Source organism: Argiope bruennichi, chromosome X2 (assembly GCF_947563725.1).
Source record: "Argiope bruennichi chromosome X2, qqArgBrue1.1, whole genome shotgun sequence".
Classification (NCBI taxonomy): domain Eukaryota; kingdom Metazoa; phylum Arthropoda; class Arachnida; order Araneae; family Araneidae; genus Argiope; species Argiope bruennichi.
The window spans coordinates 138755346-139043703 of NC_079163.1; the positions used below are offsets into that span (position 1 = coordinate 138755346).

General features: G+C 31.0%; 1 protein-coding gene and 1 long non-coding RNA gene across 3 annotated transcripts; one reads left to right on the top strand and one right to left on the bottom strand.

Annotated features, from left to right (window-relative positions):
• Positions 1-76239: 76239 nt before the first annotated feature.
• Positions 76240-196682, bottom strand: LOC129959937 (sterol O-acyltransferase 1-like). 2 transcript variants are annotated; one of them, XM_056072853.1, is made up of 14 exons: positions 196579-196682; positions 191904-191995; positions 102728-102858; positions 100067-100129; positions 98239-98346; positions 96005-96156; positions 92597-92724; positions 89385-89460; positions 86944-87043; positions 84743-85016; positions 82280-82378; positions 81589-81718; positions 78442-78584; positions 76240-76614 (listed from the first exon to the last, which is right to left on the bottom strand). In XM_056072853.1, exons 1-14 carry the CDS (start codon positions 196661-196663, stop codon positions 76498-76500), a joined length of 1698 nt encoding a protein of 565 aa, XP_055928828.1. In that variant the 5' UTR covers positions 196664-196682; the 3' UTR covers positions 76240-76497. The 2 variants fall into 2 exon arrangements, with proteins under 2 accessions (XP_055928828.1, XP_055928829.1); XM_056072854.1 differs by lacking the exons at positions 76240-76614; positions 78442-78584 and having other exon boundaries at positions 81594-81718; positions 84841-85016; positions 196579-196679.
• An 18938-nt stretch (positions 196683-215620) lies between these two features.
• LOC129959620 (uncharacterized) lies at positions 215621-223678 on the top strand. Its single transcript, XR_008783471.1, has 4 exons — positions 215621-217902; positions 218027-218185; positions 219259-219928; positions 221013-223678. It is a non-coding gene; the product is annotated as an uncharacterized LOC129959620 (long non-coding RNA).
• The last annotated feature ends 64680 nt before the right edge of the window (positions 223679-288358 follow it).

The window sequence follows — 288358 nt, forward strand, 5'->3', positions numbered from 1 at the left end:
TAGTTTTGCTGGTCTTCAGTTCGAGTCTCGAAACTGAGAACTTTTTAAATATATTTTTCTTTTCTTTTTTTTATTTTTTTTAGATATTTTTATCCTTTATTCCCACACTTACTACGAACTTTTCCAAATCTAATACTACTAAAATAAAATTTTATGCCAAAATATTTCTATATTCAAGAGAAATTTTAGGAGTCTAGTTCACGCACATGCGCAGAATTCATTCCTATTCAAAACATTGTGCTTTTAGACCAGAATGACACCACGTTAAAACTTTTAGTGGATAATCATAATGAGAGTCTTAGACCATTCAGACGCGTTGCGGGTACGATGCTTCGAGGACAGACCGGCAGCACGAGCCATCTAGTTTTGCTGGTCTTCAGTTCGAGTCTCGAAACTGAGAACTTTTTAAATAGATTTTTCTTTTCTTATTTTTACATTTTTTTTAGATATTTTTATCCTTTATTCCCACACTTACTACGAACTTTTCCAAATCTTATAATACTAAAATAAAATTTTATGTCAAAATATTTCTATATTCAAGAGAAATTTTAGGAGTCGAGTTCACGCACATGCGCAGAATTCATTCCTATTCAAAACATTGTGCTTTTAGACCAGAATGACACCAAGGTTAAAACTTTTAGTGGATAATCATAATGAGAGTCTTAGACCATTCAGACGCGCTGCGGGTACGAAGCTTCGTGGCCAGATCGGCACCACGAGCCATCTAGTTTTGCTGGTCATCAGTTCGAGTCTCGAAACTGAGAACTTTTTAAATTAATTTTTCTTTTCTTTTTTTTACATTTTTTTTAGATATTTTTATCCTTTATTCCCACACTTACTACGAACTTTTCCAAATCTTATACTACTAAAATAAAATTTTATGTCAAAATATTTCTATATTCAAGAGAAATTTTAGGAGTCGTGTTCACGCATATGCGCAGAATTCATTCCTATTCAAAACATTGTGCTTTTAGACAAGAATGACACCACGTTAAAACTTTTAGTGGATAATCATAATAAGAGTCTTAGAATATTCAGACGCGCTCCGGGTACGAAGCTTCGTGGCCAGATCGGCAGCACGAGCCATCTAGTTTTGCTGGTCTTCAGTTCGAGTCTCGAAACTGAGAACTTTTTAAATATATTTTTCTTTTCTTTTTTTTATTTTTTTTAGATATTTTTATCCTTTATTCCCACACTTACTACGAACTTTTCCAAATCTAATACTACTAAAATAAAATTTTATGTCAAAATATTTCTATATTCAAGAGAAATTTTAGGAGTCTAGTTCACGCACATGCGCAGAATTCATTCCTATTCAAAACATTGTGCTTTTAGACCAGAATGACACCACGTTAAAACTTTTAGTGGATAATCATAATGAGAGTCTTAGACCATTCAGACGCGTTGCGGGTACGATGCTTCGAGGACAGACCGGCAGCACGAGCCATCTAGTTTTGCTGGTCTTCAGTTCGAGTCTCGAAACTGAGAACTTTTTAAATAGATTTTTCTTTTCTTTTTTTTACATTTTTTTTAGATATTTTTATCCTTTATTCCCACACTTACTACGAACTTTTCCAAATCTTATACTACTAAAATAAAATTTTATGTCAAAATATTTCTATATTCAAGAGAAATTTTAGGAGTCGAGTTCACGCACATGCGCAGAATTCATTCCTATTCAAAACATTGTGCTTTTAGACCAGAATGACACCACGTTAAAACTTTTAGTGGATAATCATGAGAGTCTTAGACCATTCAGACGCGCTGCGGGTACGAAGCTTCGAGGCCAGATCGGCAGCACGAGCCATCTAGTTTTGCTGGTCTTCAGTTCGAGTCTCGAAACTGAGAACTTTTTAAATATATTTTTCTTTTCTTTTTTTATTTTTTTTAGATATTTTTATCCTTTATTCCCACACTTACTACGAACTTTTCCAAATCTAATACTACTAAAATAAAATTTTATGTCAAAATATTTCTATATTCAAGAGAAATTTTAGGAGTCTAGTTCACGCACATGCGCAGAATTCATTCCTATTCAAAACATTGTGCTTTTAGACCAGAATGACACCACGTTAAAACTTTTAGTGGATAATCATAATGAGAGTCTTAGACCATTCAGACGCGTTGCGGGTACGATGCTTCGAGGACAGACCGGCAGCACGAGCCATCTAGTTTTGCTGGTCTTCAGTTCGAGTCTCGAAACTGAGAACTTTTTAAATAGATTTTTCTTTTCTTTTTTTTACATTTTTTTAGATATTTTTATCCTTTATTCCCACACTTACTACGAACTTTTCCAAATCTTATAATACTAAAACAAAATTTTATGTCAAAATATTTCTATATTCAAGAGAAATTTTAGGAGTCTAGTTCACGCACATGCGCAGAATTCATTCCTATTCAAAACATTGTGCTTTTAGACCAGAATGACACCACGTTAAAACTTTTAGTGGATAATCATAATGAGAGTCTTAGACCATTCAGACGCGTTGCGGGTACGATGCTTCGAGGAAAGACCGGCAGCACGAGCCATCTAGTTTTGCTGGTCTTCAGTTCGAGTCTCGAAACTGAGAACTTTTTAAATAGATTTTTCTTTTCTTTTTTTTACATTTTTTTTAGATATTTTTATCCTTTATTCCCACACTTACTACGAACTTTTCCAAATCTTATAATACTAAAATAAAATTTTATGTCAAAATATTTCTATATTCAAGAGAAATTTTAGGAGTCGAGTTCACGCACATGCGCAGAATTCATTCCTATCATAATGAGAGTCTTAGACCATTCAGACGCGCTGCGGGTACGAAGCTTCCTGGCCAGATCAGCAGCACGAGCCATCTAGTTTTGCTTTTCTTCAGTTCGAGTCTCGAAACTGAGAACTTTTTAAATATATTTTTCTTTTCTTTTTTTTATTTTTTTTAGATATTATATCCTGTATTCCCACACTTACTACGAACTTTTCCAAAACTAATACTACTAAAATAAAATTTTATGTCAAAATATTTCTATATTCAAGAGAAATTTTAGGAGTCGAGTTCACGCACATGCGCAGAATTCATTCCTATTCAAAACATTGTGCTTTTAGACCAGAATGACACCACGTTAAAACTTTTAGTGGATAATCATAATGAGAGTGTTAGACCATTCAGACGCGTTGCGGGTACGAAGCTTCGTGGCCAGATCGGTAGCACGAGCCATCTAGTTTTGCTGGTCTTCAGTTCGAGTCTCGAAACTGAGAACTTTTTAAATATATTTTTCTTTTCTATTTTTTACATTTTTTTTAGAAATTTTTATCCTTTATTCCCACATTTACTAAGAACTTTTCCAAATCTTATACTACTAAAATAAAATTTTATGTCAAAATATTTCTATATTCAAGAGAAATTTTAGGAGTCGAGTTCACGCACATGCGCAGAATTCATTCCTATTCAAAACATTGTGCTTTTAGACCAGAATGACACCACGTTAAAACTTTTAGTGGATAATCATAATGAGAGTGTTAGACCATTCAGACGCGTTGCGGGTACGAAGCTTCGTGGCCAGATCGGTAGCACGAGCCATCTAGTTTTGCTGGTCTTCAGTTCGAGTCTCGAAACTGAGAACTTTTTAAATATATTTTTCTTTTCTATTTTTTACATTTTTTTTAGAAATTTTTATCCTTTATTCCCACATTTACTAAGAACTTTTCCAAATCTTATACTACTAAAATAAAATTTTATGTCAAAATATTTCTATATTAAAGAGAAATTTTAGGAGTCGAGTTCACGCACATGCGCAGAATTCATTCCTATTCAAAACATTGTGCTTTTAGACCAGAATGACACCACGTTAAAACTTTTAGTGGATAATCATAATGAGAGTCTTAGACCATTCAGACGCTCTGCGAGTACGAAGCTTCGTGGCAAGATCGGCAGCACGAGCCATCTAGTATTGCTGGTCTTCAGTTCGAGTCTCGAAACTGAGAACTTTTTAAATATATTTTTCTTTTCTTTTTTTTATTTTTTTTAGATATTTTTATCCTTTATTCCCACACTTACTACGAACTTTTCCAAATCTTATAATACTAAAATAAAATTTTATGTCAAAATATTTCTATATTCAAGAGAAATTTTAGGAGTCGAGTTCACGCACATGCGCAGAATTCATTCCTATTCAAAACATTGTGCTTGTAGACCAGAATGACACCACGTTAAAACTTTTAGTGGATAATCATAATGAGAGTCTTAGACCATTCAGACGCTCTGCGGGTACGAAGCTTCGTGGCAAGATCGGCAGCACGAGCCATCTAGTATTGCTGGTCTTCAGTTCGAGTCTCGAAACTGAGAACTTTTTAAATATATTTTTCTTTTCTTTTTTTAATTTTTTTTAGATATTTTTATCCTTTATTCCCACACTTACTACGAACTTTTCCAAATCTTATAATACTAAAATAAAATTTTATGTCAAAATATTTCTATATTCAAGAGAAATTTTAGGAGTCGAGTTCACGCACATGCGCAGAATTCATTCCTATTCAAAACATTGTGCTTTTAGACCAGAATGACAGCACGTTAAAATTTTTAGTGGATAATCATAATGAGAGTCTTAGACCATTCAGACGCTCTGGGGGTACGAAGCTTCGTGGCCAGATCGGCAGCACGAGCCATCTAGTTCTGCTGGTCTTCAGTTCGAGTCTCGAAACTGAGAACTTTTTAAATATATTTTTCTTTTCTTTTTTTTACATTTTTTTTAGATATTTTTATCCTTTATTCCCACACTTACTACGAACTTTTCCAAATCTTATAATACTAAAATAACATTTTATGTCAAAATATTTCTATATTCAAGAGAAATTTTAGGAGTCGAGTTCACGCACATGCGCAGAATTCATTCCTATTGAAAACATTGTGCTTTTAGACCAGAATGACACCACGTTAAAACTTTTAGTGGATAATCATAATGAGAGTGTTAGACCATTCAGACGCGCTGCGGGTACGAAGCTTCGTGGCCAGATCGGCAGCGCGAGCCATCTAGTTTTGCTGGTCTCCAGTTCGAGTCTCGAAACTGAGAACTTTTTCAATATATTTTTCTTTTCTTTTTTTTACATTTTTTTTAGATATTTTTATCCTTTATTCCCATACTTACTACGAACTTTTCCAAATCTTATACTACAAAAATAAAATGTTATGTCAAAATATTTCTATATTCAAGAGAAATTTTAGGAGTCGAGTTCACGCACATGCGCAGAATTCAGTCCTATTCAAAACATTGTGCTTTTAGACCAGAATGACACCACGTTAAAACTTTTAGTGGATAATCATAATGAGAGTGTTAGACCATTCAGACGCGCTGCGGGTACGAAGCTTCGTGGCCAGATCGGCAGCACGAGCCATCTAGTTTTGCTGGTCTTCAGTTCGAGTCTCGAAACTGAGAACTTTTTAAATATAATTTTCTTTTCTTTTTTTTACGTTTTTTTTAGATATTTTTATCCTTTATTCCCACACTTACTACGAACTTTTCCGAATCTTATACTAATAAAATAAAATTTTATGTCAAAATATTTCTATATTCAAGAGAAATTTTAGGAGTCGAGTTCACGCACATGCGCAGTATTCATTCCTATTTAAAACATTGTGCTTTTAGACCAGAATGACACCACGTTAAAACTTTTAGTGGATAATCATAATGAGAGTCTTAGACCATTCAGACGCGCTGCGGGTACGAAGCTTCGTGGCCAGATCGGCAGCACGAGCCATCTAGTATTGCTGGTCTTCAGTTCGAGTCTCGAAACTGAGAACTTTTTAAATATATTTTTCTTTTCTTTTTTTTATTTTTTTTAGATATTTTTATCCTTTATTCCCACACTTACTACGAACTTTTCCAAATCTTATAATACTAAAATAAAATTTTATGTCAAAATATTTCTATATTCAAGAGAAATTTTAGGAGTCGAGTTCACGCACATGCGCAGAATTCATTCCTATTCAAAACATTGTGCTTGTAGACCAGAATGACACCACGTTAAAACTTTTAGTGGATAATCATAATGAGAGTCTTAGACCATTCAGACGCTCTGCGGGTACGAAGCTTCGTGGCAAGATCGGCAGCACGAGCCATCTAGTATTGCTGGTCTTCAGTTCGAGTCTCGAAACTGAGAACTTTTTAAATATATTTTTCTTTTCTTTTTTTAATTTTTTTTAGATATTTTTATCCTTTATTCCCACACTTACTACGAACTTTTCCAAATCTTATAATACTAAAATAAAATTTATGTCAAAATATTTCTATATTCAAGAGAAATTTTAGGAGTCGAGTTCACGCACATGCGCAGAATTCATTCCTATTCAAAACATTGTGCTTTTAGACCAGAATGACACCACGTTAAAACTTTTAGTGGATAATCATAATGAGAGTCTTAGACCATTCAGACGGTCTTCGGGTACGAAGCTTCGTGGCAAGATCGGCAGCACGAGCCATCTAGTATTGCTGGTCTTCAGTTCGAGTCTCGAAACTGAGAACTTTTTAAATATATTTTTCTTTTCTTTTTTTAATTTTTTTTAGATATTTTTATCCTTTATTCCCACACTTACTACGAACTTTTCCAAATCTTATAATACTAAAATAAAATTTTATGTCAAAATATTTCTATATTCAAGAGAAATTTTAGGAGTCGAGTTCACGCACATGCGCAGAATTCATTCCTATTCAAAACATTGTGCTTTTAGACCAGTATGACAGCACGTTAAAATTTTTAGTGGATAATCATAATGAGAGTCTTAGACCATTCAGACGCTCTGGGGGTACGAAGCTTCGTGGCCAGATCGGCAGCACGAGCCATCTAGTTCTGCTGGTCTTCAGTTCGAGTCTCGAAACTGAGAACTTTTTAAATATATTTTTCTTTTCTTTTTTTTACATTTTTTTTAGATATTTTTATCCTTTATTCCCACACTTACTACGAACTTTTCCAAATCTTATAATACTAAAATAACATTTTATGTCAAAATATTTCTATATTCAAGAGAAATTTTAGGAGTCGAGTTCACGCACATGCGCAGAATTCATTCCTATTGAAAACATTGTGCTTTTAGACCAGAATGACACCACGTTAAAACTTTTAGTGGATAATCATAATGAGAGTGTTAGACCATTCAGACGCGCTGCGGGTACGAAGCTTCGTGGCCAGATCGGCAGCGCGAGCCATCTAGTTTTGCTGGTCTCCAGTTCGAGTCTCGAAACTGAGAACTTTTTCAATATATTTTTCTTTTCTTTTTTTTACATTTTTTTTAGATATTTTTATCCTTTATTCCCATACTTACTACGAACTTTTCCAAATCTTATACTACAAAAATAAAATGTTATGTCAAAATATTTCTATATTCAAGAGAAATTTTAGGAGTCGAGTTCACGCACATGCGCAGTATTCATTCCTATTCAAAACATTGTGCTTTTAGACCAGAATGACACCACGTTAAAACTTTTAGTGGATAATCATAATGAGAGTCTTAGACCATTCAGACGCGCTGCGGGTACGAAGCTTCGTGGCCAGATCGGCAGCACGAGCCATCTAGTTTTGCTGGTCTTCAGTTCGAGTCTCGAAACTGAGAACTTTTTAAATATATTTTTCTTTTCTTTTTTTTACATTTTTTTAAGATATTTTTATCCTTTATTCCCACACTTACTACGAACTTTTCCAAATCTTATACTACTAAAATAAAATTTTATGTCAAAATATTTCTATATTCAAGAGAAATTTTAGGAGTCGAGTTCACGCACATGCGCAGAATTCATTCCTATTCAAAACATTGTGCTTTTAGACCAGAATGACACCACGTTAAAACTTTTAGTGGATAATCATAATGAGAGTGTTAGACCATTCAGACGCGCTGCGGGTACGAAGCTTCGTGGCCAGATCGGCAGCGCGAGCCATCTAGTTTTGCTGGTCTCCAGTTCGAGTCTCGAAACTGAGAACTTTTTCAATATATTTTTCTTTTCTTTTTTTTACATTTTTTTTAGATATTTTTATCCTTTATTCCCATACTTACTACGAACGTTTCAAAATCTAATACTACTAAAATAAAATTTTATGTCAAAATATTTCTATATTCAAGAGAAATTTTAGGAGTCGAGTTCACGCACATGCGCAGAATTCAGTCCTATTCAAAACATTGTGCTTTTAGACCAGAATGACACCACGTTAAAACTTTTAGTGGATAATCATAATGAGAGTGTTAGACCATTCAGACGCGCTGCGGGTACGAAGCTTCGTGGCCAGATCGGCAGCACGAGCCATCTAGTTTTGCTGGTCTTCAGTTCGAGTCTCGAAACTGAGAACTTTTTAAATATAATTTTCTTTTCTTTTTTTTACGTTTTTTTTAGATATTTTTATCCTTTATTCCCACACTTACTACGAACTTTTCCGAATCTTATACTAATAAAATAAAATTTTATGTCAAAATATTTCTATATTCAAGAGAAATTTTAGGAGTCGAGTTCACGCACATGCGCAGTATTCATTCCTATTCAAAACATTGTGCTTTTAGACCAGAATGACACCACGTTAAAACTTTTAGTGGATAATCATAATGAGAGTCTTAGACCATTCAGACGCGCTGCGGGTACGAAGCTTCGTGGCCAGATCGGCAGCACGAGCCATCTAGTTTTGCTGGTCTTCAGTTCGAGTCTCGAAACTGAGAACTTTTTAAATATATTTTTCTTTTCTTTTTTTTACATTTTTTTAAGATATTTTTATCCTTTATTCCCACACTTACTACGAACTTTTCCAAATCTTATACTACTAAAATAAAATTTTATGTCAAAATATTTCTATATTCAAGAGAAATTTTAGGAGTCGAGTTCACGCACATGCGCAGAATTCATTCCTATTCAAAACATTGTGCTTTTAGACCAGAATGACACCACGTTAAAACTTTTAGTGGATAATCATAATGAGAGTGTTAGACCATTCAGACGCGCTGCGGGTACGAAGCTTCGTGGCCAGATCGGCAGCGCGAGCCATCTAGTTTTGCTGGTCTCCAGTTCGAGTCTCGAAACTGAGAACTTTTTCAATATATTTTTCTTTTCTTTTTTTTACATTTTTTTTAGATATTTTTATCCTTTATTCCCATACTTACTACGAACTTTTCAAAATCTTATACTACTAAAATAAAATTTTGTGTCAAAATATTTCTACATTCAAGAGAAATTTTAGGAGTCGAGTTCACGCACATGCGCAGAATTCATTCCTATTCAAAACATTGTGCTTTTAGACCAGAATGACACCACGTTAAAACTTTTAGTGGATAATCATAATGAGAGTGTTAGACCATTCAGACGCGCTGCGGGTACGAAGCTTCGTGGCCAGATCGGCAGCGCGAGCCATCTAGTTTTGCTGGTCTCCAGTTCGAGTCTCGAAACTGAGAACTTTTTCAATATATTTTTCTTTTCTTTTTTTTTACATTTTTTTTAGATATTTTTATCCTTTATTCCCATACTTACTACGAACTTTTCCAAATCTTATACTACAAAAATAAAATGTTATGTCAAAATATTTCTATATTCAAGAGAAATTTTAGGAGTCGAGTTCACGCACATGCGCAGAATTCAGTCCTATTCAAAACATTGTGCTTTTAGACCAGAATGACACCACGTTAAAACTTTTAGTGGATAATCATAATGAGAGTGTTAGACCATTCAGACGCGCTGCGGGTACGAAGCTTCGTGGCCAGATCGGCAGCACGAGCCATCTAGTTTTGCTGGTCTTCAGTTCGAGTCTCGAAACTGAGAACTTTTTAAATATAATTTTCTTTTCTTTTTTTTACGTTTTTTTTAGATATTTTTATCCTTTATTCCCACACTTACTACGAACTTTTCCGAATCTTATACTACTAAAATAAAATTTTATGTCAAAATATTTCTATATTCAAGAGAAATTTTAGGAGTCGAGTTCACGCACATGCGCAGTATTCATTCCTATTCAAAACATTGTGCTTTTAGACCAGAATGACACCACGTTAAAACTTTTAGTGGATAATCATAATGAGAGTCTTAGACCATTCAGACGCGCTGCGGGTACGAAGCTTCGTGGCCAGATCGGCAGCACGAGCCATCTAGTTTTGCTGGTCTTCAGTTCGAGTCTCGAAACTGAGAACTTTTTAAATATATTTTTCTTTTCTTTTTTTTACATTTTTTTAAGATATTTTTATCCTTTATTCCCACACTTACTACGAACTTTTCCAAATCTTATACTACTAAAATAAAATTTTATGTCAAAATATTTCTATATTCAAGAGAAATTTTAGGAGTCGAGTTCACGCACATGCGCAGAATTCATTCCTATTCAAAACATTGTGCTTTTAGACCAGAATGACACCACGTTAAAACTTTTAGTGGATAATCATAATGAGAGTGTTAGACCATTCAGACGCGCTGCGGGTACGAAGCTTCGTGGCCAGATCGGCAGCGCGAGCCATCTAGTTTTGCTGGTCTCCAGTTCGAGTCTCGAAACTGAGAACTTTTTCAATATATTTTTCTTTTCTTTTTTTTACATTTTTTTTAGATATTTTTATCCTTTATTCCCATACTTACTACGAACTTTTCAAAATCTTATACTACTAAAATAAAATTTTGTGTCAAAATATTTCGACATTCAAGAGAAATTTTAGGAGTCGAGTTCACGCACATGCGCAGAATTCATTCCTATTCAAAACATTGTGCTTTTAGACCAGAATGACACCACGTTAAAACTTTTAGTGGATAATCGTAATGAGAGTCTTAGACCATTCAGACGCACTGCGGGTACGAAGCTTCGTGGCCAGATCGGCAGCACGAGCCATCTAGTTTTGCTGGTCTCCAGTTCGAGTCTCGAAACTGAGAACTTTTCCAATATATTTTTCTTTTATTTTTTTAAAATTTTTTATATATTTTTATCCTTTATTCCCACACTTACTACGAACTTTTCCAAATCTTATACTACTAAAATAAAAATTTTATGTCAAAATATTTCTATATTCAAGAGAAATTTTAGGAGTCGAGTTCACGCACATGCGCAGAATCCATTCCTATTCAAAACATTGTGCTTTTAGACCAGAATGACACCACGTTAAAACTTTTAGTGGATAATCATAATGAGAGTCTTAGACCATTCAGACGCGGTGCGGGTACGAAGCTTCGTGTCCAGATCGGCAGCACGAGCCATCTAGTTTTGCTGGTCTCCAGTTCGAGTCTCGAAACTGAGAACTTTTTTAATATATTTTTCTTTTTTTTTACATTTTTTTATATATTTTTATCCTTTATTCCCACACTTACTACGAACTTTTCCAAATATTATACTAGTAAAATAAAATTTTATGTCAAAATATTTCTATATTCAAGATAAATGTTAGGAGTCGAGTTCACGCACATGCGCAGAATTCTTTCCTATTCAAAACATTGTGCTTTTAGACTAGAATGACACCACGTTAAAACTTTTAGTGGATAATCATAATGAGAGTCTTAGACCATTCAGACGCGCTGCGGGTACGAAGCTTCGTTGCCAGATCGGCAGCACGAGCAATTTAGTTTTGCTGGTCTTCAGTTCGAGTCTCGAAACTGAGAACTTTTTAAATATATTTTTCTTTTCTTTTTTTTACATTTTGTTTAGATATTTTTATCCTTTATTCCCACACTTACTACGAACTTTTTCAAATCTTATACTACTAAAATAAAATTTTGTGTCAAAATATTTCGACATTCAAGAGAAATTTTAGGAGTCGAGTTCACGCACATGCGCAGAATTCATTCCTATTCAAAACATTGTGCTTTTAGACCAGAATGACACCACGTTAAAACTTTTAGTGGATAATCGTAATGAGAGTCTTAGACCATTCAGACGCACTGCGGGTACGAAGCTTCGTGGCCAGATCGGCAGCACGAGCCATCTAGTTTTGCTGGTCTCCAGTTCGAGTCTCGAAACTGAGAACTTTTCCAATATATTTTTCTTTTATTTTTTTAAAATTTTTTATATATTTTTATCCTTTATTCCCACACTTACTACGAACTTTTCCAAATCTTATACTACTAAAATAAAATTTTATGTCAAAATATTTCTATATTCAAGAGAAATTTTAGGAGTCGAGTTCACGCACATGCGCAGAATCCATTCCTATTCAAAACATTGTGCTTTTAGACCAGAATGACACCACGTTAAAACTTTTAGTGGATAATCATAATGAGAGTCTTAGACCATTCAGACGCGGTGCGGGTACGAAGCTTCGTGTCCAGATCGGCAGCACGAGCCATCTAGTTTTGCTGGTCTCCAGTTCGAGTCTCGAAACTGAGAACTTTTTTAATATATTTTTCTTTTTTTTTACATTTTTTTATATATTTTTATCCTTTATTCCCACACTTACTACGAACTTTTCCAAATATTATACTAGTAAAATAAAATTTTATGTCAAAATATTTCTATATTCAAGATAAATGTTAGGAGTCGAGTTCACGCACATGCGCAGAATTCATTCCTATTCAAAACATTGTGCTTTTAGACCAGAAAAACACCACGTTAAAACTTTTAGTGGATAATCATAATGAGAGTCTTTGACCATTCAGACGTGTTGCGGGTACGAAGCTCCGTGGCCAGATCGGCAGCACGAGCCATCTAATTTGCTGGTCGACAGTTCGAGTCTCCATTTTGAGAACTTTTTAAATATATTTTTCTTTTATTTTTTTTACATTTTTTTTAGATATTTTTATCCTTTATTCCCACACTTACTACGAACTTTTCCAAATCTTATACTACTAAAATAAAATTTTATGTCAAAATATTTCTATATTCAAGAGAAATTTTAGGAGTCGAGTTCACGCACATGCGCAGAATTCATTCCTATTGAAAACATTGTGCTTTTAGACCAGAATGACACCACGTTAAAACTTTTAGTGGATAATCATAATGAGAGTGTTAGACCATTCAGACGCGCTGCGGGTACGAAGCTTCGTGGCCAGATCGGCAGCGCGAGCCATCTAGTTTTGCTGGTCTCCAGTTCGAGTCTCGAAACTGAGAACTTTTTCAATATATTTTTCTTTTCTTTTTTTTAGATTTTTTTTAGATATTTTTATCCTTTATTCCCATACTTACTACGAACTTTTCCAAATCTTATACTACAAAAATAAAATGTTATGTCAAAATATTTCTATATTCAAGAGAAATTTTAGGAGTCGAGTTCACGCACATGCGCAGAATTCAGTCCTATTCAAAACATTGTGCTTTTAGACCAGAATGACACCACGTTAAAACTTTTAGTGGATAATCATAATGAGAGTGTTAGACCATTCAGACGCGCTGCGGGTACGAAGCTTCGTGGCCAGATCGGCAGCACGAGCCATCTAGTTTTGCTGGTCTTCAGTTCGAGTCTCGAAACTGAGAACTTTTTAAATATAATTTTCTTTTCTTTTTTTTACGTTTTTTTTAGATATTTTTATCCTTTATTCCCACACTTACTACGAACTTTTCCGAATCTTATACTAATAAAATAAAATTTTATGTCAAAATATTTCTATATTCAAGAGAAATTTTAGGAGTCGAGTTCACGCACATGCGCAGTATTCATTCCTATTCAAAACATTGTGCTTTTAGACCAGAATGACACCACGTTAAAACTTTTAGTGGATAATCATAATGAGAGTCTTAGACCATTCAGACGCGCTGCGGGTACGAAGCTTCGTGGCCAGATCGGCAGCACGAGCCATCTAGTTTTGCTGGTCTTCAGTTCGAGTCTCGAAACTGAGAACTTTTTAAATATATTTTTCTTTTCTTTTTTTTACATTTTTTTAAGATATTTTTATCCTTTATTCCCACACTTACTACGAACTTTTCCAAATCTTATACTACTAAAATAAAATTTTATGTCAAAATATTTCTATATTCAAGAGAAATTTTAGGAGTCGAGTTCACGCACATGCGCAGAATTCATTCCTATTCAAAACATTGTGCTTTTAGACCAGAATGACACCACGTTAAAACTTTTAGTGGATAATCATAATGAGAGTGTTAGACCATTCAGACGCGCTGCGGGTACGAAGCTTCGTGGCCAGATCGGCAGCGCGAGCCATCTAGTTTTGCTGGTCTCCAGTTCGAGTCTCGAAACTGAGAACTTTTTCAATATATTTTTCTTTTCTTTTTTTTACATTTTTTTTAGATATTTTTATCCTTTATTCCCATACTTACTACGAACTTTTCAAAATCTTATACTACTAAAATAAAATTTTGTGTCAAAATATTTCTACATTCAAGAGGAATTTTAGGAGTCGAGTTCACGCACATGCGCAGAATTCATTCCTATTCAAAACATTGTGCTTTTAGACCAGAATGACACCACGTTAAAACTTTTAGTGGATAATCATAATGAGAGTGTTAGACCATTCAGACGCGCTGCGGGTACGAAGCTTCGTGGCCAGATCGGCAGCGCGAGCCATCTAGTTTTGCTGGTCTCCAGTTCGAGTCTCGAAACTGAGAACTTTTTCAATATATTTTTCTTTTCTTTTTTTTACATTTTTTTTAGATATTTTTATCCTTTATTCCCATACTTACTACGAACTTTTCCAAATCTTATACTACAAAAATAAAATGTTATGTCAAAATATTTCTATATTCAAGAGAAATTTTAGGAGTCGAGTTCACGCACATGCGCAGAATTCAGTCCTATTCAAAACATTGTGCTTTTAGACCAGAATGACACCACGTTAAAACTTTTAGTGGATAATCATAATGAGAGTGTTAGACCATTCAGACGCGCTGCGGGTACGAAGCTTCGTGGCCAGATCGGCAGCACGAGCCATCTAGTTTTGCTGGTCTTCAGTTCGAGTCTCGAAACTGAGAACTTTTTAAATATAATTTTCTTTTCTTTTTTTTACGTTTTTTTTAGATATTTTTATCCTTTATTCCCACACTTACTACGAACTTTTCCGAATCTTATACTACTAAAATAAAATTTTATGTCAAAATATTTCTATATTCAAGAGAAATTTTAGGAGTCGAGTTCACGCACATGCGCAGTATTCATTCCTATTCAAAACATTGTGCTTTTAGACCAGAATGACACCACGTTAAAACTTTTAGTGGATAATCATAATGAGAGTCTTAGACCATTCAGACGCGCTGCGGGTACGAAGCTTCGTGGCCAGATCGGCAGCACGAGCCATCTAGTTTTGCTGGTCTTCAGTTCGAGTCTCGAAACTGAGAACTTTTTAAATATATTTTTCTTTTCTTTTTTTTACATTTTTTTAAGATATTTTTATCCTTTATTCCCACACTTACTACGAACTTTTCCAAATCTTATACTACTAAAATAAAATTTTATGTCAAAATATTTCTATATTCAAGAGAAATTTTAGGAGTCGAGTTCACGCACATGCGCAGAATCCATTCCTATTCAAAACATTGTGCTTTTAGACCAGAATGACACCACGTTAAAACTTTTAGTGGATAATCATAATGAGAGTCTTAGACCATTCAGACGCGGTGCGGGTACGAAGCTTCGTGTCCAGATCGGCAGCACGAGCCATCTAGTTTTGCTGGTCTCCAGTTCGAGTCTCGAAACTGAGAACTTTTTTAATATATTTTTCTTTTTTTTTACATTTTTTTATATATTTTTATCCTTTATTCCCACACTTACTACGAACTTTTCCAAATATTATACTAGTAAAATAAAATTTTATGTCAAAATATTTCTATATTCAAGATAAATGTTAGGAGTCGAGTTCACGCACATGCGCAGAATTCATTCCTATTCAAAACATTGTGCTTTTAGACCAGAAAAACACCACGTTAAAACTTTTAGTGGATAATCATAATGAGAGTCTTAGACCATTCAGACGTGTTGCGGGTACGAAGCTCCGTGGCCAGATCGGCAGCACGAGCCATCTAATTTGCTGGTCGACAGTTCGAGTCTCCATTTTGAGAACTTTTTAAATATATTTTTCTTTTATTTTTTTTACATTTTTTTTAGATATTTTTATCCTTTATTCCCACACTTACTACGAACTTTTCCAAATCTTATACTACTAAAATAAAATTTTATGTCAAAATATTTCTATATTCAAGAGAAATTTTAGGAGTCGAGTTCACGCACATGCGCAGAATTCATTCCTATTGAAAACATTGTGCTTTTAGACCAGAATGACACCACGTTAAAACTTTTAGTGGATAATCATAATGAGAGTGTTAGACCATTCAGACGCGCTGCGGGTACGAAGCTTCGTGGCCAGATCGGCAGCGCGAGCCATCTAGTTTTGCTGGTCTCCAGTTCGAGTCTCGAAACTGAGAACTTTTTCAATATATTTTTCTTTTCTTTTTTTTACATTTTTTTTAGATATTTTTATCCTTTATTCCCATACTTACTACGAACTTTTCCAAATCTTATACTACAAAAATAAAATGTTATGTCAAAATATTTCTATATTCAAGAGAAATTTTAGGAGTCGAGTTCACGCACATGCGCAGAATTCAGTCCTATTCAAAACATTGTGCTTTTAGACCAGAATGACACCACGTTAAAACTTTTAGTGGATAATCATAATGAGAGTGTTAGACCATTCAGACGCGCTGCGGGTACGAAGCTTCGTGGCCAGATCGGCAGCACGAGCCATCTAGTTTTGCTGGTCTTCAGTTCGAGTCTCGAAACTGAGAACTTTTTAAATATAATTTTCTTTTCTTTTTTTTACGTTTTTTTTAGATATTTTTATCCTTTATTCCCACACTTACTACGAACTTTTCCGAATCTTATACTAATAAAATAAAATTTTATGTCAAAATATTTCTATATTCAAGAGAAATTTTAGGAGTCGAGTTCACGCACATGCGCAGTATTCATTCCTATTCAAAACATTGTGCTTTTAGACCAGAATGACACCACGTTAAAACTTTTAGTGGATAATCATAATGAGAGTCTTAGACCATTCAGACGCGCTGCGGGTACGAAGCTTCGTGGCCAGATCGGCAGCACGAGCCATCTAGTTTTGCTGGTCTTCAGTTCGAGTCTCGAAACTGAGAACTTTTCCAATATATTTTTCTTTTCTTTTTTTTACATTTTTTTAAGATATTTTTATCCTTTATTCCCACACTTACTACGAACTTTTCCAAATCTTATACTACTAAAATAAAATTTTATGTCAAAATATTTCTATATTCAAGAGAAATTTTAGGAGTCGAGTTCACGCACATGCGCAGAATCCATTCCTATTCAAAACATTGTGCTTTTAGACCAGAATGACACCACGTTAAAACTTTTAGTGGATAATCATAATGAGAGTCTTAGACCATTCAGACGCGGTGCGTTTACGAAGCTTCGTGTCCAGATCGGCAGCACGAGCCATCTAGTTTTGCTGGTCTCCAGTTCGAGTCTCGAAACTGAGAACTTTTTTAATATATTTTTCTTTTTTTTTACATTTTTTTATATATTTTTATCCTTTATTCCCACACTTACTACGAACTTTTCCAAATATTATACTAGTAAAATAAAATTTTATGTCAAAATATTTCTATATTCAAGATAAATGTTAGGAGTCGAGTTCACGCACATGCGCAGAATTCATTCCTATTCAAAACATTGTGCTTTTAGACCAGAAAAACACCACGTTAAAACTTTTAGTGGATAATCATAATGAGAGTCTTAGACCATTCAGACGTGTTGCGGGTACGAAGCTCCGTGGCCAGATCGGCAGCACGAGCCATCTAATTTGCTGGTCGACAGTTCGAGTCTCCATTTTGAGAACTTTTTAAATATATTTTTCTTTTATTTTTTTTACATTTTTTTTAGATATTTTTATCCTTTATTCCCACACTTAATACGAACTTTTCCAAATCTTATACTACTAAAATAAAATTTTATGTCAAAATATTTCTATATTCAAGAGAAATTTTAGGAGTCGAGTTCACGCACATGCGCAGAATTCATTCCTATTGAAAACATTGTGCTTTTAGACCAGAATGACACCACGTTAAAACTTTTAGTGGATAATCATAATGAGAGTGTTAGACCATTCAGACGCGCTGCGGGTACGAAGCTTCGTGGCCAGATCGGCAGCGCGAGCCATCTAGTTTTGCTGGTCTCCAGTTCGAGTCTCGAAACTGAGAACTTTTTCAATATATTTTTCTTTTCTTTTTTTTACATTTTTTTTAGATATTTTTATCCTTTATTCCCATACTTACTACGAACTTTTCCAAATCTTATACTACAAAAATAAAATGTTATGTCAAAATATTTCTATATTCAAGAGAAATTTTAGGAGTCGAGTTCACGCACATGCGCAGAATTCAGTCCTATTCAAAACATTGTGCTTTTAGACCAGAATGACACCACGTTAAAACTTTTAGTGGATAATCATAATGAGAGTGTTAGACCATTCAGACGCGCTGCGGGTACGAAGCTTCGTGGCCAGATCGGCAGCACGAGCCATCTAGTTTTGCTGGTCTTCAGTTCGAGTCTCGAAACTGAGAACTTTTTAAATATAATTTTCTTTTCTTTTTTTTACGTTTTTTTTAGATATTTTTATCCTTTATTCCCACACTTACTACGAACTTTTCCGAATCTTATACTAATAAAATAAAATTTTATGTCAAAATATTTCTATATTCAAGAGAAATTTTAGGAGTCGAGTTCACGCACATGCGCAGTATTCATTCCTATTCAAAACATTGTGCTTTTAGACCAGAATGACACCACGTTAAAACTTTTAGTGGATAATCATAATGAGAGTCTTAGACCATTCAGACGCGCTGCGGGTACGAAGCTTCGTGGCCAGATCGGCAGCACGAGCCATCTAGTTTTGCTGGTCTTCAGTTCGAGTCTCGAAACTGAGAACTTTTCCAATATATTTTTCTTTTCTTTTTTTTACATTTTTTTAAGATATTTTTATCCTTTATTCCCACACTTACTACGAACTTTTCCAAATCTTATACTACTAAAATAAAATTTTATGTCAAAATATTTCTATATTCAAGAGAAATTTTAGGAGTCGAGTTCACGCACATGCGCAGAATCCATTCCTATTCAAAACATTGTGCTTTTAGACCAGAATGACACCACGTTAAAACTTTTAGTGGATAATCATAATGAGAGTCTTAGACCATTCAGACGCGGTGCGGGTACGAAGCTTCGTGTCCAGATCGGCAGCACGAGCCATCTAGTTTTGCTGGTCTCCAGTTCGAGTCTCGAAACTGAGAACTTTTTTAATATATTTTTCTTTTTTTTTACATTTTTTTATATATTTTTATCCTTTATTCCCACACTTACTACGAACTTTTCCAAATATTATACTAGTAAAATAAAATTTTATGTCAAAATATTTCTATATTCAAGATAAATGTTAGGAGTCGAGTTCACGCACATGCGCAGAATTCATTCCTATTCAAAACATTGTGCTTTTAGACCAGAAAAACACCACGTTAAAACTTTTAGTGGATAATCATAATGAGAGTCTTAGACCATTCAGACGTGTTGCGGGTACGAAGCTCCGTGGCCAGATCGGCAGCACGAGCCATCTAATTTGCTGGTCGACAGTTCGAGTCTCCATTTTGAGAACTTTTTAAATATATTTTTCTTTTATTTTTTTTACATTTTTTTTAGATATTTTTATCCTTTATTCCCACACTTACTACGAACTTTTCCAAATCTTATACTACTAAAATAAAATTTTATGTCAAAATATTTCTATATTCAAGAGAAATTTTAGGAGTCGAGTTCACGCACATGCGCAGAATTCATTCCTATTGAAAACATTGTGCTTTTAGACCAGAATGACACCACGTTAAAACTTTTAGTGGATAATCATAATGAGAGTGTTAGACCATTCAGACGCGCTGCGGGTACGAAGCTTCGTGGCCAGATCGGCAGCGCGAGCCATCTAGTTTTGCTGGTCTCCAGTTCGAGTCTCGAAACTGAGAACTTTTTCAATATATTTTTCTTTTCTTTTTTTTACATTTTTTTTAGATATTTTTATCCTTTATTCCCATACTTACTACGAACTTTTCCAAATCTTATACTACAAAAATAAAATGTTATGTCAAAATATTTCTATATTCAAGAGAAATTTTAGGAGTCGAGTTCACGCACATGCGCAGAATTCAGTCCTATTCAAAACATTGTGCTTTTAGACCAGAATGACACCACGTTAAAACTTTTAGTGGATAATCATAATGAGAGTGTTAGACCATTCAGACGCGCTGCGGGTACGAAGCTTCGTGGCCAGATCGGCAGCACGAGCCATCTAGTTTTGCTGGTCTTCAGTTCGAGTCTCGAAACTGAGAACTTTTTAAATATAATTTTCTTTTCTTTTTTTTACGTTTTTTTTAGATATTTTTATCCTTTATTCCCACACTTACTACGAACTTTTCCGAATCTTATACTAATAAAATAAAATTTTATGTCAAAATATTTCTATATTCAAGAGAAATTTTAGGAGTCGAGTTCACGCACATGCGCAGTATTCATTCCTATTCAAAACATTGTGCTTTTAGACCAGAATGACACCACGTTAAAACTTTTAGTGGATAATCATAATGAGAGTCTTAGACCATTCAGACGCGCTGCGGGTACGAAGCTTCGTGGCCAGATCGGCAGCACGAGCCATCTAGTTTTGCTGGTCTTCAGTTCGAGTCTCGAAACTGAGAACTTTTTAAATATATTTTTCTTTTCTTTTTTTTACATTTTTTTAAGATATTTTTATCCTTTATTCCCACACTTACTACGAACTTTTCCAAATCTTATACTACTAAAATAAAATTTTATGTCAAAATATTTCTATATTCAAGAGAAATTTTAGGAGTCGAGTTCACGCACATGCGCAGAATTCATTCCTATTCAAAACATTGTGCTTTTAGACCAGAATGACACCACGTTAAAACTTTTAGTGGATAATCATAATGAGAGTGTTAGACCATTCAGACGCGCTGCGGGTACGAAGCTTCGTGGCCAGATCGGCAGCGCGAGCCATCTAGTTTTGCTGGTCTCCAGTTCGAGTCTCGAAACTGAGAACTTTTTCAATATATTTTTCTTTTCTTTTTTTTACATTTTTTTTTAATATTTTTATCCTTTATTCCCATACTTACTACGAACTTTTCAAAATCTTATACTACTAAAATAAAATTTTGTGTCAAAATATTTCTACATTCAAGAGAAATTTTAGGAGTCGAGTTCACGCACATGCGCAGAATTCATTCCTATTCAAAACATTGTGCTTTTAGACCAGAATGACACCACGTTAAAACTTTTAGTGGATAATCATAATGAGAGTGTTAGACCATTCAGACGCGCTGCGGGTACGAAGCTTCGTGGCCAGATCGGCAGCGCGAGCCATCTAGTTTTGCTGGTCTCCAGTTCGAGTCTCGAAACTGAGAACTTTTTCAATATATTTTTCTTTTCTTTTTTTTACATTTTTTTTAGATATTTTTATCCTTTATTCCCATACTTACTACGAACTTTTCCAAATCTTATACTACAAAAATAAAATGTTATGCCAAAATATTTCTATATTCAAGAGAAATTTTAGGAGTCGAGTTCACGCACATGCGCAGAATTCAGTCCTATTCAAAACATTGTGCTTTTAGACCAGAATGACACCACGTTAAAACTTTTAGTGGATAATCATAATGAGAGTGTTAGACCATTCAGACGCGCTGCGGGTACGAAGCTTCGTGGCCAGATCGGCAGCACGAGCCATCTAGTTTTGCTGGTCTTCAGTTCGAGTCTCGAAACTGAGAACTTTTTAAATATAATTTTCTTTTCTTTTTTTTACGTTTTTTTTAGATATTTTTATCCTTTATTCCCACACTTACTACGAACTTTTCCGAATCTTATACTACTAAAATAAAATTTTATGTCAAAATATTTCTATATTCAAGAGAAATTTTAGGAGTCGAGTTCACGCACATGCGCAGTATTCATTCCTATTCAAAACATTGTGCTTTTAGACCAGAATGACACCACGTTAAAACTTTCAGTGGATAATCATAATGAGAGTCTTAGACCATTCAGACGCGCTGCGGGTACGAAGCTTCGTGGCCAGATCGGCAGCACGAGCCATCTAGTTTTGCTGGTCTTCAGTTCGAGTCTCGAAACTGAGAACTTTTTAAATATATTTTTCTTTTCTTTTTTTTACATTTTTTTAAGATATTTTTATCCTTTATTCCCACACTTACTACGAACTTTTCCAAATCTTATACTACTAAAATAAAATTTTATGTCAAAATATTTCTATATTCAAGAGAAATTTTAGGAGTCGAGTTCACGCACATGCGCAGAATTCATTCCTATTCAAAACATTGTGCTTTTAGACCAGAATGACACCACGTTAAAACTTTTAGTGGATAATCGTAATGAGAGTCTTAGACCATTCAGACGCACTGCGGGTACGAAGCTTCGTGGCCAGATCGGCAGCACGAGCCATCTAGTTTTGCTGGTCTCCAGTTCGAGTCTCGAAACTGAGAACTTTTCCAATATATTTTTCTTTTATTTTTTTAAAATTTTTTATATATTTTTATCCTTTATTCGCACACTTACTACGAACTTTTCCAAATCTTATACTACTAAAATAAAATTTTATGTCAAAATATTTCTATATTCAAGAGAAATTTTAGGAGTCGAGTTCACGCACATGCGCAGAATCCATTCCTATTCAAAACATTGTGCTTTTAGACCAGAATGACACCACGTTAAAACTTTTAGTGGATAATCATAATGAGAGTCTTAGACCATTCAGACGCGGTGCGGGTACGAAGCTTCGTGTCCAGATCGGCAGCACGAGCCATCTAGTTTTGCTGGTCTCCAGTTCGAGTCTCGAAACTGAGAACTTTTTTAATATATTTTTCTTTTTTTTTTACATTTTTTTATATATTTTTATCCTTTATTCCCACACTTACTACGAACTTTTCCAAATATTATACTAGTAAAATAAAATTTTATGTCAAAATATTTCTATATTCAAGATAAATGTTAGGAGTCGAGTTCACGCACATGCGCAGAATTCATTCCTATTCAAAACATTGTGCTTTTAGACCAGAAAAACACCACGTTAAAACTTTTAGTGGATAATCATAATGAGAGTCTTAGACCATTCAGACGTGTTGCGGGTACGAAGCTCCGTGGCCAGATCGGCAGCACGAGCCATCTAATTTGCTGGTCGACAGTTCGAGTCTCCATTTTGAGAACTTTTTAAATATATTTTTCTTTTATTTTTTTTACATTTTTTTTAGATATTTTTATCCTTTATTCCCACACTTACTACGAACTTTTCCAAATCTTATACTACTAAAATAAAATTTTATGTCAAAATATTTCTATATTCAAGAGAAATTTTAGGAGTCGAGTTCACGCACATGCGCAGAATTCATTCCTATTGAAAACATTGTGCTTTTAGACCAGAATGACACCACGTTAAAACTTTTAGTGGATAATCATAATGAGAGTGTTAGACCATTCAGACGCGCTGCGGGTACGAAGCTTCGTGGCCAGATCGGCAGCGCGAGCCATCTAGTTTTGCTGGTCTCCAGTTCGAGTCTCGAAACTGAGAACTTTTTCAATATATTTTTCTTTTCTTTTTTTTACATTTTTTTTAGATATTTTTATCCTTTATTCCCATACTTACTACGAACTTTTCCAAATCTTATACTACAAAAATAAAATGTTATGTCAAAATATTTCTATATTCAAGAGAAATTTTAGGAGTCGAGTTCACGCACATGCGCAGAATTCAGTCCTATTCAAAACATTGTGCTTTTAGACCAGAATGACACCACGTTAAAACTTTTAGTGGATAATCATAATGAGAGTGTTAGACCATTCAGACGCGCTGCGGGTACGAAGCTTCGTGGCCAGATCGGCAGCACGAGCCATCTAGTTTTGCTGGTCTTCAGTTCGAGTCTCGAAACTGAGAACTTTTTAAATATAATTTTCTTTTCTTTTTTTTACGTTTTTTTTAGATATTTTTATCCTTTATTCCCACACTTACTACGAACTTTTCCGAATCTTATACTAATAAAATAAAATTTTATGTCAAAATATTTCTATATTCAAGAGAAATTTTAGGAGTCGAGTTCACGCACATGCGCAGTATTCATTCCTATTCAAAACATTGTGCTTTTAGACCAGAATGACACCACGTTAAAACTTTTAGTGGATAATCATAATGAGAGTCTTAGACCATTCAGACGCGCTGCGGGTACGAAGCTTCGTGGCCAGATCGGCAGCACGAGCCATCTAGTTTTGCTGGTCTTCAGTTCGAGTCTCGAAACTGAGAACTTTTTAAATATATTTTTCTTTTCTTTTTTTTACATTTTTTTAAGATATTTTTATCCTTTATTCCCACACTTACTACGAACTTTTCCAAATCTTATACTACTAAAATAAAATTTTATGTCAAAATATTTCTATATTCAAGAGAAATTTTAGGAGTCGAGTTCACGCACATGCGCAGAATTCATTCCTATTCAAAACATTGTGCTTTTAGACCAGAATGACACCACGTTAAAACTTTTAGTGGATAATCATAATGAGAGTGTTAGACCATTCAGACGCGCTGCGGGTACGAAGCTTCGTGGCCAGATCGGCAGCGCGAGCCATCTAGTTTTGCTGGTCTCCAGTTCGAGTCTCGAAACTGAGAACTTTTTCAATATATTTTTCTTTTCTTTTTTTTACATTTTTTTTAGATATTTTTATCCTTTATTCCCATACTTACTACGAACTTTTCAAAATCTTATACTACTAAAATAAAATTTTGTGTCAAAATATTTCTACATTCAAGAGAAATTTTAGGAGTCGAGTTCACGCACATGCGCAGAATTCATTCCTATTCAAAACATTGTGCTTTTAGACCAGAATGACACCACGTTAAAACTTTTAGTGGATAATCATAATGAGAGTGTTAGACCATTCAGACGCGCTGCGGGTACGAAGCTTCGTGGCCAGATCGGCAGCGCGAGCCATCTAGTTTTGCTGGTCTCCAGTTCGAGTCTCGAAACTGAGAACTTTTTCAATATATTTTTCTTTTCTTTTTTTTACATTTTTTTTAGATATTTTTATCCTTTATTCCCATACTTACTACGAACTTTTCCAAATCTTATACTACAAAAATAAAATGTTATGTCAAAATATTTCTATATTCAAGAGAAATTTTAGGAGTCGAGTTCACGCACATGCGCAGAATTCAGTCCTATTCAAAACATTGTGCTTTTAGACCAGAATGACACCACGTTAAAACTTTTAGTGGATAATCATAATGAGAGTGTTAGACCATTCAGACGCGCTGCGGGTACGAAGCTTCGTGGCCAGATCGGCAGCACGAGCCATCTAGTTTTGCTGGTCTTCAGTTCGAGTCTCGAAACTGAGAACTTTTTAAATATAATTTTCTTTTCTTTTTTTTACGTTTTTTTTAGATATTTTTATCCTTTATTCCCACACTTACTACGAACTTTTCCGAATCTTATACTACTAAAATAAAATTTTATGTCAAAATATTTCTATATTCAAGAGAAATTTTAGGAGTCGAGTTCACGCACATGCGCAGTATTCATTCCTATTCAAAACATTGTGCTTTTAGACCAGAATGACACCACGTTAAAACTTTTAGTGGATAATCATAATGAGAGTCTTAGACCATTCAGACGCGCTGCGGGTACGAAGCTTCGTGGCCAGATCGGCAGCACGAGCCATCTAGTTTTGCTGGTCTTCAGTTCGAGTCTCGAAACTGAGAACTTTTTAAATATATTTTTCTTTTCTTTTTTTTACATTTTTTTAAGATATTTTTATCCTTTATTCCCACACTTACTACGAACTTTTCCAAATCTCATACTACTAAAATAAAATTTTATGTCAAAATATTTCTATATTCAAGAGAAATTTTAGGAGTCGAGTTCACGCACATGCGCAGAATTCATTCCTATTCAAAACATTGTGCTTTTAGACCAGAATGACACCACGTTAAAACTTTTAGTGGATAATCATAATGAGAGTGTTAGACCATTCAGACGCGCTGCGGGTACGAAGCTTCGTGGCCAGATCGGCAGCGCGAGCCATCTAGTTTTGCTGGTCTCCAGTTCGAGTCTCGAAACTGAGAACTTTTTCAATATATTTTTCTTTTCTTTTTTTTACATTTTTTTTAGATATTTTTATCCTTTATTCCCATACTTACTACGAACTTTTCAAAATCTTATACTACTAAAATAAAATTTTGTGTCAAAATATTTCGACATTCAAGAGAAATTTTAGGAGTCGAGTTCACGCACATGCGCAGAATTCATTCCTATTCAAAACATTGTGGTTTTAGACCAGAATGACACCACGTTAAAACTTTTAGTGGATAATCGTAATGAGAGTCTTAGACCATTCAGACGCACTGCGGGTACGAAGCTTCGTGGCCAGATCGGCAGCACGAGCCATCTAGTTTTGCTGGTCTCCAGTTCGAGTCTCGAAACTGAGAACTTTTCCAATATATTTTTCTTTTATTTTTTTAAAATTTTTTATATATTTTTATCCTTTATTCCCACACTTACTACGAACTTTTCCAAATCTTATACTACTAAAATAAAATTTTATGTTAAAATATTTCTATATTCAAGAGAAATTTTAGGAGTCGAGTTCACGCACATGCGCAGAATCCATTCCTATTCAAAACATTGTGCTTTTAGACCAGAATGACACCACGTTAAAACTTTTAGTGGATAATCATAATGAGAGTCTTAGACCATTCAGACGCGGTGCGGGTACGAAGCTTCGTGTCCAGATCGGCAGCACGAGCCATCTAGTTTTGCTGGTCTCCAGTTCGAGTCTCGAAACTGAGAACTTTTTCAATATATTTTTCTTTTTTTTTACATTTTTTTATATATTTTTATCCTTTATTCCCACACTTACTACGAACTTTTCCAAATATTATACTAGTAAAATAAAATTTTATGTCAAAATATTTCTATATTCAAGATAAATGTTAGGAGTCGAGTTCACGCACATGCGCAGAATTCATTCCTATTCAAAACATTGTGCTTTTAGACCAGAAAAACACCACGTTAAAACTTTTAGTGGATAATCATAATGAGAGTCTTAGACCATTCAGACGTGTTGCGGGTACGAAGCTCCGTGGCCAGATCGGCAGCACGAGCCATCTAATTCGCTGGTCGACAGTTCGAGTCTCCATTTTGAGAACTTTTTAAATATATTTTTCTTTTATTTTTTTTACATTTTTTTTAGATATTTTTATCCTTTATTCCCACACTTACTACGAACTTTTCCAAATCTTATACTACTAAAATAAAATTTTATGTCAAAATATTTCTATATTCAAGAGAAATTTTAGGAGTCGAGTTCACGCACATGCGCAGAATTCATTCCTATTCAAAACATTGTGCTTTTAGACCAGAATGACACCACGTTAAAACTTTTAGTGGATAATCATAATGAGAGTCTTAGACCATTCAGACGCGCTGCGGGTACGAAGCTTCGTGGTCAGATCGGCTGCACGAGCCATCTAGTTTTGCTGGTCTTCAGTTCGAGTCTCGAAACTGAGAAATTTTTCAATATATTTTTCTTTTCTTTTTTTTACGTATTTTTTAGATATTTTTATCCTTTATTCCCACACTTACTACGAACTTTTCCAAATCTTATACTACTAAAATAAAATTTTATGTCAAAATATTTCTATATTCATGAGAAATTTTAGGAGTCGAGTTCACGCACATGCGCAGAATTCATTCCTATTCAAAACATTGTGCTTTTAGACCAGAATGACACCACGTTAAAACTTTTAGTGGATAATCATAATGAGAGTGTTAGACCATTCAGACGCGCTGCGGGTACGAAGCTTCGTGGCCAGATCGGCAGCGCGAGCCATCTAGTTTTGCTGGTCTCCAGTTCGAGTCTCGAAACTGAGAACTTTTTCAATATATTTTTCTTTTCTTTTTTTTACATTTTTTTTAGATATTTTTATCCTTTATTCCCATACTTACTACGAACTTTTCAAAATCTTATACTACTAAAATAAAATTTTGTGTCAAAATATTTCGACATTCAAGAGAAATTTTAGGAGTCGAGTTCACGCACATGCGCAGAATTCATTCCTATTCAAAACATTGTGGTTTTAGACCAGAATGACACCACGTTAAAACTTTTAGTGGATAATCGTAATGAGAGTCTTAGACCATTCAGACGCACTGCGGGTACGAAGCTTCGTGGCCAGATCGGCAGCACGAGCCATCTAGTTTTGCTGGTCTCCAGTTCGAGTCTCGAAACTGAGAACTTTTCCAATATATTTTTCTTTTATTTTTTTAAAATTTTTTATATATTTTTATCCTTTATTCCCACACTTACTACGAACTTTTCCAAATCTTATACTACTAAAATAAAATTTTATGTTAAAATATTTCTATATTCAAGAGAAATTTTAGGAGTCGAGTTCACGCACATGCGCAGAATCCATTCCTATTCAAAACATTGTGCTTTTAGACCAGAATGACACCACGTTAAAACTTTTAGTGGATAATCATAATGAGAGTCTTAGACCATTCAGACGCGGTGCGGGTACGAAGCTTCGTGTCCAGATCGGCAGCACGAGCCATCTAGTTTTGCTGGTCTCCAGTTCGAGTCTCGAAACTGAGAACTTTTTCAATATATTTTTCTTTTTTTTTACATTTTTTTATATATTTTTATCCTTTATTCCCACACTTACTACGAACTTTTCCAAATATTATACTAGTAAAATAAAATTTTATGTCAAAATATTTCTATATTCAAGATAAATGTTAGGAGTCGAGTTCACGCACATGCGCAGAATTCATTCCTATTCAAAACATTGTGCTTTTAGACCAGAAAAACACCACGTTAAAACTTTTAGTGGATAATCATAATGAGAGTCTTAGACCATTCAGACGTGTTGCGGGTACGAAGCTCCGTGGCCAGATCGGCAGCACGAGCCATCTAATTTGCTGGTCGACAGTTCGAGTCTCCATTTTGAGAACTTTTTAAATATATTTTTCTTTTATTTTTTTTACATTTTTTTTAGATATTTTTATCCTTTATTCCCACACTTACTACGAACTTTTCCAAATCTTATACTACTAAAATAAAATTTTATGTCAAAATATTTCTATATTCAAGAGAAATTTTAGGAGTCGAGTTCACGCACATGCGCAGAATTCATTCCTATTCAAAACATTGTGCTTTTAGACCAGAATGACACCACGTTAAAACTTTTAGTGGATAATCATAATGAGAGTCTTAGACCATTCAGACGCGCTGCGGGTACGAAGCTTCGTGGTCAGATCGGCTGCACGAGCCATCTAGTTTTGCTGGTCTTCAGTTCGAGTCTCGAAACTGAGAAATTTTTCAATATATTTTTCTTTTCTTTTTTTTACGTATTTTTTAGATATTTTTATCCTTTATTCCCACACTTACTACGAACTTTTCCAAATCTTATACTACTAAAATAAAATTTTATGTCAAAATATTTCTATATTCATGAGAAATTTTAGGAGTCGAGTTCACGCACATGCGCAGAATTCATTCCTATTCAAAACATTGTGCTTTTAGACCAGAATGACACCAAGTTAAACCTTTTAGTGGATAATCATAATGAGAGTCTTAGACCATTCACACGCGCTGTGGGTACGAAGCTTCGTGGCCAGATCGGCAGCACGAGCCATCTAGTTTTGCTGGTCTTCAGTTCGAGTCTCGAAACTGAGAACTTTTTAAATATATTTTTCTTTTCTTTTTTTTACATTTGTTTAAGATATTTTTATCCTTTATTCCCACACTTACTACGAACTTTTCCAAATCTTATACTACTAAAATAAAATTTTATGTCAAAATATTTCTATATTCAAGAGAAATTTTAGGAGTCGAGTTCACGCACATGCGCAGAATTCATTCCTATTCAAAACATTGTGCTTTTAGACCAGAATGACACCACGTTAAAACTTTTAGTGGATAATCATAATGAGAGTTTAGACCATTCAGACGCGCTGTGGGTACGAAGCTTCGTGGCCAGATCGGCAGCACGAGCCATCTAGTTTTGCTGGTCTTCAGTTCGAGTCTCGAAACTGAGAACTTTTTCAATATATTTTTCTTTTTTTTTTACATTTTTTTATATATTTTTATCCTTTATTCCCACACTTACTACGAACTTTTCCAAATATTATACTAGTAAAATAAAATTTTATGTCAAAATATTTCTATATTCAAGATAAATGTTAGGAGTCGAGTTCACGCACATGCGCAGAATTCATTCCTATTCAAACATTGTGCTTTTAGACCAGAATGACACCACGTTAAAACTTTTAGTGGATAATCATAATGAGAGTCTTAGACAATTCAGACGCTCTGCGAGTAGGAAGCTTCGTGGCCAGATCGGCAGCACGAGCCATCTAATTTGCTGGTCGACAGTTCGAGTCTCCATTTTGAGAACTTTTTAAATATATTTTTATTTTATTTTTTTACATTTTTTTTAGATATTTTTATCCTTTATTCCCACACTTACTACGAACTTTTCAAAATCTTATACTACTAAAATAAAATTTTGTGTCAAAATATTTCTACATTCAAGAGAAATTTTAGGAGTCGAGTTCACGCACATGCGCAGAATTCATTCCTATTCAAAACATTGTGCTTTTAGACCAGAATGACACCACGTTAAAACTTTTAGTGGATAATCGTAATGAGAGTCTTAGACCATTCAGACTCGCTGCGGGTACGAAGCTTCGTGGCCAGATCGGCAGCACGAGCCATCTAGTTTTGCTGGTATTCAGTTCAAGTCTCGAAACTGAGAACTTTTTAAATATAATTTTCTTTTCTTTTTTTTTTACATTTTTTTTTAGATATTTTTATCCTTTATTCCCACACTTACTACGAACTTTTCCAAATATTATACTAGTAAAATAAAATTTTATGTCAAAATATTTCTATATTCAAGATAAATGTTAGGAGTCGAGTTCACGCACATGCGCAGAATTCATTCCTATTCAAAACATTGTGCTTTTAGACCAGAAAAACACCACGTTAAAACTTTTAGTGGATAATCATAATGAGAGTCTTAGACCATTCAGACGTGTTGCGGGTACGAAGCTCCGTGGCCAGATCGGCAGCACGAGCCATCTAGTTTTGCTGGTCTTCAGTTCGAGTCTCGAAACTGAGAACTTTTTAAATATATTTTTCTTTCCTTTTTTTAACATTTTTTTTAGATATTTTTATCCTTTATTCCCACACTTACTACGAACTTTTAAAAATCTTATACTAGTAAAATAAAATTTTATGTCAAAATATTTCTATATTCAAGAGAAATTTTAGGAGTCGAGTTCATGCACATGCGCAGAATTCATTCCTATTCAAAACATTGTGCTTTTAGACCAGAATGACACCACGTTAAAACTTTTAGTGGATAATCATAATGAGAGTCTTAGACCATTCAGACGCGCTGTGGGTACGAAGCTTCGTTGCCAGATCGGCAGCACGAGCCATCTAGTTTTGCTGGTCTTCAGTTCGAGTCTCGAAACTGAGAACTTTTTAAATATATTTTTCTTTTCTTTTTTTTTTTTCATTTTTTTAAAATATTTTTATCCTTTATTTCCACACTTACTACGAACTTTTCCAAATCTTATACTACTAAAATAAAATTTTATGTCAAAATATTTCTATATTCAAGAGAAATTTTAGGAGTCGAGTTCACGCACATGCGCAGAATTCATTCCTATTGAAAACATTGTGCTTTTAGACCAGAATGACACCACGTTAACACTTTTTGTGGATAATCATAATGAGAGTCTTAGACCATTCAGAAGCACTGCGGGGACGAAGCTTCGTGGGCAGATCGGCAGCACGAGCCATCTAGTTTTGCTGGTCTTCAGTTCGAGTCTCGAAACTGAGAACTTTTTAAATATATTTTTCTTTTCTTTTTTTTACATTTTTTTAGATATTTTTATCCTTGATTCCCACACTTACTACGAACTTTTCCAAATCTTATACTACTAAAATAAAATTTTATGTCAAAATATTTCTATATTCAAGAGAAATTTTAGGAGTCGAGTTCACGCACATGCGCAGAATTCATTCTTATTCAAAACATTGTGCTTTTAGACCAGAATGACACCACGTTAAAACTTTTAGTGGCAAATCATAATGAGAGTATTAGACCATTCAGAATCGCTGCGGGTACGAAGCTTCGTGGCCAGATCGGCAGCACGAGCCATCTAGTTTTGCTGGTCTTCAGTTCGAGTCTCGAAACTGAGAACTTTTTAAATATATTTTTCTTTTCTTTTTTTTACATTTTTTTAGATATTTTTATCCTTGATTCCCACACTTACTACGAACTTTTCCAAATCTTATACTACTAAAATAAAATTTTATGTCAAAATATTTCTATATTCAAGAGAAATTTTAGGAGTCGAGTTCACGCACATGCGCAGAATTCATTCTTATTCAAAACATTGTGCTTTTAGACCAGAATGACACCACGTTAAAACTTTTAGTGGCAAATCATAATGAGAGTATTAGACCATTCAGAATCGCTGCGGGTACGAAGCTTCGTGGCCAGATCGGCAGCACGAGCCATCTAGTTTTGCTGGTCTTCAGTTCGAGTCTCGAAACTGAGAACTTTTTAAATATATTTTTCTTTTCTTTTTTTTACATTTTTTTTAGATATTTTTATCCTTTATTCCCACACTTACTACGAACATTTCCAAATCTTATACTACTAAAATAAAATTTTATGTCAAAATATTTCTATATTCAAGATAAATGTTAGGAGTCGAGTTCACGCACATGCGCAGAATTCATTCCTATTCAAACATTGTGCTTTTAGACCAGAATGACACCACGTTAAAACTTTTAGTGGATAATCATAATGAGAGTCTTAGACAATTCAGACGCTCTGCGAGTAGGAAGCTTCGTGGCCAGATCGGCAGCACGAGCCATCTAATTTGCTGGTCGACAGTTCGAGTCTCCATTTTGAGAACTTTTTAAATATATTTTTATTTTATTTTTTTACATTTTTTTTAGATATTTTTATCCTTTATTCCCACACTTACTACGAACTTTTCAAAATCTTATACTACTAAAATAAAATTTTGTGTCAAAATATTTCTACATTCAAGAGAAATTTTAGGAGTCGAGTTCACGCACATGCGCAGAATTCATTCCTATTCAAAACATTGTGCTTTTAGACCAGAATGACACCACGTTAAAACTTTTAGTGGATAATCGTAATGAGAGTCTTAGACCATTCAGACTCGCTGCGGGTACGAAGCTTCGTGGCCAGATCGGCAGCACGAGCCATCTAGTTTTGCTGGTCTTCAGTTCGAGTCTCGAAACTGAGAACTTTTTCAATATATTTTTCTTTTCTTTTTTTTAAATTTTTTATATATTTTTATCCTTTATTCCCACACTTACTACGAACTTTTCCAAATCTTATACTACTAAAATAAAATTTTATGTCAAAATATTTCTATATTCAAGAGAAATTTTAGGAGTCGAGTTCACGCACATGCGCAGAATTCATTCCTATTCAAAACATTGTGCTTTTAGACCAGAATGACACCACGTTAAAACTTTTAGTGGATAATCATAATGAGAGTGTTAGACCATTCAGACGCGCTGCGGGTACGAAGCTTCGTGGCCAGATCGGCAGCACGAGCCATCTAGTTTTGCTGGTATTCAGTTCAAGTCTCGAAACTGAGAACTTTTTAAATAGAATTTTCTTTTCTTTTTTTTTACATTTTTTTTTAGATATTTTTATCCTTTATTCCCACACTTACTACGAACTTTTAAAAATCTTATACTAGTAAAATAAAATTTTATGTCAAAATATTTCTATATTCAAGAGAAATTTTAGGAGTTGAGTTCACGCACATGCGCAGAATTCATTCCTATTCAAACATTGTGCTTTTAGACCAGAATGACACCACGTTAAAACTTTTAGTGGATAATCATAATGAGAGTCTTAGACCATTCAGACGTGTTGCGGGTACGAAGCTCCGTGGCCAGATCGGCAGCACGAGCCATCTAGTTTTGCTGGTCTTCAGTTCGAGTCTCGAAACTGAGAACTTTTTCAATATATTTTTCTTTTCTTTTTTTTAAATTTTTTATATATTTTTATCCTTTATTCCCACACTTACTACGAACTTTTCCAAATCTTATACTACTAAAATAAAATTTTATGTCAAAATATTTCTATATTCAAGAGAAATTTTAGGAGTCGAGTTCATGCACATGCGCAGAATTCATTCCTATTCAAAACATTGTGCTTTTAGACCAGAATGACACCACGTTAAAACTTTTAGTGGATAATCATAATGAGAGTCTTAGACCATTCAGACGCGCTGTGGGTACGAAGCTCCGTGGCCAGATCGGCAGCACGAGCCATCTAGTTTTGCTGGTCTTCAGTTCGAGTCTCGAAACTGAGAACTTTTTCAATATATTTTTCTTTTCTTTTTTTTAAATTTTTTATATATTTTTATCCTTTATTCCCACACTTACTACGAACTTTTCCAAATCTTATACTACTAAAATAAAATTTTATGTCAAAATATTTCTATATTCAAGAGAAATTTTAGGAGTCGAGTTCATGCACATGCGCAGAATTCATTCCTATTCAAAACATTGTGCTTTTAGACCAGAATGACACCACGTTAAAACTTTTAGTGGATAATCATAATGAGAGTCTTAGACCATTCAGACGCGCTGTGGGTACGAAGCTTCGTTGCCAGATCGGCAGCACGAGCCATCTAGTTTTGCTGGTCTTCAGTTCGAGTCTCGAAACTGAGAACTTTTTAAATATATTTTTCTTTTCTTTTTTTTTTTTTTTACATTTTTTTAAAATATTTTTATCCTTTATTTCCACACTTACTACGAACTTTTCCAAATCTTATACTACTAAAATAAAATTTTATGTCAAAATATTTCTATATTCAAGAGAAATTTTAGGAGTCGAGTTCACGCACATGCGCAGAATTCATTCCTATTGAAAACATTGTGCTTTTAGACCAGAATGACACCACGTTAACACTTTTTGTGGATAATAATAATGAGAGTCTTAGACCATTCAGAAGCACTGCGGGGACGAAGCTTCGTGGGCAGATCGGCAGCACGAGCCATCTAGTTTTGCTGGTCTTCAGTTCGAGTCTCGAAACTGAGAACTTTTTAAATATATTTTTCTTTTCTTTTTTTTACATTTTTTTAGATATTTTTATCCTTGATTCCCACACTTACTACGAACTTTTCCAAATCTTATACTACTAAAATAAAATTTTATGTCAAAATATTTCTATATTCAAGAGAAATTTTAGGAGTCGAGTTCACGCACATGCGCAGAATTCATTCTTATTCAAAACATTGTGCTTTTAGACCAGAATGACACCACGTTAAAACTTTTAGTGGCAAATCATAATGAGAGTATTAGACCATTCAGAATCGCTGCGGGTACGAAGCTTCGTGGCCAGATTGGCAGCACGAGCCATCTAGTTTTGCTGGTCTTCAGTTCGAGTCTCGAAACTGAGAACTTTTTAAATATATTTTTCTTTTCTTTTTTTTACATTTTTTTAGATATTTTTATCCTTGATTCCCACACTTACTACGAACTTTTCCAAATCTTATACTACTAAAATAAAATTTTATGTCAAAATATTTCTATATTCAAGAGAAATTTTAGGAGTCGAGTTCACGCACATGCGCAGAATTCATTCTTATTCAAAACATTGTGCTTTTAGACCAGAATGACACCACGTTAAAACTTTTAGTGGCAAATCATAATGAGAGTATTAGACCATTCAGAATCGCTGCGGGTACGAAGCTTCGTGGCCAGATCGGCAGCACGAGCCATCTAGTTTTGCTGGTCTTCAGTTCGAGTCTCGAAACTGAGAACTTTTTCAATATATTTTTCTTTTCTTTTTTTTACATTTTTTTTAGATATTTTTATCCTTTATTCCCACACTTACTACGAACATTTCCAAATCTTATACTACTAAAATAAAATTTTATGTCAAAATATTTCTATATTCAAGAGAAATTTTAGGAGTCGAGTTCACGCACATCCGCAGAATTCATTCCTATTGAAAACATTGTGCTTTTAGACCAGAATGACACCACGTTAACACTTTTAGTGGATAATAATAATGAGAGTCTTAGACCATTCAGACGCACTGCGGGTACGAAGCTTCGTGGCCAGATCGGCAGCACGAGCCATCTAGTTTTTCTGGTCTTCAGTTCGAGTCTCGAAACTGAGAACTTTTTCAATATATTTTTCTTTTCTTTTTTTTAAGTTTTATTTTAGATATTTTTATCCTTTATTCCCACACTTACTACGAACTTTTCCAAATCTTATACTACTAAAATAAAATTTTATGTCAAAATATTTCTATATTCAAGAGAAATTTTAGAAGTCGAGTTCATGCACATGCGCAGAATTCATTCATATTCAAAACATTGTGCTTTTAGACCAGAATGACACCACGTTAAAACTTTTAGTGGATAATCATAATGAGAGTCTTAGACCATTCAGACGCGCTGCGGGTACGAAGCTTCGTGGCCAGATCGGCAGCACGAGCCATCTAGTTTTGCTGGTCTTCAGTTCGAGTCTCGAAACTGAGAACTTTTTAAATATATTTTTCTTTTCTTTTTTAACATTTTTTTTAGATATTTTTATCCTTTATTCCCACACTTAATACGAACTTTTCCAAATCTTATACTACTAAAATAAAATTTTATGTCAAAATATTTCTATATTCAAGAGAAATTTTAGGAGTCGAGTTCACGCACATGCGCAGAATTCTTTCCTATTCAAAACATTGTGCTTTTAGACCAGAATGACACCACGTTAAAACTTTTAGTGGCAAATCATAATGAGAGTATTAGACCATTCAGAATCGCTGCGGGTACGAAGCTTCGTGGCCAGATCGGCAGCACGAGCCATCTAGTTTTGCTGGTCTTCAGTTCGAGTCTCGAAACTGAGAACTTTTTAAATATATTTTTCTTTTCTTTTTTTTAGATATTTTTATCCTTTATTCCCACACTTACTACGAACTTTTCCAAATCTTATACTACTAAAATAAAATTTTATGTCAAAATATTTCTATATTCAAGAGAAATTTTAGGAGTCGAGTTCATGCACATGCGCAGAATTCATTCCTATTCAAAACATTGTGCTTTTAGACCAGAATGACACCACGTTAAAACTTTTAGTGGATAATCATAATGAGAGTCTTAGACCATTCAGACGCGCTGTGGGTACGAAGCTTCGTTGCCAGATCGGCAGCACGAGCCATCTAGTTTTGCTGGTCTTCAGTTCGAGTCTCGAAACTGAGAACTTTTTAAATATATTTTTCTTTTCTTTTTTTTTTTTACATTTTTTTAAAATATTTTTATCCTTTATTTCCACACTTACTACGAACTTTTCCAAATCTTATACTACTAAAATAAAATTTTATGTCAAAATATTTCTATATTCAAGAGAAATTTTAGGAGTCGAGTTCACGCACATGCGCAGAATTCATTCCTATTGAAAACAGTGTGCTTTTAGACCAGAATGACACCACGTTAACACTTTTTGTGGATAATAATAATGAGAGTCTTAGACCATTCAGAAGCACTGCGGGGACGAAGCTTCGTGGGCAGATCGGCAGCACGAGCCATCTAGTTTTGCTGGTCTTCAGTTCGAGTCTCGAAACTGAGAACTTTTTAAATATATTTTTCTTTTCTTTTTTTTACATTTTTTTAGATATTTTTATCCTTGATTCCCACACTTACTACGAACTTTTCCAAATCTTATACTACTAAAATAAAATTTTATGTCAAAATATTTCTATATTCAAGAGAAATTTTAGGAGTCGAGTTCACGCACATGCGCAGAATTCATTCTTATTCAAAACATTGTGCTTTTAGACCAGAATGACACCACGTTAAAACTTTTAGTGGCAAATCATAATGAGAGTATTAGACCATTCAGAATCGCTGCGGGTACGAAGCTTCGTGGCCAGATCGGCAGCACGAGCCATCTAGTTTTGCTGGTCTTCAGTTCGAGTCTCGAAACTGAGAACTTTTTAAATATATTTTTCTTTTCTTTTTTTTACATTTTTTTAGATATTTTTATCCTTGATTCCCACACTTACTACGAACTTTTCCAAATCTTATACTACTAAAATAAAATTTTATGTCAAAATATTTCTATATTCAAGAGAAATTTTAGGAGTCGAGTTCACGCACATGCGCAGAATTCATTCTTATTCAAAACATTGTGCTTTTAGACCAGAATGACACCACGTTAAAACTTTTAGTGGCAAATCATAATGAGAGTATTAGACCATTCAGAATCGCTGCGGGTACGAAGCTTCGTGGCCAGATCGGCAGCACGAGCCATCTAGTTTTGCTGGTCTTCAGTTCGAGTCTCGAAACTGAGAACTTTTTAAATATATTTTTCTTTTCTTTTTTTTACATTTTTTTTAGATATTTTTATCCTTTATTCCCACACTTACTACGAACATTTCCAAATCTTATACTACTAAAATAAAATTTTATGTCAAAATATTTCTATATTCAAGAGAAATTTTAGGAGTCGAGTTCACGCACATCCGCAGAATTCATTCCTATTGAAAACATTGTGCTTTTAGACCAGAATGACACCACGTTAACACTTTTAGTGGATAATAATAATGAGAGTCTTAGACCATTCAGACGCACTGCGGGTACGAAGCTTCGTGGCCAGATCGGCAGCACGAGCCATCTAGTTTTTCTGGTCTTCAGTTCGAGTCTCGAAACTGAGAACTTTTTCAATATATTTTTCTTTTCTTTTTTTTAAGTTTTATTTTAGATATTTTTATCCTTTATTCCCACACTTACTACGAACTTTTCCAAATCTTATACTACTAAAATAAAATTTTATGTCAAAATATTTCTATATTCAAGAGAAATTTTAGAAGTCGAGTTCATGCACATGCGCAGAATTCATTCATATTCAAAACATTGTGCTTTTAGACCAGAATGACACCACGTTAAAACTTTTAGTGGATAATCATAATGAGAGTCTTAGACCATTCAGACGCGCTGCGGGTACGAAGCTTCGTGGCCAGATCGGCAGCACGAGCCATCTAGTTTTGCTGGTCTTCAGTTCGAGTCTCGAAACTGAGAACTTTTTAAATATATTTTTCTTTTCTTTTTTAACATTTTTTTTAGATATTTTTATCCTTTATTCCCACACTTAATACGAACTTTTCCAAATCTTATACTACTAAAATAAAATTTTATGTCAAAATATTTCTATATTCAAGAGAAATTTTAGGAGTCGAGTTCACGCACATGCGCAGAATTCTTTCCTATTCAAAACATTGTGCTTTTAGACCAGAATGACACCACGTTAAAACTTTTAGTGGCAAATCATAATGAGAGTATTAGACCATTCAGAATCGCTGCGGGTACGAAGCTTCGTGGCCAGATCGGCAGCACGAGCCATCTAGTTTTGCTGGTCTTCAGTTCGAGTCTCGAAACTGAGAACTTTTTAAATATATTTTTCTTTTCTTTTTTTTAGATATTTTTATCCTTTATTCCCACACTTACTACGAACTTTTCCAAATCTTATACTACTAAAATAAAATTTTATGTCAAAATATTTCTATATTCAAGAGAAATTTTAGGAGCCGAGTTCGCGCACATGCGCAGAATTCATTCCTATTCAAAACATTGTTCTTTTAGACCAGAATGACGCCACGTTAAAACTTTTAGTTGATAATCATTATGAGAGTCTTAGACCATTCAGACGCGCTGCGGGCACGAAGTTTCGTGGGCAGATCGGCAGCACGAGCCATCTAGTTTTTCTGGTCTTCAGTTCGAGTCTCGAAACTGAGAACTTTTTCAATATATTTTTCTTTTCTTTTTTTTAAGTTTTATTTTAGATATTTTTATCCTTTATTCCCACACTTACTACGAACTTTTCCAAATCTTATACTACTAAAATAAAATTTTATGTCAAAATATTTCTATATTCAAGAGAAATTTTAGGAGCCGAGTTCACGCACATGCGCAGAATTCATTCCTATTCAAAACATTGTGCTTTTAGACCAGAATGACACCACGTTAAAACTTTTAGTGGCAAATCATAATGAGAGTATTAGACCATTCAGAATCGCTGCGGGTACGAAGCATCGTGGCCAGATCGGCAGCACAAGCCATTTAGTTTTGCTGGTCTTCAGTTCGAGTCTCGAAACTGAGAACTTTTTCAATATATTTTTCTTTTCTTTTTTTAAAGTTTTATTTTAGATATTTTTATCCTTTATTCCCACACTTACTACGAACTTTTCCAAATCTTATACTACTAAAATAAAATTTTATGTCAAAATATTTCTATATTAAAGAGAAATTTTAGGAGTATAGTTCACGCACATCCGCAGAATTCATTCCTATTGAAAACATTGTGCTTTTAGACCAGAATGACACCACGTTAACACTTTTAGTGGATAATAATAAAGAGAGTCTTAGACCATTCAGACGCCCTGCAGGTACGAAGCTTCGTGGCCAGATCGGCAGCACGAGCCATCTAGTTTTTCTGGTCTTCAGTTCGAGTCTCGAAACTGAGAACTTTTTCAATATATTTTTCTTTTCTTTTTTTAAAGTTTTATTTTAGATATTTTTATCCTTTATTCCCACACTTACTACGAACTTTTCCAAATCTTATACTACTAAAATAAAATTTTATGTCAAAATATTTCTATATTCAAGAGAAATTTTAGGGGTCGAGTTCAAGCACATGCGCAGAATTCATTCCTATTCAAAACATTGTGCTTTTAGACCAGATTGACACCACGTTAAAACTTTTAGTGGATAATCATAACGAGAGTCTTAGACCATTCAGACGCGCTGCGGGTTCGAAGCTTCGTGGCCAGATCGGCAGTACGAGCCATCTAGTTTTGCTAGTCTTCAGTACGAGTCTCGAAACTGAGAAATTTTTAAATATATTTTTCTTTTCTTTTTTTGACATTTTTTAAAAATATTTTTATCCTTTATTCCCACACTTACTACGAACTTTTCCAAATCTTATACTACTAAAAAAAATTTTTATGTCAAAATATTTCTATATTCAAGAGAAATTTTAGGAGCCAGAGTTCGCACACATGCGCAGAATTCATTCCTATTCAAAACATTGTGCTTTTAGACCAGAATGACACCACCTTAAACTTTTAGTTGATAATCATAATGAGAGTCTTAGACCATTCAGACGCGCTGCGAGTACGAAGCTTCGTGGCCAGATCGGCAGCACGAGCCATCTAGTTTTGCTGGTCTTCAGTTCGAGTCTCGAAACTGAGAACTTTTTCAATATATTTTTCTTTTCTTTTTTTTAATATTTATTTTAGATATTTTTATCCATTATTCGCACACTTACTATGAACTTTTCCAAATGTTGAACTACTAAAATAAAATGTATTGTCAAAATATTTCTATATTCAAGAGAAATTTTAGGAGTCGAGTTCACGCACATGAGCAGAATTCATTCCTATTCAAAACATTGTGCTTTTAGACCAGAATGACACCACGTTAAAACTTTTAGTTGATAATCATAATGAGAGTCTTAGACCATTCAGACGCGCTGCGGGTACGAAGCTTCGTGGCCAGATCGGCAGCACGAGCCATCTAGTTTTGCTGGTCTTCAGTTCGAGTCTCGAAACTGAGAACTTTTTAAATATATTTTTCTTTTCTTTTTTAACATTTTTTTAGATATTTTTATCCTTTATTCCCACACTTAATACGAACTTTTCCAAATCTTATACTACTAAAATAAAATTTTATGTCAAAATATTTCTATATTCAAGAGAAATTTTAGGAGTCGAGTTCACGCACATGCGCAGAATTCTTTCCTATTCAAAACATTGTGCTTTTAGACCAGAATGACACCACGTTAAAACTTTTAGTGGCAAATCATAATGAGAGTATTAGACCATTCAGAATCGCTGCGGGTACGATGCTTCGTGGCCAGATCGGCAGCACGAGCCATCTAGTTTTGCTGGTCTTCAGTTCGAGTCTCGAAACTGAGAACTTTTTAAATATATTTTTCTTTTCTTTTTTTTAGATATTTTTATCCTTTATTCCCACACTTACTACGAACTTTTCCAAATCTTATACTACTAAAATAAAATTTTATGTCAAAATATTTCTATATTCAAGAGAAATTTTAGGGGTCGAGTTCAAGCACATGCGCAGAATTCATTCCTATTCAAAACATTGTGCTTTTAGACCAGATTGACACCACGTTAAAACTTTTAGTGGATAATCATAACGAGAGTCTTAGACCATTCAGACGCGCTGCGGGTTCGAAGCTTCGTGGCCAGATCGGCAGTACGAGCCATCTAGTTTTGCTAGTCTTCAGTACGAGTCTCGAAACTGAGAAATTTTTAAATATATTTTTCTTTTCTTTTTTTGACATTTTTTAAAAATATTTTTATCCTTTATTCCCACACTTACTACGAACTTTTCCAAATCTTATACTACTAAAAAAAATTTTTATGTCAAAATATTTCTATATTCAAGAGAAATTTTAGGAGCCAGAGTTCGCACACATGCGCAGAATTCATTCCTATTCAAAACATTGTGCTTTTAGACCAGAATGACACCACCTTAAACTTTTAGTTGATAATCATAATGAGAGTCTTAGACCATTCAGACGCGCTGCGAGTACGAAGCTTCGTGGCCAGATCGGCAGCACGAGCCATCTAGTTTTGCTGGTCTTCAGTTCGAGTCTCGAAACTGAGAACTTTTTCAATATATTTTTCTTTTCTTTTTTTTAATATTTATTTTAGATATTTTTATCCATTATTCGCACACTTACTATGAACTTTTCCAAATGTTGAACTACTAAAATAAAATGTATTGTCAAAATATTTCTATATTCAAGAGAAATTTTAGGAGTCGAGTTCACGCACATGCGCAGAATTCTTTCCTATTCAAAACATTGTGCTTTTAGACCAGAATGACACCACGTTAAAACTTTTAGTGGCAAATCATAATGAGAGTATTAGACCATTCAGAATCGCTGCGGGTACGATGCTTCGTGGCCAGATCGGCAGCACGAGCCATCTAGTTTTGCTGGTCTTCAGTTCGAGTCTCGAAACTGAGAACTTTTTAAATATATTTTTCTTTTCTTTTTTTTAGATATTTTTATCCTTTATTCCCACACTTACTACGAACTTTTCCAAATCTTATACTACTAAAATAAAATTTTATGTCAAAATATTTCTATATTCAAGAGAAATTTTAGGGGTCGAGTTCAAGCACATGCGCAGAATTCATTCCTATTCAAAACATTGTGCTTTTAGACCAGATTGACACCACGTTAAAACTTTTAGTGGATAATCATAACGAGAGTCTTAGACCATTCAGACGCGCTGCGGGTTCGAAGCTTCGTGGCCAGATCGGCAGTACGAGCCATCTAGTTTTGCTAGTCTTCAGTACGAGTCTCGAAACTGAGAAATTTTTAAATATATTTTTCTTTTCTTTTTTTGACATTTTTTAAAAATATTTTTATCCTTTATTCCCACACTTACTACGAACTTTTCCAAATCTTATACTACTAAAAAAAATTTTTATGTCAAAATATTTCTATATTCAAGAGAAATTTTAGGAGCCAGAGTTCGCACACATGCGCAGAATTCATTCCTATTCAAAACATTGTGCTTTTAGACCAGAATGACACCACCTTAAACTTTTAGTTGATAATCATAATGAGAGTCTTAGACCATTCAGACGCGCTGCGAGTACGAAGCTTCGTGGCCAGATCGGCAGCACGAGCCATCTAGTTTTGCTGGTCTTCAGTTCGAGTCTCGAAACTGAGAACTTTTTCAATATATTTTTCTTTTCTTTTTTTTAATATTTATTTTAGATATTTTTATCCATTATTCGCACACTTACTATGAACTTTTCCAAATGTTGAACTACTAAAATAAAATGTATTGTCAAAATATTTCTATATTCAAGAGAAATTTTAGGAGTCGAGTTCACGCACATGAGCAGAATTCATTCCTATTCAAAACATTGTGCTTTTAGACCAGAATGACACCACGTTAAAACTTTTAGTTGATAATCATAATGAGAGTCTTAGACCATTCAGACGCGCTGCGGGTACGAAGCTTCGTGGCCAGATCGGCAGCACGAGCCATCTAGTTTTGCTGGTCTTCAGTTCGAGTCTCGAAACTGAGAACTTTTTAAATATATTTTTCTTTTCTTTTTTAACATTTTTTTAGATATTTTTATCCTTTATTCCCACACTTAATACGAACTTTTCCAAATCTTATACTACTAAAATAAAATTTTATGTCAAAATATTTCTATATTCAAGAGAAATTTTAGGAGTCGAGTTCACGCACATGCGCAGAATTCTTTCCTATTCAAAACATTGTGCTTTTAGACCAGAATGACACCACGTTAAAACTTTTAGTGGCAAATCATAATGAGAGTATTAGACCATTCAGAATCGCTGCGGGTACGATGCTTCGTGGCCAGATCGGCAGCACGAGCCATCTAGTTTTGCTGGTCTTCAGTTCGAGTCTCGAAACTGAGAACTTTTTAAATATATTTTTCTTTTCTTTTTTTTAGATATTTTTATCCTTTATTCCCACACTTACTACGAACTTTTCCAAATCTTATACTACTAAAATAAAATTTTATGTCAAAATATTTCTATATTCAAGAGAAATTTTAGGAGCCGAGTTCGCTCACATGCGCAGAATTCATTCCTATTCAAAACATTGTTCTTTTAGACCAGAATGACGCCACGTTAAAACTTTTAGTTGATAATCATTATGAGAGTCTTAGACCATTCAGACGCGCTGCGGGTACGAAGTTTCGTGGGCAGATCGGCAGCACGAGCCATCTAGTTTTTCTGGTCTTCAGTTCGAGTCTCGAAACTGAGAACTTTTTCAATATATTTTTCTTTTCTTTTTTTTAAGTTTTATTTTAGATATTTTTATCCTTTATTCCCACACTTACTACGAACTTTTCCAAATTTTATACTACTAAAATAAAATTTTAGGTCAAAATATTTCTATATTCAAGAGAAATTTTAGGAGCCGAGTTCACGCACATGCGCAGAATTCATTCCTATTCAAAACATTGTGCTTTTAGACCAGAATGACACCACGTTAAAACTTTTAGTGGCAAATCATAATGAGAGTATTAGATCATTCAGAATCGCTGCGGGTACGAAGCATCGTGGCCAGATCGGCAGCACAAGCCATTTAGTTTTGCTGGTCTTCAGTTCGAGTCTCGAAACTGAGAACTTTTTCAATATATTTTTCTTTTCTTTTTTTAAAGTTTTATTTTAGATATTTTTATCCTTTATTCCCACACTTACTACGAACTTTTCCAAATCTTATACTACTAAAATAAAATTTTATGTCAAAATATTTCTATATTAAAGAGAAATTTTAGGAGTATAGTTCACGCACATCCGCAGAATTCATTCCTATTGAAAACATTGTGCATTTAGACCAGAATGACACCACGTTAACACTTTTAGTGGATAATAATAAAGAGAGTCTTAGACCATTCAGACGCCCTGCAGGTACGAAGCTTCGTGGCCAGATCGGCAGCACGAGCCATCTAGTTTTTCTGGTCTTCAGTTCGAGTCTCGAAACTGAGAACTTTTTCAATATATTTTTCTTTTCTTTTTTTTAAGTTTTATTTTAGATATTTTTATCCTTTATTCCCACACTTACTACGAACTTTTCCAAATCTTATACTACTAAAATAAAATTTTATGTCAAAATATTTCTATATTCAAGAGAAATTTTAGGAGTCGAGTTCACGCACATGCGCAGAATTCATTCCTATTCAAAACATTGTGCTTTTAGACCAGAATGACACCACGTTAACACTTTTAGAGGATAATCATAATGAGAGTTTTAGACCATTCAGACGCACTGCGGGTGCGAAGCTTCGTGGCCAGATCGGCAGCACGAGCCATCTAGTTTTTCTGGTCTTCAGTTCGAGTCTCGAAACTGAGAACTTTTTCAATATATTTTTCTTTTCTTTTTTTAAAGTTTTATTTTAGATATTTTTATCCTTTATTCCCACACTTACTACGAACTTTTCCAAATCTTATACTACTAAAATAAAATTTTATGTAAAAATATTTCTATATTCAAGAGAAATTTTAGGAGTCGAGTTCACGCACATGAGCAGAATTCATTCCTATTCAAAACATTGTGCTTTTAGACCAGAATGACACCACGTTAAAACTTTTAGTTGATAATCATAATGAGAGTCTTAGACCATTCAGACGCGCTGCGGGTACGAAGCTTCGTGGGCAGATCGGAAGCACGAGCCATTTAGTTTTGCTGGTCTTCAGTTCGAGTCTTGAAACTGAGAACTTTTTAAATATATTTTTCTTTTCTTTTTTTTACATTTTTTTTTAGATATTTTTATCCTTTATTCCCACACTTACTACGAACTTTTCTAAATGTTATACTACTAAAATAAAATTTTATGTCAAAATATTTCTATATTCAAGAGAAATTTTAGGAGTCGAGTTCACGCACATGAGCAGAATTCATTCCTATTCAAAACATTGTGCTTTTAGACCAGAATGACACCACGTTAAAACTTTTAGTTGATAATCATAATGAGAGTCTTAGACCATTCAGACGCACTGCGGGTACGAAGCTTCGTGGCCGGATCGGCAGCACGAGTCATCTAGTTTTTCTGGTCTTCAGTTCGAGTCTCGAACCTGAGAACTTTTTCAATATATTTTTCTTTTCTTTTTTTTAAGTTTTATTTTAGATATTTTTATCCTTTATCCCCCCACTTACAACGAACATTTCCAAATCTTATACTACTAAAATAAAATTTTATGTCAAAATATTTCTATATTCAAGAGAAATTTTAGGAGCCGAGTTCACGCACATGCGCAGAATTCATTCCTATTCAAAACATTGTGCTTTTAGACCAGAATGACACCACGTTAAAACTTTTAGTGGATAATCATAATGAGAGTCTTAGACCATTCAGACGCGCTGCGGGTACGAAGCTTCGTGGCCATATCGGCAGCACGAGACATCTAGTTTTCTAGTCTTCAGTTCGAGTCTCGAAACTGAGAACTTTTTAAATATATTTTTCTTTTCTTTTTTTTTTACATTTTTTAAAAATATTTTTATCCTTTATTCCCACACTTACTACGAACTTTTCCAAATCTTATACTACTAAAATAAAATTTTATGTCAAAATATTTCTATATTCAAGAGAAATTTTAGGGGTCGAGTTCAAGCACATGCGCAGAATTCATTCCTATTCAAAACATTGTGCTTTTAGACCAGATTGACACCACGTTAAAACTTTTAGTGGATAATCATAACGAGAGTCTTAGACCATTCAGACGCGCTGCGGGTTCGAAGCTTCGTGGCCAGATCGGCAGTACGAGCCATCTAGTTTTGCTAGTCTTCAGTACGAGTCTCGAAACTGAGAAATTTTTAAATATATTTTTCTTTTCTTTTTTTGACATTTTTTAAAAATATTTTTATCCTTTATTCCCACACTTACTACGAACTTTTCCAAATCTTATACTACTAAAATAAAATGTATTGTCAAAATATTTCTATATTCAAGAGAAATTTTAGGAGTCGAGTTCACGCACATGAGCAGAATTCATTCCTATTCAAAACATTGTGCTTTTAGACCAGAATGACACCACGTTTACACTTTTAGTGGATAATAATAAAGAGAGTCTTAGACCATTCAGACGCCCTGCAGGTACGAAGCTTCGTGGCCAGATCGGCAGCACGAGCCATCTAGTTTTTCTGGTCTTCAGTTCGAGTCTCGAAACTGAGAACTTTTTCAATATATTTTTCTTTTCTTTTTTTTAAGTTTTATTTTAGATATTTTTATCCTTTATTCCCACACTTACTACGAACTTTTCCAAATCTTATACTACTAAAATAAAATTTTATGTCAAAATATTTCTATATTCAAGAGAAATTTTAGGAGTCGAGTTCACGCACATGCGCAGAATTCATTCCTATTCAAAACATTGTGCTTTTAGACCAGAATGACACCACGTTAAAACTTTTAGAGGATAATCATAATGAGAGTTTTAGACCATTCAGACGCACTGCGGGTACGAAGCTTCGTGGCCGGATCGGCAGCACGAGCCATCTAGTTTTTCTGGTCTTCAGTTCGAGTCTCGAAACTGAGAACTTTTTCAATATATTTTTCTTTTCTTTTTTTTAAGTTTTATTTTAGATATTTTTATCCTTTATCCCCCCACTTACAACTGACATTTCCAAATCTTATACTACTAAAATAAAATTTTATGTCAAAATATTTCTATATTCAAGAGAAATTTTAGGAGCCGAGTTCACGCACATGCGCAGAGTTCATTCCTATACAAAACATTGTGCTTTTAGACCAGAATGACACCACGTTAAAACTTTTAGTGGATAATCATAATGAGAGTCTTAGACCATTCAGACGCGCTGCGGGTACGAAGCTTCGTGGCCATATCGGCAGCACGAGACATCTAGTTTTGCTAGTCTTCAGTTCGAGTCTCGAAACTGAGAACTTTTTAAATATATTTTTCTTTTCTTTTTTTTACATTTTTTAAAAATATTTTTATCCTTTATTCCCACACTTACTACGAACTTTTCCAAATCTTATACTACTAAAATAAAATTTTATGTCAAAATATTTCTATATTCAAGAGAAATTTTAGGGGTCGAGTTCACGCACATGCGCAGAATTCATTCCTATTCAAAACATTGCGCTTTTAGACCAGATTGACACCACGTTAAAACTTTTAGTGGATAATCATAACGAGAGTCTTAGACCATTCAGACGCGCTGCGGGTTCGAAGCTTCGTGGCCAGATCGGCAGTACGAGCCATCTAGTTTTGCTAGTCTTCAGTACGAGTCTCGAAACTGAGAAATTTTTAAATATATTTTTCTTTTCTTTTTTTGACATTTTTTAAAAATATTTTTATCCTTTATTCCCACACTTACTACGAACTTTTCCAAATCTTATACTACTAAAATAAATTTTTATGTCAAAATATTTCTATATTGAAGAGAAATTTTAGGAGCCAGAGTGCGCACACATGCGCAGAATTCATTCCTATTCAAAACATTGTGCTTTTAGACCAGAATGACACCACCTTAAACTTTTAGTTGATAATCATAATGAGAGTCTTAGACCATTCAGACGCGCTGCGAGTACGAAGCTTCGTGGCCAGATCGGCAGCACGAGCCATCTAGTTTTGTTGGTCTTCAGTTCGAGTCTCGAAACTGAGAACTTTTTAAATATATTTTTCTTTTCTTTTTTTTTTTTTTTACATTTTTTTTTAAATATTTTTATCCTTTATTTCCACACTTACTACGAACTTTTCCAAATCTTATACTACTAAAATAAAATTTTATGTCAAAATATTTCTATATTCAAGAGAAATTTTAGGAGCCGAGTTCGCGCACATGCGCAAAATTCATTCCTATTCAAAACATTGTGGTTTTAGACCAGATTGAAAAAATGTTGTCTTTTAGTGGAAAATCATAATGGGAATTTTAGACCATTCAGACGCTGTGCGTTTAAGAAGCTTCGTGGCTAGATCGGCAGCACGAGCCATCCAGTTTTGCTGATCTTCAGTTCGAGTCTCGAAACTGAGAACTTTTTCAATATATTTTTCTTTTCTTTTTTTTAATATTTATTTTAGATATTTTTATCCATTATTCGCACACTTACTATGAACTTTTCCAAATGTTGAACTACTAAAATAAAATGTATTGTCAAAATATTTCTATATTCAAGAGAAATTTTAGGAGTCGAGTTCACGCACATGAGCAGAATTCATTCCTATTCAAAACATTGTGCTTTTAGACCAGAATGACACCACGTTAAAACTTTTAGTTGATAATCATAATGAGAGTCTTAGACCATTCAGACGCGCTGCGGGTACGAAGCTTCGTGGGCAGATCGGCAGCACGAGCCATTTAGTTTTGCTGGTCTTCAGTTCGAGTCTTGAAACTGAGAACTTTTTAAATATATTTTTCTTTTCTTTTTTTTACATTTTTTTTAGATATTTTTATCCTTTATTCCCACACTTACTACGAACTTTTCTAAATCTTATACTACTAAAATAAAATTTTATGTCAAAATATTTCTATATTCAAGAGAAATTTTAGGAGCCGAGTTCACGCACATGCGCAGAATTCATTCCTATTCAAAACATTGTGCTTTTAGACCAGAATGACACCACGTTAAAACTTTTAGTGGATAATCATAATGAGAGTCTTAGACCATTCAGACGCGCTGCGGGTACGAAGCTTCGTGGCCATATCGGCAGCACGAGACATCTAGTTTTGCTAGTCTTCAGTTCGAGTCTCGAAACTGAGAACTTTTTAAATATATTTTTCTTTTCTTTTTTTTACATTTTTTAAAAATATTTTTATCCTTTATTTCCACACTTACTACGAACTTTTCCAAATCTTATACTACTAAAATAAAATTTTATGTCAAAATATTTCTATATTCAAGAGAAATTTTAGGGGTCGAGTTCACGCACATGAGCAGAATTCATTCCTATTCAAAACATTGTGCTTTTAGACCAGAATGACACAACGTTAAAACTTTTAGTTGATAATCATAATGAGAGTCTTAGACCATTCAGACGCACTGCGGGTACGAAGCTTCGTGGCCGGATCGGCAGCACGAGCCATCTAGTTTTTCTGGTCTTCAGTTCGAGTCTCGAAACTGAGAACTTTTTCAATATATTTTTCTTTTCTTTTTTTTAAGTTTTATTTTAGATATTTTTATCCTTTATCCCCCCACTTACAACTGACATTTCCAAATCTTATACTACTAAAATAAAATTTTATGTCAAAATATTTCTATATTCAAGAGAAATTTTAGGAGCCGAGTCCACGCACATGCGCAGAATTCATTCCTATTCAAAACATTGTGCTTTTAGACCAGAATGACACCACGTTAAAACTTTTAGTGGATAATCATAATGAGAGTCTTAGACCATTCAGACGCGCTGCGGGTACGAAGCTTCGTGGCCATATCGGCAGCGCGAGACATCTAGTTTTGCTAGTCTTCAGTTCGAGTCTCGAAACTGAGAACTTTTTAAATATATTTTTCTTTTCTTTTTTTTACATTTTTTAAAAATATTTTTATCCTTTATTCCCACACTTACTACGAACTTTTCCAAATCTTATACTACTAAAATAAAATTTTATGTCAAAATATTTCTATATTCAAGAGAAATTTTAGGGGTCGAGTTCACGCACATGCGCAGAATTCATTCCTATTCAAAACATTGTGCTTTTAGACCAGATTGACACCACGTTAAAACTTTTAGTGGATAATCATAACGAGAGTCTTAGACCATTCAGACGCGCTGCGGGTTCGAAGCGTCGTGGCCAGATCGGCAGTACGAGCCATCTAGTTTTGCTAGTCTTCAGTACGAGTCTCGAAACTAAGAAATTTTTAAATATATTTTTCTTTTCTTTTTTTGACATTTTTTAAAAATATTTTTATCCTTTATTCCCACACTTACTACGAACTTTTCCAAATCTTATACTACTAAAATAAATTTTTATGTCAAAATATTTCTATATTCAAGAGAAATTTTAGGAGCCAGAGTTCGCACACATGCGCAGAATTCATTCCTATTCAAAACATTGTGCTTTTAGACCAAAATGACACCACCTTAAACTTTTAGTTGATAATCATAATGAGAGTCTTAGACCATTCAGACGCGCTGCGAGTACGAAGCTTCGTGGCCAGATCGGCAGCACGAGCCATCTAGTTTTGCTGGTCTTCAGTTCGAGTCTCGAAACTGAGAACTTTTTAAATATATTTTTCTTTTCTTTTTTTTTTTTTTTACATTTTTTTTAAATATTTTTATCCTTTATTTCCACACTTACTACGAACTTTTCCAAATCTTATACTACTAAAATAAAATTTTATGTCAAAATATTTCTATATTCAAGAGAAATTTTAGGAGCCGAGTTCGCGCACATCCGCAGAATTCATTCCTATTCAAAACATTGTGGTTTTAGACCAGATTGAAAAAATGTTGTCTTTTAGTGGAAAATCATAATGGGAATTTTAGACCATTCAGACGCTGTGCGTTTAAGAAGCTTCGTGGCTAGATCGGCAGCACGAGCCATCCAGTTTTGCTGATCTTCAGTTCGAGTCTCGAAACTGAGAACTTTTTCAATATATTTTTCTTTTCTTTTTTTTAATATTTATTTTAGATATTTTTATCCATTATTCGCACACTTACTATGAACTTTTCCAAATGTTGAACTACTAAAATAAAATGTATTGTCAAAATATTTCTATATTCAAGAGAAATTTTAGGAGTCGAGTTCACGCACATGAGCAGAATTCATTCCTATTCAAAACATTGTGCTTTTAGACCAGAATGACACCACGTTAAAACTTTTAGTTGATAATCATAATGAGAGTCTTAGACCATTCAGACGCGCTGCGGGTACGAAGCTTCGTGGGCAGATCGGCAGCACGAGCCATTTTGTTTTGCTGGTCTTCAGTTCGAGTCTTGAAACTGAGAACTTTTTAAATATATTTTTCTTTTCTTTTTTTTACATTTTTTTTAGATATTTTTATCCTTTATTCCCACACTTACTACGAACTTTTCTAAATCTTATACTACTAAAATAAAATTTTATGTCCAAATATTTCTATATTCAAGAGAAATTTTAAGAGTCGAGTTCACGCACATGCGAAGAATTCATTCCTATTCAAAACATTGTGCATTTAGACCAGATTGACACCATGTTAAAAGTTTTAGTGGATAATCATAACGAGAGTCTTAGACCATTCAGACGCGCTGCGAGTACGAAGCTTCGTGGCCAGATCTGCAGCACGAGCCATCTAGTTTTGCTGGTCTTCAGTTCGAGTCTCGAAACTGAGAACTTTTTAAATATATTTTTCTTTTCTTTTTTTTCTTTTATTTTTTTTTTTACATTTTTTTTAAATATTTTTATCCTTTATTTCCACACTTACTACGAACTTTTCCAAATCTTATACTACTAAAATAAAATGTATTGTCAAAATATTTCTATATTCAAGAGAAATTTTAGGAGTCGAGTTCGCGCACATGCGCAGAATTCATTCCTATTCAAAACATTGTGCTTTTAGACCAGAATGACACCACGTTAACACTTTTAGAGGATAATCATAATGAGAGTTTTAGACCATTCAGACGCACTGCGGGTGCGAAGCTTCGTGGCCAGATCGGCAGCACGAGCCATCTAGTTTTTCTGGTCTTCAGTTCGAGTCTCGAAACTGAGAACTTTTTCAATATATTTTTCTTTTCTTTTTTTAAAGTTTTATTTTAGATATTTTTATCCTTTATTCCCACACTTACTACGAACTTTTCCAAATCTTATACTACTAAAATAAAATTTTATGTCAAAATATTTCTATATTCAAGAGAAATTTTAGGAGTCGAGTTCACGCACATGAGCAGAATTCATTCCTATTCAAAACATTGTGCTTTTAGACCAGAATGACACCACGTTAAAACTTTTAGTTGATAATCATAATGAGAGTCTTAGACCATTCAGACGCACTGCGGGTACGAAGCTTCGTGGCCGGATCGGCAGCACGAGCCATCTAGTTTTTCTGGTCTTCAGTTCGAGTCTCGAAACTGAGAACTTTTTCAATATATTTTTCTTTTCTTTTTTTTAAGTTTTATTTTAGATATTTTTATCCTTTATCCCCCCACTTACAACGAACATTTCCAAATCTTATACTACTAAAATAAAATTTTATGTCAAAATATTTCTATATTCAAGAGAAATTTTAGGAGCCGAGTTCACGCACATGCGCAGAATTCATTCCTATTCAAAACATTGTGCTTTTAGACCAGAATGACACCACGTTAAAACTTTTAGTGGATAATCATAATGAGAGTCTTAGACCATTCAGACGCGCTGCGGGTACGAAGCTTCGTGGCCATATCAGCAGCACGAGACATCTAGTTTTGCTAGTCTTCAGTTCGAGTCTCGAAACTGAGAACTTTTTAAATATATTTTTCTTTTCTTTTTTTTACATTTTTTAAAAATATTTTTATCCTTTATTCCCACACTTACTACGAACTTTTCCAAATCTTATACTACTAAAATAAAATTTTATGTCAAAATATTTCTTATTCAAGAGAAATTTTAGGGGTCGAGTTCACGCACATGCGCAGAATTCATTCCTATTCAAAACATTGTGCTTTTAGACCAGATTGACACCACGTTAAAACTTTTAGTGGATAATCATAACGAGAGTCTTAGACCATTCAGACGCGCTGCGGGTTCGAAGCTTCGTGGCCAGATCGGCAGTACGAGCCATCTAGTTTTGCTAGTCTTCAGTACGAGTCTCGAAGCTGAGAAATTTTTAAATATATTTTTCTTTTCTTTTTTTTACATTTTTTAAAAATATTTTTATCCTTTATTTCCACACTTACTACGAACTTTTCCAAATCTTATACTACTAAAATAAATTTTTATGTCAAAATATTTCTATATTCAAGAGAAATTTTAGGAGCCAGAGTTCGCACACATGCGCAGAATTCATTCCTATTCAAAACATTGTGCTTTTAGACCAGAATGACACCACGTTAAAACTTTTAGTTGATAATCATAATGAGAGTCTTAGACCATTCAGACGCGCTGCGAGTACAAAGCTTCGTGGCCAGATCGGCAGCACGAGCCATCTAGTTTTGCTGGTCTTCAGTTCGAGTCTCGAAACTGAGAACTTTTTAAATATATTTTTCTTTTCTTTTTTTTTTTTTTTACATTTTTTTAAAATATTTTTATCCTTTATTTCCACACTTACTACGAACTTTTCCAAATCTTATACTACTAAAATAAAATTTTATGTCAAAATATTTCTATATTCAAGAGATATTTTAGGAGCCGAGTTCGCGCACATGCGCAGAATTCATTCCTATTCAAAACATTGTGGTTTTAGACCAGATTGAAAAAATGTTGTCTTTTAGTGGAAAATAATAATGGGAATTTTAGACCATTCAGACGCTGTGCGTTTAAGAAGCTTCGTGGCTAGATCGGCAGCACGAGCCATCCAGTTTTGCTGATCTTCAGTTCGAGTCTCGAAACTGAGAACTTTTTCAATATATTTTTCTTTTCTTTTTTTAATATTTATTTTAGATATTTTTATCCATTATTCGCACACTTACTATGAACTTTTCCAAATTTTGAACTACTAAAATAAAATGTATTGTCAAAATATTTCTATATTCAAGAGAAATTTTAGGAGTCGAGTTCACGCACATGAGCAGAATTCATTCCTATTCAAAACATTGTGCTTTTAGACCAGAATGACACCACGTTAAAACTTTTAGTTGATAATCATAATGAGAGTCTTAGACAATTCAGACGCTCTGCGAGTAGGAAGCTTCGTGGCCAGATCTGCAGCACGAGCCATCTAGTTTTGCTGGTCTTCAGTTCGAGTCTCGAAACTGAGAACTTTTTAAATATATTTTTCTTTTCTTTTTTTTCTTTTATTTTTTTTTTTACATTTTTTTTAAATATTTTTATCCTTTATTTCCACACTTACTACGAACTTTTCCAAATCTTATACTACTAAAATAAAATGTATTGTCAAAATATTTCTATATTCAAGAGAAATTTTAGGAGTCGAGTTCGCGCACATGCGCAGAATTCATTCCTATTCAAAACATTGTGCTTTTAGACCAGAATGACACCACGTTAACACTTTTAGAGGATAATCATAATGAGAGTTTTAGACCATTCAGACGCACTGCGGGTGCGAAGCTTCGTGGCCAGATCGGCAGCACGAGCCATCTAGTTTTTCTGGTCTTCAGTTCGAGTCTCGAAACTGAGAACTTTTTCAATATATTTTTCTTTTCTTTTTTTAAAGTTTTATTTTAGATATTTTTATCCTTTATTCCCACACTTACTACGAACTTTTCCAAATCTTATACTACTAAAATAAAATTTTATGTCAAAATATTTCTATATTCAAGAGAAATTTTAGGAGTCGAGTTCACGCACATGAGCAGAATTCATTCCTATTCAAAACATTGTGCTTTTAGACCAGAATGACACCACGTTAAAACTTTTAGTTGATAATCATAATGAGAGTCTTAGACCATTCAGACGCACTGCGGGTACGAAGCTTCGTGGCCGGATCGGCAGCACGAGCCATCTAGTTTTTCTGGTCTTCAGTTCGAGTCTCGAAACTGAGAACTTTTTCAATATATTTTTCTTTTCTTTTTTTTAAGTTTTATTTTAGATATTTTTATCCTTTATCCCCCCACTTACAACGAACATTTCCAAATCTTATACTACTAAAATAAAATTTTATGTCAAAATATTTCTATATTCAAGAGAAATTTTAGGAGCCGAGTTCACGCACATGCGCAGAATTCATTCCTATTCAAAACATTGTGCTTTTAGACCAGAATGACACCACGTTAAAACTTTTAGTGGATAATCATAATGAGAGTCTTAGACCATTCAGACGCGCTGCGGGTACGAAGCTTCGTGGCCATATCAGCAGCACGAGACATCTAGTTTTGCTAGTCTTCAGTTCGAGTCTCGAAACTGAGAACTTTTTAAATATATTTTTCTTTTCTTTTTTTTACATTTTTTAAAAATATTTTTATCCTTTATTCCCACACTTACTACGAACTTTTCCAAATCTTATACTACTAAAATAAAATTTTATGTCAAAATATTTCTTATTCAAGAGAAATTTTAGGGGTCGAGTTCACGCACATGCGCAGAATTCATTCCTATTCAAAACATTGTGCTTTTAGACCAGATTGACACCACGTTAAAACTTTTAGTGGATAATCATAACGAGAGTCTTAGACCATTCAGACGCGCTGCGGGTTCGAAGCTTCGTGGCCAGATCGGCAGTACGAGCCATCTAGTTTTGCTAGTCTTCAGTACGAGTCTCGAAGCTGAGAAATTTTTAAATATATTTTTCTTTTCTTTTTTTTACATTTTTTAAAAATATTTTTATCCTTTATTTCCACACTTACTACGAACTTTTCCAAATCTTATACTACTAAAATAAATTTTTATGTCAAAATATTTCTATATTCAAGAGAAATTTTAGGAGCCAGAGTTCGCACACATGCGCAGAATTCATTCCTATTCAAAACATTGTGCTTTTAGACCAGAATGACACCACGTTAAAACTTTTAGTTGATAATCATAATGAGAGTCTTAGACCATTCAGACGCGCTGCGAGTACAAAGCTTCGTGGCCAGATCGGCAGCACGAGCCATCTAGTTTTGCTGGTCTTCAGTTCGAGTCTCGAAACTGAGAACTTTTTAAATATATTTTTCTTTTCTTTTTTTTTTTTTTTACATTTTTTTAAAATATTTTTATCCTTTATTTCCACACTTACTACGAACTTTTCCAAATCTTATACTACTAAAATAAAATTTTATGTCAAAATATTTCTATATTCAAGAGATATTTTAGGAGCCGAGTTCGCGCACATGCGCAGAATTCATTCCTATTCAAAACATTGTGGTTTTAGACCAGATTGAAAAAATGTTGTCTTTTAGTGGAAAATAATAATGGGAATTTTAGACCATTCAGACGCTGTGCGTTTAAGAAGCTTCGTGGCTAGATCGGCAGCACGAGCCATCCAGTTTTGCTGATCTTCAGTTCGAGTCTCGAAACTGAGAACTTTTTCAATATATTTTTCTTTTCTTTTTTTAATATTTATTTTAGATATTTTTATCCATTATTCGCACACTTACTATGAACTTTTCCAAATTTTGAACTACTAAAATAAAATGTATTGTCAAAATATTTCTATATTCAAGAGAAATTTTAGGAGTCGAGTTCACGCACATGAGCAGAATTCATTCCTATTCAAAACATTGTGCTTTTAGACCAGAATGACACCACGTTAAAACTTTTAGTTGATAATCATAATGAGAGTCTTAGACCATTCAGACGCGCTGCGGGTACGAAGCTTCGTGGGCAGATCGGCAGCACGAGCCATTTAGTTTTGCTGGTCTTCAGTTCGAGTCTTGAAACTGAGAACTTTTTAAATATATTTTTCTTTTCTTTTTTTTACATTTTTTTTAGATATTTTTATCCTTTATTCCCACACTTACTACGAACTTTTCTAAATCTTATACTACTAAAATAAAATTTTATGTCAAAATATTTCTATATTCAAGAGAAATTTTAGGAGTCGAGTTCACGCACATGCGCAGAATTCATTCCTATTCAAAACATTGTGCTTTTAGACCAGATTGACACCACGTTAAAACCTTTAGTGGATAATCATAACGAGAGTCTTAGACCATTCAGACGCGCTGCGGGTACGAAGCTTCGTGGCCAGATCGGCAGTACGAGCCATCTAGTTTTGCTAATCTTCAGTACGAGTCTCGAAACTGGGAAATTTTTAAATATATTTTTCTTTTCTTTTTTTTACATTTTTTAAAAATATTTTTATCCTTTATTCCCACACTTACTACGAACTTTTCCAAATCTTATACTACTAAAATAAAATTTTATGTCAAAATATTTCTATATTCAAGAGAAATTTTAGGAGCCAGAGTTCGCACACATGCGCAGAATTCATTCCTATTCAAAACATTGTGCTTTTAGACCAGAATGACACCACGTTAAAACTTTTAGTTGATAATCGTAATGAGAGTCTTAGACCATTCAGACGTGCTGCGGGTACGAAGCTTCGTGGCCAGATCGGCAGCACGAGCCATCTAGTTTTGCTGGTCTTCAGTTCGAGTCTCGAAACTGAGAACTTTTTAAATATATTTTTCTTTTCTTTTTTTTTACATTTTTTTTAAATATTTTTATCCTTTATTTCCACACTTACTACGAACTTTTCCAAATCTTATACTACTAAAATAAAATTTTATGTCAAAATATTTCTTATTCAAGAGAAATTTTAGGGGTCGAGTTCACGCACATGCGCAGAATTCATTCCTATTCAAAACATTGTGCTTTTAGACCAGATTGACACCACGTTAAAACTTTTAGTGGATAATCATAACGAGAGTCTTAGACCATTCAGACGCGCTGCGGGTTCGAAGCTTCGTGGCCAGATCGGCAGTACGAGCCATCTAGTTTTGCTAGTCTTCAGTACGAGTCTCGAAGCTGAGAAATTTTTAAATATATTTTTCTTTTCTTTTTTTTACATTTTTTAAAAATATTTTTATCCTTTATTTCCACACTTACTACGAACTTTTCCAAATCTTATACTACTAAAATAAATTTTTATGTCAAAATATTTCTATATTCAAGAGAAATTTTAGGAGCCAGAGTTCGCACACATGCGCAGAATTCATTCCTATTCAAAACATTGTGCTTTTAGACCAGAATGACACCACGTTAAAACTTTTAGTTGATAATCATAATGAGAGTCTTAGACCATTCAGACGCGCTGCGAGTACAAAGCTTCGTGGCCAGATCGGCAGCACGAGCCATCTAGTTTTGCTGGTCTTCAGTTCGAGTCTCGAAACTGAGAACTTTTTAAATATATTTTTCTTTTCTTTTTTTTTTTTTTTACATTTTTTTAAAATATTTTTATCCTTTATTTCCACACTTACTACGAACTTTTCCAAATCTTATACTACTAAAATAAAATTTTATGTCAAAATATTTCTATATTCAAGAGATATTTTAGGAGCCGAGTTCGCGCACATGCGCAGAATTCATTCCTATTCAAAACATTGTGGTTTTAGACCAGATTGAAAAAATGTTGTCTTTTAGTGGAAAATAATAATGGGAATTTTAGACCATTCAGACGCTGTGCGTTTAATAAGCTTCGTGGCTAGATCGGCAGCACGAGCCATCCAGTTTTGCTGATCTTCAGTTCGAGTCTCGAAACTGAGAACTTTTTCAATATATTTTTCTTTTCTTTTTTTAATATTTATTTTAGATATTTTTATCCATTATTCGCACACTTACTATGAACTTTTCCAAATGTTGAACTACTAAAATAAAATGTATTGTCAAAATATTTCTATATTCAAGAGAAATTTTAGGAGTCGAGTTCACGCACATGAGCAGAATTCATTCCTATTCAAAACATTGTGCTTTTAGACCAGAATGACACCACGTTAAAACTTTTAGTTGATAATCATAATGAGAGTCTTAGACCATTCAGACGCGCTGCGGGTACGAAGCTTCGTGGCCAGATCGGCAGTACGAGCCATCTAGTTTTGCTAATCTTCAGTACGAGTCTCGAAACTGGGAAATTTTTAAATATATTTTTCTTTTCTTTTTTTTACATTTTTTAAAAATATTTTTATCCTTTATTCCCACACTTACTACGAACTTTTCCAAATCTTATACTACTAAAATAAAATTTTATGTCAAAATATTTCTATATTCAAGAGAAATTTTAGGAGCCAGAGTTCGCACACATGCGCAGAATTCATTCCTATTCAAAACATTGTGCTTTTAGACCAGAATGACACCACGTTAAAACTTTTAGTTGATAATCGTAATGAGAGTCTTAGACCATTCAGACGTGCTGCGGGTACGAAGCTTCGTGGCCAGATCGGCAGCACGAGCCATCTAGTTTTGCTGGTCTTCAGTTCGAGTCTCGAAACTGAGAACTTTTTAAATATATTTTTCTTTTCTTTTTTTTTAACATTTTTTTTAAATATTTTTATCCTTTATTTCCACACTTACTACGAACTTTTCCAAATCTTATACTACTAAAATAAAATTTTATGTCAAAATATTTCTATATTCAAGAGAAATTTTAGGAGCCGAGTTCGCGCACATGCGCAGAATTCATTCCTATTCAAAACATTGTGCTTTTAGACCAGAATGACACCACGTTAAAACTTTTAGTTGATAATCATAATGAGAGTCTTAGACAATTCAGACGCGCTCCGGGTACGAAGCTTCGTGGCCAGATCGGCAGCACGAGCCATCTAGTTTTGCTTGTCTTCAGTTCGAGTCTCGAAACTGAGAACTTTTTAAATATATTTTTCTTTTCTTTTTTTTACATTTTTTTTAGATATTTTTATCCTTTATTCCCACACTTACTACGAACTTTTCCAAATCTTATACTACTAAAACAAAATTTTATGTCAAAATATTTCTATATTCAAGAGAAATTTTAGGAGTCGAGTTCACGCACATGCGCAGAATTCATTCCTATTCAAAACATTGTGGTTTTAGACGAGATTGAAAAAATGTTAAGTCTTTCAGTGGAAAATCACAATGGGAATTTTAGACCATTCAGACGCTGTACGTTTAAGAAGCTTCGTGGCTAGATCGGCAGCACGAGCCTTCCAGTTTTGCTGATCTTCAGTTCGAGTCTCGAAACTGAGAACTTTTTCAATATATTTTTCTTTTCTTTTTTTTAATATTTATTTTAGATATTTTTATCCATTATTCGCACACTTACTATGAACTTTTCCAAATGTTGAACTACTAAAATAAAATGTATTGTCAAAATATTTCTATATTCAAGAGCAATTTCAGGAGTCGAGTTCACGCACATGCGCAGAATTCATTCCTATTCAAAACATTGTGGTTTTAGACTAGATTGACACCATGTTAAAACATTTAGTTTATAATAATAATGAGAGTCTTAGACCATTCAGACGCTATGTGTGTGCGAAGCTTCGTGGCCAGATCGGTAGCACGAGCCACCTAGTTTTGCTGGTCTTCAGTTCGAGTCTCGAAACTGAGAACTTTTTCAATATATTTTTCTTTTCTTTTTTTTAAATTTTATTTTAGATATTTTTATTATTTATTCCCACACTTACTACGAACTTTTCCAAATCTTATACTACTAAAATAAAATTTTATGTCAAAATATTTCTATATTCAAGAGCAATTTTAAGAGTGGAGTTCACGCACATGCGCAGAATTCATTCCTATTCAAAACATTGTGCATTTAGACCAGATTGACACCATGTTAAAACTTTTAGTTTATAATAATAATGAGAGTCTTAGACCATTCAGACGCTATGTGAGTACGAAGCTTCGTGTCTAGATCGGCAGCACCAGCCACCTAGTTTTGCTGGTCGTTAGTTCGAGTCTCGGAACTGAGAACTTTTTAATATATTTTTCTTTTCTTTTTTTTAAAATTTATTTTAGATATTTTTATCCCTTATTCCCACACTTACTACGAACTTTTCCAAATCTTGTACTACTGAAATAAAATGTATTGTCAAAATATTTCTATATTCAAGAGAAATTTTAGGAGTCGAGTTCACGCACATGCGCAGAATTCATTCCTATTCAAAACATTGTGCTTTTAGACCAGAATGACACCACGTTAACACTTTTAGTGGATAATCATAATGAGAGTCTTATACCATTCAGACGCACTGCGGGTACGAAGCTTCGTGGCCAGATCGGCAGCACGAGCCATCTAGTTTTTCTGGTCTTCAATTCGAGTCTCGAAACTGAGAACTTTTTCAATATATTTTTCTTTTCTTTTTTTTAAGTTTTATTTTAGATATTTTTATCCTTTATTCCCACACTTACTACGAACTTTTCCAAATCTTATACAACTAAAATAAAATTTTATGTCAAAATATTTCTATAATCAAGAGAAATTTTAGGAGTCGAGTTCACGCACATGCGCAGAATTCATTCCTATTCAAAACATTGTGCTTTTAGACCAGAATGACACCACGTTAAAACTTTTAGTGGATAATCATAATGAGAGTCTTAGACCATTCAGAATCGCTGCGGGTACTATGCTTCGTGGCCAGATCGGTAGCACGAGCCATCTAGTTTTGCTGTTCTTCAGTTCGAGTGTCGAAACTGAGAACTTTTTAAATATATTTTTCTTTTCTTTTTTTTACATTTTTTTGAGATATTTTTATCCTTTATTCCCACACTTACTACGAACTTTTACAAATCTTATACTACTAAAATAAAATTTTATGTCAAAATATTTCTATATTCAAGAGAAATTTTAGGAGTCGAGTTCACGCACATGCGCAGAATTCATTCCTATTCAAAACATTGTGCTTTTAGACCAGAATGACACCACGTTAACACTTTTAGTGGATAATCATAATGATAGTTTTAGACCATTCAGACGCACTGCGGGTACGAAGCGTCGTGGCCAGATAGGCAGCACGGGCCATCTAGTTTTTCTGGTCTTCAGTTCGAGTCTCGAAACTGAGAACTTTTTCAATATATTTTTCTTTTCTTTTTTTTAAGTTTTATTTTAGATATTTTTATCCTTTTTTCCCACACTTACTACGAACTTTTCCAAATCTTATACTACTAAAATAAAATTTTATGTCAAAATATTTCTATATTCAAGAGAAATTTTAGGAGTCGAGTTCACGCACATGCGCAGAATTCATTCCTATTCAAAACATTGTGCTTTTAGACCAGAATGACAACATGTTAAAACTTTTAATGGAAAATCATAATGGAAGTCTTAGACCATTCAGACGCTCTGTGTGTAAGAAGCATCGTGGCCAGATGGGAAGCACGAGCCACATAGTTTTGCTGGTCTTCAGTTCGAGTCTCGAAACTGAGAACTTTTTTAATTTATTTTTCTTTTCTTTTTTTTTACATTTATTTTAGATATTTTTATCCTTCATTCCCACACTTACTACGAACTTTTCCAAATCTTATACTACTAAAATAATATTTATTGTCAAAATATTTCTATATTCAAGAGAAATTTTATGTGTCAACTTCACGCCTATTCAAAACATTGTGCTTTTAGAAACGGATGACACCATGTTAAATATTTTTAGTGGATAATCATAATGAGATTCTTAGACCATTCTGACGCTATACGTGTACGAAGCTTCGGTGCCAGATCGGCAGCACGAGCCACCTAGTTTTGCTGGTCTTCAGTTCGAGTCTCGAAACTGAGAACTTTTTCAATATATTTTTCTGTTCTTTTTTTAAAAATTTATTTTAGATATTTTTATCCTTTATTCCCACACTTACTACGAACTTTTCCAAATCTTATACTACTAAAATAAAATTTATTGTCAAAATATTTCTATATTCAAGAGAAATTTTAGGAGTCGAGTTCACGCACATGCGCAGAATTCATTCCTATTCAAAACATTGTGCTTTTAGACCAGAATGACACCACGTTAACACTTTTAGTGGATAATCATAATGAGAGTCTTATACCATTCAGACGCACTGCGGGTACGAAGCTTCGTGGCCAGATCGGCAGCACGAGCCATCTAGTTTTTCTGGTCTTCAATTCGAGTCTCGAAACTGAGAACTTTTTCAATATATTTTTCTTTTCTTTTTTTTTAATTTTTATTTTAGATATTTTTATCCTTTATTCCCACACTTACTACGAACTTTTCCAAATCTTATACAACTAAAATAAAATTTTATGTCAAAATATTTCTATAATCAAGAGAAATTTTAGGAGTCGAGTTCACGCACATGCGCAGAATTCATTCCTATTCAAAACATTGTGCTTTTAGACCAGAATGACACCACGTTAAAACTTTTAGTGGATAATCATAATGAGAGTCTTAGACCATTCAGAATCGCTGCGGGTACGATGCTTCGTGGCCAGATCGGTAGCACGAGCCATCTAGTTTTGCTGTTCTTCAGTTCGAGTGTCGAAACTGAGAACTTTTTAAATATATTTTTCTTTTCTTTTTTTACATTTTTTTGAGATATTTTTATCCTTTATTCCCACACTTACTACGAACTTTTCCAAATCTTATACTACTAAAATAAAATTTTATGTCAAAATATTTCTATATTCAAGAGAAATTTTAGGAGTCGAGTTCACGCACATGCGCAGAATTCATTCCTATTCAAAACATTGTGCTTTTAGACCAGAATGACACCACGTTAACACTTTTAGTGGATAATCATAATGATAGTTTTAGACCATTCAGACGCACTGCGGGTACGAAGCGTCGTGGCCAGATAGGCAGCACGGGCCATCTAGTTTTTCTGGTCTTCAGTTCGAGTCTCGAAACAGAGAACTTTTTCAATATATTTTTCTTTTCTTTTTTTTAAGTTTTATTTTAGATATTTTTATCCTTTTTTCCCACACTTACTACGAACTTTTCCAAATCTTATACTACTAAAATAAAATTTTATGTCAAAATATTTCTATATTCAAGAGAAATTTTAGGAGTCGAGTTCACGCACATGCGCAGAATTCATTCCTATTCAAAACATTGTGCTTTTAGACCAGAATGACAACATGTTAAAACTTTTAATGGAAAATCATAATGGAAGTCTTAGACCATTCAGACGCTCTGTGTGTAAGAAGCATCGTGGCCAGATCGGAAGCACGAGCCACATAGTTTTGCTGGTCTTCAGTTCGAGTCTCGAAACTGAGAACTTTTTTAATTTATTTTTCTTTTCTTTTTTTTTACATTTATTTTAGATATTTTTATCCTTCATTCCCACACTTACTACGAACTTTTCCAAATCTTATACTACTAAAATAATATTTATTGTCAAAATATTTCTATATTCAAGAGAAATTTTATGTGTCAACTTCACGCCTATTCAAAACATTGTGCTTTTAGAAACGGATGACACCATGTTAAATATTTTTAGTGGATAATCATAATGAGATTCTTAGACCATTCTGACGCTATACGTGTACGAAGCTTCGGTGCCAGATCGGCAGCACGAGCCACCTAGTTTTGCTGGTCTTCAGTTCGAGTCTCGAAACTGAGAACTTTTTCAATATATTTTTCTGTTCTTTTTTTAAAAATTTATTTTAGATATTTTTATCCTTTATTCCCACACTTACTACGAACTTTTCCAAATCTTATACTACTAAAATAAAATTTATTGTCAAAATATTTCTATATTCTGGAAAAATTTTAGGAGTCGAGTTCACGCACATGCGCAGAATTCATTCCTATTCAAAACATTGTGCTTTTAGACCAGATTGACACCGTGTAAAAACTTTTAGTGGAAAATCATAATGGGAATCTTAGACCATTCAGACGCTCCGAGTGTAAGAAGCTTCGTGGCCAGATCGGCAGAACGAGACAGCTAGTTTTGCTGGTCTTCAGTTCGAGTCTCGAAACTGAGAACTTTTTAAATATATTTTTCTTTTCTTTTTTTTTTTTTTTTTACATTTTTTTAAAATATTTTTATCCTTTATTTCCACACTTACTACGAACTTTTCCAAATCTTATACTACTAAAATAAAATTTTATGTCAAAATATTTCTATATTCAAGAGATATTTTAGGAGCCGAGTTCGCGCACATGCGCAGAATTCATTCCTATTCAAAACATTGTGGTTTTAGACCAGATTGAAAAAATGTTGTCTTTTAGTGGAAAATAATAATGGGAATTTTAGACCATTCAGACGCTGTGCGTTTAAGAAGCTTCGTGGCTAGATCGGCAGCACGAGCCATCCAGTTTTGCTGATCTTCAGTTCGAGTCTCGAAACTGAGAACTTTTTCAATATATTTTTCTTTTCTTTTTTTAATATTTATTTTAGATATTTTTATCCATTATTCGCACACTTACTATGAACTTTTCCAAATGTTGAACTACTAAAATAAAATGTATTGTCAAAATATTTCTATATTCAAGAGAAATTTTAGGAGTCGAGTTCACGCACATGAGCAGAATTCATTCCTATTCAAAACATTGTGCTTTTAGACCAGAATGACACCACGTTAAAACTTTTAGTTGATAATCATAATGAGAGTCTTAGACCATTCAGACGCGCTGCGGGTACGAAGCTTCGTGGGCAGATCGGCAGCACGAGCCATTTAGTTTTGCTGGTCTTCAGTTCGAGTCTTGAAACTGAGAACTTTTTAAATATATTTTTCTTTTCTTTTTTTTACATTTTTTTTAGATATTTTTATCCTTTATTCCCACACTTACTACGAACTTTTCTAAATCTTATACTACTAAAATAAAATTTTATGTCAAAATATTTCTATATTCAAGAGAAATTTTAGGAGTCGAGTTCACGCACATGCGCAGAATTCATTCCTATTCAAAACATTGTGCTTTTAGACCAGATTGACACCACGTTAAAACCTTTAGTGGATAATCATAACGAGAGTCTTAGACCATTCAGACGCGCTGCGGGTACGAAGCTTCGTGGCCAGATCGGCAGTACGAGCCATCTAGTTTTGCTAGTCTTCAGTACGAGTCTCGAAACTGGGAAATTTTTAAATATATTTTTCTTTTCTTTTTTTTACATTTTTTAAAAATTTTTTTATCCTTTATTCCCACACTTACTACGAACTTTTCCAAATCTTATACTACTAAAATAAAATTTTATGTCAAAATATTTCTATATTCAAGAGAAATTTTAGGAGCCAGAGTTCGCACACATGCGCAGAATTCATTCCTATTCAAAACATTGTGCTTTTAGACCAGAATGACACCACGTTAAAACTTTTTTTTGATAATCGTAATGAGAGTCTTAGACCATTCAGACGTGCTGCGGGTACGAAGCTTCGTGGCCAGATCGGCAGCACGAGCCATCTAGTTTTGCTGGTCTTCAGTTCGAGTCTCGAAACTGAGAACTTTTTAAATATATTTTTCTTTTCTTTTTTTTTTACATTTATTTTTAAATATTTTTATCCTTTATTTCCACACTTACTACGAACTTTTCCAAATCTTATACTACTAAAATAAAATTTTATGTCAAAATATTTCTATATTCAAGAGAAATTTTAGGAGCCAGAGTTCGCACACATGCGCAGAATTCATTCCTATTCAAAACATTGTGCTTTTAGACCAGAATGACACCACGTTAAAACTTTTAGTTGATAATCGTAATGAGAGTCTTAGACCATTCAGACGCTCTGTGTGTAAGAAGCATCGTGGCCAGATCGGAAGCACGAGCCGCATAGTTTTGCTGGTCTTCAGTTCGAGTCTCGAAACTGAGAACTTTTTTAATTTATTTTTCTTTTCTTTTTTTTTACATTTATTTTAGATATTTTTATCCTTCATTCCCACACTTACTACGAACTTTTCCAAATCTTATACTACTAAAATAATATTTATTGTCAAAATATTTCTATATTCAAGAGAAATTTTATGTGTCAACTTCACGCCTATTCAAAACATTGTGCTTTTAGAAACGGATGACACCATGTTAAATATTTTTAGTGGATAATCATAATGAGATTCTTAGACCATTCTGACGCTATACGTGTACGAAGCTTCGGTGCCAGATCGGCAGCACGAGCCACCTAGTTTTGCTGGTCTTCAGTTCGAGTCTCGAAACTGAGAACTTTTTCAATATATTTTTCTGTTCTTTTTTTAAAAATTTATTTTAGATATTTTTATCCTTTATTCCCACACTTACTACGAACTTTTCCAAATCTTATACTACTAAAATAAAATTTATTGTCAAAATATTTCTATATTCTGGAAAAATTTTAGGAGTCGAGTTCACGCACATGCGCAGAATTCATTCCTATTCAAAACATTGTGCTTTTAGACCAGATTGACACCGTGTAAAAACTTTTAGTGGAAAATCATAATGGGAATCTTAGACCATTCAGACGCTCCGAGTGTAAGAAGCTTCGTGGCCAGATCGGCAGAACGAGACAGCTAGTTTTGCTGGTCTTCAGTTCGAGTCTCGAAACTGAGAACTTTTTAAATATATTTTTCTTTTCTTTTTTTTTTTTTTTTTTACATTTTTTTAAAATATTTTTATCCTTTATTTCCACACTTACTACGAACTTTTCCAAATCTTATACTACTAAAATAAAATTTTATGTCAAAATATTTCTATATTCAAGAGATATTTTAGGAGCCGAGTTCGCGCACATGCGCAGAATTCATTCCTATTCAAAACATTGTGGTTTTAGACCAGATTGAAAAAATGTTGTCTTTTAGTGGAAAATAATAATGGGAATTTTAGACCATTCAGACGCTGTGCGTTTAAGAAGCTTCGTGGCTAGATCGGCAGCACGAGCCATCCAGTTTTGCTGATCTTCAGTTCGAGTCTCGAAACTGAGAACTTTTTCAATATATTTTTCTTTTCTTTTTTTAATATTTATTTTAGATATTTTTATCCATTATTCGCACACTTACTATGAACTTTTCCAAATGTTGAACTACTAAAATAAAATGTATTGTCAAAATATTTCTATATTCAAGAGAAATTTTAGGAGTCGAGTTCACGCACATGAGCAGAATTCATTCCTATTCAAAACATTGTGCTTTTAGACCAGAATGACACCACGTTAAAACTTTTAGTTGATAATCATAATGAGAGTCTTAGACCATTCAGACGCGCTGCGGGTACGAAGCTTCGTGGGCAGATCGGCAGCACGAGCCATTTAGTTTTGCTGGTCTTCAGTTCGAGTCTTGAAACTGAGAACTTTTTAAATATATTTTTCTTTTCTTTTTTTTACATTTTTTTTAGATATTTTTATCCTTTATTCCCACACTTACTACGAACTTTTCTAAATCTTATACTACTAAAATAAAATTTTATGTCAAAATATTTCTATATTCAAGAGAAATTTTAGGAGTCGAGTTCACGCACATGCGCAGAATTCATTCCTATTCAAAACATTGTGCTTTTAGACCAGATTGACACCACGTTAAAACCTTTAGTGGATAATCATAACGAGAGTCTTAGACCATTCAGACGCGCTGCGGGTACGAGGCTTCGTGGCCAGATCGGCAGTACGAGCCATCTAGTTTTGCTAGTCTTCAGTACGAGTCTCGAAACTGGGAAATTTTTAAATATATTTTTCTTTTCTTTTTTTTACATTTTTTAAAAATATTTTTATCCTTTATTCCCACACTTACTACGAACTTTTCCAAATCTTATACTACTAAAATAAAATTTTATGTCAAAATATTTCTATATTCAAGAGAAATTTTAGGAGCCAGAGTTCGCACACATGCGCAGAATTCATTCCTATTCAAAACATTGTGCTTTTAGACCAGAATGACACCACGTTAAAACTTTTAGTTGATAATCGTAATGAGAGTCTTAGACCATTCAGACGTGCTGCGGGTACGAAGCTTCGTGGCCAGATCGGCAGCACGAGCCATCTAGTTTTGCTGGTCTTCAGTTCGAGTCTCGAAACTGAGAACTTTTTAAATATATTTTTCTTTTCTTTTTTTTTTACATTTATTTTTAAATATTTTTATCCTTTATTTCCACACTTACTACGAACTTTTCCAAATCTTATACTACTAAAATAAAATTTTATGTCAAAATATTTCTATATTCAAGAGAAATTTTAGGAGCCGAGTTCGCGCACATGCGCAGAATTCATTCCTATTCAAAACATTGTGCTTTTAGACCAGAATGACACCACGTTAAAACTTTTAGTTGATAATCATAATGAGAGTCTTAGACAATTCAGACGCGCTCCGGGTACGAAGCTTCGTGGCCAGATCGGCAGCACGAGCCATCTAGTTTTGCTTGTCTTCAGTTCGAGTCTCGAAACTGAGAACTTTTTAAATATATTTTTCTTTTCTTTTTTTTACATTTTTTTTAGATATTTTTATCCTTTATTCCCACACTTACTACGAACTTTTCCAAATCTTATACTACTAAAACAAAATTTTATGTCAAAATATTTCTATATTCAAGAGAAATTTTAGGAGTCGAGTTCACGCACATGCGCAGAATTCATTCCTATTCAAAACATTGTGGTTTTAGACGAGATTGAAAAAATGTTAAATCTTTCAGTGGAAAATCACAATGGGAATTTTAGACCATTCAGACGCTGTACGTTTAAGAAGCTTCGTGGCTAGATCGGCAGCACGAGCCTTCCAGTTTTGCTGATCTTCAGTTCGAGTCTCGAAACTGAGAACTTTTTCAATATATTTTTCTTTTCTTTTTTTTAATATTTATTTTAGATATTTTTATCCATTATTCGCACACTTACTATGAACTTTTCCAAATGTTGAACTACTAAAATAAAATGTATTGTCAAAATATTTCTATATTCAAGAGCAATTTCAGGAGTCGAGTTCACGCACATGCGCAGAATTCATTCCTATTCAAAACATTGTGGTTTTAGACTAGATTGACACCATGTTAAAACATTTAGTTTATAATAATAATGAGAGTCTTAGACCATTCAGACGCTATGTGTGTACGAAGCTTCGTGGCCAGATCGGCAGCACGAGCCACCTAGTTTTGCTGGTCTTCAGTTCGAGTCTCGAAACTGAGAACTTTTTCAATATATTTTTCTTTTCTTTTTTTTAAATTTTATTTTAGATATTTTTATTCTTTATTCCCACACTTACTACGAACTTTTCCAAATCTTATACTACTAAAATAAAATTTTATGTCAAAATATTTCTATATTCAAGAGCAATTTTAAGAGTGGAGTTCACGCACATGCGCAGAATTCATTCCTATTCAAAACATTGTGCATTTAGACCAGATTGACACCATGTTAAAACTTTTAGTTTATAATAATAATGAGAGTCTTAGACCATTCAGACGCTATGTGAGTACGAAGCTTCGTGTCTAGATCGGCAGCACCAGCCATCTAGTTTTGCTTGTCTTCAGTTCGAGTCTCGAAACTGAGAACTTTTTAAATATATTTTTCTTTTCTTTTTTTTACATTTTTTTTAGATATTTTTATCCTTTATTCCCACACTTACTACGAACTTTTCCAAATCTTATACTACTAAAACAAAATTTTATGTCAAAATATTTCTATATTCAAGAGAAATTTTAGGAGTCGAGTTCACGCACATGCGCAGAATTCATTCCTATTCAAAACATTGTGGTTTTAGACGAGATTGAAAAAATGTTAAATCTTTCAGTGGAAAATCACAATGGGAATTTTAGACCATTCAGACGCTGTACGTTTAAGAAGCTTCGTGGCTAGATCGGCAGCACGAGCCTTCCAGTTTTGCTGATCTTCAGTTCGAGTCTCGAAACTGAGAACTTTTTCAATATATTTTTCTTTTCTTTTTTTTAATATTTATTTTAGATATTTTTATCCATTATTCGCACACTTACTATGAACTTTTCCAAATGTTGAACTACTAAAATAAAATGTATTGTCAAAATATTTCTATATTCAAGAGCAATTTCAGGAGTCGAGTTCACGCACATGCGCAGAATTCATTCCTATTCAAAACATTGTGGTTTTAGACTAGATTGACACCATGTTAAAACATTTAGTTTATAATAATAATGAGAGTCTTAGACCATTCAGACGCTATGTGTGTACGAAGCTTCGTGGCCAGATCGGCAGCACGAGCCACCTAGTTTTGCTGGTCTTCAGTTCGAGTCTCGAAACTGAGAACTTTTTCAATATATTTTTCTTTTCTTTTTTTTAAATTTTATTTTAGATATTTTTATTCTTTATTCCCACACTTACTACGAACTTTTCCAAATCTTATACTACTAAAATAAAATTTTATGTCAAAATATTTCTATATTCAAGAGCAATTTTAAGAGTGGAGTTCACGCACATGCGCAGAATTCATTCCTATTCAAAACATTGTGCATTTAGACCAGATTGACACCATGTTAAAACTTTTAGTTTATAATAATAATGAGAGTCTTAGACCATTCAGACGCTATGTGAGTACGAAGCTTCGTGTCTAGATCGGCAGCACCAGCCACCTAGTTTTGCTGGTCGTTAGTTCGAGTCTCGGAACTGAGAACTTTTTAATATATTTTTCTTTTCTTTTTTTTAAAATTTATTTTAGATATTTTTATCCCTTATTCCCACACTTACTACGAACTTTTCCAAATCTTGTACTACTGAAATAAAATGTATTGTCAAAATATTTCTATATTCAAGAGAAATTTTAGGAGTCGAGTTCACGCACATGCGCAGAATTCATTCCTATTCAAAACATTGTGCTTTTAGACCAGAATGACACCACGTTAACACTTTTAGTGGATAATCATAATGAGAGTCTTATACCATTCAGACGCACTGCGGGTACGAAGCTTCGTGGCCAGATCGGCAGCACGAGCCATCTAGTTTTTCTGGTCTTCAATTCGAGTCTCGAAACTGAGAACTTTTTCAATATATTTTTCTTTTCTTTTTTTTAAGTTTTATTTTAGATATTTTTATCCTTTATTCCCACACTTACTACGAACTTTTCCAAATCTTATACAACTAAAATAAAATTTTATGTCAAAATATTTCTATAATCAAGAGAAATTTTAGGAGTCGAGTTCACGCACATGCGCAGAATTCATTCCTATTCAAAACATTGTGCTTTTAGACCAGAATGACACCACGTTAAAACTTTTAGTGGATAATCATAATGAGAGTCTTAGACCATTCAGAATCGCTGCGGGTACGATGCTTCGTGGCCAGATCGGTAGCACGAGCCATCTAGTTTTGCTGTTCTTCAGTTCGAGTGTCGAAACTGAGAACTTTTTAAATATATTTTTCTTTTCTTTTTTTTACATTTTTTTGAGATATTTTTATCCTTTATTCCCACACTTACTACGAACTTTTCCAAATCTTATACTACTAAAATAAAATTTTATGTCAAAATATTTCTATATTCAAGAGAAATTTTAGGAGTCGAGTTCACGCACATGCGCAGAATTCATTCCTATTCAAAACATTGTGCTTTTAGACCAGAATGACAACATGTTAAAACTTTTAATGGAAAATCATAATGGAAGTCTTAGACCATTCAGACGCTCTGTGTGTAAGAAGCATCGTGGCCAGATCGGAAGCACGAGCCACATAGTTTTGCTGGTCTTCAGTTCGAGTCTCGAAACTGAGAACTTTTTTAATTTATTTTTCTTTTCTTTTTTTTTACATTTATTTTAGATATTTTTATCCTTCATTCCCACACTTACTACGAACTTTTCCAAATCTTATACTACTAAAATAATATTTATTGTCAAAATATTTCTATATTCAAGAGAAATTTTATGTGTCAACTTCACGCCTATTCAAAACATTGTGCTTTTAGAAACGGATGACACCATGTTAAATATTTTTAGTGGATAATCATAATGAGATTCTTAGACCATTCTGACGCTATACGTGTACGAAGCTTCGGTGCCAGATCGGCAGCACGAGCCACCTAGTTTTGCTGGTCTTCAGTTCGAGTCTCGAAACTGAGAACTTTTTCAATATATTTTTCTGTTCTTTTTTTAAAAATTTATTTTAGATATTTTTATCCTTTATTCCCACACTTACTACGAACTTTTCCAAATCTTATACTACTAAAATAAAATTTATTGTCAAAATATTTCTATATTCTGGAAAAATTTTAGGAGTCGAGTTCACGCACATGCGCAGAATTCATTCCTATTCAAAACATTGTGCTTTTAGACCAGATTGACACCGTGTAAAAACTTTTAGTGGAAAATCATAATGGGAATCTTAGACCATTCAGACGCTCCGAGTGTAAGAAGCTTCGTGGCCAGATCGGCAGAACGAGACAGCTAGTTTTGCTGGTCTTGAGTTCGAGTCTCGAAACTGAGAATTTTTTTATATATATATTTTTTCTTTTTTTTAACATTTATTTTAGATATTTTTATCCTTTATTCCCACACTTACTACGAACTTTTCCAAATCTTATACCACTAAAAGAATATTTTATGTCAAAATATTTCTATATTCAAGAGCAATTTTAGAAGTCGAGTTCAACGCACATGCGCAGAATTCATTCCTATTCAAAACATTGTGCTTTTAGACAAGATTGTCACCATGTTAAAACTTTTAGTGGAAAATCATAATTGGAATCTTAGACCATTCAGACGCTCCGAGTGTAAGAAGCTTCGTGGCCAGATCGGCAGCACGAGACAACTAGTTTTGAAGGTCATAAGTTCGTGTCGCGAAACTGAGAACTTTTTAAATATATTTTTCTTTTCTTTTTTTTAAATTTTATTTTAGATATTTTTATCCTTTATTCCCACACTTACTACGAAATTTACAAATTTTGTACTACTAAAATAAAATTTATTGACAAAATATTTCTATATTCTAGAGAAATTTTAGGAGTCGAGTTCACGCACATGCGCAGAATTCATTCCTATTCAAAACATTGTGCTTTTAGACCAGATTGACACCATGTTAAAAGATTTAGTTTAAAATCATAATGGGAGTCTTAGACCATTCATACGCGCTGCGGGTGCGAAGCTTCGTGGCTAGATCGGTAGCACGAGCCAAATAGTTTTGCTGGTCTTCAGTTCGAGTCTCGAAACTGAGAACTTTTTCAATATATTTTTCTTTTCTTTTTTTTAAAATTTATTTTAGATATTTTTATCCATTATTGCCACGGTTACTACAAACTTTTCCAAATCTTATACTACTAAAATAAAATTTATTGTCAAAATATTTCTATATTGAAGAGAAATTTTAGGAGTCGAGTTCACGCACATGCGCAGAATTCATTCCTATTCAAAACATTGGGCTTTTAGACAAGATTGACACCGTGTTAAAACTTTTAGTGGATAATCATAATGAGAGTCTTAGACCATTCAGACGCTCTATGGGTACGAAGATTCGTTGCCAGATCAGCAGAACGAGCCACTTAGTTTTGCTGGTCTTCAGTTTGAGTCTCGAAAATGAGAACATTTTAAATATATTTTTCTTTTCTTTTTTTTAAAATTTATTTTAGATATTTTTATCCATTATTCCCACACTTACTATGAACTATTCCAAATATTATACTTCTAAAATAAAATTAAAGCATAAATTTACGGAAAATACAGAAATGTTGTAACCGAAAAATGTTAACCGTAGCCTCATTAGAGTGGGGGAAAAAACTTGGCGACCAACCGGTTCACCAATATTGATGCTCGTTAAAATTTTAATAGTTAAATATTTTATGTAACTCGTATTTTAATAGTTTCTTCATGGATATATTTTAAAGTTACAAATTTTGATAGTCATATAATTCATTCATAATATTATAAATGCCTTCAACTATAACGTAATATGTATCTCCCTAATTTTCTTTTAGCCCCCGTAGAATTTATGCTTTAAATTAAAGTGGAAATGGTTAAATTGCAATTTAAATCAGGAAATTTTTTACTGAAACTATGAATTTTTTTTCTTTTAAAATATGAGTACTAAAAACACAGTCGCTTTGCATTTAAGCTAAACCTTATGCAAAATTAAGAATATCTTTCTTAATTTATGTAATATCTTAAGAAGTTTTCTACAAAATTTTCTCAGATTCATCATGAACAGATCGATTAATTAACATTGTTTAGTTTTAAATGCATCAAACACTAAGAAAATAAACACAATCCTTTGAAATAATCTGTCGAAAACATATTAAACCTTCAAAACGAAGATCGTATCCATTGTCGACAATCAGAACACAATACGCATGCGTGAATTTTCAACGCCAATTATGGTAACGCAAATGCTTGAATTTTCTACGCCAGTTGGGGTAACGCTATGCCGATTAGAAATTTTTAATTTCCTTTAATCTGAGTTATTTTAATTCAAAAGTACTTCAGAATGAATCTGAAAGATCGATTAATTAATAATCTTTAATTTTAAATGCATAAAACATTAAGAAAATGAATAGAATCGTTTGAATTAATCGGCAGGAAAATGTTACGCCTAAGCCTCATTGCTGTTGGGAAAAAATGTTGAAGCCTTACTCATTTGGCGGTGGGGAAAGAAATAATTTGTTTGGCGGGAAAGTTAGTTTTTAATTAAAAGTTAAAATTCTAATTAAAAATTCAAAAAAAGGAACCCCAGGTGCACATTCCCGACCTCCAAGGTATACATGTACCAAATTTGGTAGGTGTAGGTGAAATGGTCTGGCCTGTAGAGCCAGGAAAGCCATTTAGGAAAGCCATTAGGAAGAGCCATTTAGGAAAGCGATGGTTTTTGACCATCTTAAAATCAATAAATAAATCTTAAAATCAATAAAATTTTTTTGCGAGGCCAGATTTTTTTCTTGCAAAGCCAGTTTAAACCGGTTTTAAAAAATTACGTAACTATCAGATTACGCATATACGTCGATATTTAGAAAACGACTTTTTTTTAATTCTCAAAATCGTTCGAGCTCCAAAAATTTTTGCTAGCCAGAAAAATTGAAAACTAAGAAAAAAAAACAAACATATATTATATAGCTTTCGATACTTCTCTCACTGTTCCGCGTTCATTTTACTTTTCTTCTATGCGCTTTTCCGGACGATAACTTCCAACGTCCCTCCCCTTTATTGGCCAGACCGGAGAATCGGGTACATGGCAAACATTCGTGCCATTTTATACCTTTTGTTGGCTATAAGTCACCAAATGTGACAATCATCATTATCATTTTCTAACAACCCTAAAAGCAAAAAACTGGTGCCTCAAAAGCGATAAATCGCCGATTTTCTGCCCGTGCATTTCGAGGCTTCAAACACCCCAAACCAAAACAACATAATTTTCTCACAAGATAAAATGCTAAGTGATAAATTGAAAGTGATAGAAAGACATTGAGTGATAGTGAAAATAATCATGCTGAGTGATAAAAAAACTCTAGATACTTTTTTCTAGATATTAATTTATAAAGGAAAAAAGTAACAAGGATGCAACAGTGCATGTCATTAACATTGATGTCTGAGATGTGGATGCGTTATACCCCAACTTTCAACTAACGGAAGTATCATCTCAACAATCTAATATATCGCGTTCTGTGCTTAGTTCCGTCTCGTAAAGAAAAGAATCGAGCACTTCTTTTGCAAGTCAACTTCCAGTAGAGCAATTAGATTCTTTAATTTATACAGATTTGCAAGTTTGATCGCAAATTAGCTTAAAGCATTTATAAATTTTCGAATTCACATACGAGCAAACGGATACACCAACAAGCATTTCATTCTTTGATAGATTTAATCTAAAAAAAGGGATATAGATTTGTGATTATGATAATAAAACCATAAATCAAATTTCAGTCCAGATTTTTGGGATTTTGAATTCTGTTTAAATGCAATTGGAAAGATAGAGAATAGATATTAGACAATGATTACGAAAGAGCATGCGATTTTTGGCGATTAATCGCCAGGATTTGGTTAGTACAAAGTACCAGAAAATCGAATGTATATACTTTTTTCCCGTCCAATTAAAAATGAAATTTGACATAAAACTTCAATGATAGTTTCAAAATCACATATCATATTTAAAATCTTTTAGTCATCACGTTAAAGTGTAGAAAAAAAGTAAAGAAAAGCTTGTGAAAGATGGTTAAGCCCTGCACGGATTTGGTTCTAAATTAAATGCAGGTCTACACTTTAAATTTTAAATTTGGGTACCAAATTTTATTCATCCAGCTTTTTTGTTTGATATTTATCGTGTTAAGATATACTGGAACAATTGAAGGGACAGACCTTCGTTTGAAATGATCTTGTTCAAACTTTGACAGAAATCTTCAAATTTGTTGTAAAAACCATACAACAAATTTCGCTCGGCTAGCTCAAACCATTTTTTAGTTATCGTGTTCACAGACAGACAAGTGTACTTCCAGAAACGTGTTTTTCGGATTCAGGCAGTTCTGAAACGTTGAGTTTCAACGAAATCTCGACTTGCAATTTTTTGACGTGTATAATATTTTCTCTTTCTATACTTCGTGTGTAGGAAGTAAAACTAAGTTAAAGGAGGAAAAACCTACTAAAATCCTCGGGCAGTTGATCCTGGCAGACATTTCCAAAGAGTAGAAAACTAGTAAAAGTCCATATCCTAGCAACAAAGTAAACCAAAGGAAAAAGTTCCAGAAGTTTGAGGTTCTTCTTCGAGTCATAAAAATGAATATAACTGAAAAAAAAATATTGGATTTTTATTAATAGTTTGGTGCAAATTTAAAAAAAAAAATTAAGATCGAGACAGTTACAAAAGAATACAAAAATTGGAAAAATTTGAATAAATTAAAACTAGATATTTATGTAACTTTGATTTAGATATAACATGCCAAAATTTAATAAATTATGATTATTCATATAATAAGGGTTAAAAGAGAGGCTAAATCATTCTTATGCCTATAAAAAAGAGTATTTAATAATATGAGCTTAAATAAAGCATACTGGAGCTAATATTTCTTAAATAGTAAAGCAATGTATCGGTTGATTATAATTAAAATTGCACTTTCAAAAGGCTGTTAATAAAGAACTACTGGTCAGAATGACACAATATTTCATATTGAAAAATTCGTTTTATGAATGAAAAAATTCAAAAGTTTACCGATATATGGGGCTGTATTCTTCACAGTATGTTGAAATCTGTTGCTTTAAAAGATGTGTTAATTTAAAGGTGCAAATTCAGAGACATGATATGCGCAGCTCACATTATTCTTGTGATAAAAATAAGGAACAAGCAGTTTCTGCGTTTCAGAAGATAGTCGTGTCTCTACTATGAATATTTTTACAAGAATGGTGACTATGCGAAAATTACCTTCAAGTAGTCCCGGACGTTACGGGATTTTAGAAGCGGTTCCGGTAAAATAACAGCATTCGGTCTGAAGAAGATGATTGATAAAGCTGAAGAGACGGGCTCATTTGAAGTGAAATGTGGCATAGAGAGGAAAGCAATTGCTTCGACATCAGGGGAGGATGTGGCTACACCACTATAGAAAGTGCCAAGTACTGCTCTGGTAATGCGCAGTATATAGGGAATTTTCCAGACTTCAGACATATGTGTGTGCATGATTCGTAAAAATTTGCCAATCTTGCAATACTACCCATTCAAAATTACACATTTTCAGGAGTTACTTCCTATTGATCTGTCAAAACGAGGAGCTATTACTGAAGCCGGTTCTTTTTTTTTTTTGCTTCAAAGGAAATGGACAATGCATAGCCATAAATCATTTTGTAGACAAAAAAGCCCATTTAATTCTCCAAAGTTCTGTCGACATTCACAATTCCAAAACACTGGTAAGAGAGAATATGTTCCAAATGCAACCATCACCTCTTCATTTTCAAAAGGGCACCGTGTGGTGAGAGCTTACGGCAGGCTTTATTATTGATTGCTTAATTTTTGAACAGATTGATATTTTGAATCCTATAACCGGTACAGTCAATAGGATACGTTATGAATCTCTTTTGCGCAACAACTCATTTCAACACTGCAACAGAGTGGATGTGGACATCACAATTTTTATGCTGGGTAGCACTCCCCAGGACATTTCAACACAGCAAAGCAGCTCTTGATTCTTCACTTTGGAAATGACAAAATTATCAGTCGCCATTTTCCAACAGCTTGGCCGTTACGATCAACATACTTGAACCCTGTGGAGTTACCTATAAATGTTGTGTACAGACGTCCGAATGCGGTCTTAGGTGAATTGCAAACATGCATTATGCAACACATTTATATTATCACCACTGAAACACTCCGATATGTTGTGAAACATGCAGTTTTTGCGCTTTCAGCTGGCAGGAGGAAACGGTGGACAGTATACTGAAAATTTCTCAAGCAAATCATCCCCAAACTTCCTTTTCTTGAAGGTTTTACCAGTTTTGATTTAGAAACAGTTAAAAATCGATTTCATTTTTGCTTTTTTTTTTTTTTTACAGTTGCTGGTTAGATACAGTTAAAAACAGATTTCAATTTTTTTTTAGCATAGGGACTATTAAAAACCGATTTCATTTTTACTTTTTTACGGTTTTTAGTCTAAAGACAGCTAAAAATCGATTTTTCCCACCTTATCGGGAAGGTGCCACAACGGATAAGGAACAAAGAGTACCTCGACAACATGTCAGGATTTTTAATTAGCACTTTATGACGAATAGAGGGCCTTTCAGGGCCGAATCAGTCAACTTTTGAACTTTATTTTTTATTTTTTTAAGTCAATTTTCATTGTCCTACTTATACTCAGATCTCACTGTAAAAATATCCCAAATTTTATATAGGAAATCTTTATTATAAATTTCCACTCCAAAGGAAAAAAGAAGTTTAATCCATATCTGTTATTATTCGATATGATATAAATGTTATTTTTCAATTTAATATTTCTACTGAATTTAGATAATTTAATATATTTATTGACAAAGTTTAATGTTCAGTATTAATGTTTTTTAATTTAAATTAATTAAAATACTTTCAACTTTTATATTGATATTTTAAAATCCATTTTGAGGAATCCCAAAATAATTTCACTTATAAACGGTTTAAATAAGGCGTATTCAAAAGTATTCAATTCTACAAAAAAAAGCATTCTTAGTTTTGTTAAAACATGCCAAAGCAGTTTTAAATACTTGTATTAGCTTTATTTGATTCCTTCTATAAACGTGAAATTTATAATCACTTTTATACTCAGTTATACTGAAAAATCGATTTTATACTTAGTTTTGACTCCATATGCATGGCTCAATTTATATATTGAATCTTCAAGAAAAAAGGATTTTCAGATTTCATAATATTTACAATAGCTAATTACAAAATATTTATTAAAAGGTTAATTAAAAAATTTCTAAATACGCTTTTATTAGTTTGTTGAAAATTTGAAAATAATTTTAAAATGTGAAGGTGAAAACAAAATCGTGTAATCATGAAGTAGTGAAAACAATACTATAAAGAAACAGAAGCAAAATTAATATTAAAAGAAAAAGAAATTGCAAATTAAAATGAAGAAAGTTTCTGGGTATTCATTACAGATTTAAAAAATTATGTATATGACATATAATCGGTTACGGTTATTATATCTTGTATTCTGATGTTCCTATAAAAAAACGTGCTTTAAGCAGTACAGTACACAGATATAAACGTGCTTTAAATATGTTTTTATTTAGAATAATAAAAAAGTAATTCATAAAAGGATACTTACTACCAGCTATGTAAAATAATGTGAATAAAGGAGGGAATATAAATCTGAGAGAAACGGCTACGATATATTCATGAACAATTGCAGATAGCAGAAAAACTGACAACATAGCAACAGTTCTGCTTTTCAAAATCTAAACAAAAGATAAACGGCGATAAATAATCAAATACCTTTAAAAAGCTAAATATTCTGATGCTTTTAAAAAAGATTTAATACAATTAATTAGATTATATTAAAGATTTAATACAATCTAGAAATTATACAGCGTTATATTTTATGTAGAAAGAAATTAATATTTACTATTGTTTCTTCACTAAATTTTTTTATTAATAGGCTTTTTTTTAATTATGAATTTGGAAACAAATATCCACTTCAATTCTTTTTCAACTTATAATATCTAAGATTTTTGTTAAGTTTATATATAGAATAATATATGTGAATTTCAGCTTAGAACTTATTACTGAATTCTTAAAACGCTTATTAAAGATTTCTTTTCTTTTCTTTGATATAAATATTTAAATACCATCAGTGTCGTGCAGATTAATTCTAGAGGAATTTTTGCCACAAAATACAAACACAAACGTATCATTCAGCTTGTCTTCCAAATGAACTAACGCTGTTCTCGAAACAGAGAACTTATTACATTTATGCATTATGTGGTTCATTTAAATATGCAAATAAATTTGTTACTTACAGCGTACATATCACAATATATGTAGAAGTACAGCCAATCATGTACAAGTATATTCCAAGATCGGTAAAATTTTGTATAGGAAGTACAGTTCCACCAATCCTTTAAATAAAAATACACGAGGTATCATCTTTTCTGGGTGCAAGTGACTTTCAGAAATACATTATTTTTTCAGTTCTTTCAGTTATTAGTAGCAGAGTAAAATAGATAAAGACAAGCATCAAAGAAAACAAAATTTAATTTGAAAAAGCAAGTTCTTTTTCACAGGCATACACGCTTGTAGTTTACTGCCTCAATAAGAAACGTTCTCCTAAAGCAAACGTGCATTCATAAGATTTAACTTCATAGAAATGTTCCGAGCCAAACTTTGAAGATATCACTTTCAATTCCAGGAAAAATGGCACAATACTAAATAGAATCTAGATTTCAAACAGTGTAGTTTTAATAGTCTTACATAAGTTATGTTCATCATGTATAAGAACCTTTTTAATGGAATTCAGCTCCATGACGTCAGAGCTCTATTATGTCCAGTTCATTCGTCTTCTAAATGACGCGATTTTCATTTTTTATTCGTCTATAAACTACTCAGCTATTAATTAAAATCCTTCTTCTCAAGCATGAAACAATGAAAGAAAATCATGCGATTACGTACTGGAAGAAACAATGAAACCGATTTCCGTTTCATTCACAGCAATGGAAATATTATTGTCAAATATTCTTCAAAATAGATTTAAAGCCTAATTATATACATATAGATCTAAAAATCTTACAGGAATTAAATTCTGAATCATTGAAAAGATAAAAAAGATAATTGTCTGGACATTAAAACGATGCAAAACAAATATTTTTTTCAGAAGTTACCTCAAAAATCTAAATTATTTTAATTAATTTAAATTTAAATTAAAATTTCATAGAAATCACTCTGAAATGCCCATTCATACTTCTCAAAATCTGAGCAAAATTTAGTAACTCGAGGTCATTTAGAGCGCGCCCACATTCATCCATATCAATAGTAGAGATGGGATTCACATGAGGAATAAACCGAAATGACTAGGATATCACTGTGAAATACGATGTACATTAGAAGGTCCATTACACTAACAGCTCTGTTTTCAGCGAGGAAGCCTTGAGACTTTATTAGAAAATTTCACTTATACAACATACAAAAAACCTTGGAGGGGTATTAAAGAAAGCTTTAATATCTCTAACAATTTGAAGTTAACAAATTATTTTTGAGAAAATCATAAATATAATTATTATAAGATATTTAATTGAAGTTAAATACAACCAACATACTGAACGAAACATCTAATCGCCGAAGGCGGCTAATTGTCAATTAAATGAACACTCCAATCTATTATAATTTTAAAAATTGTAAACATTTATTGTAAATATATCAAAAAAATATTGGAAAAGAAAAGATATCTACATATAACAATTATAAATGAAATTATAAAATTGGTATATATAAAAATAGTCCTTGCAATTAAATTTAATAAAAAAATTCGCTTAAATTTAATAAAGTAAGCTTATTTTTCCAAAGTTCTAACCACCACAACAAAAAATGGAGTTTAATATTTAAGGAAATCAATCAAGTTATTCAGAATTTTATGGGAAAGAAATATACAATAAATATCTGTATTGGATTTCTAGCAATGAAAATTTTAAATTGTTCGCTAATATTAGGATGTATCCATAGAAAACGGTATTTAATCTTATAAAATATCGATGTTTAAAACTAGGACAGCTAATGTAAGTAGGAGTTTTTTTGTTCATCCTCAAAAATTGTATGAAGCTTCCAGTAAGATGGTTCTTTTTTTTTGTTTGTTTATTTCATTTACTGCATTGGAATAAACTCAAAAAGGAAGCAAGTAACTAATTGTTGTCAGCTATATTACTTTTTTGGTGGTGAATCATAGACTAATTACTCCGACCCGTTCGAAGGCATACGGAAAAAAGAATGATTGGACTGCCGTGATAGCAACACTGTCGGGAACTGGGGTTGTTTCCTAAGGGCCATCACCGGCTACGGTACAACCCTTCCCTAAGAAGCCCTTCCCGTCATCGATAGGAAGTAGCCACCCCCACATTTTCGTATACCTACAAGGGTGGCGAGAACCAACCACCATGCCAAACGCTTCTCACTTTCAATTACGAGGTGCTCCCACGTGGGATTTCCTGGTTGTGAAAGCGGGAAATCTCGTTACATTAACAAAACTAATCATGATAAAACTGAATACTGAAATTCAAACAAAGTCATGAGAAATACCTGACTCATCTAACAAGTGAGATTGATTTTTTTTAAAGAATTTTGAAAATTACATTTATCACTCACATAAAACAAACAAAAAAAAACCGTGTTTAAAATCTGCTTAAGAAAAAATCTTAAAAGAAGTCACTCCATCAGCAGTTATTATGAACATTTATAAACATATGAAATCAGCACGCAACTAAAAAGATACTTACTTCATAAAACAATCTGTCGCCAAACCTCAGCATTTCAGCAAAAGCATTCGGCAAACAGTGTAATATGGGATAAAACGTTACGAACGAGATCATACTACCTGCGAAGATTGCAATAGCCATCAAACACACAAAATGAGTGATGGGTATGGGTTCAATGCCCGCCTTGTTGAAGCTATTCGCTAAGAAACAAATGTAGACAATATAGTCACCCAATACAATAAGAAATAATTGCAAAAGATTCCAGGCAACGAAACCCCAGCGAATACCAGATGTTCTGAAAATAAAAGAAAAAGTGAAACACTTTTATAAACTTTTATTTAAACGTGACTTTTCCCTATTTTTAACCAGAGGGAGTAGTCTTTCAAAAATTTTCACTCACAGTCCCTAATAAAGCTGTTAACCCAGAGAGCACCCTGCATGGTATTGACCTATTTTAATTATGATCTATTCAACTTTGTCGTGAATTTACCATTTTTACTGAATGCATCGTGTCATTCTTGGCGAGTTTTTTTGGCGACAAATCTCTGACTTGTGTTAAAAGTATCCGAAAATCGAATTTGTATTTTTGACACGTTTTTCTCAACCGATTCAAACAGAAATTTGCTAAAAACTGCTTTTTGTAGTTACAAATCCCATGCTAAATTAGATATTTTTAAGTCACTGCGTTTATTTGTTTCTGAAAATACAAGCCAACAAGTAGTCAACCTCTTGTTGAATTTCTCTCCAAACTAGATACGTAATTACAATACAGTTGCTAAATTTATGTACTGAGTTTTATACATCTCTCTTCGTTTTGTAGTTATTGTGTTAGCTTGTCCTCAAACAGCCGTACAGACAGACTTCCTCAGAACGGATTTTACTGAAAAGTTGACAGATGGCCAGATATTTTTTAATTGTATTAGTAATTTAGAATTTTTCGAACGTATTTTGAAAAAAAATCCGTTCGAAAAAATACACAAATTTTGTGCAAACACTATATACTAAATTTCAACCCTTTAGCTCAAAGCTTATTTGAGTTATATTTGTCACAGACAGACGTAATGCCAAAAATGTGTTTTACAAACTCAGGAAGTTTTCAGTTTAACATATATTCATTTAAATCTCGAGTAAAATTTTTTTTTAACGATTACAATACTTTTTCTACGTGAGGAAATAAAAATGGAACTTTATAATCAATTTTGAACGCATTATAGAGTTTTCAAATTAAGTATACTTATAAATTAGTAAATTATGCAATATTTAATTATTTCAGAATATAATTATCATCTGATGCATTTTTTTTTTGCTATAGTATCACTATCTGATAGTGAATTTGAGAAAAAAATTTGTCTCAAAATTCTCTGATGTTTGTGTTAATGAATTATAAAATAATTAAAATTAGAAAATTCATTTTTAGTACATTCATACAAGATCACTTCCGAAATAATTTTTTTACTTAAATTTATTTTAAATCAAAGTTTTTTTTTTTAAAAAAAAAGAAATCAATTTACATCGATGCTTCATAAAAGAACTATTCGCCACTGATGAGATTGAGTAAATAGTCAAATCAAATTAAGGAAATGATTTCTTAATACTATTTCTACTACGATTTCGTGTATTTTTATTTCTTATATTGAATAAATGAAAATGAAGGAATGTGTTCATGCTATTTTAAAATCTCATCTATGCAACAGAAAAATTCGCACAAATGGATATATTGTTTGTAAACAACATACCGTTGCATAGCAAGCAATATCGTCCTTTATTTCTGTTTTCCAAATATTAAAACTGGAGGAAATAATTGAATTTTTTGCAATCAGTAGCGAATATGGTATGATTTTTATTACATAGACATAGCATGTAGGTCTCATGTTCATACTAAATATAAAAAAGAAAAAAAAAATCCCCCACAATCATTCATGCTTGCAAAAAAAAAAAAAAAAAAAAAATCAGTTTTTTTTTATTTCATGATGAAATTTGGAAAACAGAGGTATGTGGTTATTATCTTGTCAGTCGCAGTACATTGCACGTAAATTAACGAATGTAATTTTTTTCTATTATAGAGATGATATTTTAAAGCGACAGAAATATGTTAAAGCATTTTTCAAGAATTTGTCTAATTTTATTGATGATATATATATAAACATATGCATAACTGACTTGCAAAATTCGTAAAATATCATAAATGAAAGAATGAATGCAAGGATTTTTCCTTTTTGTACCTTGGATAGCTATCTCTGTAAATTAATGTAGGTGCAAATAAAAAATATATCAGTTTTCCTACTTCTAGACAAGGAGGTGAGTTTGATTCCTCATCATCATCTGAAAAAAAATCGTAAACAGAGATTTTTAATTTTTCAATATGGAAAAACAAAAGCAGTACATATTTTATAAAAAGTACAGAAAAAAATAGAGATCATTAAGAGCTACCAAAATTATGAAATTTCTTTAGTAATTACTTTCATGCAGGCTTATTTTAACTTCTTAACGTATATAAAATATTAAAAAATGATGAAATTCAAAAAACTGGAATGCATTTTTAACATTTGTCATAATTGCTTGTTACGATTCATCCACGGTACTAAGGATTTTATTACTTTTAACATGATAATGATTGTTGGTTGGAATATTGCCTGCATATTATTTGGTGCAACATGCAAATTTAAAAATTATTCAAAATTTTCATGATCAGGCAAATTATTTCACCCTGAACAATCAGATCTAATATGTTTTTCAGTAGTAAGTTCTCTGAATGGGATTTATCAAACTTTTAATTCTATTTTTAAATAAAAATTCATTAATAAATCTATTTTTTTCCCAGGCAGCTTTGGCGTATGATAATGCAATAAACTTTTGCAATGCTTTAAATTTCAAAAAGTTGATTTTTCAGTAATACCAATTTTAATTAATGATGCAATTGCGTAAAGTAAAGATGCTTAAAGTATTATCACAATACCAATGTTCGATTCTAGATTTATTTATTGTTTATTAATGGAAGGCTCTTTAATAAATCACTATCAATATTTTAAATAAGTCAAAAAATTTTTTAAAAAATTGTCATATTCATAATGCGCACGATTACAGCGGATTTATTCTAGTGAAGCTTTAACGTTTAGTTTAAGTTGAATTTATTTTTTGTAGGTGTTTTAAATAAATGCTTTTTCCAGATTTTAACTATGAAAAGAATGTTATGCACAATGACTACACTGAGAAAGGATCTCATTGTTTTGAATCGTAATTAGATGATTAGGAAAACATCAGAGCCACACCCCACACTTTAACACCACACACATTTGAGAATGTCTTGAATATCGACGGCAAGTTTCACATAAATGCTAGCCAACACCCACAGTGAATATTCAGAAAAATCGAGTCTCATATTTATAATCTTTTCTTCTCAAAGCCGAGATATCACAATAGGATTAACAGTCTTGGGAATTCTTATAATCATCTTATTTGTAGTATTAAAATTTTCAGTGGGACACATTTTTGCTACTGAAATACTAAATAGTGTAATATTCGAACGCAATTAAGATTTGCGCACTGGGAAAGCAACTGAATGAATCATCGTCATCCTTGTAACCTGTAGTAAGTGAAATATTTTATCAAGATTTGACATTAAATATCAGCTAATGGTGTTTCAAATTTGATGTTGTTTGGGAGAATTCTACACTTAGATCGTGTTCTGTATTATATTAGGTAAAGATTCTAAGCTATCTGACAAAAATGTAAAAACGAGTAGATGAAATTAAACTAAGCAGATTTTTATCGAAAAACGCAGGTAGAAATGTGTAGCTAGTGTTACACATACACAAAGTAGAAATGACTGATTAAAAAGTGAAATCAAAAGAGACATTGGTAATTCAATTCTTAATGATAGGTACTGTTAAAGGCAAGCATCAACAATATCAGAAGATTTATATTGCTTTGAATGAATTGATTCTACTAGAGATCTTGAGCATTTCAAGTATATTTCCGGCAGCAACTGACATATTAGAAACTGGATTATCAATCTTGGATTAGACTGCGGTGGCCTGAGGAAAGGTTTAAGATCTGGATTCGTGGCAAGGAATTCCAGATTCTGTGCAAGTGGACTTAGTCACGTTGAATATGACATCGAGAACCGAACATCCTCTGAATAATATGGTGACATTTAGAGCAGGTAAGTACCAAATCTTTCAAGTATTCTGCATCCCAAATAACCCACGTGATGCTCCTGTCAATACTCCTTCGTACAGTGGTTGGCAGGGTGGCCGGCCTTGTACACAAGAGGACCTCGTGATGCATTTAAAGAAAAAGTCAATATAACTTATTCAAACTAAATCTAACCAAACCTTATGTTATAAAAACTGAAATTTGAATTAATATTGCGAGAGCTATAGATTAGGAGAGGGCCACATTTTTTGCCAGTCTGTGCTTTATTCTGATTTTCTTTTAAATCTTTTGATGTTAATGATGGTTGCACACGATAATTTATACATAAATTACAGTTGTATAGCTATTTTTTTATATCGTATATGCAATCTAACTTTATTAAAATTGTCATTCTAACGATAAACACCAGAAACAAAAATTTTCTTAATTTTTAACGGCATTGTATAATTTTATGGCTTTATCAGGATTGAATCACCAAAAATACGAATCAATTGAGATTTCACAATACCTTGATGGAGCTTATACTTTAAAACTCTGTTAATGTTTTCTCGAACAAATGCATAACTCTTCATAAAAAGTCTAAACTGAAATGGAAGAAATACAAAACATATGTCAATATAGATATAAAGCGAAATAAAATATATATAAGTAAAAATTGATACAAAAAATGCTAATATTTTTCCTTTACAGTTTAATATCAATGACAATGAATGAAACGATGAAAATGAAATTTGCAGTTAAAATATAAAAAAGATATTTCAAGACTATGAAAGATCGAATAATTTGAAAATCATAATTGTCTTAACTATATTTTTACTTGCCAAAATGCTTTTTATCCAGGCATCAGTATGTTATACTAAGCAATAGATCTGTCTTATCAATCAATATCTGCTATCAACGCTGTAGTCTATGTTGCTCTGTATTTTACGTTGTCATTATTGGCTTATCTTCATCAGATAGTTCCAAAATGTTGAATATTTCTTACTATACATCAAAGGATATAAACCATTTTTAATTGGACGTCAATAAATATTATGAGAATTAAAAATTTAGAGAGCATAAAGAAAATAAAGTTCGTTTTCTTTAGATGTATAAAACATTTTTAAATGAATAAATGCATTATAAAAATGCAGATGATATTATTAGCTTGTATTAAAAAACTGTGATGACTACGAATAATCTATCACTATATGTTCCAAAAAGACTTGTTTTGGATTAATTTGCATAACTTATCCGCTCTATTTCCAATTTTTTTTTTTCGTCGTTCATGATTCTGCAAATTTTTTATCTAATTCGATTGAACAGACTTTCTCTTTTATTGAGCTAACGAAAATGAGAATTCGTTTTAAATTAAGAAAATATAAAACATTTTTCAACTCACTGGAATATAATTCCTTTCATCAAATGCTCTGTTTTGAAAACTATCTCTGCCAAAAGCATCTATTGTATTTCCAATACAATCTTTATTTTTATAAGACTTAGCATTCTTTTATAAATCTATGCTTTGTCGTATATCATGTGCTGCCTAACCACAGAATTTAGACCAATAAAAATGAAATGCCAACTGCTTTTACTTTCATTTTTCAACAGCTAAACAATACTGATGAAATCTTATATTTTTTCTTTTGGTTAAATTATTCTTTGCTTGTAGGCGAGAATTGGCCTTTGTCAAAAGTTTTGGCTCTATAATTTGCTTCCCACATAGAAAACATAACTTTAAATCAAAGTCTTTGAAAAGCACTTTTTTGATAGATATTACAGCTTGCATGCATTTGACTCATATTGTTTCTTCTTCTATAACTTCTTACTTATGAAAGCATTTCCTTATTGAGTCTGTGCATTTTCAATCTTTTTTTATCTATCAATTGATAATCTATTAATAAAGTCATTAATACCTTGTTTATCAGGAGGTACATATTCACAGACACTAAGGAAATACTGATAATCTGGAAGCAAATCATCGAAAACTTCAGTGATGAGCATATGGTCACGTATATTTCCCGTAGATTGCTTTAGTTTTACGTTCTAATTTCATTTAAACTGGGAATACATTCCGTCATTTGTTTTCCATCGCAAGTAGCATTAAAAATCTTTTTGTAACATACACATCTTTTGTAACATACACATCTTTTTGTAACATAACATCTTTTTGTAACATAACATCTTTTTGTAACATACATCAGCACAAATCCAAAGTGAGTATTCACTTTGGATTTGTGCTGATACAAAAAACATATTACTTTAGCAATATTACAGGTCCATTTTCATTCCAGCTAGCTGTGATATCTTATGAATTTAAATAACTTTTCTTGCATTCAGTTAGCTGTTTTATGTCTTCCTCTAAATCGTCATTTATTGCTGGAGCAATTTTTTTAAATATTCTAAAATAGTTCTTCGCTCTGTAAAATTACTTTTACTTGGAATTTCCATAAATTTCAGTTCTGAGCTCCTTTGGAAAGCAATAATTCAGTACTATTACTTGATTCAATCTCAATATTGTTGTTTCAATCTTTAGTTCAACTATCTACTAAACCTAACGTTTTATTCCTCTGTTTAATTTCAACAAATTTATTTATAACTATAGCAGATATATGGTACCTGAAGCCATTATCTGTTAAACGTTTAACCATTTTACTAGATAAGCGATTTTTACTGGATTTCAGATTTGTAAAAAAAAAACTACTTTCTTATAACCATAAATAATTAACTTGAAAAAGAAATTTATAATCTACAAACTATATACATAAATGTTTTTTTTTCTGATCTTGATATTTAAACTGGTCCCATGTAATAATTAATGACCCTTAGAATTGAATATTGAACACTTGTAGTTTAGTTACCACATTATATTGCCTATTATGTATACTATCAGCGAAATAAAAATAAATAATGCCTCCGAAGGCATAATTCAATTACTATCAAGTATCATATCAAGATACCACTGAGCTAAATAATACAGAAGCGAAAAAAAGAATTCTTTAAAACCACATAAAAATATGAAAAGAACTCGTATGCAATAATAATTCATTTACTCTCAATTGTTATTTTTATTGAATGGCAACACGTGGAACTCAAATATTGCGCGAAATGCTAATGCATAAGCCTGGTGTTTAATTAATAATTAAGTCCCGTAGGTCAACTTGGAAAAAAAGTTTATTCAGTAAAATAAATAAATAGAAAACACACTAAAATTAGAAAAGTTGCACAGATCAGTTACAAACTTCAAGTTACGATAATTAGAAATGTACTGAACTCTAGAATGATACAAAAATTATAGCTCTCCAATTGCAAACAAAATTATGATGATTCCTAAAATTTCCCAACTATTAATTCTAATTTATCATTTAGAATCAAGTTAATAAAAATTAATTCGAATTTTAAAATAGCTTTAAAAAAATTTCCATTTGGGATAATCCATCTGTGACCCATATTTCATCTCGATATATAAAACGATCCAAGAGTGTAAAGCGACGATTAAAACGAGCAGAAAGATAAACCAGATCTTTTATATATTTAGAATATCATCCCTAAATGGTTTTGCAATTTATTAATTAATAGATTTCTGATGTTTCACCGAATGAGAGAAGTATTAATTATAACATAACGTAAATGTAAGAGAAATAAAGACAACATTAAATTCTTATTTAACTCTTAACTTGTATACTCTATTAACTCATATTTATGTATACTTGGTTTATAAAAAAAGAATACAATACTGACCTGTTCCATTACTAACGCGCAAGATGATGCGGGTGGTATATTGCAGTCTATGATTATTTTTGGTGGAATTATCAGCAAAGCCGCTTCATACAAAACGAATAAAGTGCAAAACATCAAATCATAAAGGCCTATAAAGAGATTAAAATATCCATTAATTTCATATCTATTCATACTAATCCATTGTTTTTGCTTTATACGAAATGAATAAAGTTCAAAATATCAAATCATAAAGGCCTATAAAGAGATTAATGTATCCATTACTTTCATATCCATTCATACTTATCCATTGCTTTTGCTTTATACGAAATGAATAAAGTGCAAAGCATCAAATCTTAAAGGCCTATAAAAAGATTCAAATATCTATTACTTTCATATCTACTCATGTTTATCCATTGTTTTTGTTTCATACGAAATGAATAAAGTGCAAAATATTGAATCACAAAATCTATAAAGAGATTAAAGTATCCATCGTTATACATACAGAGTTCTAAATATTGAGCGATCATAAATTCTTTAATTCAGAAACGTTCTTTAATTTAATTTAAAATTAATTCTTTAATTTAAACGTAAGCCACTTTATACCAATTTTCCAGAAAAATGAAAAATAAAAATGGAAAAACTTCAATTCGTTATTTGAGGATTTATATTCATATTAACCAGAATAAATTATAAAAAGTGTATTCTTAATAAATTTACCTAGTTATGACTTGATGTAATATCAGATTTTGTATACAAAATTGTTGTAACTGGAAAATCGTCTTTTTTAAATTACATTCCTTTGGTACTGAAAAGCAGAATTATAAAACACCTTTCAGGATTGAATAAAGGATGAGTAAATTATAGTACTGGTGTGAACTTGATATCTTCTTTGCGAAGAAATTGCGAGTTATTTCCTTTATATCAAATAATGAGTTTAAAAAAGTTAGATATGCGCTACATTGGTGATACGTAAAATATCCAATGGCTATTCAGTCTCAAATCTAGTGTTATGGGGCACGCATTTCAGACATTATTCCTCCAAAGATCTTGTAGCGAATGCCTATCATCTTTCCATATGAATCTGTAAACTACAGTCTCCGTCGAGGCTGTGTGTGACGTAATGGCGCGCTGCACATCATCCGGGTATTGACACGCACGATGCTTCTAAAAAGCTATTCTCTCCGTTTTCTTCGGAATGTTCGCGCACTCGCCTCGGTGAAGCTTGTAGTGAATCAAAATTATTTGTTTCATTTCTTAAGTTTAAAAGTAAATAAAATTATTTTTCTAACATGTTGCAATAATTGGAGTCAACCACAACTGCACGTAACCCTAATTACGACATCCTCAAAGCTTATTCATTTTTGGTCTTAAAAGAAATTTTTTTAGGGGGGGGGTTATGGTCATTTCCATTCACATGACAACTGAGAAATTTAAAGTCACACACAAGCGTTCTTTTTTTAAATCTTTTAAATGAATTACTATTTTAACTGAATCCTTTAACGACGTATCATGCATTAAATACAGAATTTACGTTCTTTAATTCTGTATACGCTTATTTAAAATTAATAAAAATATTAATTTAAAAAACAAAAATCAATTAAATTCTCTTAAGAATATGAGATGCTCTTTTCTTTTTTAAGCAATAGCAATAGAAGTAAAAAATAAAACGTAGCATTTAATTAAAAGCTAAAATAAATTTATGGTTAAATACAGATTTAAAAATGAGAAATTCCCTAAGATAAAAGAGTTTGACAAAATATTAAAAAAAAATAATCTGCAATGTTATGTTTTTGCATTCAAATTTTAAATCCTTTCAATAAAAGCGTAATCAAATTGCATAAGTACATAACCAATAACTGAGATTTTCAGCTTTTGTCAAAATAACGACCCGTTTTGAAACTATATTGGAGCTCTTTTAGGATTCAACTTTCAATTTAGAACGCGATTAAAAAATGCAGGTGAAAAGTGAACCACCATATCCTCTTCAAACCTCCGTCCAAATCTAGCAGGAGTGGACGGAGGTTTGCCATACAACAGCCCAGCGGTCAATCGAATCTCTATCCAGCAACCTTTTCAATCTTTAAGCCAAATATGACTCTTGCGCCAAATAAACTACAGAAAAACAACAACAACCAATCTTTAAACTGAACTCTTGGCAATAAACGACGATTCGGTATGAAGGAAATATTGGAATGTAATTTAGTTAGTTTTTTCATAGTTTTTTTTTTTTTTAATTTCAAACAAAAAAAATTATTTTTGTCATGGAAAGTTCACACATAACAACAACAAAAAAAAATACACGAAAAAATCCAAGTAGAATTTAAAGGATTAAAAAAAATCCAATTAGAATTTTAGGGAATTAAAAAAAAATTCAAATAGAATAGGGAACGCTTAAGAGAGAAATACAGCGCATCGTGGCATACAAATCCTGTAAAGATGAATGAAGTAGCATAAGTATATTTGCTGAATCAAGTCCTAAAAATGATTTATTCAAATCATCATTTTTGGAAAGATGTACTTGAAGTCGGAGTCTGAATTTTATAGTGCTAACATGGTCTTTTGTATTTCTTTATACACAAGGCGAGAATAACTGGAAGGACTAAGTTTTAGCTAAGGTATTTGAGATCATTTTAAAGACCTGAATCTCATAACTAAAAATAAATATCTTAAGAGTTTTCTAAAGTCTTATTTGATTAGTTAAAAATTACTTCCAAAAGCAAAATATAAAATGTAAATCACAGTTCAAAGAAGTTAGTGCGTTTTAAGATCAAAAATATGACACCAAAGTATCTGGAAATTTAAATTTCATATTTCATAAAAATTATGTCTAAATGTTCCGAGCAGAAAACACATTCAGCTCTCGATTCTACCAGTTTCACAAGCATATGAAAAATTCTATCATCATATGAAGCCTTTGTCTTTTGTGCACAACGTTCTCTTTCGTTATAGAAATTTTAAATATAAGATCTTAATCACAAAATAATTAAATTATATATTTTCTAAGGAACTATATAACAATCAGTTTTTCCATTTGCAACTTAACACTAAACTTTGAATTTGAAAGTCATAAAATATGCTGATTTTTTCCTTTTAAATGTAACATGCTTTGAAAAATGATCAAAGATCTAGCAAAGCAACACTGACTTCAAAATTAAATATGTTTATTTCAAAATGTTTTTGAACATTTTGGAAAATATTTCTTTTTAGAAAGCTTAAAAATATAAAATAATAACGAAAATACAAATTAACTTTTTATAAAGAGGATGAATAGTATCACTTGAATCATATGAATATTATCTTACTATCATCATATCTTTCACTTGAGACAACACAAATCATTTCATTTCTACTTTATCCCATATTTTTCTGGACTATTCATTATTTCAATGGCATATTTATTTAAGATGCCCAAAAATACTTAATACTTACCCTTCTTCTTCGCAAATGCTCTAGAAGAAGCCCAGAATCGAAAGACAGGATGTAAAAAGAAAACAATCGATAAGTTGATGCCAATCCATACGGCAGTAACAATGTGAAACTGACCAAATGACCATGAAACCAATGCTAAATCTCTTTTTAACCTAAAATTTAAATCACAATAAAATAAAATAACGAATAGAATGCCACAATTATTCATAAAATCATAATTTAAATTTAAAAAAAAACTTTATTTGAGTTGGATTATGGACTTAAAAAATATTTACGCAACCTGATCGAATATATCCCTTAGTTTTTTAAGTATCAACTATTTTTTAAACATATTTTTTTATTAAGGTAGTTGGGTCGACCTAAAAGTCTCAATGGGAGTAAAGGTTTATATAAAAGAACAAATGAAAAATTAAAACATAGTTCAATTTAGCTTTGTTCGAATAATGTTACTATAAGAAATTATTTGGAACAGATTTCTCAATTTTTAGCAAATAAAAGAACAAATGAAAAATTAAAAAATAGTTCAATTTAGTTTTGTTTGCATAATGTTACTACAAAAGATTATTTGGAACAGATTTCTCAATTTTGAATCATGATCAAATGAATAAAAAGTAGCAAAATATGTAATTTTAAAGGTAGAAATATGTTTAACTATAAACAATTTACTAACATATTTTTAAAATAAGATTAAATTTAATTATAATTATAAAAACTGCACCTGACTGGAACACAAATAGCTTCTTGAATCGGAATAGCACAGAAAATAGTTATAATGCAGTTATAATAAATAGTATTCCTCAAAAGCTAGACTGAGAAGAAGGCAAAACACGAACACACTATTTCAATTAAAAATTTCAAATGTTTATCCAGAGAACATAAAAAAATGTGGCTATGTGATTTTAGAACATAATTTGAGAAAGAAATAAAAAAAAATGATACAGAACATATGACATTGTATTAATGTAATATGTTTTATAAAAAGTTAATTATGTATATTATTGTGCTTAAATATAAATAATCAACAATAAAATCTGCGTTCAGTGAATTTATTTCGTCAACTCTGTACAGTTAAAATGTTTAGATTATCCAAATATCATAATAAAATTCACATAAAAATTTGCGTCACAAAAGTGTAAAAATCCATCACATATATGAAGACATAAAATAAAGTATATGTCATAAAGAGTGAAGAAATATGAGCGAATAGAAATTTTCATAAAATCAGTAAAAATAAAAAAGGGATTATTCCAAATATTTTAAATAAATGGAAGCAGAGTAATAAAAAAGAAGAAAAAACGATTAAAATTCAATTTATAAGAATTTATCGTCCAATTAATAATAGAAAAAATATTGTCAATAAACGAATAAAATAACGCAAATGATAATTTGCCCTGAACAAAAGGGAGGAAAATATGGATATCATGCTGTATTGTTTACTTTAAATTGTTAATCAGTGAATACCTTTCAAAATTGAATTAGGTTTATAACAATATTAAAATTTTTCCATGCGGATTATCATCATTAGGCTTTATATGATATTTAAAAGTAAAAACCTTTATTATAAATTGATCAGTGATCCAGTTTAAATTTGTGCATATCATAAATGATCAACTGGCGCATTTCTATATTTTGCGGCATGATTCAGATCACATTGTTTACTGATTTTTAACCCTCCTTTGCATGGTTTTTTTTTTGTGAAATAAATCAGGATAATTCCTGCTCTAGATTAAAGGAAATCTTCAATGTCCCTCTCTTCTAAATTCCTCCACTCATTATCGTATTTATTAGAAAAAAAGAAAAGAAAAGAAAAAGAAATCAGATGTGTTATAAAAAATATTCAAGAAATAGAAAGTTTCTTCCAACCACAACAAGCAGCGAAATGGCAAGTTCAAACCTCCTATAATGATTGTGACATTTAAATTCTTTGACAGCTACGTTCCTTATTACGCAATAGGTGCGAAAAAGTCAATAAATTTACAGTACACCTGTTTTGAGTTCATTTTTTGTTCACTAGATGTTATGATGGAAATTTCTATCATCATGCAAAGATGGGTTAAGTAATGGTATGCTTACGTATTGTGATTAATAAACAAGTCTATGGTAGACGATTAAAATAAAAGAATTGTATGCTTATATATACATTTTTTTCAAATGAAGATTACAGCATAGTAATTTCTAGAAACTGAATGCAAACGGAATCTAAGAAAGAAAAGAAAAAAATATCTGGTACTTACCGTTCAACATTAAAGTAATAGAAGATAGCGATGTGCAGGTACAGGAATACAAAAAAAGCAAGAATTAAGTTGTATAAAGAGCGTACATTAGGACTTCTCCAAAGATTTCTGAATAGAAACGGAAAATCAATAATAATAATAAAAATAACTTTTTAAAATGCTTAATGTTTTAAATTTTTAACATTTAAACATAAAATCAGATAGAGATTCTTAAGAATTTCTTGATACATTTTATTAGAAATCAAAATTATTTAAAATTACATATTTTGATCAATAAAAGAATATTGTTTAAAAAAAACCATGTTAACATTTCAGGTGGTATCAACATGCTAGCAATTTTATTTCTTCGTATGCGCAAGTATAGACATTTTTATTAAAAATTAAACAGCATTAAGATTCGCTAAAAATTCGCCATATTAGATATCGTCAAATTTAACAATGAACCGAATAAAACTATTCTTTGGAGCTACTTTTATTAATATATTTAAACTCAGAATAGCTTTCATTTAATTTTTTTTACTCTTCCTATTAATCTTTCATTCATAATTAAAATTATCGTGTAATAAGGTAATTATTTTTCTGAAATTATTTACAACGCAAAGGGAGTTTGAATTTGTGAAGCCACATATTTCGCATTTTCCCACACATTTAAATTCAACTCAAATTTAGTTGAATTGATTGATAAAATAAGAAATTAAGTTTCGAAGTATTAAAATATTGCATTTTTTCGAAGTACTCAGGAATTAAAATTTTCTAATTTCCAGCATATCAGAATGCGTGTTAAAAAGGAATAACAATCATCAGTCCTTCTTAACATGAAATAAATCAAATTTAAATTGAATAAAAATTCGTTTTTGAAATTATTTCTGCAGACATTTTCTTATTTGTAAAATAGCATATGTTTTATCGTGTACTATAAATGAGAATTAAGAAAATAATATAAACACAACGAAACTGCATGCATCCATAGAATATAAATTATGATTTTGCAGGAATTTCGTAAAAGAAAAAAGTCCCTGTTTTGAAACCTGACTCAAGTCTTCTATACTCTATTATGAAGTCAGCATAACTGAGCGATATTCACAAATTTTTTTGAAATATCTATTGACATACAAGTTAAATGAAAAACATTGCAAATATTTTCGATTATCGAGTTAAGTGACTTCGAAATGACCTCAGGTTTAGTGAAAAATGGAAAAAAAAATTGCAAAGAAATCAGAATACAATTTAACGATAAAATAAAATTTATTATTTTGAAGCATATCGTAACATACGAGAATAGGAAAACTGTCCACAACTTGTAGGGCATCTCAAAATTCTTCTATGTATTCGAAGAATATTCGGAAATAATTATTCAGAAATGTAAAAAAAGATCTATTATTCTCTAGAAACATAAATTAGCAATAAACAACATTTAAAATGAAAGATTGAACCAAGCTACCATTAAAAAGATTTGAACCATGGTTAATCACATCGAGTTCAATATTCAACTAAGCCAAGATGGCTGGTGACTTATATACAAATCTAGGAATAATGAACTTTCATTTGAAATAATATATATATATATATATATATATATATATATATATATATATATATATATATATATATATATTAAGTGGTTGTAGTCAAGGAACTATTCTTTGGTTTTCCTCGTAATTTTAAATATTTTGAAACAATAGTATTTATTAAACTTAAAAGTTATAAGAATTAATGATACTTTAGCAAAAATATTTAATGGCATGGCATCTAAAATAAAACATCATTTTCATGGTTATCTGAATGGAGTGAAATATATTTAAATTAAAGTAATAATCTTATGACTTACGTTAAAGTTGAATTTCTTAAAACAAATTCTTTTCTTCGTAATTCCCTCGGAGCTTCAGAACCTCTGAAAAATATTTTAGATGAATAAATGTGGATGGAAAACTGCAGGCAGAATATGGCGTCGTTCCCTGGTTATGAAAATTCATTAAGCAAAGAAATATTATATTTAAACAAACTACTATTGTTTGTAAATAATTAGTATAAGTTTATAGGCAAATTGCCTTAGTTAATTGCAACATAATTTTTATTGCTAGTGTAAAAGTGAAATTCTACTATATATCTTTCGTTAAGCATTAAATTTCTTAGCGCTATATACTTTATCTATGGAACTACCTATGAATTCTCGAATTCTCAGACTCGGACACTACTTGCATTTTTACCCCTTCCGACGCCATGAAAGGATGATTTATAAGAACAAATCCGATTTAAGTGATGATTGTCGTTACTTATTCCACGGGGAATCTCAATTTCAAATTCTTGTCTCAGGAACAATGCTTGAAAAGTCCGAACAGTTTGTTCTGTATAGGCACACAATTCAGGTCTCCTTGAAACGTGTCAGTCCTAGATGCCTGAAATGTTTCTTTTGGTGCAATACGAATTTATTTTGTAGGATTGCGCTAAAAAATAATAAACAAGATCCAGAAATATATTACTTTTTTTAACCTGTCTTCTTCTTCTTTTAACTTGTTGGAAGGTCATTAACAGAATCAGATTTTTAAACTAATTTAATCAATTTATGAAATTAGCTATTTAGAATAGAGTTCACGACTCATTCCAGTTTTAAATCCACGATATGGATTCTTTCATGAATCCATATCGTGCTTTTTATCTCATAGATGAAATTTCTTGAAGAATAAATTTTCGATTTAATGCTTTTTGCTCGTCGTTTCTATGAAGAGACATTTCCGACAGGTAGAGCTACTAATTTATCGTTTGGTTTCTTAATTAAGACCTTTCACAGAGCGGTACTAGTTCACCGTTTGGTTTCTTACTTTTAATTAATCAATTTCGCGTCTCAAAGAATCATTTATCGTTAGAATTTTCAAACTTTTTATGTTTCTAAGTCACACTCGTGTAATACGCAACTAACATTTATTCTTTTAACTACTTTTTGTATACTTTAGATCCACATAATTTGAAGATTTGAACCGCATGTTACAAATAGTAAATGTTTCTCAAAGAAAATGTAAACTTGTGATAAATATTAGAACATATTTTAAAATCAAGCTACCTTATATTAATTGGATTTTACCACACATGCAACAGCTTTAAAAATATTGCAGTATTCTGTTTGTATGACGGATTTGAATGTTTGAGGTACTTTTTGGTTTTGAAATGATACCGATTCCCTTTACAGTATTATAATCATCGTCAAATAAGGCAAAAGAGAACAATAGTGTATTTCACATACAGTATATTAATAAGAGATATAATTACTGTTTTGAGACATAGGGGAAAACCTTATCTGTGATTGAAAGATTTGATGCTGTAGAATTAATATGTATTGAATTTTTTAAATAATTTTGTTGTCACCCTGTAACTCATTTATTTTGCCAAAAATATACTAATTGAAATCATGTATTGTTTTTCTAAAAAATTTAATGCAGAAAATGTTAAGAAAAATTGACTTTTAATACTATTTACATTATGAATCTGACAGCAAGGCATTTAATTATATATTAAATGTCTATTAAAGTTTTAAAATTTAAGTTTGATCAGATTTTAAACACTTACCTTAAGCTGAAATTAATCAGGGATAAAATATTTCATAACAAGATAGAAATAGTATACAATTATAAATATTCATAGTTGTTAGTTGTCATTATCAATAATTTCTTTACAGTTTTACAAGAAAATATCTCTACATTTCTTACATCCTTAAACTAAAAATAATAGTAAATATTCCTTAAAGTTCATTAAATTGCATCATTTAGGTGCATCATTATAAATATACCCACATTAAATCTATCGAGTCAGAAAATTACAGCGAGAAATTTGGGTCACAATGATAAGGACTGTTATTGCTTTCGACTGACCCTTGAGAGGGTGGAGTTCGCTGAAGACACGGAACTATAATACTAGAACGTTTTTGAGACACTTTGTATACTAAAAAGATATTGAGAGGAAAAGCACGAAGGACATAAAAATTCACTAGGAAAAGCGATATAATGGAAATAAAAATGCAAACAAAATATGATTAATGTAAAATTTATTTATTAATGGAAGACTAATAATAAACTAATACATACAAAAGATTTCTAGATTAACATTGTCTATTTCGTTCTTTGCATTTTAGAGGCATTTTTCTTCACTATTAATGAACTAAAAAAAATCTGGCATATTTCAATATATTAAATCAAAAAGAAAATTAAAGAAAATATCTAAGCGCTGCTTCGATATTCTAAGTCACTAAAACATACATAATATTATATTATAACAAAATAATTTAGCAAAAAATACTCCACTTTCTGATTACATGTTAAAATAAATATCCGCTTTTTTAAGAAATAACACCTTTTATGTGTTCTGAAAATCTTTCAAAATTCAAATGTATAGAAACAGTTTTGATTTTCTTTGAGATTAAATTGTTTTGCATAAATATAAAAATAATTTTCTGTTTTAAGAGCCATAAAAAAAAACTAAAAATAATAAAGATGCTTACTTGGGTAAAGATAGCTTATTCATAAAATCGTTTTGAGGTTTTTTATGTTTTAATTCAAGTTCCGTGATTATTCTATCAGGGTCTTTCTCGAACTTGGCATCAACATCATTCAAAATATCAATACTCGGATCCTAATGAAGCAATGCATATATTAAGGATATTTAAATGAAAAAAAAATCACTTTAAGTTTCATTTAATAAATTAAATTAACAGAATCTCTCTCTTTCTCTCTCTCTATATATATAACGCTAACGTGTCATAGAAATCACTCTTATTACTTATCATCGAATGGCAACAGTCTAATGTAAACAAAGCGACATGCAAAGGTTTCAGACTACTTTATTGAACGTTTGTACAGCTGCACTTAATTCAAAACTTCGCAATTTAACGGAGCTGCAATTTTCAATTTATGGAATTCAAATAATTAATAGAAAAACAAAATAGTATTAGAATTTTTGGGTTTGCTGTGTCATTATATACGGTGTACAGTCCCAGGAAAAAACATATAAAAGAAGTCAAGACGTTATAAACCAATTGAATTGAGTGCGAAAGCAGGCTGAACCGCCGCTTGATTGATGGTTGCTATATCTCGCTTATGAAAACTGATGCTCATATCTTCTAGAAGTATTCCATGTTTTTTTTGTGTGTGTGTGTGTGTGTGTGTTACTAAATTTTTTTTAAAAATTACCTTTATAATGATGTCAGTTTCACTTGCGTACATTTTTTCGATATTTTTAAAAATTTACTTTGATTTCAGTCGCATGCGTCCACCAATATTATAATCGATTCCTTTCCGATTCTATTTCAAAGTATGTACATTTCTTTTAATATTCGTGCCAGAAATTTTTAATAGGCAGATTCAATTTAAATAATCTTTTCAGGCGTATCGAATAACACATTGAAATTTTTAAAAAATAGATTCCCAATTAAGATAGAATTAAAAGACGATAAATAAAAATTAAATCCATAAAAGTAAATAGAAAGAAAGCCTTTCTTGATGGTTTATGCTGGTTTCTGTCAATTTAACCCTTTCTAGGGCAGTGGGAAATATGCTTCTCACCAAATTTATCAATCTTTGTATGAATTTATGTAGGTTGGCATAAGTTCTGACAATTTTTTTAGTAAGTCAGAAACTTAGATACTTCAGTTCTTTATCTCAGACAAAATGATGCGTCTTGATTTGTTACTTAATTATTGATAACCAAATTAATTAATTAATCAAATTAAATTTATCTAATAAGCTACATGAATCCCTTTTCTTATTCTAATTTCAAGCCTAAAAATATTTTAACATAATATGACTAAAAAAATAGCCATTTAAAGAGTTAAAGGAACTCTATTTCCTCAACACTTTTTATAAATACAAACTTTTACTTGTAAATAAAAGGAGATGTGAATGAGACAATTAAAGAATTATCCTATCTATATTTCCAAGATCCGAACTACAAGAGACACCATTCCTTAAAGGCATTATAATGGAACAGAAGAGACAGTGGCAGCGAACAGTAATGGCACACATTTATTGAGATTAAGCCGATGAGGATTAAAAAATAAACGCAAATCACAAATCTGGATTTATCTCTTTCATACCAATGAGAAACCAACCAAGAAAATACTCTCCAGTTTGACTCGATGCCTTTCGCATTCATTCAGCAAATGCAAGTAAAAAGAAGTTGCAAAAGAATTTCTAATCCATGCATATTCTGCAAATAAGACGCTTGGCGAAATTACACCAGTTTTTTCAAAAGAATATGAAACATCTCTATGGTACATTGAAAGATTCGAACAATAAAAACAGCATAGAAAGATTTCATGAAAAATTCAGTGAATTTTTTAACAATATAAAAAGGCCTTGAGAAACTAGCGCATTGTTGAAATATTCAATGCTATTTGAAAGGAATTTATGCTGCAGGATATTATTTTACATATTTATTGATCATTATAATGGAATATTATGTAAACAAAACTGAACTTATGCTACTTGCATGCCATCCAGTTTGTTGAAAGCACCAAAACTACTAACAAGATATGTAAAGAATCTGAAAAATGTCTGTTGCCTAAAATTACTCTCCACCGATTGTTTCCGTATTTCCGAAACGGAAATTTTCAGATAAAACTTTTAATTCGAGTCATTCCACCTCAAACAGAAAAAAAAATATTTTTAAAGAATAAATTTGAAAATTTTTAATCAATTAGAAAACACTCATGAAATATTCCTCAGTCCAGAAAGTATAGTAATTAATTGATTCATTTACCTGCAGCATTTGCCTTAGTTCCCAAAGCTCTATATCTCGAGCCTTCTTTCTGATCTCCACCCTGTTAGACATGATCCTCAACCCTCTTCTCTTGAACACCAACCCTGAATGTGATAAACTTCATACAGAGCGATCGACATAAAAGCAAATACAAGAAGTGCACAACAGGTGCGAGCTCGACGGCAGTAAGCAAACAATTTTAGACAGAATACGTGTCCGGTTAAAATCCTTTTCACGACGAAACAATCGTCTGCTCTTAAATAGCAAATATCTGTGTTCAGTTTTACATTTATTCCTTTCAGTAATTATAATAAAGCTAAGGTCCTGTGTTTTGATTTTATTTGCATTAAAAATTTATAAGGCATATTTTTGAAACTTGAGCAACTTATTATTCAATGAAAAAAGATTTTGAATAGATGATAACGGCAATTACAAATATCACTGCATTCCCAGATTTTCAAAACTTTAAATTTTAATATTAAAATACCTCTTTAAATAAGCAATTTCAAAACAATCACATTGTTCTTATCTGGATATAAATGCCTTTTTGGCAATTTGAAAGTTTATGAAGGCAATTAAGATGCGACGTTATTTCCAAACACTTTTCTGAACAAACTAAAATTAAATCAACGCCAAGGAAGAGAGATACAAATTTAACTACATGATTGAAGAAACAGAACAATACTTAAAGATGCAAATCAACGTTCCCATTTAGTTTTATGATTTAAAAAAAAAATTAGATTCTATGTGTGTGGGGGGGCTATCTATCAAACAATACGTTTCGTAGTCTTTCGATCGGTATAATGTTATTAAAAGAAGATACCATCACCTTCATCTCTTTCTTTCTTAAAAAAAAAAAAAAAAAAAAACGTTTTGATTACTTATTCATTTGCAAGCCAGCTTGCTTTTATGAATGTATGAAGCTACACTGAGGAAGTTTTTTCTACTCACCAACAAATCCTCTAAAGTTTTAGTATTTTTCTACGATGGAGAACAAAGAGAATGAATTATTGATTACAATTTATGAAAGCAAAACACAAAATTTGTGTTCTTATAAAGCTTACCATGTAATGCAATGCAATTTTGCTTTTTAAATGGAATAAATATATAAAATTTCTTTTAACATTGGGGATAATAATTTAGAAATCACTATATTATTATATTCTTATTCATAAGAACACAAAATTCTTTTCATAAATGCATAAAATTATAAATAATGGCGCTCATACCGATTTCGGGACATTCGTATAATTTTAATTTAATCCATGTAAATTTCTATTCTAAGCTTTACAAGAGACTTAAATTTTTATGCTAATATATATATATATATATATATATATATATGTAATGATATCTAGTTAAAACATGATTTCTTAATTTTATCTTAATTCAGCCCACATTATTTTTCTTCCGAATCATTCTCTTGCATCCTGATTTAATTCTTACTTTTTGCTTTGTTTATTGAATTATAACACATTCGAAGTAAAACTGCCGATTCCATAACAACGAAGGGATAAAAAAATTTATATTCTTTTCAACATTATCCTTCCCATGTCTGCACGTGTCCAAAAAATCCCTATCAAAATGTCATAGTAAAATCATTGAACAGAAACATTTTGCTCTTATGTCGCGATGTAGATAGACGAAATTCTATCACATTTTCGATGTTCATAATACGACTCTCGTGGTATAATAAATCAAAGTTAAAATTTCAAATATATATATTCTTATAATTAAATGAACGTAAATTGATATGTAGGAACCTGACCAAATGATAATTTTGTCTTAACATTTTAGCTTTTGAAGTTTCAAAATAGTTACATACATATAAATATTTCAAAATTCGAAGTGAATACGGTACTGAAAATTAAATCGACCCCTCCCCCCCACCAACGATCAAGACAGAACATAAAAATGAATGCAACATCAGAAATTGCCTTTTTACATATATATACCTAGCCACTGTCTCTATCGACTCTGCTTCAATTAACGAATAAATAATTAAATAATCGAGGAGAATTCAGCTGGAAGTAATGGAAGACATTTTCCATTCGATCACTTCAGGTTATCTAGCATTTAGATGGTAATAAAAGAGAAAATGCATGGATTCCCAACGGATGACTAATACCTCGTATTGGATATTAACTTCGAACCTCTATTACATCTAACTTTAAATAAAATTATTATCGAAATGCAGTTTCAATGGTCCTTTAAACTGTCCATAAAGAGAAATTGTTCAATTCTCCAAGTTTTTAATTAATTGAATTACCAGCTTATCGAGAAAAATCCACATAGTATTCCAAAAAGTATTCCACAAAATCCAAAAAGTATTACAATTTAAATTAAAGTTCTAAATTATTCCTTTTTTTTTCCCACCTTGCAATTTTATTTGGAACGTATATTATCCTTTAATGGAAATTTCGCGCGGCAAGGAAAAGTAATGCACACCATTTCGAATTTCTGCCAACTCTTAACATTCCAGCGGGAGTGCGTACATATAACAGAATTTATAATAAAGTATAATTTCATTTAACTTTCAACATTAGGGCAGTAAGAAATCACAAATGCGACTATTCTTCCTGCTTTTAATTGAAGTTTGGAATTTCAGAATTAAAAAAAAAATTATGTTTATATCACATATACACACGATCCTTGAATCAAGTTCGTGCTCAAGTAGTGCGGTTATTTTTTTAAAAATTTACTTACAATCAATTGCCATATTATTCTAAAAGATCTGCGATTACTGCCAAGTGATTTTATAGATGGTATATTTTGAATTTTATGTTTTGAGCATTCGAAACGTGTTTACTTGAATTGCAACTATGCAATGAATTGAATACTGAAACCCAATCTTGGCTTTTTATTCATATCTAAATTTTAATCGTTTTCTTATTCCCATAACCGTTATTTTGCTAATTAGAAGATTTAAAATTTACCAAACCCGAAATTTTTTTTAAAAAAATTCTCCTTTTAATGATTTTTACTACAAAAGGCCACATCCCGTTACTAGACCGTTGGTCATTTACGATATATGGATTATATTTGAAATTTCAATTATTTTCAGATCATTTTATTACATTGTTTCCGTTCTTTTTAATAAACCATTTATAATTAATGAACTTAACCTTTTTACGACCATGATCAAACCAGTTAAATTTTATAAGTGTATCGGCCAAGCGGTCAGTTTTACCAGTATTTCCGATGATATCGTAATTATTTTTTCAAATTTACAAACTATTTAAAAATTCAAGAAACTGAAATTGGATAGTATTCAGTAAACTGACCATTATTTACGGGATATTATATAATTCAATAGTAATTAATTGAAGGTTGAAATTCGCATTTTTTTTTCTGCACTTGTTTTACGCTTGTCACGCGTCTTATTCAACATTAGCGCGAATTTCTATCCAAGTTTCATTTATTCTAAAGATTTAAAAATCGACTGCAGAAAACAGTTCCGGTTTTTCTGCTACGTACTGAGCAGCCTCTATGGTTGACAACGATTCGAAAATTGGTCAACATTCATGGTGTTCTATAACATCATTTTTTCGACTTTCATTTAAAGTAACGTTGCCCGATATTTAGAGATCTTTGTGCATTATTGCTTTTAAAACTTAACCAGGAATTTTCGCAAAATAACAAAATTAAAGTCTGAAAACTATCCTATTCGAGATCAAGGAGCAATCTTCCGGGGCTTACGCGTCAAGTTTCTGTCATCAAGTCCAATCAATTACATGTTTTAAAAAAATACAGGGATGTGAACAATGAACTCGTCGTACACCAGAGAACATGCTTTAAAAGAGATAACGGACAATTACTCATTTTACGGTATTTAAATATAAATCCACTACTTAAATCTATTTTAAATAACCATTTAAACTAATTAAAAAGGCCCGCTTTTATCGTCGCGGTGAGCTCAAATTATTTGTATAATGATTTTAATAAGACTAAGCATTTGGGCCTTTTATACTCCTTCCCTGTGACTTTGGGGAGCTCTATTTAAAAAATTTAAAGAAAATGTTTTGTTTTGAAAAAGAGATTTCACGAAATTTCTTTGCAAGAGGAGAGTCCTAGTTAAAACTAAACGTCTAAATTCAGCATGAATACCACAGATTTATAATTCTAGTCGCTTTGACGCAGATAAAATTTTAAATTTCCACGAGAGAGGTTCAACGTCCACCGGTTTGTACTTTCAGAAGCATGCAAAAGAGCCAATTCAAAAATGCAACCTTTTAAATATATTAAATTTTGGTACGTTTTAATTTTAACTGCAATTTTGATTTCAAGCGTTTGGGAAAAAGGCGTATATATAAACAAATGCACCATTATTAAAAGTTTGCGAGAAAGTGTTTTAGAGATAGTTTCTATTCTATTTTTTCATTTAACAAATTCAAGTTTCCATCATCAGCGCAAATTCCTGTCTAAGCTACCTTTACTTTAGTGATTTGAAAGATGATAGTTTTTAGAATAGAGTTTTGACATCGATGATATGAAAACATTGTGTGGTTGACCATTTTCGTTCAAGCTAGGAATTTTGTGAAATTAAAATTTAAAAAAAAAACATTCGGAAGTACCTGGTATAAAATATTAAATGCAATAATGCTCAAATAGGGAAGTGAAAATATTAATCGTACTATAGTGATAATAATTATCATTTATGCAGTTTAAACCAACTCAATTTACTATGTTTAAATAGAATCCCACTACTCCAATCTCATTTAAATGACAATTTAAAATAAGAATATAAGGCTTGATTTTGATAATTATTTAAATTTTTCTAAACCTAAGATAAAACATATGTATATATACTCCCTATATAAGATGGCAAATTTGTCTTAAAAGTCAACAAACTAATTTCTTTAAATGGGAAGAAGATAATTCGCTTGAAACAGGAAGTAGAAACTACAACTACAAATTTAGAATAATACCAGATTTCCATAATTGAAGGAGCTAAAGCGCAAATAAAAGAACACAACACAGACCCACTGACCACACAGCAGTCGCATGCCAGCTCATAAAACGGCGTCTGGATGCGAGTGATGCGGGTTTATGGGTGCCTTTTGGCGGCTTTCTATCTCCTTTTCTTTTGTAGGAGAAAGATGAAGTTATATATTATTTTTTCTTTCGTCACTTACTAATAATAGATAAAATTTAAATTACAAAATAATGTGGAAGCTCCTGCATGTTTTTATAAAAAGATATTCTTGCATATTGTGAAAGTCCAATGTCTATATCTGTGATAAGTCCTAATGATTTAAAGAATGAAGAAATCCAACACAAAAGATATTTCAACATAGTCTCATTCCGAAGAACAAGCAAAGGAAAAAGTCCAAGAAAGTGGAGAAGAAAGTGTGTTTAAGTCTTCTGAGAAAAAAAAAATGTCCATTGTTCATGGATCAGTAACAAATTCAGCAGATTGTCCTTTCAAATGTCAACAGGTGTCCTTGATTAATACACTATCAATTCAGTCACTTGTAAAAGGTCCTTCATTGAGAGGAGTTTCAGACCTGCACTCCTGTCCGGTATGACCAGCAAAAGTTTCTTCAGCCCAGTTGAATGTTCTTCACTCTCGCTGAATGGTAACTCCAATTGTATGGATAAAGGACGAAAAATATTAATAACAATGCATATAAAAAGATATCAAAAATATATTAAAACGACAAATAATGGACTAAAAGACCGCATTAGATTGGTTAACACAGATTATTCGTATGTCAAAATAAAGTTAAGTATTAATTTCAGACGTTGAAATCATTAACAAGATATTGAAACTTAAATGTTTTAATTGTTTTTATGAAGTGAAAGTTTCTCAACACGATAAGGTTGGCCAAATACCAGCTCGCGATCTATCTATATGCTACGCGAGTATGGTTTAGATTTTTGTTAATTACTTTCTTTAAAAATATTTACCTCATAAAACAGGAATACGTCTCACGAACGATAATTCTACAATGGTATTTCAGTAGCGGATGCTGTCGACAAGAAACAAGCCATAAACAAACTAAACTTTCAAATCATTAATATATCGAGACAGAAACCGCCCAACGGAATTATCTGCCTTTGTGGGAAAATAAGCGTGTTCACCGATTGATACTTATTTAAAAATGGAGACTTTACTCACGCTATATTTTGATTTGTTACAATGAGACTATTGTTGTCCGATTTGTACGGGAAATAACACATTATTTATGATTTTTCTGGAAGTAACTGGGAAGTAATTGATTTAAATCTTTGAAGATACTATAACCATTTTCTTAAATAAAAATCAATCTATTTTGAAAAAGTTTATAATCAGTTTGAACCAGACATCAAAAATTTAAAGAGTCGTACTTACGTTTGAATTCCCCTAAAAATCCAATGTTAATTACACAACTTCTGTTTTTTATAATTGATATCCTATGCGAAAGTTATTTTCCTGTGCAGTTTAATTCCTTTCACAACTACGATAAATGCTTTCAAATTAATAACCCTAAATATAATCCATCATATAGCAATGCAATGATACACAATTTTTAATTGCATTATTACGGTAAACCGACAGCTAGCGAGTTCATTGAATAAAGTAGATTTGTGAAAATTCTATCAGGGCAAGTTGTTTGCTCATAGTGAATAAAATTATTTTAAATAGAAACAATCACCGAGTCCTTTCGATTTCGAGCTACCACATACAGCACATAATTATTCTTCGGTGATAAGTACACAATAAAAATTATATTTAAAATTTTAAAAAATGAAATAATTATTTACGGAAGTTAAAATGATTTTCCCCAAAACGACAGAAGCAAATTATAGTACAAAAACCTTAGCGCAAGGCTTTAAAAAAATTAGCTAGAATTTTTATTTAATTCTTTCTCCAATTTTAATAATTTAAGAAGCATTTAGCATATTTAATTATACTTTTATATATATTTAAATATGTTTATTTCTTCAACTGTAGAAATAAGATGCATTTCTTTTCTGTTCGCGTGCATTATGATTGCTACATTTTTTTTTTTAAATTATAAATTTTATACAAAAGAAGAATTGAACTTCGAACACTATCGAGCTACTACTATTCGAACTAGAAGGAATCTTTAAGTAGAAATTAATAAATAATATTCTTTCATTTCAAATATGAACTGTATTTTTTATAGAGAATACAATGCGATCTTTTAAAATATACAGCTTAATTTTTAACACAATATATTTAAAGTTATTTTTAAAACTCTTGGGAAATTGATTACTTTTAAAATTTGATATAGTATTTCCATCAATTTTTGTGAGATAAAAACTATAAAGGAGAGAAAATAAAAGATTTCTAAGCAGATTTTATGAATTTATTCATCGGCATTTATTTTAATTAACAGCGATTGAGATTCGAAGAAATATATCTCCAACATTCAGATATTATAGATAAAAAAATTGCCCATTAAAATAGAATTCAAAATTTTCTTACACATTTTACAAACTAAATTTATGCAAAAGACTTCAAAATGAGTGATATTTTCTAATTTACTTAACGTTAGATTGAGTATTAAAGATATAGATATATATTAATGATATAGATATGAAATGTGTATCTTCAATAGAATAAAAACTTTTCTTCTAAATTTTTATGCCACAATACTTAAGCACTAGCCATGGCTCAGAGAGTAATAAACCTATGCAAGAAGTGCATTCTCCAGTTCGTTCCACCTTTTAATCCAATTTTACTGAAGAAGATTGTGAAAACATTTGACCTGTAATAACACTTTAATATAGCATCGCATTCCTTACCACACTGTAACAATAAAAGTGGGAATTTATTATAATTCTTAAATTAAATTTGACAAATTAACCATTTGCATTTATAAAAGTAACTTGATGCATAAATATACATCTATTTGTTAACCTCTGCGAAAAATAAACACAATTGTTTTAATAGAATATCCTCGAAAAATTAATTCTACATCATTTTACTACTCTTGAATATTCAAACAATCAAAATTGAAATATATATACAGTAGGTAAAAAAAGTTCCCGTGTGGAAGACAAAAATAAAAATAAATTAGCATAATTTCTAAACTTTGTTTTTTATCTTTGTAAACTACTTATATATGGTTAATATGAGTCTTTAAAAGGGAGTTTCATAATAAATTTATATTTTTACAAAACGCAGCAAGTTTTTTTTTTTGCAAGTTTTAAGATAACTGATGAAGTAACATGCAAAAAAAAAGTTTCCGCACGCAATATGAAAATTCTTCCTGACGTGTTCTATAACTGACTAGCAGTAAATATTCGAAATTTGATGGCTTGTCAGAGTGAAGAATACGACATAACAGTTGTTTAATTGCAATTTGTAGAAGATCGTCTTAAAATGGAAGTTCAGAAATCCATTTGAGAGTTAGTGATTCGGTTGTTAAAAAGATAGGTTATTTATGAAAAAAATCAGAGAAATCATTAACAAACCAAAGTCTACAGTGCAGTATATTATTAAAAGATACCGTGAGCAGTAAATATTTAAAAGCAAGAGATCGATCTAGAAGACCTGTGTAGTCAATTTGCTTGCATAAAAGAAATAGCATGTGCAAGGGGCAATGTAATTCCGCCGATTAATGCACCTCAACTTGCAACTGATTTAATTGTTGATTACAACATTAAAGTCGCAGCACAAATGGTGAGAAATGTGATTGAAAAAAGGATTATAATGGGTGTGCGGCCCGTAAGAAGTCTGTTATAAATCTCAGCAACAGAAAAAAGTGTCTCGAATTTACAAAGAAGCATATAAGTAAGCCTCTTATTTTTGGGAATCAGTCCTTTTTAGTAATGAATCAAAATTCAATATCCGTGGGTCAGATGGTCGAGATATGGTCTGGAGGAACCAAAGCATCATATGTTAATTAGGAATTTATATGGAATTGTGAAGCATGGTGATGGCGGGAACATGGTATGGGGGTGTATGAGTGCTGCTGGTGTCAGATATTTGTTTTACGGAGATAACAAATATCTGACACAAAGACTTGTGGGGGTAATGTCACAACGTTTAAGAGAAGTGATAAAGCTCAAAGGAAGGCGTACCGATCATTAAATGCAAGTTGGCTATCCCAAAAAAGATCTTAAATGTACTATGCAAATACCGTACGGAAACTTTTTTTGTTCCTTATTAGTGGCATTTTCCGATTCTTTCAATTTACGTATTTAATTTTCTCCATAGTTTTTCCTTTAAAAAATTCATAAATGATAAATAAAATTGTGTTAAACCAATTTTCAAATTTTCATTTTCATAACAAAATACTTAGTGTCAAAAATTAAACTTTCATTAATAGTCATAACTGCGTACGGAAACATTTTTAACCTCTGTATATATGAAACGTCAAAATGATGCAACGGTTTGATTTGTGCCAGAGAAGAGCCATCAGAGTGCAAAGGTTCAAAAGGCCTTAATCTAAAAAAAATTAAATAAAAATTATTTCACGATTAATCTTTTGCCTCACAAGTATAACTATATTTGTTAATCACTCTGATACATAGGAAAATTTAAGTCTAGTTTACATACATTTCAAATAGAAAAAAGACGAACGTAGTTTGTCATCCCATGTTAAACATTCCAGTTTGAAGCGACAGGTGGAATACGCATAAAAACGAATTTTGCCCAAAAATATCTTTTTAAAAATATTTTCTCGTATTCATAATTACAAAACACTAGGCACTTAAAAATATGCTTTCACGAAAAGTGATTTTGCAAATAGTGAAAAGTGATTTTACAAAAAATATTGCTTAGTCCTAGCATCAAACATATTCTCAAAAAGAAATAAAAAAGATACTGAATTCAAATAATTTTAGATTTCAGTTTCATAGAGCCCTACAATAATTACAAGACTGAAAATAGAGTTTCACTGCTGGATTTTGAATCAGAAATGGTCATATTCCTTTTAACCCTCTGACTGCGTAATTTTTTAAAATTACTATTTATTACTATTGCAAATAAGTTTAAATAATTTAAGTTTTAAATAAAGTGAATTGATACTTTATGTTACACGGTCTGTAATCTTAAAAATAAACACTCTAAACTTCCAAAAGCACGGGACGCAATTGAAAATGGACTGACTGTCAATCCTCTGGAATCACGGGATAAGCAACTGGAGGGTTAAAATCAGATTTTGAAACATGGCATTTAATTATTGGTAGTTATAGGCAAGGTAAAAAGGTTTTGTAAAAAAAATAATAATAAAAGGAAACAACTTTTAAAGTTAGCAATTAAGATTACAAAAATAGATATTTTTTCTTTCGATAAAAGGCCGTTTTTGGGAGAACTATGGTGTAAAATTAAAACATTTACACAAAGATACAAAACTGCAGTAGCCAAAAACAAAGAAGAATGGGACTGTTCCTTTCTTATCCACGTGCTCTGTAATCTAATAATATATTAATCTCCCTTTATAAAATTACTGACCTTCGGTAACACCGCGATTCGCACGAGCATCTAGATTCTTATTTTCAGCAACTAGATTTTCTGCTTCATAGTACAGTAAAGAAAAACATCGGACATCTTTTTTTCTAACCGATTAAAATCCAGATTCTACCAAAGACAATTTTAGTCACAAGATCACATACCAAATTTCATTTAATTATAAACCTCTGCTATTGGGAGTCGTCCCATTTACCTGCATGTGAATGTACTGATTGATTGACGGTCAAAGCTTTGACAGATTTTGTTCAAATTTTGATACTAATTTATGCTTCAGATACAAATTCTGCATATTAAAATTTATCTATCGCTTTGTGTTTAGTTATTTTGTTCACCTGCATTAGGACAGTATAGATACATTAACGTCCAGTTTTAAAGCAATACCAGGACTATTTTGGAACGGACCTCGTCATTTTGAACCTCGGTCAGAAGACGACACCTGAGATGAAGACAGAAATTACGACGACACCTACCCTCTCCAAACTTCTCCACCACTCCCGTGGGAGAACGTTTGGTTCTGACGGATTTAACGTGCGCCAGACCCACTTACACGATGGTTCTTCGGTGGAATCGGCCTGAAACCTTCCGGTTCCGAAGCCGTGACATTACCACCTTTGCATTCAGAGAGACAACCAGCCAGAATTTCTGCGTCGATTTGGAGCAAAGTTCGGTAGAATTTTTTAAAAATTCGTATTAAGATCACACATAAAATTTAAACCATTAAAAACGCTTTTGTGTTATCGTGTTCAGTGACCGGCAAGCAGAGAGACGCCAGGTAGACGTCATTCCAACGTTGGAGGGAGGGGTGAGGGGAAGGAAATCTCATGTTCGATTTTCTTTGCATATATCATATACGAGAACGTAAAAATGGAACAGCTGTATACTGGAGTATTTACTATCGCTTCTTTACAAAAACTAGGATTATTTTTAAATTAATAAGTTGTTTAATTAAGTGGATTAACATAAAAAGTATTTCGAAATTTTCTATTATGCTCAACAATTTATTTCGTACAATCGAGCAACATGAAATAAGAAAATAAGAATAAGAAAAAAATATGATATTATAATTCTTCACGTTTTGCTACTATTGCTCGCTTCTAATTGGGCAAACAAGCAAGCTTATTTTGTATTAATTTCATGATTGAAAATTAGTTAGAAATCTACAAATTTGGTTTAAAGATCTCACACCGCATTTAAGTACATTATAAATGGAATAAGAATTTTAATCGACTTGTATCTTTTCTATACTTACGTTTTGACAATTTTTGCTAAGATCCATATTTTGATTTACAAATATACTTTCAACTACGTAGCTTTCAACTTATAAAAGCAACTTTAAAACCTTTTGATTCTTATTATTTAATTCAAATTTCTTAATTTTAGAAGTCATTGCATTATTGAACGCAAAAGTAAATACTCTATTGAATTGTTAAAAATTCGAACATTAAAATTTATTACTTCATATTTCGACCAACCCGATTCCGAAAGAGGAATTTATAGAATTAAATATGTCAGTCTGATTCAAAAATGGAAACTAGCATATGGCTTTCACAGACATTACAGATCACTTAAATTTCGATCAAATCGGTCAAAATTAAATGCAATTGTGAAAGTGCAATTATCCTGTAAGTGCAATTATCCTGCAAGTATCCTGTAAGGATTTACAGGACAAAATTCATAGCACCGAATTTAGGAAATATAAGACATTGTATTAGAGAGAGAGAAAGAAAATTTATTGAAGTAAAAGTAGTCCTTTTACTTGAAAATTTTTTTAATTTTCAATATACAGTCAAAAGGTAAATGGTAATTTGTAATACTTTAATGACTTGTATGACATATGATTGCAATGGTAAATTCATTAAACGCTTTACTTTAAATTACTTACACGCTTACTGAAGAATTTAGTTTTTCGATGGGCGAACCCCACGTGTCAGGTATGTTTACTACAGCCGCAATCTTTAGATGTTTTATTACCAGTTTTTTTTATAGTTTCTTATAATTACATATTTAGCTTTAGACGAAATTCCTATCAAAGAAAAATCAGTCCCAGAAATAAAAGAAAAGTCCTAGATGGCCATAGCATCACCCGTCAAAATATTTATCAAAATTTTCACGTCACCGAAAATATCTATACAAATAATTTATCAGAATAAAACAGGAGAATGCGTAAGATGGAATTAAGATATCTGAACTACAGGAAATAAAAGACGAAATCGTACTGTCTGACGCCCCAAGAAGAAACACCTGTATAAATTATTAAAAGCTTTCGTTCAAACCATTATAAGGATGAAAAAAGAATGAAGAGATTACAATTCTTTAAAATACCTGGAATTTATGGGCTTAGCTATTACAGAACAGAAATGCTATTATTTAATTTTTATTTCTTTGAGAAATTAAAGAAACATGTATGATTATTTCAATATCTGCAATATCACAACTTCTGTAACAAAGGTACAAATCGAAACCTACAGAACTTCAATTATAACTGCAATGTGTTTTAAAAGTGCCAGTTTTTACCATAATAATTGGCATTGCAAATGCAATTCCCGCTGCATCAAATTCAATAGCAGGCATTCCACCATTCATTGACAAATTCAAGAAAAACAATAGAAAAGCATTTGTAAAAAGAAAAGCCAGTTAGTTTCGTGGTGGGTATAAACGCACTTATCATTCCCCTAGAAAATACACTTCCTCCTTGATAAACAAGAAAATTTGAGAGAATTTTGCTATTTTCCATATCAAAATATCACAAAACAAAAGACCAAGGTTGGAAATCAAACAGAAAGCTAAAAACTCGTAACCAGACGAAAAGAGTTTACTGGATATCAAATATAATAAAAAAATATTTGGAAGTATTTAAAGAAATGCAATCATAATGAAAAACAAATGAAGAAAAACTGATCGATACTCTGATTACGTAATTTTTTAAAATCAATATTTAGATGCGTTCTTCGCAAATAAGTTAAAAAAAATTTCAAACAAAGTGACTTGATACTATATATTACACGATAATAATATGACATAATAAAAATCGAATCGTAAAAAGACACACTAAACTGCGAAAAACGCGGGATGCAACAACAACAATGGACTGATTGCTAACCCGCGGAAATATCGGGATAAGCAGCTGGAGGGTTAATTCACTAATGGAATAGTTCTTATAACTTTATACCTATCGTTAACTACTAGACCTGCTACGACTGGCCTCTCGGAAGCAATAGGAAATCCCCGAAAACTTACAATTTCAGAAAAATTATTTTCGTCTCCCTCTTCTATTCCTGAAGATGAAGCTCTCTTACCCCTCCTGCTTCATCAGAGCCTGTAATTCAGTTAACAATCCAGTTCATTTCTCCCACCACAAGTATAGCAAAAGCCCATGCCATCTGGAAGTGCAAAGCTTCCCACAATCAGCCCTCACAAGAGATACTTTTTCCGCAAGTAGATACTCTTTAAACGTCATCTAAGTGTAAAAAGATGAGCTGAAATTAACGTAAATTATCTACCCGCAGTTACCATTGCACTCTTACAAAACGTAGGTTCAGAACTGCTTCTTAATGAGTCTTCGTAATTGCTCTCCTGCAAATCAGTGTTTTCAGAAATATTGTTTTCAGAATATATTTTCAGAATATATTTTGATATTTATGCACAATGTAATCTTGAAATCAAGCAATTTACTTCTGATTTTTCCTACACATTACAGGGCATTGAATTATTCCCCAATATATATTAATATAACTATGAAAATATTTGCTAAATCAGATCATTGTTACGTAAGCATATTGCTCCGCCTCTTACTTGTAACGCCCTCAAGCGGTATATGTGAAAAACAATCAGATTTCTAAATTGATAGATGTAGCAGCAACGCCGAAAGGCAAAGCTCAAAGGAACTCCCGAAAGAGGAGAAACAAAATCTTTAAAATTCTAAAAAGGTCCGTCATTGTTGAACCTCTCCATTCTGGCCCTAGCGACCCGGAGACGGATTAGCGAAAATATGGATAAAAATAAAGCTGAAACAGCCAAAGAGTTAAATAGCATACGTGGAAGAATAAAAGCCAAATTAACAAGTATTAAGAGGTTTGTTAAAAGTAGTTCAACGGTTGAAGAAGAAAAATTTATATTCAGCTGCCAGAAATAAATGAATTAGAAATTTATTCAAGGATTATTTAGAAATCAACGAAGAAGAAACACTAATCCAGAAGTGCGATCAAGAATTGTTGGATATCAAAGAAGAAAGAAACGAAATAGTGGTAAATTTGAAATGCTTATTCTCTAAATATAAAGTTAAGGAAAATGTAATGCATAATAAAAATGATCAAAATTCAAATTTGAAAGCTTATATCGATCATATTGAATTAAAATCGGAACTTCCGGAAATTCCCTTACCACTATTTTACGGGAAAAAAAGAAATGGAAGAATTCAATAATTTCAAAAATCAATTCATGTGTCTAATAAACGATAATACCGAATTAACGAATGATCAAAAGTTATTTTATTTAAAGGCTGCCCTCCGTGGTGAAGCTAAATTTATAGAAACAAGTGACGATGCATTTGAGTCACTATTTGCTGGTCTCAAAGAACGCTTTGAAAATAAGCGAGCAATTGTAGCATATTTTGAATGTGAATATCAACAACTAGAAAAATTAAATTTTGAGTCTGCAAAAGGCTTACAAAATATCAGATACAATAAACAAAAGTCAGAGCTTTAAAAAGTTTGAATATAGAATGCAATAACTTAAATGCTCTATTGGTAAATATAACATTAGAAAGACTTGACAAGAAATGTCCATACAATCAAAACAAATACCTTCATTGAAGGAGCTCTTGCAATTTTTAGAATCAAGCGCGATGGTACTCGATCAAATAGGGTAAACCCCTACAAATAACAATTTCCACAAAGAATTTCAAGGTGCAATATAAATACGCTAAAAAACTTTCTCCGTAATTTGAATAAACTAAGTAATGCAAAACCATGTATTTTATGCAAAATTCGATATCCTTTTCATAGATGCCCTGAATTTTTAAAATTGAGCGTTTCTAAAAAAATTGAACTTTTAGAAAAATATAACATTTGTAAGAACTGTTTGAAATTGCATAAGCCACCCTGCAAATCCACATTCATCTGCCGAAGCTGTCGAAAATCGGGCCATAATTCTTTGATCCATTTCGATACCAAACCCAGAAGTACGCTCCTTCCAGGCGGCGAGGAGCAACTTAATGTAAGCAATGAAACATCTGGCTCGTCAAGGTCGCCACAAAAAACAAACAAATTTACCACAATCATCCCTCATAACAGGTGGTTTTAATTAGAAATATCACTGAGCATTTCATGCATTAACCCGCTGTAATGTCATGGCATGCAAGAGCGCCACCTATAACAAATATGATCTTGTACATTCAAATGCTGTAATCCGTTGGGAGCAGTTGCACAAAATAAAGCCTTAATAACTATAACATCATCCGTATTTTCTTCTACTATACATCCGATAACACGCCCGCATTTTTAAAAAACTGTAGTGCCGTTAAAGATGTTATCAACCCCCCTCCCCTCCCCCAATAAGAATTATAAACCTTGGGCAAGACCGTCAAGATTACGAGAACTCAAGACTTCTATTTTTAGAATCCCATAAGCGTTTTGCACTTAACAGCGCACAGAAAAAAAAATCGGTTATGCCATTTTTCCATCTGATCAAAAAAGAAATTAACAATTTTAAGTAGCAAAATGACATAATCAAATTCATTTATCTCAGTTTTGCATTTGGATTGTCGCGGTTACATGTATGCGATTATACAGACTGACAGATGGCCATCTGCTTGAAGAATTTGCTTCAGAATCCGATATTAATCTGCACTACAAGGTGAGTCATCTATCAAATTATAACTCATTTCGTTTAGTTACCACGTTCATTTCTAATTGGACAAAAAAGCAAGGTTTCCCTTTATGAATTTCATTATTCAAAATGATAGAAACCTACAAATTAGGTTTAAATATACCGAATTTTAAGTACATTATACAATTTTTGGTAAGATTCATATTTTTAATTAACAAATATTACTTTCAACTACGTAGTTTGCTGATAAAAGCAAGTCTGAAAGCTTTTAATATTCATTATTTGATTAAATTTTCTTAATTTTGAAGTCAATCCCTTATATTAAATGCAAAAGTAAATATACTATTGCATTGCTAGAAATTCAAACCTCAAAATTGATTGCTTTATATTTCAAAACAATCCAATTTCGAAATAGGCATTTATAGAATTAAATATGTCAATCTGTTTCAAAGATGAGAACTGGCATTCACAGAAACTGGTGTTTCACAGGAATTGCAGACCAACCAAAATTTCGATCCAATCGATCTAAATTAAATGCATTTTGAAGGTTTACTTATCTTCATTATAGGACAAAGGGCCATGCTAAGGAAATCTAAGCGCCATACTAAGGAAACATAAGAGACTGTATATGAAATAGATAAATGAAATTTACTAAAACAAGTCATTTTACTAGGAAATATATTTCCAATATAAAGTCAAGAGGTAAATGATAATTTGGAAAACTTTAATGTCTTGTGTGATTTCTTGTGATTGCACAGGTAATTTCATTTTCACGATTTATTGAATTTATTTTTCGATGGGCGTGCCCTAAGTGTCATGTTTACTAAAGCCGCAATCTCCAGGGGATTTTTTTTATTACTAGTTTTATTTTTTTTTTATTTATTTTTTTACAGTTTATATATTTAGCTTTAGATGAAATTCCTATCAAAGAAAACTCAGTCTCAGAAATAAACTTAATGTCTCAGACGACCATAACATCACGAACCAAAATATTTTTCGGAATCTTCAGGTCACCGAATATATTTATACAAATGATTCATCAGAATAAAACATGAAAACGCATAAGATAGTATTAAGATGACTGAAAAACAGGAAATAAAGAAAAGACGAATTCATACTATCTGGTACCCCAGAAGAAACATCGCTGACAATTACTAAATTCTTTCTTTCAAACTATTGTAAAGATGAAATGAGAATGAAGGGATTACAATTATTTAAAATACTAAGAACTTTTTCGACTTAGAAATTATTGACAAGAATGCTATTATACAATCCTTGGAAAATTAAAAGAAAATGTACGATTATCCCAATATCAAAACCTCAGTATCAAAAGCACTAATCGAAACCTACAGAATTCCAACTATAGTTAGAACGTGTTTTAACCGTGTCAGGTTTTACCATACCAATTAGTATTGCAAATGCAATTCGCGTTGTATAAAATTCAAGGCAGACATTCTATCACCGACAAATTAAGGAAAAACACCTGAACATTAGCAAAGAGAAAGGCCATCTGGTTTTGTGAGATAAACGCTCATAACAATCCACTCAATAGCATACAACCTTCCTGATAAGAAAATAGAAGAGAATTTTATTCATTTTCCATATCAAAAAGTAACAGACCACATTTAGAATTTAAACTGGGTAAGCTAAACAACTCATATTCAGACGAAAATAGCTTAGTTGATGTCAAAAGATATTTAAAAAAAACTAATGGGAGGTATTTAAAGAAATCCATACCCCACCCCCCAAATGGATTCTCAGGTCTCAAAAGCAATCACAATTTAACAAATAATGAGAATAAAAAAATCGGATTAATGCATTAATGAAAGAGTTCTCATAACTTCACACCTATCGTTAATTACTAGACCCGTTGTGATTAGCAGTTCAGAAACAATGAAAAATTCCTGGAAACTTCCAAAATTTCAGAAAAATTACTTTCAATTCAATCGTACATTCCTGAAGATTAAGCTCTCACAGTGACTGAGTATTCACCTTTCCACTTACCCCTCCAGTTTCATCAGAGCCTGCAGTTCAGTTGAAGATTCACAGGTATAGTAAAAGTCCATGCTAACCACGAATTACATAGTTTTTAACAGTCGGCTCCTTGACAGAAGATACCCTATCTCGAAGCTGGTGCTCCTTAAACTCTGAATGAAAAAAGAAGCCAAGATGACCTGAAAGTAATGCAATCTATCCCCCTACTCTTAAAAAACGCAGGTTCCGAGTTGTTTCTTAAACGAGTATTTGTAATTGCACTGCACAAATAGCGTTTTCAGAAATATGCTTATATTATATGTAAATATTAAAATATCTTTTCATCAGGCATCGTTTAATTTATTGGAATTTTTCATTCATAAACATATTAAATTGAAAATATTTGCTAAAAAGACCACAAGCGCCACAATATCTTGCGACAGCACCGGCTAAATTACCTAGGACTGGAAGTTATCCGCTTAAGTATTGTTGCATTTTATTCCAAAAAATTATCTTTGGTTTCACGAAAAACGGCAAAAGATATAGAAACTATTAAGAATAAAAGGCATCGTGCCAGATTGGCATTAATTCACAACATATATCATTGGATTAGTCTGAATCTGTGGGAAAAATGTGATCAGAATTCACAGATTAGAAAATGAGTAGTCTGGTTTTGATTCAACATTTGCATATAGACACGAGTCGAGTTCAGAAAAGAAAATTTGTCTGATTGTAGGATTAGATTCTTAAAATCTATAGAAATTTGTTGCTTATTTTAATATGCAAGCATTAATGAGTACTATGAATGGCGATAATACCGCCAATTGCAGTTTTGAGTAGTTTAGAATAAATATTAAATCATTCAATAGCAAATAAAATCACTAGTTAGACTTCAAAACTATATGCTTCAATGATTCAAGAAAATGAAACTGTTTTTAATATTCAAAAATTCAATTATATTTCTTGCCTTTTAACTAATGAAACAATTATATTAAAACATATTCTGAATTTCTGATAAAAAAACAAAAACAATTCCTTTAAGATAAGAAAGCTATCACAGTCCTTAGTTAAAACTACCATTGGTAAACCGGATATTATTCAATTTATTGCATCCAATTTCCGTATCATTGACGATGAGAGGTGAAATAATGCAGGTTTTAAATCCCTTAACAAAAAGCCACGAACAGATAACCTCAGTTAATTTATATTTTATTATAAAATTTCAACTCTGAAATCCATCGCTCAAAGCCTTTGCCAATTGCCGATAAAAAGTTTACTTCATTTGAAGAAAAAAAAAATCTGGAAATCCTCAATAAAAAAGGCTTTTATCTTTAAGCTTGTGGCAGTAACCGTATTGCAAATACAAAATTTCTAAATCTGCTAAATTCATTCTTACACATTTGTCCAGTGGAGAGCAGCTGTAAAATCCATAAAGTTCCATCTCATGCGCGATAATCGTGAAATATATTTGATTTTTGAGAAATTCATCATCTTCACCATAGAAACAGAATCTTGTACCAAGCCTATATTTTTCATTGCTTTGAGTGACAACTCCAATAACTTTGTCTCACCTCTGCTAACGTCCTTATCGGATAGGTTCTTATCAGTCCTCTCAATGATTATATTCATTTCAATGTTTCGAGTTCTTGCTGGCAAGACTTACTGAAAAAGGTTTCATGATTTCAGGGAATCCAGGAATGACTTGCCTATATATCATTCGTGCAATCGCGGAAAAAGTGTACAATGTAGACGTAAAAAATTCAACTGAATAACGCTGCGGTTATCAAAGATATTGCTTAGAATTAAAAAACGAGCAGGCAAAGTTATTGAGTCTAATCCTAAAGATTATGGATTAATTTACGTAATAACAATTTGGATGGCTAAGACTGATTGTGAAACTAATCCATCTCCCCTTCAATAATCCAATTCTTGAGAAGATAAATTTTATACAGAGATGTTCCGCATTTCTAAGTTTATTCATTTAGAAAGTGATGTCACTAGCTTACTCACAATTCTTTTTGGTTTATTTAGATTTCCTCCCATATGACTATCGCAAGTTATCTCTCATCTCACTTCTGCCAGACAAGTTATATTTTGCTCATAAACGAGTCTTTGTATCCGTACTCCCACGAGAAGTAATTTTCAGACATTTATACATATTATATGCAAATACTAAAATATAATCTTTAAATAGTTCATCGTTTTATTTTTTGGATTTTCCCACAACTAACGGCTTCTAAAAGATTCCAGACATGGTGAAGTTGTGATCCGATTTAACAAATATTTTCAATTACTATAACAACGCGAAAAAATAAACAATATGTGCTTATAAGAATGATGTAAAAATTCTGCTTATTATTACGTAAATAATAAGCAGAATTTACTGATTTACCATATATTAAAGTATAAAATTCAAAGCTTCAATATCCATATCAAATTTAGTTGCAAAAATTGGAACTGAAAATATTATGGCAATATTTTATTTAATAGGGCAGTTTACGGAAATTTAAAAGATTATATTTTTGAAACTTATTTACCTGTACATATATTGACTAAAACTATGTTTTAAAAAAATTGTTTACTTCAGGACAAGTATTTTTACAATTGAAGCGTGCACCCATTTCTAAATTAACCATTGAGGACATCCAGTAAATTCTTCTAGAAAAGATTTCTAATCCATAACTGAAAACTTTGAAAATAATACGAAAGAGGAAAGAGTAAATATACGAAGAATTATTTTTTCCCTGACGAATCATGCTTTTCTGTTTTATATAAAGAAGCACAAATTGTGCAAGGTTTTCGAATTGATAAAATTCAATTTGAACTAATTTTATAGATTATATTTATTTTATGTAAAATAAAAATCAACTACCAGTATGCTGGGGTCACTTATGCCTTTAAAAAATTAATGAAAACTGATTTCTCCCGTATCTTCTGTTCATATTTTTAAAAACGTAATCTTAAGAGAAATCTGAAGTTTCCATTATAGATATTCTTTCACTTTAATATTAAATCCAGAAAAATAATCTAGCACAATTTTATATATAGTATATATATATAATCTAGTATAATTATATATAATTACGCTTTTCTGTATTATATAATTTCAACAAACTTTGATCAAAATGGCAATATAACCACATATGGAGGTAGAGATGACAAAACGGGAGATTTTAGCTTCTTAGATTAGCACTGATACAAAAAAAAAGTACCAAAGTTACCAAAAAGTCTCAATTTTTTTTTTAAAACTTAACAAATACGGCCTTAAAAATGAATATTTCAAAAAATTATCTAAATACTGTTTTTTTTTATTAGACAGACTTCTAATACAAAAGGATATAAACATTCAATAAATCAGAAATATTTCTGTTGAGGCAACAAGAATCGAAACCGAACAGCCATTGAGAAAAAGCAAAAACACCGAGACAACGAAGACGAACTTTTGATGGAAATGGAGAGATGGGTACTTTTGATGGAAATGGAGAGATGGGTACTTTTGATGGAAATGGAGAGATCAATTGGTCTCGCTCCACGCTAGGTCTGATCTGATTACAGCTTTAATACCTCAATTCTAAGGGATAAAGAATTGCTTTTTTTTTTTATTTTGATAAATAAATTAATTGTGGCAATCCATTCTATTTTACCTCCACCTTCTTTTGTCTTATTTGTTGATTCATTTTCTGTCTTATATTTTCACTGCTTTCTTCCCATTTTCTTAGCTTATCTTAAGTCTCAAGCATGTAAAAAAAAAGCACAGAACTCGAACCCCTAGACTTGAAAGTAAGCAAATGAAATAAAAGAAAACACAACCGGTAAAAATTATTTAAGGGGATGCTGCAGCTCTGCTGCTCTAAGAGACGTCCTTGATCCCGGATCAACAAGTTAATGCATCGTATTCATTAATACATACCGACATAATTTACAAACTGCATGCTTTTGCTTATATAGACGGTTTGGACAGTTTACCAAATCAATATCAATGATATATTAGGATTCCGCATAATAAAAATCTTATTGAACTAGTTAAATACGTTTGATGTGTATAACCGTCAATACAAATCATTTTGGCACGGTCGAAATGTAATTTTTTTCTAATAAAATCATATTTTTGCATTACGTTCGACATGTATATGCGTCATTGCTTGGCTTGGTTTGACTTGAGGGACTTTAAATTCCGCAGTTAACTAGTTAAGCTAGTATTTTAACTTTAAGAAAACTCTTGCATTCACTAAAAGATCTAAAGGAAGCCTATTCAGAAATTCATTTACACTTGAGACGAAACAATCATTTAAAAAAAAAGTCGAACAAAAATCTGCAGCTTTCTTTTGAATTACGATACAAGCACCACAACCGTTAACTACACTTTGGTTACCAACTATTAGATGGAATTTCACCCAAATTAAAATTGTATATTCACTTCGCTAGCACATTCACACTCGAGATGAAACAAAAATCATTTTTAAAAAGGCTGCAGCCTTATTTTTGCAAGTTATTGGCAGAACGAACCGAAATGCACATGGGACAGATAAAAATCCACAAATCTTCAGTTACGTTTAACCAAAGGAACTGCAAACAGTTGAAACATTAAAAAGACTTTTTAAAAATTCTGTTCTGTTAAATTGTCAACCTCTAAAATTCTATAATAGATTTAAAATTTCACATATTTTCTGACTTTACAATAAATTTGTTCACAAACTACTGAAGTGTAGATTGCATCTACTCAGTTTCCAACAATTCTAAATGTTAAAACCTTAATCTCCTCAGTAATGTATTCTATTTTCAAATTCTTTTTATTTATTTCAGATTACAATTTTTGCTCATAAATAAATTATATGTACAAATTGTCCAATATGTCAATTCCTTCGTGATTTGGCTGTATTCTGCCAACAGTTTTTCAGACCAACAGAAACCAAACATTTTTCTATACATGTTTCTTTTTCAATGTTTTTAACCTGAAAATTCCTTGATTAAACGGAAAAAAACCAACTATAGCCTCTCAATTAAGATTCTGATGATACTATTCCATTATCAATCCCAAATATTTCAGATACGACTTTTGAAAAAAATTTTTATCAAAGAATTTAGATTCCTGGATAATTCAAATTCATTAAATCTATTAAAATGCGAGCCATATTATACGAAAAACGGTGTTAAATTCTATTAAAATAGATTTTCTATTATATTTTCTTGCATTGGTTTATTACACTTTGCAATAAATTTATATTATTTAGAGTTTGAATAGGATACTTCCATCGAATTTCGAGAACTTATAACAAAAATCGTTCAAAAAATTAAATGGAGTAACAAGTATTATCTCCAGCTTCAAAGTCTTTTGAAAATTCTTTGGAAGCTGTGGTAATACAGCTGGATTCACTCCTCAACCCCCACTTATCCCCTTATTAATCGAAAGTACAAAGAAGAGACAAGAAATTGACACTGATACTGCATCAGTATCCATTCTTTTACATTTGCGGAACAGTCCGGGTAATACCAAGTCTCAAACTGGTTTTCTCTTCTTTCTTATAAAAACACATTTCGACTACATTTTTAAGGACTTTTACAGAACCCAACAAAAAAAATCAAGTACTTTTCTGGAACCCAAAATAGATCATAATGAAATAAAAGGAATTAAAGGATCTTGAGAAATACAGATTTAAATTAAGGTTTGAAATGCGCTGAAAATTCTTGAACACTTATAAATTAAGCACATACGAATGTAAAATAGGCATCATAATTAACAGTAAAATTTATTACGTTACTATGAACTGTATCTGCGGATACACCGGCGTCTATTAAAGCAAAACACATTGTAGGTCGTATATTTACTCTGTCTATGTATTTACATTTAATACGTCGTTTCAAAGATTGTATTTACATTTAATACGTCGTTTCAAAAATACACGATAAAAAATCCAACTAAAACAGCTGTATAACAAAAGCAAATGAAAAAAAAATTACCGACGAATTACCGACAACACTAGAAAACCGCGCGATTGATAAACGTAATAAAACTTAATACTTCAAATGAAAATAAAGGCAATATAAAATGTGCAACATTTAAAAAAAATCTGATTAGAGAAATGGTCTTTTAGAAAGGAAATTTATGTCACTATAAAGCTTAAATTTTAAGATTTTAGAAAATTTTCTACAAAGACTTCTTCAACATTTATGGTGGGAAAATTAAAATTTTTTCACCCTTATATCACCTCCCCCCCTTTAGAGGGTCGTAGAAACCTTTTGACAGAATAAAAAGTCCTCTCAGCTGCTAAGGAATACGTATACTAAATTTCGTTTTAATCCTTATAGTGGTGTTGCGATTCAAACATACATCTTGTTACAGCCAGGCTGTTACCATAGAGCTAAGCCGTATAAGCATTATTTGTCGTGACTGATTGTTATGCCACTCACTATCCAGCTTCACAAGCAGCCAATTCTCGAAACCTGAACACAGTCTTAAGTCCGGTCCGACCCATTCTTTCCCCTTCTCCTCTCTAGGGGCACACCATGTCGGAAAAATCATGTACCAACAGTCACTCTCCGGTTCACTCACATATTCACAATAGTACAAATATTAGAATTGTTTATCTAATTGCAAATCATTACATTAAACAATTAAAAGTTTCAGCACACTTTGACGCTTCACTTTTCCTGCCGATGCGTTCATTACTAATATAAAAGAATGCATGCCATTCTTGTAAAAATGAAAAGTCAAGCCTTGTTAAATATGAGGGATAATTTTTTGTCTACATAGAATTTGATATTCCAATTCATTTCACATATCGGGAATCGAATGGATGTTGAGGCATTGCATTAACCTGCTCAGAGTTCAAATCTCATTCAGAATTTCAATCCGCAGACACAATTGAAATATTTCAAAAAATAATTTGAATAATACACCGTTAAATTTTTAACTTCGTTTACTGATGCTTCATTTATTGCAATAAAAATTATATATTTAAAAATATGCATTATCTTTCAATATTCATAATCTCATACAATTCAGTACAATTTATTTGGAGATTAAAGCTTAAAATATATCAATTTTTAACAAATACGCCTTTATTATGCTTGCTTCGGGCAGAATTTAAAAAAAAAATTAGTTCGCTACAATGCCAGTCATTTTCAGAATATTGAATTCAGAATCTTTCAATTGAACGTTTTATAGAAATTGCCTTATTCACCCCGATTTTGAAACTATAAGAAAAGTACTCTGTTATGCTTCGCATATGTGCAATTAAACTATTCATTTAATACAAACACATTTTTAAATATTCGAATCATTTACTTTTATTTTAATATAATAGTACATTAAATTAAAAAGAATCCTTAAATTTTGCACGCTTAAACATGCTATACAAAAGAAACCGAAAATTTTGGAATTTCGAAAGTTCATATTGAATACTTCAATTTTTTTTATCTAACGCGTATCATTACAGTCGCAACATTTGGCAGAGATAGACTGAAACACAGAGACAAAGGAAGATCAAAAGAAAGATCATTTGACAGTGGTGGCATTAGCACATGTCACAAATTGGATTATTCAGTTTATTATTGTTTTGAGAATAAACTAGAAAGAAGGCTTTCCCCAAGCGTTTTCGAATACAGTCTATTAAAAAAAGTGACAGAGAACAACCGAGAGTTCCAGGTCTCAATTTTTTCATATTAGAAGTAATACCATAGAAATGTTTTATTTTTCAGTTCGTAATATAGTGAAAAACCGTGTATGCATTTTGAACTTTTTTCTCTCCACAAGTTTGAAAGCAAAATTTGACACCTATATAACTAAATTAATAAATATCATATAAGTCGTTGCCTTTTTGATTTACCGCACTGGTGTACGTACGTAAGTATAGATCAATAAACTACCGAACCTTGAAGAAATTTAGTACAAATTCACAATAGAGATCTATACTTAAATGCTAAATTTATGTACAACATTTTATTCATCTAGCTCATATTTTCCCAAAGTGGTCCAGGTGGACCCCCAGGGGTCCATAGGAGACCACACGGAGGTCCACATAGACGTGAAAAGAAAACAGGGGTTCACAAGTTGTAAGTGGCAGTCCACCAAAAATAATAAGAAAATAAGAAGCAATGCTTTGAATACTTATTTATTTGCACTATTGTGCGATGAAAATTTTCAACGACTACTCTTGCATACTGAAGTACGCTGATTGTCGAAAGGTACATGCTTATCGAGATTTTACTCACTTTTCGAATCAGTGATAAAGTGTCGGGAAACTAAACACCAGATTTAAAAGAAAATCTGATCAAATATAAAGCGGACATTGCGTACTTAACAGATTTGTTCATAAAATTCAATGACGTTAACTTGCAGTTACAAGGGAACAGCCTTAATTTAATAAAAACAAAGGGTGTAATTTCGGCTTTTCTTGGTAAATTGAAATTAATGAAGCAGAATATTAGTCGGCGCGAATTCTTCCAGTTTCCGCACTTGTCACAGATAGAATGTCTTGATGAGGATATTCATACATACGCTCAACATTTAAATACCCTGCACGATGACTTCAAAAATAGATTTGAAGATATTCTGACGATGGAAATACCACCATGGATCCTAACCCCATTTGATGAGACGAAGAGGCGAATGTGGTATTACAAGAGGCGCTACTTGAGCTCAGCACCAACGAGGAACTGAAAGTGAAATTTAAAAAAGTCTATCAAACATTTTGGCTGCAAGCAGAAATCCCCGAAAAATATCCTGGGCTGTGGGAAATTGCGAGAAAATTTTTGATAGCGTTTCCCTCGTCATGTCTTGTCGAAAGAAGTTTTAGTGCCGTTACCAACCTGTTAACAAAAAAAAAAAAAAAAAAAAAAAAAAGGAGCAGATTGAACATCACAGAACGGGGAGATTTGAGATTACTTCTTACGAAACTGAAGCCAAATATTGATTATTTGCTGTCAATTCATCAAGTACATCCGTCTCATTAAAAGTATGGCTAAAAGTATGTAAAAATATGAAAAGTAATTTTGTATAACCACAAGTATTTTAATAAATAGGACACAAGAAATTGTGCTACTTTTTTTCTTCTTAACACCCCCAATTTAAGGTGATATTTTTAGGAGTTTTGGGAATACAGTAGAAATGTAGCAGCAGGGGGTCTACCAAAAATAGTAAAACTTTGAAAGTGGTCCACGAGAAAAAAAGTTTGGGACCCTCTGATCTAGCTCTTTTGTTTTACTTAGTGTTTTACCTTATATTCGAACAATCGAACAAACAAAAACATATTTATTAAAAATTTAATACGAATCAATAAATGTAATGCTAAATGTACAAGCCAAACTTCATCAACCTACCTCAAAACATTTTTATTAGGTTCACATCCATAAGTAAAAAAAAATGTGTTTTTTCTGATTTAAAGATGTTTAAAATGCTGTCGATTCATCAAAATTTCAAAATTTGACAATTGCATCACTTTCTCTTTCAATATGCATTTCTTGACAAAAAAGTTCAAAATAAGTTAACAAGTTCATGAAAATAATCCAATTATCTATGGCAAATCTAGTACAACATAATTCATATGGCCCAATTGCAAGAGAGTCGGAAAATCTCTCAGAAATTCGGGTAAAAAACGTGTAAACATTTCTTTCCTAATATGTTTGGTCCAGATATGAAATATGGGTCAACGAATTCATCATACTAGCGTTTAGGACACTATATAATACTTCCATATTTCAAGAAGGGCAAGGGCGATTCGCTTAACATTAGTGACAAAATGGGACTACATAATATTATTTTAAACAATCACATAACGATCTTCTTTACGATGATTTAAATTACTTTTATTATTATAAATCGAATTAATTTACCACTCCCATCCCTCATAACAGGTGGCTTTAATTAGAAATATCACTGAACATTTCATGCATTAAACCACAACGTTCTTAGTTTGTCTTTCGCGATTTTCAAAGATCTTCCTCTGCAGCATAATATTTAACTCTTTGTTTACTTAAAGTTCGTATTCCCGAAAAAAATTGTCTCACAATTCTACATTAAATATGGCTTAATCCTTTCTTCGAAAATTTGAATTTTTATTTATTTATTTATTTCCCAAATATTTATTTGATATGTCTCATCCCTCATATGTTATCCCTCATCCGCCACTTGAATATGAAATTTGATAACAATCCTCATATTTTTGTTTATTCTTATTCAAAAAACCTGAAACATCTTTTATTGAATTGCAATGTTCAGCCTTTGACTATTACATAACAGAATCGTAAAATAAAATAATAGCAGATTAGAAAGGAAATAAAAATAAGTTTGCTCAGATATTCAAATAATTTCCTTTGATAGTTTTAAATATTTAGATTCAATATTTAATTGCTATAAATCTAATTGTTCTTCTATGTTTCTTTAATCATTCTTTTTCAATTATCTTCATTTCCTTAACGATATTCCTTATTTACTAGCATCGATAACTGATTTCGGCAAAGGAATCAAGGTTAATCATTTCTACGTCATTCCATTCACAAGCTAAATAAAAAGGCCTGTTTTGGGAAAAATAATTTCTTTAACGAACTCGTAATTTAAGAAAATTTCTCTCTTCTTCTATTCCCTTTCTCCCAACTTTTTGCATACATTAGATTTTCTTGTTACTTCACATTAAAGTATGCATATTCAGCAACTTAATTCTTTAAAACTGGAAATATTTCCATAAATCCATCCTATAATTTCCTTATATTTTTCTCGTACCTCTACTGTTTTTTCTCCTATTTCTTCGTCAAGTCTTTTTTTAAATATTCGAAATTCATGGTTCTTCAGATGTTTGCTTATGATGGGGAACAATTAACAGTGGTCTTCACTCTTTATTGCTATTCTTTCCGTTATATCATTGGAATATGCATATTCATTACGACAAAACCTACTACTTCTGCAAATATAGTAAAGAACTCAAAGGAAAAAGGAATCTAATTATACTCTGTTATTCTAATAAGGATCCATAGAAAAAGTCTTTTGCGAACGTTATTTAATATGTTCCAGAACAACAGACGGTCTCAAAACATATTCAACAAGAACCAAAAATTTTAGAAATCGGACAAATAAGAACCAATTAAACATTTTTATTTCCATATCTATTTACCATCTGATTGAGAAATTGATGTAAGGTCAAACCAACAAATGGGAAAGTCAAAAATGATCACCCCATTAAATATTTAAGGATCATTCTCGATGGGCAGCTTTATTCATCAGGCGCCAAGTTATAAAATCCACACTCACTTGCGTAAGAGAATAGCAGGAACAAAAAAAAAAAACCTTGATAAATATTACATTTCACTGAGGCAGAGAGGATGATTCTCCAAGTTTCAATTGAATAGGTTTCGAATATCCCCCGGTATAGAGGAGATTACCAGCCATTCAAAGAACATTTCTGCTATTCAATTATCGGGACCTATCGTACCGCCTCAACTATCCAGACGATATCCAAAATTTTACCTCTACGGAAGACAGAACAAAATATTTGTTACATTCGAATACTAGACTGGAAGGAAGATAGCACTTCCTTGCAGAAAATCATTTCTCACAGAACAGTGCGAGGCCAAAATTCCTATCTCAGATTAGAACTGGCTAAACATGATATCGGTAACATAATTAACCTGTTTACCAAAATTACAATCTCTGCAGGTCTTAATATATACACGATTTCAAAATGGAAAGAAGAGCAAATAATTTCTTCGTGGTTTTGTAGGTTAACAAATCTATATAAGCGGATAGATAAACTCCATCCTTTATAGTTTGCTCTTCGCAACACACGAAGAGGGCAAGATTATCCGATTCAAATTCTGATCTACTTAGCCAGATTTCTTCCAATATAGACATATAATGTTAAACAGGATCAAAGCGTAGACATTTCAGAAGAAAAATACGGACGAATTAGTGTATCGAGCCATGATTGAAGGAAACCAAGTTCACAACTAAATGCAGCGAGCTACTTGAAGAAATTGTTGTATGTCTAAAGAATCCGGACAAAGAATAGCAAAAATGGGAAACTAGTGGCCAGAGGATATCCAACACACAAGGTATCGCCAATTTCTAGTTAATAGTCTAGGAACTAATTTTATTTGTAACAGGGCATAGCCTATTTCCTACGTATTTCGAAAGTTTAATCTGAGTATAAAGAAGATATATAATCACCCTTCCATGTCACTTTATTCTAAAAAGCTTATTGAAACAGTGAATGAAATTTTTTTATTTGTATACATATTCCCTGATTTCTTCTCTCCCTTTGATGCTATACTAAATACTTCGTATAAAATCCCAACTACAATATCAAAGATCAAAATTATTAGATTAAGATATTCTTCCGCATATACTAAGTCGGAACCCTTAAAAAAAGGAGATGATTGCTAGTTTATTAACGATTTCGCTGTTAAAAGTTTCGGGACTCTTATACGGTAAAAAAGGGTTCGAAATTTTATTTCATATAATTTCAGAGCCTTCTCTTATTATCTAATCTGAAAATTGGGGAAAAAATGTTTCATATCGTTTCACTTATCTCAAATGACCAGGAGTGTTCTACAATCTAGGAACGGGGATTATTAATAATTATGTATTCATAACAAAGCATGTGGATTTCGCTTATATATTGTATTACAAGATATAAATAAGTCGGTATTTAAAACTATTTCTACAGTACCTCAACGTGCAATGATATTAACAGGCTATTTCGTTGTGAATTACAAAAGACAATTTATGTGGAATGGACGTTATAACAAATTTTCAAACATTTCGCAACTTCTCATTCATTGAAATTCAAAAGAAATGAACTAACCAGATTATCGCGAAAACTGCAGCATATTAAAAGTATAAGAGCTGTTGAAGATAACGCATTAGAGGAGTCTGTGCTCCTCTAATTTGAAAGCAATATGATGGCATGTACTGTGGAATATAACATCTTGCAAAGCGTCATGAAATGCAATAAGGCTGTTACAATGGTTGATGAATACGATAATGGTTTATTAAAAAAAATTCGTTTTGATACTGTACGATGGGATATTACAGTTTAGATAACGTTACAAATATATTTTAATTTTCAAAAAAAAAAAATGCAAATATATTTATGAAAGAAATGTGTTCTTATTAAAACAGACCTATATACCCATAGACTTTAGTAAAAGTAGAATATATGATATTGAGCAAAAAATTCGACACATGTTTAAAAGTACTTGTATTTAAAATATACAAGAGCGGATTAAATTTATTTAGAGGGAGAGGATATTCTATAAATATATACATCTTTAAATCATTAAATTAGAAGAATTAGAATATTTTTAACTATCAGAATTGCGTTTTTACCAGTAATAGCTAAAGATTTTACTAGCGTTGTTTGTTGACATTCAAGACTAATTCCAAAATTTCAGTTTCATACTTTTTTAAAACAATTAATTGTAGCATGATAAATATAATTGGTTCTTTCGCAGCGAAATTACGTGTTATCGATGAATAATTATCCTTCAGATAATATTAAATAAGCCATAAATCTCAGTTATGTTAAATCTAAATTTTGAAATAGAATAACGTATGAATGTCAAAAATGAAGTAGAATAATGTATGACTGATAAAAAATTAAATAGAATAATACATTAATGATAAAAATAAGATGTTTTTAGAAGTTTCACAAAATTTCTGGCACGCGCTTATGTTAATTTCAATTATTTTTACGCATGATCAATCGTATGCGAAACTATAGCAATTTAGCTACATAACTGTGCAAAGTAACTTTAAACTTTTCAATTATTTTCACTGTTCTGAAGTTAAAACATGTGTCATATTGTTGAAGTATTTGAAAATGTCCAAGGAACGCTGGTTTTCTGTTAAAGCACAAGTAAGCTAAAATTTCGATATTTCACAGAATTCAAACTGATATTTTTAAATAAGGAGCTTTGGTGAATGGAAATTAAATCAGTTGAATTTTTGATTCGTTGTTTTATATCGGTTGACTTATTTTAAGTAGATTTTGTAACAGCATATTAAGAATGTGGATAAATATTAAATCTAAAAATTTTCTCTAACACTGACGTTAATTAGAAAATATTCCTTCTTTGCTGCGACTAAATGTATAGTATGTTAAGTATAACCTTAACTGTTTAAAAAATATCCGACATTTAATATGATTTTTTATTATCAGACATTAAAAATTATTTTTTAACTTTCAATATCTGGTCACCAATTATTTTTAAAGAATTCTCACACAATGAACTTATTGGTATTTGGGATCCTATTCTCGATATCTAAATTTTGGAGAAAATAATTCCCGTAAAAATTTTTAAATCTGTTTTTTCACTGTCACTATTCTTACTGTTTTTTTAATCAATAATTTTACAAATCGGCTCAATCTAGTAAGTTGATGTAAGGGTAAAAATTTCAAGTAATTTAAACAAAACACTACTTTTAGTATTTTGTTACAGACAAGACTTAAGAAAAAGTAAACTGAGAAAAGCGGGTTTACGGATCCAAAAACATGAACATTATTAGATTTAATCATAATATTAATCAGATTATTCCCAATTATAACGTAATATGAGTAGCAATTTAATTAAGTTTTATTATTTTTCTAGTAATTAATAAAAGTTTAATTTAGGTATATTTGAAAAAAAAAGAGTTATCATTTATTCATTGTTTTATAATTGATATATTTAGAGAACAATTCTTAATTGTTTTGACCGTATGTTTAATTATACTAAAAAATTGTTGCAAACTATTTAAATAAAAAATTTAAAACCGATTTCGAAAGAAGCAAAGTTAAAAAAAAAATGTATTTAAAAACATACTAACTTTTCAATCACTGTTCTTGTGATATGAAACAGAAATACACCATGAAAAGCAGCTTTAAATTTTGTATAGTTGAAACTAAAATGTTCTACTAAAAGAATTTAACCAAATTTAAAAAGTTTCATTTTGAAAATTTGATTTACGTGTCTCACATTTTCCATCATTTATAATAAAACAATATACGCTTTTGTTAACTCGTAGCGTTGCCAAATTCTATCAGAATTGAAAGTAATCAAAAAAATATGTTGAAGTCTTCAAAAGGCTTCTCTTTTTAAAAATGGTCCAAATCAGATAGGTAGAAATGAACAATGAAAGAATGGAGAGAGTATCAAAATGGCAAACAATAAGTGCGCAATAGCGCTTTTATAAAAGTGTGCTTTGCTTTACTTCCAGATGAAAAAATTGAAAGCCTACTTTCAAAACAAACAATCCAAATACTAAATGCGATATTTTATTCTAAGTAGAATTTAAGGCGGATTATGAAGACTACAATTCGAACATTACGAAAATGAAAACATCCAATAACTTTCTAATAACATTTATTCGATTACAATGTTTATTTAAATTGAAAGCTTTGTTTTTAAATCAAAAATATTAAGGAATGTTTTAAGTAGTTTAAAATGTTGATTAATTTTTTTCAATAAAAATAGAAGTTATCCCAAATGATTTCTTATATTACGTTTAAGTTGAAATACACAGATATAAATACCACGAAACTTTGGTTTCGGAGAAATGCATTTTTCCATCAAAAACATGTTAACTGTTTTAGGCAATTATTTAAATAATTGCTTAAAACAGATATTATTTAAATGCAAAATGTTTTATTTTGCGTAATTTCTTTGTTAAGTTTATTTTATCAAATTATTAATTTCTTAAATCATTACATAACAAGAATTTAGGAGTAATTTATCAACTTTTACTAAATGAACGGATTTTTCATTGAATATCTATTTCCGACATTTTATTTTAAAATAATAAATCTTAGAGGTTTTGGATTCCTTTATGTTTTCTATTAATACGATTACAAGTGAACGGGAAAAGAAATTCATTCACTTACAAAGTGATTGATTCAGAAGGTAAAAATTTCTAATACTAGCTTCGCAATCATTACAATAGGGTTGTCAACTGAAATTTTGACACAGATCATTAAGATATTAACATGACAGTCGTCACTTAAATTGAACTCTCAAAACTTGAATTCAACTGATAATCACTAATCAATCGAGCAGCACTTTCAATTCGGTTTAAAATTATAGATTATTCTTAGTAAGTAAAACTGATATGAATTCATGCTTTAGTGAATATTTTAATTGCCTCCAACACTAAGAAATAATCAAAATTGAAACAATTTTTAGATGTTTTAAATATATTCAAGATATCCATCCTAACGAACTGAAAAATCGTTTGAGCTAGAGAGAAAAATAAGGTTAAAAAATGACTTTGGGAGAGATTCAGTTAAGCAGTAAAACCATCTAACATTTAATCGAATGTACATATTGAAGCGCAATAGCTTGCCAATGCAGAGAAAACGCAGTTTTCTAACTTTTGACTCCTTATATATTTGTTAACAAGATAAATACACAGCGCTGCCTGAGTATAAAACACTCATGATTTTTTAACGTAAAAACTGGCTTTCTACAAAAAATTGTCATTACAGTTCTAGCTTTTTGCGTATTGAATTTTTCTATTTGCAGTAATAATATCACAAAATTCTTTTTTCTGAAACGTTTCCTTAAAATATCTATAGCGCAGATGATTTAAAAACCATCAATAGGTGGTTTTCCCATTAGTTTGAAATATTTATTATATTAGTCCTGCACATTTTACTCATGAATGCTGAAATATAAAAAAGGTTTAAAGATCATTTTTATGGCATTAAATAATTTTCATTCATAAAGAACTTGAAAATAAATAAATTTTTTCTTATACTAAATTGTTAATCCCCTGCGTTTCTGAAGTTCTCTTGAAATATGGTTCACGAGGTTTAGCAATAACTATTAGTGCGTATTTCTGTTTATCAACGATAAAAAATTAATTTTATATTTTCACGAAATGTTTACTTTTGAAATTCTTCGTATGAATTGGAGCACTGCCCTTATGTTCTATTTTGATCATCATTAAATCACTACCTTACACCCTTATAAGGGTAGAAAAATGTTTTAGTACCCCCTTTAGAGGATCGTAGAAACCTTTTAATAGAACCAGAAGTCCTCTTAGGAATAAGTATACTAAATTTCGTTTTAATCCTTTTAATGTTGTGTAATTATATAAGGCTCAAACATGCATTTTGTTACAGCTAGGCTGTTACCACAGAGTTAAGCCGTATGAACAATATTTGTCGTGACTGATTGTAATTTTTTTGACTGATTTCTAGCTTCAAAAGCAGCGAATTCTCGAAACCTGAACAGTCTGGTTCGACCCCTCCCTCTTTTCTTTTCTTTAAGGGCACACTATGTCGGAATAATCATGCGCCCGTAGTCACTCACAGATTCACAATAGTACAATTATTAGAATTGTATACCTACTTGGAAATTATTACATTAAAAAATTTAAAGTATCTGCACACTTTCACGCTTCACTTTTCCTGCATATGCGTTAATCACTAATATAAAATGAAGTCAATTGCTATAATGACAGCTGGTAACAAAATATCAGTTCTTGAAATATTTCTGAAGAAATATATACCATTCTTGTAAAAATTAAATAAAATAAAATGTCAAGCCTTATGAAATATGTGGGATATTTTTGTTCACGTAGAATAATATTCCAACTCATTTCACATATCGGGAATAGAATGGATGTTGAGGCAATGGCTTGACCTACTGAGAGTTCGAATCCCATTCAGAATTGCAATCCTCATATACAATTGAAATGTTTCAACAAATAGTTTGAATAATACTCCGTTAAACTTCGTTTACAGATGCTTAATTTATTGCAATATCAATTATATATTTATGAACATGGAAAGGTACAGAATAGTTTTAATCTCATACAATTCAGTATAATTTATTTGGAGATTAAAGCTTAAAATATATCAATTTGTACCAAATATGCCTTCATTATGCTTGCTTTGGGCAGATTTTTTTAAAAAATAAGTTCGCTGCAATGCCATTAATTTTCAGAATTTTGAATCCAGAATTTTTCCATTGAACATTTTATAAAAATTGCCTTATTCACCCGGATTTTGAAATGATCAGAAAAGTGCTCTGCTATGCTTCGCATATGTGCATTTAAACTCTTAATTTAATAAAAACACATTTTTAAATATTCGAATCATTTACTTTTAATTTAATATAATAGTACATTAAATTAAATTCCTTAAATTTTGCATAATTAAGCAAGTTATAAGAAAAAAAATTTGGAATTTCGTAAGTTCATATCGAATACTTCAAATTGTTATGAAAATGCATATAAATAGTGCGCACAAGAAAGCAACTTTTTACAAGTCAGGATCAGTTTTCTGCTCAATGAAATGATCACGAATAATTTGTATCACTTTCTTGCCGATCCCATATATAATTTCGCGACCGGATCTAACAGAAAATCATGAGAAAAATACGATTTAAGCCATATCATTACAAACGCACCATTTGGCCGAGACAGACTGAAAGACGGAGACAAAAGAGAGACCGAAAGAAAGATCGTTTGATAGTGATGGCATCAGCGCATGTTACGAAATGGATTAATCAGTATATTATAGTTTTGAGAATAAACCAGAGAGAAGGCTTTCCCTAAGCGTTTTCGAATACAGTCTATTAAAAAAAGTGAGAGAAGTACCGGGAGCTCCAGCTCTGCTCAAATTTAATTTTAGAAGTAACACACATAAATGTTTTATTTTCTTCCGTTTGTAATATAGTGAAAAACCGTGTATGTATTTTGAACCCCCCCCAACAAGATTGAAAACAAAATTTGACACCTACATAACTAAATCAAATAAATATCATAAGTCGTTACCTTTTTGATTTATCGCTCTGGTAAAAGAACCTAAGTATAGATCCATAAACGACCGAACCTTGATGAATTTGGTACAAATTTACAATAGATATCTATACTGAAATACTAAATTTATGTACAACATTTTATCCGTCCAGCTCTTTCGTTCTAGTTGGTGTTTTACCTTATATTCGAACAATCGAACAGACAGAACTAAACATATTTCGACAAAATTTAATACGAATAATAAATGTTAATGCTAAATGCACAAGACAAACTTCATCCACCTAGCTCAAAACATTTTTTAATTAGGTTCACAGCCATAAATAATTCCAAAAATGTATTTTTTCTGATTTAAAGATGTTTCAAAGGTAACGATTCATAAAAATTTCGAGTTTAAAATGAGCTTAGAAGTTCATGAAGATAATTCAATTTTCTATGGTCAAACCTAGAGCAACATAATTTGTAAGGCCGAATCTCAAGAATGATTCGGAAAATCTCCCCAAGAAATTCGGGTAAAAGCGTGTAAACATTTTTTTTACGAATATTTTTGGTCTAGATATGAAATATGGGTCAACGAATTCATCATTCTAACATTTAGGACACTGTATTATACTTCCTTATTTCGAGAAGGTAGGGGTGTCTCGCCTAAAATAAGGGATAAAATGAGACTACATAATATTTCTGTTAAACAATCAATTAACGATATTTTTTAACGGCGATTTGAATTATTTTTACTATCGTTCATCATTAATTTGCCACTCGTCTTTCATAACAGGTGGCTTTAATTAGAAATATCACCGAACATTTCATGCATTAACCCACAACGTTCTTAGGTTGTCTTTCGCGATTTTCAAAGATCTTCCTCTGCAGCATAATATTTAACTCTTTGTTTTCTTCAAGTTCGTATTCCTGAAAAAAGTTTTTCTTACAATTCTACATTAAATATGGATTAATTCTTTCTTCCATAATTTGAATTTTTATTTATTTATTCAGTATTCAGCCTTTGACTATTAAATAACAGAATCGGAAAATAAAACAAATGATAGCAGATTAGAAAGGGAAAAAAATAAGTTTGCCCAAATGTTCAAATAATTTCCTTTGCATAGTGTTAAATATTTCGATTCAATATTTAATTGCTATAAATCTAATTCTTATTCTAGGTTTTTTAATCATTCTTTTTCAATTATCTCCATTTCCTTAACGATATTCCCTATTTACTCACTGATAATTGGTTTCGGCAAAGGAATGAAGGTAAATAATTTCTACGTCATGCCATTCGCAAGCTAAATAAAAGGCTGTTATGGGAAAAAATTACTTCTTTAAGGAACTCATAATTTAAGAAACTTCCGCTCTCTTCTTCCACTCCCTTTTTCACAACCATTTGCATACATTAAATTTTCTTGCTACCTCACGATATTCAGCAATTTAATACTATAAAACTGGAATAATATTTGCATAAACACACCCCATAATTTCCATTAAATTTGTCCCGTTCCTCTACTATTTTCTCCTATTTCTTAGTTGTTTTTTTTATAAATATTCGAAAATCATGGCTCTTCAGATGTTTGCATATGATGGGGAGCAATTTTAACAGTGGTTTTCACTCTTTATTCTAATAATATAACGGAAGGAGTAAGAAACTTATTCCTTGAATAGAAAATTAAAATGATTCAATAGGTTTCTTTTCCACTGAGGAAAATATACTCGGTCATATTTGTAAGTTTAATTATTACCACAAAGGGCTATGAAAGTTTTAAACAATACAACTACGGAAAAATTCTAATTGTAATTCATTGCGTTATCGACCAAAATAACAAAATCCAAAATTTTCTACAAAATCCAAATTTTTTTAGGATTTTGTAGAACTTAAATAGCAGATATTAACGAAGATCACCTCCCCGGAGAAAACAGCCATCAAGCGTTCATAAAAGCAATTAAATGTCTTAAATAGAGAAGAAAACCGGGCCAGAAAAAATAGTGACAAAAATCAAACAAGAACGACAAAACCTACTACTTATGCAAATATAGAACAGAACTCAAAAGAATAGGCAACCTAACTATACTCTATTATCCTTCTAAGGATTCATAGAAAAAAAAAGGCTTTTGCGAACGACTTCGTTATTTACGTATGTCCCAGAACTACAGATAGTCTCAAAATCTATATTAAACAAGCACTAAATGTTTTTTTAAAATTAGACAAATAAGAACCAATTAAACACTTCTATTTCAAAATCTATTTACCATCCGATTTGGAAACTGATATAAGGTCTAACCATCAAATGGAAAAGCCAAATAAGTCACACTTTTAAATATTTAGGAATCATTCTCGATAGGCAACTTTATTCATCCAACACCAAAGCAAAAAAGCCACAATCGCATAAGAGAAGCAGGTACAAAAAAAAACCTTGTAAGATATTACACAAGATATTTCATTCAGAATGATTTTCTAAGTTTCAACTACATAGGTTTCGAATATCTCTTCTAGGACAGAAGAAATTATCCACCCAAAGAAGATTTCTTTTATTTATCATCGCGACTTATCGTACCACCTCAACTGCAAGATATCCAAAATGTCACTTCTCTATTCACTTCAAAATTTCATTAGTTAGACAATATTAAATAGGCCATAAACCTCAACGAGTTATGTTATATAAAAATAATGAAATGCATTAATACATGAAAGGAAAACATAAGATAGTTGTAGAAAATTCTCAATTCAAAATCCCTGGCATGCGTTTATGTCAATTTCAATTATTTTCACATATAATCAATCGTAAGTCAAACGATAAAAATTCAATTATGTAACAACTTTCAGTTATTCAATTATCTCCCTATTCTACGAAATTAAGCATAACATGTATCGTATTGAAGTATTCGAAAATATCCAGGGAACAGTATTATCGCTAGTTTAGTTAAAGCATATTTACGTTAAAACTTTGTTAGTCCACCGAATTCAAACTGATGATATTTTATAAACGTCAGTGTTAAAGAAAAATTTTAAGGATGTGGATAAATATTAAATTTAAACAAACTGTAGCAAAATATACTGTTTAAGTAGAATCTACTACAATAAAACTTTTTAGTTAGTTTTTTTACAGATGCAAAAAATTGAACTAATATGGTTTCCATTCACCAAAGATTCCTATTTAAAAGGGACTTTCTACAATTTCTAAAAAAATTGCCGTTTCCTGTAGTGATTACATGTAAATTGCTCAGAATTTTAAATATTAAAAACCATTTTTTATGCTCAAATCTTTGAAATTAAAATTATTATTTTCCAATAATCACCAAATATTTTTAAAGAACATCAATGAACTTATTGGAATTTAGGATCCTATTCTCACGATTTAAATTAATTTCGAAGAAAATATATTCCCAAAAAAGTGGAGTTTGGTTTTGGAAAATTGTTTTTTGTTTCACTATCACCATTCTTCTATTTTTCTCAATTATAGCGAAGCATGTAATCGAGAAGTGATTATTTCATAGAATTTAATCGTTTCTCTAGTAATTAATATTGCTTTATTTTAATTATATTTGGAAAAAGTTAAAATTATTTATCAATGGTTTCATAATCGATAGATTTAGGAAATCATTCTTAATTTTCTCACTGGATGCTTATTAATACCAAGAAATATATACCAAGAAATAAATATTTTATTTAAAATAGTTTACAACCGATTTTGAAACAAGAAAAGTTTTCAGAAAAACGGATTAAATAAAAACTTGTTTAAGAATATTTATATTAACTTTTCAATCACAATTCTTATACTATAAAAAGTTTTAAACTTTGTCTACTTGTCTACTAAAATGTCCTAATAAATATTCAGAATTATTTCTTTCACTTTAAATAAAGAATTCAACAACCTAAGTTAAATTTTTTCATTTTGAAAATTCCATTTACTCGCCTCACATTTTCCTTTATTCATAGCTAGCCGCCTTTGTCGACCAGCCGGTTCGTCAATCTTAATGCACGTTAAAATTTTAATGATTAAATATTTTATGGAACTCCCATTTTAATTGCTTCTTCATTAAAATATTTTAAAACTTCAAATTTTAATAACCATATAATTTACTCATAATATTATAAAGGCCTTCAACCATAACGTAATATGTATCTCTAATTTTCGGTTAGCTCCTGTAGAATTTAAATCCCTTTAAATTAAAGTGGAAATGATTAAATTGCAATAAATATATTTTTTTTTTACTGAAACGAAGCATTTTTTTTAAATACGAGTACTGAAAACAGAGTCGCTGAGTATTTAAACCTTATGGGCACTAAAGAATATTTTACTCAATTTATATAATATCTGAAGAAGTTTTTCAACAAAATTTTCTCAGATTCATCATGAACAGATCGATTAATTAACAATGTTTAGTTTTAAATGCATCAATCACTTAAAAAATAAACGGAATTCTTTGAAATAATGTGCCGAAAATTTCTTAAGCCTATCCTTTTTAGCGTGAGAAAAAAAATTGAAGCTTTACTCATTTGGCGGTAGAGAAATGAAAAGATTTTTTTGGCGGGAAAGTTAGTTTTTAATTAATAATTAAAATTATAATTAAAAATTCAAAAAAGGGACACCAGTGGCATATTCCCGACCTCCATGGTATGCATGTGGCAAATTTGGTAGCTATAGGTCGAACGGTCTGGCCAGTAGAGCGCCAACACACACACACACACACATTGAGATTTATACGAGTATAGATGAGACAATGCCTTTTTATTAACTAGCAGCGTTTCCAAATTCTATCGGAATTAAAATATTCAATTATGCTGAAGTCTTGAAAAGGACGATTTTCTTTAAAAATGATCCAAATTAGATGGACAGAAATGAACAATAAAAGAATGGCGAGATTATTAAAATTGCAAAAAATGAATGAACAATAGCGCTTTCATAAAAGTGCGTTGCTTTACTTCAAGATGAAAAATTTGATGTCTACTTTTAAAACAAACGTTCGAAGTATTAACTATGATTAATATGATATTTTAATAAATTTTGTTTGAATATGATATTTTATTCATACGTAGAACTCCAGACGGTATATGAAAACTAGAATTCGATGAGTAAGAAAATGAAAACATCTAATAACATATATTCGATTACAATGTTTATTTGAAACGAAAGCTTTAGGTCTTAAGATTAAGAATTTATTCCGTTAAATTATTTTCAAATATATTAAAAAATTTGTTTTACAGTAGTCTCAAACCTTAATTTTTTTTTTCAATAAAGATAGGAGTTATCACAAATGATTTCTTATACTACTTTCTAGTTGAAATACACTGATAAATACACGAAACTTTGATCTCGGAATAATTTTCCATCAAAAATATACTAAATGTTTTATTAGTCACGATAAACAATAATTTAAATGCAAAATGCTTCATATTGCGTAGTTTCTACTGATAATTTATTTTTATATCAAATTATTAATTTCTTCAATTATTACACAACAAGAATTCAGGAGTAATTTAGCAAATCTTACGAAAGGCACAAATTTTTCTTTGAAACATCTATTCCCGACATTAAAAATAGATCTTAGCGGTAGCGGATTTCTTTGTCTTCTATTAATAAGGTTGCAAGTTAATGGGAAAAGGAAATTAAATTCATTCAGTTGCTAAATGATTTAATCAAAAATCTTTACAATTTCCAATAACAGCCTCGCTATCCTTACAACAAAACTGTCATCGGAAATTGACGCTGTTCAAAGACGCTGTTCACTTAAATTGAACTCTCAAAACGTTAATTCAACTGATAATCACAATCCATCGAGCAGCACTTTCAATTCGGTTAAGAAATATAGATTATTCTTAGCAAGTAATACTGATATGAATTCAAGCTTTAGTTAATATTTTAATTGCCGTCAATACTAAAGAAATAATCAAAATTAAAACAATTTTTAAATGTTTAAAAAAATCCCAGATATTCATCCTAACATATTGAAAAACACACAATCGTTTGGGATAGAGGAAAAGCTCAATTTAAAAAATGACAGATTCAGAATAGTAGTAAAACTATAACATTTCATCGAATGTAAAGCGCAATAGCTAGCCCATGCAGAGAAAACGCAGTCTTCAAACTTTTGACTGCTTATATACGAGTAAACAAGATAAATACACAACGCTGCCTGAGTATAAAACCCTCATGATTTTTTAACATAAAAATTGGCTTTCTAAAAAATATTTTTTTTATCATTACAGATATAGTTTTTCGCGTATTATTACTGCAAATAGAAAGATTTAATATCACAAATTTTTTTTCTGAAACGTTTCCTTAAAATATCTATAGAGCAGAGATTTAAAAACCATCAATAGGTAATTATCTCATCAGTTTGAAATATTTATTATATTTTTCCTGCAAATGTTATTGATGAATGCTCAAATATAAAAAAAAGTTTAAAGAACAGTGAGAGTATTGAATAATTTTCATTCATTACAAAACTTGAAAATATGTCAGTAGTTTTCCTGATGCCAATTAATAATTCCCTCTACTTTTCAGGTTCTCTTAAATGATAGCTGATGTAATCTGGCAACAGCTCTTTGTGCGTATTCTTGTTTATCAAAGATAAAAAAAAAATATTTCTTTTGCTCATAAAGATATATTTTTGCATTTATTCGCTTGAATTTGACCAGTGCACTTTTGTTCTTTTTCAGTTATCGTTAAATCACTACTTTAAAACAAAAAAGAAACATTATAAACAGTTATGTATTAACGTGAGACATTAAAAAATGTATAGAAAAGCCTTTATATTTAGTGGCAAAGAAGTACCTCTAAATATCCATAGCCTCCGCTAAATGTTCTTAAAAATCAGTATCGATCAAAAAATTAAAAATAAAATTGACATGGTTGAAAAAAAGTAAAGTTTGAATTTTTAAATGCAAGTAAAAATATTTTCTGGTATAATTTTCTCGGAAGTTATTATAGACAAGACACTCAATTTTGGTTTTTCCTCATCGCTAGAAGCTGAAATTGACCGTTTATTAGCTTTTTCAATTACTGACGAAAGCTTTACTTTTCATGCCTCTGATTGAGAGAGTGAAGTACGTTTACGTTTTGGCAACGTTAAAGTATTTAAATTCCATTAAAAATGACTACATGTGAGTACAAAATAAAAGAATTCTTAAAACTAGTGGTATAATAATTTAATAAGTTGCCCAGAAATGTATCTACAAATATTCTTATGCCAAAATTCTCTGCGATAAAGTTTCTAAATAATTGAAAGAAAATCTATGCAAAAATAATGATATTTGTGAGGTTAAAAAAGTAACATTTCATGCTGCAATTTACTGTTAATTCTTCTGAAATTCTGTAGAAAAAAAAAAGGTCAAAACCTAAATAGCCTGCAGCTGTTGCTATCAGTGTGCATCTGTTTCATTTACTTACAAGATTGCAAATTATTTTTCTTGAATGTCTGACTCACGTTTGTATTGCTAAATCACTACATGCAAACAATTGAAAACAAGATGAAATGATATGCATTGAAATTTTAAAAATTAAAATGCTAAAATAATTTTTTAAAAAAATTTCAACTGAGAGAAATAGTGTGCAAAAATATAATTGATCTCATTAAAATAGTTAACTTTTTAATTTAAAAAAAATACCGTAATATTTTTTATAAAGTTTAATTCGAAATTATTGCATAAAAAGGTAAAATTTCAGTTAATTTCTAATTGAATATTTAATTAACTTCTGTACTTTAAAAAATATAGCATTTTTTCTCCTGTTTTGAGGAACAAATGTGTTAAATTTGATGAAAATTGGTTTAATCGTTTGGACACACAACACCTTAGATTAAGACTGTCGACTCTTTCAGCTACCAAACATCGCGGTCGGTAATCGTTAGTAACCGGAAAATAGATTTCATTCTTGAATGACTTTTCCAAATTAACAACTTAAAATTTTAATTTACGTTTAAATTTACACTAATAAATTAAATAAGTATAATTTAAATTGATGATAACAATTTAAAGTAATTCCAATCATCTGATTCTGATACTCAAACAGTGCCCATACTCAGATATTTCAACCATCTATGATATGTTAAAGTAGCCTTAGCAACCACTGCTCCAGCTATGTTTATGGGTTCTGTTTGCACGTACATATTATGTATAATTTCACGTCGTAAAACTTTTAAAATCGCATACTCAATCCTTTAAGACGTTTCAGAGTCCTCAATATTAATTTCATTAGCAATTAATATTAAAGATTTTGGATAAACATTACACTGAGTCTTTCATTTGTCTTATGTAAAGCTTCCTTGGACTTCCCACTGTAGAACTCTTAAATACGTATTTCAATGTAAAAAGAAAAGACCTTTCTAATTTAGAAGTTAAGACGCGTAACAATACATACAAATCTCTAAATATTAAATGCAACTTAAATAGAATTCCGATAATTACAAAATTCAAATAAGTAAACAATTTTATGGAGCAAGGGCCAACGTGCACTCAGCGGAATGCCAACACGAAACATGAAATTAATGTTTTTATTTTTAAATAACTGCGTTTATTCATAAATATTTTTGTGGGAATATTCTGATTTCGCGGAAATTCCTTTATTTACATTCACACCTATATTGATTTAGGAAGAATGGTATTCAATTCTTTTAATTAAATATTCACATTCCAGTGTTTGAATCTTGAACTCTGATATTGGTTAACAGCGAGGGAAAATGCCTCAACCGAAAATATCACCAAATTAAAAAGAGGCCGGAACTTTGTAGTTTGTTCAAGCTGGAAAAAGTTGTCCGTTACATGTTTCTAAAATGGAAGACCTGTGTAAGAAATGTGAAACCGTTGCAATTAAATATAAAGTTAATGAGACGCAATATAACAAAAATTTATCGAGTGAAGTTCTTATTCATTGGGCTAAATTTAAAAAAAAAACAATCATGTAAAGGAATATGTCAAATAGGACATTAAAATTTTCAAAACACTAAAATATGGAAAAAAATGATGCAAACAATAAAAGAAAAATTCGGACAATTTTGAACAACAGTATTTAAAGATAGACTGCATTTTCTAAGAAACTAAAAGGCAGAAGAAAAAATAATTTTAAACATTGGCAAAAAGTACGTATGAGAGATGCGATTTATAAACTGTTAAAAGGACTCAATACCCCCAAAATTCTTTCCAGAATTTTCAACATACTTTTCAAATGTTGTAATTGATGTTAATTGTGCAGATATTAAAATTTCTAAAATAATTTCCAGATTCAAAAGTTACAAATTTAAATATTTTGAATTAAAAAAAATATTTACCCTTTTTTAAAAAATACTTCTACGATTTTCAATATTTTTCCCCAAATTTTTTTCAAAGGGGCCTCACAATGTATTTAACAGAATTAGGGAGGAGATTTTTAATATCTATATTAGTTTTGGAGATAAGAAAAATTGCTCAAAATATTCTGAAATTTTTCGGGAAAAAAAATTCTAATCAAATTTTTTACAAACATATCCCTAATTCTATTAAGCATGCATTTAACAGCGAGCAGAAAAAATTCCTGCAATTGCAATAAAATGTGATTGACTTAACATTTTGCAACAGATAGAATTTTAGAAGAAAGCAAATTAAGATAAACAGCTTTAAAATTTTCAACACAATAAAAAAAAAAAAAAAGGAAAAGGAAAAAAAAGTTTTTTTCCTCAGAGCAATAATGTGACAATTTTAAGTCCTAAGATATCAATTTCGTTAGTATATATATTATATTTTTTTAAGGACCATTATCGTATATAGGGATTATTAGAAAAAAATTCACTTTTTTTATTAGATAAAAATTTTTTCGTCAAAATATTTATTAAATTATCTGCAGTTCTGTTTATCAAATATCTTAATACACTGCGAAAACTCTAGACCATTTGATTAAAATTCAAATAAAAGTTCGGAATTTTGAAGATTATTATAACCAGCAAGAAATTCAATCGAAAAGAGAGCATTAAGACTATAAACAATGATTTAACCGTTACTGTATGAAACAACTGTCCTGCTTTTTATTTCATGTAAAAAATTAAGCGGCTTAGTTACTTGCACATGAAATATTTTTGACGTAAACACTCAAAGTGGTCGTGGCACAGGATATCGCGTTAGACAAAATAATTCCATACCTCACTAAATACTTGCCCAACGATTTTGAAATTTTTAAATTAATAAAGGTTCAAAGGCCATTTTTCACTCAAAATTGGAAAAATCGATATATTTATCGACTACCCGAAATCCACAGGGTACCGAGTACCCTTAATTAGGCTTATTATTTTAAAGAAAAAAGGCAGTGTTCTAAGTTGTGTGTAAATTAATACTGATAACTGCTTAAAGTAGAGAAATAGTTGTATAGAAGTAAATTTTATGTCACTAAATAATTAATGTTTTGAATTGCAAAAGGATGTGAAAATTTTTGTATTATGTCTAATAATTATGACGTTATAACGTAAAATTATATTTTCATTTAACCCACGGTAGAAATTTCAATAACGCAGTTAATGCCTCTGGTCTTGAGTTTGTGTTTTATGGCAAAAATCTCTGGCTAATCCTCGCCATACACGAGATATTAAGGAATGTAAATGTGTGAAATTTGACTCCTTTCTGTATTATATATATAAATTATTCTGTATAGTCTTTGACGAGAATCCAAGGTGACATTCCAATCCAAGGAACTTGCACGTTTGCTCAAAGAATAGGAATTGGACAACTAGAGCAAAGTACAATTAAGGTGGCCTATTTTTTTAATCCGGAATTCTACCAATACGTTCAGATAACAGTTCTTCGTTTGAATTTTTGTTTGAGATTTTTAATCTTCATATGCCATCTAAATGTTAAAATGTTTATGAAAATGCTTCACTTTCTTTGCCTTTTTCAAACCACCTGTCTACGCAATCCATAAAACTCGCTTTTTACTATTTCATTTCGATTATTCAAATTTGTATTGTTTGTATTTAGTAAATTCTGAGCATTATAAATTATTAGAATGTATTAAAATTTAAAACTTAACAATTTTGAGATATTTATTTACATTATTTACCACCGTTCAAGATATTTAATTATTTTAGTTTAATTCCGATTAAAATTTAATATTTAAAGTGTTAGGAGAATGAGCATTTATTTTTCATAAATATTAAAATTAATTTATAAATAATTTTACTTCACTTGATAAGTTTCTCAAGATTCTTTAACATTGTGTATCAAGGACTGAACCCTGACATCCCGATTGTTAAGTGACAGAGCTGATGACCACGCTATTTCGAAGCCATGAGATGAAAACATTCCAAAATATAAAAGCAATGCCAGAAGCCCATTTCCTTGAAATGGACCGACTATTGTATTTGGAACATTTTAATGAACGAATCTAAATGTATATTATTATAATACTAATTTCCCACTATATTATATAAAGTATTTTTAACAGTGCAAACATATTTTATCAGATGCTAGTCCGAATAGAAGAATAAAATCTTGAACTTCGATTTATTCCATCCCGGGAGGCGCAATTTATGTACGAGAATAAATGGTAAAAAATGCATCAATCTACATCACGGCCCAAGAGCAGAAGAGCAAAAGATAGCGAAATGTTTCCTTCAGTGGTTTTTACAATGACAATTTAATAGGGATTTCTTCGACACGTGTCGATTTATGATAGGGAAATTTAGGTATCTTTAAAAGAATATGCTAAGGATTAAGGATTTTTATTCCTTCCCTCAGAGCGTGAGAAAATGCAGAAGCATTTATACAGAGTGCGTGTAGCATTAATTGAATAAAAAGTAAGAATTGGATTAGGAAATAAGAGATTTTAGAATGAAGTTAAATTAAGATAAAAATTTGGAAATTAAGATTTACATTAGATTTTAAAGCATTATTATATATTATTCCAATACATATTTTCTATTTGAGAATATTAATTCAGGCCGTCTTAACAATTTTGGGCACCGATCAAGATCGTAATGAGAAATGAATGAAAAAAAACCCATAATAACAGAGTAGAGAAAGAAAGAATCTTGATCAAGGCTTGTATATCTTTCAAATCGTTCTTTTCAAATTAAAATGACAAATTATTTTCTTCTCTATCTAAGATATAAATTTTGTTTGCTATATTTCAGAAAGTATTCTATAAATTATTTAATAATAATATTGAACAATATTTTTAATACTTAGAATATAATAAAACAAACACCTGGCATTTTACTTAACACTAATAAACTTACACGATTCAGAAGTATGCCTTTTAAATTATAGTATGAAAAAGTATCATTAAAACAAATTCCATATTAGCTAAATATATATAATAAGTATACAATTACATAAACATTCTACGAATACATAAAATAATACACCTACATAAAATATTTTATAAGTAATAAATAATAATAAGTAAAAAATACGATTACATAAAATATTCTACAATATTTATTTGTACAATCAATTTCAGAATCAATACAGTGAATTTTTAGGCGCTCTTACATCACTGGAACTCCTTGTTACCTACTTATTAATCTAATGCAATAGATTAACCTGGCATTAATGAATTTTCTTTATCAGTCTTCAACTTTTAAAATAAATGCGAAAACTTTCAAATTTAAAGTTTCTTAAACACAATTACTCTCAAAGAATTTTATGATTACCTCATGATTTTTGAATTTTTATGATATTATGATTAAGAGAAACACATGCAGATTTCAATACTTACCTCAAGCCGTAGAAATTTAAATATTAAAGCAAAATGTACCAATAAATTCACCTGTAAGCATTACTTACCTTCAAAAGAAATCAATTAACTCATTAAATATCAAAATTGTAATACAGAGATTTAATATGAAATCGCATGATTAAATATAAACATGCAAATGTGAATTTTTAACACAGTTATTGAACTGTACATGCGTAAGTAAAAGGAATTCTTCCTCTAATCAATGTGACGATTGTACCGGTGTCGCTCTGGTATTGTTCTCATTTCGTTGGAGCGATTCATACGACGAGACAGTCCTCGAGAAGGAACAAACCGATCTCGCAGTGTTGACCAAGCAAGAACTTTTGTTCCTGCAACACGTTTTATTGGTGGAAAGGGGTGAAAACGGATATTGCACAAAGGCGGAAAGGATTTGAAACCGTATTTTTGATGACAACGATTTATTTGTAATTATTCGTTCAGATAACATCTTGCTTTAGTAATTGTCAAAAATGAACACCCATCAGCGGCATGATTATAGTAGCGAGAGACAAGTGCAAAAGGAGATCAATGGGGAGGCACACCAAATGTCAAGCAGAGAGGGTTCCAAATAGGAAGAGAAGTTTTAACCCTATGCCCCCGGAAAAGTAATTTGATGCATTATTATTCACTAAATGCAGGGACTTGTAAGTTATTCAAAAAAAATTATTTTGAGTTGAGTTTTTCAGAAAAATTTATCTACATCATTTTACTACCCTGTAGGTATTGCTAATAATTAAAATAAAAATAAGATGCCTAAATGATACACTGTCTTGAATAGTGATTGAGAGAAGGCATTCAATTTTAGTTTAGTTATATTCAGGTCCCGTTCTAAAGCAACACCAGGGCTATTTTGAAACGGACATCGTAATGTTGAACCGCGATCATATGACGAAAGCGACACTTGAGCTGGCACCTTACTCGCCAAACTTCCACACCACACCAGTGAGAGGACTTTGGCTTCGACGAATTTAATCTGTACCAGACTCCCTCATACAACTGTTCTTCGGCGACATCGGATCTCGAACCTGAAACCCTCCGGTTCCGAAACCGAGACCTTACCACCAGGCCACCACGGTCCGAAGACATTGGACCGAAGTGCAAAGATTTAAATTTTTAAACAGTTGTAAATTCGGCGTGGGCACTTCTATATATTTCAGCATTGAGGAGGGGAACAGTTTCAACTTCTTAAAAAAAAATTCTGGAGTTGAGTGCGTTTAAGTTATGAAAATACATTTTCAACAATTTATAACTTTGACTTTTACGCAACCTCCCCTCTCTATATGAAACTTAACAATGCCGCTGACGGTATTGAAGGATATTAAATTTTGCGGGATGTTTGGCGATTCCCAAATAGAAACAATCTGCAAAATTTTACAGATGTTCGGCGACGAAGCGATGGTTTATACGTAGATAAACTAATGATGCAAACATCTTCAGTCTCACATTAGTGGAGAGAGAAGCTAGTTCTAGTAGGACTCCAATATTCAGGTCTGAGATCGTTAATGATCCAGTTTGGTTTCCATTGATGCAGAATCGATGAGTCGGTATCAGAAAACTTGGATACAAAAAATTAGCATTTGATCTAAAAATTCTCTTTTCATATAGGGTCAGCGTCAATCAATACATCTATCACGATAACGCAGCCATTTATCTCCCACCCCCATTTTATAAGTGTTTGGTCTAAACCAATATCCATACTTTGTCAAGATTCTTACTCATACGATATGAATCTTTCCACCAAGCATGAAAAATAATCAGTTAATTCACTTATGAATAAAAGTTGGGTATTATTTGAACAGTGGTTATAATTTCTTCAGTAAACATCGGAATCCTAAGCTAAATCGTTGAGAAAGATGCATTTAACATTTTTTTATCTAAGAGATTACAAAGATACTTTTCAAATTTTTACTTAAAACTGTTTTCAAAGTTTAGCCATTTCTCCACAATTAATTTTTTTGATTTGTTAAATAATTCAGCAATAATTTCCTCCAGATCATCCTGCTGACATCTAAAATTGTGCTAAAGTTGTAACTATTTCTAGCATGTATCTTTTGGTACTTTAAGGATTCCACCATGATTTTGTATGTAAAGTTACGGTTTCATTAGATGGACAAACGATGAATTGATAACAATAAAATTGGGGACGAGGGGTTAGCATTTGATCTGTTAATTCTCTTTTGTGATAGGTCATACACTAAAACTGAAAAAAATAACACCATTTTGTAGCACCATTAAATATAATTAGATTGGAAAATCCCTGTTTAAGTTGCAATGGACAATACAGAAATTGCTGTATAATTTTTATCTTTGCATCTCCGCCCGCAAAGTTGCATTTTAAGCTAGAACATTGTAGTGATTAATTCTAAAAAATGCAAAGATTTAGATTTTTTCCTCTAATTTTGGTAGCGAGTTCGCTATCTGAATTGTACTCCATGAATTGTGTTTTCACTCGTGAAAATTTGTAAAAACACAAAACACATCATTGAAATTAGTATTGCAGATATGCAAATAGTAGAAATAATACTGGTAATCGTATATTTTTGTCATATATTTTAAATTACTGCCTTATTCTTTTTAGTTCCGATTCTCCGGATGTTTCGCATTTCACGAAGGGAGAAGTTATTGTAAAAAATAAAAATTAAGAACATTCTGAAATGGATGAAAGCTTACAATCTGGAAGTGAAGAATTGAATAATTCTTTCAAAAATGTCGATGAATTCGATGTCTATTATGAACATTACTTGTCACTCACTAATAAAAAGGAGGAAAGTTTAAATACAAGTAGAATGGCAGAATAGAATGAGATTGTTGATAGATCGTGAAGAGGACACTGACGGAAGAAATGAAAAACAAGATATTGAAGCTACTATTGATAGAACAGATGGTGATATCCAGAAGAGGAGCATGAAACAACATGCTCTTCTGTAAGGCCATCTTTTCAAACTATTTTCAAACATGTATCTAATCAAACTGGATACACAAAATGAAACATTAAGCAACAAGGTGTGCACCGTATTTTATTTAATGCAAATATGTCAAAAGACATTTTCTGTTCGAAATAGGTATACATAAAACAATGACAGATACAATGGTAAGTAGAAATTGCACTTATTAAAAAAAAATTTAACATTTAAATGTTTTATCCTCAGTATTTATTACAAATTCATTCGTTTCCAATTACTCATAAAATGAAATAAAATTTAATTTGTGTTGCATGGTTAAAAGTCCAAACATGAAAACGCTAAAGAAATCCTTTGGAATATTTAGACAAAGAAAAATCCAACTCGTATTTGGATTTAAGGTTTAAGTTCGATTATATGATACATGGATAAAAATACAGAAAATTATGCCTCATCTGTCACACAATTTAGTTTTAAAGACTGGCGTCATTTCATGTCTCTAAAAAATTGAAGTTCTGAAGCGTCTCGTTAAATCACATCTGCAGTACACTAGATAAAATTCTAAAACTATATTAATTATTATTAGAATGGGTTTTAGCTTGTAATATTTCATAAATTTCTATATTCTTTTTAAAGTTATCAAAATTTTATATTCCAGGAAAAATATTTGATATTCAATAGCAATGGAGAGCTTTTATTTGTGAAAAAAAAACTTTATGATGTAGGCATGAAACCAGATTTACGCGTTTCTCAGGCAAACGCGAAAGAAATATTTTTCTACTCCTTGACATAATTCGTTTTGAATAGGTTCGGTTAAAATGGCAAATTATTTCGTCAATAAAACTTTGCAATATCTGTTGTCTTTTGAATACTATTCCGCGCATCACCAAATTAATTCTGTTTGAAACGAAAAAAATCTTTCTGAAATGTCTGTATTCAGAGGATTAAGAAGATAAAAGAAAATGGAATAATTAAATCACTGGCCTCTACCCGAAACGATTTTCGCATGAAAAATTTAAGATTCATCGCAGGAAAATTCTTTAAACTATTTACTTAAAAACGAAATTTTACAAAAATTCATATATCTGAGGACTTAAATGATGGCATACATTCTTTTCAAAAGTGAAATAAAAAAGAAAGCAACATTCAAAACTGGCAACGTTATAACAGTTTTACTTCAGTGAATGAAGAAACATTGATTTAACTTGAGAAAAAAAGTTCACTGCTTTATAATTTTGGATTTTTAATAATTTGAATACAATTAAATTATCTGAGCATTTGTAATTTCGAGAAAATGTATGCAAATGCGATCGAAGCAAATGTAACATCGGGAAAGAGCTATTAAGTCTTTTCAAGTGGGAAAAATTAAGTGTTGCATTTCTTTCAAATATATTAATGATGGAATAAAAATCGACAATCAGGAGAACTGCAGATCAAAGATTTAAACCATTACATCTTAAAAACATTTACTTGCTCCAAATGCTTTGCTGTTGAGCTTAATTGAACAGAAATTCATCAAAAGGAGGAAAGCACTTGAACTACAAAATAAGGAAGAGTTGGTTGCTCTCTCAAAAAGAAAGCACTTCTTAAAAGCAAGGCAAAGTGAAAAAAATATAGCTTCGACATTTTTAAAAGTAAAAAGAATTTAAGAAAGAAGTTGATTTTTTTTTAAGGAAAAATGCAGAAACCATAAATCTTGAGCTCAAAAGTATTTTATTAGAGTCTATATACAACCCGCTTCCATTTAATGAAATTTTCTACAGGACTCCGACTTCAAACGGCATTTGCGTGTTATTTAAACTCGCCTTTGTGAAAGATATTCTCTATTCAACGAAGTTCAGCTCGACTCATTTTTATTCCAATATTTGGCGATTTTTCATTTGTCAATTCCTAATAGAACCAAACAAACCGACTGCTGTAAAAATAACGGCATTTTCTAATACGCAATAACTCTCATTATTTTCTTTACACTGATTTCAAACTCCTCTTCGATGCTAAGACAGACTGCGAAATGTTACGAAGTATAACGATACTACAGTGAGTTATGAAAATTGTAACGAAGTATTTATTTAAAAAATAAATGCCAGCGTCTCAATTTCGAAAGAGAATATTAGCATTATTCTTAACATAGTACAAGGTACGATTAAAATTTTTTCCATAATTAAGGATACGCGCTAAACGCTAAAAATTGCGCAACTAAGACTGATTTTTTTTTTTAAATTCCTTTAATTTAATTCCTGTATAGCGAATTGGAAACCGGACGTTATTAATACATGTCATCCAGGATAAAGAACAGTTATAAAGAATAATTACTGAAGATCTAAATCGAATCTAATTTCATATTATTCTTTACACTACTTGAACGTAAATACTTAACTCCCAGACAGCAACATTATAAAAAGGAAGCCTAGGAATCTTTCTTCGTAATTTACTACAAGACCGAAAGAATGCAATGACAATTTACAGTCGCTTATTTACTTTTCTACCGAACTTAAATTCAGAGACAGTGGCTCGCTTAAAATTGTGTTCATTTTATTGCATTGACTCTCTAAATCTTGAATTTCACAAAATTTTCTTGACATTGATATTCGTAATCCTAAATATTTTAAAATGCCTTAGAATACTTGTAAAATTAGTTTTTAATATAATTTCAATGTTCTTAAACGCTTAGAACTTTCAAAACTTCTTTTTTATTATTATTTTGTGTCAAGCCGCACTGCAACTGATGATCTTGCAATGAAGAATATCTTAGAACAAATAAAAATAGAGATATACTCAAACTTTTTGTCTAAACATGGTACGATCACCGAAATATAATGAAATTTTTATGTAATTCCGCATCTAACTTAAGACTAATTGCTTGACCAGATAAATATGCTTCACTTTATAAAAAGGAAATATAAAATTAGTACAGCTCATTCAATTCAGATTTCTTTATAAATTAACGTAAAGATATATTTTTCTTATTCTTTTTAGTAATATAAAAAATCAATAATTAATAAAGAGGATAACTTTTGTAGAATACGTCGAAATCGAATTGTATTTGTAAAATTAAAATCGAATGAGCTTTGCTTATTTTCAAGGAGCTCTTCAGAATTGACACTATTGAGTTGCATGGCCTGCATTTCTGTTTTGATAAATTATTCGAAGTGCCATTTTAACAGACAAGGAAGGAGTAAAAGATTTATAACCTTGAAGAAACTTGACATTAAACGTGCAGGTAATTTGAATAAAAGCGAACATCCATATCAAAATATCAAGCTTCAATGCAATTTGATTCGCCGTTTTTAGTGTGCAAAGGAATAGTTTCTTTTCGAACAGTGGCGTTTCTTTTCGAAAGATTCTCATATTTATTAACAGAATATTGTCCTTTGGGTCAATTTGGTTCAGAACTGTCTAGTGAAAAGTTCCATCTATTCTCATATAATATAAGAGAAACTTCAAAATTCTTTTGTATATGATTAGCTCTTCTTGAAGCACTTCGTCAAGGATAGTAACCATTCCTTCTACACGCCTTTAATACCTATCTGCGCGCCGAACTCACAACATTGTAAAGGGACATTGGTATAATCTCTTCTCTCACTGCTAATATTTTCTAAGAAAAAAAAGACGTTACTTCTTCATATATTATATATTTATCAGCGTTTTTACGACTTTCTAGACATTAATTATTACATTTTTCTATGAACAATAAGCCAAACAAAATATGATTAGGAAAGAATTCAATGCATTGAAATGAGACAAAGAATCATTTCAATATCTCCAATTTAAAATAATTTGATTTCTTAGCAGTTTTGATTGTGCAATATTGAATAGTAAATATTACAATCAAATGATTTTTTTAAAAATTCATTTAAATTTCAAGATCAACATGTTAATCGGCGAGTTATGTGGCGGGATACATTTATTGTTTATTAGATAATTTATTCTTCTTTCGAGTTATTATGTAATTACTGCATCGATAAAATTAAAAATATCGATATGGCAAATAAATTCTGTTTTAATAGTATCAAAAATAGTACTTATAGTACTCTAAAAAAATGGAATGTTGCCTTTTCTACCCTCTGGGGTTTATAGCTTTGTGGCGCAGATCTGAAACACAGACATCTAAATTTTTAACTCTTGACGTTAAAATCCTTTCAAAATTAAATACAAGTATTTTCTTTATTTCAACACGAAATAAATGCGCGACACTTCTATTATAACTCCATATCAGAAAGTATATACTATGTAACATAATGATAAAATCATGGGGTATATATTAATGATTACATTATTGCACCGCGTTGCTCATATCTGTACGTTTGGCTACCATTACCAGAATAAGCATTCTGCGTTGCTGCTGATCAGGATGTAAAAATCTTAAAAAATATAGCTTCACCGAAATGTGATAAAAATAGTATAAGGGGTATTACTTTTCCGAAAAACTATATCATAAAAAGAAAAATTAAAATAGAGTTTGAGATGTGCATGGTATACAAAATATTATCGTTTAGGAAAGAGTTGCATGCATATTATTCACTTGCTATGAAACTATTCATTTCACTTTCATATGAAAAAAGCGAGTTTTATTCATAACTGCTCCGAAACTCTTAGTGATGTTTAACCTCCAGAGTTAGAGGGAAATCATGCAGAAAATATTTTCCCCAGTAGATTTAATTTCGCGAATCTAATTTGTAAATTAATTATTGGATTAAATTTTAAATGAACTAAAAAAATTTCTGAACAGTAATCCCGACTGTTCAGAAGATAACTGCTGAGATAGTTCAGAACTCTAAAAGAGTTGAAATCTAAATTCTTTCTTAGCATACAGTAAAAAACCATGAAATATTTAGAAATAGTGTTTTGTTTTATGATTGCAAATGCTGCATATGATATTTACGAAAGGAAAAAAGAACTTTTCATTTTAAAATTATCATTTAGCCAAAGAAGATAAGTATTTGAGAAAATTAAATTTTCAATCTTCATATTCCATTTCTGATGTTTCGATTTAACCGCATTTCAACATGCGCAGATTCAAAAAAAACCGTATGAAATTTCATTCATTGTATAAAAATATTTAAGGTAAGATCAATGGATAATTCAACTAAAGAAGAAAATTTTCTCAAGTTCAAATAAAAATAATTATCCAAGTAACGTGATGTGGTCTAATCAAAATGTAATGCTAATCATCTGCCTATGAATCACTAACCTGTCGATCATTTTTTTTTTCACATTGTGGTAATAATTTCTATTTTTAATTACTTCTTTAGAGAATGAAATTTAGTTTAATTTCCCATTAAGAAGATATAGAAATTGTGAACTGCAGTCAGATGAAAAGGATGAGACGCGAGCTGGAATCTCTGCCAGCGCCAATGGGAGAAACTAAAGATTTAGCGAGTACTAGACCAACTAATACTACGGCTCTTCGGTTGAATCCAATCTCGAAATTGAAACATTCCCGCTCCGATGGCGAAATCCTACCACTAGAACGTCGCTGTCTTTCACAAAATAAAGAAACTGGTTAAAGTTTTCAGGTTTCTTTTCACCAGAAGTCTAAAAATTTATTAAAGTGAATGAGATATTTCCACCAGAAATTAAATATTAAAAAAATGCCCGACATTATTAATATGATACAGACATATTGCAAAGAATCAGAATCTTATAAAAATAGAAGCATATATTAAATTTCCAATTTGAAAATAAAAAAAAATTCAGAACAGTATTATTTATTGACCATGTATTAATAATCTATTATAACACTTAAATAAAGAAGAGACCATAATAAAGGGCTTTATTTTAGTGTTATATATCAAGCTAAATGTCGAATTCGTGACCTATCAAACGAAAGGCCAGCATTTCATTTTGATAAACTTTTGTAGAAAATGAATCAAATTTTTTTTAAGAATATTTTTGTTGATGATTCAGAACTATGCATAATTTTAATTGATGGATTATTCTCACTTCCCTCAAAATTCAAAATTATTTTCAATGTTCTACAACTTCCCATGAAAAACTAACTTTACTTCGGTTTATAATGAACTGAACAAAATTCGTAGCTTTAGACAAATGAAACTAGTTTTAAACAAGGCAATTTTAAAGGAATCAAAATAAAGGATTTGGGGGCACCTTTAATGCACTGAGAAACATAACACGAAGCATTAGTAAAATCAAGGGGCGTAAGGCGGTATTAAATGGTTATTAATCTTACTTTTACAAACTTTTATAAAAACTTTAATTCGAAGTGACCTTATTTTTTGCAAATTTCAGTTAAATATATTTGCCCAGTCTTGTAGTGAACTGAATAAGCAATAAATGGAAACGGAAAGTCTTAAGAGGAATTTAAATTTTGTGGATGCACGATCAGTTCATATTCCTGTATTCACAGGATATTTCATGCTCTTAGGAAGGGAAAAAAATCTCAGAAATAACTGAAAACAATATCAAAAAATTAGAAACATTTCTTCGGACAAAAAGGCTTTCTTAGTTATATACGGAATTACTGTATCGTCATCACACACGGCAAAACCTCAATATAAGATGAAGTTTGTGAAATATTAATTTACGTTTACAGCATTTCAGAGAAAATACAAACAGATGCCTTTACAAGTCTATATACTAAATAAATAATTTATTTAGTATGCCTTATAATACTACATTAAAACAAAAATCATACTTTAGTATAGAAAGAGTACAGGTTGCTCAAATGCTCTGTCGTAATGACAGACTAAAGTTACGAAGACTAACTACTTTAAAAAGTTTAATATTGTAACAAAAAACATTGGTATTTAAATAAAAATTGATAAAAAGTATTTCTCAATTCAATCTTTAATATATACATTTTTCAACTCACAAAAACTAACTATCTACTTATCTTCATAGAAGTGCGAATAAATCTCTTAAATGCATAATATAAAACAGTTTAAAATGTGCTTTTTATCAAGCTTCTTAGAAAATTTTAAATACAATTTAAATGTACTCAAATAGAGCATAATGTCAAATTTGCTTATCTCTATCCGCCTAATTGTTTAAGGATTATTTTTAAAGAACCACTGACATACGATTCCAAAATTTTTTCCAATAAAAATGCACTAAAATTCAAACAAAGCAATATTAGAATATTCCTTGTATATAATATACAAGAGAATGAAATACAATACGCATAACCAATTATAAATTATTCATGATAAATTATTATAATGAATTATTACCATGAAATAATGTTGGTAAATGTAATTTGAATTCAATTTTTAAGCACAAAGTACAGATTATGACATCTTAATTATAGCAAGAAACATTTCTGAAGTTCTAACAAGTGTTAAGAATTCAATTTCTTAAAATTTCTTCCAATTCATTGGTAAAAAATGATTTTAACAGGCACCTTGTTACACTACGTGTTTTCTCTGAATCTTAAAAAAATTCTTCTTTTAATCAGATTTTTAAATTATAAAAGTAAAATTTCAATATGCAAAACGCACATTTACACATTTATAATTTCATACATGTTGAAAATTCAAATTTTAAATTTAAAAATTTCACAATTAAGTACATACATATCATTTGCACAAAAGCATTTGTAATGAGATTTCATAAAAATTTCTACATTATTTTCAAGTGTCTCTTTGGGGAGCAGGGATTTTTTTTTTCTTCTTCTTTTCCCTCCTTCCTTCTGGTTTTTTTTTATTTCAAGAGACAAGAACAGCAGTGAAATATACAATATTCATTAATTGCATAAAAATAATAGATATTTTTCATTTTAAAGGCTTAGGAGAAGTATAGATCAAACAGCTCTAAAAGCAACCATTTAAAACATTACCAATCTCTGAATGGGATCCAGTTTTAGATTTGGTATATGCACGATTTGAGAAATTTCACACCGGATATTAAAACTTTTTTTTTTAATATTTCTTAAGAGTTTAACAAAATACAAACTTGGACATTATAGGAGCCACGACAGAAAGGAGGCATTCTATAAATTTCAGGTTATACAGAGGATTTCATAACTGATATTCATAAAAGGTTTTCGAAATTTCAATGGTATCCGAGCTTGCCCAGAAAATTGCTTGGAAGAGCTACGTTCTGGACAGATCGGCCCGTGCAATCTATTTCAATGAATTATATTCAAATTTCACTAAATAATTTATGGAATAAAACAAAATATAGCAAACTGAGATGTCAAAACGCCATCATTACACAACTTGTGAGCAATACAGAAGAGAATATTTAGTGAAATCGAATTTTTAATTTGTATAGACAAATTTTAATTAATGCAGCAATCCTCGAATGCAGTTTTTTTTATTTACTGACCTCCATTTTATGTAAATTTAAATAAAATTGGAACTTTATTTTATCCGTTAATAAAAAAAATTGAAAGATCAAAATTATTAGGTAACATTCACAGATTTATTTACGATATTTCATTTACCAAATATGAAAGTATAAATACTATTAAATTTTGCGCCAGTACTTAGTATTGCATATTTAAAAAGTATGTGAGCATTAGTATTGCATTGTTGAACAAATATATAATTTAATCTTATTTAGTGAGTTTACTCTTTTCGAATAAACAATTATAAAGTTTTTTTTCCAACTAATTAGATTATAAATATTGTATTCAATACTTTGACATTCATTTGTGAAAAATACTATTTTTGAAAACTGCAGCATCATATAAACATACAACATGATTTGTTATACATTTCAATTATTTTATTCATCACCATCTTCTAAACACATTTCCATCTGCAGCATCAATTTATAAATACCAACACAAAACCAAAAGTTTTTTTTTTTGAGCTGGCTGTTTATCAAATTGAATGAATAGATTTCCACATAAGAGTTCTAATTAAAGTTCATTCGTATTAGTTTTTAATTGGTTTCAAAGGTGCTTGATAAATTTTCGAAATCACCTTCAAAACACATGGCAGATGAATATACTGAATGCAGGAAGATAGTCTTCAATTCGGTTTTTTTTAAATGTTAGCAGTGTTTATGTGTCCAACTTTTCCTGCTATTGAATATTGTTTCATAGAACATACGCATTAGAACAGTCTCGCACTTCGATCAAGCCAGTTATGCTGCGCTCTTCCCTTAAGTTCGCAGGCACCATTATGATGAGGAAAGGTAATTATTGGCGACGAAGTACATTGGGCAAATCCAGTATAGTCAATTCAAGAGTGAAGGCCATTCTTTGCCCAGCTGGAATATCAGGCTTTAAGTTTAACTATTCTCAAGGCAGGCACTGGCTTAGTAGGTAGGCACACGCTGTAGATCAAATGTTTAGTTTGCACACACAGATCATATCATTGGCAGTCAATCATTTGAAGACAGACTGTTCGCTTTAATTTGGCTGGCAAATAGGCTATTTCGTCCATTTCTTTGAATGGAGAAGACTTCTGATCCAATGAAGTCGACACCACTGATATCCCGAACTATAATTGCCAAAAACTGTAGATGGAAATCTTTGTCTGCACATACTGACCATATCACTGTCAGAATGGTTTGAAGACAAATTATTTACTTGAGTGGGTTGGCAAATAGACAGTTTTATCGGACTTCCTCAGTGGAAACTATTTGATACATTTAATGCAGACAATGTTGGATCCTTAATATGAAAATGACATATCCCTGTGTGGAGCCCATATAAATTGTACTCGATGAAGAACAAGCAAGACTGATAAGCAGGCTGGAATATGGTCCTGGATGGCAAGTTTGTCTATGCAGATTAGTAATTCCTTGAGCTTGCATGGCTGAATTCATTTATCCAAAAGATGTCCAGTACTTGCCATGAGCTTAAGCGATTAAAAAGACTTCTGCACCACAGAAGTTTCCTACATATTTCTGCAGATTCGAAAGTAAGGACACTGCTGGATACCAACAGATATGGCGTTATCAGAAAAATGGCAGTTTTGTAAACACTTTTTTTTTTGTACTTGGAACACGAACATTGGACTGACTGCTTAAAACTTTGAAAGTTATTTTTGATCAGTTACACATATATAAGGCTATCCAATAAAGATCCCAGCATTGGGAGTTTGATGACAAACAAGTTCAAAGGATGCAAAGTTCCAGATGTTGTTTTCAAGTGACAGTGCATACAATGTAAATCTAATACTGTTCACAAGCTACAAATATCTAATAAATTGCAATGAAAAGGCATTTTGGCAAAGTAAATAATATCCATCAGCAGTAACAGTGCTGTAAATTTCATACTTTTGAAATGCTCAAATAATTTATGAGGCTACAGTTTTTGAAAAACAGTACATTTCATACATAACTAACTATATGCAAGTTTAAAATTTTGGAAGACATTCTAACAAAGTCAATAAAGAAATGCTTTTTATACATGCATCTCATAAATAACTCATGTTATTTTTAAATACAGAACTCAAAATATTATTTAAAGGTTTACAAATATAATTCAAAACACTTTTTAACATATTAACGACAGTACTTCAAATATGAAACGAAATATTTACAGATATGGTTTCTGCATTCATAGCTGAATATCTAATGATACGTATAACACTTTAAAAATAGTGATATATATATATTCTATTTAGAATTTTTAATACGTACAATACAATATTGCATACGATATTTTTATGACTCAAAGGCACTGCAAATATATATTAAAGCATACAAATATATATATTAATTATTTTCTATTTGCATTTCAGAATAAAATAAATGCATGTATACAAGCAACCAAAATGAGCGTTTCTGTGAGGTATTTTAAGATAAAGTTAAGAAAAAAATTATGAAACAGCTCAGCAACATTTTCTGAAGTAATGTTACTTTGCTTTCTTTTTAAATTCGCACTTTAAAATTTCAAAACAGGCTATTTTAAGGCTTCCAAGTTTCATTCGATTTTAAACTATTCAGTTTCAAGCCTTTTCTTTTAATTTCGAGCTATTTTTTAACTTTAAATTATATATAATTTTAATTTTTCATCCAGCTTTATTTCAATTAACAGCCATTTTAATTTCCGGCTGTTTTTTTTTTTTTTATTTCCAGCTGATTTTTTTTTTTTTTTTTTTTTTTTTTTTTTTATTTCCAGCTGATTTTTTTTTAATTTCCAGCTGATTTTTTTTTAATTTCCAGCTGATTTATTTTTAATTTCCAGCTGATTTTTTTTTTTTTTAGTTTCCAGCTGATTTTTTTTTTTATTTCCAGCTGAGTTTTTTATTTATTTCCAGCTGAGTTTTTTTTTAAGTTTGCATACAGTTTTACTCGATTTTTAAACTTTTATTTGAATTTAAGTATCTTTTTTAATTTCAAGATACCGATTAAAAGTTTTTCGGTATCTTGAAATTAAAAAATTTCAAGATACCGAAAATCGATCGAAATCGATTTTCCAGTTTACGCCTTTACAGATTACTTCGAGTTTAACAAGCAAATTATATAATATATATATTCAAAACTTCACAGAAACGCTCAATTCATTGACATAAATGATAAAGAAACCAATTTCCAAATTTGCAACCTAGGCACTAACGCAAAAAGTTCTATTCTCAAAATCTAACGTACTGCATTTTGACATCTCAGTTTCTTCAGAATATTTATACAGACATAATATCAATGAATTCTTTAGTGACATTCCAGATGCCTATATAAATATTACAACATTCAATATTAATAAGCTTAACAAAAACTTTGGAATCATTTTCTTCGTAGAGACATTTAGGTTTTAAATAGTTTTTAAAAACCTGTTTACTTTGCAACTTTCTAATTAAATTTCTAAATGGTAATTTTTAAGAAAGCACATGCATTTTTTTTAATTTAAAAAAAATTAAAATCTGCTGTTAAAAGATATTATCAACAGTTTAATGTCAGCAATTCTTAATATTAAAAGAACCAGACATTGACAAAAAAAATCTTTATTTAAAATTTAACAAAGATTTTAACTGAATTATTCAACAGCATATATTTTAAGCAAATGAGTACCATTTTCTTTACACACGCCGTCAAATGATTTAGGAAATTAAGTGAGGAACCATAATTATGCATTTATTTAATCAAATGAGTCTTCGTCAAAATAATATTCATAATGTAACATACTAATAGTATAACCGTTGTATATGCTGTAAACGTAAATAAGTCAATTTTATAGAAAGTAGGTTTAAATACAATTATTGACTGTATTTTGAAAAATAAAAGTTTATTTCGTAACAATTCCGTTCATTTTAACAAGATTTGTAACAGCAAATCACTTCATTTTAATTCAGCATATTTCGGCGAAATGCATTCGCTCATCTTACTGTATAGAATTTGTAATCAAAGGAAGTGAAGGGTCTTAAATGGAAATGAATATTAAATTATCAAACATCTGCAATGTATACATGCATTCGTAAGATATTTGATGATCTTATGAATAAAAGAAGTTGCTATAAATAAATTTCAACCAATCCCAAATCAACAATAAGCGTTTTTACCAACGAAAAAAGTTCCTCAGTTGTGACCATAAAGTAATTCCAGATAAATCTCACAAGGTGACTAACCAATACAAGACGAAATTGCTGCAGAAAAGTGATTTTTTTATATTTCAGCTTTGATAGCTATTTAAATTCGATTTATTTATTCTAATTATGAGCTTTTTACAGGTGTAATGCCACATTTGGCATATACCTAATCATCAGAATATTTCAGCACTCGTGATGCAAGACCTGCATCTTATTTACAGTTAGTGGTTAATATACGAAATACGTTACAATAGGGAATATCGTAATCTAGTTCAGCATAACTTATCTAATAGAATAAAGTAAAACTTGCGTATATACGTTAGTGGTGCATACGAAAGTTAAAATTTAGCATACAAAAATTTCAGGTTGCTCAAATAGGTAGTCGTATCTCTACAATGGAAATTCCGTAAAAATTAAGTACTTTATTAAGTTATTCATTAGCTTTAAAATTTCTAAAATTCGATTTAATTTTAAAATTTATCGGAAATACTTTTCAACCCAATTTACTTTTGACTCAGATTTGTGCATCTTTTCATTGCTCATCTCCATAAATTTTTGGATTTTCAAGAATATAAGGAATATCAAGCAACTATGAAAATTTATCTTTTATCATGTTTAGAAGAAATTACTTAAAATCGAATACTAATAGCCTCATTAATATAATAATATTTATTCCATTATATATATATTTTGAAAATAATCACTAGTGGGATTCCAAAATTTTTTACACAATGTAAAAATTGACTGCCATTACACTGGAATTCGAGACAATACACTGAAGTAGTACATTTAATTCTCATAATTATATTATTGGAAGTACATACCATATATTAAAACTATTATTAATACAAGAATTTATAACCAAGAAATATTATTGGTATGAATAATTTCAATTATATATTTAAACATAATGCACAGAAAAGCTACACTTAACTATGACTGAAACCTTCAACTTCTAACATTATTATAGTTGGTTATTTACAAAATAAACTTCAGTTTTCATTATTATTATTATTATTTGCTAATAAGCACTATTACTTCAATTTGTAACGTGCAATCTTTTGGGATGTAATGAAAATTTGTGGCAGTCAAAGTTTTTAAAAAGTTACAAATTTACAATTTATATATGGAAACTCTACATTAACATATTCATAATTTTGCAGTATTCCAAATACAGTTCATATATTCAAAAATGCAAAAAGCCATCAAAATAATTTTTAATTAATGAAACTTAAAGAAATGCTCTGTATTTATCATTGTTTTTTTTTTTCCTTTTATTCGGAAAGGGAGATTTTTTTTTCTGTTCTCGCCACTCCTTATTTCCATTTTTTAAAATCTTCAGCAATAAAAATAAATATCTGAATAAAATAATTGAAACAAAATTTATTTAGTCCAGTAAAAAAATTAAACTGTCCTAGTTACATTAATTTGGCTAAATACTAGTAGTTATTTTTTTTCATCTTTCATTTTTAAACGCAGAGCAGTTATAAATCTTACAGTTCCATTTACAACCATTTGAAATGTTACGAGTCCCAAAATGGGATTCGTTTTTCCAATTGACATACAAAATTGATATTTTCTTGTAAATACTTTAATAATTTAAAAAAATACAAATATGGAAACAGGACTATGATAGAAATAAAGCATTTTATAAATCCAGACACAGTGGTATTTTTTGAAGGAAATGTACGAGAAGTTTCCGAAATTTTACTGTGGCAATTAGCTCAGAAAATGACCCATAATCCATTTTCCGGAAAAACTCTTGCAGTTCATTTCAATAAATTAAATAAAATTATAAGCAATAGGTTTATGCATTACTATATATGAATTATGGACTGAGACATCAAAATGCAATCACAATTCGTTTAAACAATTTGTAAATAGTTTAGACTAATAAGAATCTTAAGACGGATTTTTTTTATATATAGAGTCGGATTTTTTTTTCTTTCTATTTCTAAAACAATATGATGTACATTCTCCGACAGCCAAGGAAGTTTAAATAAAATTACAGCATTTCTATACATTTAAGAATCAGAGCTATTAAGAAGAGTACACTGAAATTTACCTGGTAAAATATCGGGATTGCTTTAGATAGCTTGTTAAATAAATTTTGCGCCAATACTTAGAGAGACTGAATATTTTAAGATATCGAAGTTTACCAAGAAAGTGAATAAATTTTAAATCCATTTAGGTAATTTCTTTTCATGAATACTTTTTGAATTTAATTCTTCTTATAAACATTATATTTAATATACGCCATTTATTTTGTGGAAAAACTGCCTCTTTAAAAACTGCATCACCATAGAGAAATTGTACAATAGATACTGAATAACAAGTCATTTTCATTCACTGTTTGGAAAATTCATATTAATCAGTTCTGCATCTTCTGATCACATTACAGTCTTCAATGACAACTGCTGGATATTGCAGAAGAGAAAGGTTACCACGTGTTCAAGAGAAGCTGTTCATCTTGTGGGAAATCCATTCGTCCAATTTTAAAGTTCCGAGAAAAGTTCGTTTGTACCAAGTTTTTAGATTGCATGAGAGACGTTCAGTAGATAATCGAACTTTTAAATTTTCTTTTCAAACGGCATAGCAACGAATACACAGAATGCAAGAGAATGATATTTGTTCAATTTTCAACTCGACTTTTTTTTTTTTTTTTTATTGAAGGTAACAAAGTTTTTCAGAAATTCCCAGAGTTGATTTAGGAGATATTTTTTGCTGTAGATTACGTAGTATCTTAGGGCATATGATTTTGAATAGTCTCGCACCTCGATCTTTCCAGTCATTCTATGCTCGCTCTCTTTAACCCCATATGTATCAGAATGGTGGAGGAAGCGGGTCTTGGGTCAAGCGGAGAAGGTCATCGGATATGGTATAACAGTCAGCCAAAGTGTGAAGTCCATTCTATATCAGCGGATGTGCCAGGTGCTTAGGTCCAACTATTCCCAGAGTCTCAGAGCTGCCATCAGTGTATTTTATTAGTCAAAAGTATTTGGTTTGCACATTTTGACCTCATCGTTAGCAGATTATCATTTGAAGACAGACTATATGCTTCGACTTGGTCAGCAAAGACATGTTTCATCGAAGTCACGGAATGATTCAGTACAGCTTGCCGGACGCCATTTCTCAAATATGAGATTAACTGCATCTCTTTGCCTTTCTGAATCCAAGAGCTTTTTCTTGGAAAATTTTTGAAGTTGCCAGCTTATGGTTTTTGGTGGACACGGGAGATTGTCTATAAAATGGTTGTAATTTGATAATTACGCAAGTAGATTCATTTAACCAAAAGGTATCCCGTATCATGCAAAGGCCACCACGGCTTCCGAAACTTCAATTTTACAGGAATCCTCGTAATTAGCGCTAAGAAGCTAGTCCATAAAAATTTGTCTTGCTTTTGACTGCAGATTTTCCTAAGGATGAACACACCTAAACAGTAACTGCACCATTTTTTTTTTTTTTTTTTTTTTTTTTTAGCACTGGAACAAGAATTTTGGACCGATTGGAACGTTGTGTCATCTAGCGAGACTTATTACTATAGCATTAAGTTTATATATAGGTTGATGAGGTTATCCAGGTCCTTGAAAGGGAGTCGTTTTAATTTTCTTGTGGAAAATAGTAAGTCTCGATGCATAGGTTCCAACATAAGCTTTCACGTGAGAGTACATACGATTTTATGCAGATGAGCGATTGTTATTCACAAGTTGCAAACAGATCTAGCATCAATGAAAGTTTGAAAATGTCTTGGCACAGGTACATAGAACTACCAGTGACTGTATAGGCACACAGAACTTCATGAGTCATTTGAACATTTTAAAATGATGTTGCAGTTTTCGAAAAACAGTATATATTTCATTATCAAATTTTTAAAGTTAAGGCAAGTGTTCTACCAAATGCTGTGTTAATTAATGGAAAAATAGCTTTATATTTACATCTGACCAAATTACTAGCGTAGTTTTAACACAGAATAAATATAAAATATATACAAAATTCAGTATTTGAAATAAATTAAAAGAATATTTTCGGATTTATAGCGAACTTTGAATACATGTAACTTACATAACATTACATAGTACATCTTGCCCTTTTAAAATTTCAAGCGATTTTTTTTTTTAATTTCAAGCGCGCGCTTTATTTTTTTTTTTAATTTCAAGCGCGCGCTTTATTATTTTTTAAATTTCAAGCGCGCGCTTTATTTTTTATTCTTTTTTTTTAATTTCAAGCGCGCGCTTTATTTTTTATTCTTTTTTTTTAATTTCAAGCGCGCGCTTTATTTTTTATTCTTTTTTTTTAATTTCAAGCGCGCGCTTTATTTTTTATTCTTTTTTTTTAATTTCAAGCGCGCGCTTTATTTTTTATTCTTTTTTTTTAATTTCAAGCGCGCGCTTTATTATTATTTTTTTTAATTTCAAGCGCGCGCTTTATTATTATTTTATTATTATTATTATTATTATTTTCAAGCGCTCGTTTTTAACTTCATGTGAGCACTCTGTTTTTAAACAGGGAGCGATCTCTAATTCAAATTATTTAAAAATTTATAAAAATCATTTAAAATTGAACTAAACTTTATACGAAATTTTTCATTAATTATTTTTTTTTTTTAAATTTCATAGATAGTCTCAGTTCGCTCATGCAAAAGATAAAATAATAAAATTTTCTATCTATGCACTGGCGCAAAAATTAGACATTTTCAGAATCTAAAATATTACAATTTGAAGTCTCAGTTTTTTCAAAAAATAATCATACAGACATAATATCAATACTCTTCAGTAAAATTCGAGAAAAATGTTGCGATACTTGATATATCATTAATATATATATTATAAACATACGTACATATACATACATATTATATACACACATAACTTAAAATTTTGGAATCATGCTATACAATTAGGTGATTTTTGTTTTAAAAAGATTTTTTTTTAAATGCAATTTAACTAGCAATTTTTAACTCAATTTTAAATGAGAATGATAAAGATGCAAAATGCGTTTCATCGCATTTTTTTACTGAAAATAAAGTTATATGTTTGCTTTTAAAAGATTATGGTAAATAATTAAATGACAAAAATGTACACGTTGATAGGAGAGATATTAATAATTTTAAAAATATCCTTCACATTATCTTCAATTTATCAGAAGGTTGGAAGATTTTAACCGAACTTTTGCAAACTGATCCAATTTTATTTGAATGAAATGCCATTTTTTTACTCCCACTGTTAAATCAGCTGCGGAGTTAAAAGAACAACAGTTGTATATATTTTATATAAATGAGTAACCGTCAATTTTATAAAGAACGTAAATTTTAAAAACAAATAGTACTAATTATATTTAAAAATATAAGGATTCCTTGCTAAAATTATATTTTTTTGGCAATCTTTATTCAGTTACCAGTTTATTGTATGAGAAATTATCCGTCCAATGACAAATAAGAAATCCTTTTAGTGTATTCTTATTGGATGCTTATTAATTGATAGGGGGTGGGAATTTTCACTAGAATATTTTTCATTGCTTTATGTTGCAAAGCCACATTCATATTTCAAAATTCAGGATCGCTATATAGCATATTTTGCCATAATTATTAGCCTTTCTGGTCTTAAAATTTGAAAGCAGGCATTTATTTGCAGCTAAAGTATTTCATCTTGCATAGAAAACATTTTTAAATTTCTTGCTGGCTAGTATTAATGACAAATATTTTCCTTTGGAAACAAATTAAAAATGGAACATAAGACTGAGTAACTTGCAACTCTCTGAGAGTGTGAAAACGGTAGTGACCGAATTATTCAAACGCCTTGATCTTGAGAAAATTAAATTCAAGATACAGTTCACTACAAAACTGTTCAAAGTACGGTGAACTAAAAATAATTTAAACTTATGCATCTATTTTCAAGAAATAAGTTCGACGAAATAGTAAGATAATCTGCAGAACACGAAGTTATAAATTTTGCTTTACGACTACAAGCGGAATACAGGAGTTTATTTAAGCATGAGAAAAAATTCTTTAAACAATTAACGAAGTCAATGATCTATCTTAGCTTTAAAATACTAGTTCTTCCCGAATAAAATGTTGCACAAAAATGAGTAAAATCAGATTCAGTAACAAATTTCGAAAAAGAAATATAGACTGATTCACCTCTCTTTAATGACATTGGATATTCATTCACAACAAATTCAATAAATCAAACACAAAAAGTGTTCTTTTTTATTTAGGTACGTCTCAAGTTATGATGCAAAACAGCATAAAGATTTAAAATACAACTTGCGCAAAGCAGAAAACAAGAATGCAGTATATTAAATAGAATTTTAGCAGATATGTATTTGCTAAAAGGTACCCTATAAATTCATCTCAGACCACTTATTTTTGGAGGAAAGTGAGAATAATACATTGCCATTTGGAAACTCCATCAGTAACGATCGAGTCCAATAAAATTTCTAATTTACATAATTTATAATTAAATATTTAATATAAATTAATGTATTTTATTTTCTTGAGTATCTAATTTGTATTTACTTATATAAGGTTTTGAAACTTTTTACCTACTATTGTTTTAAACAAAATAAATAGATTGCATTATTAATTAGTAGCAATTGAAAAGCAGGGCATCTGTTAAGATGATACAGAACTGTCCGATTTTCTTCATATTGATGAAGATACAGCGATTACTATAATCAATGATCACTAAGAAAACATGCATATTGAAAATCTTACGAAAAATAATGAAAACAAAGATGTTAATAAAGAGATTTAAAAAATCTTCACAAGAAATCCAAAGGAATTTTTATACAATACAAGGGAACTAATTTCTAGAAAACGTTGAAAGTAACTATTTCAGTCTTTACAAGATTGGAAGAATTTATGAAAAGAATAGACTTATTTAAATTTTTATTTACTTTTCAAAAATTTTTATGCGGAGCGATAACATTATATTTTGTGATAATAAAGACTGAGACCTTTTCAAATAATCAAAGTAAATATCCAAAAGCCAATGTGATACACCTGCATTTAAAAAGATTTGATAAGTTTCAATAGTCAAATAAAATATGAACACATATTTGCCCCTTCGGGATACTGTTGATAAACACATTCATCAGAAGACTTTCTGAAACTCGATGAAAATAAAAAATAATATTCAAAAGTGAATTGAAGTGAAAAGTGAATTGTTTCTTATATAATTATGATTCGTAGGCAGATGATTCACTCTTGACCGACAAAAATTGCCGGTTCGAAATTAATAAAAAATTTATGAAAGCATTTGTAGTCAAGTGGAGTTGCATGTCTAACTATCAACCGAACCACAACCTATCCCAATCAGTTCACCAGCCTTCTTTGAAGTAAAACCGTGCTAATAAAACTACACATTTTATCAAATGCATTGACTGCTTTCAAGAAAGTTCGGAAACACGAAATATAGAACATTTATGCTACAGGTTAAAATCTAAAAAGTTTCCGACATGGAATATAAAGAATCAAGATATTCAGTTAAGTGTCTAAATTGTTGGAATCTGAAATAATTCTAACACGAATTTCTTTTTCATTACACTAAAAATGTCTTATTATTTCAGTGTTCTTTTCTGAAAACCTATCTCAAAACTGGATTTTGTTAAGGGTTTTTCCTGTCGTAATAAGCGTTTGAAATCGTTTTGTTTTCAGCTGGAGAAGATTGTTTCATTTGAAAGGCACTATTTTCCCATAATTTTTATTTATTGGATAGGCATATGCAAGCATTTTGGTATTCTTTTCTAGAAAATCTATTCAGCTTTTTAATCGATGTTTTCCCCTCAAAATATTACTTTATATTTCCAAATTATTTTTTAAATGTTTTTGTCGAATTTTATTTAGAAATACATTATAGGAAACTATACATGAATTGCAAGTACATCTTGAATAGAGTAAAAGCCTTCGCATTTATTAAACATGAAAATGTAACAATCCTTAACATGGAGAAAATTACATTTCAATTGTCACTATCGAATGCACTTCCTTTATCATCGTAAATTAAAATTAAGTAACTATTTAAATACTAAAGAAGAGATTGTTAATGATATAATAAAAAGAATAACGAAATAGGCTTTCAAAATAATTCGTCTAATTTTCAGGCACTGATTTTTAAATTCTTGAAGAGAAATCAAACTTGAATCAACTTTTTAAGCCGATTCTTTTACAACATTAATTTTTAAAAATAATACATGGATTAGATTATTTTTTGTCTTGTTAATTTATACCGAATGACAATTTACAGATTTGGAAATGAAACATCGTTTAAAATCATCTTAAAAGAATACCAGCATATCAATATTTAATACAAATTATTTATCAATAATTTAATATTCACTTTAGTATATTTAAGATATCTAGAAATTCTAAACGAATTTTCTTTGGATAAATGACGAATACGCTAAGGATTTTTTTTTTAAGTTGCATCTTTTACATTTTTGTATGAAATATTTTTTTCTCTCGGCAGGCCTTTAATTATTTCAAGAAGTTGTTTTTAATTTTAAACGCTATTTGTAAATATAACAAATTTCCATTTTTTTTTTTTGTTGTTAAATAAAAAAAAAAATGTTTCAAATTCATTTTAATTTAATTTTTCAAATTTTTTAGACAGTATTTCGAATTTGTTAAAGAAACATTCTTTGAGTTAATTAGTGAGAATTTTTTCCAAGTACAGATATCGAAAGAAAATCTAAATCGCAAACAGCACTTTCTAGTTAAACTTGAGAAATAAGAGGGAAAATGTGATCTCAAATTTTGCTAAAGACACTCCACTATTTTTAGTAATATTTGTATGCAACACTCTTAACCACTATCAAGATTTGAAGATAAAGCAATAAATCGTTTGATTCGGGCGTAAATCGATATGTATTCATGCATTCCTATGAATCAAATTGTTCATTCGGTAAGTTTGAAATTATTTCAAAGAATATATTCCACTTGTCGAGAAGATACATGCCAAAGGCTATAAAAACTTTTAACGTTCAGACATTTTTTATATTCTTAAATTTTTATATAATAAAATATACCTACATTAAATCTCTATAGATAAGAGGAATGTTGAAACGGTACGTTTATTAGATGAACTTTACAGAAACAAAGCGTCTCATCCTCAACTTAAATACAGGGGTAAACTGAATTTCAGGTTTCTGCTTAGTCTTTTTTTCCAAAAGAAAAGCTATATTATGCAAGACTAGAAATATTTTTCTGTAAAAATTAAACTATTTATAGCCAATGAAGACAAAAAAAAAAGCTTTCCTATGAATAGCTCGATTTCCATCCCCCCCCCAAAGATACACTTTTCTCCTAACACGCAAAGAGTATTACATTAAAAATAAAAAAAAAATCAATATTTTCAACCCATTTAAAAAATATCCCTCTAAACAACCAAAATCTATCTTCCTCTTCTAAGAACAGCATAAACAATTTTAGTTACATTAACGTTATGTTTAAAAGCAACTTTAGGGCTATTTTGTTACGGTTCTGGTAATTTTGAATTACGGTCAGATGACGAGGCCAAACCTGAGGTGGCACCCCCTCCCCCTCTCTCTCCAAACCTCAACAGCTGGAGGACGGATTTAACGTGCGCCAGACCCGCTTACACGACTGTTCTTCGATGGAATCGGGTCTTGAACCTGAAACCATCCGGTTCCGAAGTTGACACCTTATCACAAGGCCACCGTGGCCCATAAAGGCATAACCAGAAACCTACTTTTGAGCTCAAGACTATATTGTAGAAAGGAGATGACAACAAGTCGAATAAGAAAATTTCTATCAAATTATCTATGTTTAAAATATTATAAATTACAGCGATAATTCATAATATTGAAAAATCTTACGAAGTTACTTTCCTTTGAAATTCATAATTACTGAAACATGCAAGTTGCCAATTAATCAAGAGGCTGGATAACATGCCAAAAATAAAAATTTTCGATAAGAAATACAGTACAAAATATACCACAATTTAAAACAAAGCACCTAAAAATATCGATCGACGCATAACTGATTATTTGACAATGTTTGGATTCATTAGCTCAATCTGTTCAATTTATGAACATTCAACAAATAATTTGGTATTTTTATATTGAAAATGAGAACTGCTTAAATAGTGTCTCAAATCCATCCAATTGAAAGTAAACTAGTGGATTATATTGAAACATCACGAAGGATTGTTTGCTAACATCTCCCGTGTTAGCAAGCGAGCATGTAAAGAATCCGAAAATAACCGCATCACAAGAAACGAGTTTCTTTTTACCTTATAAGAAAAACTTCCGTTGAAGAACTTCGAATAAATTTTTACTTCATTTAAAAAAATCGCAGGGAAGAGGTTTTACTACATTTTACTACTTATTTAAATAATCAGAAACATATGCGTGTCTCTACTTTTCAACCATTCACCCGTTGTGCATATACTCCATTTCATCATGAATTTAAAATATTTCAAGTTTCTTTTATTTCTACTGAACTTTTCTTCACGATACCAAACTTGCTTAAAGCTTGTTGATATGTGATGGCAAGCAAATATTTAGGACAAATTTATTTTCTTTAAAATGTTTCAATGTTTTAATATCAATACGATTTAAAAATATTAATACCTGTCACTGTATTTACTTCCAATATGCGAGCTGAAAAATCCTGATTTACTTTATAATTAAGTAAAGTATAATTTCCAACTATTCTCTACAATGTTAATTGTATAGATTTCAGTATTTAATTATATATATTCCATTATTTGTCATAATTTTAGGGTTAAATGAGACCCACTACATTTCGTTTGAAGTCCAAATGATGTATGTTGAAAGAGAAGAAATATTCAGCATTCCCGATAAGAATGAAATTCAAAAAATGATGAAATTCTTATAAGCTGTCAATGGTACTTTAAAATCGCTTATTATGACTTTCTATACTTTTAAAGGTCATCTGAAATACTTCCCCGAAGTTAGAAATATGGAAACTACATAATATTAGTATTATCTTATTCAAATTTCTTTTTGAACCAGAAAGAGAAACAAAACCAAACTTTTATGTAGTCTTCAAAGTCTTTCGAGTCTTAAACTCACATTTTATGAAAAATTTCATCTTCAAGGACAAAACTTAAATATTGCAGGCAGCGTGTACAATTCTAATATTAAATAAAGGAAATGAATATGCCATCTATTGTAAACTTCTATATCATCTACAGAAGCCAATGGCGAGACTTAATATTTTGTCGAAAAACATACGCTACCTTCAAATTCGGAAAAAGCAACTTTAGGGATTTGCAACAAAAATATTAATCGAAATTCTTCGAATAAAAACTAACCAACTGGATTAATAATGTATTTTCTATTTAAGCAAAATAATTCAAACCAAGATAGAAGAATACTTGGGAATTCGGTTTCATAAAGAGTCCGAATGAACTCCATTGTTTGAATTAGCATTTCCAGAAGAGCGCATGCATCGGCATCAATCATTGGTTTTAGTAAAATTATTCCCCAAAATACTTGATTAAATGAAAAACTACCAGAGCTGGCCAGAAATTTTTCAGTACAAAAAACAAAAATCAAATGTCAGTTGTACAGTCACTAAAGCAAACAGTGTGTATGAACTACAGTCTTGATCAGAATACACCTATCATCCCTGAATCAAACGAGTCTTTAGGCTTTTAAAACGCTACAGGGACGACATAATCGGAATTTTTGAAAAAAGTTTTGCTACTTTTTTTTCGCTTTTGCAAAGAACATCAAAGACTTACGATTCAGTGTTCGATTTTTTTGTATTTACATTTTTAACTTGCCAGGTATTTTTCAAATTTTCTTTCAAAATCATTGATTTTTTTTATTAGCAGATTGGTTATTTATGATTTTGTTTCGTTTTGGTCTTTAAAATTAGTTCTAAATTTGGTTTTCTTTCAGTTTGAATTCGTAAACAGGCCTTCACTGTGACAATATTCAGCATAATATTACATAGTGAATGTTCAGACAGAATTTTATTGTACTATAGCAATAATTTCTCTTCATCACAATTTTTTACGGTTTACGACATATTCTTTTAGATCCAAATATTCTTAAGAACTTCATCTCATGTCAGTTGCTGCCTGTACGGAACTCATCTAAGATTTAAACTGGACAGATTTATAATTCGATATACATTTAAAAAATTTGCACCACACAACTGCCTATTTTCGCCAAATAAATCCATCATTTCTCTTGGCTTCAATAATTGGATCTTGTTAACTATTTTAATAAGCAACTATTAACTTAATTATTAAATGTGCTAACTTTTGATTTTTAGATGTAAATTTATTCTAAGCGATGTAATACAGCTTCAAAATCTTGTATCTGAATGTTTAGACATCAGTGAATGAACTGATGACATCAGTTGCAATGAACTGATGTAATGGAAAGATTACATTTTTTAAATTCTTATGTAAGAAATGTACGTCATTCAAAGAAAGAATTCATCAGCTTTGGAATAATTTTTTGGATGCTACAGAGAGCTGGGGTAAGAATTGAGGTAAAATTTTCAAATACCAGATGTTTCTTAGGAATGAACAACTCGCATGAAACTGTAAAAGAAATTCCAATTTTAACTCATTCACTGCTACTGTTGGATTTAGCAAAGTTTTTACTTCTGCTTTTCACGAACCAAAAGTACACATACAAAAGGTTCATAGAGTGTCGAAAAAAAATAATCTTAATTATTCTTTTTATTTTTATAACTGAACCAAACGATGTACTGAACCAAACTTCAGAATGATTGAGCAATGTGTTTTCCTAAATGGGAAAATAAGATCTTCCGAAAAAAGGATAGGTAAAAGGTTTTGCTGTTTTATGCTTCATAATTGTACTCGTCAAACTTCAGTTTCAACGTGTCTTTAGTTTCTCATGTATATAAAGCAGAAGGAATGCATTGAACGAACCATTATTTCAGTCTATATTTCGTTTTCTCAGATGCAATAAATATTTGTATTTCAATATTTTTTCATCCAGAAAATTACCAGAAACAAAATTGCGTTGTTTTCTTCCTTTTCTTTAAGGACCGATGTGCCTCCTTAACATTACCTTTCCAGTCGATCATGGTTGCTATGCAAAAAATGCGTCTTCAAATTAGACATCTTCACGCAAATCGCCACATCGCTGTGGCTTCCGTTGAGTTTATTCCCATTGTATTATTTTTTGTTTACATTAATCACATGATTTAAAAGTGGGTGTCGAGCATGAGAACGAATGCACAATAAAAAATTTATGAAGTGAAACCTTTTTACGATTGATACATTTACCAAAGACGTTGCATCCTATGATAATAGTGTTGCAAGGTAATTTTGTTTACATAACACTTTTAGATCTTCCTGCGACTGTATGGTATTTTTTTTTATTTTGAAATAGTCAATATTATTTAAGTACTAAATATATACATGAATAACACTGGGATCATAAGAATCGAAAATTCGTCAGCTTTTGTGGGTTTCTCAAAACCATCGCAAACCTTTCTTGTGAGTTCGAGAGAGAGTTTCCTCTCTAGAGTTAATTTTTTCCAATAATAATTCCCATAAATTTCTTCAAATTGTGCTTTTGAATTCTCAGTTTTTAATTAAGATATTCGAATACTTTTTCAAATAGTTATTCCTTTAATTACATGAATTCAGATAAATTTATTACTAGAACTACTAATACCGCTGCTAAACGTCGTAGACAAAAAAACAGCAGAGAAAAATTAACATATATATATATCGGTTTTTAAATTCAAATCCCTGCCATGTTAAATTGTTCAAACCCGAGTTCTGTTCAGTTAGATTTGCTTTATTTTTAAACTGAATAGGAAAAGAAGAAAAAAATACGCTGGTGATATAAGAAACAAGATCTCTATAAACAGTTGCAGAAAGAATAACACGTCTCTTCCTAAGCAACTCTAAAGTTACTTTAAGAGATGCTACTTTGCGTATTGCATATATACATTAATATTATAAAATTCAAAATAAAATAGAGTATTATGTATCAATTGTATAAGAAAAATAATTACATTAAGCTGTTATATTCATTCGATTCCTTCCTAAATTTTGAGTGTTGGAGAGAAGACGTTTGATCCTAAACCGCGAGTTAAATTCACGGCTATTTGTTAATAAGGCATCGTATTCATTTTTCAATACAAAATAATTTAAAAATATTTTAAATATCAATTTTTTTTAATATAAATATTTTAAACGATCAAAAAATTTACATGCAGCGTAACTATAACATGAAATTCATTAAAGGATCAACACTTTACAGGCTAATTTTTCCCCCCAATAGAAAGCAAATTTATCCTCCCAATGAAATTAAATGAGAAAAGTTCACATTTTCAATTCAACCAAGGCGAAATTCAAGTCAAGTGAGGGTTCCGCAGAATGCATTATTTTCGATAATTCTCAGGTGACTGGACATTAGAAAAACATTCTTAACATATCTAGCAGTGAATGAGTTAAAAATGGTTCCAAATTCTGATCCAAGACTGTAGCCCAACGTCTTGTAAAAATACGAGATTCAAATTCGTTCTACCTTTGTGTCATCTCAAATTTTCAGCCCTTCCCACTAGATAAAACGCGTTGCAGAAACAGAAGTTCATGCTTGACCAACACTTAGAAATCGATTTGTTCCTTCTCGAGGACTGTCGCGTCGAATGAATCGCTCCAACGGAACGAGAACAACAACAGAGCGACACGGGTAGGAGCGTCACACCGATTAGAGAAAGAATTTCCTTTTACTTACTCATGCGTAGTTAAATAACTGCGTTAAAAATACAAACTGCATTACATATCTTTTTAAATGAGATTCCACTACAAATAAATGTATTGACACTATTACAAAATAAACCTTTTGCATTCCGATGGCCACTGGGAAAAAATGCGAATACTAAAGCTACAGAAATGGAGCAAATCATTTTCGGAAATTTTTTTATACAATCATTTCCCGTGGATAGACATTTACAATCTTTTCCCTGTTTCTGATCAACTAGTCTTAAATCGAAAAATTTTAGGTCTGCTTGTACAATTACTAATTATACAAATGTAGTATAATAATTATTCAATTAATTTGGGTAGACTTTATGTTGTGTTTGAGTGTCTGTAAATTTACTATAGGTTTTTTTCCCCTCATTTGTGCATTTTTGTTATTTTCTGCTGAATTACTGCTTATTTTGAAGCTACATTCCCTAAATGTTAGCTGATAATTCTGAGTAGGATTTTCATCGTGCACAAAAATATAACTTCAGATTTACATTAATTAATTTCTGACTTTACTGTCGTAACAAAATCCTACAATAAGAGTCGTTTTGATAAGAGGGTTAATTAACCGTTCTTCATTCATTTAAGGATTCATTCGATTAAGCCATGCAAAACATTTTTGAAATCAAATTATTTCTTCACTAGCGAATCAAGTTCTTTATTTTTGCGAATTTTCCCATATTTATTAACATATTATTGTGATATTTTCCTTCTACGTATAGAGAGACATCTCAGTCATTTCTTTAAATCATGTTTATTTCCCCCCTTTCATAGCTTATACAAATAATTTAACGATAAAATTGCCAGCAAAAAATTATATACCGTTTACATTAGATGATAATAGTTGAGATTTCTTAGTATTCTATTTAGATTACAGAGTTAAAAATTTTAGTTTAAGTGAGTAAGCCTTGGAAAATTTGAATATTTTTTAACGAAGTTTAACATCTACAAATGATTTATTTGCTGTTTATAAATTTTATTTTATAAGCTCAAAATATCATTCAGGCACAAGTGGCACTTGAGAAAATGATTAATTCTACTGTTTTAATTCGGTTTACTAAAAAAACTCGCAACTTCTTTGAAATAACTAATGCATGGCATTTTCTTAGCCTGCACTCCGATCAAAAGGATAACTTTTGAAACTTGCAAAATTTTACAAACAAGGAAAATAAGAGATTTCTTAAAGCTTATGCAAAACGGATCTACATTTTTCAAAAAGAATATGTTGAAAAGAATTTTAAACAGTTCTCAAACTCGACTATTATTTTCAGTAATAGAGATTTAAACATGAAATTTTTACATTTAAATTTCTTTTTTCATTTTAACAAAAGAGAAAGGATTCAGTCATTTAAAAGGCAAAGCAGATTAAGATACATTCATTCGTTCGTTTTTTGAAGAAAACAGGGTCCAAAAATTAAATGCAAGCGCTGATATATTTATAATTCAAAATATTATTTACAGATTAAAATTTTTAAATTGTTAAGGTCATATCTGTATGGAACTTGATACCCTAAAAAGGGTTGGAATGAAAATCAAAAGTTTAGAAATGGTTTGAAAATTAAGTCTTCGAAAAATTCGAAAAAATATTTAGTCAGTGATGCAATTGTTTTGGTAGGTTTTATCGTCTCTCCTTATTTGGGATAATTTTACAAAACAAAAACAGCTAGCATTTTTAAGGTATCAACACAATTCCTTTATTACTTAAATTTCGAAAAGGTTTGAAAATGTTCTTTTAATTAATGAAATATCAATTAAAAGATTTTCAATGAAAAAATTTTATGTGAAATGTCAAGACAAAGACGATAAATCGGATGTTTCAAATAAATCAATTTATAAGAGATTTCAAAATCTGAGAGTCAAATTCGTTAATTAAATCAAAATTAAAGACACTGCGGATACAACTAAAAATTTCAAAGTCAATATTTGGAATAGCTCTTTACATTACAGCACTGTTTCCAGCAAAAAATTTTGCGATTAAAATTTTTGCAGTGTTTTTTTTTTATTCCATGTCTTTCTGAAAACAGCCGACCTGTTTCAAGACTTTCGTTATTTTTTTTAATAGCTTACAATTATTTCACTGCTTTTAAAAGAATAAATTTAATATAAAGGAGAATGACTTTGTAAATTCGTCGACTAGAAAAATGTTATCAAATAAAAAGTTTTTAATTTTTGCTTAACAATTACTAATTATATTGATATAGTAACAATTATTAAATTGCTACTTTCCGATTTAAACATGCTTGTTTATTATAGAGTTATTAGAGATATATAGTTTATTACATTTTATATAAACCGGTATTATAAAATTTGTGTTTAAACCTTGAAAGTTCTCAATTTCAGTTTTTCGAAATCGTCTCCACTAAAATGTCAAAAATCGTAGCAGTAAAAAGTTTTAAGAATAAAAATGGAGCATTCAATTTTTGACCGATTGAAATTTTACAAAAAAAAAAAAATAAATTCTCGGCTTCCAAAATCAAATCTAATTTTAATGAAGATTTTATAAAAATTTTAAAAAAATGTACAGCAAAATTAAATATTAACGGAAAATTTTCTAAAAAGGGCTATTTTTTTTAAAGTTCTTAATCTTAATTTTCTAAATATGAAAAATATTTGAAAATATTAGTTATTGCACAATTTAGATGCAATTATTGCAAAACAAAGCAAATTTGATCCAAACTATCATCAAAAAGAAATTTTTCCTTAAACGAGGTAACATTGTAGTTTTCACCTAATTTAAGAGCTAAATAGTTTTAAAAGCATCAAATACGTATACGCAGTCTTTTAAACCGCAACTACCTATTCCTGATGCGAAAGTATGGTAAACGTTTTGATCTTGAAACTTCGGCTAAACATACAGCCTAGCAAGTGCTTTAAATTAATGATTTTACTATCTTTGTAGATTGATACATATCACCTTGTAATTATTTTAATAAAGCCAACTTTTATGAAAAATCAATGAATATAACTGAGTGTAACTATGAATTTGACAATAATGAATACTCATTTACGAATTGAGGACTCAATTTTTCCTGCATATGCAAAGGAAAGAGACAATAACTGAATAAAATTAATATTAATTAAAAATATTGTATATAATATTTAACTCTTTTTGAAAAAAATATTGAATACGATAGGATAAACAGTTTTCATTTTGGTATTCCATTGGTCATTTTAAACATACTTAAAACAATTCAAACGGCAAAATATTTTTTCCAGCTAACATTCTGCAGCAATTCATCGTTAAATACAACTGAAAAAGTACTCTAGTGAATGGTTTATATTGATACTAGAATATATGCGTTTAAAGAAATTTTTGGATGTTTCATCTTTGCTGATGGCATAGAGCAATTAAATATCGATAAAATGTATGACTTCATTCTATTACATTTCTGATCAAATTAGCTCAATTTTCACGAAAGAGGCTAAACAAAAACTAGGAAAAACGCTTGGGATCTTGGTAAGCTCAACAGCAAAATTATTACCGACTAAAACTCTTGAACCTTCAATGATAAAATAGTTCCTTAATGGACTTTCTAGGTTATTTAAATAGAAAAAAAAAGTAAGCAGCAATTCAATCACAGCAATTAAAAAAGTCCTCAAAGAAATGACCGAAAAACAGAATTCGTACCTATTGCCGATAACCGAGTTGTTTATTGCTCGAAAGATATTTTTGAAAAATATAAATTGGGACAATTTATGATGACGCCTATGATTGTCCTGAATTCTATCTTAAAATTGTATATATATCTATTATTTGTTCCTATATTTAATAAGAATCTTGAATTGTCCTTATATTATAAAATAGTGCTCATTATCAAAAAATGACTAGGCGTAATTGTTTTTTGAAAGTTAATTTAGAAAATCCTCTTTTCAAGTTTTTCCAGTTTAATAATCACTGTAAATGAATATTAAAAAGATTTTACGCAAAATGCATCTTATTTTTAAGTAGAAACTAGTTTATTTTTATCTGATCTTTTTATTATTAACAGGAGATTCCTCGAACACCAAATTCACTCATTCATTAGTGTTTAGAAAATGTGATTTTAACGATGTCCTTTATATATGATCTTCACATATAAATTAATTTTAAAATTTAATATCAAACTTTTTAATATGACTCATTCCAGTGACGAATTTAACCTTTTGTGTCCCTAAGCATGGGCGTTCTAACTCAGTAAATTACCTTTACCTCATATTTTTAGCTTAGAATATTAATGCTTTATTTTAGGTTACATTTTTATTTTAGCAGCTTTGTGAAGGTATCCTTATTTTTAATTATTTATAGTAAACCACGACTGCGCGGTCTTGACGTTTGTATTATTTAAGCGGAGGCTCAGTTTTAGTAAATTTATCCAAGATTTATGTGAACGTAAGGAAACGGATAAGAATTGACTATTTGTATTTGATACACTATCAATATATTTTAATAGTTCATGGAATTTCTATCAAATTCGTAAAAAAAAAAAAAAAGAACGTTTCTAATTGATCAGCTTACAGTCTAATGTAATAGTTTAACCTCTCGAATCAAAAAATAGAAATAAATTATTCTAAAATATACCAGTTTTAATAATGCATCATTCTTCAACCCAATATAAAAAGACCGAAACTCGATGGAAACAATGAATTCGAACCGAAATTAAACAGAATACCGAGAAATACCCGACTTCACAAAAGAAAATGTGTGTGAAATCTATGAGTGCGTCTTGGTAAAGAATATAAATGCTTAAATAGTATGAATTTGTTTTATCACCAATGACGATTAAGGGAAAAAAAATGCGCCAGATGAAAGTCAATCCGGGAATTCAACAATATAAAGAAAAATAATGAATATAATGTATTTTAGAGGACTGGGTTTGGCTTTAGTCGATGGTATTTTTTAACTAAGGGAATTAGAATCTATGAATGGCGCTTATTTATCACAGTGGCCATAGAAATGCAAAAAGCATATACCACAATTAAAGCTGTAATTCAAAATACTCACATGACGGTATAAACTGCTTTCATACAGTCTAGGAAGCTTACACAGTATGCAACTACTTACCTTCATCAATGTTCTTTTGCATGAAATTTTGTAATTATTCACTTTATGATTAAAATTCACTGTCAAATAAAAGCATATTTACAACAGGACAATTGAAAATAATTGGGACATTATAACTAGTACCGAAATTTTGCGAGATTAAAATCATACTAAGAAACGACCAAGTTATGTAAAAAACTATGTTGCGTCATTATGTCTCCTTAAACTTTTGAAAATAAATTTGTCGAAGATTAGATTTAAATTGATTATTCTATCTTAAAATAACGCATAATTACAGAAAGTGATAGAGAACAGTATAGAATAAATATTATCATTTGAAACTAGTGATCTAATGACATTTTTTTAAGCATCTAATCAAAAATTTCAGAAATACAAAATTACAAAATACACTAATAAACAAAAAACCTATTGTTTTCAGTAAAATATCATCTAATAATCTTGGCTAAAATAAATATAGAAACAATAGAAAAAGTATAAAAACTATTAAATAAGCAAATATAAATTATATTTAATATTTATATGATGACGTAAAAACAATAAAACTAAGTCAAAATTAAAACAGAAGTAACAATGTTTTGAATATTTTGATGGATTATCCGCCATTTATTTCATATTCTCCGAAATTCCACTTTATCAAAATTCTTTCTGAATTTATTATTAATCCGACAATAATTTGCATTAAACAAGAGGAAAAATGTTACAAGCTTTACCAGGAAACAAAATTTAAAAATATGCGTATATATTTTTGCTTATGCTTTTAATTCGTCTTTGGGTTCTAACAAAATCTGTCAGTTTTTCAAAAACTATTTAACGACTGCATTCCAAAATAATGCTATTCTCCGATTCGGAGTCATATACTTTGATACAGTCTAACAACGACTTGACTTTCATAAATAGCAGAAATGGTTTCAAGCCAAGTAATCACTAAATGCTCATAAATTGGAACCAAATATCAAATTGATTTAAAAAATTCCACAAATTATCGAATTTTAAAAATATTATGTATTTAACAGCAACAAAAATCGTACCAATCAATTTTTTTACATTCTTGAATAAGAAGTAAGCAAACCAAATTTATTGCAATTATTAGAAAGTTCATGCTCGACATTTTGGAGAATCCCCCACATTTCATACTTCTAGTCCGATGAAATTCTTTTTGAACTCGTATAACCCAAAAATACTTCAAGCCAAATGAAAAAAAAATTCGCGTGAAGTTTGTAAATCAAGTTTATTAATTTATATCAACTTTTATTCAAAATCCGTTAACTGAAGTTTGAGTACAAAGAAACAATTATAAAATATAGCGAGTTCCATATATCGAATCTGATACATAATTGGCGCTCTTACAGTGCAGATCCGTACTCGATTTCGACTGAACCCTGTTTAATGCTTGACCGTCTTGTGACATTCTCACGCAATAACTCAAAAAATAATCTATATAAATTAAATTTGGTATATGACCTTGTAATTCTGTGTCAAAGTGTAGTTTCAAACGTCTAAATAAAAGCCATTTAAAATGCATACTCGGGTTTATTCATTATACGACGAATCACAAAACGCCCATAAACAAATCCTGGGAATAAAGACATTCAACACACGTGGCAGGTCTAACCTGTCCCAAGGTGTAGTATTAATGCGGTTTAAGGAAAGAAATCACCCCCACATATTACAGAATATGTGAAAATTTCAAGCACACAAGCCAATTAATCTATTGCATTCTTAATTCATTGTTAAATCATCCGATGATTATTGCAATTGGACCACATAATTATGACCGAAAATCAATTAAAAATTTTGCACGCTACATAAACAAGACAATTTTATATTTAAGAAAAGAGTACGCCATCTAAGGCCTTTTATAAGGCCATACTTCTAAATTTACAAATAACTTTCTGTCGGGATTGGACCTAAAACATGTTATCCGCCTATCTAAAGCTTTTTAGTGCAATTAGGCAACAACGATTTCAGCAGACTCTTGCGTAAGAAAATTCCCCAAAACAAAACCGATACCGCCTTCCCATTTCGGTAGATACTAGTAAATGCTTTTTTTATATAGTAACTACTTGAAATATTTTTTTTTATTAGTCAAGTGCACTTATGTATTTGGCCAATCCATCACAAAAAAAAAAAAAATGAAATTTGAATAAAACTTACATTGATGTAGAGATGAATGGATGAAATGATGAATCCACAAAATGATGTAGAGATGAATGGATGAAATAAGTCGACAAAATGATGCCACTTGTCTGAAAGAATAAGTTTTATTAATAAAAACAAATGCCAGTGACTGGGTATAAGTATTAAAAAAACATTTATAAAAATAATAAAACACATTAATAAAACTAAAGACATTTAAGAAGTGGCAGCTACTTTCAATACAATACTGAAGAAAAAATAACGAAGAAAAATGGATACAAAATGCTATGGATTAAGACATAACAGCATGCAGTGGGCATTTTTAGGCTTCTCGTTTCATAGTTTTAGACAAAAGCAAATGATCAATTCAGTTTAACATTTTAATACTTATTTTTCCTTCACTCATTCTATGAAAATGTAATTTTATGTTTATTTTAATTATGAAAACATTTGGAAATAAACATTATTCAAGCTGATGCCCAGTTCTTTACGAATATTAGAAAAACAAATTGAGCATAATGAAGCAAATAGAAAACAGAGCAATTCTATTTGTGAAGGAATTAATAATTGTCATTTATATTCTAAAGAATTCGTAATATTTAACTAATTTAGCAACTAGGCAAATAATATCGTTTTAATAAACCCCTTCAATGACGCCTCTTATTTTCGCATCGAATTACTGAATTTTTAATTTTAAATCCATAATTAAGTTAAAGTAATGAATTTAAAATGCAAAAATCACCTAAAAATGCCGCAATATGTCAAAGTTTCTAATATTATTATAGGAATTAAAATAATTTCTGTCCCAGGTAGGATATGCCTCCTCTAATTAGCTAAATAAATTCGTACGTCAAGGAGTTAAAGCTCTCATCTCAGTCCACCGGCCTAATCCGGAATTCTACTACTAAATACATAGGATGTTGGTTGGAATCTCATTTCGAACCTGCAGTCCTCTAGTCACATACTTAAAAATCATCCATAAATTGATTAATCTATTTTTACAAAACTGTTCTATTTTCATTAAGTTTCTTTTGCAGTCCTCTTTTCTTACATTTTGCATTCACTTTAATGTAACATTTAAAACTAGAAAATTTCAGAGTGATATATTATCAAATTCCTTTACCATAAACCGTTTAAAAAAAAAAAAAGAAAGTCTGGAAGTTATTTTATATTAACTTAAAACTGAAAACGAACAAAAAAATGTCAACCTATAAAAGAAATAAATTAAAGCATGACAAATAGGGTACTGGTTAGGTGCATGTCTAAGTTTTTAAAAATGATAAATTGCACGCTAACATAAAATCAAAAGTGGTAAACGGCACGTCGCACAAAAAAAAAAAAAAAAAAAATCAAAACTGTATATATTATGCGTTTAATGATACATCTGTAATTTTATTTTTTTACTATTACTTAAAGTATTTTTTTTTCAAATAACAGATTTTTATTTTCAAAAATGTAAGTTATTTAAATTTGACATAGATGTAAAAAAAAAATTACAATACATTTTATATAAAGATGCGTACTTCCATAAATACTTAAAAACTTTCCAAAAACGTCCTTCTGTTCTTTTTAAAAAATTTAATTTAAACAAAATATTGACAAAATTTAAACAAATTATTGAAAAATATAATTTTTAAAAGAATAAATTACCTAATGCAATCGTTTACAGGCGATTTTCTATTTTCGAAAAAATTTCAGTCATTTCTTTGCACAGAGGATTTGAGAATTTTTAAAAATTATTTTTCGGATTTGGCTCAAACCTCATCTCTGAATAATGTGCCTTGATCCTAGAATTATCCATATACTTATGGAAATCTGGTCTAAATTAATATACACTAATTTTTACATACTGCGACAATGCATGCTAAGACGAACAAAACACAATATCGGAGAATTTTATACTAACGTATCCATGTTACGTACGAATATGAACGCTCGCGACTTAAAAGCGAAATAAACGTCAAAAGATTTCACACTGCTCTTCAAATAACATCTGCCGTTCTGAATAAAAAAGGGAAGAACATAGCAGGCAGCCAGAAAGCTCCAGGTGCCACTCCATGAAATATGAAAGATAAAACAACTCCTAGCCAGACTGAAAAATTCAGAGTAAAGTTCAATTTTGACTTCTGTATACCGCTCCTAAGCAATATCTAGTCATAACATCTCGTATACTTACAGATAAGGGTGAATTCTGGATTGGGCAAAAGCAATGCATAAATACTCACTTTAATACATAGTTTCGCTTGTATTTTTATGACTTAATTGTCCCCTCCCTTGATTCATCTGCGCGAGGTTTGTATAAAGTAAATATAATTTCATGAAACTTCTAATCGGCAGATCCCATCGCTATTTATCTCAGGCCAACTTTTTTTTAAAACAATTTGACAGGCGCAGATGAAAAAAAAGGGTTCGATTTGCAGAAGTTTTGACTTTATTATTCATGAGATTCGAGCCAAACTTCCCGTCAAGAAATGTTACGATTAGTAGGCGTTGGAATTACTTTTGCCAATGCTGCTGCTGGAAGAGATTACAGAAAAGACTAAATAAATGAGGCAACTGCAGACTATTGTTCTAAATAATTTCAACCATTCGGTCTTTCACATTTAACATCTATTTTGGAAATCTTGAAAGTTTTTAAGAAAAAGTACAAACAGAATATTTCAGCTGATAGAAATGATTAAAAAAATTTGTCGAATTAATCGAAATATGATTTTAAAAAACGCGGCTATTTACTGAAGTATTTAATCTCAATTGCATTGGTAAATAGGCAATCATACTCTGTGTATAAAGAAAATTGAGAAAGGGAATTCATTAAACTTAATGCTTTAAACACGACATTTCAATAAATTGCTTGCTTATAATATATGCGAATAAGGGGTAATATTCAAATGTAGGACAAAAAGAAAGTTGTAATGCAATAAATGAAATCAAGTTATTGAGCTTTTATTTTTAAATTTTAATTCGAAACGAAGTAATTTTACCTATAATATTTATGAATTAATAAAATCTGCTTATACAACAAATGCCTTTATTTAATCAAATTCGTGGGGCTGTTTACATGTCTCCTTTTACTTACATGTCTACATTATACTTGACATTTCGATGCACTACTCCACTAAAACGAAGCTTTTTAGAAGTCCACTGAGAAATTACTTTCAAAAACAAATATTGCAAAAAAATTATGAATACTTTGCTCCAGAAAACAAGTCGCGGTAAAAGTGTGCCCTTTGATGAGCCAACAATACCATGCCGCCAATAAATATGGCGGACAAAATAAACAAATACTTCCGCGGAACAGTTACGGTTACCATTTCCCGCCATATAATTAGGACTTTTTACTGATAAGTATTTTTTCCAGACTGCCCGGTGCCTTCCACAAATCTGTAGAAGGCACCGGGCAGAATTTTAACTAAAAAAAAACATCCTACGGCTTCGCTAGCAGCGCGAGCGGGAACCTAGTAGCTTCACTAGCACATGGAACATAAGGACTGAGGATAACAGGAACAGTACATAACCAAAAGAAAAGAAAAAACGGAGAAATAAGCAATCGGAACCTTCTCCATGCAAAATTTCAATGATCCTTTTCCCAACTTCATCAACTCGTAAAAATATATTCCACTCACCCTTCATCCATTCTGCCGGTTCGATATCAAACCATTATCCATATAAAATTTCAAACAAGCATCCTTTCCGAACTTCATCAAATCTTAATTATATATATATTTCGCTCCCCTTCATCCATTCTGCAGGTTCGAAATACTGTCTTCCATCCCATTTACTTGACATCCATTCTTGCACAATTGCCATCATAAATTATGAAGGGAACCAACCGTTAGAACACCAAAAGAATAACTAGAACTGCGAAGAATTCCATTGCAGCTGTCTTTTAAAGTGAGAATACAGACGATTTCATAAAGTAGGAATTCAGACGATTTTTAAAGCGCATACTGACAATTAAAAATTACAAAAGAATAAATATTTTCTGTTCGTATTCACATTAAAAAAAGAAAGAAAATAACTTTTAATTATAAGCTTAACTTTAATAAACTTTTAATTATAATAAAAAACAAAATTAAAATCGTTAATCGATATTTCTTTAATATTTTTAATTTGACATTTTTCAAAATATAGTTGTAGTTCATGTACAACTCAACCATTGCAAAAAGTAATAAAAACAGCATTAGGGTTGCTGGAAGAGCGTTCCAATGGGTTGCCATATTGGTGACAAACTCAGGGGCACACTATTCTTCACTTCATCCCATGTCGCAAAATTGGGAAAATATTAAAGTTTCGAATATCATTTCTAGTGACAACGTAAAACTCGCGTACAACATCCTTTTAAGATTCTGAATAAACAATTTTAAATACAGACGTCATTCATTTTCATATGAATCGTTTCATTAAAGATTGTTTTAAAAATCTGGTCATTTAAAGAGGTCAAGTATAAACATGCATTTGATTCATTCACATCAATAAATAGTAGAAGTTGATTCTAAAAGCCGAATAAGTTTCTAGTCATTTCCGTAACTTGGAAATCTAAATAAAAGTAAATTACTAAAACGATTATCTACTTAAGTTGTAAAATTTACATCACTATCCAATAAAATAATTTTTTTGTAAGAGACGTTGTATGCAATAGATGTTGCATTTAATGGTCGTTGGTTTATATAGTCAAGAAAAATGGTATTCTTACCCTTAATATTTTTCAATTTTGCGACCTGCAGATATTTGGCTAAAAGTGATCCCATTAAAAAAGAAAAATGAGATGTTCTTGTCATAAAATATCTGTATAAGGTAAAACAGCAAATATCAATAAATTGTCGGCATGCAAAAAATGTTACAAATTTACAAGAACATTTTATACTGTAATAGAGATGGCCTTTTCGCTTCTACAATTATTTTAGCTGTATACCGATGACATGAGTAAAGTTTGTTATGCAAATATATAGTTTATTCATCACGAATATGTTCTTTTATGGTGGAAATTCTTAGAAACCTTTGAATTGTAATTCATATATAATTAGATGCTACATTTGCACATATATATATGCAAGCGATTGCTTTAGACATACTGATTATCTTTCATATCATTACACTTTAATTATTCATTTTTATTAACCAACAGAAAAATGATTCATCCAGCCGATTGTACTGAAATCTACAGAAATGTATTTTAAGAAATTCTAATGAATTACAAATCTTTAGTGAATAATTTCATAATGTTTCTAAATGAAACTATTTAGCCTACCTACTACTTTTTGGTACTCCATCTCACTGCAAATTTTTCAATTCAATATACTTACATAACAATCTAAACAAATATGCTTTTGCTATTCTAAAAGTGCTATAAAACTCAATTTCAATTCCATTCCAAAATACAATAAGCGGGGGGGGGGGGACAGAAAAAGAAAATGTATAATTCACCAAGTTCAAATACATATACAGATTAATTGGTTTGTATATTTTTACACAGGCAAAAACGAAAAAAAAAATTCCTAGCATATTGAGACCTGGCAACAAATACTAAGAAATAAAATAAGTATGACTAATTGAACAATAAAACGAATAATAAACAAAATATTTTGAATTACATAAAAGAAAAAAACATTACGAAAATGAATTGAAATGTGTCGCCTGAGATCAAAATGCATTTCACAACGTCAAAATTTGATTAATTTTTTTAATAAAATTTCATATTTTTTCATTTATGATGATACGAGTATAAATATTAAATGCACTAATATATGCCGTAAGGGACTCCAATGGGAATCTTCCGAGTCCCCCCCCCCTAAAAATTATTAATAGTCTGACACACAATTTTCAGGTTATTTTAATTTCGTAGGACAAATTACACAAATTTCGTACAGTTTAAAAAATAACCAAGATATCTTTAAAATGTAATTATATCCCGATTACATATATTTTTTAAAGAAACTAAACATCAAAATAGAGAAGAATTTAACTCATTTTTATATAATTATAAGATAGAAACGATAACAAAGAAATCGCATCTGAAAATAATTGATAAAAACAGCCATTCACTCATAATATTGAATGGTAATTGTTTTATTTTTCATCTGATGTACTCGGATATGAAAATTTGCGTTAAATGGAATTTAATTATTATCGTCAATACTGTGTTACAAGAGCGCTTGGCTTTAATCATAAGTATGCTCTCGAATATGAAAGTATAATGTATATCAGAAAAGGCGACAAAGTAAAACTAAACATCACGACTTCAGGATTTTTGACAACTGATAAATTAATTAACAGAAAATTATGGAACAATAATTTAATGAAAAATAAATGACAATATTTCACCTATCTTTGAAGATTCAAAGAGTGCCATTTAAAAAAATACCATATTTTTTTCTTTTTTCTAAAAATTGAGAAATTTTAAAAGAGCTTAACACGATTTTTAGTACAGTAATTGTATATAATCACAAATGATCAGCATATCATGTCAAGTATAAAGTATTTCAAATTAAATATCTAATGGCGTGCATATAAATACAATAAAATAAATGCATCAATAAAACTGATGATTTTCCTCTCTAACGATAAATATTTTATTTCAAATTCCGATTATTTCCAATAATTATAAAATTACTACATTTAAATTAATTTTGTTACATTTAATTTTTAATAATAAAAGTAGTCAAACATGGGTTTTAACATAATAAGCTTAATGTCTTTCTTTGAAAGACGTACAGTCGTTCTTTACTGTCCATGCAAGAATAATTTCTCCAATACCTATTAATTACACATTTTTAGTCTTAAATTACATCTAGCAATAAAAATTGCATTCAGTTATAAAAATTATTAAATAATCAATACATCAAACACTTCTGTATCCGATACTTATTAAAAAAATCGCAAAATTAAACAGCGTTATAGCAACCATCAAAGAACTAAGACTAGAAAAATGTTAAAACTTACCAAATACGCATGCAAGAGAACGTCAAGATGGCCGATAATCTAGAAGTTCGAAGATGCCATTTTTTTTCTTTGTCCGATATTTTAACGAAATCCACAGAAGATTAAATTAATCTTGATGTCTCTTGATTGTTTCAATTGATAATTAAAGGCATATTTCTTGCAATCCTTAGGAAATTAAAAATTCTTGAAAAGAATCGTATAGCAATTGCAAATTGAATCGGAATCTAATAAACGAATATCTGTGACACTTCTCCCACCACCACGACATAACAAAAGGATTAAAAATGCGAAAGCAAAGTGTAATGCGCAGACAATATGTTAATCAGAATTTTGACGTCACAGTTTCCAGAAACTTCTTTACAAATTCAGCAAATGGTTTTCAAGGATGATAAAACATAATGAAATCTGCATCACATATTATCCAATCGGGAACGAGTGATGTTTTCAAAGAATAATTTCTAATAACCGTCTGGTTTTTTTGCATAAATGTTTTTTTTAATCAAATTAAATGTTTATCACCTATTTGAATGTAGAACAAACTTCTGAGCTAGATTCTCGTCGGTTTGGCGAAATTTGTTTTCAAAAGCGTGGCCAAAATATCTTTCTGCATTTCATTTTATGAAGAATTTTTGTGTTTGATAAAAAATCGTTTTCAAGTTCACGATATTTTAAACTTAATTAGGAAATATAATCCGTTCTAATAATTATTAAAATTTAATAAAACACAACATTTCAGTTCAGATCAAATTCATATGTTAGACAAATAAATAAATAAAGAAAATTCGGGATTAATCGCTGAATTTTTTTGTTTTAATAACTACGCAATTGAATTTCGGGGTGGATACTAGCACAGCCCACCTCTTGGCGCTTTTTTGAATTCTTGCCAAACGAGTGGTGATAACCTTGCCAATGTGGCAAGCTAGACGGATTTCTTTATTTTTATTTTATTTTTTATTATATTTATTTCATTGTATTTATTTCTTTTATTTATTATATTTTTTATTTATTTTTATTTATTATATTTATTTTTTATTATATTTTATTTATTATTATTTCTGGCCTTCAAGTATCATTTCTTAATTGAAAAATAATAATAAATATTCAATTAGTAGTCAACTTGGTGAGATTTCAAATAAGTCGCCAACAGGTGGGCCCTTCTAGGATTTTACCGAATTTCGTATAACAAGAATTTGCTATATTTCTTATTAAAATAAGAGAGTTTATCTTTGTATCACTTAATTACTAATCATCTTTCAACTTTACATAAAATTCATTAAATTTTCAGATGTGAATAAATATATATATCAGACCGATTGAACCTAATTTAATATTTTAACCTTGCATCGTAATTTGCGATTGCATATATTAATCTTACAAATAGTTCAGTTATGAAATTAATTCGTACATGAAAGCAAAGAAAATCAAGACGAGGGATGCATTTTTAATTGAGATCGTTTAGTTAGAATAACACCTATACAAATAATCCTTCCAAATCATAACAATGTTAAAACAACAGTCTGCCGGCGTCCTTGCATAGGGGTAGCGCATCTTCCCCGTAATCTGGGCGTCCTGGGTTCGAATCCCCGCTCGGACATGGTTGTTCTTCATCTGTGTTCTATCTGTAACGTGTGTGAATGCACCCCCCTGTAAAAAGGGGTTGTGCAAACGAATGTGTGAGTTTCATCTTCATATGAGCTAGAAGTCAGACTTCTGCCCTCGGGTGCTCAGGGGTTTTTACCCTCAGAAGCTACTGCACCTCCTTTCGTGGTAACGCGGACACGACATCATCTTCAACAACTATCTGATTTTCCATGTTGGAAAAATGCGGTTTAAAAATAATTTTCATACGAGTTCGGGACCCATTAAAATTATCAACAGGAGTCAGATGTCTAAAAGCTTTAAAGAGTACAACAACGCACAGAAATAATAAAAGGAATTCGATTATAGAAATATGGAAATAATAAATGGAATGGATTATGGAAATAATAAAAGGAATTCAATTATAGATATTATTATGCGCTATTTTATTGCTTTAAAATTTCTTATAATATCTATCAACAAATACAAAATCTATTAAAATGACTTTTTATTAAATCTTTGCTGATTGTAGTAATACAAATTTTAATTAATTTTCTTTTTTTTCGGAATTTTATTTTACATCACAATTAGGGATTGCAATACCGGTATGCCGAATACCGGCATTTTGAGCCATTTGAACAAATTTGTAATACCGGTATTCACTAGTTTAAATACCGATTTTTCGGTATTTATTAGAATTTTTTTAAATTGTCTCCACTGCTTGTTCAGGGATCGCCAACATAGCAAAATAGTATAAGTTTTTGTTTTTATGTCTCCCTAACGGGCGAAATTAATTAGCTAATTAATGGCTTAATTAATTGCTTAAATCTAAATGAGCGAAACATGGATTATCCCTGAAAGACGATACTGTATCCATAACGACTCAGGGGGCAGCAATTATGAAAAAAGTTGGAAAGTTGATTGGTGCAAATCAGCAATTGTGTTATGCTCATGGAATTCAATTAGGAGTAATAGATGTATTATATCGAAAAAAAAGAAAGAACAGAAGAATTCAAATAATGTGGATATAGAAAATTCGGATTCCAAATTTGAAGAGAGTAAGAGTGAGTGATATCGACCATGAAGATAATAACAATGTAATTGTTGAAGAAGATATTGCTAATAAGAATGAAATATTTACCCATCAAGAATGCCTTCCTATAATTTATAAAGTTAGAAAAATTGATGAGATATTTAAACGTTTCCCTATAAAAAATGACATATTACTAAAATATATACTAATTGAAAATAAAACAGAATATATGTTAATATTAGATTCTAAAACACGTTGGAACAGTTTACTCCAAATGATGGAACGATTTTTGAAACTGAGAAATTCAATCCAAAAAGCAATGATCGACTTAAACATGTAAATTAATTTTTCAGAGAGTGAATTCGACTTAATATCCAGAACTATATCAGCTCTACTTCCAATAAAACTGACTATTGAGGCATTATGTCGGAGAGATTCTAATTTATTAACAGCTAATGCAACAATAAATTTCAAGTTGCAGTCACTGAAAGAACAGCGCACATCACTATTTGAAGAATTATCTATTACATTGAAAAATCGCACAGAAGAAAAGCATACCGAAATAGAAAATGTCTTATGGTATTTACATAATTATAATGATTTTAAAAATGAAAATGAAAAAGAAAAGAAAATGACCAATTCAAATCTGATTAAGTTTAGAGTAAATTTTCTTAAAACTTTTTACCCACAACCCTATCCACATTCAGAAGAATTCGGTTCAATTATCTAAGATTATGATGTCACTACTGTCGATAGTGAAAAGGAATTGTCTCTTGAACAAAAATTAGAATTAGCGATAAATAAAAAAATTTCAACGAACCAAAATACAATACAGAAATCAGCTATATCCAAAACCATCCGACGAGAAATCGATTTATTTGAAGATGAGGGATTTAGAGGTAAATACTTAGGAAAAGTATATTGCGCATTGCTAACAGTACCACCAACTAGCGTGCATTATGTTTTTTTAAGATCAGATTTCAAAAAGTTGTAATAGTACTCCAGACTGAATAGTGATATTTACACTTTCTTGTGATTTAAATAAATAAGATGTTTCTTTACTTTTTGGCGATTATATACTGTTATAATTTATAAGTTAAAAATTATTTTTTGTGATATTTACACTCTCTAACAAAACTGGCAAATAAAACAAAGAAACACCTGTGTTTTCTTTCTTTTTCTAAATTTTCTAATACCGGTATTAAAACCGGTATCCTGGTATTAAGATTTAAAAAATACCGAATAATGGTATTGCAATCCCTAATTATAATTAAGAGATAGAAAAGAAAGGATAATCTAATTAAATAGGTGGTCCGAATATTTGGTTTGGGCCGTGGCAGCTGTGTATGCTTTATGAGTTCATATTGAGTAACAGTTAAAAATACACAATGCAAACAAAGCAAATTCGAACATAATGCAATCCAAATAAAAACTCTTTGTATTCCATTTTGTGTGTGTGTGTGTGTGACTAAAATATCATTTGCTGTATATACACACACTGTTTGCTGTGTTCAAAGGATTTCATTATTGTGCATGGAATTCAATAAAGAATTTTACGAAAATGAAAACATATTAGATGTAAAATATATTACTTGCTTTAAGTTTTTCTTTTTAAATGTGGTATTCAAATGACTGTTTAATAGCACTTAAAATTACTTATTTTTTAAAATTATTAAAAAATCAGAATTCTATATTAATTATTTCAAATAGTGCATAATTAAACTAACATATTAAAATTAAATCCCAACTACAATTTCTTTAGTTTTAATTATTTTTCCTCTTGTATTCATTTCAGTCAATTTTGTTTAGTAAGGCAAATAAAGTTTTAATTATGACCTCGTCAGCTTCGAATCAACCGTATTTCTTCAAACAGGAAGCTGCATTTTAAAGGGAATCTCTATTGCAAAGTAATAGAGCATAATTCTTCTTTGAGAACTATAACATTTTAAGTTCTTTTTTATCGATAAAAATTACACATAAAGATTGAAAACTGATAAATAATTCAACACCAATTGCAATTTCGATTGATTGCAATTAAGTCAACAATTACTATTTTTATTTACGAACTAGCCGCCTTTGGCGAGCAGCCGGTTCGCCAATCTTAATGTTCTTTTATAATTTTAATAATTATATATTTTACGCTATTCCTATTTTAATAGATTCTTCATCAAAATATTAAAGCTTCAAATTTTGATAGTCATATAATTCACTCATAATATTATAAAGGCCTTCAGTTATCACGTAATATGTATAAGTCTCATTTTCTGTTAGCTCCCGTAGAATTTATGCTTTAAATTAAAGTGGAAAGAATTAATCTGCAATTAATATAATAATATTTTTTACTGAAACAAAGCACTTTTTTATAATATAATTACTGATAACAGAGTCACTGAGCGTTTAAACTTTAGGGCACTAAAGAATATCTTTCTTAATTTATGTAATATCTCAAGAATTTGTCAACAAAATTTCCTCAGATTCATCATGAACGGATCGATTCATTAACAATGTTTAATTTTAAATGCATCAAACAATAAGAAAATAAAATGAATCGTTTAAAATAATCGGTCGAAAACAGGTTTAAAAAACTACTTAAAAAACGATGTACTACTTAAAATTATAAGCATATGCAAATAATATATAACTAACATAAATACAATTTAATTACAAAAGCATGAAACTAACCTAAAAATAATTTAAATCAAGAATCATCCGTTGATAATATTGTCAACAATCAGAACGCAATGCGCATGCGTGAATTTTCAACGCCAGTTACGGTAACGCAAATGCGTGAATTTTTCTACGCCAGTTGGGGTAACGCTATACAGATTAGAAATTTTTAATTTCCTTTATTCTGTATTTAGAAATTATTCTGTACTTTATTCTGTAATTAAATTATTTGGAATTACCACAAAAACTAACATTTTTTACTTTAAATCTTTGAATTAAAACACCAAATACGAGTTTTATTCTTTAACTAGTTTATTAACTCTTAAAATAGAATTTCAACGAAATCATTTCAGGTATGCAGATAATACTTAAATCCCACTTCCAAAAAGACGGAGTGTGATTTCACGTCATGAATTTAAAATATTTCTACAGATTCAAATGATACAATGATTCTGATGAGTCGGAACCAGAAATTTTTATGACCACGTGATATTTGCAAGAACTTTTTATTCCAAGTAGAATGTTTTGAAATTTTTATAAAAACATTGTAATTTTTTTTCCTACCAGACTTCTAGATCGCGGTTAAATATTGAAAGTATAGTAAAATTCTCAGATGAATCATTAATTATGAGAAAAATGAATTCTGTACAAATTTCTGTAGCATTTCCATAATTATGATACAAAAGAAATTTACATGAATATTTCAGTAGAATGCCTTTTGGGACCCTTCAATAAAGGCGACTCTTGCATTTCAAATGACATTCCAACAGAAAAAAAGTTACATCTAAATCTCAGAATTAAAAACCCCTGGAATATCCTTAAAAGCATATAGATTACAATTTTTCAACATTTTTGAATTAAATTCATACATTCAAAAGCAGAATTCCATTTCCAAATATTAAGGAATGAACTCTCCAATGAAAGCAATTCAATCTTATTAGTCGAAATGAATATTTGGATATATTAACATAGTCGCAAACATATTTTGAGTATTGTTTATATACATTTATTAACACTTTCAATAAAATAGTAAGCCTATATAAGAAATTGAAATGCAAAGCAGATGATATAGATAGTATTTACAATATCGTATTATTGTAGGTTAAAAGAAATAAATATGCAGGCGTTACTCATTCTAAAATTATAAACAGATTAACTCATTCAAAAAGTTGAGATTCTTAGAAACAAGATAGTTTACGTCTGAAATTCATACATTGTTAATCTTAATGATCCCGTATAGTTTAAGCAGTCATTGCAAGAATAATTAATCAAAAGAACATTTATAAATTAAAAATCGTCCGCAACCATGAAATTAAATGTTTTTAGTTGAAAATTCAATAGAAACTCATTTTATTATAATCGAATCACAAATTTGCATTTTGGAAATAATAATTTATCAAAACATGCAATACAAAAACCTTAAACAAGTAGCACAACATTCTGTTTTTTACTTGGATAATTCGATTCTCAAATATACTCATTAAAGTTTAATTTTGATAACATTATCGATTTCAAAACTTTTTTTATACGTATTATCTACGTGTACTATGAAAAGATTTTGAAATTTATTTACTTACATTGAATTGTAAACTTTTTGTGACAAATCAAATAAATATACGATAGTCGCTTATAAACAATTCCAAGGAAAAGGTTGAAAAGTGGGAAACGATAAAGTGACGAAATAGCATTTGCATACTAGAATGTCAGGTTATTCTAAAAAGATTCTGGCGTGAAATATCAGCAAATGGAAGTAAAGGTTACAGATTTTATATGATAAAATGATAATAATTTTCCTGTAATTGAGTTTAAAAAAATATTTGCCTCAGAATTAGATGAATCTGAATTACTTGCAAAAATTGCTTCAAATATTCTCTGAAAGCAGAACTATTTGATCAAAGATTTTTTTTATTATAGTGTTTGATTATAAAGTCTAAGTTTCGCGAAAAAAATACCCCCCCCCTTTCATGATATAGAAAGTTGCCAGATGAAAATTCAACATTTTAAAGTAATTCTTATGTTTGAACGTCATAGAAGATGCTGTAAAAGATGTATCTCCAACAACTCTAACAAGATTCAAAATGACTGATGCTCAAAATTTACTCTGACAAGTAAAAATGGATACTGAGAGGGATGAAACTGATATCTAAAACAATGAAATATTATCATAAATTTTCAGACATAGTATTTTTAAAAATATTTTATTTTTCGGTACTTTTAAGATAGCCCTTTTAAAATCGATAATCTGTTCGATGTTTTGTAAATAGAAGAAATGAGTCATATCAAATTTAAGTAAACTTCCCGTAGGAAACTGGAATCTTATATGGATAATATGGCATTATAATTTTAGAGGATAAAATTTCATCTTCGCCATCGTAGAATGACAAGTGCAATTCAATTTATGATCCTGATGAATCCAATCCACCTGGGTTAAGCGTCTTCAGCTTGTGTTGGATTCAGTTTCTGCTAAAAGGATGCTTGGATCCTGTCTGCTGAACAATACTCACGATTTTGAGGTCCCAACAAAAAAGTTCATGCCTTCAAACTAGAGCTTAGATTCATTTCCATCGAGTCTAGTATTTACTTAAGAGTCATTATTTTTCTGGTGTATCGAAATTTTCAAATAAATGCAATAAATGTAAATTCTCAGAATAAAACACTTTTTCCGCGAGATAGAATATATTTTTAACACATTTTTTTTTTTCTTTTTTGTTTATAATAATCACTGAGGCGGGAGTGTGCGTAATTATTATATTATTATATTAATTATAATTATTATATTATTATTAATTATTATATAATTATTATATATTTATTAATATTAATTATTATATTATATACCCTTCAATATTTATAAGAATCCATTTGGGATAGTTGAACTATTCGAAATTCCTGTACACAAATAGACATTCTGCAATCAGCACATGAATAGCAGATTTGAAATAAAATATTTAAACATTTATATTTACACGATTACTCATAATAAAATGTTGTAATTATTTTTTTTATTAAAATCACGCAATCAATAACTTCCAGAGAAACTTCCAGGCAGGAACGTCATCCTCATTATAAGACCAAATTTATAAAATCAGTCCTAAAATAAGTCTCGTGTTGCATTAAAATAGTACTTCATATAATTAAATTACGGAACAGAAAAGTTAAAATAATGTATCGTCAGTTCTGTATTCTTACATTTCTTATATTTTCGATCAAATATTGGCGGTCTTCGGCTTCCTACTTTTTTGTTGGAAATATTGTGTGGCTTAGTATTAATTACATCACTTTTGTATGATCCATTCGGGAAACGGAAGAAAGAAGACGAGTAACAAAATCCAGCTAGGACGAAGACTACATAACCAGCTCTTTGAAGTATTTAATAAAGTTTTTCCGGAACATGTCAGAAAATATTAGTTAGGATTCGGAGCCAAACAGTATCATGGTGTACCTTCATTGACGCCTATGCTACTGAGTCCTCACTTTTTGATGTTCCTTAAGTGAAAATCCGCTTATAGCACATGGAATGATCACCTGTGATTGCTAGCCATTTTACAGGCTACCTTTGTTTCACTTTGCCCTCATTTTCTACAAAATCCGAAAGATTTCTTTTCAAATATATCGAAATTATTCTTGCCTATTTAAAAATATTTATATTTACTGCGTTTGCCTCTTTAGGGTTCAAATTTGGATAATTATTTTTGTAGCCCTTTTTTAATATCGGCTTGTTGAGTAGCCACCTTGCATTTATCTTTGGAAGAAGAGAAGGATTGATGAGACATTTCAAGACTCTCAAAAACCGATAAATATTCTGAAGATTTGCTACTTCTCATTTTGTTGTTCCTTGTATAAGGTTGAAGACTGATTTTGTAAATTATAGAAAATGTCTGTATATATTCGAACTCGAAAGATAATGCAATTTATTAATGTCTATGGTACTACTGAATGTTTTAAATATCCCGAAGTCTTCAGTACTAGCAGGTACCATTTTTAAAACCTGTTCACTATAGATGCTGGACTAGATGATAATGGGTAAGCTGTGTTTTTTTTCCCGAGTTCACATGAATATAATAAAGAAATACGAGTATTTTATTTACTGAAGATTCGAACACTTTTTCGACTGAAATATCCATTCTCAATAAATTTCTTTTTTCTGAACAGGTTTATTGCATTATTTTGAATGTGTATCACAATTTATATAATTAATGAGTATACCATGACTGCTGTCATTTACTAAATTGAAATGAATCAATTTAAAATGTGAAAGTTGTTCATTAACTTTATGGAATTTAATTACTATGAAGTGTAATAATATTACATAGTTTAAATTTTTGTTGAATTAGTTTCTGGATTCGGGAAATTCAACTAAAAATTCGACAATACTATTCTACTAGGATAAAGTCAAGCGTTTCAGTTTTTCTTGGGAATATTTAATTCAAAATTCTATCAAAAACGAAGAATGTTCGAGATTCATCTTATAAATAAGTGTACAAAAAATTCATATAATAGAAAATTTTAGAACTTTCTTTTTATAAAAAAATATCAGATTTGAAAAAGCACCAAACTTGACAGAGTTCTTAGTTTTCATAAAACGGAAGAAATCTGAATGGAAAGTAAATAAAAAAATCATTCAAGCTAGTTTTGTGTATAACTGTTATTGAAGTTCACGAATACTTTCAAATAACTAATTTCTATTAAAGAAATAATTTATTTTCATGACTTTGAATATGATTTAGATACAAAAAATGAGAATAATCCAGTTCATCATTTCACCATTGTCCAAGTAGTTTTACTTGTTTATTTAACTTTTTAGTGAATAATTCGTATTCTTTTCAAAGTTAAAAAAATCTATAATGTTGCAGATAGTTGTAGTTTCACTTCTATTCGAAATTACTTTGCTTTGGCACATTATTGCCTCTCGTTCAATATAAGTGTAAAAAAAAGTGGACTGTAAAATTCCCCTGAATTCAAGTCTATTTCGCATTTCAAGTCTATTTCGCATTTCAAGTCTATTTCGCATTTCAAGTCTATTTCGCATTTCAAGTCTATTTCGCATTTCAAGTCTATTTCGCATTTCAAGTCTATTTCGCATTTCAAGTCTATTTCGCATTTCAAGTCTATTTCGCATTTCAAGTCTATTTCGCATTTCAAGTCTATTTCGCATTTCAAGTCTATTTCGCATTTCAAGTCTATTTCGCATTTCAAGTCTATTTCGCATTTCAAGTCTATTTCGCATTTCAAGTCTATTTCGCATTTCAAGTCTATTTCGCATTTCAAGTCTATTTCGCATTTCAAGTCTATTTCGCATTTCAAGTCTATTTCGCATTTCAAGTCTATTTCGCATTTCAAGTCTATTTCGCATTTCAAGTCTATTTCGCATTTCAAGTCTATTTCGCATTTCAAGTCTATTTCGCATTTCAAGTCTATTTCGCATTTCAAGTCTATTTCGCATTTCAAGTCTATTTCGCATTTCAAGTCTATTTCGCATTTCAAGTCTATTTCGCATTTCAAGTCTATTTCGCATTTCAAGTCTATTTCGCAAGATAAAATGAGAAATAATGTTAGGTTCTTGTATCAAGGATTTGATATCCACCAGCATTCAAATGAATTTGTTTGTGGCAGCTTAGTATCAAACTGATATAAAATGAGCAAAGCAATGTATTCCTTAATTCAAAATAATTTAGATGACAATTATCTGTATTTATACTACTAATAAAGATGAAAATCATTAGTAAGCTGAATTAGTATACAGAAAAGAAGCGTTGTTACTATTTCTTAAAACTAAAAAAAACTTGAAAAAATGAAACACGCTGAAAAAATAGAGTATCATTGAAAAAGAAATTTTGATTTCGTATAAAAATATGTTTGTTATTTGTTCCAGAATGGCTGAAGAAACATTTTTTTATTAGTAGAAATAAATATGGGAATAAATTTAAATTTTAGTTAAAAATCTAAAATATGGGGGGGGGGAGAATGAATCTTTTTGTAAATGCCACGCCTCGGTAAGTTACTATTAGCCAAATTTAATCATTTCAGGTCCAAATGTCTGCACGAAGAGCTTTACATTCAATGCATAATGAGCGTCATCAATCCTCACAATTTATGGAAAGCTTACTGGAAAATTTCTAATGAGCAGCATAATGTAGGATGTAAATTTTAACAGTCCATGCTTCTAATAGCACTAAATTAATACGTTGTATGACATGGGATTAGAGGTGACAGATCCTCGACTTGGCTGCGATGCTAAGACTGGCTCGAAGAGGTTTTCTGAAATACAAGATTTGAAAGAATATGAATCTTTATAAATTTTTACCGTTTACCATCGTAAATACAAAGCTGTGAAAAAAAGTAATGCTATATAAAACATATCAAAGTTTTGTTTATGTTTAAAATATAAACCCTTAATTTTTTGCATTTGCATTCTATAGTTTTATTTTTTTGATAGCACATCATGCAAAACCGTTTCGTGTCGTAGTTTTCTTTAAAAAAAACACTTGAAATTGAGATTTCTATTTCTTCAATTCTATTACTATAACATTTTGTAAACGCATTCAGAGCCGTAGGCGTGACCGATGAATCTTGTGCAATAAAATTATATTATTACCACAGCTTACTTTGAAATATTATTTACAACAAGTAACATTTGTGGCATAAAACAGCTCACTGTGGTGCCACAGAAAAACCCTGTAAAACTAGTAACGCTTTCAAAGGTGCTAAGAAGAAACTCTTTAAATGTACATATGCGAAAATATATGTAGTAATGCCAATGAAAGTTATATTTCCTTCATCTTACGTAAAATGTTATTAAACGCACAGGACTGTAACATCGTTATGTTAGGGCAAGATCACGTTTTCTGCCATGCAGTGGGATGTTCATATATTTTAATATTCTATTGCGTCTTTAACATGCACGTTGCATTCTCATTTGGTGCAGCTTGGTCAGCTCTAGCCCTTGTGCAATGAAAAATTATTCATTCATTCTGTCACATTTCCTATGTTATTGTAAAGCTAAATAAAGCAACTCGAGGAGGAATGTTTACTATTATAAATAGTGGTTCGGTGGCCTAGATAAGAGACAGTGAAATTGCACTTTCTCAAGTTTAGTTCATTCCAAAATTTTATTCGTAATGCGAAATGACCGTAAAGCGAAAAAGAATTTTCGATATGAATCAATATAAAATATGTTCCAATTCGAAAAAAAATAGAAAAAATTTTCTGCAGTTTGTTTATAATTTGCGTAAATATTATAAATTGCATTTTCTCTTATAGCTCATCATTCCGCAAAGATTAAGTGTGAAGTAGAAGCGACACCTTCATCTTTATACCCAACTCTCCTGATGTGATGGATTTCATATATCGAAGTTATCGTCGCTGCCAAGTGTCGTCCTTTCGATTTCTTTTTGAAAATACAATACTGGATCCAAGCTGGTTTCGGAAAAGATCCCCATCTGAATCGCACCACACTGAACCAAGCCATTTTTAGATGGAAGAGGAAGATATTTTCTCTTGGATTTCCCATTCTATCACATTAGACTAACCAGGTATGTCTATATAATTGTGGCATCTTACCCGCTTAGAGATTACATGCATCGAATATTCAGAAAGTATCAATGTTTCTTCCCTATTCTTTCAAAATACTAGATTCAGATTTTGTTGCCTTCCAAGAATTTACAAATCGAGCAAATTTAATTCCAATCAAGATAATTTTAAAAGAACACGAAAGGCAGTTTGAATACGGAGCAATCGAATTCTTTCAAAAATGAATGAACCGCAAAGCAAGAGTAACCTGGCAATAATTAAAATTCCCAGAAGTTAAAAACGAAAATTAAATATTTTCTGATACAATAATTATTAAAATCATTAAAGGGAATTTTCCAAAATCACAGAAAATGTTGTTCATTTTTATGCCAGTAATTTTCGCTATTTTTTTCTTATTCGGATATCAAACGCTCTCTAAATATGGATTCTTCATAAAATGCTTTCATTTAAATCCCGGTTTAGTTTCATTTCGGTATATTTCTAATTAATAATTCCTGTAGTTTCTACGTAATATTCAAACGTGATCTAGGTTTGCTGATTATATGCTGTTATTCCAACTTTTGCTTATGCATTGTGATATGGTAAATCGCGGATTGAGCAGTAAAAATTAAATTTTTCATCTGGATAAATTTGTTGTCAAAGTAAATTAATATTTAATCGAAAGGGGAATTTTGATGTTGTTGCGCTTAAAATTTAATTTCATAGTTGATACTTGATGTTAGGGCCAAAGCAGAATTTAATTGAATCCAAGATTAATTGTTTTGTAAGAAAAGGAATAAAATGTTGGTACATATTTTAAAACTCCAAGCATTAAAACGATTTCCTGCACTATAGAACTGAAAAATTTCAAATTTCCTATGTTTAGAGAAATGATTTAGTGTTAAATGCTTAAGAACATTTCGAAAATTCAAGGTAAAAATATGCGTGTTGTAAATGAAACTTTTCTTCTGAATGGTAAAAATATAAAAGCAAATTGGAAAAAATACTTTAACCGATTTTTTTTTTTTTTTTTGAAATGATAAATTTCTGAGTGATAAGGCCATTTTCCAATTCTGTTCTATTGAAATTCTGATTTCCCTAACATTTCATAGGATGTCAAATAGCATTACTTTGTAGTAGGTGTTATTGAGGATGAATGAAGTGCTTTTCGTTAATTTCGAATCCGTAGTGCCTGATATTGCCGATCGTTACCTTCAACATTCTCTCTCTGTTCGAACTAATTCTTTCTCTTTAAATTTTCTTCAATGGCACACTACTGTTTCACATTAAAATGAAATTCCTTTTTATTAGTAGTGTAGGTCTCCCCTTTTTATTTTGATATCATTCATGTAAGTTTATATTAATGGAAAAAATCTAAATTGCATCAACATATTTGATATTTTTGAATATTTATATACTAAGAGCTATTTGGTTAATATTGTCCGCTTTCATTTCGTTGGAATTGTCTTTATTCAATCAAATCATGAATTCTCGGACATGCTATTACTTGAAATGAGATGTTTTAACATTTCAGAGGGTGTATTTTTATCGTTTTCCGCCTGAAAATTACTTTGTTAAATAAACGTTAAAATTCAATGTTATTAGCTGAAATTTTAAAAAATACTTTGTCTTGTCATTTAAGTGCCACTAATATCTGAAATTTCAGTTTGTATGTTTTAAAGTGTAATTTTAAAGCAATTCCAAGGAAAATGTTAATAGTGCTCCATGCTTTACGTCAGATTCGTGCATCCAAATACGTGCTTTTAAATTTAAGTGTCGAACCATTCGTGTATTATCCAAAGCAAACAGCATTTTAATTAAAATTTGATTTATTCATAATGTAATTTGATTGCAATGAGCCGAATTTTTCTGAGTTCAGAGACATAATCGGGAATTGATGGAGATCAGATTTGGAGAAGCTGGTATTGAGAGAAATCCAATATTAAAATTCATAAATTGTCTGGGAAAGCCGTATAGAGTATAGGAAATATTCTTATGGAATTTCGAAAGTTAATACTCATTTGCATATGACGAATCCTGTTTTATTTACTACTAGCCACCTTTGGCGGTCAGCCGGTTCGCCAATCTTAATGTTCGTTAAAATTTAATTAAATATTTTATCCAATTCCTACTTTAATAGCTTCTTCATCAAAATATTTTAAAACTTCAAATTTTGATAGTCATATAATTCACTCGTAATATTATAAAGGCCTTCAGTCATAATGTAATATATATCTCTCTAATTTTCTGTTAGCTCCTCTAGAATTTATGCCTTAAATTAAACTGGAAAGGATTAATTGGCAATTAATATAACAATATTTTTTACTGAAACGAAGCATTTTTTTTATAATATGATTACTAAAAACAGTCACTGAGGGTTTAAAATTTAATGGACACTAAAAAAATACCTTTCTTAATTTATGTAATATCTCAAGAATTTGTCAACAAAATGTTCTCAGATTCATCATGAGCAAATTAATTAACAGTGCTTAATTTTAAATGCATCAAACATTAAGAAAATAAAATGAATCGTTTGAAATAATCGGTCGAAAAATCTTTAGCCTAGCCTCATTAGCATGGGAAAACTTAAGCCTTACTCATTTGGAGGTGGGGAAAATGAGAATTTTTTTTGGTGGGAAAGCAAGTTTTTAATTAATAATTAAAATTCTAATTAAAAATTCAAAAACGGGACTTCAGGTGCATACACCAAGGTATACATGTACCAAATTTGGTAGTTGTAGGTCAAACGGTCTGGCCTATAGAGCGCCAACACGCACACACACATTGAGCTTTATATAAGTATAGATTTCCCTGCTTTAGTAAATATGTAGCTCATCAAAACCATCATAAAGAAACCCTGGGTTCGGTATTTTTTAAATTCTGTTTTCGTGTTCATTTCAATGCAAAATATTTGATCTCCTTGACGCAATGAGGAGTATTGTCGTTCGTTTTGTTCTCATTTTGAAATGCATAATGCGAATGAGAAAATTGCCTAGTGCTGCACATTTTTCACGTCTCATGTTACGCACAGATATATTGTGAGGAAGAGAATTAATGCACTTTATTGGAGTATATTGTGTCTGAAGCCTAATCTTTGCAATGGCGAATTATGCAGTGAATGGAGAAAGCAATGAATACAACATAATCGAATGTGGAAAGGGTCAATGGGAAATATGAAAGCGTGGCAAGTCATTTCGCCATCTATTGTGTTGTAAAACAGAAATGATTCACTCGTCCTTATTCGGATGATGTATGTAAAATTGAGAAGCGGAAATTTATGGAGTTATCGGCATGAGTAATGGCGTGTGTGAGAGTATGGGAATTGTGGCCTGAGGCTGGTGTTAGCAGTACGTGTTGCTTTGAGAGAATCATGGAGCGGTGGAGTAGCTTGCGAATTCTGGTTTCGGAACACGGGGGGGGGGGGGGTGACGGCATAGATGTGTGTGGGATTGCAATCTATTTCGAGGGTGGTGCTAGAAGCGGGTTGTGTAATTTCGAGGGTGGTGTTGGAAGCGGCGTGGGTAATGTGTGTGACTGTGGATTGTAATGTCGAGGGTGGAGTTGGAAGCGGCGTGGGTAATGTGTGTGACTGTGGATTGTAATGTCGAGGGTGGAGTTGGAAGCGGCGTGGGTAATGTGTGTGACTGTGGATTGTAATGTCGAGGGTGGAGTTGGAAGCGGCGTGGGTAATGTGTGTGAGTGTGGATTGTAATGTCGAGGGTGGAGTTGGAAGCGGCGTGGGTAATGTGTGTGAGTGTGGATTGTAATGTCGAGGGTGGAGTTGGAACCGGCGTGGGTAATGTGTGTGAGTGTGGATTGTAATGTCGAGGGTGGTGTTGGAAGCGGCGTGGGTAATGTGTGTGAGTGTGGATTGTAATGTCGAGGGTGGTGTTGGAAGACTCGTGGGTAATGTGTGTGAGTGTGGATTGTAATGTCGAGGGTGGTGTTGGAAGCGGCGTGGGTAATGCGTGTGAGTGTGGATTGTAATGTCGAGGGTTTTATTGGAAGCGGCATGGGTATTGCGTGTGTAAATTGTGATTTTGAAGTTTTGGCGCAGTGTATGAAATGTGTGTGTCAGAATTGTGAAAATAGAAAATGTTAAATGGAAAAATGGTGCCGATATTGTGTATTTCATAAGAATAAGCTACTTCATCTATTTCAGCGTAGCTTAGTTTGACATTACGAACAATATTTCGATAGAACGCAAGACAATTCGAAGTAGAAAAGTAATGCGAAATGAAGCTTAACAGAATGCTTAGTCAATTCTTAAATGTTAAATCCAGTTCATTTCTGAAGGCCTTTGTTAATAATTAAAACAAAAACATTTTGAATTTGAATTCCACCAATCCAGCAGTTATGGATTTTTTTATGGGTATATGACTGATTAATAATGCCGAGTTCCCACTCTGCCTTGGAATATTCTCCCGTCAGAAGAAAGATTGAACAATCAATTAACAGATAAATCGAGTGAACTAATGAAATTTGCTTCGTGACATTATTTCCGAAAATCTCTCATAATGAGAACTCTCAGCTCAAGACAACAAATGCAATTCATAAAGATTGTAGCCAATAAATGTAGTAAATTTTTAATGGTTGAGTAGTATCGACACATAGCATTTTAATGCTTACATTCTGAGGAGCAGAAATAAATTAAATTCATATTTCGTTAAATTTGATAGGAGTCCTAAAAAAATTCGCTCTTTTCCCCATAAAATTTCAAATACTATTAAAATAAAAATATTTATTTCATGGACGTTACAGATTTTCTAGAAAATTTCTTCGAATAATACTTATTCTCATTTGGAAGGGCTTAAGAGGACTTTTAACTGGAATGAAGCTTAGGTTAATTTCAAAATTTCTATACTTTCAAGTAAGTTTATTTTAATTGTATTTTAAATTTAAACGCGCAGTTCTTGCAATATAGAACAATAATTGCTCCTTTTCCATAATGTTCAATTATGAAACATTTCGCTCTTTTAACCACCCTTCTTTCTCCGTCTTGGAATTAAAATCCCTATCTAATATGAAAAGTAATCTTGTGGGCCTCGGCTATTTAATATTCTATATATTCATTATTCTTCTAATTGATATAACAATTTCACATCCCATGAAAAAAAGTTTTGATTGAGGCTTGCATTGTCGATCAACCGTAAACTGATAAGCTATTTCTGATGTTGAAGGCATGTCATTTCTTCTGAATAGAGTAGCTCGGCTTATTTGAACTTCTCTCCTCCCAGAATTTAGAAACAATTTAGTTCGCTCCATATCGCAACAGAAAGGAAGTTTGAATAACCTCATATATCGAATGCGGGGAGAATTTCACTAACTTTCAATGAAAATAAGTAATTGGCTGGAGCATCGATAGGAAAACTTGGGTAATCGAGCTTTAGAGATAAAAAATAAACATTTTTAAATGTAGCTATTCTAATTTTATTTATACAAATTTGGTATTGAACCTCTTTGAACTTAAACATGTAAAAAAAATCATTTTCATAAAATTTTTAAAAATATGAAATGTTTTAAGACAAAGACGTAGTTTGAAAGCAACGTTGCTTGTTGTAAACAAAAAAAGCACAATTTGATCACTTTTCTGCAATTCACCTTCAAAAATTTAAAAACGGTAATCTTTACTTTCTGAATTGAATTACAGTTATGTTTTGAACCTTGAGCTTCAGCGCAGATTATCCTACAAAAGTATCTTGTACTAGAATAATATCTATATAAAAACGGTAATCGCTAGCAATGAGTTGCCGCTGAACTATTTTTAACTATTTGAAACTTTCTAAGATGAATTAAAATATACACGCTTGATGGACGCTTAGATAGAATGAGGAAGAAACATTAATAGTCTCTGGATATTCCATGCATGTGGCTTCTAAACGACGTGAGTGCCAGAATTATATGGGTTTTACATGGTAAAGGCTAATGACAGAGACAAGAACCATGGTGATTGTTTTCTTGTGCCTTTTTCTACAAATGTGCCGATTGAATGAATGTTAAGTTGGCATCTTCAATGTGTAAAAATGATTGGAACATTAGATCTTGAATTTAAACTGTTTCACTAAACCACATAGTTTCTGTTAGATTCATTACATTTTTTAATCATTTGAGTGAAATGGAAAGTCACAGAAATCATTAAAGAAGCAGATTAGCCGTTTAATGGGAACAATTGCACAACGTCATTCACCATAAGAAGAGGGAGGGACTGCCTTTACAGCTTTTGGCAAAAAGCACGGATAGTAGCTGTCCAGATGGCCAAAAAAAAATTTTGTTTCACACAAAGTAATATCGGTAAGTTATGCTATTTATGATAATTGTTATATCGAAATGAAGATTAAATAAAATCGTTTGATTTTATGCAATGGTAAAAGGAACTATAAAAATGTATTCATTTTATTGCATCATTTATTCATAGGCTGGATAACTTTTGACGCTTAATAGATACTAATTTGCGTGATAAAGATATGATGCCAAACACCGTATTTTCTCAGTTCCATACACATGTCATCTATATCAATTTTGCTGGATGCGAGGAAGTATTCGCTTAAGATACGTCTATGTATCCAAAGGCACAGTAAGTACTCGAATTTTATTAATGAAACTGACAAAACGATATGGCATTTGGAAGTTATTTTAATTTGTTCATCAAGAAAGCAAGTTTCTGGTGGGAAAAAAAGATGCGAAATATAATTATTTGAAAGCATTTATCAAAATTGATTCCTCCTAGTATAAGAACTACAAGAATTTGAATATTAAATGCGTGTAATCCATGAGCCAAATTTCGATAGTTGTGTTTCCAAGTAATTACTCGCCTGAAAGGGGAGTCTGCTTGGAATGGTCATCTGCATGTCATCATCGCTAGAAAAATATTGCTTGGCCAGGAACCCTTTCAAATAACCGGTTCCAGCACCTATGAAAAGGTAAAAATATTTGTAGGTAATTTTGTATTGTTTCTGTATGGGCCAAAGTGAAACTTTCTTTCTAGTATGACCAAACGTATTGCTATTAAGAAAAATATATTAATTTTCTTTCAGATTCTTCATTTGTTGTAACAGTAGATGTTTAAGATCATTAAATTCTTGTTTAAGCATCTATTTAAGAAATTTTATAAAATTAAAATTGCAGCCTTACAAAATTAAAATTGATTTGTTTTTAAATGAAATTTCATATTTTATCTCGATGCATAATATGGCTTTTTATTAGAAGAGCATTCTAACTAAAATTCGTTTTCATATAAACCTTATGATATAAAGTATAATCAATAATTCTGCTTGAAGAATAATTAATAAACTGGATGCTCCATTTATTTTCTCTAAATGAATAGGCGTATCGCTAGAAAAAAAATAATTAGAATCGTCTTTTTTAAAAGAATAAATGAAATGGGTGGGTGAAATGTTTTACTAATGTATTTCAAATACGAAAAGATTTAAAAATTTTCAAGTCATTTTTCCTTTAACTAAAATTTTCTTAGTTAAAAAACAGTTAATTTTTTTCCATAAATAAACTCGCTGGCAAATTCTTTTCGCGAGTTTGAATTACCGGTGCAGATTAAAAGTGCAAAATTGTAATTGCATATACTCCTGCATTTCATGGTATTCTTGATGGATGGTTTCATATCTGTTGATTTAAATTATTTAATTTTTTCAGATTGACATGTTTTGACCGAAATGACCATGGCTCAACAGGAAATATCTGGAACCTACAAGTGGATTTTGGAATTTGGACCCTTTTCAAATTAAATTATGGTCAGAGATCCAACAGATATAATTGATAGTTTCAAAAGCTAGGAATATTAAACCAAGTTCAAAATGCATCGCCTTTAATACTCGCAAATTATCAAGACTTAAATTCAGTCTGCACAGTGGATTGAAAGTGAAAGGTTTATGATCTCTCCATATACCAGACAAGTGGTTTCAAAGAAACGAGGGCAAAATCATGTGGATTTAACATGTGTAATCCGTGATAGAAGAAAATAACCATGAAGATTTCTTCTTATTAAACTATGGAATCAATGTTAATTTGGAGGATTTTTTTTTTGTGCAATGACAGCAAGAACTTGTGAGATAACATCCGTTTGCTCCAGTTTACTTGTACTTAAATACTTGGGTGAAATAGAACGTCATATAAAGCAAACAAAGATCAACTAATCTGCATTTGATTCTACAGCAGCGCACTGTGCAAAGAATACATCTGATGTCATCTATTTGAATAACGAAACTCCATCTGTGGAATGAAAGGCCTTTTCAGTTCCAGCTACAAACTCTATATACAAAGGATGTCTGGATGCACAGGAAAGAACGGTACTGAAGTGATTTCGGTAAGTTTTGCAAATTAAGATAACTGTCGTATTAAAATGAAGATTGTATCCAATCATTTGAATCGACTGTCAAATAACTAACAATGTACTTTTTCATTTTGTTAGTTATTTTAATAGGTTAGACAATTTACCGATGCAATTTTTCTGGGAAAAAACGCATCCGCACTTGGTATGTTACGACTTTTTCGATTCCATACTCACGCCCTCAATACACATTAATTGTGCTTATTTCATGGAAAATATTCTCAAGATGACATGCTAAATTCCTGAATTATAATAGAAATCTCAGATTTGACATTTGATCATTTTATTTGAGATTTTCAAGAGATATGTTGCATGGCCAGAAATCTCTTCAAACCTACGGATGTGATAAATAAGTAAAATATGTTCCAGTGTAATTTTGTTTCAAGTCTTATTTCATCCTCCAATTAACTCATTTTTTAGAACGAATCAAACATATTGCAGTTGATATTTAAAATATTATCTTAGTTAATCGTAGTAAGTAATCGGTACATACTTGTATCAGTTAGGTTATTTTCAAGTATTTAAATAAACCAGAAAATTTCATCTACAAACCTACGAAAGAAATACTTTTCAAGCAAAACTTTGGACTATGTTTTGTCTTATGCACGAAAGCGTCTGCTTTGGAGCCTAAGTGGCTTTTGAGAACATTTTGACGACTTTGCAAAATAACCTACTGTATTCAGAAGAAGAACCAGTGACGGCAGTTATTGGACGGTTGTTTCAGCATCCATTATTAGCGCCACTTCTAATCCTTGGAGAATAAACTTTTTCGGAAAATTCAGGAACGAAATATTTTTTATTTAGCTAATGATTTAAGTGAAACTTTAATATAAATGTAAATTTCAAAAAGCGAAATGGTAAGTAAGCCAAAGTGTTAATTAATCTACATTTTAAAATTTTTATTTTCATTTCTATGTATAACAAAATTGTAAGCAAATTCTTTTATGGAACAACTGGATAATTGATTTAAAATGCAAAATTAAGTCACTTCTACTCCAGAATTTAAAGATATTCTAGATATTTTCAGATATATATTAATTCAAATATTTAATATTTTCAGATATTAACAGGAGTTGGCCGAAATGATAGCGGTAAAACGGATGGCATTCAGAATCTTCATCAAGCGAATATTAGAACTCGGTGCCTTTAAAAGGAAATATTGGATGGCGATCCAACAGATGCAGCTTGTGTCTTTGGTCTGATATTAGAGCAAACCCAAAATGAGTATTTTGTGCCAATATATTATCAATGATATGCATGGTGGAAATGTAAATGTATATGTAGTTAACATTACTTGAGGATATCAATACATCTCTGAAATACTTTGTTCTTCTATTTTAAGGTGTTGAATATTTATATATTTTTGGAGAATTCTTTCAATCAATGCGTAATTGTTCTTGAACTTGGAATTCTTGGAACTTGGAAAAGGTTGAAGTGCATGGAATGTAAATCGTTCAAAGCCTGTGTTTGGCATATGAATCAATATTTCTTAACTGTTCTGGAAATTGTTATGCATATGTCCATTTTAATAGCTTCTGGTACATTATATTTCCTTCAAAGTGGATATTTGTATTCTACTCTTTTAGACACAAGTATTTTTTTAAATATTATAGACATATGAAACATTTTTATGGATAAATTAAAATTTGATAGTGTGTTTGATTTTTTGCTGAATATCTAAAACCAATTTCCATCAATTTTTCTTTCAACGCGTATAAAATTGACTTCAAAATTTCATTTGTAACCATACTGTTATTAGAAGTTAACAAGTCGAACTTTTGTTACTCTCCCAGCAATATAGCCAGTGATCTCAACCACTGTCACAGAATTGAAATAAAAAATATATAACGCCTTAATTTGCATTTGACATTTCTCCATTGTCAACGGAGAATACACTTTCATGATATTGGATGATTTGTTAACATTCTTTTTCATCATCGATTGCATTATTAAAATTCTAAAAATTTAATTTTTTGTCAACCGATTAGGTGTTATTCCTTCTCATCAACATAATTGTTTGTAGACAGTTTTCAATTTTTTGACAGATTTTACAAAGTAGTCTTTCTTTATTTTCATTTATTACTGAATGTCAAAGATCGCGAAAGCAATTTCATTCATTTTTCCTGAATAGAAATTTAAATATAGTGTCAAAGATCATTATTTGAAATTTAATTTCAACACTTTGAGAAATTTTATCACGATTTTTGTAGCTATATTAATCAAATATCTGTACATTGCATCCATTTTCAATTATTTTTTTAAATCAAGATTCTATTCTTATTAAATTTATTAAAAATTGGTGATAATAAATGATTAATAGAACTTCACTTTGTGACTATGAAATAAGTTACCACAAACTCAGTATATTTAGTGTAATGGCTATGTGCGTATAATTCTGATTTAGGAAATATTTTTTTTTTCTATAAGGGTCTTAACATTAGCCTTTGAAATATTGTTTTATAATTTTTTTATTAAAATTTTGATCTGAAAGCAAAATTTGTGAAAATGAAATTTGCTTTAATATGTATCTGCATGTTTATCTAGTTTAAAATATATCAAAAATCACTGCTGTCAATGGCGGGAGAAACGCGTCTGTATCCTGTATGAAAGAAATGGCAAAAAAAAAAATGCGTTGTCCACATGTCTACTTTGTTTTCTTAAAGATTATTTGAAATTTAAATATTTTCCCATAAATATGGCTGAAATTTATGTTTGCCTACGTGAAACAGTATTGTGCATTGCAAAGATATTTTATGTTTATATATTGAATTTGGTAATATTAATTATTGGAACTGTAATTATTCTTAAATAATGCGATATGATAGTGCTTTCTTCTCTTTTCATTAACTTTCACATTTGAATAATCGTAAAATGCACAGCATTCATTTTTCCTGAACAGAAATTTAAAAACATATCAATGATCGTTAATTTGTAACCTAATTTCAATACTTTCAGAAAAATTTTAACATAGTATTTGTAATTATATTAAATAAGCATCTGTTCATTGCATCCATTTGCAGTTAGGCTTTTAAAAAATATTTTATTCTTGTTAAATTTATTTTAAGTAAATTAATGATAAATTTATTTAAAAAAAAGTTAGCATTTCAAGTTCACCATTAATCTTATAATAAGTAATGATTTCTAAATCTCGCCATTTTGGCCTTCAATTTTACTTCCATCCGCGGATAGAGGATACTTTGATTGACTCGGCCGGCCAGCCAATCAAAATGTCCTTCGATTCTTCGAAGGCATTTGATCATTGTGCCTGATCATCACAATGATCTATGTACCTTAGAAGAAAATGATTCTCGCGCTTGATTAGCAAGAATCAAAATTTCTAAAAATCTACTCGAGTATAATAAAATATTAGTTGAGGGGAAAAAAGTGAATGGATGCGATGAATGTTGAATAATGTAGGTAAGATTGCTTTCTTTTATTAATAATACGAGTAAATTAAGTTTTATGAGCTTTTCAGAAGATTTTAATTTCAATTTTTATTCCAAGTTATTTAATAAAATATTAAATTATCACTTATTCTAAATTGAATTATGCATTGGAAAAATCTTAGAATGAATGTTCAATTTATATACTATCCTTAAATAATAATTTATATAAATGTGTTTCTTTAATTACATTTTAATAATCAATGCTTGTATTAAATTTTCCATTTCAAGTATGTCAATTTTATGTTAACTGAGTACTTTTATTTTCAAAATTGTTTGAATTCCTTTTAAGCTTTTTGTATAAGACAGCTGTTTGATACCCGTTTAATTTGATATCTGTACTGAATTCTTAATTCAATGCGTTTGTCCTACTTTTTATGTTGTAGTAATTTTGTAAACGATCAATTGTTGTATATTAAACTTGCAAATAAAGTTTGTGTATTTAGAATTCATTTTGTATTTAATTGCCAAATATTCTTGTCTCCTTTCGAATAATTGTTTCGATAAACGTATTAAATTTCTTGAAAGCCACTCCTATAACAAATCCGTGAACTGAATATAAGACGTACATACATACATCCAAGTCCTTTGAAGAATATTGAGTTAATTTAAATTAAAAGTAGAAAAGCACAAGATGAATGAATAGATTTGTTTCCATCCTTTACCTTAAATGATTTCATTATTTTCAAACGTAAATTAGTTGCATGTAAATCATTGGGATTTAATTCGCTAGTTTAATGAAAGAGTATAGATAAAAAGTTAGAAATAGGCCATGCTCTAGAAATGCATTAGTAGAATTTGACAAATTGGAACTTTTGTCTGCTTTTTAACAATGTGTTCATAGAAATTTCATTATGTTTGTCGTATTCATCTGCTTTCGAATTTCAAACTAAAAACTAATAGTATGTTCGTTCCTGATAGTGAAAGGGTAAATTTAAGATCTTGCTGAAGAATGCATTTTTAGGTACTTTGAACTGGTTAGATGTGAATTTTAAAGTTTGCTTTGAAGTTTCGTTGTTATTTTTCATATTAATTTATCTGAAAATAAATTAAAATGTTCTTTTATTACTTTCTTAAAATCTGTTATTAAATATTACATATAGTATATATCATTTAAATATTATTTTTAATTTGATATCCTGATTACTACTCTTTTCCGCTTTGTAAATTGTGACAGATAGCGAATTTTTATTGTAGTGAAAAATTTTTCTTTTTGTCAGTTAAAGAATTGTAATATTTTATATTATGAATATCTTCTGGTCTTCGTTCTAGATTAAATGACTAACTATTAAACGATCCTAAGAGTGCGAAATGTCACATAAATAAAAATTGCATTATTATAAACTTAAATATTTTATCAAATAATGAACAGAAAAATAATTTTATTGAATCTGGAAGTCAAAACAAAAATGGTAAATGTGCGAGGTATAGGTAGAAAATCTTTCAATGAATTGAAATCGTATTTCTATTTATAATTCATCTAAATTTTATTTTAAAAAATATTTGCAATTTTGGAGGAAAAAACTACCATTAAAGCTCTCACCGGGAACAGCTTTCTCCGAGTGTACTATTCTAAACAGCCATAAAATATCATAGGGGGAAAATAATTTGGCTTTAAATTTATACGAATGGAAGGGAGATTTCTGAAGGATTATTTCAAAGCATTTAAAGCATTTATTATGTACAAAAAATACACGGAGACATTATAGTAAATTAATTAAAAAGAAAACTGAAGAAGGTTAGGAACGGTATCGGAATGATTCTCAATAAAGAAGCATCCATGACGCAAAGGTCCAATATCTGACGCATATGCGACTTGGACAGCTTACATAATGGCAGATTTTATTTTAGGAGAAAAGGAAAATAAGAGGTTTATTTCTAATACTATGAAAATTCTATTTTGTATGCAGAATATATATATAATATACTACTACAAGAGCAAATATTTTAATTCACGAAAAAAAATGATTCCAATGTAAAAATAAATGTATGTATTAATACTACTTTAAAATATTTTCTTGTTTTGTCTTAACATTATGGACAAAAAAGTAATACCATAAAAATGTGAGATACCGAAGGGGATATTTTAGATAATTTGGAATTTAAACTGCATTCATAATTTTTATTGACATATTGAAATTGCGTTTTGCAAGTCTTCAGTTCGAATCCCGAAATCAAGGAATTTTTTTTATATTTTTAATTTCTTTTTTCTTAAATTTATTTTCGGTATTTTTATTCCCACACTTACTATGAACTTTTCCAAATCTTATACTTATAAAATAAAATTTAATGTCAAAATATTTCTATGGTCAAGAGAAATTTTAGGAGTCAAGTTCACGCACATGAGCAGAATTCATTCCTATTCAAAACATTGTGCTTTTAGACCAGAATGACACCACGTTAAAACTTTTATTGGATAATCATAATGAGAGTCTTAGACCATTCAGACGCACAGTGGGTTCGAAGATTCGTGGCCAGATCGGCAGCACGTGCCATCTAGTTTTGCTGGTCTTCAGTTCGAGTCTCGAAACTGAGAACTTTTTAAATATATTTTTCTTTTCTTTTTTTAAAAATTTATTTTAGATATTTTTAACCATTATTCCCACACTTACTACGAACTTTTCCAAATCTTTTACTACTGAAATAAAATTTATTTTCAAAATATTTCTATATTCAAGAGTATTTTAGGAGTCAAGTTCACGCACATGCGCAGAATTCATTCCTATTCAAAACATTGCACTTTTGGATCAATTTGACACCATGTTAAAACTTTTATTGGATAATCATAATTAGAGTCTTAGACTATTCAGACGCTCTGCGAGTACGAAGCTTCGTGGCGAGATCGGCAACGCGAGCCGGCAGGTTTTGCTGGTCTTCAGTTCGAGTCTAGAAAATTAGAACTTCTAAAATATATTTTCTTTTCTTTTTTTAAAAATTTATTTTAGATATTTTTAACCATTATTCCCACACTTACTACGAACTTTTAAAAATCTTATACTACTAAAATAAAATTTTTTGTCAAAATATTTCTATTATCAAGAGAAATTTTAGGAGTCCAGTTCACGCACATGCGCAGAATTCATTCCTACTCAAAACATTGCACTTTTAGATCAATTTGACACCATGTTAAAACTTTTATTGGATAATCATAATGAGAGTCTTAGACCATTCAGACGGTCTGCGAGTATGAAGTTTCGTGGCCAGATCGGCAGCACGAGTCACACAGTTTTGCTGGTCTTCAGTTCGAGTCTCGAAAATGAGAACTTATTAAATATATTTTTCTTTTCTTTTTTTTAAAAATTTACTTTAGATATTTTTATCCATTATTCCCACACTTACTACGAACTTTTCCAAATCTTATACTACTAAAATAAAATTTATTTTCAAAATATTTTTATATTCAAGAGAAAATTAATCAGTCAAGTTCACGCATATGCGCAGAATTCATTCCTATTCAAAACATTGTGCTTTTAGACCAGATTGACACCATGTTAAAACTTTTAGTAGATAATCATAATGAGAGTCTTAGACCATTCAGACGCTTAGCGGGTACGAAGCTTCGTGGCCAGATCGGCAGCACGAGCTAAATAGTTTTGCTGGCCTTCAGTTTGAGTCTGGAAAATTAGAACTTTTAAAATATATTTTTCTTTTCTTTTTTTTAAAATTTATTTTAGATATTTTTATCCATTATTCCCACACTTACTACGAACTTTTAAAAATCTTATACTACTAAAATAAAATTTATTGTCAAAATATTTCTATATTCAAGAGAAATTTTAGGAGTCAAGTTCACGCAAATGCGCAGAATTCATTCCTATTCAAAACATTGCACTTTTGGATCAATTTGACACCATGTTAAAACTTTTAGTAGATAATCATAATCAGAGTCTTAGACCATTCAGACGCTCAGCGAGTACGAAGCTTCGTGGCCAGATCGGCAGCACGAGCTACCTAGTTTTGCTGGTCTTCAGTTCGAGTCTCGAAAATGAGAACTTTTTAAATATATTTTTCATTTCTTTTTTTTTGTTAAATTTATTTTATATATTTTTATCCATTATTCCCACACTTACTACGAACTTTTCCAAATCTTATACTACTAAAATAAAATTTATTTTCAAAATATTTCTATATTCAAGAGAAATTTTAGGAGTTAAGTTCACGCATATGCGCAGAATTCATTCCTATTCAAAACATTGTGCTTTTAGACCACATTGACACCATGTTAAAACTTTTAGTAGATAATCATAATGAGAGTCTTAGACCATTCAGACGCTTAGCGGGTACAAAGCTTCCTGGCCAGATCGGCAGCACGAGCTAAATAGTTTTGCTGGCCTTCAGTTTGAGTCTGGAAAATTAGAACTTTTAAAATATATTTTTCTTTTCTTTTTTTTAAAATTTATTTTAGATATTTTTATCCATTATTCCCACACTTACTATGAACTTTTAAAAATCTTATACTACTAAAATAAAATTTATTGTCAAAATATTTCTATTATCAAGAGAAATTTTAGGAGTCCAGTTCACGCACATGCGCAGAATTCATTCCTACTCAAAACATTGCACTTTTAGATCAATTTGACACCATGTTACAACTTTTATTGGATAATCATAATGAGAGTCTTAGACCATTCGGACGCTCTGCGAGTACGAAGCTTCGTGGCCAGATCGGCAGCACGAGCTACCTAGTTTTGCTGGTCTTCAGTTCGAGTCTCGAAAATGAGAACTTTTTAAATATATTTTTCATTTCTTTTTTCTTTAAATTTACTTTAGATATTTTTATCCATTATTCCCACACTTGCTACGAACTTTTCCAAATCTTATACTACAAAAATAAAATTTTTTGTCAAAATATTTCTATTATCAAGAGAAATTTTAGGAGTCCAGTTCACGCACATGCGCAGAATTCATTCCTATTCAAAACATTGCACTTTTGGATCAATTTGACACCATGTTAAAACTTTTAGTAGATAATCATAATGAGAGTCTTAGACCATTCGGACGCTCTGAGAGTAAGAAGCTTCGTGGCCAGATCGGCAGCACGAGCTAAATAGTTTTGCTGGTCTTCAGTTCGAGTCTCGAAAATGAGAACTTTTTAAATATATTTTTCTTTTCTTTTTTTTTGTTAAATTTAATTTATATATTTTTATCCATTATTCCCACACTTACTACGAACTTTTCCAAATCTTATACTACTGAAATAAAATTTATTTTCAAAATATTTCTATATCCAAGAGAAATTTTAGGAGTCAAGTTCACGCAAATGCGCAGAATTCATTCCTATTCAAAACATTGCACTTTTGGATCAATTTGACACCTCGTTAAAACTTTTAGTAGATAATCATAATCAGAGTCTTAGACCATTCAGACGCTCTGCGAGTACGAAGCTTCGTGGCCAGATCGGCAGCACGAGCTACCTAGTTTAGCTGGTCTTCAGTTCGAGTCTCGAAAATGAGAACTGTTTAAATATATTTTTCATTTCTTTTTTTTTTTTTAAATTTACTTTAGATATTTTTATCCATTATTCCCACACTTGCTACGAAGTTTTTCAAATCTTATACTACTAAAATAAAATTTTTTGTCAAAATATTTCTATTATCAAGAGAAATTTTAGGAGTCCAGTTCACGCACATGCGCAGAATTCATTCCTATTCAAAACATTGCACTTTTAAACCAGATTGACACCATGTTAAAACTTTTATTGGATAATCATAATGAGAGTCTTAGACCATTCAGACGCTCAGCGAGTACGAAGCTTCGTGGCGAGATCGGCAACGCGAGCCGGCAGGTTTTGCTGGTCTTCAGTTCGAGTCTGGAAAATTAGAACTTCTAAAATATATTTTCTTTTCTTTTTTTAAAAATTTATTTTAGATATTTTTAACCATTATTCCCACACTTACTACGAACTTTTAAAAATCTTATACTACTAAAATAAAATTTTTTGTCAAAATATTTCTATTATCAAGAGAAATTTTAGGAGTCCAGTTCACGCACATGCGCAGAATTCATTCCTACTCAAAACATTGCACTTTTAGATCAATTTGACACCATGTTAAAACTTTTATTGGATAATCATAATGAGAGTCTTAGACCATTCAGACGGTCTGCGAGTATGAAGTTTCGTGGCCAGATCGGCAGCACGAGTCACACAGTTTTGCTGGTCTTCAGTTCGAGTCTCGAAAATGAGAACTTATTAAATATATTTTTCTTTTCTTTTTTTTAAAAATTTACTTTAGATATTTTTATCCATTATTCCCACACTTACTACGAACTTTTCCAAATCTTATACTACTAAAATAAAATTTATTTTCAAAATATTTTTATATTCAAGAGAAATTTAATCAGTCAAGTTCACGCATATGCGCAGAATTCATTCCTATTCAAAACATTGTGCTTTTAGACCAGATTGACACCATGTTAAAACTTTTAGTAGATAATCATAATGAGAGTCTTAGACCATTCAGACGCTTAGCGGGTACGAAGCTTCGTGGCCAGATCGGCAGCACGAGCTAAATAGTTTTGCTGGCCTTCAGTTTGAGTCTGGAAAATTAGAACTTTTAAAATATATTTTTCTTTTCTTTTTTTTAAAATTTATTTTAGATATTTTTATCCATTATTCCCACACTTACTACGAACTTTTAAAAATCTTATACTACTAAAATAAAATTTATTGTCAAAATATTTCTATATTCAAGAGAAATTTTAGGAGTCAAGTTCACGCAAATGCGCAGAATTCATTCCTATTCAAAACATTGCACTTTTGGATCAATTTGACACCATGTTAAAACTTTTAGTAGATAATCATAATCAGAGTCTTAGACCATTCAGACGCTCTGCGAGTACGAAGCTTCGTGGCCAGATCGGCAGCACGAGCTACCTAGTTTTGCTGGTCTTCAGTTCGAGTCTCGAAAATGAGAACTGTTTAAATATATTTTTCATTTCTTTTTTTTTTAAATTTACTTTAGATATTTTTATCCATTATTCCCACACTTGCTACGAACTTTTTCAAATCTTATACTACTAAAATAAAATTTTTTGTCAAAATATTTCTATTATCAAGAGAAATTTTAGGAGTCCAGTTCACGCACATGCGCAGAATTCATTCCTATTCAAAACATTGCGCTTTTAAACCAGATTGACACCATGTTAAAACTTTTATTGGATAATCATAATGAGAGTCTTAGACCATTCAGACGCTCAGCGAGTACGAAGCTTCGTGGCCAGATCGGCAGCACGAGCTACCTAGTTTTGCTGGTCTTCAGTTCGAGTCTCGAAAATGAGAACTTTTTAAATATATTTTTCTTTTCTTTTTTTTTGTTAAATTTATTTTATATATTTTTATCCATTATTCCCACACTTGCTACGAACTTTTCCAAATCTTATACTACAAAAATAAAATTTTTTGTCAAAATATTTCTATTATCAAGAGAAATTTTAGGAGTCCAGTTCACGCACATGCGCAGAATTCATTCCTATTCAAAACATTGCACTTTTGGATCAATTTGACACCATGTTAAAACTTTTAGTAGATAATCATAATGAGAGTCTTAGACCATTCGGACGCTCTGAGAGTAAGAAGCTTCGTGGCCAGATCGGCAGCACGAGCTAAATAGTTTTGCTGGTCTTCAGTTCGAGTCTCGAAAATGAGAACTTTTTAAATATATTTTTCTTTTCTTTTTTTTTGTTAAATTTAATTTATATATTTTTATCCATTATTCCCACACTTACTACGAACTTTTCCAAATCTTATACTACTGAAATAAAATTTATTTTCAAAATATTTCTATATCCAAGAGAAATTTTAGGAGTCAAGTTCACGCAAATGCGCAGAATTCATTCCTATTCAAAACATTGCACTTTTGGATCAATTTGACACCTCGTTAAAACTTTTAGTAGATAATCATAATCAGAGTCTTAGACCATTCAGACGCTCTGCGAGTACGAAGCTTCGTGGCCAGATCGGCAGCACGAGCTACCTAGTTTAGCTGGTCTTCAGTTCGAGTCTCGAAAATGAGAACTGTTTAAATATATTTTTCATTTCTTTTTTTTTTTTTTAAATTTACTTTAGATATTTTTATCCATTATTCCCACACTTGCTACGAAGTTTTTCAAATCTTATACTACTAAAATAAAATTTTTTGTCAAAATATTTCTATTATCAAGAGAAATTTTAGGAGTCCAGTTCACGCACATGCGCAGAATTCATTCCTATTCAAAACATTGCACTTTTAAACCAGATTGACACCATGTTAAAACTTTTATTGGATAATCATAATGAGAGTCTTAGACCATTCAGACGCTCAGCGAGTACGAAGCTTCGTGGCGAGATCGGCAACGCGAGCCGGCAGGTTTTGCTGGTCTTCAGTTCGAGTCTGGAAAATTAGAACTTCTAAAATATATTTTCTTTTCTTTTTTTAAAAATTTATTTTAGATATTTTTAACCATTATTCCCACACTTACTACGAACTTTTAAAAATCTTATACTACTAAAATAAAATTTTTTGTCAAAATATTTCTATTATCAAGAGAAATTTTAGGAGTCCAGTTCACGCACATGCGCAGAATTCATTCCTACTCAAAACATTGCACTTTTAGATCAATTTGACACCATGTTAAAACTTTTATTGGATAATCATAATGAGAGTCTTAGACCATTCGGACGCTCTGAGAGTAAGAAGCTTCGTGGCCAGATCGGCAGCACGAGCTAAATAGTTTTGCTGGTCTTCAGTTCGAGTCTCGAAAATGAGAACTTTTTAAATATATTTTTCTTTTCTTTTTTTTTGTTAAATTTAATTTATATATTTTTATCCATTATTCCCACACTTACTACGAACTTTTCCAAATCTTATACTACTGAAATAAAATTTATTTTCAAAATATTTCTATATCCAAGAGAAATTTTAGGAGTCAAGTTCACGCAAATGCGCAGAATTCATTCCTATTCAAAACATTGCACTTTTGGATCAATTTGACACCTCGTTAAAACTTTTAGTAGATAATCATAATCAGAGTCTTAGACCATTCAGACGCTCTGCGAGTACGAAGCTTCGTGGCCAGATCGGCAGCACGAGCTACCTAGTTTAGCTGGTCTTCAGTTCGAGTCTCGAAAATGAGAACTGTTTAAATATATTTTTCATTTCTTTTTTTTTTTTTAAATTTACTTTAGATATTTTTATCCATTATTCCCACACTTGCTACGAAGTTTTTCAAATCTTATACTACTAAAATAAAATTTTTTGTCAAAATATTTCTATTATCAAGAGAAATTTTAGGAGTCCAGTTCACGCACATGCGCAGAATTCATTCCTATTCAAAACATTGCACTTTTAAACCAGATTGACACCATGTTAAAACTTTTATTGGATAATCATAATGAGAGTCTTAGACCATTCAGACGCTCAGCGAGTACGAAGCTTCGTGGCGAGATCGGCAACGCGAGCCGGCAGGTTTTGCTGGTCTTCAGTTCGAGTCTGGAAAATTAGAACTTCTAAAATATATTTTCTTTTCTTTTTTTAAAAATTTATTTTAGATATTTTTAACCATTATTCCCACACTTACTACGAACTTTTAAAAATCTTATACTACTAAAATAAAATTTTTTGTCAAAATATTTCTATTATCAAGAGAAATTTTAGGAGTCCAGTTCACGCACATGCGCAGAATTCATTCCTACTCAAAACATTGCACTTTTAGATCAATTTGACACCATGTTAAAACTTTTATTGGATAATCATAATGAGAGTCTTAGACCATTCAGACGGTCTGCGAGTATGAAGTTTCGTGGCCAGATCGGCAGCACGAGTCACACAGTTTTGCTGGTCTTCAGTTCGAGTCTCGAAAATGAGAACTTATTAAATATATTTTTCTTTTCTTTTTTTTAAAAATTTACTTTAGATATTTTTATCCATTATTCCCACACTTACTACGAACTTTTCCAAATCTTATACTACTAAAATAAAATTTATTTTCAAAATATTTTTATATTCAAGAGAAATTTAATCAGTCAAGTTCACGCATATGCGCAGAATTCATTCCTATTCAAAACATTGTGCTTTTAGACCAGATTGACACCATGTTAAAACTTTTAGTAGATAATCATAATGAGAGTCTTAGACCATTCAGACGCTTAGCGGGTACGAAGCTTCGTGGCCAGATCGGCAGCACGAGCTAAATAGTTTTGCTGGCCTTCAGTTTGAGTCTGGAAAATTAGAACTTTTAAAATATATTTTTCTTTTCTTTTTTTTAAAATTTATTTTAGATATTTTTATCCATTATTCCCACACTTACTACGAACTTTTAAAAATCTTATACTACTAAAATAAAATTTATTGTCAAAATATTTCTATATTCAAGAGAAATTTTAGGAGTCAAGTTCACGCAAATGCGCAGAATTCATTCCTATTCAAAACATTGCACTTTTGGATCAATTTGACACCATGTTAAAACTTTTAGTAGATAATCATAATCAGAGTCTTAGACCATTCAGACGCTCTGCGAGTACGAAGCTTCGTGGCCAGATCGGCAGCACGAGCTACCTAGTTTTGCTGGTCTTCAGTTCGAGTCTCGAAAATGAGAACTGTTTAAATATATTTTTCATTTCTTTTTTTTTTAAATTTACTTTAGATATTTTTATCCATTATTCCCACACTTGCTACGAACTTTTTCAAATCTTATACTACTAAAATAAAATTTTTTGTCAAAATATTTCTATTATCAAGAGAAATTTTAGGAGTCCAGTTCACGCACATGCGCAGAATTCATTCCTATTCAAAACATTGCGCTTTTAAACCAGATTGACACCATGTTAAAACTTTTATTGGATAATCATAATGAGAGTCTTAGACCATTCAGACGCTCAGCGAGTACGAAGCTTCGTGGCCAGATCGGCAGCACGAGCTACCTAGTTTTGCTGGTCTTCAGTTCGAGTCTCGAAAATGAGAACTTTTTAAATATATTTTTCTTTTCTTTTTTTTTGTTAAATTTATTTTATATATTTTTATCCATTATTCCCACACTTACTACGAACTTTTCCAAATCTTATACTACTAAAATAAAATTTATTTTCAAAATATTTCTATATTCAAGAGAAATTTTAGGAGTTAAGTTCACGCATATGCGCAGAATTCATTCCTATTCAAAACATTGTGCTTTTAGACCACATTGACACCATGTTAAAACTTTTAGTAGATAATCATAATGAGAGTCTTAGACCATTCAGACGCTTAGCGGGTACAAAGCTTCCTGGCCAGATCGGCAGCACGAGCTAAATAGTTTTGCTGGCCTTCAGTTTGAGTCTGGAAAATTAGAACTTTTAAAATATATTTTTCTTTTCTTTTTTTTAAAATTTATTTTAGATATTTTTATCCATTATTCCCACACTTACTATGAACTTTTAAAAATCTTATACTAATAAAATAAAATTTATTGTCAAAATATTTCTATTATCAAGAGAAATTTTAGGAGTCCAGTTCACGCACATGCGCAGAATTCATTCCTACTCAAAACATTGCACTTTTAGATCAATTTGACACCATGTTACAACTTTTATTGGATAATCATAATGAGAGTCTTAGACCATTCGGACGCTCTGCGAGTACGAAGCTTCGTGGCCAGATCGGCAGCACGAGCTACCTAGTTTTGCTGGTCTTCAGTTCGAGTCTCGAAAATGAGAACTTTTTAAATATATTTTTCATTTCTTTTTTCTTTAAATTTACTTTAGATATTTTTATCCATTATTCCCACACTTGCTACGAACTTTTCCAAATCTTATACTACAAAAATAAAATTTTTTGTCAAAATATTTCTATTATCAAGAGAAATTTTAGGAGTCCAGTTCACGCACATGCGCAGAATTCATTCCTATTCAAAACATTGCACTTTTGGATCAATTTGACACCATGTTAAAACTTTTAGTAGATAATCATAATGAGAGTCTTAGACCATTCGGACGCTCTGAGAGTAAGAAGCTTCGTGGCCAGATCGGCAGCACGAGCTAAATAGTTTTGCTGGTCTTCAGTTCGAGTCTCGAAAATGAGAACTTTTTAAATATATTTTTCTTTTCTTTTTTTTTGTTAAATTTATTTTATATATTTTTATCCATTATTCCCACACTTACTACGAACTTTTCCAAATCTTATACTACTGAAATAAAATTTATTTTCAAAATATTTCTATATCCAAGAGAAATTTTAGGAGTCAAGTTCACGCAAATGCGCAGAATTCATTCCTATTCAAAACATTGCACTTTTGGATCAATTTGACACCTCGTTAAAACTTTTAGTAGATAATCATAATCAGAGTCTTAGACCATTCAGACTCTCTGCGAGTACGAAGCTTCGTGGCCAGATCGGCAGCACGAGCTACCTAGTTTAGCTGGTCTTCAGTTCGAGTCTCGAAAATGAGAACTGTTTAAATATATTTTTCATTTCTTTTTTTTTTTAAATTTACTTTAGATATTTTTATCCATTATTCCCACACTTGCTACGAAGTTTTTCAAATCTTATACTACTAAAATAAAATTTTTTGTCAAAATATTTCTATTATCAAGAGAAATTTTAGGAGTCCAGTTCACGCACATGCGCAGAATTCATTCCTATTCAAAACATTGCACTTTTAAACCAGATTGACACCATGTTAAAACTTTTATTGGATAATCATAATGAGAGTCTTAGACCATTCAGACGCTCAGCGAGTACGAAGCTTCGTGGAAAGATCGGCAACGCGAGAAGACAGGTTTTGCTGGTCTTCAGTTCGAGTCTGGAAAATTAGAACTATTAAAATATATTTTTCTTTTCTTTTTTTTAAAATTTATTTTAGATATTTTTATCCATTATTCCCACACTTACTACGAACTTTTCCAAATCTTATACTACTAAAATAAAATTTTTTGTCAAAATATTTCTATTATCAAGAGAAATTTTAGGAGTCCAGTTCACGCACATGCGCAGAATTCATTCCTACTCAAAACATTGCACTTTTAGATCAATTTGACACCATGTTAAAACTTTTATTGGATAATCATAATGAGAGTCTTAGACCATTCAGACGCTCAGCGAGTACGAAGCTTCGTGGCCAGATCGGCAGCACGAGCTACCTAGTTTTGCTGGTCTTCAGTTCGAGTCTCGAAAATGAGAACTTTTTAAATATATTTTTCTTTTCTTTTTTTTGTTAAATTTATTTTATATATTTTTATCCATTATTCCCACACTTACTACGAACTTTTCCAAATCTTATACTACTAAAATAAAATTTATTTTCAAAATATTTCTATATTCAAGAGAAATTTTAGGAGTTAAGTTCACGCATATGCGCAGAATTCATTCCTATTCAAAACATTGTGCTTTTAGACCACATTGACACCATGTTAAAACTTTTAGTAGATAATCATAATGAGAGTCTTAGACCTTTAAGACGCTTAGCGGGTACGAAGCTTCCTGGCCAGATCGGCAGCACGAGCTAAATAGTTTTGCTGGCCTTCAGTTTGAGTCTGGAAAATTGGAACTTTTAAAATATATTTTTCTTTTCTTTTTTTTTAAATTTATTTTAGATATTTTTATCCATTATTCCCACACTTACTACGAACTTTTAAAAATCTTATACTACTAAAATAAAATTTATTGTCAAAATATTTCTATTATCAAGAGAAATTTTAGGAGTCCAGTTCACGCACATGCGCAGAATTCATTCCTACTCAAAACATTGCACTTTTAGATCAATTTGACACCATGTTACAACTTTTATTGGATAATCATAATGAGAGTCTTAGACCATTCGGACGCTCTGCGAGTACGAAGCTTCGTGGCCAGATCGGCAGCACGAGCTACCTAGTTTTGCTGGTCTTCAGTTCGAGTCTCGAAAATGAGAACTTTTTAAATATATTTTTCATTTCTTTTTTCTTTAAATTTACTTTAGATATTTTTATCCATTATTCCCACACTTGCTACGAACTTTTCCAAATCTTATACTACAAAAATAAAATTTTTTGTCAAAATATTTCTATTATCAAGAGAAATTTTAGGAGTCCAGTTCACGCACATGCGCAGAATTCATTCCTATTCAAAACATTGCACTTTTGGATCAATTTGACACCATGTTAAAACTTTTAGTAGATAATCATAATGAGAGTCTTAGACCATTCGGACGCTCTGAGAGTAAGAAGCTTCGTGGCCAGATCGGCAGCACGAGCTAAATAGTTTTGCTGGTCTTCAGTTCGAGTCTCGAAAATGAGAACTTTTTAAATATATTTTTCTTTTCTTTTTTTTTGTTAAATTTATTTTATATATATTTATCCATTATTCCCACACTTACTACGAACTTTTCCAAATCTTATACTACTGAAATAAAATTTATTTTCAAAATATTTCTATATCCAAGAGAAATTTTAGGAGTCAAGTTCACGCACATGCGCAGAATTCATTCCTATTCAAAACATTGCACTTTTGGATCAATTTGACACCTCGTTAAAACTTTTAGTAGATAATCATAATCAGAGTCTTAGACCATTCAGACGCTCTGCGAGTACGAAGCTTCGTGGCCAGATCGGCAGCACGAGCTACCTAGTTTTGCTGGTCTTCAGTTCGAGTCTCGAAAATGAGAACTGTTTAAATATATTTTTCATTTCTTTTTTTTTTTAAATTTACTTTAGATATTTTTATCCATTATTCCCACACTTGCTACGAAGTTTTTCAAATCTTATACTACTAAAATAAAATTTTTTGTCAAAATATTTCTATTATCAAGAGAAATTTTATTAGTCCAGTTCACGCACATGCGCAGAATTCATTCCTATTCAAAACATTGCGCGTTTAAACAAGATTGACACCATGTTAAAACTTTTAGTGCATAATCATAATGAGAGTCTTAGACCATTCAGAAGCTTAACGGGTACGAAGCTTCGTGGCCAGATCGGCAACGCGAGCCGGCAGGTTTTGCTGGTCTTCAGTTCGAGTCTGGAAAATTAGAACTTTTAAAATATATTTTTCTTTTCTTTTTTTAAAAATTTATTTTAGATATTTTTATCCATTATTCCCACACTTACTACGAACTTTTAAAAATCTTATACTACTTAAATAAAATTTATTGTCAAAATATTTCTATTATCAAGAGAAATTTTAGGAGTCCAGTTCACGCACATGCGCAGAATTCATTCCTACTCAAAACATTGCACTTTTAGATCAATTTGACACCATGTTACAACTTTTATTGGATAATCATAATGAGAGTCTTAGACCATTCGGACGCTCTGCGAGTACGAAGCTTCGTGGCCAGATCGGCAGCACGAGCTACCTAGTTTTGCTGGTCTTCAGTTCGAGTCTCGAAAATGAGAACTTTTTAAATATATTTTTCATTTCTTTTTTCTTTAAATTTACTTTAGATATTTTTATCCATTATTCCCACACTTGCTACGAACTTTTGCAAATCTTATACTACAAAAATAAAATTTTTTGTCAAAATATTTCTATTATCAAGAGAAATTTTAGGAGTCCAGTTCACGCACATGCGCAGAATTCATTCCTATTCAAAACATTGCACTTTTGGATCAATTTGACACCATGTTAAAACTTTTAGTAGATAATCATAATGAGAGTCTTAGACCATTCGGACGCTCTGAGAGTAAGAAGCTTCGTGGCCAGATCAGCAGCACGAGCTAAATAAATTTGCTGGTCTACAGTTCGAGTCTCGAAAATGAGAACTTTTTAAATATATTTTTCTTTTCTTTTTTTTTTGTTAAATTTATTTTATATTTTTTTATCCATTATTCCCACACTTGCTACGATCTTTTCCAAATCTTATACTACTAAAATAAAATTTTTTGTCAAAATATTTCTATTATCAAGAGAAATTTTAGGAGTCCAGTTCACGCACATGCGCAGAATTCATTCCTATTCAAAACATTGCACTTTTGGATCAATTTGACACCATGTTAAAACTTTTAGTAGATAATCATAATGAGAGTCTTAGACCATTCGGACGCTCTGCGAGTAAGAAGCTTCGTCGCCAGATCGGCAGCACGAGCTAAATAGTTTTGCTGGTCTTCAGTTCGAGTCTCGAAAATGAGAACTTTTTAAATATATTTTTCTTCTCTTTTTTTTTTTGTTAAATTTATTTTATATTTTTTTTATCCATTATTCCCACACTTGCTACGAACTTTTCCAAATCTTATACTACTAAAATAAAAATTTTTGTCAAAATATTTCTATTATCAAGAGAAATTTTAGGAGTCCAGTTCACGCACATGCGCAGAATTCATTCCTACTCAAAACATTGCACTTTTAGATCAATTTGACACCATGTTAAAACTTTAATAGGATAATCATAATGAGAGTCTTAGACCATTCAGACGCTCTGCGAGTACGAAGCTTCGTGGCCAGATCGGCAGCACGAGTCACCCAGTTTTGCTGGTCTTCAGTTCGAGTCTGGAAAAAGAGAACTTTTTAAATATATTTTTCTTTTCTTTTTTTAAAAATTTATTTTAGATATTTTTAACCATTATTCCCACACTTACTACGAACTTTTCCAAATCTTTTACTACTGAAATAAAATTTATTTTCAAAATATTTCTATATTCAAGAGAAATTTTAGGAGTCAAAAAGCCGCACTTGCGCAGAATTCATTCCTACTCAAGTCATTGCACTTTTAGATCAATTTGACACCATGTTAAAACTTTTATTGGATAATCATAATGAGAGTCTTAGACCATTCAGACGCTCAGCGAGTACGAAGCTTCGTGGCCAGATCGGCAGCACGAGCTACCTAGTTTTGGCGGTCTTCAGTTCGAGTCTCGAAAATGAGAACTTTTTAAATATATTTTTCTTTTCTTTTTTTTTTAAATTTACTTTAGATATTTTTATTCATTATTCCCACACTTGCTACGAACTTTTCCAAATCTTATACTACTGAAATAAAATTTATTTTCAAAATATTTCTATATTCAAGAGAAATTTTAGGAGTTAAGTTCACGCACATGAGCAGAATTCATTCCTATTCAAAACATTGTGCTTTTAGACCAGATTGACACCATGTTAAAACTTTTAGTGCATAATCATAATGAGAATCTTAGACCATTCAGACGCTTAGCGGGTACGAAGCTTCGTGGCCAGATCGGCAACGCGTGCCGCCAGGTTTTGCTGGCCTTCATTTCGAGTCTCGAAAATGAGAACTTTTTAAATATATTTTTCATTTCTTTTTTTTTTTAAATTTACTTTAGATATTTTTATCCATTATTCCCACACTTGCTACGAACTTTTCCAAATCTTATACTACTGAAATAAAATTTATTTTCAAAATATTTCTATATTCAAGAGAAATTTTAGGAGTCAAAATCACGCACATGCGCAGAATTCATTCCTATTCAAAACATTGCACTTTTGGATCAATTTGACACCATGTTAAAACTTTTAGTAGATAATCATAATCAGAGTCTTAGACCATTCAGACGCTCTGCGAGTACGAAGCTTCGTGGCCAGATCGGCAGCACGAGCTACCTAGTTTTGCTGGTCTTCAGTTCGAGTCTCGAAAATGAGAACTGTTTAAATATATTTTTCATTTCTTTTTTTTTTAAAATTTACTTTAGATATTTTTATCCATTATTCCCACACTTGCTACGAAGTTTTTCAAATCTTATACTACTAAAATAAAAATTTTTGTCAAAATATTTCTATTATCAAGAGAAATTTTATTAGTCCAGTTCACGCACATGCGCAGAATTCATTCCTATTCAAAACATTGCGCTTTTAAACAAGATTGACACCATGTTAAAACTTTTAGTGCATAATCATAATGAGAGTCTTAGACCATTCAGAAGCTTAACGGGTACGAAGCTTCGTGGCCAGATCGGCAACGCGAGCCGACAGGTTTTGCTGGTCTTCAGTTCGAGTCTGGAAAATTAGAACTTTTAAAACATATTTTTCTTTTCTTTTTTTAAAAATTTATTTTAGATATTTTTATCCATTTTTCCCACACTTACTACGAACTTTTAAAAATCTTATACTACTAAAATAAAATTTATTGTCAAAATATTTCTATTATCAAGAGAAATTTTAGGAGTCCAGTTCACGCACATGCGCAGAATTCATTCCTATTCAAAACATTGCACTTTTGGATCAATTTGACACCATGTTAAAACTTTTAGTAGATAATCATAATGAGAGTCTTAGACCATTCGGACGCTCTGAGTGTAAGAAGCTTCGTGGCCAGATCGGCAGCACGAGCTACCTAGTTTTGCTGGTCTTCCTTTCGAGTCTCGAAAATGAGAACTTTTTAAATATATTTTTCTTTTCTTTTTTTTGTTAAATTTATTTTATATATTTTTATCCATTATTCCCACACTTACTACGAACTTTTCCAAATCTTATACTACAGAAATAAAATTTATTTTCAAAATATTTCTATATTCAAGAGAAATTTTAGGAGTCAAGTTCACGCACATGCGCAGAATTCATTCCTATTCAAAACATTGTGCTTTTAGACCAGATTGACACCATGTTAAAACTTTTAGTGCATAATCATAATGAGAATCTTAGACCATTCAGACGCTTAGCGCGGAAGAAGCTTCGTGGCCAGATCAGCAGTACGAGCTACATAGCTTTGCTGGTCTTCAGTTCGAGTCTCGAAAATGAGAACTTTTTAAATATATTTTTCTTTTCTTTTTTTTAAAATTTATTTTAGATATTTTTATCCATTATTCCCACACTTACTACGAACTTTTAAAAATCTTATACTACTAAAATAAAATTTATTGTCAAAATATTTCTATATTCAAGAGAAATTTTAGGAGTCAAGTTCACGCACATGCGCAGAATTCATTCCTATTCAAAACATTGCACTTTTGGATCAATTTGACACCATGTTAAAACTTTTAGTAGATAATCATAATGAGAGTGATAGACCATTCGAACGCTCTGCGAGGAAGAAGCTTCGTGGCTAGATCGGCAGCACGAGCTACGTAGTTTTGCTGGTCTTCAGTTCGAGTCTCGAAAATGAGAACTTTTTAAATATATTTTTCATTTCTTTTTTTTAAAAATTTGCTTTAGATATTTTTATCCATTATTCCCACACTTGCTACGAACTTTTCCAAATCTTATACTACTAAAATAAAATTTTTTGTCAAAATATTTCTATTATCAAGAGAAATTTTAGGAGTCCACTTCACGCACATGCGCAAAATTCATTCCTACTCAAAACATTGCACTTTTAGATCAATTTGACACCATGTTAAAACTTTTAGTAGATAATCATAATGAGAGTCTTAGACCATTCGAACGCTCTGCGAGGACGAAGCTTCGTGGCCAGATAGGCAGTACGAGCTACCTAGTTTTGGCGGTCTTCAGTTCGAGTCTCGAAAATGAGAACTTTTTAAATATATTTTTCTTTTCTTTTTTTTGTTAAATTTATTTTATATATTTTTATCCATTATTCCCACACTTACTACGGACTTTTCCAAATCTTATACTACTAAAATAAAATTTATTTTCAAAATATTTCTATATTCAAGAGAAATTTTAGGAGTTAAGTTCACGCACATGAGCAGAATTCATTCCTATTCAAAACATTGTGCTTTTAGACCAGATTGACACCATGTTAAAACTTTTAGTGCATAATCATAATGAGAATCTTAGACCATTCAGACTCTTTGCGGGGACGAAGCTTCGTGGCCAGATCGGCAGTACGAGCTACCTAGTTTTGCTGGTCTTCAGTTCGAGTCTCGAAAATGAGAACTTTTTAAATATATTTTTCTTTTCTTTTTTTTTTTGTTAAATTTATTTTATATATTTTTATCCATTATTCCCACACTTAAGACGAACTTTTCCAAATCTTATACTACTAAAATAAAATTTATTTTCAAAATATTTCTATATTCAACAGAAATTTTAGGAGTTAAGTTCAAGCACATGAGCAGAATTCATTCCTATTCAAAACATTGTGCTTTTAGACCAGATTGACACCATGTTAAAACTTTTAGTGCATAATCATAATGAGAGTCTTAGACCATTCAGACTCTTTGCGGGGACGAAGCTTCGTGGCCAGATCGGCAACGCCAGCCGACAGGTTTTGCTGGTCTTCAGTTCGAGTCTGGAAAATTAGAACTTTTAAAATATATTTTTCTTTTCTTTTTTTAAAAATTTATTTTAGATATTTTTATCCATTATTCCCACACTTACTACGAACTTTTAAAAATCTTATACTACTAAAATAAAATTTATTGTCAAAATATTTCTATTATCAAGAGAAATTTTAGGAGTCCAGTTCACGCACATGCGCAGAATTCATTCCTATTCAAAACATTGCACTTTTGGATCAATTTGACAGCATGTTAAAACTTTTAGTAGATAATCATAATGAGAGTCTTAGACCATTCGGACGCTCTGAGAGTAAGAAGCTTCGTGGCCAGATCGGCAGCACGAGCTACCTAGTTTTGCTGGTCTTCAGTTCGAGTCTCGAAAATGAGAACTTTTTAAATATATTTTTCTTTTCTTTTTTTTGTTAAATTTATTTTATATATTTTTATCCATTATTCCCACACTTACTACGGACTTTTCCAAATCTTATACTACTAAAATAAAATTTATTTTCAAAATATTTCTATATTCAAGAGAAATTTTAGGAGTTAAGTTCACGCACATGAGCAGAATTCATTCCTATTCAAAACATTGTGCTTTTAGACCAGATAGACACCATGTTAAAACTTTTAGTGCATAATCATAATGAGAATCTTAGACCATTCAGACTCTTTGCGGGGACGAAGCTTCGTGGCCAGATCGGCAACGCGAGCCGATAGGTTTTGCTGGTCTTCAGTTCGAGTCTGGAAAATTAGAACTTTTAAAATATATTTTTCTTTTCTTTTTTTAAAAATTTATTTTAGATATTTTTATCCATTATTCCCACACTTACTACGAACTTTTAAAAATCTTATACTACTAAAATAAAATTTATTGTCAAAATATTTCTATTATCAAGAGAAATTTTAGGAGTCCAGTTCACGCACATGCGCAGAATTCATTCCTATTCAAAACATTGCACTTTTGGATCAATTTGACACCATGTTAAAACTTTTAGTAGATAATCATAATGAGAGTCTTAGACCATTCGGACGCTCTGAGAGTAAGAAGCTTCGTGGCCAGATCGGCAGCACGAGCTACCTAGTTTTGCTGGTCTTCAGTTCGAGTCTCGAAAATGAAAACTTTTTAAATATATTTTTCTTTTCTTTTTTTTTTTGTTAAATTTATTTTATATATTTTTATCCATTATTCCCACACTTACTACGAACTTTTCCAAATCTTATACTACTGAAATAAAATTTATTTTCAAAATATTTCTATATTCAAGAGAAATTTTAGGAGTCAAGTTCACGCACATGCGCAGAATTCATTCCTATTCAAAACATTGCACTTTTAGATCAATTTGACACCATGTTAAAACTTTTAGTAGATAATCATAATGAGAGTCTTGGACCATTCGGACGCTCTACGAGTAAGAAGCTTCGTCGCCAGATCGGCAGCACGAGCTAAATAGTTTTGCTGGTCTTCAGTTCGAGTCTCCAAAATGAGAACTTTTTAAATATATTTTTCTTTTCTTTTTTTTGTTAAATTTATTTTATATTTTTTTATCCATTATTCCCACACTTGCTACGAACTTTTCCAAATCTTATACTACTAAAATAAAAAATTTTGTCAAAATATTTCTATTATCAAGAGAAATTTTAGGAGTCCAGTTCACGCACATGCGCAGAATTCATTCCTACTCAAAACATTGCACTTTTAGATCAATTTGACACCATGTTAAAACTTTAATTGGATAATCATAATGAGAGTCTTAGACCATTCAGACGCTCTGCGAGTACTAAGCTTCGTGGCCAGATCGGCAGCACGAGTCACCCAGTTTTGCTGGTCTTCAGTTCGAGTCTGGAAAAAGAGAACTTTTTAAATATATTTTTCTTTTCTTTTTTTAAAAATTTATTTTAGATATTTTTAACCATTATTCCCACACTTACTACGAACTTTTCCAAATCTTTTACTACTGAAATAAAATTTATTTTCAAAATATTTCTATATTCAAGAGAAATTTTAGGAGTTAAGTTCACGCACATGAGCAGAATTCATTCCTATTCAAAACATTGTGCTTTTAGACCAGATTGACACCATGTTAAAACTTTTAGTAGATAATCATAATCATAGTCTTAGACCATTCAGACGCTCTGCGAGTACGAAGCTTCGTGGCCAGATCGGCAGCACGAGCTACGTAGTTTTGCTGGTCTTCAGTTCGAGTCTCGAAAATGAGAACTTTTTAAATATATTTTTCATTTCTTTTTTTTAAAAATTTGCTTTAGATATTTTTATCCATTATTCCCACACTTGCTACGAACTTTTCCAAATCTTATACTACTAAAATAAAATTTTTTGTCAAAATATTTCTATTATCAAGAGAAATTTTAGGAGTCCACTTCACGCACATGCGCAGAATTCATTCCTACTCAAAACATTGCACTTTTAGATCAATTTGACACCATGTTAAAACTTTTAGTAGATAATCATAATGAGAGTCTTAGACCATTCGAACGCTCTGCGAGGACGAAGCTTCGTGGCCAGATCGGCAGTACGAGCTACCTAGTTTTGGCGGTCTTCAGTTCGAGTCTCGAAAATGAGAACTTTTTAAATATATTTTTCTTTTCTTTTTTTGTTAAATTTATTTTATATATTTTTATCCATTATTCCCACACTTACTACGGACTTTTCCAAATCTTATACTACTAAAATAAAATTTATTTTCAAAATATTTCTATATTCAAGAGAAATTTTAGGAGTTAAGTTCAGGCCCATGAGCAGAATTCATTCCTATTCAAAACATTGTGCTTTTAGACCAGATTGACACCATGTTAAAACTTTTAGTGCATAATCATAATGAGAATCTTAGACCATTCAGACTCTTTGCGGGGACGAAGCTTCGTGGCCAGATCGGCAGTACGAGCTACCTAGTTTTGCTGGTCTTCAGTTCGAGTCTCGAAAATGAGAACTTTTTAAATATATTTTTCTTTTCTTTTTTTTTTGTTAAATTTATTTTATATATTTTTATCCATTATTCCCACACTTAATACGAACTTTTCCAAATCTTATACTACTAAAATAAAATTTATTTTCAAAATATTTCTATATTCAAGAGAAATTTTAGGAGTTAAGTTCACGCACATGAGCAGAATTCATTCCTATTCAAAACATTGTGCTTTTAGACCAGATTGACACCATGTTAAAACTTTTAGTGCATAATCAGAATGAGAATCTTAGACCATTCAGACTCTTTGCGGGGACGAAGCTTCGTGGCCAGATTGGCAGTACGAGCTACCTAGTTTTGCTGGTCTTCTGTTCGAGTCTCGAAAATGAGAACTTTTTAAATACATTTTTCTTTTCTTTTTTTTGTTAAATTTACTTTAGATATTTTTATCCATTATTCCCCCATTTGCTACGAACTTTTCCAAATCTTATACTACTGAAATAAAATTTATTTTCAAAATATTTCTATATTCAAGAGAAATTTTAGGAGTTAAGTTCAAGCACATGAGCAGAATTCATTCCTATTCAAAACATTGTGCTTTTAGACCAGATTGACACCATGTTAAAACTTTTAGTGCATAATCATAATGAGAGTCTTAGACCATTCAGACTCTTTGCGGGGACGAAGCTTCGTGGCCAGATCGACAGTACGAGCTACCTAGTTTTGCTGGTCTTCAGTTCGAGTCTCGAAAATGAGAACTTTTTAAATATATTTTACTTTTCTTTTTTTTTGTTAAATTTATTTTATATATTTTTATCCATTATTCCCACACTTAATACGAACTTTTCCAAATCTTATACTACTAAAATAAAATTTATTTTCAAAATATTTCTATATTCAAGAGAAATTTTAGGAGTTAAGTTCAAGCACATGAGCAGAATTCATTCCTATTCAAAACATTGTGCTTTTAGACCAGATTGACACCATGTTAAAACTTTTAGTGCATAATCATAATGAGAGTCTTAGACCATTCAGACTCTTTGCGGGGACGAAGCTTCGTGGCCAGATCGGCAGTACGAGGTACCTAGTTTTGCTGGTCTTCAGTTCGAGTCTCGAAAATGAGAACTTTTTAAATATATTTTTCTTTTCTTTTTTTTTGTTAAATTTATTTTATATATTTTTATCCATTATTCCCACACTTAATACGAACTTTTCCAAATCTTATACTACTAAAATAAAATTTATTTTCAAAATATTTCTATATTCAACAGAAATTTTAGGAGTTAAGTTCAAGCACATGAGCAGAATTCATTCCTATTCAAAACATTGTGCTTTTAGACCAGATTGACACCATGTTAAAACTTTTAGTGCATAATCATAATGAGAGTCTTAGACCATTCAGACTCTTTGCGGGGACGAAGCTTCGTGGCCAGATCGGCAACGCGAGCCGACAGGTTTTGCTGGTCTTCAGTTCGAGTCTGGAAAATTAGAACTTTTAAAATATATTTTTCTTTTCTTTTTTTAAAAATTTATTTTAGATATTTTTATCCATTATTCCCACACTTACTACGAACTTTTAAAAATCTTATACTACTAAAATAAAATTTATTGTCAAAATATTTCTATTATCAAGAGAAATTTTAGGAGTCCAGTTCACGCACATGCGCAGAATTCATTCCTATTCAAAACATTGCACTTTTGGATCAATTTGACACCATGTTAAAACTTTTAGTAGATAATCATAATGAGAGTCTTAGACCATTCGGACGCTCTGAGAGTAAGAAGCTTCGTGGCCAGATCGGCAGCACGAGCTACCTAGTTTTGCTGGTCTTCAGTTCGAGTCTCGAAAATGAGAACTTTTTAAATATATTTTTCTTTTCTTTTTTTTGTTAAATTTATTTTATATATTTTTATCCATTATTCCCACACTTACTACGGACTTTTCCAAATCTTATACTACTAAAATAAAATTTATTTTCAAAATATTTCTATATTCAAGAGAAATTTTAGGAGTCCAGTTCACGCACATGCGCAGAATTCATTCCTACTCAAAACATTGCACTTTTAGATCAATTTGACACCATGTTAAAACTTTAATTGGATAATCATAATGAGAGTCTTAGACCATTCAGACGCTCTGCGAGTACGAAGCTTCGTGGCCAGATCGGCAGCACGAGTCACCCAGTTTTGCTGGTCTTCAGTTCGAGTCTGGAAAAAGAGAACTTTTTAAATATATTTTTCTTTTCTTTTTTTAAAAATTTATTTTAGATATTTTTAACCATTATTCCCACACTTACTACGAACTTTTCCAAATCTTTTACTACTGAAATAAAATTTATTTTCAAAATATTTCTATATTCAAGAGAAATTTTAGGAGTTAAGTTCACGCACATGAGCAGAATTCATTCCTATTCAAAACATTGTCCTTTTAGACCAGATTGACACCATGTTAAAACTTTTAGTAGATAATCATAATCATAGTCTTAGACCATTCAGACGCTCTGCGAGTACGAAGCTTCGTGGCCAGATCGGCAGCACGAGCTACGTAGTTTTGCTGGTCTTCAGTTCGAGTCTCGAAAATGAGAACTTTTTAAATATATTTTTCATTTCTTTTTTTTAAAAATTTGCTTTAGATATTTTTATCCATTATTCCCACACTTGCTACGAACTTTTCCAAATCTTATACTACTAAAATAAAATTTTTTGTCAAAATATTTCTATTATCAAGAGAAATTTTAGGAGTCCACTTCACGCACATGCGCAGAATTCATTCCTACTCAAAACATTGCACTTTTAGATCAATTTGACACCATGTTAAAACTTTTAGTAGATAATCATAATGAGAGTCTTAGACCATTCGAACGCTCTGCGAGGACGAAGCTTCGTGGCCAGATCGGCAGTACGAGCTACCTAGTTTTGGCGGTCTTCAGTTCGAGTCTCGAAAATGAGAACTTTTTAAATATATTTTTCTTTTCTTTTTTTGTTAAATTTATTTTATATATTTTTATCCATTATTCCCACACTTACTACGGACTTTTCCAAATCTTATACTACTAAAATAAAATTTATTTTCAAAATATTTCTATATTCAAGAGAAATTTTAGGAGTTAAGTTCAGGCACATGAGCAGAATTCATTCCTATTCAAAACATTGTGCTTTTAGACCAGATTGACACCATGTTAAAACTTTTAGTGCATAATCATAATGAGAATCTTAGACCATTCAGACTCTTTGCGGGGACGAAGCTTCGTGGCCAGATCGGCAGTACGAGCTACCTAGTTTTGCTGGTCTTCAGTTCGAGTCTCGAAAATGAGAACTTTTTAAATATATTTTTCTTTTCTTTTTTTTGTTAAATTTATTTTATATATTTTTATCCATTATTCCCACACTTAATACGAACTTTTCCAAATCTTATACTACTGAAATAAAATTTATTTTCAAAATATTTCTATATTCAAGAGAAATTTTAGGAGTTAAGTTCAAGCACATGAGCAGAATTCATTCCTATTCAAAACATTGTGCTTTTAGACCAGATTGACACCATGTTAAAACTTTTAGTGCATAATCATAATGAGAGTCTTAGACCATTCAGACTCTTTGCGGGGACGAAGCTTCGTGGCCAGATCGACAGTACGAGCTACCTAGTTTTGCTGGTCTTCAGTTCGAGTCTCGAAAATGAGAACTTTTTAAATATATTTTTCTTTTCTTTTTTTTTGTTAAATTTATTTTATATATTTTTATCCATTATTCCCACACTTAATACGAACTTTTCCAAATCTTATACTACTAAAATAAAATTTATTTTCAAAATATTTCTATATTCAAGAGAAATTTTAGGAGTTAAGTTCAAGCACATGAGCAGAATTCATTCCTATTCAAAACATTGTGCTTTTAGACCAGATTGACACCATGTTAAAACTTTTAGTGCATAATCATAATGAGAGTCTTAGACCATTCAGACTCTTTGCGGGGACGAAGCTTCGTGGCCAGATCGGCAGTACGAGCTACCTAGTTTTGCTGGTCTTCAGTTCGAGTCTCGAAAATGAGAACTTTTTAAATATGTTTTTCTTTTATTTTTTTTTGTTAAATTTATTTTATATATTTTTATCCATTATTCCCACACTTAATACGAACTTTTCCAAATCTTATACTACTAAAATAAAATTTATTTTCAAAATATTTCTATATTCAAGAGAAATTTTAGGAGTTAAGTTCAAGCACATGAGCAGAATTCATTCCTATTCAAAACATTGTGCTTTTAGACCAGATTGACACCATGTTAAAACTTTTAGTGCATAATCATAATGAGAATCTTAGACCATTCAGACTCTTTGCGGGGACGAAGCTTCGTGGCCAGATCGTCAGTACGAGCTACCTAGTTTTGCTGGTCTTCAGTTCGAGTCTCGAAAATGAGAACTTTTTAAATATATTTTTCTTTTCTTTTTTTTTTGTTAAATTTATTTTATATATTTTTATCCATTATTCCCACACTTAATACGAACTTCTCCAAATCTTATACTACTAAAATAAAATTTATTTTCAAAATATTTCTATATTCAAGAGAAATTTTAGGAGTCAAAATCACGCACATGCGCAGAATTCATTCCTATTCAAAACATTGCACTTTTGGATCAATTTGACACCATGTTAAAACTTTTAGTAGATAATCATAATGAGAGTCTTAGACCAATCGGACGCTCTGCGAGTAAGAGGCTTCGTGGCCAGATCGGCAGCACGAGCTAAATAGTTTTGCTGGTCTTCAGTTCGAGTCTCGAAAATGAGAACTTTTTAAATATATTTTTCATTTCTTTTTTTTTTTAAATTTACTTTAGATATTTTTATCCATTATTCCCCCACTTGCTACGAACTTTTCCAAATCTTATACTACTGAAATAAAATTTATTTTCAAAATATTTCTATATTCAAGAGAAATTTTAGGAGTTAAGTTCAAGCACATGAGCAGAATTCATTCCTATTCAAAACATTGTGCTTTTAGACCAGATTGACACCATGTTAAAACTTTTAGTGCATAATCATAATGAGAGTCTTAGACCATTCAGACTCTTTGCGGGGACGAAGCTTCGTGGCCAGATCGGCAGTACGAGCTAACTAGTTTTGCTGGTCTTCAGTTCGAGTCTCGAAAATGAGAACTTTTTAAATATATTTTTCTTTTCATTTTTTTTGTTAAATTTATTTTATATATTTTTATCCATTATTCCCACACTTAATACGAACTTTTCCAAATCTTATACTACTAAAATAAAATTTATTTTCAAAATATTTCTATATTCAAGAGAAATTTTAGGAGTTAAGTTCAAGCACATGAGCAGAATTCATTCCTATTCAAAACATTGTGCTTTTAGACCAGATTGACACCATGTTAAAACTTTTAGTGCATAATCATAATGAGAGTCTTAGACCATTCAGACTCTTTGCGGGGACGAAGCTTCGTGGCCAGATCGGCAGTACGAGGTACCTAGTTTTGCTGGTCTTCAGTTCGAGTCTCGAAAATGAGAACTTTTTAAATATATTTTTCTTTTCTTTTTTTTTGTTAAATTTATTTTATATATTTTTATCCATTATTCCCACACTTAATACGAACTTTTCCAAATCTTATACTACTAAAATAAAATTTATTTTCAAAATATTTCTATATTCAACAGAAATTTTAGGAGTTAAGTTCAAGCACATGAGCAGAATTCATTCCTATTCAAAACATTGTGCTTTTAGACCAGATTGACACCATGTTAAAACTTTTAGTGCATAATCATAATGAGAGTCTTAGACCATTCAGACTCTTTGCGGGGACGAAGCTTCGTGGCCAGATCGGCAACGCGAGCCGACAGGTTTTGCTGGTCTTCAGTTCGAGTCTGGAAAATTAGAACTTTTAAAATATATTTTTCTTTTCTTTTTTTAAAAATTTATTTTAGATATTTTTATCCATTATTCCCACACTTACTACGAACTTTTAAAAATCTTATACTACTAAAATAAAATTTATTGTCAAAATATTTCTATTATCAAGAGAAATTTTAGGAGTCCAGTTCACGCACATGCGCAGAATTCATTCCTATTCAAAACATTGCACTTTTGGATCAATTTGACACCATGTTAAAACTTTTAGTAGATAATCATAATGAGAGTCTTAGACCATTCGGACGCTCTGAGAGTAAGAAGCTTCGTGGCCAGATCGGCAGCACGAGCTACCTAGTTTTGCTGGTCTTCAGTTCGAGTCTCGAAAATGAGAACTTTTTAAATATATTTTTCTTTTCTTTTTTTTGTTAAATTTATTTTATATATTTTTATCCATTATTCCCACACTTACTACGGACTTTTCCAAATCTTATACTACTAAAATAAAATTTATTTTCAAAATATTTCTATATTCAAGAGAAATTTTAGGAGTCCAGTTCACGCACATGCGCAGAATTCATTCCTACTCAAAACATTGCACTTTTAGATCAATTTGACACCATGTTAAAACTTTAATTGGATAATCATAATGAGAGTCTTAGACCATTCAGACGCTCTGCGAGTACGAAGCTTCGTGGCCAGATCGGCAGCACGAGTCACCCAGTTTTGCTGGTCTTCAGTTCGAGTCTGGAAAAAGAGAACTTTTTAAATATATTTTTCTTTTCTTTTTTTAAAAATTTATTTTAGATATTTTTAACCATTATTCCCACACTTACTACGAACTTTTCCAAATCTTTTACTACTGAAATAAAATTTATTTTCAAAATATTTCTATATTCAAGAGAAATTTTAGGAGTTAAGTTCACGCACATGAGCAGAATTCATTCCTATTCAAAACATTGTCCTTTTAGACCAGATTGACACCATGTTAAAACTTTTAGTAGATAATCATAATCATAGTCTTAGACCATTCAGACGCTCTGCGAGTACGAAGCTTCGTGGCCAGATCGGCAGCACGAGCTACGTAGTTTTGCTGGTCTTCAGTTCGAGTCTCGAAAATGAGAACTTTTTAAATATATTTTTCATTTCTTTTTTTTAAAAATTTGCTTTAGATATTTTTATCCATTATTCCCACACTTGCTACGAACTTTTCCAAATCTTATACTACTAAAATAAAATTTTTTGTCAAAATATTTCTATTATCAAGAGAAATTTTAGGAGTCCACTTCACGCACATGCGCAGAATTCATTCCTACTCAAAACATTGCACTTTTAGATCAATTTGACACCATGTTAAAACTTTTAGTAGATAATCATAATGAGAGTCTTAGACCATTCGAACGCTCTGCGAGGACGAAGCTTCGTGGCCAGATCGGCAGTACGAGCTACCTAGTTTTGGCGGTCTTCAGTTCGAGTCTCGAAAATGAGAACTTTTTAAATATATTTTTCTTTTCTTTTTTTGTTAAATTTATTTTATATATTTTTATCCATTATTCCCACACTTACTACGGACTTTTCCAAATCTTATACTACTAAAATAAAATTTATTTTCAAAATATTTCTATATTCAAGAGAAATTTTAGGAGTTAAGTTCAGGCACATGAGCAGAATTCATTCCTATTCAAAACATTGTGCTTTTAGACCAGATTGACACCATGTTAAAACTTTTAGTGCATAATCATAATGAGAATCTTAGACCATTCAGACTCTTTGCGGGGACGAAGCTTCGTGGCCAGATCGGCAGTACGAGCTACCTAGTTTTGCTGGTCTTCAGTTCGAGTCTCGAAAATGAGAACTTTTTAAATATATTTTTCTTTTCTTTTTTTTGTTAAATTTATTTTATATATTTTTATCCATTATTCCCACACTTAATACGAACTTTTCCAAATCTTATACTACTAAAATAAAATTTATTTTCAAAATATTTCTATATTCAAGAGAAATTTTAGGAGTTAAGTTCACGCACATGAGCAGAATTCATTCCTATTCAAAACATTGTGCTTTTAGACCAGATTGACACCATGTTAAAACTTTTAGTGCATAATCATAATGAAAATCTTAGACCATTCAGACTCTTTGCGGGGACGAAGCTTCGTGGCCAGATCGGCAGTACGAGCTACCTAGTTTTGCTGGTCTTCTGTTCGAGTCTCGAAAATGAGAACTTTTTAAATACATTTTTCTTTTCTTTTTTTTTTGTTAAATTTACTTTAGATATTTTTATCCATTATTCCCCCATTTGCTACGAACTTTTCCAAATCTTATACTACTGAAATAAAATTTATTTTCAAAATATTTCTATATTCAAGAGAAATTTTAGGAGTTAAGTTCAAGCACATGAGCAGAATTCATTCCTATTCAAAACATTGTGCTTTTAGACCAGATTGACACCATGTTAAAACTTTTAGTGCATAATCATAATGAGAGTCTTAGACCATTCAGACTCTTTGCGGGGACGAAGCTTCGTGGCCAGATCGACAGTACGAGCTACCTAGTTTTGCTGGTCTTCAGTTCGAGTCTCGAAAATGAGAACTTTTTAAATATATTTTTCTTTTCTTTTTTTTTGTTAAATTTATTTTATATATTTTTATCCATTATTCCCACACTTAATACGAACTTTTCCAAATCTTATACTACTAAAATAAAATTTATTTTCAAAATATTTCTATATTCAAGAGAAATTTTAGGAGTTAAGTTCAAGCACATGAGCAGAATTCATTCCTATTCAAAACATTGTGCTTTTAGACCAGATTGACACCATGTTAAAACTTTTAGTGCATAATCATAATGAGAGTCTTAGACCATTCAGACTCTTTGCGGGGACGAAGCTTCGTGGCCAGATCGGCAGTACGAGCTACCTAGTTTTGCTGGTCTTCAGTTCGAGTCTCGAAAATGAGAACTTTTTAAATATGTTTTTCTTTTATTTTTTTTTGTTAAATTTATTTTATATATTTTTATCCATTATTCCCACACTTAATACGAACTTTTCCAAATCTTATACTACTAAAATAAAATTTATTTTCAAAATATTTCTATATTCAAGAGAAATTTTAGGAGTTAAGTTCAAGCACATGAGCAGAATTCATTCCTATTCAAAACATTGTGCTTTTAGACCAGATTGACACCATGTTAAAACTTTTAGTGCATAATCATAATGAGAATCTTAGACCATTCAGACTCTTTGCGGGGACGAAGCTTCGTGGCCAGATCGTCAGTACGAGCTACCTAGTTTTGCTGGTCTTCAGTTCGAGTCTCGAAAATGAGAACTTTTTAAATATATTTTTCTTTTCTTTTTTTTTTTGTTAAATTTATTTTATATATTTTTATCCATTATTCCCACACTTAATACGAACTTCTCCAAATCTTATACTACTAAAATAAAATTTATTTTCAAAATATTTCTATATTCAAGAGAAATTTTAGGAGTCAAAATCACGCACATGCGCAGAATTCATTCCTATTCAAAACATTGCACTTTTGGATCAATTTGACACCATGTTAAAACTTTTAGTAGATAATCATAATGAGAGTCTTAGACCAATCGGACGCTCTGCGAGTAAGAGGCTTCGTGGCCAGATCGGCAGCACGAGCTAAATAGTTTTGCTGGTCTTCAGTTCGAGTCTCGAAAATGAGAACTTTTTAAATATATTTTTCATTTCTTTTTTTTTTTAAATTTACTTTAGATATTTTTATCCATTATTCCCCCACTTGCTACGAACTTTTCCAAATCTTATACTACTGAAATAAAATTTATTTTCAAAATATTTCTATATTCAAGAGAAATTTTAGGAGTTAAGTTCAAGCACATGAGCAGAATTCATTCCTATTCAAAACATTGTGCTTTTAGACCAGATTGACACCATGTTAAAACTTTTAGTGCATAATCATAATGAGAGTCTTAGACCATTCAGACTCTTTGCGGGGACGAAGCTTCGTGGCCAGATCGGCAGTACGAGCTAACTAGTTTTGCTGGTCTTCAGTTCGAGTCTCGAAAATGAGAACTTTTTAAATATATTTTTCTTTTCATTTTTTTTGTTAAATTTATTTTATATATTTTTATCCATTATTCCCACACTTAATACGAACTTTTCCAAATCTTATACTACTAAAATAAAATTTATTTTCAAAATATTTCTATATTCAAGAGAAATTTTAGGAGTTAAGTTCAAGCACATAAGCAGAATTCATTCCTATTCAAAACATTGTGCTTTTAGACCAGATTGACACCATGTTAAAACTTTTAGTGCATAATCATAATGAGAGTCTTAGACCATTCAGACTCTTTGCGGGGACGAAGCTTCGTGGCCAGATCGGCAGTACGAGCTACCTAGTTTTGCTGGTCTTCAGTTCGAGTCTCGAAAATGAGAACTTTTAAAATATATTTTTCTTTTCTTTTTTTTAATATTTATTTTAGATATTTTTATCCATTATTCCCACACTTACTACGAACTTTTCCAAATCTTATACTACTAAAATAAAATTTTTTTTCAAAATATTTCTATATTCATGAGAAATTTTAGGAGTTAAGTTCAAGCACATGCGCAGAATTCATTCCTATTCAAAACATTGTGCTTTTAGACCAGATTGACACCATGTTAAAACTTTTAGTGCATAATCATAATGAGAGTCTTAGACCATTCAGACTCTTTGCGGGGACGAAGCTTCGTGGCCAGATCGGCAGTACGAGCTACCTAGTTTTGCTGGTCTTCAGTTCGAGTCTCGAAAATGAGAACTTTTTAAATATATTTATCTTTTCTTTTTTTTTTTGTTAAATTTATTTTATATATTTTTATCCATTATTCCCACACTTAATACGAACTTTTCCAAATCTTATACTACTAAAATAAAATTTATTTTCAAAATATTTCTATATTCAAGAGAAATTTTAGGAGTTAAGTTCACGCACATGAGCAGAATTCATTCCTATTCAAAACATTGTGCTTTTAGACCAGATTGACACCATGTTAAAACTTTTAGTGCATAATCATAATGAGAGTCTTAGACCATTCAGACTCTTTGCGGGGACAAAGCTTCGTGGCCAGATCGGCAGTACGAGCTACCTAGTTTTGCTGGTCTTCAGTTCGAGTCTCGAAAATGAGAACTTTTAAAATATATTTTTCTTTTCTTTTTTTTAATATTTATTTTAGATATTTTTATCCATTATTCCCAAACTTACTACGAACTTTTCCAAATCTTATACTACTAAAATAAAATTTGTTTTCAAAATATTTCTATATTTAAGAGAAATTTTAGGAGTCAAAATCACGCACATGCGCAGAATTCATTCCTATTCAAAACATTGTGCTTTTAGACAAGATTGACACCATCTTAAAACTTTTAGTGCATAATCATAATGAGAGTCTTAGACCATTCAGACTCTTAGCGGGGACGAAGCTTCGTGGCCAGATCGGCAGTACGAGCTACCTAGTTTTGCTGGTTTTCAGTTCGAGTCTCGAAAATGAGAACTTTTTAAATATATTTTTCTTTTCTTTTTTTTTGTTAAATTTATTTTATATATTTTTATCCATTATTCCCACACTTAATACGAACTTTTCCAAATCTTATACTACTAAAATAAAATTTGTTTTCAAAATATTTCTATATTCAAGAGAAATTTTAGGAGTCAAAATCACGCACATGCGCAGAATTCATTCCTATTCAAAACATTGTGCTTTTAGACCAGATTGACACCATGTTAAAACTTTTAGTGCATAATCATAATGAGAGTCTTAGACCCTTCAGACTCTTTGCGGGGACGAAGCTTCGTGGCCAGATCGGCAGTACGAGCTACCTAGTTTTGCTGGTCTTCAGTTCGAGTCTCGAAAATGAGAACTTTTAAAATATATTTTTCTTTTCTTTTTTTTAATATTTATTTTAGATATTTTTATCCATTATTCCCACACTTACTACGAACTTTTCCAAATCTTATACTACTAAAATAAAATTTTTTTTCAAAATATTTCTATATTCATGAGAAATTTTAGGAGTTAAGTTCAAGCACATGCGCAGAATTCATTCCTATTCAAAACATTGTGCTTTTAGACCAGATTGACACCATGTTAAAACTTTTAGTGCATAATCATAATGAGAGTCTTAGACCATTCAGACTCTTTGCGGGGACGAAGCTTCGTGGCCAGATCATCAGTACGAGCTACCTAGTTTTGCTGGTCTTCAGTTCGAGTCTCGAAAATGAGAACTTTTTAAATATATTTTTCTTTTCTTTTTTTTTTGTTAAATTTATTTTATATATTTTTATCCATTATTCCCACACTTAATACGAACTTTTCCAAATCTTATACTACTAAAATAAAATTTATTTTCAAAATATTTCTATATTCAAGAGAAATTTTAGGAGTTAAGTTCACGCACATGAGCAGAATTCATTCCTATTCAAAACATTGTGCTTTTAGACCAGATTGACACCATGTTAAAACTTTTAGTGCATAATCATAATGAGAGTCTTAGACCATTCAGACTCTTTGCGGGGACAAAGCTTCGTGGCCAGATCGGCAGTACGAGCTACCTAGTTTTGCTGGTCTTCAGTTCGAGTCTCGAAAATGAGAACTTTTAAAATATATTTTTCTTTTCTTTTTTTTAATATTTATTTTAGATATTTTTATCCATTATTCCCAAACTTACTACGAACTTTTCCAAATCTTATACTACTAAAATAAAATTTGTTTTCAAAATATTTCTATATTTAAGAGAAATTTTAGGAGTCAAAATCACGCACATGCGCAGAATTCATTCCTATTCAAAACATTGTGCTTTTAGACAAGATTGACACCATCTTAAAACTTTTAGTGCATAATCATAATGAGAGTCTTAGACCATTCAGACTCTTAGCGGGGACGAAGCTTCGTGGCCAGATCGGCAGTACGAGCTACCTAGTTTTGCTGGTTTTCAGTTCGAGTCTCGAAAATGAGAACTTTTAAAATATATTTTTCTTTTCTTTTTTTTAATATTTATTTTAGATATTTTTATCCATTATTCCCACACTTACTACGAACTTTTCCAAATCTTATACTACTAAAATAAAATTTTTTTTCAAAATATTTCTATATTCAAGAGAAATTTTAGGAGTTAAGTTCAAGCACATGCGCAGAATTCATTCCTATTCAAAACATTGTGCTTTTAGACCAGATTGACACCATGTTAAAACTTTTAGTGCATAATCATAATGAGAGTCTTAGACCATTCAGACTCTTTGCGGGGACGAAGCTTCGTGGCCAGATCGGCAGTACGAGCTACCTAGTTTTGCTGGTCTTCAGTTCGAGTCTCGAAAATGAGAACTTTTTAAATATATTTTTCTTTTCTTTTTTTTTTTGTTAAATTTATTTTATATATTTTTATCCATTATTCCCACACTTAATACGAACTTTTCCAAATCTTATACTACTAAAATAAAATTTATTTTCAAAATATTTCTATATTCAAGAGAAATTTTAGGAGTTATGTTCAAGCACATGAGCAGAATTCATTCCTATTCAAAACATTGTGCTTTTAGACCAGATTGACACCATGTTAAAACTTTTAGTGCATAATCATAATGAGAGTCTTAGACCATTCAGACTGTTTGCGGGGACGAAGCTTCGTGGCCAGATCGGCAGTACGAGCTACCTAGTTTTGCTGGTCTTCAGTTCGAGTCTCGAAAATGAGAACTTTTAAAATATATTTTTCTTTTCTTTTTTTTAATATTTATTTTAGATATTTTTATCCATTATTCCCAAACTTACTACGAACTTTTCCAAATCTTATACTACTAAAATAAAATTTGTTTTCAAAATATTTCTATATTCTAGAGAAATTTTAGGAGTTAAGTTCACGCACATGAGCAGAATTCATTCCTATTCAAAACATTGTGCTTTTAGACCAGATTGACACCATGTTAAAACTTTTAGTGCATAATCATAATGAGAGTCTTAGACCATTCAGACTCTTTGCGGGGACGAAGCTTCGTGGCCAGATCGGCAGTACGAGCTACCTAGTTTTGCTGGTCTTCAGTTCGAGTCTCGAAAATGAGAACTTTTAAAATATATTTTTCTTTTCTTTTTTTAATATTTATTTTAGATATTTTTATCCATTATTCCCAAACTTACTACGAACTTTTCCAAATCTTATACTACTAAAATAAAATTTGTTTTCAAAATATTTCTATATTCAAGAGAAATTTTAGGAGTCAAAATCACGCACATGCGCAGAATTCATTCCTATTCAAAACATTGTGCTTTTAGACCAGATTGACACCATCTTAAAACTTTTAGTGCATAATCATAATGAGAGTCTTAGACCATTCAGACTCTTTGCGGGGACGAAGCTTCGTGGCCAGATCGGCAGTACGAGCTGACTAGTTTTGCTGGTCTTCAGTTCGAGTCTCGAAAATGAGAACTTTTTAAATATATTTTTCTTTTCATTTTTTTTGTTAAATTTATTTTATATATTTTTATCCATTATTCCCACACTTAATACGAACTTTTCCAAATCTTATACTACTAAAATAAAATTTATTTTCAAAATATTTCTATATTCAAGAGAAATTTTAGGAGTTAAGTTCAAGCACATGAGCAGAATTCATTCCTATTCAAAACATTGTGCTTTTAGACCAGATTGACACCATGTTAAAACTTTTAGTGCATAATCATAATGAGTGTCTTAGACCATTCAGACTCTTTGCGGGGACGAAGCTTCGTGGCCAGATCGGCAGTACGAGCTACCTAGTTTTGCTGGTCTTCAGTTCGAGTCTCGAAAATGAGAACTTTTTAAATATATTTTTCTTTTCTTTTTTTTGTTAAATTTATTTTATATATTTTTATCCATTATTCCCACACTTAATACGAACTTTTCCAAATCTTATACTACTAAAATAAAATTTATTTTCAAAATATTTCTATATTCAAGAGAAATTTTATTAGTTAAGTTCAAGCACATGAGCAGAATTCATTCCTATTCAAAACATTGTGCTTTTAGACCAGATTGACTCCATGTTAAAACTTTTAGTGCATAATCATAATGAGAGTCTTAGACCATTCAGACTCTTTGCGGGGACGAAGCTTCGTGGCCAGATCGGCAGTACGAGCTAACTAGTTTTGCTGGTCTTCAGTTCGAGTCTCGAAAATGAGAACTTTTTAAATATATTTTTCTTTTCTTTTTTTTTGTTAAATTTATTTTATATATTTTTATCCATTATTCCCACACTTAATACGAAATTTCCAAATCTTATACTACTAAAATAAAATTTATTTTCAAAATATTTCTATATTGTAGAGAAATTTTATTAGTTAAGTTCAAGCACATGAGCAGAATTCATTCCTATTCAAAACATTGTGCTTTTAGACCAGATTGACACCATGTTAAAACTTTTAGTGCATAATCATAATGAGAGTCTTAGACCATTCAGACTCTTTGCGGGGACGAAGCTTCGTGGCCAGATCGGCAGTACGAGCTAACTAGTTTTGCTGGTCTACAGTTCGAGTCTCGAAAATGAGAACTTTTTAAATATATTTTTCTTTTCTTTTTTTTTGTTAAATTTATTTTATATATTTTTATCCACTATTCCCACACTTAATACGAACTTTTCCAAATCTTATACTACTAAAATAAAATTTATTTTCAAAATATTTCTATATTCAAGAGAAATTTTAGGAGTTAAGTTCAAGCACATGAGCAGAATTCATTCCTATTCAAAACATTGTGCTTTTAGACCAGATTGACACCATGTTAAAACTTTTAGTGCATAATCATAATGAGAATCTTAGACCATTCAGACTCTTTGCGGGGACGAAGCTTCGTGGCCAGATCGGCAGTACGAGCTACCTAGTTTTGCTGGTCTTCAGTTCGAGTCTCGAAAATGAGAACTTTTTAAATATATTTTTCTTTTCTTTTTTTTTGTTAAATTTATTTTATATATTTTTATCCATTATTCCCACACTTAATACGAACTTTTCCAAATCTTATACTACTAAAATAAAATTTATTTTCAAAATATTTCTATATTCAAGAGAAATTTTAGGAGTCAAAATCACGCACATGCGCAGAATTCATTCCTATTCAAAACATTGTGCTTTTAGACCAGATTGACACCATGTTAAAACTTTTAGTGCATAATCATAATGAGAGTCTTAGACCATTCAGACTCTTTGCGGGGACGAAGCTTCGTGGCCAGATCGGCAGTACGAGCTACCTAGTTTTGCTGGTCTTCAGTTCGAGTCTCGAAAATGAGAACTTTTAAAATATATTTTTCTTTTCTTTTTTTTAATATTTATTTTAGATATTTTTATCCATTATTCCCAAACTTACTACGAACTTTTCCAAATCTTATACTACTAAAATAAAATTTGTTTTCAAAATATTTCTATATTCAAGAGAAATTTTAGGAGTTAAGTTCACGCACATGAGCAGAATTCATTCCTATTCAAAACATTGTGCTTCTAGACCAGATTGACACCATGTTAAAACTTTTAGTGCATAATCATAATGAGAGTCTTAGACCATTCAGACTCTTTGCGGGCACGAAGCTTCGTGGCCAGATCGGCAGTACGAGCTACCTAGTTTTGCTGGTCTTCAGTTCGAGTCTCGAAAATGAGAACTTTTAAAATATATTTTTCTTTTCTTTTTTTTAATATTTATTTTAGATATTTTTATCCATTATTCCCAAACTTACTACGAACTTTTCCAAATCTTATACTACTAAAATAAAATTTGTTTTCAAAATATTTCTATATTCAAGAGAAATTTTAGGAGTCAAAATCACGCACATGCGCAGAATTCATTCCTATTCAAAACATTGTGCTTTTAGACCAGATTGACACCATCTTAAAACTTTTAGTGCATAATCATAATGAGAGTCTTAGACCATTCAGACTCTTAGCGGGGACGAAGCTTCGTGGCCAGATCGGCAGTACGAGCTACCTAGTTTTGCTGGTTTTCAGTTCGAGTCTCGAAAATGAGAACTTTTTAAATATATTTTTCTTTTCTTTTTTTTTGTTAAATTTATTTTATATATTTTTATCCATTATTCCCACACTTAATACGAACTTTTCCAAATCTTATACTACTAAAATAAAATTTATTTTCAAAATATTTCTATATTCAAGAGAAATTTTAGGAGTCAAAATCACGCACATGCGCAGAATTCATTCCTATTCAAAACATTGTGCTTTTAGACCAGATTGACACCATGTTAAAACTTTTAGTGCATAATCATAATGAGAGTCTTAGACCCTTCAGACTCTTTGCGGGGACGAAGCTTCGTGGCCAGATCGGCAGTACGAGCTACCTAGTTTTGCTGGTTTTCAGTTCGAGTCTCGAAAATGAGAACTTTTTAAATATATTTTTCTTTTCTTTTTTTTTTGTTAAATTTATTTTATATATTTTTATCCATTATTCCCACACTTAATACGAACTTTTCCAAATCTTATACTACTAAAATAAAATTTATTTTCAAAATATTTCTATATTCAAGAGAAATTTTAGGAGTTATGTTCAAGCACATGAGCAGAATTCATTCCTATTCAAAACATTGTGCTTTTAGACCAGATTGACACCATGTTAAAACTTTTAGTGCATAATCATAATGAGAGTCTTAGACCATTCAGACTGTTTGCGGGGACGAAGCTTCGTGGCCAGATCGGCAGTACGAGCTACCTAGTTTTGCTGGTCTTCAGTTCGAGTCTCGAAAATGAGAACTTTTAAAATATATTTTTCTTTTCTTTTTTTTAATATTTATTTTAGATATTTTTATCCATTATTCCCAAACTTACTACGAACTTTTCCAAATCTTATACTACTAAAATAAAATTTGTTTTCAAAATATTTCTATATTCTAGAGAAATTTTAGGAGTTAAGTTCACGCACATGAGCAGAATTCATTCCTATTCAAAACATTGTGCTTTTAGACCAGATTGACACCATGTTAAAACTTTTAGTGCATAATCATAATGAGAGTCTTAGACCATTCAGACTCTTTGCGGGGACGAAGCTTCGTGGCCAGATCGGCAGTACGAGCTACCTAGTTTTGCTGGTCTTCAGTTCGAGTCTCGAAAATGAGAACTTTTAAAATATATTTTTCTTTTCTTTTTTTAATATTTATTTTAGATATTTTTATCCATTATTCCCAAACTTACTACGAACTTTTCCAAATCTTATACTACTAAAATAAAATTTGTTTTCAAAATATTTCTATATTCAAGAGAAATTTTAGGAGTCAAAATCACGCACATGCGCAGAATTCATTCCTATTCAAAACATTGTGCTTTTAGACCAGATTGACACCATCTTAAAACTTTTAGTGCATAATCATAATGAGAGTCTTAGACCATTCAGACTCTTTGCGGGGACGAAGCTTCGTGGCCAGATCGGCAGTACGAGCTGACTAGTTTTGCTGGTCTTCAGTTCGAGTCTCGAAAATGAGAACTTTTTAAATATATTTTTCTTTTCATTTTTTTTGTTAAATTTATTTTATATATTTTTATCCATTATTCCCACACTTAATACGAACTTTTCCAAATCTTATACTACTAAAATAAAATTTATTTTCAAAATATTTCTATATTCAAGAGAAATTTTAGGAGTTAAGTTCAAGCACATGAGCAGAATTCATTCCTATTCAAAACATTGTGCTTTTAGACCAGATTGACACCATGTTAAAACTTTTAGTGCATAATCATAATGAGAGTCTTAGACCATTCAGACTCTTTGCGGGGACGAAGCTTCGTGGCCAGATCGGCAGTACGAGCTACCTAGTTTTGCTGGTCTTCAGTTCGAGTCTCGAAAATGAGAACTTTTTAAATATATTTTTCTTTTCTTTTTTTTGTTAAATTTATTTTATATATTTTTATCCATTATTCCCACACTTAATACGAACTTTTCCAAATCTTATACTACTAAAATAAAATTTATTTTCAAAATATTTCTATATTCAAGAGAAATTTTATTAGTTAAGTTCAAGCACATGAGCAGAATTCATTCCTATTCAAAACATTGTGCTTTTAGACCAGATTGACTCCATGTTAAAACTTTTAGTGCATAATCATAATGAGAGTCTTAGACCATTCAGACTCTTTGCGGGGACGAAGCTTCGTGGCCAGATCGGCAGTACGAGCTAACTAGTTTTGCTGGTCTTCAGTTCGAGTCTCGAAAATGAGAACTTTTTAAATATATTTTTCTTTTCTTTTTTTTTGTTAAATTTATTTTATATATTTTTATCCATTATTCCCACACTTAATACGAAATTTCCAAATCTTATACTACTAAAATAAAATTTATTTTCAAAATATTTCTATATTGTAGAGAAATTTTATTAGTTAAGTTCAAGCACATGAGCAGAATTCATTCCTATTCAAAACATTGTGCTTTTAGACCAGATTGACACCATGTTAAAACTTTTAGTGCATAATCATAATGAGAGTCTTAGACCATTCAGACTCTTTGCGGGGACGAAGCTTCGTGGCCAGATCGGCAGTACGAGCTAACTAGTTTTGCTGGTCTACAGTTCGAGTCTCGAAAATGAGAACTTTTTAAATATATTTTTCTTTTCTTTTTTTTTGTTAAATTTATTTTATATATTTTTATCCACTATTCCCACACTTAATACGAACTTTTCCAAATCTTATACTACTAAAATAAAATTTATTTTCAAAATATTTCTATATTCAAGAGAAATTTTAGGAGTTAAGTTCAAGCACATGAGCAGAATTCATTCCTATTCAAAACATTGTGCTTTTAGACCAGATTGACACCATGTTAAAACTTTTAGTGCATAATCATAATGAGAATCTTAGACCATTCAGACTCTTTGCGGGGACGAAGCTTCGTGGCCAGATCGGCAGTACGAGCTACCTAGTTTTGCTGGTCTTCAGTTCGAGTCTCGAAAATGAGAACTTTTTAAATATATTTTTCTTTTCTTTTTTTTTAAATTTATTTTATATATTTTTATCCATTATTCCCACACTTAATACGAACTTTTCCAAATCTTATACTACTAAAATAAAATTTATTTTCAAAATATTTCTATATTCAAGAGAAATTTTAGGAGTCAAAATCACGCACATGCGCAGAATTCATTCCTATTCAAAACATTGTGCTTTTAGACCAGATTGACACCATGTTAAAACTTTTAGTGCATAATCATAATGAGAGTCTTAGACCATTCAGACTCTTTGCGGGGACGAAGCTTCGTGGCCAGATCGGCAGTACGAGCTACCTAGTTTTGCTGGTCTTCAGTTCGAGTCTCGAAAATGAGAACTTTTAAAATATATTTTTCTTTTCTTTTTTTTAATATTTATTTTAGATATTTTTATCCATTATTCCCAAACTTACTACGAACTTTTCCAAATCTTATACTACTAAAATAAAATTTGTTTTCAAAATATTTCTATATTCAAGAGAAATTTTAGGAGTTAAGTTCACGCACATGAGCAGAATTCATTCCTATTCAAAACATTGTGCTTTTAGACCAGATTGACACCATGTTAAAACTTTTAGTGCATAATCATAATGAGAGTCTTAGACCATTCAGACTCTTTGCGGGGACGAAGCTTCGTGGCCAGATCGGCAGTACGAGCTACCTAGTTTTGCTGGTCTTCAGTTCGAGTCTCGAAAATGAGAACTTTTAAAATATATTTTTCTTTTCTTTTTTTAATATTTATTTTAGATATTTTTATCCATTATTCCCAAACTTACTACGAACTTTTCCAAATCTTATACTACTAAAATAAAATTTGTTTTCAAAATATTTCTATATTCAAGAGAAATTTTAGGAGTCAAAATCACGCACATGCGCAGAATTCATTCCTATTCAAAACATTGTGCTTTTAGACCAGATTGACACCATGTTAAAACTTTTAGTGCATAATCATAAAGAGAGTCTTAGACCATTCAGACTCTTTGCGGGGACGAAGCTTCGTGGCCAGATCGGCAGTACGAGCTAACTAGTTTTGCTGGTCTACAGTTCGAGTCTCGAAAATGAGAACTTTTTAAATATATTTTTCTTTTCTTTTTTTTGTTAAATTTATTTTATATATTTTTATCCACTATTCCCACACTTAATACGAACTTTTCCAAATCTTATACTACTAAAATAAAATTTATTTTCAAAATATTTCTATATTCAAGAGAAATTTTAGGAGTTAAGTTCAAGCACATGAGCAGAATTCATTCCTATTCAAAACATTGTGCTTTTAGACCAGATTGACACCATGTTAAAACTTTTAGTGCATAATCATAATGAGAATCTTAGACCATTCAGACTCTTTGCGGGGACGAAGCTTCGTGGCCAGATCGGCAGTACGAGCTACCTAGTTTTGCTGGTCTTCAGTTCGAGTCTCGAAAATGAGAACTTTTTAAATATATTTTTCTTTTCTTTTTTTTTGTTAAATTTATTTTATATATTTTTATCCATTATTCCCACACTTAATACGAACTTTTCCAAATCTTATACTACTAAAATAAAATTTATTTTCAAAATATTTCTATATTCAAGAGAAATTTTAGGAGTTATGTTCAAGCACATGAGCAGAATTCATTCCTATTCAAAACATTGTGCTTTTAGACCAGATTGACACCATGTTAAAACTTTTAGTGCATAATCATAAAGAGAGTCTTAGACCATTCAGACTCTTTGCGGGGACGAAGCTTCGTGGCCAGATCGGCAGTACGAGCTACCTAGTTTTGCTGGTCTTCAGTTCGAGTCTCGAAAATGAGAACTTTTAAAATATATTTTTCTTTTCTTTTTTTTAATATTTATTTTAGATATTTTTATCCATTATTCCCAAACTTACTACGAACTTTTCCAAATCTTATACTACTAAAATAAAATTTGTTTTCAAAATATTTCTATATTCAAGAGAAATTTTAGGAGTTAAGTTCACGCACATGAGCAGAATTCATTCCTATTCAAAACATTGTGCTTTTAGACCAGATTGACACCATGTTAAAACTTTTAGTGCATAATCATAATGAGAGTCTTAGACCATTCAGACTCTTTGCGGGGACGAAGCTTCGTGGCCAGATCGGCAGTACGAGCTACCTAGTTTTGCTGGTCTTCAGTTCGAGTCTCGAAAATGAGAACTTTTAAAATATATTTTTCTTTTCTTTTTTTAATATTTATTTTAGATATTTTTATCCATTATTCCCAAACTTACTACGAACTTTTCCAAATCTTATACTACTAAAATAAAATTTGTTTTCAAAATATTTCTATATTCAAGAGAAATTTTAGGAGTCAAAATCACGCACATGCGCAGAATTCATTCCTATTCAAAACATTGTGCTTTTAGACCAGATTGACACCATCTTAAAACTTTTAGTGCATAATCATAATGAGAGTCTTAGACCATTCAAACTCTTAGCGGGGACGAAGCTTCGTGGCCAGATCGGCAGTACGAGCTACCTAGTTTTGCTGGTTTTCAGTTCGAGTCTCGAAAATGAGAACTTTTTAAATATATTTTTCTTTTCTTTTTTTTTTGTTAAATTTATTTTATATATATTTATCCATTATTCCCACACTTACTACGAACTTTTCCAAATCTTATACTACTGAAATAATATTTATTTTCAAAATATTTCTATATTCAAGAGAAATTTTAGGAGTCAAAATCACGCACATGCGCAGAATTCATTCCTATTTAAAACATTGTGCTTTTAGACCACATTGACACCATGTTAAAACTTTTAGTGCATAATCATAATGAGAGTCTTAGAACATTCAGACACTCAGCGGGGACGAAGCTTCGTGGCCAGATCGGCAGTACGAGCTACCTAGTTTTGCTGGTCTTCAGTTCGAGTCTCGAAAATGAGAACTTTTTAAATATTTTTTTCTTTTCTTTTTTTTAAATCTATTTTAGATATTTTTATCCATTATTCCCACACTTACTACGAACTTTTCCAAATCTTATACTTCTAAAATAAAATTTATTGTCAAAATATTTCTATTATCAAGAGAAATTTTAGGAGTCGAGTTCACGCACATGCGCAGAATTCATTCCTACTCAAGTCATTGCACTTTTAGATCAATTTGACACCATGTTAAAACTTTTATTGGATAATCATAATGAGAGTCTTAGACCATTCAGACGCTCTGTGAGTACGAAGCTTCGTGGCCAGATCGGCAATGCGAGCCGCCAGGTTTTGCTGGTCTTCAGTTCGAGTCTCGAAAATGAGAAATTTTAAAATATATTTTTCTTTTCTTTTTTTTAATATTTATTTTAGATATTTTTATCCATTATTCCCAAACTTACTACGAACTTTTCCAAATCTTATACTACTAAAATAAAATTTGTTTTCAAAATATTTCTATATTCAAGAGAAATTTTAGGAGTTAAGTTCACGCACATGAGCAGAATTCATTCCTATTCAAAACATTGTGCTTTTAGACCAGATTGACACCATCTTAAAACTTTTAGTGCATAATCATAATGAGAGTCTTAGACCATTCAGACTCTTAGCGGGGACGAAGCTTCGTGGCCAGATCGGCAGTACGAGCTACCTAGTTTTGCTGGTTTTCAGTTCGAGTCTCGAAAATGAGAACTTTTTAAATATATTTTTCTTTTCTTTTTTTTTTGTTAAATTTATTTTATATATTTTTATCCATTATTCCCACATTTAATACGAACTTTTCCAAATCTTATACTACTAAAATAAAATTTATTTTCAAAATATTTCTATATTCAAGAGATATTTTAGGAGTCAAAATCACGCACATGCGCAGAATTCATTCCTATTCAAAACATTGTGCTTTTAGACCAGATTGACACCATGTTAAAACTTTTAGTGCATAATCATAATGAGAGTCTTAGACCCTTCAGACTCTTTGCGGGGACGAAGCTTCGTGGCCAGATCGGCAGTACGAGCTACCTAGTTTTGCTGGTCTTCAGTTCGAGTCTCGAAAATGAGAACTTTTAAAATATATTTTTCTTTTCTTTTTTTTAATATTTATTTTAGATATTTTTATCCATTATTCCCACACTTACTACGAACTTTTCCAAATCTTATACTACTAAAATAAAATTTATTGTCAAAATATTTCTATATTCAAGAGAAATTTTAGGAGTTAAGTTCAAGCACATGCGCAGAATTCATTCCTATTCAAAACATTGTGCTTTTAGACCAGATTGACACCATGTTAAAACTTTTAGTGCATAATCATAATGAGAGTCTTAGACCATTCAGACTCTTTGCGGGGACGAAGCTTCGTGGCCAGATCGGCAGTACGAGCTACCTAGTTTTGCTGGTCTTCAGTTCGAGTCTCGAAAATGAGAACTTTTTAAATATATTTTTCTTTTCTTTTTTTTTTGTTAAATTTATTTTATATATTTTTATCCATTATTCCCACACTTAATACGAACTTTTCCAAATCTTATACTACTAAAATAAAATTTATTTTCAAAATATTTCTATATTCAAGAGAAATTTTAGGAGTTATGTTCAAGCACATGAGCAGAATTCATTCCTATTCAAAACATTGTGCTTTTAGACCAGATTGACACCATGTTAAAACTTTTAGTGCATAATCATAAAGAGAGTCTTAGACCATTCAGACTCTTTGCGGGGACGAAGCTTCGTGGCCAGATCGGCAGTACGAGCTACCTAGTTTTGCTGGTCTTCAGTTCGAGTCTCGAAAATGAGAACTTTTAAAATATATTTTTCTTTTCTTTTTTTTAATATTTATTTTAGATATTTTTATCCATTATTCCCAAACTTACTACGAACTTTTCCAAATCTTATACTACTAAAATAAAATTTGTTTTCAAAATATTTCTATATTCAAGAGAAATTTTAGGAGTTAAGTTCACGCACATGAGCAGAATTCATTCCTATTCAAAACATTGTGCTTTTAGACCAGATTGACACCATGTTAAAACTTTTAGTGCATAATCATAATGAGAGTCTTAGACCATTCAGACTCTTTGCGGGGACGAAGCTTCGTGGCCAGATCGGCAGTACGAGCTACCTAGTTTTGCTGGTCTTCAGTTCGAGTCTCGAAAATGAGAACTTTTAAAATATATTTTTCTTTTCTTTTTTTAATATTTATTTTAGATATTTTTATCCATTATTCCCAAACTTACTACGAACTTTTCCAAATCTTATACTACTAAAATAAAATTTGTTTTCAAAATATTTCTATATTCAAGAGAAATTTTAGGAGTCAAAATCACGCACATGCGCAGAATTCATTCCTATTCAAAACATTGTGCTTTTAGACCAGATTGACACCATCTTAAAACTTTTAGTGCATAATCATAATGAGAGTCTTAGACCATTCAAACTCTTAGCGGGGACGAAGCTTCGTGGCCAGATCGGCAGTACGAGCTACCTAGTTTTGCTGGTTTTCAGTTCGAGTCTCGAAAATGAGAACTTTTTAAATATATTTTTCTTTTCTTTTTTTTTTTTGTTAAATTTATTTTATATATATTTATCCATTATTCCCACACTTACTACGAACTTTTCCAAATCTTATACTACTGAAATAATATTTATTTTCAAAATATTTCTATATTCAAGAGAAATTTTAGGAGTCAAAATCACGCACATGCGCAGAATTCATTCCTATTTAAAACATTGTGCTTTTAGACCAGATTGACACCATGTTAAAACTTTTAGTGCATAATCATAATGAGAGTCTTAGAACATTCAGACACTTAGCGGGGACGAAGCTTCGTGGCCAGATCGGCAATACGAGCTACCTAGTTTTGCTGGTCTTCAGTTCGAGTCTCGAAAATGAGAACTTTTTAAATATTTTTTTCTTTTCTTTTTTTTTAAATCTATTTTAGATATTTTTATCCATTATTCCCACACTTACTACGAACTTTTCCAAATCTTATACTTCTAAAATAAAATTTATTGTCAAAATATTTCTATTATCAAGAGAAATTTTAGGAGTCGAGTTCACGCACATGCGCAGAATTCATTCCTACTCAAGTCATTGCACTTTTAGATCAATTTGACACCATGTTAAAACTTTTATTGGATAATCATAATGAGAGTCTTAGACCATTCAGACGCTCTGCGAGTACGAAGCTTCGTGGCCAGATCGGCAATGCGAGCCGCCAGGTTTTGCTGGTCTTCAGTTCGACTATGGAAAATGAGAACTTTTAAAATATATTTTTCTTTTCTTTTTTTAAAATTTATTTTAGATATTTTTATCCATTATTCCCACACTTACTACGAACTTTTCCAAATCTTATACTACTAAAATAAATTTTATAGTCAAAATATTTCCATATTCAAGAGAAATTTTAGGAGTCAAGTTCACGCACATGCGCAGAATTCATTCCTATTCAAAACATTGTGCTTTTAGACCAGATTGACACCATGTTAAAACTTTTAGTAGATAATCATAATGAGAGTCTTAGACCATTCAGACGCTCTGCGAGTACGAAGCTTCGTGGCGAGATCGGCAACGCGAGCTACCTAGTTTTGCTGGTCTTCAGTTCGAGTCTCGAAAATGAGAACTTTTTAAATATATTTTTCTTTTCTTTTTTTTTTTTTTTGTTAAATTTACTTTAGATATTTTTATCCATTATTCCCACACTTACTACGCACTTTTCCAAATCTTATACTTCTAAAATAAAATTTATTGTCAAAATATTTCTATTATCAAGAGAAATTTCAGGAGTCAAAATCACGCACATGCGCAGAATTCATTCCTATTCAAAACATTGTGCTTTTAGACCAGATTGACACCATGTTAAAACTTTTATTGGATAATCATAATGAGAGTCTTAGACCATTCAGACGCTCTGCGAGTACGAAGCTTCGTGGCGAGATAGGCAATGCGAGCCGCTAGGTTTTGCTGGTCTTCAGTTCGAGTCTGAAAAATTAGAACTTTTAAAATATATTTTTCTTTTCTTTTTTTTTAAATTTATTTTAGTTATTTTTATCCATTATTCCCATACTTACTACGAAGTTTTAAAAATCTTATACTACTAAAATAAAATTTATTGTCAAAATATTTCTATATTCAAGAGAAAATTTAGGAGTCCAGTTCACGCACATGCGCAGAATTCATTAATATTCAAAACATTGTGCTTTTAGACCAGATTGACACCATGTTAAAACTTTTAGTAGATAATCATAATGAGAGTCTTAGACCATTCAGACGCTCTGCGAGTACGAAGCTTCGTGGCGAGATCGGCAACGCGAGCTACCTAGTTTTGCTGGTCTTCAGTTCGAGTCTCGAAAATGAGAACTTTTTAAATATATTTTTCTTTTCTTTTTTTTTTTTTGTTAAATTTACTTTAGATATTTTTATCCATTATTCCCACACTTACTACGCACTTTTCCAAATCTTATACTTCTAAAATAAAATTTATTGTCAAAATATTTCTATTATCAAGAGAAATTTTAGGAGTCGAGTTCACGCACATGCGCAGAATTCATTCCTACTCAAGTCATTGCACTTTTAGATCAATTTGACACCATGTTAAAACTTTTATTGGATAATCATAATGAGAGTCTTAGACCATTCAGACGCTCTGCGAGTACGAAGCTTCGTGGCCAGATCGGCAATGCGAGCCGCCAGGTTTTGCTGGTCTTCAGTTCGACTATGGAAAATGAGAACTTTTAAAATATATTTTTCTTTTCTTTTTTTAAAATTTATTTTAGATATTTTTATCCATTATTCCCACACTTACTACGAACTTTTCCAAATCTTATACTACTAAAATAAATTTTATAGTCAAAATATTTCCATATTCAAGAGAAATTTTAGGAGTCAAGTTCACGCACATGCGCAGAATTCATTCCTATTCAAAACATTGTGCTTTTAGACCAGATTGACACCATGTTAAAACTTTTAGTAGATAATCATAATGAGAGTCTTCGACCATTCAGACGCTCAGCGAGTACGAAGCTTCGTATCGAGATCGGCAACGCGAGCTACCTAGTTTTGCTGGTCTTCAGTTCGAGTCTCGAAAATGAGAACTTTTTAAATATATTTTTCTTTTCTTTTTTTTTTTTTGTTAAATTTACTTTAGATATTTTTATCCATTATTCCCACACTTACTACGCACTTTTCCAAATCTTATACTTCTAAAATAAAATTTATTGTCAAAATATTTCTATTATCAAGAGAAATTTTAGGAGTCAAGTTCACGCACATGCGCAGAATTCATTCCTACTCAATACATTGCACTTTTAGATCAATTTGACACCATGTTAAAACTTTTATTGGATAATCATAATGAGAGTCTTAGACCATTCAGACGCTCTGCGAGTACGAATCTTCGTGGCGAGATACGCAATGCGAGCCGCTAGGTTTTGCTGGTCTTCAGTTCGAGTCTCAAAAATTAGAACTTTTAAAATATATTTTTATTTTCTTTTTTTTTTAAATTTATTTTAGATATTTTTATCCATTATTCCCACACTTACTACGAACTTTTCCAAATCTTATACTACTGAAATAAAATTTATTTTCAAAATATTTCTATATTCAAGAGAAATTTTAGGAGTCAAAATCACGCACATGCGCAGAATTCATTCCTATTTAAAACATTGTGCTTTTAGACCAGATTGACACCATGTTAAAACTTTTAGTGCATAATCATAATGAGAGTCTTAGAACATTCAGACACTTAGCGGGGACGAAGCTTCGTGGCCAGATCGGCAGTACGAGCTACCTAGTTTTGCTGGTCTTCAGTTCGAGTCTCGAAAATGAGAACTTTTTAAATATTTTTTTCTTTTCTTTTTTTTTAAATCTATTTTAGATATTTTTATCCATTATTCCCACACTTACTACGAACTTTTCCAAATCTTATACTTCTAAAATAAAATTTATTGTCAAAATATTTCTATTATCAAGAGAAATTTTAGGAGTCGAGTTCACGCACATGCGCAGAATTCATTCCTACTCAAGTCATTGCACTTTTAGATCAATTTGACACCATGTTAAAACTTTTATTGGATAATCATAATGAGAGTCTTAGACCATTCAGACGCTCTGCGAGTACGAAGCTTCGTGGCCAGATCGGCAATGCGAGCCGCCAGGTTTTGCTGGTCTTCAGTTCGACTATGGAAAATGAGAACTTTTAAAATATATTTTTCTTTTCTTTTTTTAAAATTTATTTTAGATATTTTTATCCATTATTCCCACACTTACTACGAACTTTTCCAAATCTTATACTACTAAAATAAATTTTATAGTCAAAATATTTCCATATTCAAGAGAAATTTTAGGAGTCAAGTTCACGCACATGCGCAGAATTCATTCCTATTCAAAACATTGTGCTTTTAGACCAGATTGACACCATGTTAAAACTTTTAGTAGATAATCATAATGAGAGTCTTAGACCATTCAGACGCTCTGCGAGTACGAAGCTTCGTGGCGAGATCGGCAACGCGAGCTACCTAGTTTTGCTGGTCTTCAGTTCGAGTCTCGAAAATGAGAACTTTTTAAATATATTTTTCTTTTCTTTTTTTTTTTTTGTTAAATTTACTTTAGATATTTTTATCCATTATTCCCACACTTACTACGCACTTTTCCAAATCTTATACTTCTAAAATAAAATTTATTGTCAAAATATTTCTATTATCAAGAGAAATTTCAGGAGTCAAAATCACGCACATGCGCAGAATTCATTCCTATTCAAAACATTGTGCTTTTAGACCAGATTGACACCATGTTAAAACTTTTATTGGATAATCATAATGAGAGTCTTAGACCATTCAGACGCTCTGCGAGTACGAAGCTTCGTGGCGAGATAGGCAATGCGAGCCGCTAGGTTTTGCTGGTCTTCAGTTCGAGTCTGGAAAATTAGAACTTTTAAAATATATTTTTCTTTTCTTTTTTTTAAAATTTATTTTAGATATTTTTATCCATTATTCCCATACTTACTACGAAGTTTTAAAAATCTTATACTACTAAAATAAAATTTATTGTCAAAATATTTCTATATTCAAGAGAAAATTTAGGAGTCCAGTTCACGCACATGCGCAGAATTCATTAATATTCAAAACATTGTGCTTTTAGACCAGATTGACACCATGTTAAAACTTTTAGTAGATAATCATAATGAGAGTCTTAGACCATTCAGACGCTCTGCGAGTACGAAGCTTCGTGGCGAGATCGGCAACGCGAGCTACCTAGTTTTGCTGTTCTTCAGTTCGAGTCTCGAAAATGAGAACTTTTTAAATATATTTTTCTTTTCTTTTTTTTTTGTTAAATTTACTTTAGATATTTTTATCCATTATTCCCACACTTACTACGCACTTTTCCAAATCTTATACTTCTAAAATAAAATTTATTGTCAAAATATTTCTATTATCAAGAGAAATTTTAGGAGTCGAGTTCACGCACATGCGCAGAATTCATTCCTACTCAAGTCATTGCACTTTTAGATCAATTTGACACCATGTTAAAACTTTTATTGGATAATCATAATGAGAGTCTTAGACCATTCAGACGCTCTGCGAGTACGAAGCTTCGTGGCCAGATCGGCAATGCGAGCCGCCAGGTTTTGCTGGTCTTCAGTTCGACTATGGAAAATGAGAACTTTTAAAATATATTTTTCTTTTCTTTTTTTAAAATTTATTTTAGATATTTTTATCCATTATTCCCACAGTTACTACGAACTTTTCCAAATCTTATACTACTAAAATAAATTTTATAGTCAAAATATTTCCATATTCAAGAGAAATTTTAGGAGTCAAGTTCACGCACATGCGCAGAATTCATTCCTATTCAAAACATTGTGCTTTTAGACCAGATTGACACCATGTTAAAACTTTTAGTAGATAATCATAATGAGAGTCTTAGACCATTCAGACGCTCTGCGAGTACGAAGCTTCGTGGCGAGATCGGCAACGCGAGCTACCTAGTTTTGCTGGTCTTCAGTTCGAGTCTCGAAAATGAGAACTTTTTAAATATATTTTTCTTTTCTTTTCTTTTTTTTTTTGTTAAATTTACTTTAGATATTTTTATCCATTATTCCCACACTTACTACGCACTTTTCCAAATCTTATACTTCTAAAATAAAATTTATTGTCAAAATATTTCTATTATCAAGAGAAATTTCAGGAGTCAAAATCACGCACATGCGCAGAATTCATTCCTATTCAAAACATTGTGCTTTTAGACCAGATTGACACCATGTTAAAACTTTTATTGGATAATCATAATGAGAGTCTTAGACCATTCAGACGCTCTGCGAGTACGAAGCTTCGTGGCGAGATAGGCAATGCGAGCCGCTAGGTTTTGCTGGTCTTCAGTTCGAGTCTGGAAAATTAGAACTTTTAAAATATATTTTTCTTTTCTTTTTTTTAAATTTATTTTAGATATTTTTATCCATTATTCCCATACTTACTACGAAGTTTTAAAAATCTTATACTACTAAAATAAAATTTATTGTCAAAATATTTCTATATTCAAGAGAAAATTTAGGAGTCCAGTTCACGCACATGCGCAGAATTCATTAATATTCAAAACATTGTGCTTTTAGACCAGATTGACACCATGTTAAAACTTTTAGTAGATAATCATAATGAGAGTCTTAGACCATTCAGACGCTCTGCGAGTACGAAGCTTCGTGGCGAGATCGGCAACGCGAGCTACCTAGTTTTGCTGGTCTTCAGTTCGAGTCTCGAAAATGAGAACTTTTTAAATATATTTTTCTTTTTTTTTTTTTTTTTTTGTTAAATTTACTTTAGATATTTTTATCCATTATTCCCACACTTACTACGCACTTTTCCAAATCTTATACTACTAAAATAAAACTTATTGCCAAAATATTTCTATTATCAAGAGAAATTTTAGGAGTCCATTTCACGCACATGCGCAGAATTCATTAATATTCAAAACATTGTGCTTTTAGACCAGATTGACACCATGTTAAAACTTTTAGTGGATAATCATAATGAGAGTCTTAGACCATTCAGACGCTCTGCGAGTACGAAGCTTCGTGGCCAGATCGGCAACGCGAGCCGCTAGGTTTTGCTGGACTTCAGTTCGAGTCTGGAAAATTAGAACATTTAAAATATATTTTTATTTTCTTTTTTTTAAAATTTATTTTAGATATTTTTATCCATTATTCCCACACTTACTACGAACTTTTAAAAATCTTATACTACTAAAATAAAATTTATTGTCAAAATATTTCTATATTCAAGAGAAATTTGAGAAGTCGAGTTCACGCACATGCGCAGAATTCATTCCTATTCAAAACATTGCACTTTTGGATCAATTTGGCACCATGTTAAAACTTTTAGTAGATAATCATAATGAGACCATTCAGACGCTCTGCGAGTACGAAGCTTCGTGGCTAGATCGGCAGCACGAGCTACCTAGTTTTGCTGGTCTTCAGTTCGAGTCTCGAAAATGAGAACTTTTTAAATATATTTTTCTTTTCTTTTTTTTTGTTAAATTTATTTTATATATTTTTATCCATTATTCTCACACTTACTACGAACTTTTCCAAATCTTATACTACTGAAATAAAATTTATTTTCAAAATATTTCTTTATTCAAGAGAAATTTCATGAGTCAAGTTCACGCACATGCGCAGAATTCATTCCTACTCAAAACATTGCACTTTTAGATCAATTTGACACCATATTAAAACTTTTATTGGATAATCATAATGAGAGTCTTAGACCATTCAGACGCTCTGCGAGTACGAAGCGTCGTGGCGAGATCGGCAACGAGAGCCACCTCGTTTTGCTGGTCTTCAGTTCGAGTCTCGAAAATGAGAACTTTTTAAATATACTTTTCTTTTCTTTTTTTTTTTTAAATTTACTTTATATATTTTTATTCATTATTCCCACACTTACTACGAACTTTTCCAAATCCTATACTACTAAAATAGAGAAATTTGATGAGTCAAGTTCACGCACATGCGCAGAATTCATTCCTATTCAAAACATTGCACTTTTGGATCAATTTGACACCATGTTAAATTTTTTAGTAGATAATCATAATGAGAGTTTTAGACCATTCAGACGCTCTGCGAGTACGAAGCGTCGTGGCGAGATCGGCAACGAGAGCCACCTCGTTTTGCTGGTCTTCAGTTCGAGTCTCGAAAATGAGAACTTTTTAAATATACTTTTCTTTTCTTTTTTTTTTTTTAAATTTACTTTAGATATTTTTATCCATTATTCCCACACTTACTACGAACTTTTCCAAATCTTATACTACTAAAATAAAATTTATTTTCAAAATATTTCTACATTCAAGAGAAATTTTAGGAGTCAAGTTCAAGCACATGCGCAGAATTCATTAATATTCAAAACATTGTGCTTTTAGACCAGATTAACACCATGTTAAAACTTTTAGTGCATAATCATAATGAGAGTCTTAGACCAATTAGACGCTTAGCGGGGGCGAAGCTTCGTGGCCAGATCGGCAGTACGAGCTACCTAGTTTTACTGGTCTTCAGTTCGAGTCTCGAAAATGAGAACTTTTTAAATATATTTTTCTTTTCTTTTTTTTTGTTAAATTTATTTTATATATTTTTATGCATTATTCCCACACTTACTACGAACTTTTCCAAATCTTATATTACTTAAATAAAATTTATTTTCAAAATATTTCTATATTCAAGTGAAATTTTAGTAGTCAAGTTCACGCACATGCGCAGAATTCATTTCCATTCAAAACATTGTGCTTTTAGACCAGATTGATACCATGTTAAAACTTTTAGTAGATAATCATAATGAGAGTCTTAGACCATTCAGACGCTTAGCGGGTACGAAGCTTCGTGGCCAGATCGGCAGCACGAGCTACCTAGTTTTGCTGGTCTTCAGTTCGAGTCTCGAAAATGAGAACTTTTTAAATACATTTTTCTTTTCTTTTTTTAAAAAATTTACTTTAGATATTTTTATCCATTATTCCCACACTTACTACGAACTTTTCCAAATCTTATATTAATAAAATAAAATTTATTGTGAAAATATTTCTATATTCAAGAGAAATTTTAGGAGTCAAGTTCATGCACATGCGCAGAATTCATTCCTATTCAAAACATTGTGCTCTTAGACCAGATTGACACCATGTTAAAACTTTTAGTTTATAATCATGATGAGAGTCTTACACCATTCAGAAGCTCTGCGTGTATGAAGCTTCGTGGCCAGATCGGCATCACCAGTCTCTTTGTTTTGCAGGTCTTCAGTTCGAGTCTCGAAACTGAGAACTTTTTCAATATATTTTTCTTTTCTTTTTAAAAAATTTATTTTAGATATTTTTATCCATTATTCCCACACTTACTATGAACTTTTCCAAAACTTTCACTACTAAAATAAAATTTTATGTTAAAATATTTCTATATTCAAGAGAAATTTTAGGAGTCAAGTTCATGCACATGCGCAGAATTCATTCCTATTCAAATCATTGTGCTCTTAGACCAGATTGACACCATGTTAAAACTTTTAGTTTATAATCATGATGAGAGTCTTAGACCATTGAGACGCTTAGAGGGTACGAAGCTTCGTGGCCATATCTTCAGCACGAGCTACCTAGTTTTGCTGGTCTTCAGTTCGAGTCTCGAAAATGAGAACTTTTTAAATACATTTTTCTTTTCTTTTTTTTTAAAATTTACTTTAGATATTTTTATCCATTATTCCCACACTTACTATGAACTTTTCCAAATCTTAAATTACTAATATAAAATTTATTGTGAAAATATTTCTCTATTCAAGAGAAATTTTAGGAGTCAAGTTCATGCACATGCGCAGAATTCATTCCTATTCAAAACATTGTGCTCTTAGACCAGATTGACACCATGTTAAAACTTTTAGTAGATAATCATAATGAGAGTCTTAGACCATTGAGACGCTTAGCGGGTACGAAGCTTCGTGGCCATATCTTCAGCACGAGCTACCTAGTTTTGCTGGTCTTCAGTTCGAGTCTCGAAAATGAGAACTTTTTAAATACATTTTTCTTTCCTTTTTTTTTTTAAATTTACTTTAGATATTTTTATCCATTATTCCCACACTTACTATGAACTTTTCCAAAACTTTCACTACTAAAATAAAATTTTATGTCAAAATATTTCTATATTCCAGAGAAATTTTAGGAGTCAAGTTCAAGCACATGCGCAGAATTCATTCCTATTCAAATCATTGTGCTCTTAGACCAGATTGACACCATGTTAAAACTTTTAATTTTTAATCATAATGAGAGTCTTACAACATTCAGAAGCTCTGAATGTACGAAGCTTCGTGGCCAGATCGCCATCACTAGTCTCTTTGTTTTGCTGGTCTTCAGTTCGAGTCTCGAAACTGAGAACATTTTCAATATATTTTTCTTTTCTTTTTTAAAAATTTATTTTAGATATTTTTATCCATTATTCCCACACTTACTATGAACTTTTCCAAAACTTTCACTACTAAAATAAAATTTTATGTTAAAATATTTCTATATTCAAGAGAAATTTTAGGAGTCAAGTTCATGCATATGCGCAGAATTCATTCCTATTGAAATCATTGTGCTCTTAGACCAGATTGACACCATGTTAAAACTTTTAGTAGATAATCATAATGAGAGTCTTAGACCATTCAGACGCTTAGCGGGTACGAAGCTTCGTGGCCAGATCGGTAGCCCGAGCCACCTAGTTTTACTGGTCTTCAGTTCGAGTCTCGAAACTGAGAACTTTTTTAATATATTTTTCTTCTCTTTTTTATAATTTATTTTAGATATTTTTATCCATTATTCCCACACTTAATACGAACTTTTCCAAAACTTTCACTACTAAAATAAAATTTTATGTCAAAATATTTCTATATTCAAGAGAAATTTTAGCACTCAAGTGCATGAAAAATGCGCAGAATTCTTTCCTAAGAAAACCATTCTACTTTTAGAACAGATTGACTCCATGTTAAAACTTTTAGTGAATAATCATAATGAGAGTCTTAGACCATTCAGACGCACTGCGGGTACGAAGCGTCGTGGCCAGATATGCAGCACGAGGTACCTAGTTTTGCTGGTATTCAGTTCAAGTCACAAAACTGAGAATTTTTTTAATATATTTTTCTTTTTTTAAAAATTTATTTTAGATATTTTTATCTATTATTCCCACACTTACTACGAACTTTTCCAAATCTTATACTACTAAAATAAAATTTATTGTTAAAATATTTCTATTATCAAGAGAAATTTTAGGAGTCCAGTTCACGCACATGCGCAGAATTCATTCCTATTCAAAACATTGTGCTCTTAGACCAGATTGACACCATGTTAAAACTTTTAGTTTATAATCATGATGAGAGTGTTACACCATTCAGACGCACTGTTGGTAAGAAGAGTCGTGGCCAGATCGGCAACGCGAGACACCTGGTTTTGCTGGTCTTCAGTTCGAGTCTCAAAACTGAGAACTTTTTCAATATATTTTTCTTTTCTTTTTTAAAAATTTATTTTAGATATTTTTATCCATTATTCCCACACTTACTATGAACTTTTCCAAAACTTTCACTACTAAAATAAAATTTTATGTTAAAATATTTCTATATTCAAGAGAAATTTTAGGATTCAAGTTCATGCACATGCGTAGAATTCATTCCTATTCAAAACATTGTGCTCTTAGACCAGATTAACACCATGTTAAAACTTTTAGTTTATAATCATGATGAGAGTCTTACACCATTCAGAAGCTCTACGTGTACGAAGCTTCGTGGCTAGATCGGCATCACCAGTCTCTTTGTTTTGCTGGTCTTCAGTTCGAGTCTCGAAACTGAGAACTTTTTCAATATATTTTTCTTTTCTTTTTTTAAAAATTTATTTTAGATATTTTTATCCATTATTCCCACACTTACTACGAACTTTTCCAAATCTTATATTACTAAAATAAAATTTATTGTGAAAATATTTCTATATTCAAGAGAAATTTTAGGAGTCGAGTTCACGCACATGCGCAGAATTCATTCCTACTCAAAACATTGCACTTTTAGATCAATTTGACACCATGTTAAAACTTTTATTGGATAATCATAATGATAGTCTTAGACCATTCAGACGCTCTGCGAGTACGAAGCTTCGTGGCCAGATCGGCAACGCGAGCCGCTAGGTTTTGCTGGTCTTCAGTTCGAGTCTGGAAAATTAGAACTTTTAAAATATATTTTTATTTTCTTTTTTTAAAAATTTATTTTAGATATTTTTATCCATTATTCCCACACTTACTACGAACTTTTAAAAATCTTATACTACTAAAATAAAATTTATTGTCAAAATATTTCTATATTCAAGAGAAATTTGATGAGTCAAGTTCACGCACATGCGCAGAATTCATTCCTATTCAAAACATTGCACTTTTGGATCAATATGAAACCATGTTAAAACTTTTAGTAGATAATCATAATGAGACCATTCAGACGCTCTGCGAGTACGAAGCTTCGTGGCCGGATAGGCAGCACCAGCTACCTAGTTTTGCTGGTCTTCAGTTCGAGTCTCGAAAATGAGGACTTTTTAAATATATTTTTCTTTTCTTTTTTTTTGTTAAATTTATTTTATATATTTTTATTCATTATTCCCACACTTACTACGAACTTTTCCAAATCCTATACTACTAAAATAAAATTTATTTTCAAAATATTTCTTTATCAAGAGAAATTTTAGGAGTCAAGTTCACACACATGCGCAGAATTCATTCCTGTTCAAAACATTGTGCTTTTAGACAAGATTGACACCATGTTAAAACTTTTAGTGCATAATCATAATGAGAGTCTTAGACCATTCAGACTCTCTGCGAGTACGAAGCTTCGTGGCCAGATCGGCAGTACGAGTCACAAAGTTTTGCTGGTCTTCAGTTCAAGTCTGGAAAAAGAGAATTTTTTAAATATATTTTTATTTTCTTTTTTTTTAAATTTATTTTAGATATTTTTATCCATTATTCCCACACTTACTACGAACTTTTAAAAATCTTATACTACTAAAATAAAATTTATTTTCAAAATATTTCTATATTCAAGAGAAATTTTAGGAGTCAAGTTCAAGCACATGCGCAGAATTCATTAATATTCAAAACATTGTGCTTTTAGACCAGATTGACACCATGTTAAAACTTTTAGTGCATAATCATAATGAGAGTCTTAGACCAATTAGACGCTTAGCGGGGGCGAAGCTTCGTGGCCAGATCGGCAGTACGAGCTACCTAGTTTTACTGGTCTTCAGTTCGAGTCTCGAAAATGAGAACTTTTTAAATATATTTTTCTTTTCTTTTTTTTTTTTGTTAAATTTATTTTATATATTTTTTTGCATTATTCCCACACTTACTACGAACTTTTCCAAATCTTATATTACTTAAATAAAATTTATTTTCAAAATATTTCTATATTAAAGAGAAATTTTAGGAGTCAAGTTCACGCACATGCGCAGAATTCATTTCCATTCAAAACATTGTGCTTTTAGACCAGATTGATACCATGTTAAAACTTTTAGTAGATAATCATAATGAGAGTCTTAGACCATTCAGACGCTTAGCGGGTACGAAGCTTCGTGGCCAGATCGGCAGCACGAGCTACCTAGTTTTGCTGGTCTTCAGTTCGAGTCTCGAAAATGAGAACTTTTTAAATACATTTTTCTTTTCTTTTTTTAAAAAATTTACTTTAGATATTTTTATCCATTATTCCCACACTTACTACGAACTTTTCCAAATCTTATATTAATAAAATAAAATTTATTGTGAAAATATTTCTATATTCAAGAGAAATTTTAGGAGTCAAGTTCATGCATATGCGCAGAATTCATTCCTATTGAAATCATTGTGCTCTTAGACCAGATTGACACCATGTTAAAACTTTTAGTAGATAATCATAATGAGAGTCTTAGACCATTCAGACGCTTAGCGGGTACGAAGCTTCGTGGCCAGATCGGTAGCCCGAGCCACCTAGTTTTACTGGTCTTCAGTTCAAGTCTCGAAACTGAGAACTTTTTTAATATATTTTTCTTCTCTTTTTTATAATTTATTTTAGATATTTTTATCCATTATTCCCACACTTAATACGAACTTTTCCAAAACTTTCACTACTAAAATAAAATTTTATGTCAAAATATTTCTATATTCAAGAGAAATTTTAGCACTCAAGTGCATGAAAAATGCGCAGAATTCTTTCCTAAGAAAACCATTCTACTTTTAGAACAGATTGACTCCATGTTAAAACTTTTAGTGAATAATCATAATGAGAGTCTTAGACCATTCAGACGCACTGCGGGTACGAAGCGTCGTGGCCAGATATGCAGCACGAGGTACCTAGTTTTGCTGGTATTCAGTTCAAGTCACAAAACTGAGAATTTTTTTAATATATTTTTCTTTTTTTAAAAATTTATTTTAGATATTTTTATCTATTATTCCCACACTTACTACGAACTTTTCCAAATCGAACTTTTCCAGATCGGCAGTACGAGCTACCTAGTTTTACTGGTCTTCAGTTCGAGTCTCGAAAATGAGAACTTTTTAAATATATTTTTCTTTTCTTTTTTTTTTTTTTGTTAAATTTATTTTATATATTTTTTTGCATTATTCCCACACTTACTACGAACTTTTCCAAATCTTATATTACTTAAATAAAATTTATTTTCAAAATATTTCTATATTAAAGAGAAATTTTAGGAGTCAAGTTCACGCACATGCGCAGAATTCATTTCCATTCAAAACATTGTGCTTTTAGACCAGATTGATACCATGTTAAAACTTTTAGTAGATAATCATAATGAGAGTCTTAGACCATTCAGACGCTTAGCGGGTACGAAGCTTCGTGGCCAGATCGGCAGCACGAGCTACCTAGTTTTGCTGGTCTTCAGTTCGAGTCTCGAAAATGAGAACTTTTTAAATATATTTCTCTTTCCTTTTTTTTAAAATTTATTTTAGATTTTTTTATCCTTTATTCCCACACTTACTACGAACTTTTCCAAATCATATACTACTAAAAAGAAATTTATTGTCAAAATATTTCTATATTCAAGAGAAATTTTAGGAGTCAAGTTCACGTCCATGCACAGAATTCATTCCTATTCAAAACATTGTGCTTTTAGACCAGATTGATACCATGGTAAAACTTTTGGTGGATAATCATAATGAGAGTCTTAGAACATTCAGACGCTCTGCGGTTATGAAGCATCGTGGCCAGATCGGCAGCACGAGCCAACTAGTTTTCCTGGACGGCAGTTCGAGTCTCGAAAATGATAAATTATTAAATATATTTCTCTTTCCTTTTTTTTAAAATTTATTTTAGATTTTTTTATCCTTTATTCCCACACTTACTACGAACTTTTCCAAATCATATACTACTAAAAAGAAATTTATTGTCAAAATATTTCTATATTCAAGAGAAATTTTAGGAGTCAAGTTCACGTCCATGCACAGAATTCATTCCTATTCAAAACATTGTGCTTTTAGACCAGATTGATACCATGGTAAAACTTTTGGTGGATAATCATAATGAGAGTCTTAGAACATTCAGACGCTCTGCGGTTATGAAGCGTCGTGGCCCGATCGGCAGCACGAGCCAACTAGTTTTCCTGGACGGCAGTTCGAGTCTCGAAAATGATAAATTACTAAATATATTTCTCTTTCCTTTTTTTTAAATTTATTTTAGATATTTTTATCCATTATTACACACTTACTACGAACATATCCAAATCTTATACTACTAAAATAAAATTTATTTTCAAAATATTTCTATATTAATGAGAAATTTTAGGAGTCAATTTCATGCAAATGCGCAGAATTCATTCCTATTCAAAACATTGTGCTTTTAGACCAGATTGATACCATGGTAAAACTTTTGGTGGATAATCATATTGAGAGTCTTAGAACATTCAGACGCTCTGCGGTTATGAAGCATCGTGGCCAGATCGGCAGCACGAGCCAACTAGTTTTCCTGGACGGCAGTTCGAGTCTCGAAAATGATAAATTATTAAATATATTTCTCTTTCCTTTTTTTAAAATTTATTTTAGATTTTTTTATCCTTTATTCCCACACTTACTACGAACTTTTCCAAATCATATACTACTAAAAAGAAATTTATTGTCAAAATATTTCTATATTCAAGAGAAATTTTAGGAGTCAAGTTCACGTCCATGCACAGAATTCATTCCTATTCAAAACATTGTGCTTTTAGACCAGATTGATACCATGGTAAAACTTTTGGTGGATAATCATAATGAGAGTCTTAGAACATTCAGACGCTCTGCGGTTATGAAGCATCGTGGCCAGATCGGCAGCACGAGCCAACTAGTTTTCCTGGACGGCAGTTCGAGTCTCGAAAATGATAAATTATTAAATATATTTCTCTTTCCTTTTTTTTAAAATTTATTTTAGATATTTTTATCCTTTATTCCCACACTTACTACGAACTTTTCCAAATCATATACTACTAAAAAGAAATTTATTGTCAAAATATTTCTATATTCAAGAGAAATTTTAGGAGTCAAGTTCACGTCCATGCACAGAATTCATTCCTATTCAAAACATTGTGCTTTTAGACCAGATTGATACCATGGTAAAACTTTTGGTGGATAATCATAATGAGAGTCTTAGAACATTCAGACGCTCTGCGGTTATGAAGCATCGTGGCCAGATCGGCAGCACGAGCCAACTAGTTTTCCTGGACGGCAGTTCGAGTCTCGAAAATGATAAATTATTAAATATATTTCTCTTTCCTTTTTTTTAAAATTTATTTTAGATTTTTTTATCCTTTATTCCCACACTTACTACGAACTTTTCCAAATCATATACTACTAAAAAGAAATTTATTGTCAAAATATTTCTATATTCAAGAGAAATTTTAGGAGTCAAGTTCACGTCCATGCACAGAATTCATTCCTATTCAAAACATTGTGCTTTTAGACCAGATTGATACCATGGTAAAACTTTTGGTGGATAATCATAATGAGAGTCTTAGAACATTCAGACGCTCTGCGGTTATGAAGCGTCGTGGCCCGATCGGCAGCACGAGCCAACTAGTTTTCCTGGACGGCAGTTCGAGTCTCGAAAATGATAAATTACTAAATATATTTCTCTTTCCTTTTTTTTAAATTTATTTTAGATATTTTTATCCATTATTACACACTTACTACGAACATATCCAAATCTTATACTACTAAAATAAAATTTATTTTCAAAATATTTCTATATTAATGAGAAATTTTAGGAGTCA

Excerpts from the sequence above, each read along its gene's own strand:
- LOC129959937 (XM_056072853.1), bottom strand. The coding sequence starts at position 196,663 with ATGACAAGAACATCTCATTTTTCTTTTTTAATGGGATCACTTTTAGCC. Across the intron at positions 191,996-196,578 it reads AAAATTGAAAAATATTAAGG|ACAAGTGGCATCATTTTGTC; the intron begins GTAAGAATACCA and ends TTATTCTTTCAG. Across the intron at positions 96,157-98,238 it reads TATTACTTTAATGTTGAACG|GTTAAAAAGAGATTTAGCAT; the intron begins GTAAGTACCAGA and ends TTTAAATTTTAG.